Source organism: Conger conger, chromosome 1 (assembly GCF_963514075.1).
Source record: "Conger conger chromosome 1, fConCon1.1, whole genome shotgun sequence".
In the NCBI taxonomy this organism is placed as follows: Eukaryota; Metazoa; Chordata; class Actinopteri; order Anguilliformes; family Congridae; genus Conger; species Conger conger.
This window is the reverse complement of record NC_083760.1, coordinates 73,938,391-74,194,083: the sequence shown is the minus strand read 5'-3', so window position 1 is coordinate 74,194,083 and position 255,693 is coordinate 73,938,391. Positions and strand designations below refer to the sequence as shown.

Below are 255,693 nucleotides of genomic sequence, written 5' to 3'. Positions count from 1 at the left end.
AATATACTGAAAAATATTTATTAAAGAATTTAAACAACATATATAAATGATTTTCCCAAAACAACGAACCAACATATATACACTTGTTAATGAATTGACGTAATAAAAACAGTGTTAGGCAGCTGTGCAATCATCATTTCTAGTGAGATTGTCTTTCCTGACTTTTTGGTAAAACACTGAGATGTACAGGAAATTAAGCATAGTTAGAAATTAGAATGCATTAAATGTGAAGTGCTGCTGATGTATGAGAGCAGATGAACTCTGAATCTCTGGTCCAGGATGGGGGCTGGAGTACTCTGGGTGTATTGATGGTGCAGTTGATTTCCCTGCTGTGAAGTGTTGGGCTATGCACATGAAATTTCCCTTTGTTCTGAAAGATGGCTCATCCCAGCTCCTCTGACCATCCATACTTCCTGCTTTGCTCAGGGCCATGAATGTCTGAAAGAAAGAATAAAATACATGCCGCTAAAGCTTTGAAATGAGACATGCATAGTCATAATTAATGGCACTTCCATTAGCTGTCAGAGCTCTGCATTCCTAACCTGAGGGTCCTGGGTTCCCTGATGTGCATGCCATTGTGGTACTGAACGTATGCTACAGTATGTGTGTAAGCTCTGTAGTTGTGATAATGGCATTTGGCAGCTAATGAATGTCTGATCAAAAAGATTGACACACTGCTTCTGTTCCCAAGAATCCCTCTGGGTTTGGATACAAAGAAATGTTTGGTCCATGGCCAACTCAAGTACATATCTGGATTTAGAGATCACATAGAATCTCTGTGTTTCCTTTACTGCTGTCTGCATATTTATATTTTCCATTTTAACATACTGCAGAGGACATTTTGTTCCCTCCCCTAGGCCTGTTAGAGAGCCCCTGCTCTAGGCACATCCTCGCAGTGGACATAATGGCCCCACCAGAGCAAACCCCATCCAGACACTCAGAGGAATCCTCACTGTAATATAAACTCTGTGTGTGCATCTAACCCAGTTTCAAAACCCAGTTTCAAAAGAACATAGATAGGGTAGTAAATACAATGTTAACCTCATACATACTGTATTTCTATAGATAAGGAGTTATATAAAGTATCTTATGTTGGATAATAGGTGTTTCATCAGATCTAGGGTGGCCTGTAGCCTAGTGGTTAAGGCAAATGACTGGGACACACAAGGTCGGTGGTTCTAATCCCAGTGTAGCCACAATAAGATCAGCACAGCCGTTGGGCCCTTGAGCAAGGCCCTTAACCCTGCATTGCTCCAGGGGAGGATTGTCTCCTGCGTAGTCTAATCAACTGTACGTCGCTCTGGATAAGAGCGTCTGCCAAATGCCAATAATGTAATAATGTAATCTACCGTTGTGCAATGCGGAGCAGTGTGTAGCCCCATTCACAGCCAGCAGAGCTTGTGTATGGACAAACTCATGATGAGCAGAAGGCCTGGGAGGCCAGTCTCTGGGGCCTGTAGGGGTCAACACAAAAACACATCACAACACAGCAAAGTTTCTGCTGCAAACCAAAATACACACTGTTTCCCTTAAAACAAAGGACATGTTTTAGCTACTGATAGCAGTGGAATTAATGGCACTGGTTGGTATTTTTTAGATATCCAGCATAGAAATGACAAGGCATTCATGTGCATGCCTTTTCCAGTTGAAATTAGCGTCTCGTATGAAGAATGCTTCTAGGTACTGGGATTCTTCCTGTTTAGTAGGGAAGACGTGTTGCACTCCCTCTTAAATAGGATGGTGCGTGCTGTTGCGTGCACCATAGTACCAGAAGCACATCCATTCAGCACCAAACCTAAAACATGCCTACTTACATATTCATTCAAATATGTAATCTAAATACGAAAGTTGTCCTGACTGAATTATCATTTTGAAATATTAAATAATAAATTCAATCTGGAAAAGAATGATTGTGAAATTGTCTTACCATATTTCCTTTTTCATCTTTAGTTGTGGATTTCAAGATTTCATATGACTCATAATTCACAGTGCTGTCAACTTGATGAAAACACAATAAGTAAATATTTTTTAGGTATGTTTTATTTCCAAAGGAAAATAATGTACTGTATATCGAGTTAAAATAGACTGATTCCTCTACAACTTACCGTAATCGTATTCGAAGGTAACATTGTAGTCGTAGTCTGGCGTTGCAGTTGTGTTATAGTCATAGTCATATTCTTCAACATTGCCTGTGGTAAGAAAAAATGGTAATCAATGATCTGTTCAGAATTTGTCCTGAGCTACTTTGTACAGTCAAATACTCATTGTTTCATTTTGATGTTAATTCCAAATAAACACTTTGGATATTACGATACTCTGTTTGGAAAATTTTTTTCTCTCAAAATGTCTGCTAAAAACTGATTCTGATTCCTTTCAACATCTATGTAGAGGCCACATACACGTACAAATACACATACATGAGAGTAACTGTTGCACATAGCCTTCCAGTCATTCTAGCAATGCAATGCACAAGCCCCAACAGGCAGAAAAGCCCAGACCTATCAGACAGCAGAAATTATTGTAACAGCACATCATTTGTTTGCCCCCAGGGCAGAGAAAATGCACTTGGATGTCACTGATTCAGACGATGAAGGCAAACAAAGCCATACTGTGTGAATTATGGCAGGGAGGATAGCAGGACGACAGGAGCACGTGAGACAAAGCTCTCTCAGAGGAACTGATCTGTGTGCTGGCACCTGGACAATACAGCGGGTGACTGGGACTGGGTCCATGAATCACCTGCCCTGAATGGCGGGCAGAGTCTCATGATGCTGTACACTCCGCTCTCCCGAGGGGAATCTTATTCAACAATGAGAGTCGGGTTTCGCCACTGGAATTCCCCTGGCAGTCCATGTCCCGAAAGCAGCCTCTGCCAAAAGTGCTGAATCCAAAAGAAAAAACCCCTAACCAAATGACTCACATCCCTTTTATTTGTCCAAGAAAACTTCTCTCCTAAAAGGACTCATCTGATCACAAAATTACCACCTGTACTGCGTGTGTGTGATGAGTGACAAGATGCTGGTTGTTTCAGGTTAATCTGCCTTTTCAACACACTGCAGTAGGGGGGTTATGCCTTTAAGCCATTCTTGAGACAGCAGGACTATTTTATTAAATTTTGGCCTTTTTGCTGCAAATGAAATAAGCTGTTTTCTTCAGTGCAATTCTGCATCCCTGTAAGCAGACTCATGTCAAATGAGTATCATGCATGTATGTCCAGGGGTGTATACATGAGACGTGATCCACTTGATAATATGACTCTGGTTCTTTTGATTACCTTGGATAACATATGGTCTTGCATTCACCCAGTGCAGTTAACCAGGCAACTCAGTAATCCTGCTTTGTGAAATACCCTCTGGAGTGTGTGCATTACATTGGCTTAGGGCTAGCAACAGCAAGCTTCAGTCACAGAAAGTATTAGGCGTTCCTCCTCCATGTGGAACTGGGAAACAGAAACATCTCCCAACAGCGGATGTGCTCTGGTGCTTGCAGACCATTAGAGCCCATTCATTTATGACCCCAGGGTGTTCGACAGTGGAGAGGGTGGGAAACTGACCCCCATGACTCAACTCCACATTGCCCTGACAACTTGTCACCCTGGAGCCACACCCTGACCCACCGCACCTTCCCACACGTAGAAGCTATTACCCCCTTCCACAGCTGGGCTCAAACTCACGGCAGGAAATGTGTTCACTGTAAAGCTTGATTGGAAACACCAGTAAAAACAAATGTCATGCTACAGGACAGGTGTTCTGTATGCCTCTGTGGCCTAAACGGATGGGATCCAAGTTATTATTTTCTTCATTCCTTCATTCTAGTTGCTAAGAAACAGATGTTTGAGGAGATACCTTTGTCTTTAAGGTTATGGTGTTTGGGGGACAACGGATAATAATTATAATAACAGTATAGTCAAGGCCCTAGGCCCAAGGCCCAAAACATTTCAGGCTGCTAAGGGAACTGCCCCACTTTACATGCAATCTTTAATTGCTCCTTACTCCCCAAAAAGACCACTCTGGTCGCCTTGTAGTTCCCTCATTACAAGTACCTAGCGGTCGAGCTGCGCGATCACGCCTGTTTTCCGTTCTGGTCCATCAGTGGTGGAATGACTTGCCTACCACTGTCAGGACAGCAGAATCCCTACATAATCCTCCCTCCTGGTAATAACTCCTACTCACAGCATGGAACACTTTCAGTTTCAATTTGAATAGCGCTTTTCACAGATGGGCGACATGGCTCAGGCAGTAAGAGCAGTCGTCTGGCTGTCGGAGGGTTGCTGGTTCGATCCCCCGCCCGGGCTGTGTCGAAGCGTCCCTGAGCAAGACACCTAACCCCTAAGTGCTCCTGACGAGCTTGTCGGTGCCTTGCATAGCAGCCAATCGCCGTTGGTGTGTGAGTGTGTGTATGAATGGGTGAATGAGAAGTATCAATTGTACAGCGCTTTGGGTAAAGGCGCTCTATAAATGCCAACCATTTACCAGATGACTGTCACTATGACTCTTTATATTTACAGAAGGGAAGAAAATGTAATCAATTCAATTAAACTCTGTTAGATAATTCACAAAATAAAATTTATTTGTAAGTGCATTAATAGTCCATTTCTGTTTGGCATAGAAACGGCATATTTCTGCAGAAACTGCTTAACTATGCATTACTGTACAGTGACTTGCCCATCACGCGGACATTAGCAGAGCAGATATTTTGTACAGTAAAAACAGATATGCTTGCTTGCACACATGAAGGATTTACCATCAGTAAAATGTAATTTTCATTCAGAAAGCAGGATGGCCAGGAGCACTGCCATTCATCAGTGCAGTGAAAGTTCTCAGCAGCCACACACGTTTCTGTTTCTGTAGGGTTAATAAGAGACTCCAACTCACAGCGCAAAGCACCTGTCTGTCAGACTAGATTGACTGGATCCTGCAACATGACAGACTATCATGTGTTTAAATAACATATCGAAAACATCTACTTAGACGGAGCTCAGTCAAACTTTATTTAACATTAGATATATAGGAAGCAAGCCCAAATAAGCAACTACACTTTAGAAACAAGCCCTAAAAACCACAACCTGCGACTACGAATATTTGTAAGCAACTTTACAGAAAAACAAGCTTAAAGTCTCTTATAATAAGCGGCATTGGCAAGTCTGTGGATGATACATGCTTTTACATGTCTCAGGAGTCAGAACTCACTGACAGTACAGCTATAGAAGCAGCTGTGTGGAGGTCAAGGGGGATTAAAAGAGCTGCTTAATTGCTAAACTGAGCCTGAAAAAGTGAGATGTGCGCTCTACAGGATGATTTCAAAATAGTTACAGTTCCCCCCCAATATGGCTGTACTCCTCTTGGTGCATGTCTGTGGAGTAACTCTGTGGAATAGTGACTCACTGTCAGAGATGCACTCGTCAGTACTCACCCTGACACAGATGCAGTAGCAGTATTCCAGTCAGCCAGAGAGAGAGAAGGCGCTGGGGCAGCCTCCTCATGCTGTCGGAGAGGGAGAGACAGTGAGGGTGAGCAGTGAATGCTGGCCGTGTGTCCTCTATGTGTGAGTGTGTGTAAGGGGGAGGGCCACAGGCAATTGGGAGACCTCCCCCCTCTCTGACACCCTCCCTTCCTCACTGTGGGGGGAAGAGGGCTCTCGCAGGTAAGAGAACTGCTGATAAGCAAAGCCCTCCAGTTGACAAATCCCAGCATGTTTTCCTCCATTATCTTCAGCTAAATCTTGATATACAATGACTGAATTACAGTATTTTGTTACTGGTTTGGCTTGGAGATGGGGGTAATAGAAAGACAAAGATTGATGGACTTGGCAGTGTGTGTGCGTGTGTGTGCCGTTCTAAACAAGACACTCTGTGGTGGCTCATGTAGCTAACAATTTATGTAGCTAACAGTTTACATACTTTTTAAAAGTTAAATACATACTGTATGCTGGCTTTTGTATAATTATGGATTGTAGTTCCAGCTGCATATTGCAAATAGCAAATATGAATGTTCATGCTAAATTTGGTGGCATAATGAACTATACTGGTAGAGTTTTACTTATTGCTGCCTTCACTTCGCACTTTGCAGCTATTAGTAAATTGCCTATTACAGGCTGCATCAAAACTTCAAACGGTCTTCATTGTTATCTGAACTGTTCTTCTGTTTGCCAAACAAGAAAATGTTTTATACTTTACTAATGTGAATTAATCTGATTGGAGCTCCTTTAGGGGTAAACTATTCTTCATTTGATGGTTTCACCCAAAACATTATTTCTGTTTCTGTTTTGCTCTCCTGTATGTTTTTCTGGTTGGATTCATAACTACAGGGCTTGGCTGGGCTGTCTGTGTCTCCATATGTTCCCAGCTGGGTGTGTGAGTGTGTAAGTGTGCAGGTGAGTCATGGGACTGCACAGAGGGCTTATGGGAAAGCACCAGGAGAGACCACATCCCAGGACCACTGGTCTTCTTTGTACTATACCCACTGGTCTTGAGGAGAGCGTTTTTGTGAACAATTTTAGAAGGAATTTTTAAGAGATTATGTTGTTCAAAAATTAAGACAACACAAATAAGCAAAGGGGACAACAACACCACAACCAACAGAAATGCTCTTTTAAAAAGCAGCAATAAATAGTTGAAGAACTCAATACATGTAAATATATCCGTTTTAAAGAAAGACAAGTACATTTAATGTCCTAAAGTACACATTAAAAGCCTGTTGAACCAACACCAATAAAAGGGGTATCTGCAAACGTAAAGAAAATAAAATAAAAACAGTGTGATCAAAGCGGCTAAAAACTCCAGGGAGGAACTTTTCTAGGGAACTCCACGTGCTCAAACAGAAGAAAATAAGAGGGACTAGGGGAGAGTGTACCTCTATTAAAGTATGGCTGGGCTGAAGGCCTTTTGCACCAAATAGACTATTGAGAGGCTTTGAATGCCAGTTTGAGAATGTCCAGACATACAGCGTACCTACCTGGATGCATTCCAGGATGGGAGACCCTAACAATGTCAAAACAAACTCTCATTCCACACCCATATCAGAGCTGTGCTGGTTCCAGGGAAAATTCTGCTCAGGCATGGAGCCTTACATTGCCAGTCCTAGGAATGTTTCCTGACGCCACTACAGCGAACAGGAATTCACCCGACTAACTGAACCCTGTGCGGGAGTTGGTTTCCTGGCAGTATTGGCAGAGATGAATGCATGACAAGTATGTATTGCTGTACTGCTTTTCTGTAATTTTCCACAGATCATATGGGAGATACTTCATGGCATGACACCTATGGAAAAAGTGTGTGAATTGATCAGACCTTTACCTCTGTAGATTAATCTGTGTAATTCTGGAGAGCTGTAGCTTTGTCACAAATGATGATCCCACCCCAGGTTCTACTGCAATCCTCCAAGCTACACTCACCAAGCACTTTATTAGGAACATTTTTACTTTATTACACCTACTAATTCATACGATTATCTAATCAGCCGATTGTGTGACGGCAGTGCAATGCATACAATCATGTAGAAACGAGTCAGGAGCTTCATTAATGTTCACATCAACAATCAGAATGGGGGAAAATGTGATCTACGTGACTTTGACCATGGAATGATTGTTGGTGGCAGGTGGTTTGAGTATTTCAGAGAGCAGTAGTTCTGCGGACAGAAACATCTTGTTAATGAGAGATGTCAGGAGAATGGCCAGACTCAAAGCTGACAGGAAGGTGACAGTAATGCAAATAATCACAACAGTGAATTACAACAGTGGTATGCAGAAGAGCATCTCTGAACACACAACGCATCTAAGTAGATCGGCTACAGCAGTAGAAGTCTAAAATAAATAAGTATAAAATAAAACTAAATACCTAATAAAGTGCTGACTGACTGAACAGTAGTATATAGGCGTATGTAGACATGTTGTTTCTAATCTGCCTGGAGGAGATAAAGGCGTGGATGAAATCAAACTTCCTACAACTCAACAGCTCCAAAACCGAGGCCATCCTAATTGGCACCCCCCATCAGATTCATTCATCCTCCATTACCAGCATCTCTTTCTCCGGTCAAGTCCTTCCCCTATCCATAGTCACCAACCTGGGTGTGAAAATTGACCCCCACCTAAACTTTGAGGCCCACATTAAACACCTGTGCAAAACCTCCTTTTTCCACCTCAGGAACATTGCTAAACTCCGTCCCACACTCACCCTCCCAGATGCAGAAAAACTTGTCCACGCCTTTGTCTCCTCCAGGCTGGATTACTGTAACGCACTTCTCATCGGGATCCCTAGCAAGAGCCTCCTGAGGCTCCAATATATCCAGAACAGCGCTGCTAGGATCCTGATGAGAGTGCGTAAGTACGACCACATCACGCCGATCCTCCACTCACTTCACTGGCTCCCCATCACCTCCTGGACTGAATACAAAATATCCCTTCTGACCCATCAGTGCATCTATGGAAATGCCCCCCCCTATCTCAAAGAACTACTCACCCCAGAACCCTCCACTCGAAACCTTCGCTCTGCCAACACCAACCGCCTCCGTCCTCACAAGACCAAGCTCTGCACCATGGGCGACCGAGCCTTCTGCTCGGCTGCTCCCCGCCTGTGGAATGCCCTCCCTGACTACCTGAGAGCACCACAGACCACTGATGCTTTTAAAAGAGGGCTAAAAACCTACCTCTTTACTAAAGCCTTTTCTTAGTTTTTATATTTTATACATGCCATTGGGTGTTTTATTCCCTGTTTTTACCCTGTAGCACTTTGAGATTTGGTCTCCAAATGCAAAGTGCACTATAAATAAAATGCATTATTATTATTATTATAATCCAGCCATGGATGAAAGGGGGGCAGCTGTAATGCGGAATCTTAGGTCGTGGCCCTGTAAGGGAAGGTACTACCTTGTACGGTGATACACAGTGCCTCACGCTATGACCTGGCCCGAGAGAATCAAGAGGGGAATGTTGAACAACCGCACTGCGGGCAGGGCTCCGTCTCAGGCTGGACTGTGTCAGCAGCACGGTGTTGGCCAAACTGTCAGCAATGTATAGACTAATTGAGATGAGGAAATGGTGTATTATTTGTGCATTATGCACTTGAAATTCTGAAAAAAAGGAAGCTGAATTCTCTGTTGCAATCAGTGGTTTTCTAAACTGCAGAGGCAGAGAAATCTTGAATCTTGAATCTTGAATATTTATGGGGCACTTGAAGACTGACAAAGGCCATTTGGAACATTGTTAAATAATGCTGGGATAACATGGATCATCTAGCTCAGGTGCATGTTGCCATTAAAGCATTTCTCACAGATTTCACTCAAATTATTATGCTGGTAATATAATTTGTAATGGAAAAGTTATTTTCATGACAATTATTAAATTAGAAAAGAACAAGTATTAAATTAGACAACAGTGCAAAATAGAAACATTTTTACCAGTGGTCTCATACTTTTTGGCCACACTGTATAACTGCCGAATAGTGTTTATTAGTATATAATATATATATTTTCACATATCACCACAAGTCAAGATGTTCCTCAAAATATTCTTCAGAAAGCAGTACAGTACTTCCCAAATTAAAGGGATCTTTTCTGTTTGTATCTATGGTGTCTAGACTCTGCAAAAAGTTGGATTTCAAATCTGGGAACATCAGAGAAAATATAATATGATACTCAACAGAAAAAATGTATTTGTGCAATTTCATCAGTTTCACACATGGATTGACAACATTGCCTTTGTTTTCCTTGAATGTGTGCTGGTTGTTGATGTTGGCTATTGAGATCAGTTTGATCACATCTGACTGTGTAGCGAAACAAATAAAGGGAATTTGACCTCACATTTGTATTCATGCCTCCTCTCTCTCACACAGACACACACCAACACTCACACTCACACTCACACACACACACACACACACACACACACACTCCAGCAGTGCCTGTGGGGGAGCTGGTCCATATGGAGGACATTATCCAGTGCAGAGGGGGGGCTTGGGGGACAAGCCCCGATCATCTCAAAGACTATTTTTAGAGGCCCAGAGGAGCTGTTCTGCAGAGAGGGATCTGCTGCAGCCCATCCCTCTGTGTGAGAGTGGAACAGAGCCAGATCCACATTCCCCACCTGCCCAGACATGGAGCTGGCTCATGAGTCTGATGAAGACGGATTTGAAGAGCTGGGAAGGTGAGGGCATTTTCAGGCTCATGCGTATCTTCATTGGATCATCCAAAAAACATTTCACACTGTTTTTAAAAGAGCTAGATGGAAACAAAAAGGTGCTGTTACACCAACTGTTGGGACAGGCAGGAGTTAAAAGGATCATTGAGAAAGGGGCATGTCTATGGAGAACTCTCTGACTCCATTCAAATTCTGGATTATCAATGAAAACATGCTCTGGAGGGTTATGTTAGAAAATGAAAGTTAATGTACGAACATCAGTAAATCAAATATCTATTATTTTACAAGGGCTCCTAAGTGTCTTGTTTGATTAATATACTCATGAATAGTCTGGGGTCCTTAATGGTAAGAAACAGCCTTGTTCCATGGGGAGGAAGGTTTAAGTCAGACAGGGCCCAGCAGCCATGTTCTGCATTGTTTACCCCAATGTTGCTCCAGGTGAACACAGTCTGTCACTTGAGATCAGTAAGAAGACATAACTCTACTCTTATCTCCACTAGTTTTCAACTGTAGTACTATGTGAAATGTAATGCTGTTTGCAAAGCAGACACTGGTTTACAAACTGCTGCTGTTGTAATCCTTCTGTAGAAAATCAAGCTGTAGTGTATAATCGAGTGTAAAATTGAGCTATGACTAGCTTGAAATTACCAGCTACCAGCTGTTTCAAAACCTAGATTGAGCTGTTCTTTTCACCAGGGAAATACAATGTGCTCCATAATGTTTGGGACTAAGACATATTTAATTTGGCTCTGTACTCCACAATTTGAATTTGTCATTTTGCTGGTGTTTATGATCAATCAGGTATGTTCAATTGCTTCCTTCGTGCAGGTATACAAGAGCTTTCAATACCTTCTCTTGATTCTAGGCTTTTGGTTGCCTGTGGAGTCTGTTGGCTTTTGTCAACTTGAACAGAGTTGTGAAAATGAAATTCAAGGTAGAAATATGGAAAAAAGTCAGGTAATTAGCCTAAACCTTCGACTTGCTAAAATAATTTTGGAAAATTCTAATTATATATAGTTGATGACAGAAGAATTATCAGCATAATGAATTTAAAAAAACCAACACCTGTCCAACAGAAAATTCAGCAGGCAGGTGTGGATGTGTCAGTGACTACTGTCTGCTGAAGACTTCACAAACAGAAATACAGAGGCTACACTGCAAGATTCAAACCGCTAGTAAGCTGGATGGCTGGGTTACAGCTAGCTAAGGAGTACTTAAAAGAGACTGGATAAAGGTCTTGTGAACAGAGGAAACTAAGATTGAAATGTAATGGGAAGAGCAGTAAAGGGAAGAACAAAGTGTGGAGGCCAAAAGGAACTGCCCAAAATCCAAAGCACCCCCTTCATCTGTGAAACATGGTGGTGGGTATGTTATAGTTTGGGCATGTATGGCTGCCACACTTGGTGCTGGCTCACTTGGCTTCATTGATCATTTAACTGTTGAGAGTAGAAGGAATTCTGAAGTGTAGAGAAGCATCTTATCTGCTCGAGTTCAACCAAATGCCTCCACACATTGGATGGTGCTTCATCCCACAGCAAGACAATGATTCCAAACATAGACCAGGGCTCTCTTTCTTCTTAAAGATGTTCCAAACAGTTATTTTTGTATGCCTATTGTTTTGCCTGTGTCTCCCACTGTTTTTTATTGTTTGTCAGTGAGCACTTTATTAGGTATTTGTTAAACTTTTTTTAGACTTAAGTCTTCTGCTACTGTAGCCTATCCACTTAGAGGTTTGACGCATTGTGTGTTCAGAGATGCTCTTCTGCATACCACTGTTGTAATGTGTGGTTATTTGCATTACTGTCACCTTCCTGTCAGCTTCGACCAGTCTGGCCCTTCTCCTCTGACCTCTCCCATTAACAATGTGTTTCAGCCCGCATAACTGCTGCTCAATGGATTTTTTAGAGATAGTTATGCGTGAAAATCCAAGGAGATCAGCAGTTTCTGAGATACTCAAACCACCCTGTCTTGCACCAACAATCCTTCCTTAAGGTCACTTATATAACATTTCTTCCCCATTCTGACATTTGGTCTGGACAACAGCTCAACCTCTTGACCATGCTTGTCATATGCTTTTAGTTGCTGCCACATGATTGGCTGATTAAATATTTGCATTAACAAGCTTGTATACATGTCTACCTAAAAAGTGATCACTGAGTGAATATACATACTGTACATTTGTACTTTAAGAAGACATTGGTTTTTAAATGTAAATGTAAACTTTTTTACCATTTCATGAATGCACTACATACATTTACCCATGATGTCAGTGATCATTGTCAGTCTGAGGGCTAGAAACCGGATATTCTGCATTGTGATCTTCACACCTGCAAATTTAGATTCAGACTCATTCAGATACCAGATGTTGATACAGCCTGGGGTTACTCATTTCCTGTCCATTATACATAGCCAAAGCGTGAGAATATGGGCCCATTGTATTCTGTACTAAGATCTCTCTGATGTGCTGATGACTACTTAGCTGCCTGGTGTTATTTTATCCATTTCAGAAACAAAGGTACAATGCCTATATAAATGTTGAATTTTACTTAAAATGAGTCAAAAATCTGAGTAAACCTTCCAAATTCTATAAAATGACAAATGCATATAGATGTTGCTCGCTCAACAATATATGGCAAATTCTCATATAGATAAAAAGATTGTACATTATTTAATCAATATTTAATGTCTTCTGGTTTTCTGTTAGAGATGTGTTCTCGTGCTCATCCAGTTACTCAGAAAAACCTCAGTGTCATACCTGTCATGGGAATAAATAGTTATGATAATATTAAAATCAGTTTCTTTTTTATCATATTTCTTATTCAAATGTCGATAAAGCTCTATGCCCTATTTGTCCTAGTCAAGCAGTTGGGCACCTTCATACATAAATCTTCATACAAACCTGCATACAAAAACCTGCTGCTAAATCATCTGTCTATATTTTAAATCTTACACCACTGAAAGACACAACTGGAGGAAGGGGGAAAGCAGTCGATATTGCCTATAGCCTTTGAAAGAAAGGGGCGGCCTGTAGCGTAGTGGTTAAGGTAAATGACTGGGACACGCAAGGTCGGTGGTTCTAATCCCGGTGTAGCCACAATAAGATCCGCGCAGCCATTGGGCCCTTAACCCTGCATTGCTCCAGGGGACGATTGTCTCCTGCTTAGTCTAATCAACTGTTCGTTGCCCTGGATAAGAGCGTCTGCCAAATGCCAATAATGTAATGTAAATGAAAGAGAGTAACTCATCATAATTAAGCTTTACATGCTGGGAAAAAACACACATACAGTAAATACCCTAATAACAACAATGAATGCACAGTAGCAGTATAATCAGAAATATTATCCAGATTTCAATCAGAGAACCATATTGTAGGGCATTTTACATAAGTGTGCCTCTCTGCAGACCCCCAAAAGGAAACAGACTGTGTTTACCATGTTGACACAGGGTCAGCAAGGTTTGATTGACAGTGCTCGTCAATACAGGACTATTGCTCCCATTGCTGCCTCTGCGCAATTCTGCCACCTCAGTGGAATGCTCCCAGAACTGATGAGTTGAAATAGCATTGTATAAACCATGGGTTTTCCACATACAGTGCTTGGTGTCTTTAGATAGCTAATGATGTGGGAAATAGTTTGGTGTCATTGGTGGTGTAGTACACTGGTTGCTGAATAAAGATCTTGTAGGAATAAACCACAGGTAATGCAAGTTACCTGTGAGTCAGCTTCCAGCTGTAATACAAAGGTTAACCAGGTTTGTTGGACATACAGAGATAACATCAGCAGGATCATTGTTACTGCCATCTTGTGACTCTTTATTTGATGATTTGTTGTCATATTACAACTTGTAATTCATCCTGTATTTGTCCATCCCATGAAGCACAATAGATGAATGTGGTTCAGTTGGAAATGTGGCTTTTGACGTGTCAGACTTCTTCAGAATCCTGTTCCTGTGTGGAGAGCTGTTGGTGGAAGGGCCAAGACAAGGTTTTTCAGCACACATACTCTGGAACTTTCTCTTTGAAGGTTATCACCGCATCTGAGACTACAAAACCTTCCTTTCTGTGTGCAACTCTTTTACGAGACCCAGCTGAACAGGTCTTATTGTTTTCTGCTGGCATGACAATATAGGAACGGATGTTTATTAGGGCACATTTCCAAGAGTCTTCTTCCCGAACATACTTCCATATACTGCATGGTCGCAGTCTGTTCTACAGATCTAGTAGCACATTTCTTTATTTTCTCATTTTCTCTCTGTAGTAATTAATCAAACAATGGACAAGAACTGGAACAAATTTTAGTAACAGAGGTAGTACAGTGGAGCAACTGAGACCATATTTTACCCTGATTTCACACTTTGTCTATATTTTAAGATGATAAAGAATCTCATTTGTACTAGCACTGTATATTTCAAAGCCTGCTGCACAAACTGCACAAAATATCCATAGAACCCAAATATAGGAATATTATTTACAAAAATATTTTTGTAATGTACATAGCAATTTATACAATGTGTGAAGTATAATCAAGTTGTTTCAACATAAGACTGCTGGTTATACAGTCAGAAATCCATTAAGTAAGATATGTCTTAGAGTACATTGCACAACAATAACAGATAAGCTAGTGATAATAATGGGGAAATTGTTGTATGATAGTGATTAACTAAATGTTTTTCCTGGTTACTGCTCCAACTTTTAAGATATTTAGTACATATTTAGTACATCTGTACTGAGAGATAAATGTACTGCAGATTTTATTCTACAGTATAGTGTCATTTATTCTGAACTGATGGAAATACTGAATAAAGTGCTTTCAGGCTATTAATGTTCAGGTTGCATATAACTCCAATTATTACAGCCTTTAGAATCACCCATATTTTAGTGAACAAAAATAAACACATTTCATTAATGCTCTTCACAAAGTATTTCAGTATAATTCTTTTTTTTGCCAAACGATTTACCAATTTACCCTTTAACCCACATATATTCCTACACTTTTATTAGGTATTTATTAGACTTCTTTTTTAGACTTATTATTTCTTCTACTGCTGTAGCCTATCCACTTTGGTGGATGCATTGTGATGCATTGTGTGTTCAGAGATGATGTTCTGCATACCACTGTTGTGATGTGTGGTTATTTGCATTAATGTTACCTTCCTGTCAGCAGCCAGTCTGGCCCACCTGAGATACTGAAACCACCCTGTCTGGCATCAGCAATCATTCCATTGTCAAAGTCACTTAGATCACATTTCCATTTCCATTTTACATTTTCTTCCATTTGGTCTGAAAAACAACTGAAGCTCTTGACCACATCTGCATGCTTTTATGCATTTAGTTGCTGCCATATGATTGGCTGATTAAATATTTGCATTAACAAGCTGGTGTACAGGTCTACCTAATAAAGTGGTCACTGAGTGTATACTCATGTATATTACTCTGACTTGCTTAAAAGGAAAAGTGTGCTGTTTTAATTACATTCAAAATATTCTATGAAAGGATACTAATTGCATGTTTCCTGCGATTACTTGTTTAGTTGTAATGTAATGTTAAAATGTAAATGACACATTACAATATGCACACTCTCAAAGTTTAAAAGCAAGCTTATTGCCAATTAAAATCACTGACATATTTCCTGTCTTATCTGAACATTAAATCACTAACTCACTTCTTAGGCAATAAACCTTCTTTCATTTTGGCCATATGCTGTATCTGCAAACTTTTAAAAGTTCATTGCTCTCAAATCAATCACAATATGGAGGCTCCAGTGTAGGGGGTGGAGCTACAAACAGAAAATTGAATGAAAGGCTGTGTTGCAGACAAACCCACCGCCAAGACTGGAGGATCCAGGGGGGCTGAATGAGGCGGAGGGGTTTGGAAATCTTCCCAGCATTGGACACCTAAAAGGCAGCTAGTTCCCATATTTGCTTTGCAGGAATGTGTCTAGGAAACACAGCTTTTAGGCAATTAATGGTCCAGGGCAGACATACCCCTCCTCAATTTAACAGCAGTCACTGTGATTTATATGGGCCTGACTGGCACAGCTGTCAGGACGTTAAGGCTACAGTGATGAACCACAATATCAATGTTCCAGTTCATCGCTGCTCACTATTTATATTCCTTCTCTGTACCACTTTCTTAATGAAGTTTCTCTTTGGCTGTGGCTTGAGCTGAGCTGCCGTGGCAACAACCTTGTCTTGGCAACAATCTACTGTTATATTTCACTTCATGTAGTTGTATGATTTGAAGCTGTGAGACAAGTTAAGACCATATACATTTTATACACTAAGATTTACACATTATTTTTACACTTAAAGGTTTTTTTTAATTTATTTATTTATTTCCAGATTTTTCCCTTTTTCTCCCAATTTGGTAGCCAATTGTACCTCATCTGATTCAATTGGAGGTAGTCGTATTAGATGTACCGCCCGTACCCCGTCCCTCGGCGGCCCGAAGGAGAACGACACGCCTTCTTCAAGCCGTCTCGTGCCCGTTGCCGTGATTCCGAGGCGCCCAAGGTGCTTATTGTGCGGCGATCTAATAACCCTGCCAAGTCCCCCCCTCTGGAGCAGCGAGCCAATTATTGCTGCCCCACGTGAGCCGGCCAGGCAGGACCGAGAATCGAACCCCGGTCCCCAGTGTGCAACTGCAGCAAACTGCAACCGCAAGTCTGCTGCGTCTTAGCCTGTTGCGCCACCGCGGCTCGCCACACTTAAAGGTTTGACGCATTGTGTGTTCAGAGATGCTCATCTGCATACCATTGTTGTAATGCATGGTTATTTGTGTTACTGTCACCTTCCTGTCAGCTTCGACCAGTCTGGCCCTTCTCCTCTGACCTCTCTCATTTCAGGCAAAGCTGGCTTTCTTAGGCAATATTCCCTGGTACGCACATACAATATATTCTTTGAAGCATCCCAAAAACAGATCTAGGGGGGGAAACTGGTTAATGCCAGTTTCCCATCAACTCATGTATGTACACATCACATCAGCATCACCCACATCTCCCAGCATGTATTTGACCCAGTTTGTGCATGACCCAGAACATACATGCCATAAACCGTGAACTATGCTCCGCAAGGCATCCACCAACAATTGAGCAATGGCTTCATCCAGTTTCTCCTGATCACTCCCTACATCTTTCCTATGATTTTGGTTCCCAGGAAGAACACCTCTGGAATCATGGGTAACAAAAGTCCTGAAAGTAGAGGCAGCTGTTAGACAGATTGCTGCCATCCCAGAGGGCCAAGGCTGCTGCTAAATGTGCACTGCCTCTCTGTCTGCTTGTAGTCCACATCTGGATAGTTTTGCGAAATTGGAGGTATGGTGTGCTGCAGGGGTCAGATATGGCCAGAGGGAGGAGCATCGAGGATGACAGCATTTGAAGAAGCACTGGAGCAGAGTAGTTACACTTCCCTTGTAATATTTATCAAAATGTATGATTTACAGGGGTTGATGGTGCATTATATGAATCGAACAGTGCTAGTTGTCAAGACTGAATACATTTATCCAAGGTGCAGGCTGAGAAATGTATCAGTCTGTCATATCTGTGAGCTGCTTGTCATTTAGCATGGTGAGCACCTGGTGCCTGCACAGTACTGCATTGTTGTGGCCAGGCTGAATTAGAGAATAGTTTATTCTACCCCGTGTTTTGCACAGAAACCCACCAATAGAAATGTATAGAGATGAGACTGTTATTCAAATAAATAAAAGTTTTATGTATGATTGTGTGCATGATTTTTCAATAGAGTGGAGCAGATAACAGAAATCCAGAGAGCACTGTGTCAATGTTCCATGTATCTGAACCCTTGACGCTGTTCTCCTCCTGAGAGAAGGATCATAACATAAACTCTGCAATGCAACCTCAAAAGCAGTTCTTTGGGGCTGTGGCATCCAGAAGTAGCTGGTAAGTCCCATCCCCGTCCCATGTCAAATAAGGCCTGTGCTGCTAAACACATTTCCTAATAACATCAACTCCCCTGCAGCCAATGAAGTCAAGATTCACACTTTCCAATTCTCGTACATAAAGACTAAGATTTAAGCTTGATGAAGCTTTCGGCAGGTTTGTTAAAGAGAATATACTGTATGTACACATGTAGCTGGAAGTGGGGGAAATCCAGGCACCCTCTTTCAGGCTGTCCCTCTCCAAGAACATCACGGCAGTGACCTGGGCATGCAGATTCTTCCTGTACAACATCTGGAGAATCTGTCCCTTCCTCACCACCTACTCAACCCAGCTCTTGGTCCTGTCATGGTACTGTCCTGCCTGGACTACTGCAACTCTCTGCTGGCTGGCCTTCCGGCATGTGCCGTCAGACCCCTGCAACCCATCCAGAACAGAACGCCACAGCTCTTTCTGCTACCTCTGGACGCTTACCGTCTCCCCCACGTCACACCTGCCCTTCCACAACTGCTGTCTGTTCTGGCCTCACAGTGGTGGAATCACCTTCCTGTGGATTTCAGAACAGCAGAATCTTTGACACCTTCATTACATTAAAGGCTTTTGGCAGACGCTCTTATCCAGCACAAAACTGAAGATTCACCTTTTCAAGGTGCAAAATCTTACTATTTGTGGTTTTCTAGTTGCCAAAACTGTGGTATTGTTACTTGGTCAGTTTATCTCCAAGGCTTCAAGTTTTTATCTATGTGATCACTGTAACACTTACCGTACATCCCTCTAGAGTTCTCAGCACACTTCTCCCTGGTTATGATTTGCAGTTTATTGTACGTCACTCTGGATAAGAGCGTCTGCCAAATGACTGTAATGTCATGTAATGTATGGAAACTGTCCCTTGTCTCTCAGTGCGGGCAGGCAGTCCATAGAGTGGTGAGTGAATGAATGAAGCTGGCATCATGCCTGCGAGCTCTTAACCCACTGTGGGGGCTTGGACCGCAGGGGTTTGATAGTGAATGGGACCAGGCAGCTGACAGTTCAAGAGAGAATAATAAGAAACAGGGAACCCTGCAGTTCTTCTTGGGGTATGCATATGAGTATTTGTGTGTGGGAGGGGGGAGGGGGGCCCATCTGGATTTCAGATTAGCTTCAGGTGATGGGTGTGTGCAGAGAATGGCCCTAACAACCAGGAGTGTTATATATTTAAACAGACTGAAAAATACTTGGGAAGAACTGGGAATTCCCTATTATTTTTAGTCACCAATCACCCAGCTTAATGAGCCTGGGACTTTACAGCAAGTGAGATTTCTGGGAAAGTTCCTGGGTCACAGTGAGGTCAAATGCCAGGAAACTGCAGTACTTGTTGGGAACCTCAACATGAGGACAACATTTGGACAAGAGGCAAGGCCCAGTGATCATATCATATCAAATAGCACAATAGCTTCTGAGATCAGTATGGAAAACTCCATATGCTTTAACTTCCTAAAAGGCAGTGCTGAGACAAAGACAGGAAACAAGCACGCAACATCAAACATAAACTGCCTGGTCATGGATTTAGCTTCCCCATTTTATAGCATTGCACAATGAAGTGCAATTTGAAGTGTTAGCCATGAGTAATTGATCTGTCCTGTTGATCCTGCCCTCCTCCACATGCTATGATTTGTTTAACAAGCAGGGACATGCACTGCTGTACATGCAGTTTAATATATTTTCAAGAACAATAATAAACTTTAATGTGAGAACTGTGAACCATTTAGTAAAACATTGCAGGCTAACCTAAATGTAAAGTAATACAATGAAGTATAATTGTTGGACTTGAATATAGAGACCCTGATTAAAAGAGATTATATTATTTGTTAAAGAGAAATAAAAATATGATCAAATTTAATCGGATTTCAGCTGAAGTAGTGCAAGCACCCCCCATTGTTTAGTCGATATTAATACATTGATTCTTGAATTGCATATACTGTCATGTATCAAATACGGTTTCCAGGGAAAATCCTTTCATTGTTTTCCTACATGTATTTTTAAGTGTTTTTTTATTTTTTATTTTATTACTTTTTACATTTTGGCATGCATGAGAAACTACATCCCTACACGGTGGTGCCTAGATAATGATAGCTTGAAACACAATACTATGTACATTGTAGCAGCCTAGCTAATTGTATTGAACATCCAATTTAAAAAAGGTGCCCATTACAAACATTTAACATCGCGTCATTCCACCAGGTGTTTGCCAATTAACTATGTTTGCTTGGAGATCAAGAGTCTTGGGTAATATAACTATAGGGTCATTCAAATGTCATGCCCACCTGTGAAGTCCACAGCATTAACCTTTCTATACTTTATGTGTAACGACCCTCAGTGAAGCAGTTATATACACTGGATATACCAGGATATACACTGTTCTACACAGAATATAAAGCAACTGGGTTGTCTATAACCTTGAGTGTTGTGATGAGCAAATATCCATCCCTATGCAAAGATATTAGAGTATTAAGAAAACAAATTAAATGTTCCAATGGCTTGCTGGATATGGAATATGGCCTTTCCCCCTGTTTTATTGCTTGCTTTTCAAAGTCAATGCTTGAGGGTGGACTAACACTCCATCTAGTGTTTTCTCAGTCTCACAAAAAATTTACTGGGATTATAGAAATCCAGCTAGATGCGTTTTTGACCTTGTGTTGCCTGTCACCTGGTGGCCATTACACGTTTTGCACTCAAGAACCGTCGAGGACTGCATCTAGCTTCAGGCGTCCTTCTCACGTCATATTAGACAGAGACGTGTGTGTTTTGTTAAATATAATTTCAGATTCACTTCGGCTGAATATTTGCATCGGCTATATAAATTGAAATGAAAGATTTGACATTCATGATTAATGTTCATGAAATTTAGCGAGACAAAAAAGTTCCCAAAAGTTTACCAATGGATAAAATCTAATGTAATCTTTGTCCTAAATCTACCATAACTAGCCTGCTCTTGTATCAAGCGATTTATTCGGCCTCTTGTTTGATATCCTGCAAGACAGGATCAGTATCTCCAAAACACGTTAAAAGGAAAATATATGCTACTTCAGGAGTAGCCTTTTGATACAACTGATCAATTTCATCCATCCTTCACTTTTCCCTGCAATGGTCAGTTTGGTTTCTTTGCCTATGAAAGTACACGCGAGTGTTGCTTACATGCTGTAGCCTAATGATTTGTCTGAACCACAAATAATAATCCAACATATTGCACAGGTCAGTGTGGTTTCAGTAGCAAATACTATAATCCAATGCCCGAAAAAGTATGCATCTATGTAGCCTAAGACTATGCCAAAATTTGTATTTGTAGGTTACTGTAGTGTACCTGGGTCACCTTTGGGTAATACATTTTAATTATCTTATCATTTGTACCACTGCCATTAAAATAAGCCCTTCACTCGATACGTGAAATTTAAACTAAAACGAATAGTTTTCCAAATAAATTCAATGTGTCCGAACAGAACGTCCACATCCACTCGCTGCACCAGATTCTTTAGATCAGAGGTGACCAGTTTTATACGAAGATCGTGCCATTACGCATAATTCAACGTAATCAACCTTGATAAGCAGAGCCAGGCGTTCGGGAAAAAGCACTTTCGTATGAGAATCACTGCTTGGCATTTTCGTTTACGTACCAAAACAAATGCCAAATGCTAACTTCTTAGCGAGTGCAAGTTGGGCAACACCGTGGACCCACATGAGCCATACGGCATTATTTTAGCTACAGCAGATGGTGGGAGTGCGGTTTGATTTCCCGTTAAAAACCTCACCACGCCCCGCTAATGTTACTTCACGGGCAGCCATTTTGTCTGTTTAGGATATAGAAAATTATGCCGAACGTTGGGTCAAAGCAGTCTCTGGAGGTTCATCCTTTAAAGCTAAAGTGATTGGAAAAACGGAATGAGTATTTTAATGCTGTGGAAGAATGACACAACCCATTTATCTAATAGCCCGATAATCTCTCCAACAGCAGCCCAATCTTGTAGCGCATTTCAACAACTGGGCTAAATGGTGGAAAAGAATAAAGGGCTGCTTCATTTCAACGGTAGTTCTAGTGCAAAGGCGCCAATAAGAACAAAGAGTAGGCGGACGTAAAATTTAAAAGAGGGATAATGACAGCCTGCCTGACTAATCGAAATGTACTGCGTGTGTAATTTTAGCCAATTGCTACACTAGTCTTGCACGATTATGTTGATCAGACTGATCTTTTTGAATGGCACTTAGGTTCTCCAATAAAATTACGGAAAAAATAAATGATCCAATACCGAGACAAAGGGGCGTAACTTGTGAGAGGGGGCTGGGTACGAGGTATCATGGAGGCTCAGTTAACGAGTAGCAGCCATTGATGAAAGCCGAGGTATAGGGCTGGGCACTGGAGTTTCGGCAATTTTTTTAATTTAGATTTTTTTTTTCTCATTTGAAATTTTTTAAATTTATTTATTCATAGCTTTTAGAAATGGAGATGAAGAAGAGAATCAGTTTAGAATTGAGGAACAGGACTCCAGTTCAGGTATGGATAACGCTTTTATTTATTTTGTAAGAATTGAGAGGTCGTGGTGTTGGCTAGCAGTTTGTAGTTGTGAGATTCTCATCAATAGAGAGCAAGAAGGTAGCCGCGGTAGACCACATGGGTACTCCGAGGATGTGACTGGTATTCAACTTGCAAGTTGCGGCTCGGCTTTTGGCTAACGTTTACCATATTTTGATCAGATTTCGAATCCCTCCCCGTAATGGCGATGGCGTTTAACCGACGAGATCACAGGCTCCAATGGTGTTTCAAACTGTTGAAGATATATTTCCTTTCTCCTTCTGCACTATTCAGTTCCAGCCTCGAAGGTGGGACGTAATGTGTACAAATCAATGTTTTCCAAATTCCCCGTCTGAGTTCCCTATCTTGGTCGCTAATTTTGGCTAGTTAAAGTAGCCGCTAATATCAGTCCCTCATTTGAGGCGTTTGAAATTCGTCCGGGTTCTGCAAGAGTCCTAGCTAACTCGCGGTTAACCCTTTAGGTGGTGTGTCTGCCAGATTTTAGCCACGCTGTCTCGCTATGTGTTTTTGGCAACAAGTTTTGCCTGAAATCCGACAAGAGAAAATCTGCTTAGCAAGCGAAATGCCGAACAGGTTTATGACCCCCAAGTTCTTTGCACATGCAAAGGCGATAAATGTATTGCGACGCTGCTTGCGGAACAAATTATTTAATGGAAGTGCCAAGTTTATTATGTTCTCGTTATCGTTTTGTTGCCAACGAACACTTGCTGCACTGTAACCTAATGTGGCTAACATTTTACGACGTGTCCATATCGGTGTCCAGCCCCTAGGTACGTTTGTGTATGCGTTTACGAATGCGTTTTAGTCCTACAGGCTGGACCGTGACCTTTATTAAATGTTGTTTAAAATTATTGTTGTGGAATTAATAGGTACACCGAGCCAACATTGACTACATTCAGTGGCTAACTAATGTGAATGAATGAGTGGAGGAGGATCCTCCTAAGGTGTAGAATGGCCAATGTTAAGTCGTGTAGGCTAGAGGAAGGCATTTTGTTGCACTGTTGAGACCCTCGCCAGCCGTATGACTTGTATAAATGTATTTGCGTAAACGAAACGTCCTTTTTTGCCATTGCTGACGCTACTTTGAATATTTTCTATTCGATTTGGCCGGTTATAGTTTCTTATTCGAGGGAGCTTGTTAGCTAACAGCGGTCTTAGGTACCAACAAAGTCTTGGGGACTTCAGTGCATTGGAGATCACTCATTCATTTAGCGAACTAGACGAATGGCTCCTTTATGTCTTTCCTCTCCACCAAGAGGACGACTGCCTAGTTGGTTACGTTAACGTTTGGCGGGATGATCTCCCCAAGCAGCTAGCTAGCAAGCTAACGTTAATAGTAATGTTTCGTTCGTCTGCGAACTAAGCGTAGGTTAAATGGCACAGGTTCCCATTTTGCTCCGTTATTTTTTTCTAATCTACCGTCATATGAATTGAAAGACTGATAGATGTTAGGATGGTCCAGGTCCCCTTCCCTCAGCCTTGGATTATACCCTCGGTCCTCCTTACCGACCTTACGCTGTATACGCCGAAGAGCCAAAACATCATGACCACCCACAGATGACGCAAATAACGTTGATTATCAACTGCGCATGTCGAGATCTCGGCTGTATTAGATGGTAAGAGAACAGGTCTCATAATCGACGTGTTGGATGCCAGGGAAGTGGGCATGCGTAAAGGCCTGAGCGACTTTGATAAGGGCCAGATCGTTATGGCCAGACGATTGGGTCGGAGCATCTCCGAAACCGCAAGGCTTGTGGGGTGCTCCCGGTCAGCAGTGGTGAGTACCACCCGGCGGTGGTCCGAAGAGGGGCAAACCACGAACCGCCGACAGGGTGGTGTGTGCCCAAGGCTCATCGATGCGCGAGGGCACTGAAGACTACTGTGGTACAAGTCGCATGGAAATTTGAAAGATGCTTACAGGCTGATACTTAAAGTTCACTCAAAAATAATTTAAAGTATGTTGTCACTTACCCAGGGTACTGTAACCATCCAAATGGTTTCGATGTATAATTTTCAAGATTTGATAACTTTTCGGATACTGTTTACCATTTGGACCTCCCCCGGTCTACTCATTCATGCTAATCAATTCGCCGGCAACTTGCATTAAAAAAAAATTAAAAAAAACTCAGCAGGAGCATATCTCCAAATATACCAACAGTTACTCGTGGACATCGACAGAGCTAAATAAATGCACATTTATTTAAGCCAGAACTAGTTAACTTTCCGCGAAAGCACACAAGTTTCTGCAGAAGTTGCACAGTTTGGTAAGTTGCTCATCAAAACAATGCAAAACTTCGCCCAAGCAATTAACCCAGAATACTCCGGTGCTTCGGTGGAAACTCGCTTTTGCGGACAGTTAGCTAGTTTCTAAAATTGTTACGATAATTCATCAAGTAATTCGATGTATTATGGAAGGATTTTTGCGTCTGAGCAAGGATCTCGTGATGAGCAAGCACGAGTCAGGATTCATTCAGTTAAAAGATTCTCAGACCATTAATTCCAGGTTTGTGTTCTGTTGACAGTATTTGTCCAGGTTGATGTTTAAACATCTGTCATGTAAATCAAAATGGAGCATGACATTTGCCAAGTTCCATTCTGTTTTGCATAAATAAGGAGCGCTACATGCTGTCTATTACTACCTTAAAGTTTTGGGGCTCATTTTCTTTGTGTGATCAAAAGCCATGTTTTTGTTTCAAATATCATGGATTAAAAAAAAAAATACTTCTGTAATTTTTCTGTTTACTCCTGGGGTTACATTGTTCAGTAATGTTGGTAGTACGCAATTAAACATTAGCACAGCGTTTAAAAAGCATGAACCCTGCACACGCAGGTGGCAGAGCTGGTGGTTGACAACTGTCGTACGAGTGATGGGGAGGTGGAGGGTCTTACGGATGACTTCAAGGAGCTGGAGTTTCTCAGCATGGTCAACGTGGGCCTGACTTCCCTGGCTAAGCTGCCCTCACTGCCAAAACTGCGCAAGGTATGGGACCTGGAGCCCCACTGGGCTTAGCATCGGCACGGTTCAATCCCTTTTAATTCAGTCCAAACGAGTTTCAGTAAAGCCAAGTCAACTGGCACTAATATTTTTTACTTTCTTGAACTGTAAGGTAAAAATTGATAGTATTAGAAAGGTTGTATGTTGTTATTTGGTATTGCTTTTAAACCGTGACCAGTTCGAAACGTGTCCTCCTAACCGTATTATTTGTATTTTTCCTTTATTAAAAAAAGAAGCTATAATTCTATGCTTCGTGTTCCAGTTGGAGCTCAGTGACAACAACATCTCAGGAGCTCTGGAAACGCTGTCGGAGAAGTGTCCCAACCTGACGTACCTGAACCTGAGTGGCAACAAGATCAAGGAGTTGCGCACAGTGGAGGCACTGGTAAGAGGGCTGTCCGTGGCTTCTGAAGCAGCACAGTGTTGTGCTTAGCAGCACTAGGGCACTCTGTATTTAGAACAACTTTACATGTTGCCTGCGACTGCGGCAGCAGTATCTCTAAAGGTGAAATCACTTATTTATTTTGGTATTGTTCAAACTGCATGTTCTTATCCATAAGTATGATCCCTAATGCCCCCATCAGGGTCAAATGCATATTTTTGAAATGCTGGAACTCTTTAAACTAACTTTAAAATTCTGCAACTCTCGTAATTCTCAGTGTACAGTGAGATACATTTTATTTGCTGAAAATAGATATTTCTTTTAAGATTGTTGGTGAATAAAGGCATAGTCCAGAGGTGTCCAATCTTATCCTAAAAGGCCCGGCGTGGGTGCAGGTTTTTGTTTTAACCCAGCAGTAACACACCTGATTATACTAATGAACTAACCGTGGTCTTTAATCAAGACCTTGATGAGTAAAATCAGCTGTCTTAGTCCTGTGCTAAAACCTAAACTCACACCGGTCCTTTCTGGACAAGATTGGACACCCCTGGCATAGTCGAATCTATTCACCACATTATGCAACTGTCACACTTCTAAGGGTGTCCTCTTGCATTTATACATGTTTCATTTTGTATTTGGAAGTGAAATTACTTCTTTATAATGGTGTAAAATGAACTGGAAAGGCTGGATTTAACTGCCCTAAAGGAATTCATCACCACGTGAACCTTAAAGATGTTATGATCTTATTTACATCTCTAAGCTCTCCCCAACAGCAGATTGAATGGATGGTTCAATTGTTTGATTGGACAGATGACTCAAAGCTAGCCCCCCTAAACACAGTAGATTTCAGTAATTTGTTCTCCAGAGCCCTTACACATTCATACTATTGCCGTCAACTTTAGTCTTTGTGCTCACACTGTGGAATACATTCAAGATGAATGCATGCACTGGCAGTGTATTCACTCAACATACTCCCCTAAGCAATAGTGTTGATATTCCCACATACTTGAGTCAGTCTTGAGTATGTTGCCTGTTCCAGTCACCATTTGTATCTGTATGAAATTTCTTCTTGTGATGCGGTCCAGATTACCAGTGGCAGTGGTGAGCGCCAGTACCAATTGGGTCTCTCGTTGTAGCAAAACCTGAAAAACCTGAAGAGTTTGGACTTGTTCAACTGTGAGATCACCACTCTGGAGGAGTACCGGGAGAGCGTGTTCGAGCTGCTGCCTCAGGTCACCTATCTTGATGGATTTGACCAAGAGGACAATGAGGCTCCGGATTCTGAGGCCGATGACGATGGTAAGGACCGGATTTCTGGGAATGCTCTGTGAGGAATATGTCTACCGTAAATCCTCAAATTGTGGCCGGGGTCTTTTATTTACTTAGGCTGCACAAAGCACAGGCCTTTAGTTGGGGCAGGCTTGTATTCGAGACAGGCCTTTATTTCTTATTAGGCTTCTGTTGTAGAATTTTATTCTTAGAAATAAAGTAAAAGGCTACACTTAAAGTGGGCCAACACTGTTCAACATGTCCTGTAACCGTTCAGTAATCAATTAGTGTAGGCTAATCAGGAACACCGTTTGGTAAGTCATAGTGTCAGTCTTAACAGACTTAGTTTATTGCAAATATTCTCAAACACAATGCAAGTCCAGAATCCATAATATAACTACTTGCCAGACACGCCTTCATGAACAATAACAAATTAGCGTAGATAACAGCAAGTTAAGGATATTTTTTTTTCCTAAAGTGCGTTTTATTGTGAGACATGCGTTTCGTTTGGAGCAGCATGCCGGTAGGCTATCAAAAGATCTTCGCTTTGGTTTGGGATTTAATTTACTTTTGGACTGTTTGATTCTATTGCTAAATGTTGGGACTGATGGGCACTGAAATCTGGGCGGTATTTGATGGTTCACTGTTAAGTTTTATGTAGTTGAAAGAGTGTCGGGATTTCCACCCGTCTGTTTATTGCGAGCCAAGGCAAACGCTTTCAATCATTCATTGAACGTGCGCTGTGCTGTAAATATATGGAAACCTTATTGCGTAGCCAAGTAGCCTAAATTCAGTTGCCTGATTTACGTTTTATTAAATTCGTAGGCTGGAATGCCTCGTGGCAACAATCGTGTTTAAATGTATACTGCTTCAGCCTTTGGCAAGCTACTCGGAAGTGGGCGGCAAGCGACTGGTAGCTTGAGAGCAACGTGTTGGAGACCTATGGTGTAGGACAACAACTTTTCATTGGCAACAGTATTAAACCAACCAACAATTTAAAATATTAATAAGAGCTCTTTTATTTCATTGAGTTAAATCGAAACAATGTCTTCTAGTGCTCATGGACTGATAGCCCTACTGGTAGGCAATATTACCCCGGCTTGTATTTGGGGCCCGGTGTTTATTTGTCCGAATCGACCACGCCCCCGGCTATTATCCGAGGCCCGGCTTGAAATAGAATCCCGGACACAATTTGAGGATTTACGGTAGTACAGCCATGCATTTGTCAGATCGGTTTGAATTGCGTTCGTGAAATCGTGTCTGCCTTGGAATGAAAATATAATAAGTAATTAACTCTTGCTTGGTTAATCATTGGACTGTGGGCCTCTGTGTGCTTCAGTTTGTGTGGGATTAGAAGGCCGACTCACTTTCGATAAAGTGCAAGGTAAAAGTTCCATTGTTCAGATCTGTTTATCTGCCATGGCTTTACCAATTAAGATGCTATGCAGTATTTATTTCAGCACACATGAGCTTCTCTTATTTGCACATTAGTTATCGTAACCATGTGAACCATGAAATTATCATTTTCAGATGAGGATGAGGATGATGAGGAAGGAGCAGGCCCTACAGGAGACTGCGACGATGACGACGACGATGACGATGATGATGATGACGATGATGAGGGCTCGGAGGGAGGTGAAGAGGTTGGGCTATCTTACCTCATGAAAGAGGGGATCCAGGTAGAGTGATATGACCATGGTGTGAAAGTTTATGATTAGTTTTTGCTTATGTGTCACAGCTAATGTCTTCTGAAGCGCATTGTGCTTGGTCTGGCAGTTTTGTAGACTGGCAGTTGACCAGTGTGCCTTAGTTGTTTGCTTCTGGGTTTTTCCTAGGATGAAGAGGATGATGATGACTATGTAGAGGAGGAGGAGGAAGGTAAGCATTTTGACCCTTAATAAATTTGGTTTGGTATGCTTTAGGACAGACTGACTGCACAAGCTTCAATTTAGTAGTGTACAGTGTACGGTTTTGATGAAAAATGCTGCTCTCGAGATGGATTTGGGTAAGAAAATATGTCAAGGTTCAAATTTCATTTCACTACCTGAACGGTTTACATTTTGACCTCAACTGTCTTCATCAGACCATGAAGACTGAATGTTAACCATTTGTCAGTGTCTACCTTGTAGCACTCCTCTAGTACACTCTGGGCTGTAGTGTGAAGTATTGGAGGGGGCATAGATGAGTGCAGGAGGCACAGCTGTACAGTCTAATTCTAAATTGACTGGGCGGGAGGTGGGGGGGTGGGCGATGACTGGTAAAAAGTGACTGGTATTCACAGCTGTAACCGCAAAACAAGTAGCTTGATTTGCTGGATTTAAATTGTAGGCTAGCAGTTGAAATGATGTATAATCCTTGTCACATCATTGAATCCCTGTGGAAAGTGGTGTGAGAACCCTGTCATGTTCTTCTGTAGAAGATGGGGCTGGAGTGCATGGACAGAAGCGAAAACGGGACCCTGAAGATGAGGGAGAGGATGATGACGAAGATGACGACTAGCCCTGCCGGAACCCAATCACGGGTTCCAGAACTAAGCTGTAGAACAACGGGGGGAAAGTGTGATCTTGCAGATTCAGTTCTTTGTTATACCATAGATATCACTGTAGAAGCTGTGTTTCTTTTTATATATATATATAAATATATTACAAAAGAAAGGAAAGGTTTCAACAATTCATTTGTAATCATTCCAGGATTTCTTTTTTTCCCCTGTTATTGTATTGTTAATAAGGGGCCAGAGGTGGATGGGTGTAGTGTTCATTAAAAACTGTGAGCCAATGGCTGGTTGCCTGTAGGGCACTGAATTGGCTTCACAAAATTAGATGTGCACAATCGGTTAAGAACTGTGTACCTTGATAAACTGAAGTTCCATGTTTCAAAGGTGCGTCTTGCACCGTTCACCTGCCGGTGGCTATGGTGTCCTTTTGTTTTGCTATCTGTGTGACTTTACTGAGACCATAGTAATCTAGAGTAAGGCTTCTGCTTGCCTGGGTTCTACTAAGGTTGGTGTGAATGCAGTGTCTGCCAACAAAACAGGCCAGATATTAATTGATACGGGCAGCAACATTTAACGACCGTAATGTTGTGCTTGGAACTTTCCCAGAAATTTGCCTGCAACTGGTTACCCTATGCTGTTTTGTGGGGGTCACTATTTCACCGTGCTTTTGTATAGGATAGGATGTTTATTTTAGTGTCACTTAATGATCCTCATATTAGTCAATGGCAGTTGAAGAGTCCTCGTGAGTTATTGTGGGGGGGGGGCATTATAGGGAGGTACTGGAAAGTTACTTTTTTTTCTTTTTTAATGCTAATGTTGGTCCTGGAGACACAATGTTGCTTGGGGTTTAAAGTTAATAAAAACTTTGAGCTAAAGACCTGAACATGTTCATTCCAACCATTTGTCTCCATTCAAAAGCTCAGGTGGACCAGAAGGGTCTTGCAGATCTCCAGGGACCTGACCGGTCATCTCACTGAAATCATCATGTCTTTTATTTCTGTCAAGCTGTGGACAAAAAGAGCTTTTTCCTTTTTTTTATTTTTATTTTATTGAGCAAGAACTTTAATCATGTTTGTATTGCAATATGTATATAGTATCTGTTCCAACCTTTGTATCTCCTGTGTACATTTTATTTAGAATTCTTTTTTTTTGGATCATCTTTGATCCTTTTAAGTAAATACAAAGCACAGGTCAGGAGGTAAAGAATCAAATCCATTACACAAGCTTTTTTTATTTTCTGTCCTCTGCTGTTGTGACAGTTGTGTGGTTGATGTTTGTGTGCAGTAAACTTTTAGGGTGTTTTTAAAATAAAAAGAAATTTGCTTTAATATGTTTTGACTTGTTGCAACACGTTAGGTTGTGCATTTCAATTGGCCATGGCTGGATGGTTTTGTGTAGTTTTATTTCCCTGTTTGATATTTCAGTTGTCTTGGCCAATCAAAAGTATACAAGTGTGCAGTGAATATTTGCGGTATACCTATGTTTCTGATGACCTGCTGGTTTTACAGTGACTGGTATCAAACACTTCATTGCACATAAAAACTGGACTCATCAAAGATGTACATAAATACACTGTTAACAGACCCTCATCCTTTCCTCAATGGAGAACATGATGAATTCATACATTTGTTGACATTTTTGAGCAAAATGGCTTTTGTACATTCCAGTATTTTAAACCTATGTTTGTGCCTGGTAAAGAAAATATGGGATCCCCTGAGGCATAGCATTAACATTTGATCACAAAAAACACTATAACTGAAATGTGTGTTTAGATATATTTTAAAAATGTAGATATGCGGAAACACTTTTGTTCCTGTTAGGCCACCATTTCTGTTCTTAGCGGGCCAACCGAGGAAGAGCTCACCTTGGACTGCACAGGGTCATTTCTGGTTTTTTTCTCACTGTTTTCTCACTGATGGGGGGGCCTGTCACCTGCCTGGAGTAGAAGATTTCTGCTGGCTCTTTGATGCACCATGGGTAAAGGTTGTCAGGGGGCTGTCAGTGGTGTCACACTTCCTCTACTTCATTTCGTTCATGTGCTCCAATAGCAGTGGAGCCTCTCTTTGCATCTGGAAATCAAACCTGTGGCCGTGTGTGGGGTTTGAGGGTCGGCCGTCCTACAGACTGCATCACAGTCTCCCCAGTCTGTCCTTTTCAGCAGGATGTTCTGTTACAGCGTTACGCTCCTCCCCTGTCTGTAGATGATTACTGATGAGCTCTGTCAGTGCTCATCTGTTCCTGAGCTTGGGTCCCTGACCACTCTAAGAGACCGCAAAGATAAGCACACCCGGAACCGACTAAGACTAACTAACGCCACACAAACTTTTTTTTTCAAGATGTTAAAAGGGCAATATTCAGACAGAAGTGTGTCAGGTTTTAAAAAAGAACTGTTAACTTGCCAGATCCGGCTGTTTAGAGAAAGTAAAGGAGAAACATGTTACACTCATGTAGTGAAAGAAGTTTCACCATTATGGACGAATGAGAAACAAACATGCTGGGGATTCTGTTGTTCTTTCAAGTGGCCGTGATAGATGTCACCATCCCCAATTGTTTCAGTAATGGGTAAATATTTAAATGTTATCTAAATATCCAATAAAACAAATGTGACAAATGCACTAAATATATGCATTTTCTTGAAATGTTTATTTATTTGTGCTGCCGTTCTCCTCAACTTGAAAATGGAGAAAACGGTCATAGTAAACATGTCTCCAGTAAAATAAAGAATGCAAAGAAGTAGATTTTAACAGATTGGCACTAATAGTGGACAATTACCCTTTTGTCTTTAAACTGGGATTATTCAAAATCACTTTTCAATGAGTATTTAGTGAAAGCTTTAAAAAAAGAGATTTGCACCATTCAGTGTACCTAATATAGAATTTTACATATGTATTTCCTGCAAGAAAATAAATGATAAATCGAATAAATGATCCTGACCTTTTCCACAGTGTATATAATACCAGTCATGATAAATTATGTTTTAAAGAATAATAATATTTGTTTTTCATTATCAGAACAGAGAAGGTATTTGGCATTTGCTGTCTGATTTGTTGTGGACTGCAACTTCCTGGTTGCTATACTGTATGTTAATGTCACATAAAAAAAGCTTCCCTTTAAAGAAATTGAATCCTCTTGGAAAAAGTATCTAACTGATAGTCTGAGAATTGTTTTTTATTTATTTGAAATGCTTCTCAGACTCAGAATCTCACAGTTACCTCTGTGGCACTTTAGGTGTTGGAAAAGCACAGTTGGCTGTTGCAAAAATATCCTTCAAGTGTGCTCTCTCAGACACGGAAGCAAGCTAACACTGAAAGTCTCAGTCATTAGTATATTACCAGATGGCAGTTCAATGATGTAGTAGTTGGAACCATCTATGGTGATATTTGTAAAGCCCAATTGACTCACATATACTCACTGAGCACTTGATTAGGTAGACTTGTACACTACCTGGTTAATGCAAATATTTAATCAGCCAATCATATGGCGGCAGCTGTTTTTCAGACAGAATGGGGAAGAAATGTGATCTAAGTGACTTTCACCATGGAATGATTGTTGGTGCTAGACAGGATGGTTTGAATATCTCAGAAACTGCTGATCTCCTGTGATTTGCACTCACAACAGTCTTTAGAGTTTGCAGGGAATGATGCAAAAAACAGGAAAAATCCAGTGAGCAGCAGTTCTGCGGGAGAAAACGTGTTGTTAATGAGAGAGGCTAGATTAGGGCCAAACTGGTCAAAGCTGACAGGAATGTGACAGTAACGCAAATAACCACCTAATAAAGTGTTCACTGAGTGTCAGTCAGATACTACTGTATGTACACATTGCCACCTAAGGTAATGTAGTATTCCACCAGGTGGCAAAAGAGACCACATTTTAACTTTGTCAGTGGCCACTCAAGCAAGCAAAAGCTCTTGTTCCTCATGCTCTCATCATGAAAAGCCAAGCTCCCACATTTCCACATCAAAGCATGAAAGCTTTATGTGTATTTTCTTTTAGAAAAATACACATAATATTGGAATATCTGTGAGGTGGGAGGTGGGAGGTGGGGGAGAAGGGTAATCTGATTTTGTATTACATGTACAATAAAAACAACCTCCTACTGAAGTTAAGGCTTCTATCCCAAATGAGAGTCTGATCTGAAGTAATGTATCTATGGTGTATTTCTCTCCAGCAGGAACCGTTCTTTCTCACTTAATTACTGTGGGGCACTTTAGCATTCTTAACTAGAGACATACAGTAGTCTAAATCTAGAGGGGTTGACATGCATTATATTGTCTGTATGTGTGTGTGCGTGCATGTGTGCATGCATGTGTTTTTGTATGTGGGGTACAATTACGGTAAGATTTGAGACTGAAGACCTGGAACCAACTGGGAAACAGCAACCCTGCAGCCAGTTATCCCATTGTAATGTGAGTTGAGGTTTCCACCTTGCTACTCTCCCATTAATTATTTTTTCATATTGTCGAGTCATGACCTTGAGGCTGGAGAGGCCTTGAGTTATTTGGATGTTCTTCTAGGATCTTTTGTGACTTCCTGGATGAGGTTTCGATGCGCCCTTGGAGAAATTTTAGCAGCCTGGTATGATTTAGCGCTCTTCCAAGTATCCTCCATTTGGAGATAATGGCTCTCACTGTGGAGTCCCACTGTCCCAGAGCCTTAGAAATGGCTTTGTAACCCTGTCCAGACTAATATATTTCATCTCTTCAGGGATTCCCATTGATCATGGCATAGTGTGCTTATAGAAACTTTGTGGTGACAACTTCACTTTTTGGTAATGTTCAATATTTAAATATTTTGTTCACTTTATTATGTAAATCTGTTTGCAGAGAATGGTATGAAAAACAAAAAACATCCAATGAGAAGCAGTTCTGCAGGCACAAATGTGGCGAAGGCTCAGACTGGTTGAAGCTGACAGGAAAGTGACAGTAATGCAAATAACAACACATTACAATGGTGATATGCAGAAGAGCATCTCTGAACACACAATGCGTTGAACCTTACAAGCGGATAGGCTACAGCAGCAAAAAACCAATCGGTAAAAAAGAAAAATCCAATAAATACCTAATAAAGTGCTCGCTGAATGTATATAGCACTTGTATCCAAAGCGCTTTACAATTGATGCGTCTCATTCATCCATTCACACACACACTCCAGCGATAGGCAGCCATGCAAGGTACCACTCAGGGACACTTGACAGGGAGGGGGACCGAACTGGCAACCTTCTGACTACTTCCTGAGCTAATGTCGTCTCTTTGTGAAGGTGTCTCCTTGTAACATTGTTTGGCAAAGAAAATCTAAATAAAATCAGCTGTATTACTCATACACCAATGAGAATTGTTATATGTATCATGTTAGTCAATATATTTAAATTTAGCTCGTCATTTCTCTGGCTAAGGGTTGACTCCAGGCTTCTCACACACTCACTCAGTGACTGGAGCAGTGGTGAGTTGGTAGACCGGTGGCAGCCAGACAGGGCGGTTATCTGGCTGTCCGCTCTGTGTCATCCCTCTCCCTCCCTGATGAGCCGGGGCGGAGGGAGCAGCTCGGTGGGTCAGACTGAGGATCCGCCGGCTCTGCGTGTGATGTCTACCCATGGGGGAAGTCATTCCGCTAGCTGAAGCAAGCTGCTGAAGAGTCTGCGTGTGAAATCGTCGTATGCCGAGGTTTCAAGTGCGAAAACCCTTTCCTGTCCCTTATGTGAGATATTTTTCTAAAGACTATGGCTCAAATCAATGGAATGATGTTCAGCAAACAAGGAAATGAAAGTGTTTTAAAACATGTATGGGAAGTTTTACAGGTAAAGAACAATCACTGGTGATCTTTGACTAGAAACAACCTTGTGCATAATATTAAATAAATTTAATTTAATTCTGAAACATTTTTTTATTTTTTTATTTTTTTAACTATAACTAAGCTCATTTCAGTAACCATAACTTATTTTCTGGCAAGAAAATGTAACGACAGATCTTGATTGAATCCAGACCTATGCTTTTCCCTCCAGTATGAATTTGGTCCATTCTTTTTCTGTTCCAGGCAGAATTACCCTTTCAGAAAATGTGTGCACTGAGATCTGAGATCATTTTTCAACTGAATCCCTCACACGACCTGTGATATCACCTGTGGAAGTGCTAGTTTAAAGGTTTCTGTGGCAGTTACCATTCATCTGGGCAAGATGTTAAATATAAAAGTTAAAAAAAAAAATTGGTAGTCTGATCTGGGTAAATATTTGAGAACAAACAATTTTCTTCAGATGAAGTATTTTTTGGTGCTGTGAGCTCTAGCTCATCCAGGGCATTGCTTTCATTCCGTCTCTTTTGTGCCCCTTGTCTTCTTTCCCCTCCCTCTGTACTCTCACCCCCAGCACTTCCCCCTGCATCACACGCACATACGCCTCGCTGCCTCCTGCAATTAACCTCCCCCTCTCCCTCACCCACCCCCCGCCCCCTTCTCTGTGTGTCTCTCAGCTAGCCAATCACAGGGCTCAGGCAGCTCCATGCCTTATATGGTGAATCTGGGCTGTTAAGGGAAAGGATTTTCAAGCAGCAATGAGTGGCACTGGCCTTTTGTTGTTCCGCAACTCGGAGTCTCCCCACACCAAAAGAACCTTTGCGCTCACTCAGCTCTTGTTCACCCCACAGTCCGCCCTAGGACCTTGTACCACAGTCCCCCACCCACAGGGGCAGTGAGGTGGCAAAAACTAAAAGGAAATATATAGAAGAAACAGCCTCCATTCAGACAGAGACGCTGCCACGTTTCCCATGGCCCTGAAATGGCAGTCCACACACACGCTGGCAGAGCAGTCAGAATTTTAGTGTTGAATTCAGCATTCAGCTATCACTCACAGAATGGTGGCAAGTAGAACAGACAGATGCTGACGCCAGCAAAAAAAAAAAACTCACACTTTACAAAACTGGACTCAGCCAGGGGCAAATCAACCCAAGGGACACAGTATGGCTGTATATAAAATGTTGATGAAGACATTGTTGCTGTTTGCGGTGCAGCATATTATTTGTTGTATATGGGCCAATGGGCATCTTGCATGTGGAAGTACTGCGCTGTGGTTTGTGTAATGCACAGAAGGTCATCCATGCATACTTGTCCACTGTCTGCAGGTACATAATCCTTCAGGCACGCACAACAACACACGCTTACGCTCAAATGCAACGTCCCACTCAAACTCTAGGCATGCATGCTGAGTGTACAGGGGCATGTCCATTGCATTATTTATTTGTTGCAGAGATGGTTCAACCAGTGTGAGCTACAGATTTACACTCACTGAGCATTTTATTAGGTGTTTATTAGACTCATTTATTTTGTTTATTGGTCTTGCTGCTGTTGCCTGTCCACCTAGAGGTGGACAGGCAAGCACCATTCTCTACAAACTCTAGAGACTGTTGTGTGTGAAAACACCTGGAGAATATAATTTCCGAGATACTCAAACCACCCTGTCTGGCACCAATATTTATTCCACAGTTTTTTCCCAATTCTATGATTTGGTCTGAAAAACAGCTGAACCTCTTGCCACTTAGACTGCATGCTTTTATTCATTTAGTTGCTGCCACATTCTAAATATAAATATTTGCATTAAGAAGCTGGTGCAGGTACAGGTCAACCTAATAAAGTTATCACTGAGTGTATGTATTATCCATTTATGCCACTGGCTATTTACTGAGGTTATGCATGTTAAGTATCATTCTCCAGGGTGTAGCACTGCTTCTCCAAAGATTTGAATTGACAGTGTTCTGGCCTGATGTATCATGCTCTCACTCACACACTAACACTCTTGAACACAGAGGCCTCACTCTATGTCACACTTGACTGGTCAAATCCCCTGAAACCAGGTCCCATGTGAAATGGCTTCCACAGCAATAGACAATTTTTGTAGGGCTAAAATTGCAATGTATTTCTATGAATTAACATTCTTTGAAATAACATTCTATGAAATAACATTCTACTCCGCCCCAGCCATCTACATAACACCTTCCTTTGTGCAATATGGCTCAGCTTCATGCAAACAATTTTAGATTTCTGTTCTTGTATGGGCGGCATGGATGGTGCAGTGGGTAGCACTGCCGCCTCACAGCAAGGAGGTCCTGGGTTCGAATCCCTGTTGGCCGGGGCCTCTCTGTGCGGAGTTTGCATGTTCTCCCCGTGTCTGTGTGGGTTTCCTCCGGGTACTCCGGTTTCCTCCCACAGTCCAAAGACATGCAGGTTAGGCTGATTGGAGAGTCTAAATTGCCCGTGGGTATGAGTGTGTGAGTGAATGGTGTGTGTGCCCTGCGATGGACTGGCGACCTGTCCAGGGTGTATTCCTGCCTTTCGCCCAATGTATGCTGGGATAGGCTCCAGCCCCCCGTGACCCTGTTCAGGATAAGCGGGTTAAGATAACGGATGGATGGATGGATGGATGTTCTTGTATGACAGGACTCCAGACCAAAACTGGACTGTGTGTCTTTCTAGTGCAGCATTAGCAGCTGTAGTAAACAAAGTGCTTCAGGTGAGTGTGGTTTCTCAGACCCTTGTGTGGCAAGGGTAAAGCAGGGTAAAGCCACACAGCTGTACAGCTCCTCTCTGTACCCGTACCAGTCTCCCCTCTGTACCCATGTGCCTAATCCCTGCTCCTCCATGTCCCCTCACCCTATCATCACCCTGGAAAGCCACTGCCATCTCCATGGAGATCAGAGCACCACACAAAAGCATTCCATGATGGCTGTTATTATATGGAATGACAATCTATCTATCTACCTGTCTGTCTGTCTGTCTGTCTGTCTGTCTGTCGATGTTGGTTTTCAAAAAACTGAAATTTTGAAATAGTTTCATTATAGATAAGGTATTCAGATATATACTTACTTAACTATAATAAATAAATAAATAGTTATGTAAGTAAGTAAGTAAATAAATAAATAAATAAATAAAAAATAAATTAAACATATAGGCATAGTAAAATAGGTCAAATGTGAGTTTATTTGAGAAAAGCAGGACCACATCTGACAGCATTAGCATTGCACATTGTAATATTTTAACTATCGCCATCATAGGAGTGTGGAATTGTTCCATTTTGAGGACTGGGTGAAGGGAAGCAGCGTTGATTCTTAATCTGCAGCTCATGAATATTGTATGAGGTTAAGCCTGTACCAAATAGCACATACCATAGCCTTTTTTGTTAAATACTGCAGCACTTATGTACGTGTCAAATCCTTACTGTTTCAATGGATATCTGAACTGGTATGTGCATGAGTGTGCATTGCTGTACATGCAAAAGACATGCAAAAATGACCTTTTTTCAGTTATACCACAAGAGGCTGAAAATACTTCTTCTCCCATTGCAAGAGGACTCCATAATTTCACGCTGTTAATAACTGAATCCCACTGGGCAGTACATGGCCTGGGGCCTTGTTCTTTTGGCAGCTAATTGGCAGCACTGAAGCTCTGATTGATCAATGTGTCCTTCGCAGCCTGAATAATTTGATCCCGCGTGGATGTTAATGGAAGATAATGCTCTGGCCTGGCCAGCTTTTTGGACATACAGTCCAAATACAGTCAGCTTTTCACTGCCTCAGATAGAACACATAACACACCAGATCCTGTCGTGTCTAGGAAACGACAGAGTCCAAATCTCCAATTTGTCGAAAAACATCTTCATGAGGGAAAAGACACCACGGCAGCAAGCTCTTCTGGAAAATTAGACTTTATTTAGCACAAGTGCATAAAGCCGGACCAGTTTTGCAAAAACATGGACCTGGACTGTCATTTTTACACCCATTTTATACACAGTTAAAACCTCATTGTGGCCAATCACCCACACTGTTCTTATCATAACTCCTCCTAAAACATCAGCTGACTTGGCAGCGCTACCTTCTCGGTTCTGAAACCATCGTGGGCGAATCGCTCTATTGATTTCCAAAACAAAAAAGTATTACATACATCTTGCTTTGTAGGCTGTTTCTTCTAACAAACTGGAATCATTAACATGGGAAACATGTAGAACACAGTGCTATTCACTATATAGTGTTTTCCAGAACTTTCTACGACCTATAGATCATTTTTGGTACTTTTCGCAGCATAATAATCATTTTTGGGACTTTCCACTTCATATTAATTATTTTAGTCAACTTTAGATTACACATGGGTCACTTATACACTTCTAACACAAACTTATCAGCAGTAAATTATTAAAAATATACAGACATACTAAACATTTGATTAATATTCTCTTCTAATTTTCTTTTCTAATATACAGACATATTAAACATTTGATTAATATTCTCTTCTAAGTGAGTAAATGTACGTTGCATTCTTTGCATTCTTTGCTCTCATTTCAACAGTTTTCACTGTGGTTTCTTGCATTTTCATAAGGTCAGCTGTAATGTTCTAGGTTCATTTGATTGGATAACAAGCAGTGTACATGGGATATATTGATTATAAGCCACTTACATATAGATACACTTCTGGCATGAATCATTAAGAGTTTTGGAGAAACCAGCTGTACAGGCATATCAGACACCTAACGTCCTTGACTGTCTACACAGTTCAGACGTTTGTTGTAGTTTTTCACCAGGTTTGCACAGATCTTGGGAGGGATTTTGGTCCACTCCTCTTTGCAGATCCTCTCCAAATCTTTAAGGTTCCGAGGCTGTCGCTTGGCAACTCGAAGCTTCAGCTCCCTCCACAGATTTTTGATGGGATTTAGGTCTGGAGACTGGCTAGGCAACTCCAGGACCTTAATATGCTTCTTTTTGAGCCACTCCTTTGTTGCCTTGGCCGTATGTTTTGGGTCATTGTCATGGTGGAAGACCCACCCACAACCCATTTTCAGTGCTCTCACTGAGGGAAGGAGGTTGTCGCCCAAAATTTCCTGGTACATGGCCCCATTCATCCTCCACTCGATACAGTCAAGTCGTCCTGTCCCTTTAGCTGAGAAACACCCCCAAAGCATAAGGTTTCCACCTCCATGCTTCACAGTGGGGATGGTGTTCCTGGGGGTGTACTCAGCATTTCTCTTCCTCCAAACAGGGCAAGTTGAGTTGATGCCAAATAGCTCTATTTTGGTCTCATCTGACCACATCACGGGCCTGTACATGTGCCTTCTTCAGCAGAGGAACCTTCACGGTGTAGTGTGTTACTGATGGTTCTCTTCGTGACTGTGGTCCCAACTGCCTTCAGGTCATTAACAAGCTCCTCCTGTGTAGTACTGGGCTGATCCCTGACCTTTCTCATGATCATTGATATCCCACGAGGCGAGATCTTGCGTGGAGCCCCAGACCAAGGGAGATTGGCGGTGACTTTGTGTTTCTTCCATTTTCGAATAATTGCTCCAACAGTTATTAACTTCTCACCAAGCTGCTTGCTTATTTTCTTGTAGCCCATCCCAGCCTTGTGCAGGTCTACAACTTTGTCCCTGATCTCCTTAGACAGCTCCTTTGTCTTGGCCATGGTGGAAACGATGGAATCTGATTGATTGTGTGGACAAGTGTCTTTTATACAGTTACATAACGAGTTGACACAGGTGTTTTGGGTAATTGAGATTAGGAGTGCTTCTTAATGGAAAAATAACTGGTCTGTGGGAGCCAGAATTATTGCTGATTGGTAGGGGATCAAATACTTATTTCATGCAAAAATATGATAATAAATTTATAAAATGTATATGATGTTGTTATTGTGGATTATTTTGGGATATTCTGTCTCTCAATGTTAAAATGTACCTATGATTAAAATTCTACACATTTCCATTCTTTGTAAGTGGGCAAACCTACAAAATCAGCAAGGGATCAAATAATTATTGCTCCCACTGTACAAATGGAAATTCTGAAGCTAGGTCCACACTTGAAAGTGAGCCAGTGAGACAGAGGATTAAGCGCTCATATACTTATCCCAAGTAGCTAGATGGCGCTTCTTTGTAACCACTTGGACAGCGGTTTCTGAAGTACGGCCAACTCACGACCAATCGGTTCCAGTGTCCCAGAGACAATAACGCTGCTGTTGCTCAGCACTATAGCCATGGTGGCCATTAATGTGAAAGAACATTTAAGAAGATGGATGCGTCCAAAGTCTAGGCAAATTTTAGTCTTCCAAGGTTGTGCTGGGTTAGAGTCATCATCAATGCTTACATACAAGGACATATGTATGTGTCCAGCCAATCAGTGTGAGAGGCTGTGGTGTGGGCTTGGACTTGGCAGAATACTGCTGTAGCTTCTTTTGGAGTTGGCACAGAATAATAGGCATGATGCATAGAGGCAGAACAACAGACATTGCAATATTTCATTTTAATATGGAACAGCGAAAAAATGCAGGACTACTAAACTATCAAGATAGCATGCTTGGTAGCTTAGCATTTGGAGAACTAAATTCAAGAATGGCACACTTTTCACTATATTCTATGATGGGCATTTTAACAGTTTTCATGGGTTGTGTTGGTATGAGAGGCCTCCATTATGCTAGCAGACTACACATTAGACTTAACCTGTAAGCCCATCCCTCAGCCCCACTAGCTTTAAGTTCCAACCAAGAGTAACAGTGAAAGAAAAGAACATTAATCAGTTTCTCCACAGAGCCTTTCTTTTATCTCACTGAAGGTCTGCGACTATTATTACTATTATTTTTCAGTCGTGTACGTCATGTACAACAATAATAATATGATAAGTGAAGATGTTTGGTATTTTCTTGGTATCGCCTAATCTTGGAAACTTATATTAATCTATTAAAATGGCTACATAACAAATAACCGTACATACACAAAAGCCATTTTCAAAAGAAAAATTTCTGTTGGCACATTTAATTATGTACTTGTTTGTACTTTATGTGAAACCCACAAAAGCCTTTTAGCATATTTTCATGCCGGCACATTTTCAAATTCCACTTAATCCAAACAGGTATCAAGTGCATTCTAATGTGACCTTGATCAGGGTTGCCAATTTTGGTAAGCTTACGGCAGAGAGATTTATTGAGTTCACAGGCAGGGGGGTCGGAGAAGATTGAGGGCGTGGACAGGGGGAAGGGGGTGAGGGGCTACTGAGACACTGAACGGGTAGGCTGTCAAAGATATGCAGCTAATGGATAGTCTGTAATGTTTATGAACCAATCTCACTTTGTCCTGCGAGCTGAAACATCATTTGTTTAATCAGGAAGTCTCTGTTTATACCTGCAGCCTTTATTTTATTTGGGGTGAGATGTGTTTGGGTAGTGTGAAACCATAGAACAGAGACTGAAAGCACATTTCACAAAAAAGGGTTGGCAACCCTGCCTAGATGATTTGATGATCCTTTCTGCAAACAATGGCAGTGATGCCTGGTTAGGAAAAACATGGTCAATGGTGAAGCTGTATGTAAAGGAATGCTTGTGCACCTTATATCATCCATGCTGTTAGTCTTGATATGGCATATTTATCTTTCCTGTGCGCATCTGCCAGGTGTCCAGCAGCAGGTGATTATCTGAGATGGGGGAAGCTGTGAGGTGATGAATGTGCAGGATTTTCCATCAGCGCTGGGGAGCCTCTATCATTTGAATTCAAAATCATGCAAAACAGGCTGACCCACCTGCCAGCAACACAGCTCCCTGGCTTGTACAGCTTTCATGGAGCTAGTGGCATGCAGCAGGGAGGAAGCACTCCAGACCGGCTGGGAAACCTATCCCAGAATGCACTACTGCTCATCCGTGATGTGTCATAGACACCTGCGAATGGGAGGTTGAGGCACTTTACACTGCTATGGTCACATTGTGTACTGGAAGCCAGGGGGCTTGCTCTGACAGTGTTAATCCTAGCTGTATCTAACTGGCAGGTGTCCTACATCAGAAATCCCCGCCGCCCCGCCCCATACCCACCATCTCCTCACCTGAGATTGTGTCTTTTTTCTTCAACAAAACCAGTGCTGATGAAGCACTGATTTCTTATACAGTGGGAGCAATAATTATTTGATCCCTTGCTGATTTTGTAGGTTTGCCCACTTACAAAGAATGGAACTGTGTAGAATTTTAATCATAGGTACATTTTAACATTGAGATACAGAATATCCCAAAATAATCCACAATAACAACATCATATACATTTTATAAATTTATTATCATATTTTTGCATGAAATAAGTATTTGATCCCCTACCAATCAGCAATAATTCTGGCTCCCACAGACCAGTTATTTTTCCATTAAGACGCACTCCTAATCTCAACTCATTACCCAAAACACCTGTGGCACGTGTACAGGCCCATGATATGGTCAGATGAGACCAAAATAGAGCTATTTGGCATCAACTCGACTCGCCATGTTTGGAGGAAGAGAAATGCTGAGTACAACCCCAGGAACACCATCCCCACTGTGAAGCATGGAGGTGGAAACCTTATGCTTTGGGGTGTTTCTCAGCTAAGGGGACAGGACGACTTGACTGTATCGAGGGGAGGATGAATGGGGTCATGTACCAGGAAATTTTGGGCGACAACCTCCTTCCCTCAGTGAGAGCACTGAAAATGGGTTGTGGGTGGGTCTTCCAACATGACAATGACCCAAAACATACGGCCAAGGCAACAAAGGAGTGGCTCAAAAAGAAGCATATTAAGGTCCTGGAGTGGCCTAGCCAGTCTCCAGGCCTAAATCCCATCGAAAATCTGTGGAGGGAGCTGAAGCTTCGAGTTGCCAAGGTACAGCCTCGGAACCTTAAGGATTTGGAGAGGATCTGCAAAGAGGAGTGGACCAAAATCCCTCCCAAGATCTGTGCAAACCAGGTGAAAAACTACAACAAACGTCTGACCTCTGTGCTTGCCAACAAAGGTTTCTCCACCAAGTATTAAGTCCTATCGTTTGCCATAAGGTACCAATCTGGCCCAGTCAAATTAAATCTGGAGCAATCTTGGCTCCCCGGTGTACAACTCTTAGTAAGTAACTTAGGTGTTATTTTCTGTCTTAACTGGAGTTTTTCTGGAACACATTCCTGCATTGTGTCTGCAAACATTACATGGAATTTACATGGAATTTTAGCCTTTCCATATATGCCACAGAGAGAATCACCCATCGATTTGTGCTTTTGTACACATCTTAGCTATAGTGCATTTCCACAGCAGCTATTACAAAATACATCTGCTTGAGTGTAAACCAAAAACAAACAGGATGGAACATATTATGGCTGCTCTGGCTCATTTACTCTGGCTTTAATAAATGTGATCTTTTAAGTGAAAGTTGGGCAATTGTAAAATCACAAAATTGCTTTTCCATTAAAATGTCCACTCACTTTACTGTTTTTTTTTCTCTCCAATTTGTACTTTTTATTGGATTTAAAGAATATATGGTGAATAACATACCTAAAATAGATATGTTTGAAGCTACATTTGGCAGACTTGGGAGTCACACAACAACCAGTACCAGGCTTAACACAGGCATGTCTCTGCACACTACAGCTAACAGTACCAGGCTTAACACAGGCCACTCTCTGCACACAACAATGAACAGTACCAGGCTTAAAACAGGCCTCTCTCTGCACACAACAGCTAACAGTACCAGGTTTAACACAGGCCTGTCTCTGCACACTACAGCTAACAGTACCAGGTTTAACACAGGCCTGTCTCTGCACACTACAGCTAACAGTACCAGGTTTAACACAGGCCTGTCTCTGCACACTACAGCTAACATTACAGAGGCTTAACACAGGCAGAGACGGGCTCCTCTGCATAAATGTCCATTAACATGACGACAGTTCACACTTAGAAAAGCTGCCAGTTTTCTCACCTGATAGTGACAAGACAAACCCCACGGTGATGGATATAACATATAACAGTGAAATGAAAGCAACACGTATAATGTTCTACGGGGATAACCCTGCAAACAGCATACAGACAATATGCAGACGATGGCTCTGGGCCATTGTAGCCTTTTTTACTTTTAAACTTGTGTTTGTGCTCACAGTGGTCCGTAAGACCCAAAGATTCAGTAAGATAAATAGTACAAATATTATTATTTAACAGTAGAAATGAGGTGCATTTTTTTTCTTTTTCAGTGTTTATGATTGTGTGAATTTTGAGTATAAGAATATCAGTTCTTGTGAAGCAGAGGACCAGAGGAATGACCTCTGATTTGTTATTGGGCACAAAGCCAAAGTATATGTACAATGAGAACTAGATCAATGTCGTGTGAATAAACATCAATCAAATAATGAATTAAATAGTATAACATTTTCACTATGTGCATATCATTTTACAGATTGATTGACCAAGTTGTGTTAACATTGAACAAAGAAGATGTTTTGCCCCTCAATAATGTGAACAAATCAAACAAAAGTCAAGACCTCCGACTGAAGAATGAAAACCAAAATGTTCTTTTTATAGCACATTTATTCACATTAAACCCTGAAATCTCAAGGCTTAACCAATTTCAGCCATAAAGAGCTGAATGCCTTCTTCAGTTAACTAAATAAATCAGTTGACTCATTATGGTGTCTCTGTTGCACCATATTGAAACAAGCATCTGTACCATGTACGAATGTGGGTGACAATCCTTTCTCTTTGCTATACCGATTCCAAGCCCTTGCACAAACCCAACACCATGTTAAGGCTAAAGTAACTACCATTTGGTACAAGACAAACGTGTGAATAAAATTCCCCTCTATGCCACAGAGGAAAAGCAATGTTAAACTAAAATGAAACATATGTAAAAGGAAGGAAGACTTTTTGCTTTAGAATAAAATTGCTTGAAAACTTCAACCAAAACACCCTTCTGAGCAATCAGTTATAAAATGGCAGAAATATTTTTTGTAGCTGAAGGTAAACCAGGAGTGATCTTTTAAAATTCACTGATAGTCAAATGACAGCATAAGAACCACATGTACATTCATGACAAATTACTAAATCATAATGAAAACATTTCTTCAAATGACTGTAAATTAAAACCAATGTGACTCGAAATAAGTTGTGCAGTAAGTTTGAAAAACAATTCATATGCCCTGTAATTTCATTCCATTCAGTACCACTTCTTCACTAAGTGTATTTAAAATGTATTTTCTGTAAACGCCATCTCGACAATAAACATTTACACAGCACATTCATTTAACATTCCATTAGCATTGTGTGGTTCAAACATTGTAATTAAGTTTAACAACAGCAACATTCACACAATCCATCATATATCTGGAATGAATAAGTCTGTTCCTGGAACCGAATACAGACAATGATTTCAGCTAATGCCCACTGTTTGGGGTGACCTGTTTGTGAGTTGTTGTTGCATCTGAAGGTTATTTTGGCTGAAGTCAAACCATCCACACCAAGTGCAAGACATGCGACAACCAAAAAGACGGCTTGTCTTCTAATCCATGAAATTATTCATTATCCTTAATCATTTGCTGGAGGATGTATACTCCTACCTTGTAATCTTTGGCATAACTGTGGTATGCTATCAAGGTTGCCAATACACTACGTCTAGCTCAGTTGCTATGCTCAGCTCACTTCCTTTTTAAGTTCATTTTATCATTGAAGTTCCATAACAGAATTTGTACTGACAGGAAATTAAAAGGTATCAATTCATAGTTTAATGCCACCTGATGACTGTTGTGTCATGACGCCACAGCAATGGAGAACTGTTCGTACAATAGCTCAAGTAGAGCAGTAATGTTGAGCCGTTGAACTGGTAGACAAGATTGCAATGGCAGCCTTTCTTTTTTTAATCTTGTGGCTAACTGGCCTCTTCACCCTGTTTCACTGCAGTCGTACCCGGTAAAATAAATCACACATTGACATCACACAATATCGCTAATCCATCTGTCGAAAATGAAAACCAGGAGACTGATGTACACATGACTTTAGGGAATCCAAACATACCAGAAAACAAATAATAATTACAGGCCTAATTAAAATTAAAATTACGATTAGTCAAAAGGCTCTGGAAACATAAAACTTATGGTAAGAAGAAAAAACAAGCAAACAAACATATTACCCTCAGGATTGCCTGTGCTTTGTTCAACAGGCTACATCCAACAAAAAGAAAACAATAATACTAATAAAGTAAACATCGTAATATGGCCTACTTAGTTGTAATATTTGTGTGGAAAGCTTAGCCCTTTTGTAGCAATACCCCTTGAATAGAAGCATCTGTTTTCAGGCTACTTGCACTATATGCATATATTAACTCAATGCAATATGCATGTGTGTTAAGTAGTGTCAGTGAGTAATATGATTGTAAAGTCTGACAAAAAAAACACGATTCCAATATTCCTACAATGCTGCACACCTGTAAGTACCCACCTGCAGCCTGTTACACAAAGTAGAATACTGAGTTAGCTGGATAACGGCACTGGTTAAAACCTGGACCCCTGCCAAATCTGGAACATGGACTAAAGGAAAAACAGAAGTTATCTGGCTGTCTCAGTAATCCTGCTGTGTAGAACAGGCCCCTGGTCTCCAAGTTCACTGATCGCAAAAAAAAGATGTATGTCGTCATGGTTCTTATAAGTGAACCTGACAAGTCTATGAACAGCATTCAAAAATAAAAACCACATCCTCCTACTCAGATGATTTCATTTCAATGAAGGTTTTTGCAGATTGCTTTTAGCAAGACAGCCTGTGAATTATGTCAGTAGTAGCTTCTAACACGTGCTCCAGAAATGAGTTTGAGAGTTTCTTCTGACACAATCAGACAGGCTAATAACAGTGCAAGTGGACCCAGAGCCTTTATGCAATTCCCCATACATTTAGGGAGACAGCCATTTTGGAGAAATATTTGTTTTCTATTCCAATTGTCGTCCAAAACAATTTTCCACTATTATTTTTCATATTTTAACTGCATGCTTTGCTTAATGGTCCAATTCTTCAAGGCAAAGCTATGACCAATGAGGGTGTGTTTAAGAGTCAACGTCCCTGATTCCAGAGAAGTGTACTGTGATCCTGTGGAGAAAAATCCTGGTGTCCTTGAAAATAAACTTTGCTCAATCATATAACTGCATACAAAGCCACAGATTTGGACACCAACTTAAAATATTTGCATGAGCAACTATGCTTTTTTTTACCAAAAATCCCCACGACTGTCTTTAAAGTTCTTTGATGCTCATTTCCTTTAGATCCAACATTAACTTTATGTGCCTTAATGTGCATAGCTTCACTGATGAATTTGCATTGCTGAGCTACAGAGCTGAGCTCCCACACAAACAGTTATGACAATTCTCAAAGCAGACACCTTTTGAGTCCATGACCCCTGCTTTTTGTTCTCAAAAGCATACCTTTCTTATTCCATCAAAAAGCACTTTTCACATTAAAAAAACACACAAAAATAACACTGTTTTAGTAATGTTTGAGTGACAGAACAGAATAACCCCCAGTACTACTGTGCAAACACAATTTAAAGTTACTAACTGTAAAACAAGGCGAGGCATGCTGGCAAGAAATACCCTTTGGTTTGTCAGCCATTTCTGACCCACTCCACTGAGCAGTTCCTCACTCTGCAGCTGAAAATGACCGTTCACTGGTACACAAAACCGCAGAGGCAAACTCCCATTATACAACAGGGCATAAACCAATCAGAGAAGACGAACAGCCCAGCATTAACACCATTTAGCCAATCACTTTCTGACCCCCAGCACATGCATGCCAGGGCCCATATTCAAACATCTAATATAACACTGCATTTACAACTTATTCTTCAGATTCAGAACAGCAAACAGTGTTTATAGGTGTAAGATACAGCATACAGATCCTACCTGAAGGTATTCTAAGGCAGTTTTTACATTTTGTATTCCATTTTCATTGGAAATGTGATTGAGATGCAAAACGCTGTAATATACAGTCCCTGCGTTGCTGGCTAGATTGTCTTAACAAAGTTAAGCCCACAAGTATTCAAGTATTCCTTGCCAGGAAAACAACTCACATGCATCTGCACTTTCTGCACACCAGTGTCGAGTTCTTGTTTTACAGTGTTCCTCATGGTGCAATTGCATAAACCCCTCTGACCTACAAACACAGATCCAGTTCATTATTACTATTTGCTTATTTTCATAATAAGTGGTTTCTTTCCTGCAAGTACTGCGTGGGATCTCCAAATGAAGCTCGATTTGAAGTCTCCATTACCTTCATTTCGAAACCAAAAACTGCTGGAGCAATCCCTTCACCTTGTCTGACCCCAGAATGAAAAAAATAATATCCACACCAGGCTGACTGCTGTAGAGGACAACACACTGGCTTTGTGTGCTGTCATTGTTTTTGTTCATCTTGCAACACAAAAGCTAAAATTGAATTAACACAAAACAACAAAACCTGATGATGTCAATCGTGGCCATACAGACTTTGCCTAGGTTTTGCATTTGATATCTGTCTTTTGACTACAGCGTTCGCTGTATCAGCTTGTGAGCCACTGGTGACATCGCCCCTGTGTTTTTCATTCAAACTGTGGCCCGGGGATGGGACTTAGGTCAGCTCCAACAAATTTGGTGACAGGGACCCCGGCAGTTATGTTTCTGAATGGCATTATTACAACAGCAGGGACTCCAGCTCGGTGGCTGTATTGATCTGGAGCCCTGGGAACTTGCAGCAGCACGGTTATGGAACATTTCCAGTGCGTTACCAAACATGAAAGGAAAACATTCACATTCCGGGCGGGCCAGCCGGGAGACGGGCTGTCCCAGCAGCTCTTCCTTCTGAGCCGATATCTTTCCCAGCCCAGAAGCACAGCGCTCAAAACCCTGTACCTGCTGTCAGAGGGGGCCTGCGACGCAGCCTGACAGTATGTACAGAGAGCGCTAGGCGGGACTACATCAGCCGCCTGACGCCTCGGCTGGTTCAGATCCGCTGTCCCTGGACAGCAAAGCGCTGCACAAAGCGCTGCACCCAGTCTACTTTGACAACTCAACACTGACGAGAGTCGCACCCTGCTCCCAATTCCCCTGAACAGAAAACATACACGCGCCGAAGGCGCAAACATACAAAGTGGAGATCAGCATTCAAGGGAACTAAATTTGTGCATTTTTTTGTCACAGCATAGAGTGAAAAGAAACACATTTAAAAAAAAAAAGCAAATCCAGACATATTTCCACATGCCTGTAATTCATTTTGCTTTGCTTTTACAAGGGTTTAGCGGTCCTCTGTCTCATGTAGTCCCCCCCTGCATCACATCATGCTCTTCCTGTGCTGGGACTGCTGGGGGCTCTTCAGCTTGGCGCTCTGCGAGGGCGTGAGGGGCGCGGCGGGGGCCTCCTCCAGCTGGCGGTACAGCGCCCGCAGGCCCTGCACCTCCTCCAGCACGTCCTGGGCCTGGCCCCAGGTGGAGGCGGCCTCCTGCAGCAGCCTCTCAGCCTCCCCGCCCTGCATCTCCTGCACCCGCACCTGGGCCAGCAGCTCCTGAGTTCTCTCCAGCTTCTGGGAGATGAGGTCCTGCAGCCGGCTGATGGGCTGGGCCGGGGCGGACGGAGAGGAGGGGAGGGCGCGCTTGGTGGCGCGCGTGTCCGAGTGCGAGAGGATCTCCTCCATGGAGGCGCAGCGGCTCTTCTCGGCCGGGGTCAGCCTCTTGCTGGGCTGCGGGGTGCGGGCCTGCCCGTCGGGCTGCTGCCGGTCCCAGGAGATCTCGCCCTTTCTGGGGAGGCTCCCCGCCCTCCCGGCCGGCTCACACGGCGCCGCGGGTTTGCCGCCCTCCGAATCCGAGCCCTGGCCGCCCAACGCGGCCTGCCCCGCCGGTTTGTCCAGGTCGACCCGGAAGCTCTTGTCGCCGGTGTCCTGCTCCTCTGGGGTGCTGGCGTCCTCCTCCTGGATGAGGTCCAGAGTCAGCATGCCATCGGAGGTGGAGGTGGACGCCTGCAGACAGAGCAGCACATTTCAGCCCCGTTGCCGGCCGACACACCTACAGCAATCCCCTTTAAAGGTGCAATACAGAGGAAGATGCATTTCCTGCTTTCCATTCTGCCCCTCATCTGACCCAGCAAGCATGTTGACGTCAGTTAGACCTCTAATCAATGCCAGCCTCGGAGGTCGATATTATGTCGATTCGTGGATTTTTTTTGATGTTGGTAATTTAATGATTACAAAACACTGATCTATTATAGGTAGAGAAGTGTTTGCATCATTACTCTACATCAGTCAGCCTTGTAGCCATTACACATGTAGAAATATTTTTGGGGGGGATTAAAGGAAACCTAATCTATCCATAACCACACAGGAGCAATTCACTCTAGATCCTTACAGAAGTTAACAAAACTGAGATCTGAAACCTGGAGGTATTAACCAGCCGCTAATACATGCAATCCCCGATGGAGGCAGCACGTACCACTGCCATGAGATGCCCACGGGTGGGCAGGCGGCGGGTGTGTGGGATCTTGGCACGGTCGCGCGTGGGATGAGCCAGGAGGCTTTCCTCTTCCACCGTAACCTGGAGAGAGGGAAATGGAGACGGTGAGGCAGAGATAGGAGGGTGAAGAGGGGGACAGGATCTCCATGCTAGCCCAGGGGCTTCGGGATTTTAATTGATCAGATGTTCCATCTGAACATCGACCGGGGACATGTGATGGGCCCGGACACACTCAGAATGTTGCATAAGCTCCCACGGGACAAACAAATTCAGTCTGTAGCTGTTGTTGTTTGCTCAGGGCCAATGTTCCAACAACACAATTACCAATGTGCCCTAAATAAGCCACTGATAAGTGCATAGTTTCAGCAGCAGTGTGGCACAGTGGCTAAACTAGCCTTGTAAGCACTAGGCTGCAGCTATGATTTCTAGATGGAGTGCTGACTCTGGACCCTTGTGTAATCTAATTCCTGTGAATTCACCCAGTGAATATTCACCTGTTTGGAGGGTTTGTAATGCCCCTGGACAAAGCATCTAGGAGGCAAATAGATAGCATACTGAAATAATATATATATGCATTAGCACGTTAGCTCAGTCAGGCAGCCAGGTCAGACTAAAAGCTTGAGTGAGTTGGTAAAAGCCTTACGCTCAGACTGGCAGCCCACTTGATTGTTCACTGTCTTAGATGTGCCAACATGTGCATCCCTTCCATATTACACTTCCTGCTACCTTCCATATTACACCTCCTGCTACCTTCCATATTTTCGTCCAACGGGTTATCTGTGATAACCACATGCATTTCCACAAATGGCCATTTCTGCTCATCTCATACCATCTTCATACCTCGCTCAAGTTTATACCTTGGCCTAACTGAACTGTTTTACAGTAAACCAATGTAGGTATAGCAGCCTTTGTCTGAAGTGACTTGCATCTAGAATTACGGTGTTCATTTTGCTGTTGGGTGAAAATGAATTTATTGGGTTGGAAGTGATCTGAAGGGGAGTTTAACATGGTGATCAGCTGGTTCCTTTGCATTGGTGTTCATTCATGCAAATACATTTTTCAATTTTTTATGTTTCCCAGATGTCCCATGCCCATGTGTGACATGCAAAATATATTTCTGAACAGGATCCACATTCAAGGTTTTTTTACTTCTGCACTATTGCACTCCCAATATTAAAAAATGTTTAATAATAGCATGTATTCTGAAACAGTGGTATGAATATATTACCTGACATAATAATGAGAATCTAGAATCTCAAGAGTGCTTTACAGTTCCACTGTATATTGGAGTTTCAAATGTAACCTTATTGCATTGCTGCTTTACACATATTGTATTGTGATTCAAATGTGACTGTCTATAATCACCACAAATATTGTTTTTCCATCCTGATGTTCACAGTCCACAAAGATCACCTGAGCCAGATTCAGCCAAGATGAAATTCTTACAAAAAGAAACCAAATTTCTGCATGGTGACCAACAAGTGTTACATCTAAATAAATATTTTTTGCTCTTAACCATTTATTAAATGTATTTATTTGCTGCCATTTGAAATTAAGCCCAGAACCTGAATAAAAACGTGTTGATTGGTGTTTTTTTTTTCTTCAGTCCTATAATATTGAGACCAATATGACAAATCACAAAACTTCTCAAATGCAAATGCAAAATCCATCCATCCATTTTCTAAACCAAGTACTCCTGTTCATGGTTGTGGAGGTACTACATAGCATACCAATCCATTGCAGGGCCCACACACCATTCACTCACACCTCCATACCCCAAGGACAACTCTGCAATTAACCAACCAGTCTTTGGACTGCGGGAGGAAACCAGAGTACCTGGAGGAAACCCACCCAGACATGGGGAGAACATGCACAGAACTCCACGTGTCCCTCGACCAGGATTCAAACTCAGAACTTGTCTGCTGTGAGGTGAAATTTTTTTTTACCCTATGGACCCATCAGTGCCTTCCATATTTTATAGTTGCATCATGTGTTTGTAATACCCAATTCTTTCAAAGCTGCAAAATCAACCAACGTATACTTCCAATACAGCATATCGGTGCATTCCCTGAAGACAAATGGAAGTGGGACACAACCCTTAGACTTTCCATGTTATATACCAGAATACTGATCGAGCCTAAAGCGAAGAGGAAATCGATATTCATCAAAGAAGCATTGGCTCACATGCTGTCCATCAGCTGACATCCTGCTTCCTCCTATCTAGCGGGAGGCCCAGCCCTGCACCAGGGCACCTGGGACAGTAATGAGGCCGGCTGGGGGTGGCTGAGTCATCCCTGACCTTCCGCTGCTGATGTGTGTACTGTGCTCCATCCGCCATTTTCATTTTGCAGAGAGCAAACAGACGCTGTAATTCATTTCTCCTTCCTGCACGTGTGCCTTTTCTGAATCACCTTCCCGCCATTCACACACAAGCCCGGCAGCTGAGTCACCTCTGCAGATCTCATTAAGCAAACGTCAGGGAGGAATTAAATTCAGAGGTTTGTCATTGAGGAAATGGTCCGGTCTCAAAGAAGCGCACGATGTCACGTCTGTCTGCTCTTCTGATGAAAGTAATTAACTGGGCACCCGCACGTGCGTCTGCGAGCGTGAAGGCTGGAGGTCGGGAGCGGGAACTAAGCGGCCATGTTTGTCAGGAAATCTGTTTAAGACAGGATCAGTGAACGAGCCGCGTGATCCACCACCAATGACCGTCTTAATCAAGGGTTTAATCAAGGGACTGGCTTCATTAGGGAGGTATTCTCAGGTAAGACACACACAGGCGAGAGACCGTACCTCATCCAGGATGCGGTTCTTGGCTCTGGTGATGGCCCCATTCAAAGCATTAATCCAGGACTCCTTCTCCTCCGGACTGACAGCCAGGAAAACCAGATTTGGGACCTGGGAGAAGAAGGGGAGAGAGAAAGAGGGTGAGACACAGGAAAAGCCAGAAAGGGAGGGAGAGAACCAAAACACAGTTCTTAGCCTGCCTTAAAAGGAAACAGGAAACATCTGTACAGTGCTACTGATAAAAAGCAAAAAAAAAAAAACCCTACTGAAAAATATAAATGATTAAATGAATCGTGGCACTTATGAGAAAATATACCAACAAGCAGTGAAAATTGACCAATGCTCTTTGGTGAGACTCTTTGTGACAGCTTGTCGTGGTCTGAGTGTCACTTACACCTGCTTCTGATGTACAAGTGGAGGGTGGCCAGACTTAGATAATGGGGTATAATTATTTAGTTTTAATAGTGTTCATTAGGGCAGTTAGTATTATCTTACTTTTGCAATCACTACATTACCCTTACCCATTTTCATTTAGTGTGTTTGCTCACTTTCGTTAATTACTCTGGCTTGAGGCTATATTATCAAACCACCTTGAAACTGTAAAAACCTAAGGAACAAAGGGAATACAAAAACTGGGCTATCAGCAGGGCCGTAACTGCTGCTCTATGTACTTCTCTCCTCATGGGCAGGTGATTTCAGGTTCACTCAGGTGAGAATTGTCCCTTGTGAAATAAAAATCCCTTACATCAGATATTAATTTTTCTGAGAAGTGAGACTAGCACAGCTGGCTTCTCTCAGCTCTGTGGTCTGATGGTAATAAGGCCATGGGGAGAGGGCACTCGCTAGCGATTTGGCAGCCTTCAGCTCCAGAGCCAGTCTTTCTCTTCACCCACTTGGCAGCTCATGGCTCTCGGTCTCGGTGGCACTGAAACGGCACACCCTGCCAGGATGAGAGAGATGTCTGGGAAACACGTCCACTCTTCCTTAGGCTTCATCTGGGGCCTGCTCCACAAAGCAGCCTAATAACTGCAACGAATAAAACCTGGTCCATGCCCAACTCCGGGAACATGGACAGAAGAAAAAAGAGCTGTTCCGGGCTTAACTCGGTGATCCTGCTTTATGGACCAGGGCCCTGGTCTCTTATCTGGACCAGCCATAGGCAGATGCTGGCGTCTGAAGGAATGGCGGTGGTGTAAAGACACAAAGAGGAGAGATGTTTTCTGTGTTGGAGACAGAAGCTGCCACAGCAGCTGCCCAGACCTCAGCAGCACTGTACTGGGGAGGAGCCAAAGGCTTTCCAGTTTCCACAAACTACAGCTCTCTGCTGGAAATTAAACGCTTACTGAACTTACAGAAGGCTTACGGGTAAGGAAATTCCTCAATTATAAGTTTATCTAACCAGCTTGATGATGCCCCTTTTTTAGCCTGCTGCTAAAATATGGTTTTATATGAAAAAGTGTAATATAAGATTAACAGTTATGCCTCTATGAGGTTTTCAGTGCTGCTGAAGATGTTGAGTATTTATCTTCTCTTGGGATACGCAGCATGTGGAAAAATTGCTTCTTCTGTGAAGAACTCAAACTGGTTTGTGAGGGGCGCAAACTATATATAAACGACATGCAAAATGGTGGCATAACCACGGATGTGTACATGCAAATTCTCCCAGACAGGCAAATGTGTGTGATGTAAGAGTCACCTCAATGGGAACTTGCAGCTGTTTGAGAAAATGGCACTTTCAACACACAGAAAACTCACCACAGGTTTTACAATTTTGCACAATGAAATAAAGCACTTTAAAAATCACACTGAGAGTAATAAATTAACCCTGATCTCAAAAAGGACATCTTTTAAAAGTTTCAATTCCAAATGGCAATTTTTTTTCTAATAAATCTGAAAGAACAGCAAAAGTATGGAGTCTATCTTAAACATAATTATCATGTGACATACTGTTGCATACTGAGGTCAGGCTGGGTGCGGGTTCTCCTGGTGTTCTGTTCTGAGAGCACAGCTGCTGGGGTGGGCAGGCAGTGTTATTAGCAGCACAGAAGAGGCAGTGCTGAGGCTTCGGGCCCACAGGGCCTGAGGTCGGGGATTAACCGCCTGCTTCAACACGGAATTTCAGCAGATTGCTCAGAGTTAATGTTTCCCTATCCTTCACAAATGCACTGCTCCTTTGCCAACTGGGCCCTATTTCCCATCCCACCCTGCACGGATCCAACTCCACTTTGATCATTTGCTTGCGGCTGAAGATTTTTTTTTGTATTTGTTTTTTTTCTTCTAAATTCTCTTTAAAGGAAAGAGGCTACAATCCTCCATGGTGTAAACAGTGCTCTCACACTTGAAATGTTGTACCTACACAACTGTTTGAGGGAATAAAGACTGCTCTCTCAGTGGGCAGTCTGGATACAGATGTCGTAATTTCTGATGTTACTGTCTTTCTGATTAAGCATTTTGTTTTTGTCACTACTATTACTATGTATTATACTGTATACTTCAACAAGGCATCCTACCACTGCACATATACTTATCTATATATATCTATGTTTGTTACAGGCATTGATGACTGTATTGGTTTTCACAGGATTTGTACTTGTGTTTTACATGTTAGTTTATACAGCAGGCACTGTTGTGTCCAAGACAAATTTCCTTTGGGGCAATAAAGTCTATCTTATCTTATCTTACGAGCAGAGAATGCTCCCCTCAAGCTTTGCTTATTTGTTCCTCAGGTCCAGTGGATTATGACACTGGATTTTGTTTACAACATACTAAAAATCAACCCTCTCAAAATATTTCAGGATGGAAGTGAATTTTGTATTTTTTTGACTGTGTGGAAAAATGTATACATTTTTAAGTCGCAAATGTAAATAAGTGCGCAGGAGAGAATATGCGGTTGTTGAATGGCTGCCTGTATTTGGGAGAATGTGCACAATAGCGGATGTTTTGTTTGTCAGTAAGTGAGCAGGCTGCGTGTCTGGGAGGCAGTGTTCCCGTGTATGAACACTGCATCTTCTGTCTGGGGCGGTGAAAGGCGATTAGCAGAATCAGATTTAATTACTCAGGACAGGATAATGGCTCAGCTGGGTCAGGGGAGTTTACCTAGCGCTTAGCTGTAACCAATCGCACACAGCCTCAGCAGTGACTCCCCCGATCACTAACAAACACCAGGCTGACTCAGCCCCCGTGCTCTTCCATCTTCTGTGAGCTCTTCTCCCCGCTGTAAAATCCAGCTATGCCAGCTTGACCAGCTTGAAAATTGAGCTAGTCAAGCTGGCCATAAGCTGGTCTAGCTGGGTATGAGCTAGTGCTTGTAGCTGGTCTGTTTCAAAACATAGCTCGAGCTGGTCAAACCATGTCAGGCTGGGAGCTGGTCTGAAGTGGTCAACCAGCTAAACCATGTTGAGCTGGGAGGTGGTTTGAACTGGTCAACCAGCTGTTTCAAAACTAGCTTGAGCTGTTTTTTTCAGCCGGGCAACTCCCCACTGAGCTCCCAGCTGAGCAGAGTCATCACAGTGGCCCAGCGATGCCCTCCTGCCCCCTCAGCCTCACCGTGTTCCCTGGCTGCCGGCAGCGCAGCAGGGTGAACTTGCTGTGGTTCTTCTTGCTGCGGCTCTTGGACTTGCGCAGTTCCTCCGAGCGCTCGTAGTCCGTCAGGTCAAACACCTCCTGGATCTTCTTCTCATCCTTCACCTGCAGAGACAGAGTGGCACAGTTCAGTCGTGGAGAGACCTTGTGTCTCACGCAGATGTAGAGTTTTATTCTGAGCCAAAACACATGCACTTCACTCAAGACTGATTTCAACAAGGTAGGGCCAAAGGCATGGCTCTCAACCAGCTACATTTTCATATTAGAACCTATACCCGTCTGAGGCCATGAATGACTTAAGTTATCATACCTCACCGAGCCCCCATACCCCCCTGAAAATACAGCAAACACGGGCAGTAGAAACAACAGCACATGTTAACAGCTAATTGGATTAAGGTCAGCGGCTTTGTCTGCAACACACCCACACGTCGCCATATGGATCCGGGGCCTCCGCTCTGGTGAATTGGCCAGAGGGGTGTGCGCCAGGGCTTAGCGGGTGCAGCGGAGGGCCTTAATGTCATTACCCCGTATGGGGAAGAGGACTCACAGCGGCGTAGCTGAACCTCACTCCTTGGCCTAGTTCTCAACCCGGTCCCCTGCAGCGGACACCATGTGTGGGACACAGCTGTGGCGGATCATCATGTGATGTGTGGGGAGGGGGGTTGAGGGGACTCTCAGAGTGTGTGTTGGTGCATGTGTCGGAGTGTGTGTGGGTGTGTGTGTGTGCATTGTGGGCACGTCCTTTTCTGTATGTTGAAAGTGCCAGTTCCCAAACAGCTGCAGGTTTCTGTTGAGCCGACTCTTACACCGCACACATTCGCAGAAAATGTATTTTGCATGCGGTTATTCCACCATTTTGCATGTTGTTTCGGTTGATATAGTTTGCTCCCCTCACTGAACATTTGAGCTCTGCACAGAAGACACATTCCTGACACACCAAGGCTGGTACAGTAGGCTCACAGCTGGCCCACAGTAGTTATTATTGTGTTTAAACTGTATACTGTACAGTATAAGTAGCATGGTCACAAACTGTCCCATGTGGTTCTTATAAAATGTTTATTTAAGCCAGAATATGGGCTGTTGCAGTAAGAGAGCAATAATGAAAGACTATTTAATAAATTTTCTTTTTTCCCATTATTATTCCAGATCCCCGTTTACTCTAACAACATTATTTTTTATTTCATCATGGACTGTGGCACATCTGCTATGGTGTGATGTGGCATCCTACAGGGGGGGCCAGTGCGTCTGTGGGCTCTTGATGGAGAGAGCGGCTGGCACTCAACAGAAGGACACATGCAGCACTGCTCAACTCCCCGTGCTGACATGCAGACACTCAGAATGCGGAGACTGCCTTCCCTGTCCCACCCTGTGACTTCCCATCAGGGGCGGGGCTGGCGGGGATCCCACAGCTCACTGCCAATCAGCCAGGCAGCTGTGTCACGATCTGCTGACTGTCCTTCCACCACCAGCACTGTCAATTACTGCTAGATACTGCAATATACTGCGAATATTGCATCTATCCTGCGGACATTTTGTAAAATATAATGATAAATATATTTCACAGTGATTTTAAAAAAAATATTGCAATATCTACAGGCAATGCTTTGTATATTTGCCCATATACTGTGAAGTGTTACTTTTTTATTTACAAGAAATTTAAATATACTGTTACATCATATTACATTTATTTAAGACAGCATTGATTCTTTGGGAGTTTTTGTAATCAATGCAGTGTCTGTAACTGTGATCAATCTACCTTTACTTTAGGTCAAGTCAAGTCGCGCAGTTCATGGACTACCCTGGTCTCATGAACATTAAAGAACCAAGCCCAGAATTGCTCCTTTTTGTTCCAGAGAATTGCACCCCATAAAAGAGACCACAGATGAAGAATGAGTTTTAGTGCTCTGGGAGAACTTAGATGCCAGTCCGGCGACCATCCTTACACATTAAGTGCCATGCCGCAACACAACCACATTTACACACTATAGCCTCCGTTTATGTCAAGCAGCCAGACAAAACAGCCTCGTTAAACAGCAATCAATTTTAATTACTAGAACAGCGGCGGAGAAATCAAACTCTGTGGCTCTTAGCACGCTGTGTTGCACGGGCACTCATACAAGCGCCCAACGGGGGGTCTACAGGCCCACCCAGGGCCACACGACAGGCTGGGCATGGAAACAGACTGTGGGTGAGAAGCCAAGGGAACAGTCACTGTGTGGGTGACAGAGGACAGTTACTGTGTGGGTAACAGGGGGCAGCTACTGTGTGGGTAACAGGGGGGCAGTTATTGTGTTGGTAACAGAGGGCGGTTACTGTGTGGGTAACAGGGAACAGTTACTGTGTTGGTAACAGGGAACAGTTACTGTGTGGGTAACAGGGAACAGTTACTGTGTGGGTAACAGGGAACAACTACTGTGTGGGTAACAGGGGGCAGTTACTGTGTGGGTAACAGGGAAAAGTTACTGTGTGGGTAACAGGGGGCAGTTACTGTGTGGATAACAGGGGGCAGTTACTGTGTGGGTAACAGGGGACTGCACAACAATGAGGCCTAATATAGCTGCACAAAGAGAGGGGCGAGGACGCAAAGCTGGTACAGTTTGCTCGCTACGGCAACGAGACACCACACAGAAGACTTCTGCTGACGTCAAAGGAGGAAATGAAACACGCTGCCATCGCTATGAAGGTCACAAAGGCCCCTATCTGCGGAAATGCGACATCAAAGGGTGCAAGACAGCTAAAACCTGCTTTGTAGCAAAACTACCCAAGAGTTGTGTTTAAAGGGCATGACTGAAGTAAATTTTGAGCAAGACATAAAAGTAGTAGTCGAGTAGACAAAAACCTATTGCAATCCGGAGGTAGTTGGGGGCACTCAACTGATACCGGTCAGCAGAATGCTGTGTTTGAAGACTAGAAGGCCAACAGTAAGTTTGGAGTGACATGACTGTCAAACAGTCAGTTGCTGTCTGTGCCCCCCAAGGCCCCCCCCCCCCCCACAACCTGCACCAAAACAAGGCCAGTGCAGCTAACCACACTCAGCGTCATGTACCCACATCGCCTTCTCTGCGCTCCGCGATAAGGAAACATCGCAAACACCATCTGGTCAGGCGCGTTTGGTTCCTTTGTAAGGGGTTCTATTCACGGCGCAGACTTACACGCACTTCTTCACCACACCTCACTAGTCGGAGAAACCTGAGCGTTTCACCCACAAAAGATGCCTGGTGCTATTTCCAGCAAAAGACGTGTGTGGATATGTGTGTGGAGAAACTCTTGGGGACATTTTCCATTGCACGCTAACAGGGCATCAATATTGCATCTCCTTGCTGTTGTGCATTAAGTTTTAAGCAGGGGCATCCCTTTTCAAGGCAAGACTTATCATCAGGATAGGTCACCAATGAATGAACTTAAGCAATACAATAAAAGTAAGTAATAAAAGTAAAACAATAAAAGCAGTGAAAGAAATCAGAAGGGTGTGAATGGAGATTTAAAGATGTGTTTATGTTGCTACAGTGTTAAGAAAAGTCTTGAAGTCATTTTATCGAGGCACATCAGAATAATTCCAATTACACATCCATCCAAAGTCATCCAAAGCCAGTGTCCATTAAGTACCCTATAATCAAGCAACTGGAAAGTTTTTCCTTTTAGAAACCAAGGCTAAACATGGAATCTTGAAAAAATTGATTTATAGCATTAATAGCATATTTCAGCAAAAGAAAAACAGTAGTTTTGAGCACACTACATATCCTAAAATACAGGGAAGAAAGGCTGACTTCAGAATCTGCTGCTATACCATACATGCGCATTCGTATTTAAGCATGTAGCAGTTGACCTCACCCAGAGCAACTTACACAGATGACCTCACCCAGAGCAACTTACACAGTTCTACAGTTTCCATGTATACAGTCAGACAGCTTAAGCACCATGCTTTACAGCAGTGCCCTACCGCTCAATTTCCCTAACCACATTATACTACAGTATACACACACACACACACACACATACACACAAACACATACACACACACAGATACACACACACACACAAACACACACAAACACATACACACAAACAAACGCACACACACACACACACATCTAATAGATTGCAGGGGGAGAGAGAGTGTGGTAAGCAGTCTTATTAAAGTTTCATGCTGTGCATTTCTCTGAGCTGATCTGTGGGAGAGAGAGAGATGTGTGCAAAGTGATAGGCACGGTGATATCACAGCAGCAAAAATAGCTCTATAACCAACACCCTCCACCCCCTGCTATCTGGCACGTGTTGTCTTAGTGACGGAGGCGGGAGGAACAGGTGGGGGCAGGTGGAAGGGAGGCACAGCCAACTGCTGCCGCACTGTGTGTTCTGCAAAATGCTGGGATGCACTGGAAAAGATCAAATATGAAGAAATTCCCTTGATGCACTGGCTGAGGGAGGTAGCACATGGAACAAGAGAAAGCAGCAGCACAAGGTTTACTTCTTTTGTATTTCAAGATGAAAAGCAGCATTTGGAAAGAGCCCCTCCTGTTTCCCCCTGTTTCTCTCCGCTAGTCTCCCAGGATTTCTCTGTGTCCAGTTCCTAATTTGGCTCAGGGTTTTAAGAGTGCACCAGAGCTCAAACTCATGGTCCCAGCTGACAAAGAGGTTGCTCTTTCTGTTCAGCAGTAAGCCCTCTGTATACCAATGATACCACAATATCTCCCAACTGATTTGTCTCACGTACCTTCCTACCTACCGTACTTAAAGGGATTTAAGTAAAAGTTATTTCCCGCAGGCACAGACAGCACCAGATGTTGAAATGCCCTGTGCCGTGGTTCAGACGAACACACAGACCACAAGCTGACACCAATAGCACATGCCGTCAGAGCAAAGAGCTCACAGAACGATACAGAATTAGGAAGCAGGCCACAAAGCAATTGAAGAGAGACGTAAACGTCAGATTGTCCACAAACCTGCTGCCCTGAACCCTAGTACTATCCCAAACCCTAACCAGAGTTTTACAATGTAATTTCCTTATAAGGATGCCAACAGGATCCCTTGGCCCACCAGCTGCTCTGGCCCATGTCTGGCTTCAGCTGCCAGCACTGGCTGCACAGGGAGGCCTTGTGGCTAGCAGGGATGAGGGCCGCCAGGTAATACAAGTAATGTGCGACTCCCAGGGAGCTGACTTCAGGGTAGGGCCCTCCTCAAGGGCTAAAGCCACTTAAGTCTCAGTTTCCATGAGAGTAATGACCCAGTAGTGTCCTTTGACAAGCGGGATAAGATAACAGCAGGCTAGAGTTGTGACTATCGAAACTCGCCCTGGACTCCGCATTGTCATGTTGGTGTCACCACAGCACAACTCCAGAACAACATCTGGGACTCATCCAAGTCAATGTTAGGCCTTTCAGAGCTTTTAAGTGGCTCTGGCACCTAAACGCTAGTGCTTGTCACGTTTCTTTAAGCAGCTGAACACTCCATTCATCTGCTTATGTGCACCAACCACTGGGGTGGGGTTAATTACGGGTGACAATGCAAAGTAGCCTAACTACTATTGGACATGTTCACTATCATGGAAAAGGTGCATCTGTGTACCTTCTCTTATATCTGGTAGTAGTGGGTCTTAAGTACCTTTGTGCAAAGCAATACACCATTTACTGTTGACAGTTCTCATATTGCAGTTTCCTCAAATGTTTACAGGAATGCCAAAGGAAAAATTGTTAATCATAAGAGTACAACACATAATTGATGTTGCATGATTGTTGTGGATCAATACTACCCTTTTGTTGTGAGTTTACCCCACCAAATATCTGTCCAATAAATGAAGAACTTGACATGCCATGGCTTATGTTTTAAATTTGGCAGTGAGGAATGTAACTGAACCCCAAAAAAAATGCAAAAATGTAACAAAGTTCAACTGATTTGGACCAAAGCAAACAAACTATATGTGTGCAAGCATGGTCAACAGCAGCATGCAAAAGTGGTGCTCTCTTTTCTTGGATTCAATTTCTTTATCATTGACCAGTGCCACACATATCCAGCATGTGAACACTGCACTAACAATGCAGTGTCTGAACACAATGACAATGTAGCCAGCTCCTTTCTCATTCACATACCTTACAACACATCTTTGAGACACTTTGAATGAAGAGTCAGAGTGCAGGAGAATGAGTCCCCTGACACTAATTGTCATGGACAGCCTGGACGTTTTGGCACTGACTCTGTTGAAGGCATCATCAACAGGTCAAATGCATGAATCATTTCCACTGAGATTTGTCTGTGGTCCTCAACACTGCCAGTGATTAACAGTAGCAATTGAAAGGAAGAATAGACAAAAAAACATGAACTCAAACCACCCTCTCTGGGACCAACACTCATTTCACTAGATCTGCTAGATCACATTTCTTCCCCATTCTGTCATTTGGTCTGAAAACAGCTGAACCACTTGACCACGTCTGCATGTTTTTATGCATTTAGTTTCTGCCACATGATCAGCTGACTAAATGTCTACCTAATAAATTGCTCACTGAGTGTATTTAGACCTGCACGATAAGCAGATGCCTGCGCATAATAGAGAGAAAGATGCTCTGAATGCACTGCAAAAAACGACCTTTGCTTAGGTGCTTTTTTATTCTTTTCTTTTTACAGTGGCAGTCGAGAGGAATTATGCACTTTTTTGAGGTATGAGATAACGCTTTAACAGGGGACCACCAGCTAGTGCGCAAGCAGATTTAAGTTTGTTTTGAAGAAGAGGTCATTCTTTCACAGTCACCTGATCTAAATCCCACTCCGGACCTTTGGGGCCAAATTACAGCCAAACTACATGGACAGAACCCTGAGAGTCTTGTGTAAATAGTGCATGGGGCGTTGTACTGCACTGTGCCCCTAACCCTGTCGAACAGCATGCCAGTGAGTTGGGCAGCCACCATTAAGCAAAAGGAGGATTTACATGATATAACTAAATGCATGTACAATATTGTACTCTACTTTCCATTATCAAACAATTTTGAGTTTTTAAAGCCGTACAGACCCACTGCCCATTGCAGTTAATGGGGTCACAACCTCATTACTGCCTTATGAAGCTGTGTGGTGGCTCTGATCTTCATTTGTCCCTTAATTACACAACAGCTTTTTTCTCCGACTGAAATTTGTTAACTGAGACAGTTAACTGTTGAGGAGCCTGAAAGGAGGTAGTAATTCCAGCAACTAGTAATATACTGTCCTGACTGAAAAAAGACATGATGTCAGACAAGCTCAAAATTCTTGCATTAGTGGTTAGCTTGTGGGTAGTGTTGGCCTTGTGGGCCTTAGGTTCCTTAAACTGCAGTCACACCAAAGACCAAAAAAGGCTCTGTGCCTACCCCTCAGCTGTCCTGTCCAGGGGTTGTTCTTCTACAGAAAGCTAGTTCTCACTATATAACTATAGATAAGCTCCATATGAGCTACTTCGGGTAAAACATGGTTAATTACACAATTTTAGGCAGATAGATACACAACCCACACAACGCTCAGAGCTCTGTATAAATGTTAATGCATGTACATTGCTTCACAATGGTTCTGCATTCATGTCTGGTCGGAACACTCTGCTTGGCTAGACATATTATAATTCTAAGTTCACAAAAACACACACAAACCAAACAGCAAAGAAGATCAACTAACTGTGCTGCTGGGAATCTGTGGCTGGCAGTCTGTGAGATAAGCACAGCATCCTGACAGTAGTTGCCAGGGTAGCAGACAGTCAGAAATACTCCCAGAAGCCTTTCCCACTTACAAGCCCATTGCAGGCATGGCCTTGTTAATTAGCTTTATAAATGCAGGGCATTCTCCATCTGTCACTGCAGTGACATACTCACACGGCTGACCACCTACACTGTGACATAATGAAAATGGCCAGAATTCACCTACAATCCAACAAACGTGGATACACTTGACATATGTGACATATTTTCTGAATGTGAGATCTAGTGGAGTGAACAGAATATTACATTGATTTTTAAATATAACATTAAGTATAGTTAATTTGCATGTTAAGTACATGGATGAAAGAGGCATATATCACATTACGTGCTTCAAAAGTCATTCATTCATTATGAACGTACATAGTGGTGGGATGGCGGTGTCGCTATAATTTTTGCTGTTGAGAGTTGTAAAGAGGTCTATGCCATGAATAACCAGTAAGGCAAATAACGAGGCACTGCCAAGCCACATCATGTTCAGTTTATATAAGCATGAGTCAGACAGAGCTGATGATTTGGCAGTAATATTATCTCCAAATACAGTATACAGCTATGCACCGTATGTTAATTTGAATAACAAATTCTTGATTTTTTTAACATGTATCCATACATTTATTAGTGAAAAGTGAAAAGGGCTGTGCTTCTGGGTAAACTAAATCTGTATATTCAGAGCCCTCCCTCATCACATCCACCCAATTTGCACACTTGTCTATTTCCACATATCTAAAGTAGACTGAACAATGGACAAAATTGTTCTGTGGTTAATTCTTTGGGAACATGTAAACCATTATGCGGATGTATTCCTTCTTCTTCTTCTTTAGCTTTTTGAGATATTTTCATGTTAGGTTTCACATTGAACTTGACAATCATTGCAAACCTTTCAATCTTCTATATGTGGCAACCACAAGGCTTTTTAATGAGGATGATTCAGTTTCAGACAAAATAAGCCTGTGATTACAGCATTCAGGGATTTTGTACTTCACCCACCGAGGGGTTAGCTAGAAAGGGCCCAGAGCCAAACCAGAAAATAGCCTGTGCAAAACATGCTCTTCGTCTTCTGCAAGCAGCTATATAGGGAAGATGGTGATTTCTGAGTCACTAAAGAATATCTGGATACTAAAACAGCATGATTCATTAATGACCTAATTATTCAGGAAAATCTGCCAATTGTAAATAAACCCTTCGGTTTTAACAAGGTTCCCCATGAGGTGCCACGAAAATGAAAACAATTTACATGTGATAAAAATTGAAATAGCTTCAAGAGAGGTTTTCGACTGCCATATATATGGACTACCTCTGAAGTAATGCCAGAGGACCTGAGAAATCTGTAAAAACAGAGATTCTCCAGCCATTCATTTAATCAAATGCCATCCAGCAGAAACACCCTCCCATTCAGCTGGATTTTGGAGAGGTGATGAAGTCAGCTGCTAATTGTTACCCATGTCTGAGATGTCTCACCCCCACCAGCTGAAATAAATCATTACCCCTTTCCAGTGATTGATTAGCATCTAAGAGTGCATCTCTCTCTCTCTGGCCAGCACTAACAGCCTAGGGAGGAAGAGCTTGCAATGATCAGCATTTGGTCTTGGCTCTGCAAAGGTTCAAAACAGGAAGTCCACTTGAGTGTAGGTGGAAGTGCGTAGATACACACAAATAGTGCTGGATATTTCCATAGCAGTGTGTGATACATGCAAATGTTTGTTTGTGTGTGTGTGTGTGTGTGTGTGTGTGCGTGTGTGCGTGTGTGTGTGTGCGTGTGCATGTGCATGCACAGCTGCTTGTGCATCTGTGGGCATTAATATTTAATGAATCAATAATGCTTCTTTAAAGCCTCACCAGTCTTTCAATTGTGCAGCACTGCTTGTAGTAATAAGTCTGCTCACTCTTCATTTAAAGGCCTGTTCTCAACATCCTGTTAGATTACTTTTTTTTGTTTGTTCTATATTATGCCTAACATTGACACTAAATATTAAAATATAGCTTGGACACTTTCTGTCAGTACAGGTAATAATACTGTAACAGAAATGGCATAGCCTGAAAAAAGTCAATTTTCATTTATTATACTGCACATAGATGTCATTCAGTGTGCAATCAAGTCTATTTTGTCATGTGTGGTTACTTTAGCAAGATGTGAGTGCGAGTAGCTGTTTGGTCCATTGAGTGAAGGCAGTGAGAAGATATGTTTTAGCGCCCTTTCCTTTTGTTTCTCAGCTCACTCAGGTGTCAGGACCGCTTCTGGCTACAATGTGACCATCTCTTCCATCACTCCCATGGCTCTCTCTCACACGCCTTTCACACTAACGGGCAAATGTCACTGCGTTTAACAAACACAGTCTCACTCCACTGTACATTTCTTTTGACATCTATCTCACTGGAGCTCTCACACACCGACCACACTCCCAAAACAATATGTCTACAGCCCTGCACCATGACCTGCAGATTCATCTCACTGGATTTCTAACACACCCACCACCCTCCCAATGGCCTTAACTACAAATACAATGTCACACCACAGTTCCGTCTATAACTTCCCTCCATACGGTTTTGTACTTCCTTCTCCAGTTACCCTGTTCCTCTACTGCCCTCCCCCCGATTAACTTCCTCTCACCGTCAGCTATTTTGCCTCAGCCTCCTTCACAGTTGTTGACACTGCTGAATTCCTTCATTCCTTCTCTTCCTCTGAGCTACACCACACTTCCATTAACCCAAAGGGAGCCAGAAACCTTAGATAACAGACTCCAATCTTTATCAGCACTCAAAGTGTCTGACTGCTGATATCTGATCACTTAAATGCTGGCCTGTTCCCTGCAACTTCCTCTGTTCATTTGGGAGAGTGCAGACAGGCACACGGTCTCCTCTGAAACACATTATGTCCTTGTTCTCTGCCTCCCTTCACTCCACGGTCAAGCAGGTGTATCCAAGAAGGGCACGGTACCTGCAGTGACCACACGTATGGTGCACAATGAGACTCAGCCAACCCTGCGACTGATTCCCACCCTCTCTAGCTAATGCTATGGCCAATTGCAACATCCTGCCATGTACGGCAGTCAGTCCCAGCCTGGGTGCCAAATCATATCCTGGAACAAAAGAGTGAGTCGTCCAACTGCCCTAGGGCATCAGCTAACACCTTTCATAGCGCTACAGAGAACACATTACATTTCTCTAAATAGAAAGTCCAATCTGTATCTGAAACAATCTGATTTGGTCATACTTGTTCCTCCCAGACCCAGTCATACCTTGAGTCACAACCCGCCAACTTATAACACTGCAGGCTGCCAGTCGGGTGGCATGCTTCAAGCCCATGTCCAATTTCAAGGCCTACTTATGCGCTGTCATGGAAACCATCCCACCCACCCTCCCCTCTTTTCCCACCCAAAAACCTGACACTCCCACACCTTCCTGCTTGCCAGCTAGCTCTATACTGGCACAGACCTGTGGCTCCAAATGAAAAGAAAGCAGGGGGGCTTTGGGATTAAACAATCACCCAGACTTAATTACTCCTGTACCACTGGGCTTCAAGTGTTCTTGCATGGGAGAGAGGGAGTGTGAAAGTGAGAGAGAGAAAGAGAGGGAGAGAACTAAGAGAGACAGAGAAAGATGAGGACCCAGGGACAAGATTCAAGATTGTTGTTCTCCAAACACAAGGGGGTCCTTGTGCACCCCAACATGGGAAAGGCTGCCTTTTACTGATCCTTTGTGTGCCGCTTTGCCACCACACAAAAAAGAGTGGCTCTCTGTGACACACTTTCCAGGATGTACCCCACAGCACGCTGCAGCCTGGCATGTGGCCTGGGTGAACACAATGCTCCGGCACTCCCACCCAACTTCAAAGACAACGCTGTGCTCCGGCCCAAACTGAGCCAGGATGGCCCCTCTCCTCCCCCGAAACAAGGCCACGAGAGACCAGGCACTGCTTCCCGCCCAGGAGAGACCCCCAGTCTCCTCCCAATTCCTCACTGGGCTCTTTCAAAGGGGGGGATGATCGCTCTGTTCAAAGGCAAGGGACAGACTGCAGCTCCCATAGTTCCATTCTTCCAGCAAGTGAGAGAGAAACAATGATCGGTCTTCCAGCTAATGTGATTCACACTGGCGAGAATGCTGGTAGAATGCTGGTCAAAAGTGCTGGGAGGAGTTTATCCGGCTCACATCGTGGTGCTGGGTCCCAGAGCCCCATCAGTGTTTCGAACTCGACTTCACACTCATGCTGTGCACTGTCCCACTTCGTACGATATGTTGTAAAGCAAGTGACAATAAAACTGTCTGCTAATGGCCTTAGAGTTGAGCAAAACCGGGTTTGCAAAAAAGCTTACCCACCTTGCCTACACAGATAGAGAATTGTCCTTTCCTTGAAACTCACAAACAAGGCACCAATGAAGGCACTCTTCTATTGGGAATTGGATACTTTTTGCAGGTAATACATTAACAATGATAGATCCACAATAATGTTATGACTGTTAAAGCTCCATTGATAGCGCTTTACTAAGGTCAGAAATAAGAAGGCAAAAATGTGCCTGTGACAAAGGGTTTCTGATTTTCTGACAATCACTTCTAACAAATGAAGAAACTGAGGAAATATATTGTTAATTGAACCTCTTGCTTATTTGGCAACAGACATTATTCCATCCATTATTTTTTTCACAGGTAATTTATTCCATAGTTGTAATCACTGTTTGGTAATCTACATGATCTTTTTTGTATTATTGCCATTTTAGAGAAAGCATCACAAAATCCATCACATTTGCAAATCCACAAAACAAGATTGTGTGTCCGGTGCAGACAAACTAATAAAATGTTTAGATCGACAATAACAAATATAGAGATGCAATACTGCACAGATCTATAATGTTTCCCTCCCAGATCAATAGCAAGCTCTATCCAACATAAAGAAAGAGGAATCAGGCACTTCCTACCAGATACACAACCTAGATCTGGGTCTAGGACATTTTATTTAGCCTGAACTACTGTGAATGTTATTACCTAGCCTTCTCCACCTATTCAACCAGACTGCTTCTACTCATTCACTGAATTCATACTGTCTACCTTCACTGGAGGCCACTAATTACTCCTCACATTTATCAGCCTATAGTCATTTGGCTCCTAAAGAGCCACACACCCAGATCCTCCTTTTTAAGGTTTGTTAGGGATGAGGCTCCTTATCTTTCAGAACACTGTATTTACTCATTTTGCAGCACTGACTGAAAACCCACCTTTTTCACCAAAAACCTGGGTGTATCTAGCACCATAATCAGAACAATCCAAACCATCAGTGAAATGGTCGAGTGTACAGATTGTTGTTGGACTTGAGCTGTTAAAGCACTGTTAGGCATTATACTTGTGATAAAATAGTTACCTCGGTGGACTTACTTTAATGCTGTCATTTGTTGTTCATTCACTGTCTTGCTGACTGTTTGGCAAGGTTGTCCTTACTGTACATTAGTATGCTTTTAATGTGTCAAAATTAACTTTTAACTGAATCTAAATAAGATCTCTTACCACCTAAACAGTTACAAGAAGAAGTGCTTTTTAGTCTAATGCTCAGTCACTGATGTTTTAGATGCCATTCTTCTTCTGCCTTCGCCGCTCTTATGAGCCATAATGGCTTTGCAAGTCATGCTGGGAAAGACTATCTGCCAAATAAATAAACGGCAAGATGTCTCAAGGGGAAGTGGTCGGCACACGACTGTCCAGACTGTATCAGCATTCAGTTCTACTCCTGCCTGCTCCATCAGATCGTGATAGGGTCTGACTCAGATGCGGGTGTCAGCGCAGAGAGTCTCAAATGGAGTGCTTTAATACACACACACACGCACACACACACTCACACACACTCTCTCTCTCTCTCTCTCTCTCTCTCTCTCTTTCTCTTACACACACGCACATACATACAGAACTAAGCCATGTGCCGTGAGAACATGAGGAGTGACATCTGCTGCTCAGGACACACTCCAGAAATGACAATCTACACTCACAGAGGGTACTACACTCACAGAGGGTACTCCATGGATATGAGCTTCATTAAAACAATGATGATGGCCAAAAACATTTAGGGAAATTTGAAAATATATTCTATGGACATAGAGGATTCATAACTTGTATACTATAAGATTTATACTGAAATGCTTAAATGCAATGTGCTACATTTGGTTTAGGCCCTAGCTTGAAAAGCAAGCTTCGATTTCATTGTTCACACCAGAAGAATGTGCAGCCATTATGTGACTCCTGGACTTCCCCCTCAAAATTTACAGTGAAACTTTTATGAATACTGTCTTTTCCAGAGCAGTTTATACATATAAATACAACACATTAACACATTGGGATATTAACTGAAGCAATACAAGTACCTTGCACAAGGGTACAATTGAAACTCCTCCTGAACCCACGACATTTGTCTTCCAAGCCCAGTTTTCACCTATGCTACATTATACTACTAACTGTACTGTATTATGCTACTAACTATGCTTTATTGTGCTATATTGTTGCATGAGTACCACCTTTTGTCAACTTTTTGTCCAGAGAGCAATTTGCATTTTAGATTTTAAACCACAACTTGAAATGCTCAGATGGTTTTCTAGGTGGAGTGTCGTTTCAGCAGCTTCTAAAGTCCCCTCTGATCAGTATTTGTATCAAACATACTGCTTTTTGTTCATTTGAGGAGGTGAAATATCTAAATATTTCATATATATATATATATATATATATATATATATATATATATATATATATATATATGTATATATATATATTGCCAAAGTCAGTGGAGCATCCAGCAAATAAACAGCAAACCAGAACACTAGAGTCAAAAGCCAAGACCTACAGTTGTCCAAGTGGAAAAATGAGCAATTTTGAAACAGCTGATCTTTCACAGCTAGAGGGACTGGGTCAGTTTTGTTTTAGCCCTAACGCTGAGTCACGTTTTCCAGCTGAAAAGAAGCCGGCAGTCTAAACCTCTTACAATTCCCACAAACCCAGTGCAGGAGAACAACTGTGGCGGTTGCCGTCTGCCGAGGAGGGCCTCGGGGGTTGACAGATGAGGCAGGAGAGAGGATCAGCTCTTAGCTCAAGTCCTCGTGTGAACCTTTTTGGAGCACTCCTGCTCGCTGCATTCTCCCTGAGGTACAGACCTCCAGGATGTGCTTGGGCTCCCCCCACCCTGCTGCCCCTGCCCCTGCCCCTGCCCCGCACACTGGTCCCTGGGCTCCCTAAACTGTGTCCCAAGCCACCGAGACCTCACCAAGGACTAGAAGTGTTTGAAAGAGACAAACAGTCACACAGATCGGGTCAAATCTTAAGCTGCTCTCCAGGCTTAAAGCAATGATGCTTCTAGCTCCTCAAAGACGAGCCAATGCCATTAGCTTAGCTCTGTATCTGATCCAAGCATCAGAATTTCACATAAATCAACACTGATCTTACAATGCATACACCCACAGACAGACTGTTGCATGCATACAGTTCACTAGCAAAAAAAACTAGCATAGAATGCTTATAAATCACCCACTAAGATGCTCTACATGAGTGATTCTCTCTACTGATCCACAAGATACCCATAAGGCAGAGAAAAACTAGTTTACATTTAGTAAAGCACACCTAGTGTAGATTTCAATCTCTTTAATCAGAGTTCAGTTAAGATAAAAAATTTACATTTTTGGCACGCAACAGAACTATTGCATGCAGGCAAGTCCAATGTTCTTTGATAGTAGCTGCATTTCATACACTGTGGCTGGCTGAACAGTATTATTATTCTTTGTCTACTTTCCCAAGGGGTCTCCCTGTCACATAGATCTCTCCTTTCTGTCTCTGTCAATCAAAAGCTCTGGCTGTCACTGAGTAAAAGTGAGGTCAACACACAACACTTCCAGGTCACTTTGGATAAGCAGAGGATTCTGCATTTTGTAAATTCCTGAGCACTTTCACCAATTAACTGACAAGAATAATTTGCCCCGGTGATGTATTTATGAGCTCAGATGGAACAGAACCCAATCTCTGGCAGTCTGAGAGGTGGCTTCTCCCCTTGTTATTACTGAGAGTTCCACCTCGGCTGCAGTTTTAATTTATAGGTCTGACTCAGTCACTCTACATGGGGCTATTGATCAATATCACGTGTCAAAACAAAGGTCTTCCATGAATCCTAAAAAGGACACATGACACATTTCTCCTTCCGCAAGGAATGTAGCTCAATCAAATAATTGATTAATCAATCAGTCAATAAAACAAACATGCAAACCTTCAAGAGGTCTTTGTTATTGCACACTGTGTGCGGTGTATCATATAGATTTTCCACATGAAATGGAAACCAGAGTTCACTGAATTATACTCACTATATTGATGACAGTAATGATTTTAAGTAAAAAAAGAATTCTGAAAACGTATAGGAAATAGACTTATGGTGAAAATGGGGAGATGTATTTGATCTGTAAACAAGCCGTCATGTTTGCCAGTATCATATGGGATATCACTGGGATTTTTTCAACAAGACTAGATTACTTTGATCACAGTATTATTACAAAACCATACCAAGACATACCACACCAATACCATACATCTGTATGCAGTTTGTGCCCCATGTAAAGTCCAAAGCACACGCAGTATAACAGGAAAAAAATGGTATTAATAGATCGAAATAATAATTATTTTTATTCTCTCACCACTGGGCATTACATATTTTTAATTTAAATTAATAATAATTATTATTTTTTTAAAGTATTAATTAAGTGGGAAATCTTACCTCTTTCTCAGAAATGTAGAGTTGGTCCCCTTTGAGCACCACGAAACGGTTTTTCCATATTTCCCTGAAAATCCCTTTGCCACAAAACTTGCGAATCCACCCGATTTTATCCGGTTGCGACGAAGGCTGGTTGGCATCCTGTGGGCCCTGAATGAATGTTCGGAGAAGAAATATGAGCCGTTACATACTGACAAGCGTCGCGAACATAAAATAGCTGTAGCCCCTCATTTAGATTCAAAAGGGACCGCACGGACTGGAAAAGGAGCGACTTTTGCAAAGGCTACTGAGCCCCAGTCATTTCTTTTGTCATGTAGATGCTGTCACATTCCTCGCGGGGACCGTATTTTATTTTCCTCGCGGCGAATTACTACCATAGACAATCTCTGGACGATATATAATTCAGATTATTACCTTTAAATTTAAATATTTGGGCAAATGGCAAAGAATCTCTAAATCATAGACCCACCCTTCACAAGCGCACCGATATGCTACATTACAGACAACACATTATTAATTACGTACAATTAAATGACACACTAAATACATACTTGCATACATCTGCATAGAATCATTGCACAATATTTAGCACTATACTGCAGGGCGACCACGATAATGGCAAGTCTGCATGTTCAGCCTGATGCCTGATCAGTGTTTGGATACACACAATATGTATCAAGTAGAAAGACAAGAAGCATATTGTTATACGCAGTAAAATCGCTATCTGGTGCGTATTCCATTGGCTGGTAACAGTATCAAAGGAAGAAAGAAAATATTTTTGTTAACAGAAATCTATTTTAACATATGCAGCGTTATAAACAGCTCACCCGTTTGGCCGAATTGTTTTTCTTCATTGTGAAGGTATTAGGGTTGTCGTTTGCTTTCCCAGAGTTTACCCAGTTTTGCGTGCTGGATGTTATATACACGCTAGAATTCTCTTTTTGAACGAATACGAGGTTAATTCAGGAGACGGAATGGTTCTCGGTGGAGAAAGAAAACTGTAGCTACAGTATTGTGCGTCCCCCTCGCTTGGCCACTTCCCTGCGCTGAACTACCTCCGTTTCCCCCAGTCTCTTTTCTCTTGCTGCTTTAGCTATAGATGTCGCCCAATGGATTTGCTCTCTCGTTGGCTCATAGGGTCAGTATGCTGAGCTGAATTGGTAGTCTCTAGTTTCACGGATGAGACTGTGTCATCGGCACCCCACTCGGCGGCTCCCCCTCCCTAAGCAGGGGGCTGTGTTGTAATAAGGGACTTGCTGCCGGGGTACTCCCGCTATAAGCACTCGACAGCTCCATCTATAGCCCCGCCACCACTGGTTCGTGATGTCACCGTGAAAAGCAGAAGTGAACGCACGAGGTGGGCTACCGACGTTATGACGCAAATAATTCCATTCGTATGTCTGACACGTGTTACTAATAATACTCTTAGTATTGCAAAAATAAAATAGATAGGTTTATTTGAGTGGAAATGAACCAATAGAAAAAATATATATAATTGATCAGTCTGTATTTCCTTCCTTTAAAGATGGCGTGTATTAAAAAGCCTAACTTTGCCAAATTATCTCATTGCAAAAGTTCAAGCCATGATGATCCAACACAGTGTTGGGACTTAATTTACAGTGTATAGTCTCCAATCTCTGAGATTCAGTATGAGGCAAAACCATCTTCCAGGACCACCTGTGGTTTTCAACCTTTGATGACCTTCTTAAGTCTCCCAGAATAGGTGCTAGCCAGTGTGCTTACTAGTGTCTGGTCACACTTGCGTTTGGAAGCAGTTACCTACTTATGACAGATCTTTGCCTAATACGTTAGTTTATACTCTGCATATTTCATTACAGTTAGCTCTGCATACATTGCATACATTTACTCTCCTGAAACCATCACATCCACTCCATTTTGCTACTGGTGATTTGTTGCAAAACATGTTTACATGTTACCTTTTATGGCTGCTTTTATTTGAGGTTCCTCTTTCAGCAGAAAAACACAAACCGTTAAGTTCACTGTGAGATGAGGAGCATATTCCTACAATGTCACCGACATTTAAAATGACATAGATGTTGAATTAACACGGAACTAACTTCTTTCTCTTTTAACTGTTTTTGCAATTGTAAAGCTTATTTAGTTCCTTCTTCCATTGTTCATGTCAAGCTACAATTCTCAATATAGCCATGTTCCGCGGTATCAAATAATGCTTAGCTATCTGAGCTCTGGGTTGCACTTAAAACAGATTTGGTAACATTTGGAAGGAGATACACATATTCCTTGTTTTGTTCCTCCTGTGTGATTGTTGTTGCTGAAGAGGATTAGGGGGTTGGGTACAGGGGGGAGGGGCCTGCGGAGTTTAATAGGGAATCAATGGGAGAGGCAGTCTGGGCGTCTTAGGGGCATTGAGCTGGCGGTAGCCAGAGGGGTGCACCCAGGAGCCAAGCTTTGTCGGCATCCACACACACACACACACACACACACACACACACACACACGCACCAACACACATGCATGTACTAACACACACACACACACATGCACCAACATGTATTCATGCATGCACTAACACACACACACACACACACATGCACCCACATGCATGCACATACTAACACACACACACACACACACACACACACACATCCTGCTTCCCATCATCCTGCCTCCACCCCTTCATCATATCAAGGCAACGGTGAACTCACTGGGACCCACAAGTTTCAAGCAGCTTCAAGTCTCAACAAGTCTCATCAAGTCTCAAAAAATCAACAATTCTGTAGACAGAAACCAATCATTTTATTACTGTTAATCATTCGTGAAAATGCACCAATCAACCAATCAGTGATTGACAGAGTGAAATTTCAAAATCATTTCGGCTTACTTGTGAATTACACACTGAAGCTCAGGCAGTTACCATCAAGCTTTGGCAGTTACCATTCAGAAACTAAAGGAAACAAACATGGACTATATTAAGAATCAGTTTAAATAAATGTAAAAGCCAAAATGGATTTCTGGCATCTGAAATTATACTACTGCATTAAATCATCTTCTAAATTATACCAATACAATTCCGGCTACATGTAAAAAATTCCTTTAGCAGCAGTTTTTCTTTCTTTCTATTAGCATTACCCATTTTGTTTACGCACCCGCTTCTTGTAAAGTATCACAAAGTTTGACCTCAACTTCTTTCAGTCTGTCCTGCACTGGGAAGATGCAAAAGAAACCCAGAAAAACATATTCACTGTTTCTCAGAGTGTTTATTTTTCTTTCCCTGTGCAGACTGAAAGTGAATTCAGGAAAGAACAGTCAATCCAGTGAGCCCTTGTGTATTTTGGATTGTAAAGAATGGATATTTTTCCACATGAATTGCCTGTCTGGCTTGTCTGGTTTCACCAGACTGACATGTACAGGATTATAAATATCTACTCACATGTAGACACCAGCCAGCAACTTGACCCATGGTTTAAAAATATATTAAAACAAGTTAAAATGAACATCATCTCAATGATGTGTGTATGTCGAAAAGCACACTCTTCTCTCTGAGAAGCTCTACCTTCTATGCTTAAGGTTCCCTATTTGTATTCACTCCACAAACCCCCTGTCTGCCAGAGAGAGTGCATGGTCCATAGCTGTTTGATGTGTGAACTGTGTGGCAAACAAACACAGAGAAGAGGACCTCCTTGTGAAGTTTTTGTTCAAGCTCTTGAAGGCACACAAATGTGCCATCCAGGTGCACAACTACACGGACGGCAAAAGGAAGTGTGAATACATGATGAAAAGGGTTGCCTAAAACGGCACTGTTTACATTTAGTCTTAGCTCTTTCGTGAAAAACATGGCCCCTCTGGAATTTTATGCTACCTAGATATCATATTATTTATTGATGCATCAGATGGCTTTATCCAGGGTAACATGCAAAGCCTATATTGATTATACAATAGTATATCTTGTAGAAGCACAGATTAAATATATTTCCAATAATATGACAATCATGCTTAGTTACCTAAGATTTCAAACACACCAACTTTTAAAGAAATTCCAGTTTCAAACCTTCTCATTAGCTGCTGATCATTAAAGCTGGTCAGACGCTGGTTTCACTGTATATATGTTTTTAAGCCTGGCATAGTAAAATAAGCCAATGTCTCTGGTTACTCCTGAAACTAGAAGCATGTATCTTGTAAATGACAGCCCTTAAAGAAGCCATAAGAACCAAAATAATTAATGGGTAGAAACGGTCTAATCCAACCCAGCAACCAAATTAAGAAGAAGCACTGTCCCAGTTTAGACTGGCTGTTGCAGAAGCTCATGGAAATCAGCTTACAGGAGGCAGCATCACATGGGCGTGTTCATTGCTGGAAAACCAAGAGGCTTGAAGCAATTTTCTTGGGAGTGGGGGTAGGAGTGGAGAGGTCAGGTGATTCCTGTGTGAGAGCTGTCTAATTACGTACATTGATCCCATTTGGAGACCCTTACTGTGACTCCCACCAATAGCACTACATTTAACAATCTATACTCCTAGATACGCTGATTCACTCTGGACTGAGAATGTTAGATATATCAAGCAGTCTTCTAGTCTTCATGCACCTGAATATGCATGTCTCGACTCAACTTTTTTCTGCTATTTCTGCTTTTGCTGAATTCTGGACCCTGACCCAAATTCTAGTCCCACTGAAGAGTCAAGGGCCATTTCACTCTTACAGTCAGTTCATTATCAGATCATGCACCCTTACACAGGCCCCTTATACCCTGACCACCCCTACACAGAGGCCTCATAATACTGTGCCTACACCACACACCCTTGAAGTGATTCTCTTTTGATTATCCAGCCTGCATTTGGCTGTGCTACCTACACTTATTTTTTCATTACTGGCCCGACAGTGGTTTGAGTGTACGCCTGTGGCTGTCAGGTATTCTTCTTCCTATGCCTAACATTATTGGAAATATTAATGTTATTGTAATGCTACATTTACACAGCATAGGTTGCCTGAATATGACAGGAGCATAGAGAGACATTTGGAAAGGCTCAGAAAGCACAGATCAGTAAGAATTGCCCCTTTTTAACAGAACTTTCACTATTTTGCGATTGTTCAATCCAGTGAGCACAGTTTTGTAATTGGTAGTAGACAATAACGCCACTGTATAGGAACTCCTGAGAAAATGGTCCCTTCCACCATTCAGTGCAATATTATCATTCTCTAAATATGTGTGGACAGTATATTTTTATTTGCCATTTGCTTACAGTACATAAAAATACATCTCTCTCTCTCTGGGCACTGTGTCAAAAATGCAAGTGGCTTTGAACCAGAGCACTTGCCAGCCAAATATATAATATATTAACTTCATTCTGAAGCCATGGGATAAATAATCTTTCACAGCCCATACACAACAGCAACACGGAGGAGTAATGAGGTACAGAGAGTAACTGTATATAACACTTAATCAGCATTACTAAGTACCACAGAAAGCTGTTTTCAGTTTTTTCTGTGAGGTTTTCAGTTTCTAATTAATTTTTTTCAAAGATGGGATATTCTGTTTTAATTCTGGGAAATGTAGGTTATTTCCCATCTGGTGAGATCTAACTCGTTCATTGTCTCTTCCCCTTCACACTCTTCCTGTCCATCTGACACCTTACACAAGTGTTTTCTGACTGTTGAGACAGTCTTGCCATCACTTCCCCTTTCCCATCAGAGATTTCAAGCACAGATTTGGAGCAGGTGCACAAAGGCACCTAGTTCACAATGAATTGGCTCTCTTTTGTCTGCTATTCTCTCTCTCTCTCTCTCTCTCTCTCTCTCTCTCTCTCTCTCTCTCTCTCTCTCTCTCTCCCATCACTCCACCTCTGTTCAGTCATACCCACCCGTGTCAGACCATTGGTCTCAGATCAAAAGCACAAAAGGCTCAATTTTATTTGTATCTTTTTGCTTTCTCTGAAAATGTAACCCCTAGCCTAACCTACCACCCTTCACTTAAATATGTGTGTAATCAGCATCCTGCGGCTACCGATTGTGTAACAGGGTTAGCTCGGCTAGTCCGGCCATAAGCACGCGGAAGTGCGGCAAAGGCCCGGAGCAGGTTACCACGACAACGCTCCCCGATGACGTAACTCTCAAAATTTTAAAGAAAGTCATTGCCCTTGGCTAGAGGCAATTCTGTCTTTAGCTGACTGGTAACACGTTCATCTGGCAAATCTTGGGACAAGTGAGAGGCTAGGGTTCAAAACTAATCTTGGACTCAGGCAAAAATCTCTCTCATTACCCTTGCAGACAGTCAGCCTATGGTGACTGTCCACTTGGTGCAGGTTACCCACTCCACTGTACCCATTACCCAAGCTCCGCATCACTGATTACCTTTTAATGGGGCAGGTAAGACACTTCTGGCCTCTCTGAGTAGTAGAAGAAGGGGGTCATGCAGAGACAGTAAGCACACACACACACACACACAGAAATAAAGTGCCTAAAAGGTACAAATGCTTGTCACTGGGAGGGTACCATATACATTACATTACATTACATTATTGGCATTTGGCAGACGCTCTTATCCAGAGCGACGTACAACAAAGTGCATACCCATAACCAGGGATAAGTTCGCTGAAAGACCCTAGAGGTAAGTACAATTTCAACTGCTACCTGTACAACAAAGATAAGGACAAGGGCCTTTTTTTTTTTTTTTTTTTTTTTGAACAAACAAACAAACAAACAAACAGAGCAAAAGTCACCAAAGTTAACTATCCAAACACTGCTTACCTAGCCAACTAAAAATACCGATACACAAAGCAAGTCACAGAGACAACAAATAAGGTTCACAGGGAGGTAGGGAGGGATGGGGAGAGGTGCTGCTTGAAGAGGTGTGTCTTCAGCTTGCGCTTGAAGGTGGAGAGAGATTCTATAGTTCTGACCTCAACGGGGAGTTCGTTCCAGCACCGTGGAGCCAGAACAGACAGTAGTTGTGAGCGTGAGGTGGAGGTTCGGAGAGGGGGAGGTGCCAAGCGGCCTGTGGAGGCTGAACGAAGAGGTCTGGCAGGGGTGTAGGGTCTGATGATTTTTTGCAGATAAGCTGGGGAAGACCCTTTAACTGCTTGGAAGGCTAGCACCAATGTTTTGAATTTGATGCGAGCCATGACAGGCAGCCAGTGGAGGGAAGTAAGCAGGGGGGTGACGTGTGAGTATTTGGGAAGGTTGAAGACCAGACGAGCTGCTGCATTCTGGATGAGTTGGAGGGGTCTGATGGCGGACGCTGGGAGGCCAGCCAAGAGAGAATTGCAGTAGTCCAGGCGGGACAGAACCATCGCTTGGACCAGGAGCTGGGTCGAGTAGGGGGTGAGAAAGGGGCGGATTCTCCGTATGTTGTATAGGAAGAACCTGCAAGACCGGGTCACCACCGCAATGTTCTCGGAAAGGGACAGTCTGCTGTCCATCACCACGCCGAGGTTCCTTGCACTGGGTGACGGCGTGAGTGTGGTATCCCCGAGGGAAATGGAGAGATCCAGATGGGGAGAGGTATTAGCAGGGATGAATAAGCTCTGGATGTCCCTCAGGCAAGCAGAGATACGGGCTGAAACCTGCGTATCAGACGGCGGGAACGAGACGAAGAGTTGGGTATCGTCCGCATAGCAGTGGTAGGATAGCCCATGTGCAGTGATCACAGGGCCAAGGGAGCGAGTGTAGAGAGAAAACAGAAGTGGGCCAAGGACTGAGCCCTGGGGAACTCCTGTGGCGAGGGGCCGAGGTGTCGATACCAAACCAGCCCAGGCAACCTGGAAGGAGCGACCAGAGAGGTAGGACTCAATCCAGTCCAGGGCTGTGCCACAGATGCCCGTTGCTGACAGGGCAGACAGGAGGATGGAGTGATCCACAGTGTCGAAGGCAGCAGAGAGATCTAGAAGAATGAGGACAGAGGAGAGGGAGGCTGCTCGTGCGGCATGAAGAGAATCACTGACGGAGAGGAGCGCAGTCTCTGTCGAGTGGCCTGATCTGAAGCCAGACTGATGGGGGTCTAGCAGGTTGTTGTTAGAAAAGAAGGAAGAAAGTTGAGTGGAAGCGGCTCGTTCTATAGTTTTAGAATGGAAAGGAAGAAGAGATACCGGGCGGTAGTTCTGGATGATGGAGGGATCCAGGGTAGGCTTTTTTAACAGCGGAGTGATGTAGGTACCCCTAGCCTGCAATATATAACTAATTTGTGCATTTTTAGCTTGAAAAACGTACTCATTCATACCCAAACAGAACATGGGTGTACTGTCAGGGTACATTCAGGAAATGTGATCCTTGAAGAAAAAATATATACCTCCACAGTCTCTTTATTTCTGAGAGTGCACACACACAAACAACACACGCACCACACCAGGATGAGTATGCTGGCTCAGTCACACTTGGTTTGTCTGCTGCTTGCTCATGAGTGTGCATGGTTGACATTGTGGGTGTTCCTGGCTTTTAGTTCTTCATCTGGGGTTGTGAACGTCCTTAAATGGGTATTTTAGACATAAGCTCATGGGATGCAACAGATGAACCAAAATAAACAGCACATTTCTAATCTATATTCAAACTGTATAAATCTTCTAAATCCTTAAGAAGATCAAACAGGAGACTGGAGGGCTAGCAACTAAAATCACAACGTGCCTGGTGTAGGGTTTCACTCCCCACTGATATCCGACTAAAAGTCAGCTTTTCAAAACCGCACTAATTGATTTGAACTCCACATTTACACCCCTGAAGAAGCACCCTGATTATCTCCACTTTGGGTGAGAGGAGGGCTCAGACCCTTGTCTCCCGGTAGCAATGCAATGCAGTCGCAGGCTATAAAGAGGTTCACCCTCCCATGGCAAGCTGGGAAAGAGTCTGGTTATCGAGCCAACATTGGACCTTGTCTGTTGGATTAGAGGGAGATTATGAACATGGGACAAGGGGTGTTCGGAGAAGCTGGGGGGGCAGATGGCATGGTTTATCCACCAATGTAGGGCACTGGGGCTCAGACAGATGCATTTTGGGAGGACAGATGTGGGGGTTTCTTGCTGGGGATCGGTGCTGCCAGGCTGGTCCAACTGGTGGAGGATTAGAGAAGGAAGAGCTGATATTCACTCAGTATGAAATATAGAGTGAAGCAATTAAGTGAAAGTAGGTACATAGTATTTTATTGTAGAAATGATGAAAATGGAGATTACAGGCCCAAAAAATCTAGATATGTTTTAGTTTCAAGGCCAGACCAATGATAAAAAACTTAAAAAGTAATATAAGAATAAACAGTCAAATATAGCTGGGTGTTCATCATGCATGTCTACACATGAGTGATTTCATAAGAATGAAGATGGTCATAAGAATTTAAAAAATGATTAATCTTGTTTCCTCAGAACAGATACGTGTGTGTATGTGTGTGTGCATGTGTGAGTGCATACGTGCATGTGTTTAACAGACATAGATCTTAGACAAATACGATTTCTAGATAACATATAGCGGAATATTTGCTGAAGCAATTCAGGTTGACAAATCTCAGTCAAACCTGAAATCAGGATTCAGTCCTATAACCACCCAGTCTGAAAACCATTTATCTAACCACTATGACAAAGTGCTGCTGCATGATCGCAAATCTGGTTTACAGGCTGCCAGTAACAGGCTTAAAGGAATGTGGGCTGAGATGTGCCACAGTTTTAGCAGCACTGTGGGGGTGAAGACAGACCCCTGTGTGTGAGCCTTCTCTCAGTGGTGCTTATACAAACACACCAGCAGGGGTTCACACATCAAAACAACCAAGAAGCATCTTTTCTGTATCTATGGATCCTGAACTACCCCAACGGATGAAGTACAACATTTATTACTTCAAAATGAAAAATCACAGGCTCTCTACTACATATGGCAGAGTTGTTTTTCCCTTTGTCAGAGCTGTCAGCTGACAAACTTCCCAATTTTATTTTAGGTTCTTATGTTTGCTTAACTCTTGCTTAACTCTTACGTTTGCATTTCCTCTTAAACCATTATCCTGCTTCCCCATATGCACAGGAATTGTGTCCAAACACTTCCAGTTTATAATCTTATAACTGTTCAAATTTAAAAGGGCTTGTGAGGGCTGGCTTTGGAATGAAAAGTTAATACTCTAAAAGTTAATACTTTGATCTGGCTCACAATAAAATGTGCCACCCACCTCATCTCTAGGTTTACCAATGTGTCAGTTGTGTCAAACTGACCTTGGCAAAGAAAACGATCGCCCCGCAATGGAAGCCACCACACTGACTGCATATGGAGCTACCTACTACTCTGCGCTACAGAGTCTAATCGCGAGGTTTAATCGTGAGGTTTAATCGAGAGGTTTAATCGAGAGGTTTAATCGAGAGGGTTAATCGAGAGGTTTAATCGTGAGGTTTAATCGTGAGGTTTCTGAATGTAGGTTTTGTAGGTTCCCTTGGGTCCCTCAGGGGGGGTTGTGGGAGGAGGGTTTTTTTTTTCTATTCTTTGTTTTCACAACTTTCATTTGTCACTATTTTTTAAATAGTGACAAAAATGAAATTGTTGGTTAACTAAAAATTGTCTGACAAAGTTCTGGTAATTCGTTCGCTGGCAGGTCGAGGTTGAGGACACAAGTTCAGTTTAGCCCGGGTCTCCATACTAAAATACTGAGAAAGGTGAATCTGGTCTCTGTGCAGGGCTGTGGCTGTCTGTGTTAGAACTGATACTAAAATAATTCAAAACAACACATTTACCGACAGCATACTGTTGATGCCTGGAGTAAGTGTCTGCCAGCTTCGACTGTGTATCTTTTATGGAGATTTACATAACCACTGTTTTCAGTTTCCCTGAATAAAACATCCAATGTAATGCTTTCCAGATTCAGATTGACAAGGCTGCTAAGACAGACCAAATTAAATTCGCTGGGAGCAAACATTTTGTGGATGGAGTGCCAAACAGTGTCAGCAGACACTAAAGTATTAGTTATGCCTCATTCTCTCTTGCCACAATCAGATGACGGTACGCCATACTGTGTCAGCGCATGATTCATAATGTTGGTGTGAATTTAATTTCAATGCATTCAGTTCAATTTCAGTATGTACTTGGCCAATCATCCCACACTTCATCCCTCGCCCTCCCTTCTTCCATTGTATCTCAGGCATACTAATTACATTCATATGTGGGGAAACGTGCAAACTGTTTATATACTGTATACATGAAGAATGAGTGACACTGATACTCCTCATCAACATCATTTTGAGTACTGATGATGAGTGACATCTTTTTAGACAATTATACTGAATTATGATTAAAATAATATGTACATGTTATTATTAATTAGTACATTATTACTCAATACACACTTGCAATGCATTTAATTTTTCTATTTATTTCATAATTATGTTTTTAAGAAATAAAAGGCTTGTTGTTTTACAGTTAATTAGATCAGCATTTCAAAGAGCAAGTTTACAGAGCATGGTAATATAATGCTAATGAAGGAGTTCATGGAGGCCATTGCCACTTGGAGATGCAGCAGGCATTTCAAAGGACTATTCTTGGCAGGAAATGCCATGGCACAAACTGCATGAAACAAAGCAGAAACTGATATACATCTGAGTGTCTGCTTGGCTACCTCTTCAGCCCCTCCCAATGTCACCCCTAACCTCTACAGCCTGCCCCATGTCACCCCTAACCTCTACAGCCTGACCGATGCCTCCCCTAACCTCTACAGCCTGACCGATGCCTCCCCTAACCCCTACAGCCTGCCGCATGCCACCCCTAACCTCCACCGCCAGCCCCAATGTCACCCCTAACCTGTACAGCCTGCCCCAATGTCACCCCTAACCTCCCCATGCCACCTCTAACCTCTACATCCTGCCCCATGCCACCCCTAACCTCCACCGCCTGCCCCAATGTCACCCCTAACCTCTAAAGCCTGCCCCAATGTCACCCCTAACCTCCCCATGCCACCCCTAACCTCTACATCCTGCCCCATGTCACCCCTAACCTCTACATCCTGCCCCATGTCACCCCTAACCCCTACAGCCTGCCCCAATGTCACCCCTAACCTCTACATCCGGCCCCATGTCACCCCTAACCTCTACATCCGGCCCCATGTCACCCCTAACCTCTACATCCTGCCCCATGTCACCCCTAACCTCTACAGCCTGCCCCATGTCACCCCTAACCTCCCCATGTCACCCCTAACCTCTACAGCCTGCCCCATGTCACCCCTAACCTCTACAGCCTGCCCCATGTCACCCCTAACCTCTACATCCTGCCCCATGTCACCCCTAACCTCTACAGCCTGCCCCATGTCACCCCTAACCTCTACAGCCTGCCCCATGCCACCCCTAACCTCTACATCCTGCCCCATGTCACCCCTAACCTCTACAGCCTGCCCCATGTCACCCCTAACCTCTACATCCGGCCCCATGTCACCCCTAACCTCTACATCCGGCCCCATGTCACCCCTAACCTCTACATCCGGCCCCATGTCACCCCTAACCTCTACAGCCTGCCCCATGTCACCCCTAACCTCTACATCCTGCCCCATGTCACCCCTAACCTCTACAGCCTGCCCCATGTCACCCCTAACCTCTACAGCCTGCCCCATGTCACCCCTAACCTCCCCATGTCACCCCTAACCTCTACTGCCTGCCCCATGTCACCCCTAACCTCTACATCCGGCCCCATGTCACCCCTAACCTCTACATCCTGCCCCATGTCACCCCTAACCTCTACAGCCTGCCCCATGTCACCCCTAACCTCTACAGCCTGCCCCATGTCACCCCTAACCTCTACATCCTGCCCCATGTCACCCCTAACCTCTACATCCTGCCCCATGTCACCCCTAACCTCCCCATGCCACCCCTGACCTCTACAGCCTGTCTATGCTGCTGCCATCACATCATCCAGGAAACCATATGTGGAAATGAACAGAAGCCACATTGCAACATTGTATGAGACTTAGGAATAGCATGTGACACAGTGTCTCACTCTTTCCTTTTCAGCCTGAAATGGCTGCTTCAGATTGTGAAACACATTCAAGCACTCTCTCCATGGCTGTTAATGAGTCAGAATGACACTACTCTTTTTTAATCGTTTGACCTGATCATGGTTAGAAAGATACAACACATTGAATAACAATGTCAAATGACAAATGAAATGGTACGTTTTTTGTCATTTTACAATATTTATGTTTGTAAAAGACATTAAATGGTCCTTTCAACAGGTCCATGAAGGAACACACATACCTACCCACAGGCACTCACATAAATGCATGCATGCAAATACACAAACAAACACAGGTACACACACTTTCTGTGAATATTACTAATCTTCCCAACTGTGTTTACTGCACAGCATTTTTGTCTTTTTGTGTACTAAATCACATTATGTCCAAATGGGCTGTGCTGTTTCCGAAAAAAAAAGTACAAAATTGTACTGCATGGTGCTGATTAATTTAATTAGTGTAAAGTCAAAGCTTGTAGGCTAATTTGAGTAATTATGTTTTGAACAAAGAGATTAAGTTATGAAAGGTCCTCCGGTAATATTTAGTGCTGGAGCCATTTTACCCTTTCATTCACCTGAAGAAATAAAAGCTGTTTTCAAACACCTTAAATAAGAAGCACAGTCATGTGTTCTGTAGGAGCCACATCAATCTTGTTAGCCCTTATCAGGAAATGGTTTCCATGAAATCCACTCTCTGTCAGAATGACTGACTGCGATGCCCAATATACACTCAGTGAACACTTTATTAGGTATTTATTAAACTTATTTTTCATTAACTTATTGGTCTTGCCATATGATTGCCTGATTAAGTATTTGCAAGCTGTACAAGCTGTACAGGTCTACATAATAAAGTTCTCAGTGATTGTAGTACATACATGTAAATAGCAGTGTACATTTTATAAAATATTCCCACATGCTATCACATATACATCCAATTTGGTTTTGTGAGTGCAAGTGAAGAAAAGCTTGGTCTTTTTCCTAATTTAATACAGTATATAAATTATATATTAGGCCTACATCTACATCATATTCCTTTGGAATTTACATTTGCAATATATTCCTAGAGGGAACAATTCTATTACTGCTGACAGAATTCCAAGCATTCCATCGGCCTCTGATTCCCTCCCATGTATGTTGATCGCTGCTCTGGAGTGCCGTAACCGACGGTTACACTATCATTTTACACTCGCCAATGAAACATTCATTGTAATACCATCTCTGGCTAGTCTGGGCTTGCTGATCAGCTCCAGGGAGATGTGAGGGTGGTTGGGGGGGGGGGGGGGGGGGGGGGGGTCATACAAATGTGCAGCTGGCAGCTCTGCACCGCATTACTGCAGAGACTCATGTTTGTTTTGGGCTGGAAGAAACACAGAGAAAATGTCACAGGATTTCAGTCAGTCTTTCTGACTTCAGTCCTTCAAATCCTGCAGTTTTACGGACATGCTCCTGGAATTCAGCAGCCTGATATGCTGAAAGTAAACCCTGTTTTTTTTTTTTGCCTTCGGCTCCCAGATCATATTGATCCCATAAAATATACAGGCCACCAAGTTTCACTCACACCTGGCCCACATAAGAAAACTGCTCAGGTTGCATGGTTCAGATCCAAGTGATCTTTGACAAAGTTATTTCATAATACAAACATCTCTCATATTCAAAAGAACAGGAACATCTTAAGTTATCCCTCCTTATCTGTTATGGGGAATCACTGAAATAATTACAGAAAGCCTCTTTATCTTTAGTGTACACAAAATACTGGTTTGCAACAACCTTTAAAACATGGAATATCCTGGAATATCTTCTCTCAGTGGCCTGCAGACTGACCTGAAAGTGGTGTAAAAAGTAAACAGAATATATCCAGCTGGCCATAAACACATTCATTTGACAAGTTGCCTCATGGATTAGATTGTTCCTAGATAGTTTGAAGACATGATTTTGTACACTGCATGCTATCGGTTATCTAGAAGAGTTAAACATAACAATGGTATATAACACCTGTAAAATAGTTTTTGGAAATAAAATGACCGAGGCCGACTGGCACTGGTACACTCAGTGAACTGCAGCTGTGTTTTTGAAAAGGCACCCCCTCCCATGCCTTATTGCTTTAGTATCCCCACTGCAACTTCTCTCCTGTCTGCTTATCTCACTCAGGCACCATTACAGGCATGTGTTTCTTTTCTCCTGCCTCTACATGGCCGGGCTATCTGAAGACTAAATACTTCTGTCTTTGCTCGCCCCTGGAAGTCCTAATGGAGGTGACTGACTCCAGAGCACTGATCTCTCCTGCCAGCCATCCAGCCCTCTGATGAGAGTCAAGGAACCACCGCTGGTTGATGGAGATCAGACCAGCTAAAGGGGGGGACACTGTGGGATTACTGGGGGCATTAGCACGAATTACCTCATGGGCATTGACGGAGGACCCAGGACACTAATCCAGGAGAGAATGGGAAATACTCAAAAATGCATTAATGGCCCTATCCAGATTGTGCATGTGCCTCTGGATTAGAGAGGGTGTACAATGAACAGTTCCCCTTGGTTATGTGGCTGTCTTTTCAGACAGATAAAGAGGATGCTCCACGCACAATGAGCCATCACTCCATAAAAGCCAAATTACTGAGGAGCATTCTGCCGCCATTGAGCACAGTACTTATGAGGTTTATTCTTCAATGATACTTCACCTATGTGGCCTAATGATTTGAATTGACCATTTCAAATCATTACCTGTATGGAAAATGTTCACATTTCCTTGAGACATCCATGTAAAATTGAATTAAGACACATTAATAGCAGCACTCACCGTCCTATTTCCTTACCTCCTAGATAAGAGATATTTGTTTGCTTTGCTCTTCTGCACTCTGGGAATTCAATATAACATGTAATTGAGACTGTACAGAGAGAGAGGTTATGTCTCCATCTGGTGCTGGCTGTTTATTTGATGTTATGCAACATTCTTTTCATGTAACTCCATAGGAACCTCTTCTTCTGAGAGAGTGAGGGGACATGTGAGCTGCTTTTCAGGATGATGACCTTGAAATCACACCAATGAACACAAAACACACCCCTATCAAACATGTGCATCTTTATGTAATGCCATTCAAAATAACATAATGCTAGACAGTGATGATATAAACTCAATTATCCAAATTGTCCAAGTTATATAAATGGTAAATGGCAGGCATTTATATAGCGCCTTTATCCAAAGCGCTGTACAATTGATGCTTCTCCATTCACCCATTCATACACACACTCACACACCGATGGCGATTGGCGGATCGAACCGGCAACCCTCCGACTGCCAGACGACTGCTCTTACTGCCTGAGCCATGTCGCCCCCATATATACTGTTTACTCTGTTTTTATGTATTTACACTCTGTGCTTGTTTGTGGACATACATAGATATGTACATGTTTATGTATGTATACACACATAGACCCAGTGAGCACTTTATTAGGTATTTATTAGACATATATTTTTAAAATTATTATGTCTTCTGCTGCTTTTGCGTATCCACTTACAGGTTTGGCATATTGTGTTCAGAGATGTTCTTCTGCATACCACTGTAATGACAATTAAATAAACTATTCTAAATTTATTCTATTGGTATCTGATAATGGGCGGCACGGATGGTGCAGTGGGTAGCACTGCCGCCTCACAGCAAGGAGGTCCTGGGTTCGAATCCCCGTCGGCCGGGGCCTCTCTGTGCGGAGTTTGCATGTTCTCCCCGTGTCTGCGTGGGTTTCCTCCGGGTACTCCGGTTTCCTCCCACAGTCCAAAGACATGCACGTTAGGCCGATTGGAGAGTCTAAATTGCCCGTAGGCATGAGTGTGTGAGTGAATGGTGCGTGTGCCCTGTGATGGACTGGCGACCTGTCCAGGGTGTATTCCTGCCTTTCGCCCAATGTATGCTGGGATAGGCTCCAGCCCCCCCTGCGACCCTGATCAGGATAAGCGGGTTCAGATAATGGATGGATGGATGGATGGTATCTGATAATTGCAACTGTCTGGTAACTGGTATCTGTATAATAAACTTACCTAGATTCTGATTATGATACAAGATTCATGCTGTCGTTGCATTACTAGAACTCATGTAAATGTGCGCCCAGACCACTGGACTTGTTCACAGCTTCACAGTTCTCTACAACAAAATCATATTGGAAGGGAATGATAGACAGCCCAACAGAGACTCCCATCTGTGCACAGTAATGGCACAGTCCCCACTATTACAAGCACCAGTGCATGAACACCAGACACCTAACAGACCTGACAACTGCTGTGAAAATAGCTGCTAACAAGACACAGAGGCAACACAAAGCAAAGATGTGCGAAGACTGGGAGGGACTAATTGAGATCATCTCTGACAGTTCTGGCATTAAGCTTGCCTGTGAATATTTGACGATGATTATTCATAAGCTCTTTCTTCAGTGACTAATAACCAGCATCATTGAATCATCCATTGTTACTCAAACACTAAGATATGTTGCATGCCCCCACTGCAAGTCCAGAATGTAAACACATGAAAAAACAAAAATAGACTTGCCTGGAAAAGGAACATATAACATATATGATAAGCCGTGCTTATCATTCAAAGTCAAGCCCCCAGGGTTTTAGAGAACTGAGCTTGCACTGAGTCGATACAGCATCACACACTGTACGCACGTGTACAGGAAACCAGCAAGAGCAGTACATTACAGTACACTGAAGAAAGGAGACAGATCAGTGGAGATCAGTGTAGATGCAGATGGAACAGTGGTGATACTGCCTGTTGGAGCTGGAGATACTGACTCCCAGTACAGTACACAGTGGATCAAGACACTTGTGTCAGGTCTACAGAGATACTATCAACACTTGTAGTGCAGGAGATGATGTGTGGACTGAGTGGTATTAAGAAAGCTTGTTTCTCACTTTTAGCATTTGCTCAGCGTACTCCACACACTGTTGGGGCTGGGGAACCGCAAAGAGCATGTAGACCCCAGGGCCTAGAGCAGTAATGCTAACCCTGTCATCCTACACTGGACTTCCATCAATAATAGAGCAGGCCTTCGCGGGAGATGCTCTGCTTGTTCTGAGTTCCTCTGCATGTTCTGCCATGACCAGCCTTGTGGCAATGCTGAGCCACAGACAATGCACAAGAGCACTGAGGATATATGATCCCACATTCTGTTGTTTCATCCAGCTTATATCTAAGCCAGTCCTTTCCCCCTTATACCTTTATTTAACATTTCAGTGAAGAACACCACAAACATACATATATAGAGGCTCAAGAACAAAGTATGCCCTTTGAAGGTCTTCTTGAGATTTTGCTGAGAACCTGAATATGGAACTGAAACGGCATATTCCAAATCATCCTCTGAATTCAAATAAATGTCAGACAAACAAAACAAACCTTTCCTTGCTTTTTAATAAATATTCGGGTGTGAACTGGCACCCTGCATGTTGTCTCACCAATATGTCATTTTGACATAAATGTCAGTTTGTTATAAAGCAGTGCTCATTAAAAAGAGAACTGATTTCCCTATTGTCTCAGTGTCAATTCTTGGTATCAAATTGACTACATTTTATGGTCAAAGGTTTTCTCTTGTTAGCTTCCCCCCAGGATGCTCCTGGCCGTTGGATGTAGGGGTCAGTCTGGTGAGGCAGTAATCTAATCCTAGGTCCCAGGGCCTTTTGAGATGAGCAAGCTGATCCCCAAAGATCAGTCTGTTAAACCTCAAACAAACAAATCCCTTTCATCTAACAATGCTAGGACTGAGGTATGGTGTGGTATGGTTGTGGTTGTGGTCCCCATCTTTATCTTTTAAAGTTTAAAGTTTGAACTTCTTAATGCATTAAATCACATGATATGAACTTGTGGAACCTCCGTGTGTTTCCTTCTGAAACCAGGCCTGAGGTCCCATTCAGTTTTTTTTTCATTGTAGAAGCATCCATTATAGTCTTGTTCATTATTCATGCATCCTGAAAGGATATCACTTGTGTCACCTTTGTGCCCTGTCAGCAAATGCACAGAGCTGGCACCAACCAGGCAATGGGCATCGTGGGATCCAGTCTTAAAGGTACAATTGGTAAGATTTTTGTGTTAAAACCTTGTTACAAGACCATTGTAAATCCCTTCCTATCATTGAAAAGGGCTCACTGACATGTTGATTCATCCTGTTTTAGTGTTTATAGTCCTTACATTTGGGTTTCAAAATATACAGTTGACGGCCCAAAACATCGTAATTCAATTCTAACAGCAAACAATTAGACCCTCATTGGCATCACCTCAATACCTAGTAAAATTCAGTTACATACTTCGCTGTTAATTGCAGAATAGTGTGGAGTACAGCTCTGGAATGACTTGGAAAGGAATCGAACCAATGGAATTCATCCCTTCAGGAAACCTATACTTCTGAATGTTACATCATATGAAAGTTTGCATGGGCTACGATTGGCTTATGTCACATGTTTGTGGGAGAAGCACTGCAAACCCTCCCTAAGGACACAGCCAATTGCGTCTATATGGCATTGACCTTTCCTGTCTGTTCCTTTAATAGCACAAGGCCTTGCATGTGTTTGTCACCCTTGCCTGGGTAACAGACAAACACATTTTTCAATCCAGACCATTACTTGCAACTGGAAATGGCTTCCAGCGACCCTGGGTTGGGAAACTCAATCAAACTATTTAAATCAATGTGCTTTCTCTATCCCCACTCCACCAATGTTCTCTCTCCCCATGTCTCAGTCAAATACAGCACAATGTCATTGTGACTTTCAACTTTCAATAAATGTGTAATAGGCAAAGGCTAAATAAACCTCAGAAAGATTAGTGTACCCTTAAAACATAACAATTGAAGTGAGGTGGAGGTTAATTGTGGCTTGTTTAATGTCACACTTTAGAGGCCTGGAAAACACCAAAAACCCAAAAGTCAATTACATATTGATTACACGTAATAGAAAAGTATAATCGAAAAATATAATGTAGTAACATAAAAGTGGCCCTAAAATAAAATGCGACACTCAAATGAGACTTTTATGCCACAAGAGTTCAGCCCCAATACAGATATAGAGTCCTACCCTGCTGCAAATGGCTTTTAAACACTAGAATGCCTTTTGATTAATAGATTGCCTTACTCATTAAAATTTAGAGAGCCCGGTGAATCCAGAAGCAATCAGCAATAGACACGTTCTCTTATTATGAGGAATATATTGATTGGGTTGACCTATGAAGAATGCCAAAAATGATAACTACAATATAATGATATTAAAATGAAAAAGCCCCTGATCTTGGAGCTGCTGGGTGGCTGTGGCTACAACACTGTCCCAGTGTTCTGTGTGTGCCCCGTGAACTGCTATGGAATACATACTGTCTCTGCGCTGGTCAGTGGTCAGTAGCCCTGCAGGGCAGTGCTAATTGGGTGCACAGTCTATGGGATTATCTATACTCAGTGAGAACTTTATTAGTTGTGTGTTCAGAGATATTCCTCCGCGTACCACTGTTTTAATGCGTGATTATTTGCGTTACTATCACCTTCGACCAATCTGGTCTTTATACATTGACCTTACTAGACGTTTCCGTCCGCCGAAATGCCGTTTGCCGGATGTTTTTTTAGTTTTTCTAGTTAATTCTAGAGAATGTTGTGTGTGAAAATCACTGGAGATCAGCAGTTACAGAAATACTCAAACCAGCCCGTCTAACAATCATGCCACAGTCGAAATCACATTTTTTCCCCATTCTGATGGTTGATGTGAACATGTACTGTGTGTGCATGCTACAGCATACAGTTTCCTGTGTGCCTTCAATAAGTGATCCTGCGAAATGGAATACTCCTTAAAAAAATGAATTAGTATAATATACATACACTTCAGCAGTACTTCTATCAAATACTCATTGTCACCCAAACAGTGTCCCACATGATCTGGGACGATGGTTGCGATAGCCCATCCCCCGCCATTTGACTGGAGGAAAGAGGATCATTCATGTCCCTGTGCTGGCTGAGTTTTAAAGTGGAGGGTATTAAATATGCATCAGCGCTGATAATAATGAAGAAATGAAGCAGCTCCACATGATGGAGAGCAGGCATTATTCACCCTCATTGTCACTGTGTGATCAGGGCGCTAAACTGTGCTTATTCTTCATAACCCAGAGGAAGCGGGATGAGCCCATCAGAGCCGGGCCAGAGAAGCATACTCTGAAAATGTATCAATACTTCCTCTCTCTCCTCACTGAGAGATGATACAGGATTGATGTCATGTCTTCCTGTGGCCCGTGGCCAAATAGCGCCCTGAAGCACTGAGATACAGTTTAGTCAGGGACAACTGGACTGTGTGTGTACGTGTGTGTATGCATGCAGGTACATATGTGTGTTTGGTGGGGTTCTCTGCACATATGAATACTTCACATGAATAAATATAGCTTCAGTGAATCTCTGATCATTTCTATTTGGTTTAATGTGGCCTCACCAGCTGAAGTGGAATGCTGGTGCCATTAAGAGACTGCCATAAAGCCCCCTGCGAGGTAATGAAAACTCAATAGCGTAAATGAAAATGATTTTATAACTACATAAAGAGCCACATGGAGGAAGCAGGGAGCCAGTTGGCTTTTTACCCTCCCAGTAAGTGCTCCCCGCCAAAGGTGATGTAACACATGTCATGAGGACACGCAGACCTGATTAGCATAAGCCAATGGCATGATGGAATGCCTTTTCCTGGTGTCTGATGCATGCTGGGAACAGACAGGGAATTGACTGATGCTGCTGTTGGGAGCTTGCAGGGCCACTGGCTGTTGTAGAGCAACACTGTTCAAACAGCGAGCCTGTCGATGGCGTTGATATCTGGGAGTGGCTCTGCTCCTGCACGCGGGAAAGGGCTGCTCTGGTAAACAAGGCTGTGCGAAGGGGCGGGGCATCATCCTGCTGGGAAATTAGGCAGCTGTCTACTCTTGGTCTCATTAGCAGCGGTAGCAGGACTGATTGCGTAGAATAGCCTGCATACCATTGAGCAGTAAAATGATCCTAAACAACAATAAGCAGTGGTCGGAATAGAGCTTTAATTACACACCAGGCACCATCTCTGCCTCTCAGCACTGCTGTGACATGCTACGATTAAAGCTCAACCACAGAATATCACACATCCCACCTCTCCCGGAAGGCCCCGGAATTTGGCATCTGCTCCCTGATACCCACAAGTGGGCAGAAATGCGTATTGTCCTCTCACAAATTGACAGACAATTGCAAGTTGACATTTATGAGAATCCCCCAGGTCATGTAATGTGCAGAGGAAATTCCTCCCGACCCCACAGGTATACTGAGCACCACTCCGATTCTCCCCCCGGTCCATTGGTCTCTCTAAATCATTTTCGGAATATTAATTTCCCACTGTCTGGTGTATGAGACCGGGGATGGGGAAGGTAAGGCTAGGATACCGGTCAGGCTAAATTTGCCGGGTGCCTCTTTGTTGGTGGCTAGCCAACTGTGAGTGCTGAAGATGCCATCTGATCTACAGGACTGAAACAGCAGAAGTCTGGCTCTGCACGGGAAGAGAAGTTACACAAATGGGAACTATGACAATGACCCAGGTAATTACCAGATATCAGCAGTGCACTGCAAATGCATCAGTCAAACCAAGACCTCAGAAACATACATAAACATCCCACCAGAGCTCAAAAAGCTTTCAGGTACTTCCTTACAGCAAATTTCATACTATATAATCAACCTGCAAAAATAAAGCACAATGTATTATCCAATAATTATTCTGATAAACAGTATGACAATCTGATATGCAGTATATCTACGTATCTACATTATTAAAAAATAAACTGAAGGACCTTTCAGGACTCGGAAAGGCAAGGGTGCACATGGCAGGCTCTGTTTCTGTTTTGGTCTGAGAGTTCCATTGTAGCTTGAACTGTGTCTAATTGAACTGTGCTTCGGAAATAGAAATGTTACAATCCCTCAGTAATGTAAATTGTGTCACCCCACAAGCAGCCTGGAGCTGACCTCAGGTGTGCGTGTGCTGCATGTTCACCTGTCCCAGGTCCACACCCCGCTCTGCTCCCTGCCTGTCCAACATTTGGTAGTGAACACGTGTGTCCATGCCTGCTCGAGTGTGCCATGTGAGCTGCAGCTTCAGCGCTGGGCGCACATGAGGGAGCTCGAGGAATGAGGAGTGAGGGGTGAGGGGTGAGAGGTGAGGGGGGCAGTGGGGTGAAACTTGCAGCTGTCACGGGGTCCAGATTGACTTTCAGTTTTCACTGCATTCCTCCACAGGCACTGGCTCCTGGCCCATGGGCTGTGCTCAAAGCTCCTCGCACAAGGCTGTAATCGCTGTGCTAACAACTGGACATTGTTGGGTTGGGGTGGTGGTGGTGGTGGTGCAGTGGGAGAGGAAGAGCAGGGAAGTGAGTGCATCAGGGAGAGGGAGACTGCGGGGGAAATGAATGGCAGGAGGAAATTTGGGAACAGAGAGAAGGAAAAAAGGAGAAAAAGGAGTTTCAAGAGATATGGAGGGATAGTGACAACAGGGGGTAAAGAATGAGTGGGCAGAAATTAAAGAAAGAGAGGACCACAGTAAATAAAATGGGGAGGGGGAGACAGGGATAGAGGGAATGAATAGCCCCAATAAACAATACATAGTGATCATCATAGAAAATGTATATACTTCCAGAACCTGGGCCACTCAGTCTCTTTCACCCAGTGAGACACTGTGGGTGTGATATCCAGCTCCAGCACAGTCTCTCACTCAAGTTTCCCCAACACCTGCAGGGATCCTGTGTGCATGTGAACAAAAGTCCCTTTTCCAGCAAGCTGAATAGAGGACATGCATTCAAGGCCAAACACAAAGGGCAACTACAGCTGAGGCCAGAACTCAGACCGGCTAAGCTGATTACACACCATCCAGTAACTCAATGCGGTTGTTTTTGTTTTGTTTTAATAGTACAAGGGGCCCGTTGGAATAAAAAGCAGGATTGGTGGATCCTCATACAGTAGGTGGCACCTATGATGATGAGCAGCACAGTGACAAAATGATAACCTGTGGGGAACTGGAGGCAAAGCCTCACACTTACACAACATGCATAAATGACCACGACTGCTGTCTGTGTATAATGAGTAAAGTCTATATACATGGTGGGTATACTTTACTTAGTGAAGGTAAAGGATAGGGTTTGTTTGTTCTGACCAGTTCTTGTCTGGTTGAGTGTTAGATGTTAAGACAAATACACAAATATACCCTCAGTGAGTACTTTATTTGGTATTTATTTTTTAGAATGAAGTCTTATTAAGCCTATTCACAGGTTTGGCGTGTTGTGTGTTCTGAGATGGTTATTTGCGTTACTGGCACCTTCCTGTCAGCTTTGACCAGGCCCAAGTCTGCATGCTTTTATGCATTTAGTGGCTGCCACATGATTGGCTGATGAAATAGTTGCATTAGCAAGCTAGTGTACAGGTCTACCTAATAAAGTGGTGACTGAGTGTATGTGTGCATGTGTATGCGGGAGCGTGGGTGTGTGTCAGTTTGACAGCTACAGTTGTGAGAGGTCGGCCCTCTTCCCTCCCAGCAGCTGTCAGATACCTCCAGCTGCTGCCCTGTCTGAACTGAGAACTTATGTCAGGGAACCCTCACCAAAAAAAAAGAAAAGAAAAACAAACACACACACGCATGCACGCACACACACACACACATACACACGCACACATAGGATGAGAGGGATAAGCAGGTATTGAGTGTGTGTGCGTGTGTATGTCTGTGTATGTGTATCTGGAGTCAGCAAAAAACCATGTGTGCTTAGAAACATTTGGCAAACGAATATTCATGCTGCTCTGCTCCTCTACTTATTCAACACAGATTGTGTGAGGGAGGATAATCCAATTCACATAGTGGCCAGACACAGAACTGTAATCAGAGAAAAGTCAAAATGCAAATGCAGCCATAGTGTAAATGAGGGAGTAGATCTGGTTCACCAAAGAGACGGGCCAGGGAATGAGTTCCCCAGGGTCCCCCAGCACTTGCAACAATTGCTGTGCTTCCTGAGCAAATCTTGCTAAAATAAACAGCTAAGAGTATATTCTGACTTTTCTCTGGGCTGTTTCTCTGTCCCCGCTGAGAGAAGAGCAATCCCTGTGTGATTGAACTGCTGGTCAGCCCCCCTGCCCCACCTCCAGGCTATTTTTTACCAGTCCCCATTAAGTGACACCCCTTGACCTGAACAGCCCTGGTGTAGGGGGAGCGGGACTCATAAATTATGTGCAGACAGCACAAAGCCCCAGGGGAAAGGGGCTTCTCATTATGGATGGACTGGACCTTACAGAAATGGGCTTGAAGAGATTCAGTCCTCGGTGGGATGTCAGAGAGTGACAACAAGTCTCAATCACCACTACATGTACACATGCTGCTGTGGTGCTTCCAGTGGTATTGGAGTGCATTGCAGGAATGGACCACAGTGTTTCAACTATCACATTAAAAATTCAAAAGTGCATTGATCCTCTGGAAGGAAGAATCTAGGCCTGGTTATAAAGGCCACATGCAGCCATTTGCAGCCATAGACAGATAAACACCCAGGCAGGGAAGAGTCACAATCTAATCCATATGTTAATATACTGAAACCCCGACCTAGACCCGGTCCTGTCTTTATTCACTCCTCAGCCTACTCAAGGGAGTTAAAGGACTGTAACATCGCTCTCCTCTCCTCCATCTATGTTTCTGTAAACAATGATACCTTGCTCAAACACAGCTTAAAAACTGAACCAACCGCCATGGGAAATCACGCGCATAACTGTGCCTATTTCTGAGGACAAATCTGTTTTTCCACAGCACTTGAAGTGAACTGAACCAGCACTGATAAGCAAAAAGTACAACGCAATTACATTCTAAAACTGTTAAAAACCTTTCTAAACCTTTCATTTGCCAGAGCTAGCGACCCTTGATCCATTGTTCTGCAGTCTTGATTATGGGGTCCACTGTGTATGCTGGATTTGCCTAATCCAATTTCCTTGATTGAGGTATTAATTCAATACTGATCTGGATTTGATACCCCTTGAGAACAGTTGTAAGCTCGTGAAGAAGGACACAAAGTCCAGGGTGTTTGAGAAAATGAGAAATAGTACTTATTTTCCCAGATGATAGCAATGCCATTTGCATGACATATACTGTAGGTATTGTATCATGTTATTGTGACAGAATTCCACAAAGGAGTAGAGAGCATAATACAGATTACTGTAGGGCATGCTTATTCAAATTCCCTGAAGGGTCTGCCGTCAGACAGTCAGCCTCCACTGTTATGCAGGGAGTATGGAATGGGGGGGGGGGTCATTTGCAGCCCTTGAAGCCAACTTCACAGGTCTCTAATGGACATGAGACAAAGCTCACCCATTCTTCCTTAGTTTTGGCTGGCGTCCCATCCCATCCAGTAACCCCCCACCCCCAACCACAGAGCTTTCCCAACAGCCTACACAATCAGGGAGTGTTCGGAGGGAGGGAAAAGCAGATGCCCCTGTAGTCTACTCTGCATAGTGAGGGGAAGTCATGATGACCAACCGTATTCACAGCAAGCCACAGCTTATTCTATGCGCTCTTTCTTCAGCATCCAGTAAAGTACGTCACAAGTGGACTCTGCTGTCCAGTAAGTCATAAGGACACATTCTTTCATCTGAACCCTTTTTCTGATCTTTGAAAAAGACTGGACACTTTGTTCCCACTCTTAAAACTCAGCTTTCCCGGATAAGGAATATCTCCAAGGCTTATGGCCGTTAAAATGCTTGAATCATGAGTAATATTAACCATTGACTGATTTAGGTCCCACAAAGGCCTATTTGGCTTATTAAGGGTGAAATTAAATCTTCTTCTCCAACAGAGGTGGGGAAGGAGCTACAAGTTAACTTCACACCGCCATTAGACAGCAGAGTTTGACTCATCTAACTGCCATGAGCTCTGCTGAAACTAAGAAACATTGTAAATTGTCCCAAATTTTAAATCAGTGCAACCAAATTAACTGCTGTTTGTCTGGTATAAATGTATATTCTAACAATACAGAACTATTTTAGTGAGAACTGCAGTTGGTGTCTTTTGCTAAGCTTTAGCCAGTATTTCAGCTGGCATTTCAAGGTCATCCTAGCACAAAAACTAAATTGAATTTAGTGTATTTTTACGTGAACATGATCCTGCTGTCCAGTCCATACTACCTACCGATAGAACAGAATATGCTCTGTGCTTTCTGCTCTCTAGTTAGTTAGTCAGTTATATGCATATACTCCTATTCCAATTGTCAAACTGCCTGTGATGTGTGACTCGCTGCTTTGTTTTTACATGCCAGTACTGTATTAATGCCTAGTGTTGTATGAATGTTTCATCATCTGAACCCACTGCAATTACTCACCCTCCCATCCACTCATTAAATCTGCTCTGGTTTAGCCAGGTCAGTCTGCAGCCAGTCGTAACTGGATTTGCCAATAAGTTATACGTGTACATTTTAATTGTTTAATTCAGTATTTGCACAGTATTACTTATTGTACATGGTTGCATATGTAAGCTCATGCAATTGTTGAGACACGCTACTGACACGCTAGTCTGCTGCACTGACTTACAAGCAGAAAAAAACATAACAGTACAGAACCTATGTTCCACTGTATGATACTGTTGCATAATAAATTACATTCTTCCTGCTTTACCCTGCCCTCATAACATGATGGCTGTCTGGGGGCTTGTGCACTTTTTTAAGAGAGTCAGGGTAGAAAGCAGGGGGGAGAGAGAGAGAGAGAGAGAGAGAGAGAGAGAGAGAAATGGGAGAGTGGGCCATTACTTCCCTAATGCCTGTGATCAATGGTCCCGCTGTGCCAGGCTGCATTATCTAAAAATGAATAGCACACCTATCGACAGTGAAAGGGGCGTGACCCAGGAGTCGACTGGGCTGGCACCGGGGAGCTGTCTTAGGTTCTGAAAGTAGGAAGTGTGTATGAATACGTGTGTATGTGTGTGTGCTGGAGGTGGGATCTCTAAGGACAATCTGTATAAACATAGTTTCACACTGCAAGGTGCTACTGATCTTTTTACACTGCAAGGTGCCACTGATCTGCTGTCTGTTGTAGATGTCATGCTGGCAGGCTAGTTCCTGCTGCATCTCTGACTCAGCCATTGCCTGGCTTTATCTCACCTACTATGACAGCTTGTTCAGCTCTGGCACATACATTGAAGCCGTGCCTTATATATTCTTACCCCAAAGATAGTTGTGGGAGGGTGAGGATCGTCCTTGAGGATTGCCACTGCACTTGAATCTTTACTTGATTCATCTCATTAGACTATAAGTGACTGGCTGACCTTGTCATAAGATGGTGCCCACCACAGTTATTGTGATTAAACCAAACAAGAAAACTGATAGCTATGGTAAATTAATGGAGTCTTCTTTTTGCTATATTTTCTCAGGACTGAATGGAACAATGTGATAGTCCTGACTAGCGACTGTAATAGGTACCAGAGCTACGTCCTGCAGCTAAGTTCTGCAAATTAATTCCTACTGTGTACATTTCGAGTTGCCATTGGTAAGAAATCAGTCTGGGAAATAACAAACATTATGGTGAAATAATGTTCAGTGAAGTGTTTAGCAATGCATATGGTCAAATGTATTTGAACAAGTAGTATCTACCATTTGATAGCTAGGTCAATGTTTGGACTAAAATTCCATCTTATGCAGAAAATCTTTTTTAACAATGAGAAATTACATTTTAGTTCAAGTTTACAAGTACTCTTATAGGTTACAATGTTAATGCAATGAGCAAGCAGTTTAAAATTCAATCGCTTATTGTCTATTCTGTGTCTCTTCTAGTAAAAAAATATGTTGCAGACATAAAATAACTGAAATATTTTTTAAACAATGCTCTTTTTCCCCTCAATGTGCTAATGGTGAAAACTGCTGTTTACTGATACCCACAGGTTTGCCTATCAGGGCTTAGAAAGTATTGTTTTGCTCACACATTACTATTATTGGTAACTTGACGTCACTGATCCAAGTTGGAAACGTGCCTTCTAACCTTTGTGTGTAAACCTTTAATGACTTAATAGGATTGACTGCTGGATTTCACAAGACAAACAGATCGTGGGTACAAAGTTTTTGGATTCAGAGACATTCTGAAATCCGATAGGAATGCTTCTCTGCAAGTGCATGGTTTACCTGCCATTTCGTTAGGCTTAAAAAGCTGGGTAAGTTGTCAGGGTCTTCATTTCTCCGAAACAGGAGGCACTCAGAAATTGAATAGCCATTAGCCACTAATCTGAGGCAAGGGACCAGTTTTCTTATTTTTCACTGTCAAAATTTAAAAATGGCACTCCACAATTCATTTAATAAAACGTTTTTAGATATGACTGATCAAAATGAATTAACCATTGTATTGTTTGGGGTCAATTTGACCCCATTCTTTGACATCTCTTAAAAACCAGTTAATCTTGATACTGTAATTTTTATGTTCTATTTCAGTGGGATTAAATAGTAAACATGCAATAAATATTATGCTACGTTTTCAGAAGTCCTTTACCAACCGGCTTATGTTGACTCTGTAACTGTATAAAATGTCACAAAATATACAACCATTTCTATTTTTATCTCAGATTTCTTTGTGGATGATTCTGGTGGCACTTACTTTCACTTCCTGTACCTGAGGTGTTTCTAACAGATTTTTCATATTTATGGATAAAAGGCTAGTAATTTGGGAGACAATAAGAAGATTTATTTTGCATAATCTTGCGTTTATTTAAACTGTTGGGGTCAATTTGACCCCGAACATAAAAGTGGTCATAAACTCTTAACATAATAACCAGGCAATTTATGTGTGACAGAACTGTGAATCCAGCTCTGAAGAGCTAGACTAATCGGATATATAGTAGACAGGCCACAGTGTTCTGCACTGTTGTTCATTGCAGAGATTATTCAAGAGGGATGGGGGTCCAAAGGATTTTCAAGGGGACATTTTGGTTTTGGTTTGCTCTTCTGAAAAACTCTTACTAAATTCTCAGTTTTGGTTTTGAGTTGCACCAAATTTAGAAACATTAGGTGGTCCAGTAATTGTGATAACAGACCTGTCTGTTGTATGTTAACCTTCAATTTCACACATTTTCTTGGAGCCAGTAAAATAAATTTGCTTGTTTGCCGTTCCCATTTATTCAACACTGCCAGGCACATATTGTTGAGTTTCTTTTCATGACCATCAGTAGATCCCCTTTGTTTAAGTGATTTAGGGGACACAGTGAATATAAGATTCCAGTACAATCCATCTACTAAATATTGATTTGCATTTTGGATACAGGGCATTTTTAGACAACAGGATACAATCTTATATCTACTCAGTCGCAACACACTGACTCACTTCTTGAGACCCTGGGTTAATGATGCACTGAATCATTTGACTCTTCCACCCTCTAGTGGTAAAAGCTATGCATGGCTAACATAGATCAGAAGAACAAATTCCGCTGACAGTGATTGTGACTTAATAGCAAATGAAAATGAGAATTTCATGATGTTTTCCTGCAGTGGATGTGAAATTGTCACAGGCTTATATCTGACTATAATCACATTCCGATAAACATGGCATGCTGTTGGACCTGTTAGATCTGTGGATCACTGTACATCACCTTGAGTCTCCAGAAAGGTGCAAAATTGCGCAATTGCAATACTTGTTAAACTACTTCCACATATTTCTTGTGGTATGGCATTCAATGTGTACTCATATTCATGTGCCACACATACTAAAGGTGGTGAACTAGATTGCATATCCATGCTACAGCTCAGTGGATTAGACAGAATAAATGTGTCAATTATGTGTAATTATGTAAAGGTAAGTAGTAGCAGGGCCTCAGCAGCCAGAGCAGAGCGAAGAGTGAAGCTGTGCCAAGAGCAGAGCCTGGTATTCTGTGCAAGGCTTTAGGAAGGCAGAGTCGGTCAGTGCTCTTCTGTGTGGCCCACCAGTCGTGAGCTGACCTCCCACAGCCTCAGGGCTGCCAGGTCATCTCTCCCCTCAGCAGCAGGCTCCTTCACAGCGCAGTCACTGAGACACAGAGACCCAGGGCCCACGTCACACACTACGCACCAACACAAGCCCTTCACTGCAAACTGTCCGACAGCACACCTGGACAATACGAGGATTCAGTCAGGTAGTGCTGAGTGATTGTTACTACATTCTTGGCATTGGGCAGAAGCTGAACGCGTGCTGAAAGACCCTAGAGGGAAGTACAATTTCAAGTGCTAAGGCTACAACAAAGATAAGGACTTGGGCCCATTTGATTAATCTGACAGTGGAATATATCGTTTTGTAGTCTAGCTCAGTTTGTCACCATGCCTGCCATTAAACTACATAAATGTATGAAATTCCGATCTATTCTATCAATAATCAATAATTAATTATATTTGAAATAGATAAATAATTACAAGCATTATAAACATACAGTATATAAAACATAGATAAACACAGGTAAACAATATAAATAATATTATTAATAATAATAAGTATTATAAACAATTTAATCAGTGAACAAACTTAATTTTCTGATGATATAAAAAATGTGGCAGGGCTCCAGTCTAACTTTTTCATCTGGTGGCGCACTCAAAAGATTTGGTGGCCCCGCTGACGTACCTGAAGTAGCACCCTGACCTGTCCTCCAGTCCCTCAGTCACGGCGCAGTAAATGGAGGTCTGGGCGCCCTCTCTGGCGGTCTTCATCAGGAGGATGGAGGGAGCGGTGAGCAGTGCCTTCAGCAGGGGGAACCACGTCTCCACGTGTCGGCTCAGCTCGGTGCGGATCACCCCAGGGTGCAGGCTGTATGACGTGACCCCCGTGCCTGAGGAACAGCATCGAGCTTCAGCCACCACACCTGCGCTTCCCTCTGTTCGCCGATGCTCATGAGGGAAGCGGTCAGGGCTTTGCCCGAACGGGAGGTCTCCTCTTTCTCAATGTCATCACTTTTAATGTCAGCATTTTAAGTTTGTGGCCACACCGGGTCACCCTTTATGGATGTCTTGTATTGTCCATCGATATACCATTGTGCACAAGTGTTCCCGTAAACCCCAACTGCAAACAGCTCATACAAGGTGTCTACATCCTATGGGTTTGTTTACGTCACCACTGATAAAAGGCAAGAAATACACTTAGTGTGCTTTCAGGTAAATGTTTCATTGCTGAAACCTGGGAGGCAAGAAACCTTCATGTTTGGTTATAGTCCTTTTTGCAAAAGGTATCATACATTTTCCTCCAGTATAAACGTTTATCCAGTGTCCAGATTTTGTTTTAGTTTGAACAAATCTCTGAATGTTTCTGTTCATTTTATATAAAATGCTAGCACTGTGCATTTTTTATAGCCATGTGTTTATGCTGATTCATGGTTTTGTACAGATCACAAGACTAAAGTCCTTAAGAAGATAATATATTATCAAATTCAGTAATTCAGTTCATTCATTATTAGCGTGAGGAGAATAAAATGATAAAGCCACACACCTTTCAACCGCCGTGCCAGTTCCCTGGAGAAAAGCACATTGGCCAGCTTACTCTGCCGGTAGCTAGCCACTGCGCTGTATGGTGTCTTTTCAAAGCTAAGATCATCAAAGTGGATCTTTCCTGTGGCAAGATATGAACAGATCACAGGCACATTCATAGCCAAAGGTTATGCCACTTCTTAGCTCTTCCTCTCACCAAATGGATGAAGCTCAATATCAAGATGAATGACAAAAAACCATAACTCAGTACTTAAAGTGCAAGTAAGGTGGCTTGTGAGAAGGGAGAGACTTACCGCCCCTGTGCGCTATGCTGGACACATTCACAACACGACTGGGAGCTGAGAGCTTTATTTTTGGCAGGAGGAGATTGGTCAACAGAAAATGCCCCAGGTGATTGACAGCTAGTTGTGTCTCAAAGCCATCCTCTGTCAGCCATTTGGGGCACATCATAACACCTGTGGGAGACACAAGTTATACAATCTTTTCAAAACATTTTAAACCATAAATTTAAGAAAGGCTGCCCTTCCCTTCCTTCCACTGATAGCAGATCAGATATGTTAAATATAAGTAGTATGTTGGTTTTAAATTCATTGCACATTTGAAATTATACTTCCATATAAATACTGTTTGATAAGTATAGAAAACAAATAGGCTCATGATCAGCAATCGTGATTATTTGGAGGTTACTGTGCAACAGTCTAAATATTCTCATTGAAAACCAACATTTAATTCAATCGCTCAAGAAATGTATAACAATTACGGGTAAAGACGCACCTAAATTGGGGGTACCTCTGGCACTGCCAAATGACGGATGCCAAACTATCCTTCACATACTCGCATCCATGCATCTTCATAACACAGCCTCACCAGCATTGTTGATAAGTATGTCCAGCCGGTCCTCGGTGGCAATGTATTCCTTGGCAAACTGCCTGACAGAGTACAGGGAGGCCAAGTCTAAGTGCCGCACCACAACGTTCCCATTCCGGGTTGACCGTCGTATCTCAGCCGCGGCCTTCTCTCCCCGGGTCAGGTCCCGACATGCCATTACCACCCGTGCACCTAAAACACGTAGATATCTCCCTAAGTAGGGTCTTGCTGTAAGTATTATAGGGTATTACAACTTTATGGAACATTTCACACCTCACCTCTAAGGGCCATGTCTTTTGCTGTCTCCTTCCCAATACCAGTATTGGCACCAGTAATTAACACTATCTTCCCATACAGGCGGGTTTGGCTGCAGCAGACCCCACCCGCAATCCACTTCCTCAGCAGAAATATGCCTGGATGAGTAAAATAAGCGAATTAAATGGCCGTAGAGACACACGCACACCAGCAAAATAGCACAAGGTGCAGTGTCAAAAGGATTAGCCTTGGAATTGTGAAAGCAATGAAACTTGCACATTTCTTGTAATACTAATCTAAATTTTGGAGTATCTAAATTTTGGATCTAACAGTTGAGTTGATGTTTCTGCTATACCAAGCCTTCATCAGAACAAGAAGTGAATACTGCTCATTTGCCTGTTTAAAAAATGTAGCCCACCAAACTATAGGTTGACACAAATTGGCCTATTGTAAAATGTTGATTTTGGAACATTACAGCAAGTGTGTGAGTCTCAATGTTTTCACATTTTTACAGACGCAAATGAAAGCCTTCAGGACCTGGTTTTAAAAAAAGACAATGAGCTGCTCATGGTGTAGGTGGTTCAATACATTGTTCCACTGTGCACAAATGGCCTTTCAAGATAATTGCACTGGTGCACTGTTTCCATGTGATCACATTGGTTTTTCTCCCCCACCTTCAAAAACATTCCAGAGATCTACACCTAAAGGTTATCTATGCTCATCTAATTATACAGCAGAAATTTCATTTTTCCAGTTTTTATAGAATGCAAACAGCTACATGGCTAAATATGGGTGCGCTGTCAGATTGCCACTTTGCAAGATAATTGAATAACATAGTGTCTAAAAGTAAAGCATAATTTATTATGTACAAGCATTCATGGCCTCATATTGTCCTTATTTAAGGATTTGAATTTGCAACAATGAACTGTGAACTTGCACCAATACACAGTGCAATATAACCAATTGATCCCATTAATTCATTTTCTTTTTTATGATTTGAACAAAAAAAGATGAACTATTACAGATAATTGCACCGATCCATCTGTATACAAAAGCAAAATAAAACTTAGAGCTTATTATAATGAAAATCATGTAGTGAGACTGAATGTACTGTACCCACATCTCTCTTAACTTATTCTTGTGAGATTCATAAGACAAAATTAATACATTTGTTTACTCAACACAAAAATGAATGAATTAATTCATTAATTAATCATTCAGGTAGGTAGCCATGTGCGGCTGATGAAGTTGTACCGTCATTGTTTGCTTTTAAAGAACAACTGAACTAGCATAATTATACAGCTTGATTATGTATGCCACTATATTCTACAAAATCCATCCATGGAACACAGTCCTTGTTTTAAGCCGACTACCTATAGCCGATGTATAGGCTGCATGTAACTGAAACTAACATTCGATACATCTAGCCTAGTTGCAAACCATTGCTGAACGCAGTATGAAAACAATACAAAGGCCGTGACTTACTGAGGACTGTAACTGCAGTTAAAGCGCCATACTTGGCAACCGCGGAATAATGAACTGCTCCCCACATCGTACCCGCCGCCCAGAGCTGTCAAAACATAGGAAAACTGTTTTCGATTAACCGAGCTCTCGCCGAGTTACAATGGAGTTTTGCTGAGGATGCCGTAATGCTATGGACTTGGCTAAGAATAGATTTCGTCTAAGCAACTTAAAATAAAAGATTAACGTCTCTCTTCAGCTTACGGAGTGATTACGCTCTCTCTTCCGCGCGTAAAGAACAATGTAGCGCTGTTGACGAACAGTAGTCTAAAACGGTTCGTGGAATGGAAAGGGGTTTCTTTATCTATGCAATGTAAGCATGTGTCATTTTCATCAACGAAAGGCTAATATTCACGGGACGTGTGTCAGTGAAAATGTAGAATATATATCAAATATTCAGGGTTAAATCAACTCTCACAGAGTACATGTAGTCCCTACAGGACTCATTTGGACCTAGTTGAATTAACACTGGACATATTAATGTGCAGGTCACCTATAAATGATTCATATTTGGCCTATTTGATCCCACGACACATAGCAATGGAAAATAGCATATTTCATAACATAAATAATCTATTGCCTGGCTTAAATGCCCTCAGCCTTGACGCACATGTTCATCTTACCTGTAAGGCTTTGTTTATCAACATTATCAACACAGCAACACTTAAATGCAGGCCAGTTCTTCATAGGTCAAAATGACATAATCTGAATGTATAATATGAAAATCCTATCAAATTGCCCTTTAAACGACCAGAAGTAGCCTCAAGATAGTACGTAATTCACCCTTAATCAAATGGTTATTTTATGACGTCTCTCTTTGTGATTGAATTAACAAATTTGACATAAGTTTTGCCATAAGTAGTAAATTATGTGAAAACAATTAAAAAATTTGACCTTAGTCCTACCTTCTGATCCCCCCAATTTAAAGAAAAACATCTGTGTCAATAAATAAGACTATAAAGATATGCTGAAGGAATACAAATGTCAAAAAGTCATAAACAAAACACTTTGCATTAGATTAGAAGTATACAGATAATAGCCTACTGAAATTTTATTCTTAAAAATGAAAAGTATAAGCTACTTATTTTTACTCTTAAAAATGCAATCTAGCCTAAAATATGACCATGATCTATTAGGTTTAATGCTGAGATGATAATATTAATGAAAGAAATATTAATGAAAATCATGTAGAACTTTTTTAATGATAGCTGGGTAAAGGAAGGAGCATTGTAACCCCTTAAGTATCGCCCCTTTTCTTGACACAAGCTTGAAAATGACATACCTAAAATAAAATGGTTACAGGATTATGCCTGTAGTCAAACCCTTTTCACAACAGGCATAATCCTGGTCTCTTCTGAAAGGTTTTGTTTTCCAAAAGTCTGATTTTGGAAAGATTTACTGTAAATATTACTAAAGCAAAGTTACAGAAGCTTTTATTCTCACTGAAAAGATGTTCTGTTTTTGAATGGATACAGATTATTGTGTCTGTGGCTGATGCGATTATAACACAGCCACAGCCACAACATTGGAAAAAATGATAATATCACCAAAAAAGAGAATTCCGCATTGTTTTTTCTAAGCTATAAAGACATTTGGATACTCCAAAAGGAGGGTATGTTACATTATACTTTATGAGATGTAAAATCCTGGATTTTGCTTATTATACTACACAATACTTTTTATCCTGAAAAAAGTGTTGCATAGTATAAAAATGTTTGTACTCCCCCCGCCTGTCTCAACTTCCCTCTCCTTGCACTCTTCTCACACTGTAGCAGGTCGAGAAGATCATACAAAATAAGTACAACAATGACAACATCATGTATACAAATATATTCATTGAGGGCCATTGACTGAAGTTTTTGTAAAAGTCAAACACATTCCACAATTTCACATGCTATTTATTATTCAAAAGCAGGCTGGCTCCTTATTTATAAGCTTTCTGAAAAATAATAAAATATTTTGAGAATGTACTGTAATCAGATGCGCACCCTATATAAAATGGGGTCATGTCACTGAAAATGCCCTCTCTTGTTGAGCCAAAGGTGTTTTCACTGTCTTCCTCAGAAATATTCAATCAGGCAAGAGATTCCTTAGAGGACCAAAGGAAGTCTTCTATTTAGACATAGACAACGCAAAAATAAATTTTCTGTTGTAAAACGTCAACCTTTTCTGGCATAAAATCTCAATAACTGTTTTTGCTGAAGCGTATTGAAAATACTATGGTTTCATTACGCAGGGAAAAAAATGCTGTGTTGTTTTATGCAAGCCTAACAAAATACATACTGTTGGAAACAAAATGTCATTACCTAAAATGCTTTTCAGTCATTACTTCAATAACATGCATGTAGTCAGTTCTTTGCCTGACAGAAGTTCAGTTAACTAGTTAACTCTAGTTAATTGTGCACGGATGGGGAGAATGTCTATACGCATTACAGTTAGTGGTCAGAGAAGTTTGTACATGAGCACACGGCGTTCCAGAGTGCCTATACAAAACATAAATAATTGAATTCCTATGTACCATAACTTTTTTAGAAGTATGCAGCAGCGAAACGGTCAACAATGATAATTCCTCCATTAGAAACTATTAAGCATTAGGTTCGCTGGACCCTTGCATGAAAAGAACACTGACATTAGCCCTACCGGATTTCTTGTAGTTGTTGGATTTCCAAAGTGCAGAGAAGGTGAGGTCCCCCCATGCTTGTTTTGCCACCTACATGTTACAAAATGAGTTTTAACACTTTCAGGTGGTATATCCTGTTACCATAATGATTGAACATTGCACCGTGAAGAAAGGAATGAATGCAAAATACCCTCACCGGCCCAGCCCTGTTGATTTAGCTGTTTATTTGTTTACATTTTTGAAATACAGAATTTACCAAACTACATCAATGTAAAAACAATTATGGACACAAAACAATTAACTGTTGTGTAGATCTACAATTAGAGTCGCTGGCCTCAATCAGTTTTGGGACATGCCGCTTTTGAAAGATGAACTGAAATTAATAAAATGTGAATAGAATTTGTCTTCATATATATATAATTTATAACTTTTTACAGGTACAAAAACTCTCAACATGTGTTTACTAATGTAGCAGGAGGGTGATATAATGATCAATCAATCAACAAATTTACATCAGAAGCTTGGTAGATTGGTTAGCTACCTTGCTAGCCTAGCAGTAGCATATATGTAAATTTGGTCTCTTCATGTCCACGAAAACCAGCGATAAACTAAAAAATGTCTCGCTAATTAGGCTATATCAAACATGGTATTTAGCTAGCTGTCTAGTAAATCATCCTACTGCTTAATTGCCTATTTAAAACCATTGTCTCTCAGTCCCCATTGACATGGGGTGAAGATACAAAATGTTTTGCCCAAGTTAACTAAATGATGCTAGCATAACTCAATGTTAACTCTTATTTTTTTAAGTAGTATGTTTTCATAGATGATGGGTGTCAACTACATTCTGGTATATAATGTCTATTTATATAGTTGAACACTACAATGATTTGTTTTGTCTCTTCAACACAAAATAGCCTTCTAGAAAAACAAAATGGTCACCCATCTGTGGGTTAAACTAAAAGCACATGGCAGTTTCCTTTATATTCACATAGTGCCTTTACTATTAAATACATTAACTGTATTTAAAATATTTAGCAACAATTTGTTTCTGGTGTTATTTTAACCATTGCATACATATTTTTATCAATCAAATTCATTTTGTAATGAACAAAAACGACAAAGGTTTAATTTAGCAAGTAGGACATCTTTAATGACGTTGTTCAATCCTCCGCCCTTTTGCAAAGATCGCTACCAATCAACTTGCTTGACTGCAACAGAGGAAGTGACGAAAGGATGCTTCCACCAGTGCGAGCTAAAGAGAAGGGAAAACGTCTGCCCACTTGGCGCAGTTATTTTTTTCAGTGGGTGGTAAGCCCGCGAATAATTTTACTGTTTTGCCTTTAGGTTTGATGTTGTAACTGTCAGTTATATAGAGAGTAAAGGTGAGTCTGATATTTAAAATTTACTTTATATGGCGTGTGGCACTGTGCATGGTTCTAATTCGCGCGTTTCATTGTCCTAGCTAATGTTAAGCGACATGCTAAGCGAATATTGCATTGTGATGAGGCACTGAGGCAGCAGGACGCCGTACTTATTAGCAGTACGATTGCGCTGTTTCAGGAAACGCGTTTTTAAAAACAGGTTTTCCATTTTCAGATATTTATGTGAACGCAAATGCAAACTACGATATACACATATGGAATTATTTAGAAATCCAGGGAACTTGGCCATATCTCCCCCTTTGAAACGATGCTGGCTATTGCTTGCTGCTGTAGTTGGAACATAAAGTGCAGCCACAAAAGCGCATTCTGCCAAGGAACTATTTTTCCTCACCACTCCTCGTATGTAGCTAACGTTACGTACTGACTTTAATTGCTCAATGGTTACCACTGGAAAATATGCAGTGGCGCATTTCCAATAACAAGGCTCCATTATGAACGAGCATTTTATTGCTTGAAATACACTCAAGTTATCAAGCTTGTTGACTGAGTATACTGAGTTAGGAATTGGTATTGTGAATCCAGTGTGTCAGTTGGCTGTGTTAGCCTAGCCAGCTAGCTTGCTAGGTAAGTTAGCTAGCTATTGAACATATTTGTTGAAAGTATTTGTTGTTTTCTGATAGGTTATTGACAGGTAAGAATAGCCTAGACGTACATTTAGCATTGGTTTGATTATAAATTTTGTTGTGAAGTAGAATTATTAGTATTATCTGATTTCATTTAATGCATAGTTAATATTTATCATTTTCAAAAATGTGTTTAATAAATATATGTAATTATATGTAGTTAATATGCTGTGTTTAATATATTATCCTTATCACAGCCACACACTTTAGCTCAGGCATGTGTCTGTGTTTAATTTGCAAAGTATTAAAACAGGTTTTATTTTTATTTTTATTGTTTGTACCAGTTATATTATGTTGTTGAGGCAGTGTATGCAGTAATGTTTCTTTCTTCCATTTTATTAATACTGTTTTACTTAGAATGTAACTAAATGGCACAATATCGATGCTGGACATTTGAAACCAAGGCTTGAAGTAAATACAAGTATTACTATTCTCATTTCAATTTTTTATTTAATTTAATGCATATTATTATTATTTTTTTTTAAACAGGGGGAAGCCAGCTTAAATTTATCTTGGTAATTTAATGGAAATATATGTAATAAATATGATTAATATGTGATTAATATATTGTTTAGTATATTATCCTTACCTTTGCTACATACTCAATTCTTAAATAGTTGATTTTGTTTTTACAGCAGTTATTTTTATGTTTTTGAGACATTGTATTTCTTCCATTTTGCCAAAACTAAGAATGTAAATTGCACAATTTCACATTGGAGAAGTGTTCCAATGTATTTACAATAGGGATGGAAATAACAAATAATTTTGTATTTGATTACTCACTTTCTTTATTAAACTTGTATTCTTTTACATGTTTCCCGGGGGTTGGGGATGGGTTGTGGCAGGGGTACAAGGGGTTTGTATCAAGGAATTCAGAAATGTTTGTTATATTCATGGGCCGTTGCAAGCCAAGTGGTTGCACCACAGCACCACAGCACCACTCAGATTTGTTTCTTGTTCTGCGTGTTGGTAGATAATGATGGGATATAGAACTCCTGAATACCTGAGCTTCATACTCCCTTTGGTTTTGCATGAAGAACTCTTTGTGGTATTTTGTGATTTTTACAGGTACATAACTTAGGAACAAGTACTTAACTTAAGGAAAAGCACTAAATGTAGAATTCATATCCTGCCTCTGAAAACATGCTTCTACCTTTGTTTAGATATTTGGCCCTAAAATGGCCAACAAGTTTGGTCACTGGGGACCAATTTTGAGTGGTCATATCTCCCAAAAAAAAAGAATTGTGTCATTTTATTTGTAAAGGAGTATTCTGAGTGCACTTTCTCATTGTGTAAAGATACACATGATACTAATGACATTAGCTGATACGGGCAATTCCATTGTTATTGATGGATGTGTCACAGAATGACAAACAAAATGAAAAAAAGAAAAATTACTCCCTTACGTAAAAAATGGTAATGCACCCACAATATTGTTCAGTAAATATTGTTGTAAATTTGACACAAAACGTGTCATGGATGCATCAGCATTATGGGTGTGTCGCCATTGCATTATGGATGTTTGCACATTGTTTGCGCATCTACTTTCCAATCAAATTCTATCCTAAACCATTTGTTGTCATCTGAAATGGTTCTGAATGTTAGTTTTGACATTTAGAAAACCATTTCAAATGGTTTTGAATGTTTTCAACATAGTAGTGGGCATTTAGGCATGTTCTCATAATCAACTCTTTGGGACTTTATTAAGAAGTAATTGCAAAGGAAATAGTGAAGGAAGACCTCAGTGCGTTTCCCAAAATTATCTTAGCTAAGTACACCTTCTGTACGTCGTACTTTCGTAAGGTTGGTCTGGACCACTTTTAGCTATACCTTAGCGATGTTGTCAGCTCACTCCTAGTGGCCACCACTGTTAAGACTGCAAGCCTGTGCAATCAGCTGTTGCTCTTTGTTACATCTCAATCTGTTAAGCAGTATGAACACTGATAATTCTACAGTTATAGTTGTCTAATAATATTACTAAAATACCACATTAATGGCACTTTTCATGCAAATAATGAAATTGTAAATTTTGTAAGGATTGTAAGGATGCATGTTGCACTTTATTGAACATGTTGCCTAATTGCCTTTTAAATGATATTCATAAACTGTCATCTTTAATTTTAGGGTATTTACAGCCATATTGCATGATCCATGTTGGAATGACATCCCTTTTTATACATGGTATATTGGACCGAAATAATTGCACAGTTGGTTTCTCCCTGTTTCTGATTAGTCAGGTGTATTAATTGCTGCATACTGCAGGTATAAGATCTTTCACTATCTACTCTTGATTCTAGGCTTTTGATTGCCTTTGGAGTCTGTTATTGGTGTTTGTCAACATGAAGATCAGAGTTACGCCAATGACAGTCAAGGAAGCCATTATGAGGCAGAGAAATAATAAGAAAAAAAAAAACATGGTCAGAGGCATGTCAAACAATATGCTTACCGAAATATATTGTTCGGAACAAGTGTTACAAGCAAGTGTTAATGTGGTTTAAGCAGTAAATAAGTGACTTTATTTTTGTATGCTCTGGTTGACATTACAATGGAATTAATTTGTGTGTGGAACAATTCAGACAGCAAATGGTGAAAAGACCTTTTTTTTTAAATATCAAATCTCCCAAGGATTCTATATATATTTATTTTTTAATTTTATGGTTAACTGTGACAACATAAGACCTGAAAAATGTATAACTACAAAGCGACTTAAACAGGATGATTGGGACAAACCATTTACTGTAGGGATTTTACCATTTTGGTTTCACCTTGGATAAATTACAGCACTTTATACGTGCGGTGAGCTCCATAATATCTGGGAAATACATTTTCTGTACTACACAATTTTAGATTTGTAATCAAACAATTCTGTTTGATTGAGATTTGTTTCTAGTGTAGTCTACTGTATTCCCACTTTTGGCCTGAAATATTGTGTTCTTTATTTGTATTCTGTTTGTGTAAAGATCTGCATATTAAAAAGATTACTCGAAAATAAACTTGGTTTGTGGTTGAAGGAAACTATCGGGGCAAACGACAAAATTGAGTGTTGGATGATAAGATTTTCACGTGGTTTGTTGTTTTTGACATTTGCACAGTTTCCCAAATAGAAATAGCCTAAACGACATTGCATTATTTCAGTCCAAATGTCAGCTTCAGTATTGCAGCACACCATTACAGTATGCTAGCTGTGTCAATGCATTGACAGTAGGTACTGCAAGCTAGATAGCATTAAAGAATTTTACCCAAAAGCACTCTAAAAATGGGACACGCCACTGCAATGAACGGACGTTCTTTAAAGTCTTACTTTATTAAGTAAGGGATAATACCCCATGAACGAGACGGTTATGAGGAAATAATTGCCCCGTGGGGTCTTCCAACCTGAAGGGTAATTATTTTCTCATAACTGACTTGTTCATAGAGTATTATCCCACTTATACCATGGCTAACTTGCCAAAATAATTTAGTTAAGAACAATTTCTTTTTAGTTTAGAAACAAATGTATTAATTGAAACACAATGGGAACGGGAGGAAAAAGTAGTCCCTGTTGAGAAAAAAAAATTCTTCTCGCGGCCTAAAATTGCCTGCTGCAACTAAAAGCAAACTGCATCATCGCCAAAGAAAAGTTCACTAGCTCACCATCGCCAAACGGAAATGAAACATTAGGCTATTACCTAATGCAGCGGTTCCCAAACTGTGGGTCGGGACATCACCTGATTTGAGGATGGGGTCTTCTGATCTCTTTAAAATATGAGCATGTAGGCTACTACATGCTAATCATCTCAATGACTGAACTATAACAAAGTGTAATGCATGTGTAATGCATGCTGAACATCCCAATGACTGAACTATAACAAAGTGTCATGCATGTGTAATGCATTCTCAACTCAATAACTCGTGTTGTAATTTATGTTATTACTGCTGTGTTAAAACACTCGATTAAGTTATGTTTGAAACATCTTTCACGGTTATCTGTCACGGTCTGCTTATATTTCCAACAATGCAAAGTGTAGCCTAACTCAATACAATGTGGCCTACAGTAACATATTTTTGTCACCAGGTCAGCTATAACCGGACTACTTTCATGCATTCTAAATGCATTGCGTTGTAATGAAAGTTGCCGACATTGATATTTGTTGGGTATTTTAGCTGTGAAAAAATTCTGCACATCTGTTCAATTTGTTCTCATTGGCATGGTTGGCAAGGCAAATCAGAATGCCGTATCCATTATTTTTCAGTGCTTCCTTAACTGTCACGTCCATTCAAAAAGGATGTTCTAAAAGATACTGACAATTAGAAAAAAGGAACCTTTACACATCACAGATATGTAAAAAGTGAAAGATTTTTTATGCAATCCTATTTCAAACGTCTGTTTTACAGAAACATTTCCTCAAAAACGTGACGTCATATTAGCGGTTGCTGTCAGCCTCATGGGGAGACTTTACATGATTCTAGAATTATCAATTAAAAGTTAAAGGTCTTGAATTTGATTCACATGCCTTAGTTGCTTTTCAGTTTCATAAAAAAACACTAGGGGGCAGAGTGAAAAAACAAGTTCAGTGAAACAAGTTTCAAAAAGCCATGTAGTTGACTGAAAAGACCATATTTTTATGACTTGAAATCCTGCAATGTAATGCTAATAACATAACCGTTTAATACAATCGGAAATTAGAGCTGTACCCCTAAATATGCACCTTTAATGTAAATGTGTATATTTAAATTTAATTGGGAACATGCTCAGGTTGACATTACTGTGGCATTGCCCATATCTGACCCATAGAAAAATGAATTGGCAATTTTGGGCACATTTACGCCTGACCAGTAACCCATGTCAATAATTTTACTGTTTTTGTATGCCATGGATGAGTGAGCTCTCATGCGTTCAGGAGGTGTGATGTAATTTATGCATGTGGTTTTAACAAATTATTTAAAAAATATTTGTATTTATTTATATTAAAATATATATATTCTGAATTTTTTATTTGCATTATCCAATTAAAAAATTTCAAACGAGCAACCGATTAACCAAATAACCATTTACTTCATTCACCTGAAGAAATTAGATGGCAAGTATATTTTGATTATAGTATAGAGGGCATATTTACAAAAAAAAAAGTTAAAAGACAGGCAATTATCTGTCAGCGGGGCAGTATGACAGGGAACCCCTTCTGCGCATGTCATAATAGATTTTCTATGTTGGCCTGTGGGGTCAGATTGTCTGGTAATGGCCACATAAATGGGCGTAGAAATCATAGCTATCTGTCAATTGATCTGTAGATATTCTCGTAGTAGGCCTAGTTGTAGCTATAGCAGCTGTCTAGTTATAAAATTCATAGTAGCTCAGCTGTAATCTAATAAATATCACAGCTTATGAAGATATCACCAAGGACGAGATTAAAAGATAAAAACCAGAGTAGTTCCAGATCCCCATCGGGATGTGTGTTCAAAATGAATTGTGATACAAATTTGAGGCCATATCGCCCAGCCATAGTTTGAAGCCATTCACGGATATTTATAGTTGCTTTAATATATCACACATTGCTATTTCTCAACAGAGGTTAATGAGCACTTTCAATAAAAGCAATACACATCAATACAAAAATAAATTGACCAGGTTGGTAGTTGCTTGATTCAAAAGGTGGGAAGCCTGGAGATATGAACCCATAAGCTAAGCATGAATAAGATGTGTGCTAATATGCTAATATTAGGGAATATAATAAGGTTTTGCTATATTCACTTTATTCATTGTTGTATTGAACATTCATTTTGAATCAAGATCCCCTTACTGCTGACTATGATGCCGGAATTAAACCGGAAAGCTGTGAAACTGAGCTATGGCCATACGGGAACCTCACTTTTGGAGAGCCATATCTTTTGAATGCATGATTGTAGTTCAGTGGATAAGCTCCGTCACAGCTAAATGTTTGCGAATGTTGGCTACAATTTTAGTCAAGAGCTAGGTTGACCAAACGTCTAACTTTCATTCCCTGTAGGATGAAGTTAGCCATGTTAACTTGCACCGTTCTGGAAGATTGCACCTATCTAGCTACCTAACCTAATCCTGTGCAATAATTAATGTTAACCTACCTATTCTGGTAGCTCAATTTATAACATTGCTTAATTTCTTATCCTTTCTTACTTTGGTTTATTATGTTTCACTGTTTTCCCTTCATCTAACGTTCGATACACAAGGACACTCTCAGGCCAACGTTGAGCACTTCATTCCCCATTAACGAATACCTGCTGTAACTGTTACTGTTAACAATGCATATCGTGGCGATGGAACACTAATTTGATTTAATCACTCTGCTAACTCCAGTTAATAGACTAGATATGCCATCGAATGTTAATAATGGGCAGAATATAGCAAACATTCCTTTATGGTGTGTCTGTATTTAAGTTTACGTTAAGCTATGTTAAGTTACAAAGCTTTTCCAAGTCGTTTTTAAGGGGCTTTGTAACTTTGCTAGTGTTTTTGCAGTTATTTTGCCATCAGCTATACTGTTACCAAGAGTATTGGAGGAAGTCAACCATTTCTTGATTGCTCTTATTCTGTGTAAATTAAAAGCTGCTTCATATGCTACACTAATGATTTGATTAATCAATAGCATCCCTAGTTGCCATCCTGTCAGGCTTCTTTTGAGTGAGCTCCAGTGTCTTATTTTCCTACATTAGCCAGAATCACCCCCCATAGGGTTGTGTTTTTACAGCTAGCTAATGGAGAGTTAATCTGCCTAACTACATATTCAGATTGAACTGCATTGAGACGGGTGCGTGGGGGTTGGACCCAAAATGCACCACTCGGACAACAAAGATGTGAAAAGTCCCATCAGGGCTTTATTAAGGGATTGTCCAATGAATGTAGTCGAAAACAAGCAAAGTTCATAGACAGTTAATCTAGCCAAAACTAAAGTACAGTGCCGAGGGAGAAGGCAGTCTCAAAATCGGTACACCATGCAAAAAGTCCAGTAACCAGGAAAGCTGTTAGCGGTGCAGTAGTGCAGACCGAAGGTAGGCAGGCTCAGAGTCCACGGCGGTACAAGAGTCAAGACCGAAGTCCACTCCGCGGGGGCAAAAGCACAAAGACAGCAGGCAAGAGTTTGTGGTACAGGCAGGCAGTGGTCAACAAAACAGAAGTCAATAACTTTGGTTGGTAAACAGGCTTGGATCGTAACGGGTAAACAATGGCTTGACAAAACCGCTTAAAAGTGCACTGATGAACAGGAGCCAACAATTTTGCAAAGACATGACATGAACACTGAGCTTATATGCAGGTGTAGACAGGTACAGACAATTAGCTTGAGAGCAGCATGCAAATGGAAATCAGGTGTGGAGGATTGACAAGTTAACAAGATAATTAGTAATCGTTTGTAATAAACCTATCCTGACCTAGCGTTAGTAAATTAGTAAATGCCATGATACATGATTAGTAAGAAGACACAGGAAAATGAAACAATTAGGGAAGCGTGAGTGACAGCTAGGGAGAGAGAAAGCATGAACGCAAGGTTTGTGGAAAGACAAAAAAGTGTATGCTAATGAATGAACGGAACAACTTAACATGAAACAAACATAAATCGTGACATAACAAGTTTGCGAACTGTGACATGAATAAACTATATAACGCGACATGACAAGACTAGAAAATACATTGTAACAAGATTAAACATGAAACGTAACATGACATGAAAATGAAACCTAAAAATGTGGCAAGACTAGACTAACATGACATGACAATAATATAACTAAGACAATGACTAGACATGAAACATGACTTGACAAGCATAAAACATGACATGCATCTTGTTATAGCAGATGGATATTTCTAGGCAATCATCTCAATGCTTGTAAATTGTGATGCAGGATGGAAACTGCATGTTTGTCTATTTGTATCGCTGGAATATGTATCATGCATTAACTTTCTATTAATTGGCTAAATTGTTTACATTATTTTTATACGGATTATGTACAGAATATTTGTTCAAAGTATTATAAAAGCAGGTTTACTTGCCAAAGCCATATTATCCCAATTTGTAATGCATATCCCATTGATAGCCAGCAACATGGCAGATGCAGACTTGTTCATGGAGTGTGAGGAGGAGGAGTTGGAACCATGGCAGCAGATGAATGATGATGTAGAAGATGAAGAAGTTGGCATTGTAGAGAACAAGACCAGTACAGGTAAGTACCAGGCCAAATTTCCAATATCCAAGTGAGATGTACATTTTGAGGCAAACTATTTTTGGAGAACATTACAAGTAGGTACATTTCATTTGTTTTTACTTTAAGCAAATGCAAAGCCTGAACACGGAAAATTAATCTCTGCTGCCTTTAGACATTGAGAATAAAACCCATTTAGTGCGTTTCTGTGAATCCCTCCAATATCAAGGCAATGCAAATCTGACTGCCATTGTCAGATGTTTTTACCAAGAAATTATTAATTTGCAATGCATCTGGAAAGTACTCAAATGGAATGGGTTATTCCATATTTTATGTTACAAGCATATTCTAAAATTGATTCAATTAATTTTTTTTCATAAACCTCCACACAATATTACATAATGACCAGGTAAATGCCTTGTTTGCATTAGTATTTAGACCTTTTGTTAGGACACAAAATTGGGCTGCGGTACATCATGGTTTCATTGATCATCCTTGAGATGTTTCTGCAACTTCAGTCAATTGATTGGACATGACTTGGACAGGTGCACATCTGTCTATATATAGGTCCCATGGTTGACAGTACTAGTACCAGTGCCAAATGTAAACTATGAGTTCAAAGGAATTGTCTATACCAAGGGTACCAAAACATTTCTGCTGCATTCAATGTCAAGAACACAAGGATATAATGGCCTCCATCATTCTTAAATGGAAGAAGTTTGGAACCACCAAGACTGACCACCTGCCTAAGCTCCAGAGGTCGTCTCTGAAGATGGGAGAACCTTCCAGAATGACAACCATCTGTGCCATCCTCCACCAATCAGGCCTTTATGGTAGATTGACCAGACTTAAGCCTTAAGAAAAGGGACCTCACAGCCTGCTTAGAGTTTGCCACAAGGGATCTAATGGACTCTAATATGATCATGAGAAACAAGAGTCTCTTGTCTGATGAAACCAAGATTAAACTCTTTGGTCTGAATGGAAAGCATCACTTCTGACGGAAATCAGGCACTGCTCATCACCAGCCAATACCATCCCCACGGTGAAGCATGGTGGTTGCAGCATCATGCTGTTGGGATGTTTTTCAGCAGCAGGGAACTGGAGACTAGTCAGAATTGAGGGAAAGCTGAACAGAGGAAAGACACAAAACCTCATCCACAGCACTCAGGACCTCAGACTGGGGCAAAGGTCCATCTTCCAACCGGACAATGAGTCTAAGAACCACACCCATAGCAGATGTGGCTTTGGGACAAGTCTGTGAAGGGCCAGAGCACAGACTTGAACCCGAACGAACATCTCTGGAGAGACCTGAAAATGGCTGTGCAGCAATGCTCCCCATTCAACCTGACCATGCTTGAGGGGATCTGTAGAGAAGAATGGGAGAAACTCTCTAAACACAGGTGTGCCAAGCTTGTAGCATCATACCCAAGAAGGCTGTAATTGCTGCCAACAAAGTAATGAGTTAATGGTCTGAATGATTATTTGATTAGTTTTTTTATTTGAAAACATTTCTAAAAACCTGTTTTTGCTTTGTCATGATGGGGTATTGTGTCTAGCTTGATTGAGGTGGGGAGAAAGAAAAGTAAATAATTGAATCTGTTTTAGAACAACACTGTCACATAACAAAATGGAAGAAGTGAAGGGGTCTGAATACTTTCTGAATACCCCCCACCCCTCACATTGTTTGTTTTGTATTTGTAGCCCCTCTCAGTGTTGTGAGCCCTGGACCCTCTTCTATGACTCTAGTGCCTCCTCTGGCCACTCCTGTAGCACTGCCCATCATGTCAACACCCTTGATCGTCTCCAGTGCAACTGTACCCAGTGATGGCAAGAAGCCCATGGTTTCCCTGTTCACAAGTGCTGCATGTGAGTATCTGCATAGTTACTTGCACTGTAGATGTAAGCGTGCCTAATGGCTCAGAACATTTTCCGAGACATATAGCCACATATTACACAACACCTTAGAAAAGCATTAGCCTCATCTTTGACATTCGACATGTCTCTTGGCAGCGTTTTGCGAGATTCGATGATAAACGTGCATCGTCATGTCAGACGTACGCGTCGGTCCTCGAGAGCTCACCAATGTATATCTCCCGTTTTGCAGCGCCAGTTTCCTCTGTGCTGTCCCCCTCGGTGGCACCTCAAGGCCTCACACACTCCGTGTCCTCGCTGGTGCCTCCAGGGCTACACAAGCCTGCACCTGGCCAGCAGCTGTTCTTAACACAAAGCCCTGGGGGGCTCAGCACTGTGGCTATGTCACAGATGCTACAGCCTATGCACATGATGTCCAATGCTGCACCTGGCCCAGGCGCCGCCAACAACCAGCCCATATTCTTCACACAGGTATGGTCGTTTCACCAAGCCCATGTGATTTTTGAGCGGGTCGATGTCATGGCCTCCAAGGCTGCAAAATTGATTTCTGAAGCTACTTAACAGAAATTGCTGCACATTGGTTAACTGTATAGAAGGACAAGAAGCTACAAGAAGATATGCAGTCAAAATGGCTGAGAAAAGGTAGTAAGTCATAGTCATGGTGATCAAATTGGATATCCATGTATGTCAAAATACTGAATTGATTGGTGTTTTAGTGAAATAAATCCAATCTGTATTCTTTCATTAAATAAATGCAAAAGAAGGAAATTAACCATTTCTTGTCAAAACAAATTTTATTGTACAGCTGTACACAGAATTTCCTGTTATATTGTACTGTAGCCTAATGGGGTATCTTTATAATGAGATGTCCTTAAAACTTCTCCATTTAGAAAATGCTAGCTCTATCTTGGTGTCATCAAGGTTAATGTATTTAATATTGCCAACCATATTAAGAGCCTGTAAATTAGAAAATAGTTTAATTTGGTTTTCATAATCCTGTCTTTCGTTCACTTCAAAAACCGGTCAATCCAGACCAGAGCTGACATTTGTTCTCTGCTGTATTACCTTCCACCTGCATTCAGTAATTCAGCCTCTCTGGGGCCTTAAAGCCGCCCACTCTCCCAAAAATACACCCTGCTGATATGCATTCTTTAATGGATAATAGTGCATCAATGGGTTTCAATTCAAATGTAAAAAAAAAAAGTATTAAGTATTGGCTTTGGGGGTTTGTACATTCCCCCTCATTTGTTTTATGTGGCTAAATTTTCCCTCAGGACATCCCTCCCACTCACTCACAGAGACCTGTAGGGCACGCCTTCCCTCACCAGTACAGCATGGTAGGTGTTTTTCGCCATAGCGAAGGGACCAGTTGCATATTCACCTCTCCTCTGGGCCTCTTATACAGGAATGGAGCTCAAGGTTATCCTGTCTTTTACTGTTCAGTGACATAACTTGCATGACAAGCCTAGACCTGGCTACAAAAACATTAAAAGGATCCCATCACGATGCTCAGTTTTGCACCCGATGACGCTTACAGGTTTATAGACCTGTGGGTTTACAGTCTGTCTCTTTCACATGTTACAGGGGTTTCCAGTACGAAACGTGAGGCCTGTTCAGAATTCGGTCAACCCTCTGGGGATTGTGCTCAATGTCCAGCAGGGTCAGACAGTGAGGCCCATCACCCTGCTGTCAGGTGATTAATCTGGTTTCAGTTCTGAATCTCCATCTGTGTTGTAAGTTTAAAATTAGACTGTCATATATCCAATTTAAAGTATTTCAACATAGGACATCCTACTGCTTAGGATATTACAGGATGCTACTCAGGTCATGTGCCATGACCAGATTTTCTGTCAGTTTTCCCTATTTTTAAACGGTTTGTTTTTGATACTGGTAGGCAGGGCTGCTGGATGAAATTCCCGGGCCTGAGACAAAATTAAATTATTGTGGTGTTCCTGGCCCTGGGATATTTACCAGAAATTCACAGGCCAGTGCCCCCTCTCCATTGCCCAGAACCAGCTTGCCCCCCCCTGCTGACAGTACACTTCCTGTTCAGAATTTCAGAATTGAGGTGACCAGTGGAGTGCTGTGTGTTTGGGTGTGCTGTAACCATCAGATTTTGCTGCAGCCCCAGGCACTCCGTTCTTCAAGCCAGCAGTGGGGGTGCCCCAGGTGATGCCCCAGGTGATGCCCCAGGTGATGCCCCAGGTGATGCCCCAGGTGATGCCCCAGGCCATGCCCCAGGTGATGCCCCAGGCCATGCGCCCCGGGAACCCAGCGGCGGTGCATCCTCCCACCAGCTCCTACACCACGGTCCAGATCCCAGCCACCCTCACCATCCGCAGCACCACCCCTCTGACCCAGCCCCTCACCACCATGGCAGCCACTCAGCCACTCCCGTCACCCGGGCCCCCCTCCAACCTGCCCCCTAAGATTGGTAAGACCCGGTTTCTAAAGTGTGTTTGAATAACTGATACTGTAGCTTGACTGAGAGGTTTTTCCCTTTTGAGAGTGTATCTCCATTCATAAGCAAGCCTTTAATGAACCACCCTGAAATCTTTCTGTCTGGCCTAACTGCAACTATGCATTGTCCCTACCTTGTGTAAGGACCTAAATATGGCATTTCCTTTTGGCTGAATATAATTCATTAATTATGCTAACAATGTATTGTATTTAATTTAATGAATTTAATGCCAAATAAAGAATAAAAATGGCTTAGACAGAAGGGCTTTATTTCAAATATGACCTGTTATATTTCTGGTTCAACCACTATTGAATCAGAAATATATATTAAGATTGAGGATTTTACAGTGTACCAGATCTGTGTTACCAATCCTAATTTTGAAAATGATATGAACATTGAATTGTTGAGCTGTTAACTGTCCAATTCTGCAACTACACTGCACTTCAATTTAAGTAACATCTCTGTTCTATAACTTCTCAGTCAAGCTGCCTCTAACAGATCAACAATGAAATGGCGATAAACACCAGCTTCGTAATCCGTTCCTAATATTTTTTCCTCCCCCATAATTACTTTAGGTAATGCTGATCTCTAACCAAGCTAGCGGAATGGCTACACACCATGGTGTCTTTTCACCCCCCATTCTCCTAACCTTGTTTCAGAGCCTGGAGTGAGCAATGTCCTGAATGTATAAATGTGAGAGTTTGGTTTGCGGCGCTGAGTCTGAGGGGATGGCCTGAGGGGATGGCAGCATGGAGTGGCCAGAGTGCATGATGTGTCTGATGTTTGGAATGCGGTAGGTTCCATGAGCTCGGAGACGGGAAGGAGCCGGCGCTTCCTGATGCAGGGGGACGTAATGATGGAGGTACAGGAGCCGGGGGACCATGAAGGTAAAGGGTCGCGGTGACGCGGCCACTTTCCAGGTGTCAGTCTGCCTCATTCTCTGCCTGACGGAAAATAACTTTCGCCTCCAGATCCGTAATGGCGGCACGCAGAAATACTGTTGCTGCCGCTCACGGCCCTGGAGGACAGAGTGCGCATGTGAATGGGGAGGATACGGTCCCCATCCATGAGAAACGGTGTCTGTTTACAAGCCAAAATGGGAAGTCTGGGAGGGGAATAAAAAAAGAAAAAAAAAGAAATTATTACTAACCAAAAAGCATTCTCTTGAATTGAGAGAAAAGTCACCACTTGCAGATTTGTTGGATTTATCCCGTCTCCCAAAACAGCTCACCCTACCTGCTGTTGTTTTTGAGTGAGCAGGCAGAAATGAGCGGTGACTGCCGAGTCCCTCCTGAGTGGGGGTGGAGGTGCGTTTACAGGGCCCATGTCAACCTGTCTGTGTGTTTGTTTCCCCTCCCAGTGAACGTGTGCAACCTGGTGGCGGTCAAGCACGGAGACGGCAATCCGGACGTGCAGAAGCTGGTGAACATGGTCAGCACGGTCAGCCCACCCACAGTGGCGCAACCGCAGACCCTGCAGGTTGTCATGGCCAACACCAACGGTCCAACAAACGGACTGAACTCTGCTCTCGCCGCCTCGCCCCTCGACAGCATCAAAGGTCTGGAGTCACACCGTCTCAACGGCTACAAACACTGTTTTTCTTTGACTACAGCCGGAAAAGGAGCCTAACACACACCTATAATAATAGCTGTTCACCCAAAAATGAAATGAAAGTATGTTTTCACCAGAGTTTGATCTATCCATCCAGATGCAAGGAATCTTTTCAATGATTTTTTAATTCAGTTCACTGATGTAACAGACCTCTATGGTACTTTTCTTTCATGGTAATCAATGCTCTCAGAATTTACATAAGAAAAGCTCCACAGCAACATCTCTTTCCAAATATACATATATATTTACTCATGGACATCAACAGAGCTCAAAACATGCATGTTGCTGTTGAGTTTTATTTATGTCAATTGTCAAAGCATTGATTACCATGAAAGAAAAGTATCATTATGTCACGGTGAACTGCATCTAAAAAGTAGTCCTCTCAAAAACCCCTCACGTCTGAGGGTAGTACTCTGGGTAAGTACTACGTCATTTTTGGGTGAACTGCCCCTGCTGTATGTTAGACTCCATTCTGTTCTTTAAGATCAGAACAGTTGTACCGTGGAGGGATTCTGATCTTGTGGGCCCCTGTATTTTCAGTTGGTCCTGCCACGTCTGTACCCACCTACAATGTCTGCCCGCGCTGTGGAGCCCAGTTCAGAATGGTGGAGGCTCTGCGGGGACATATGTGTGTAAGTGATTACCAGCCTGTGTGAAACTTCACAACGTGAACAGTGTGCACTGTTATCTAATTAAGTGGAAGATATATAGTGTATAGTTCTTCATACTCAACTCAGGAATGGTAAATGGCTAGCATTTATATAGTGCCTTTATCCAAAGCACTGTACAATTGATGCTTCTCATTCATCCATTCATACACACACTCACACTCCAATGGCGATTGGCTGCCGTGCAAGGCACCAACCAGCTCGTCAGGAGCATTCGGGGTTTAGGTAAATGGTAAATGGTTGGAATTTATATTGCGCCTTTATCCAAGGGCTGTGTACAATTGATGCTTCTCATTCACCCATTCATACACACACTCACACACCAATGGCGATTGGCTGCCATGCAAGGTACCAACCAGCTCGTCAGGAGCATTTGGGGGTTAAGGCCCGGACACACCAAACAGACGGTCGGCCGTCGGACGTCGGTGGCGCCCTGTCGGCCGAGTCTTTCCGGTGTGTCCCGCACGCCGACACTCCGTCGGCGTGTTTTGGAGGGCTCCAAAAAAAAACAACACGTTGAATCGGCGTCGGAGCCCCCGGAGCCATCGATGAGAGAGAGCTCTCTGATTGGCTGTCCAGCTAGCGAATCAGTGCACGAGAAGAGAAACGGAAGCGACGAAAGCAAGCAAACAAGGAAGTCAAGAGGACACAGACAAAAAGGCTGAACATTCGCGAACACAACAACACAACGACCACATGGCCATCTGGAATCAAGAAACTGAAGACCAGCTGATCAGCATGATTCAGGAGAGGCCACCTCTGTACGACATCACAGAAAAAAGATATGCTAACCGAGCGGTGAAAACGGAGCTCTGGCGTGAGATAGAAAACCAACTTGTTATATCTGGTAAGATTTTCTTTTTGTTCATTGAGCTCTTTAGCAGAAACTGTAATTGTTTGTGTTGTTCACTAATGCACTGTAAATATAATTAGCACTGTTTGTGTCATGAAAATAAGCCATGCTTATTTAATTTTCAGTTTGTTCGGTTCCAAAGCTAAATCAATGTAATTCAAGCTCAGTTACTACTTGCATACATAGATATATACACTACATACCGCATTGGCCGCCGCTGGTCGGTACAAGAAACTTGCACGCTCAGAAAGTTTTGGAGCACAGAAGACTGGCAGGCAGCAATGGATCCTGACCCGGCTGCAGTTTTTAGATCCCCACACAAAAAAGAGGGAGACCATTTCCAACCTAAGCAGTCCGCCCTGGACCAGCACCTCAGAGGAGACCTGCTTATTTCAGACTGACTCTAGGCCCAGCACTCCCCTAGCAGAATCCACCATCAATGTAGCAGGGTCCACTTCGACATCAGAGTTCGTAGCAACAGAGGAGCCTATGCCAAGTGCCTCCAGGTATTCAAGCACCCCAAGGCCTTGGCTGAAGCGCAGCCGGAAGATGTTGGATGAGTCCGCAAGTGAGGAGTCCACAAACCTGATGCGTACCATTGGCGATACCCTGAAAAGGTTAGCTTCTCAGGAACAACACAATGATGCCATCTCCAGCTACTGCAAAAACATTGAGCAAAGACTGCGGGGGTTTACTCCACGTGTAGTGGCACATTTCCAGCACGAGGTGGACAACCTCCTCTTCAAATACACCATGGACCAGGCAGAAGACGATTCTATTCTGTGATGTACATGTAAATAATTGTTGGACACTTATTTTATCTTTTTATGTTTTTGTTGGGCACTTATTTTATCTTTTTGTATTTTATATGTTACCTTTTTTTTCAGCGCTTTTTAAAATATTTTTTTGTACTACGCAGTAAATTGTTGCCTTATAATTGCACATTTGACAATAAAACACTTTGACAAACAGAACCTGCAATGGCACTTCTTTGGCAAGAATGAACACTAGACAAGATAGTGTAATGCAAAATACAAAACTTTATTTTGGGTTTTTAGAACACAGCCATATAGATATGTAACCAAGGCCAACTTCTGGAACTATGTACTGTGTATACACACGCATACATCAGTATTATATACAGTAATATATACAGGGAGGGTAAGGTCCCTCACATCACATTATCCATTACAAATAACGGGATAGGCATCTTTCTTTTTTGAACTGATTCAATGCAGAGCAATCCTACTGTATTCTTGTTACACATACATATACACCTATATTTTGCCCCACTGGAAAGGTACTGCACCGACATCTGAAGTAAAATAACGGCATAGTTCATCCCTGTGCTGCTTGGCTCATGTTGTTGCATTTGTTGTGTGTGGCAGGGATGCCTGCTGTAGGTCAGGGTCTTGTCTCCATCTTCCTGGCACTGTGTCTTTATCTGGTCCTTCCTGGTCAACGATCCCCGCCATGTATTGGTCACAGGTCTCAGTCTGCAGGAAGTTGTGCAGAGCACAGCAAGCCAAGACAATGTCCTCCACTTTGGCAATGTCCTGAATGTTAATGGTGGTGAGAGAGACACGAAAACGGTTGGCTAGGATGCCAAAAGCATTTTCCACCACCCTCCGAGCTCGCGACAGCCTGTAGTTAAAGATGCGTTGGTCAACCGATAGCCTGCGGTTCGGATATGGCTTCAAGATGTACTCCTTCAAAGGAAATGCCTCATCTGCAACAATGCAATACGGCGCCAACTGGTTAGAAGCAGGGAGTGGTGCAGGGGCCGGGATGTTGGAAGTTCTGTTCTCCAGGGCGTCCTGCAGTGAGCATCCCCCAAACACTCCGCCATCAGAAATCCGACCATTGCGCCCAACATCCACATACAGGAACCTGTAACTGCTGTCGACCAGTGCCATCAGGACTATTGAAAATGTATGTTTGTAATTGAAGAATGTTGATCCAGTTCCTGGTGGGGGGCGGATGTGTGACATGTTTCCCATCCAGAGCACCTAATAATAATAACAACAACAATAATAATAAAACTTTAGTTATATAGCACTTTTCAAAACACAGTTACAAAGTGCTTTACAATAAAAACAGAAACTCAAAAGTACCAAGGCAGTTTGGGAAGTTCCACTGAGCCTGGAAACCATCAGCTACTTGCTGCCACTCTTCCACTGTGTCTGGGCACTGAAAAACAAGAAAATACAATATAAAACCCACAAAGGCTAGTTTCGTTGTCAAAAAGATTTAAATCTTACATGTTCTCTTTTATAGATACTTTATCACACATACCTTCAGGTATTTCTCTTTTAAAACCTGGTAGACTGCTGCACAGGTTTCAGGTACAAATTGCCGAATGGTTGATACCCCCACCCGGAACTGGTAAGAAGCCAAGAAGCGCAGCGTTATCATCAGGCGTTCCCCTACGGAGATACAATCCCGGTAGTTGGTGTTTTGCCTCTCGATGGTCGGACTGATAAGTTCCTTCAACAGATGAAATTGAACTGGAAAGAGCCGAGCAAAATATATATATATATTTTTTTTTAAGATTTTTTTTTTAGGCCTTTTTCAGCTTTATTGGACAGTATATAGTATAGAGAGACAGGAAGAATGGGAGCTAGAGAGAGGGGAAGACATGCGACAAATGTCGGACGGTCGGATTCGAACCGCCGACGTCGCGGCTCGCAATGAGCATGCGGTTAGTGCTCTACAGGCTGCACCACCAAGACACCCCCGAGCAAAATTTTTAAAATCGGCGGTCTCATTTATCTCCAGCTCGTGACACAGGTTCGGAAAAGCCCCTTGTGCCCGTCGCTGCAGTATCCACGACTTCACCCATTTACTGCGGTTTCTGATTACTCGTCGTCTCAGCCTCTTCCTTTCTTCTTCCAACACCAAAACACCAAGGGCTGACACAGCCAGTGCCATTCCAAAGTTGCTATCACTACCAGACATCATTTTCGATTAGTATTACTAAATGGCGAGAGAACAAGGAAATTGCTGCAAACTGTTTGTTGTGAGCGAGACAATGGCTGCTTCTAGGTCCAACGCAATGCAAACGCATTCCCCGGTCTTCCGGTTTCCATTTTTTGAAAGACAAATACAGACTACCGCCACCTGCTGGTGTGGAGAGGTATTACCTCTCACGCAGGCGCAGAACGTACGTGCAACTCGGCCGTCGGCGGACCGTCGTTGCGGTGTGTTCGGCACAGCCAACATTAACAACGCGCATCGACGCGAGGCGATCTTTGTCGGCGCTCTGCGGCCGACCGTCGGTTTGGTGTGTCCGGGCCTTTAGGTGTCTTGCTCAGGGACACTTTGACACACCGAGCTTGGGCCGGCAACCCTCCGACTGCCAGATGACTGCTCTTACCACCTGGGCCAATGTCGCCCCATTGCATTGCATTGGCTGGACACTGAACCTGAGTATTTTAAATACATGTGGCTTTGACTTGGGCTGAATGTACAATGCATAATCAGTTCACACCTAATTTCTATTTTGACTGTGCAGCATGACAAACCAAATGCAAAAACACCAATAACGGCTAAAGCAAGCAGTCTTGGTATAAGGTATTTTTCCCAGTGCACTGTAATTTGATTAATGTATCCATTTCTTTCTGCCAGTGATGAGCAGTCTCTGTTTGTTTATCCACACAGTTCTGCTGTCCAGAGATGAATCTGAAGTTATCTGAGGGCCAGAAGCCCATGACCACCAAAAGTGCCCCTGCCCCACGGCCTCCCCTCACCCCACCGAAACCAACACAGACCTCCATAGCCCCGTCTCCTCAGCTGGCAGACAGAAGCCCCAGCACTGACTCCCAGGGCAAGCTGATTATGCTGGTGGATGACTTCTACTATGGCGTCTGTGAAGGCCTCCGCAGCAGGGCTTCCTCAGACGTGCGGGAGCAAGGGCTATTCAAATGCCTCAGCTGTGCGAAGAGGCTGAAGAACAACATCAGGTCAGAGGCACAAGAGTACTTCACAGTTCACCCTGGCGAAGGTTTCACTTGCCACTGAACTGTTCTCTTTATTTGGATGATATTGGTATAAAACCGATGTGAAAATGTTTTTATGCAGAAGTATACTTGAGGTGTACCATTTAATGCTTAAGTTTTGAAGTATAATTATAATTTCTGTCAAATATGCTTAGTGTATAATTTTTTCACATGGGAATTCTTTTCCTTTTCTATTAACTTGGGAATATTTTATACCTTAACTAAAAAAATCACCTCATGTTCAGAGGTTAATTATAGTGGATTACCACTCTGGGAGTGAAGGCACTCCCTGTTTTATGGAAGAGTTCACTGAATGTAGTTAATCTTTTAAATTCAAACGGCCAAAGTTCAAACCATTTTTATTTCAAATGTAAGTTGTGTGGTCAAAATGATTTTTTATGGCACCAAAAATATGTTTTTTCTTGTATGGCAGAGGAATCAACAAAAATAAAACATGTAACACGTAAATAGTTGAAGACACAATGCACAATGCTTTCAGTGAATACAGTACAACTGCTATAATAGGGAAACATGGCACTGTAGTTCCTCAAGTTGTAGTTGTGTTCGTATAGTAGTTATAGACTATCTACTTTGACATGTTCATGGCCTTAAACCAATCCTATAACCTATACCCATATCCCAATCCTAAAAGCATCTGCTAAATAAAATATAATGTAATGGTGGACTTGGCATGTTAAGACATGCAAAAGCCTGATTCAATTGGATCTTATTTTTCATTAAGTTCAAATTCTCAAACAGACAGTCTGTGCTCAAAAGTTAATGAGAAAAAACAATGTGCTTATCATCTGTTGGCTGTTGGTGAAGGTCAGTTCATGCTCTTGTGATAAAACTGCTTTGGCACCAACCATGAGTACAGAAATGCAATTTTTCCTGCTTGCAGCAGATGGCAGCACTAGGCAAGCTCCATGTTCGTTTTATAAAATGTATGTCTTCTTGTGAAACCTTTTATAATGTAAAAATTAAAAGAATTCTTATCCTTGACATATTCTGGGCACATACACAGAATGGATAAAAATCCAAAATTATACTTGTGTTTAAATGTGTGAGTGAAATGTTAGACAAGTCTTTTTCAGTTATTTTGAATTGAGGTATGAGTTTGGGGAAGATAAACGCAGCGTCACACATTCTATAATTTGCCTTGGCCCTTCTGTATCTCTCCCCCCACCCCCGTACACAGGCTCATGAATCACATGAAGCATCACGTGGAGCTGGATCAGCAGAACGGAGAGGTGGACACCCACACCAACTGCCAGCACTGCTACCGCCAGTTCCCTACACCCTTCCAGCTGCAGTGCCACCTGGAGAGCGTGCACAGCCATTACGAGTCGACCAGTACGCCACTCCGCCCTCTCTCGCCCTGCAGAAGGGTTCTCAGTACTCCCATTTCTGCCCATGCCTTATTTTCACTCTAACATCTGACCTGTAATTCAGCTGCTGCAACCAAACTACTGCTTGTCACCTTATTCACACACCCAATGAGAACAGATGCTTACCTCACTGCTCGGCATATTCATTTTCCATATGAGTCGTAAATGCCGCAGTCAGAGCCCATTCTATGGATTGGCTATAGTGTAATTACCAGGCAAGCCAATTCTGTGCTAAGCTCAGCCTTTCTGATTATGTTCATTGGACATTGATATCTCTGAAGTTTATTATATCCTTTTATTAATGAAGAGATGACTTTCTAAAAGATCTCACTTCATCTCTCACTGTTTATCTTCACCCAAGTACAGATAATCCCAAGTGAAAAATAAATTGGTTCAAGCTACAGTGGAGGAGGGGGGATGTTGAGTTGTGTTTTTTCTGCACACAGCCAAGTGTAAGATCTGTGAGTGGGCGTTTGAGAGTGAGCCCGTGTTCTTGCAGCACATGAAGAACACCCACAAACCAGGCGAGATGCCATACGTCTGCCAGGTAAATGCCAGCTTGCTCATAACAAAATGCAAATCACTTAGGCTCGGCCACACATTTGCGAAACGGAACCTTTTTTGTGCAATGTTGAAATTTGATACACTGTTTATATTTATTTTTGTTTGGATGACATACTCCTTCTCCCTGTTGCCAAATACTATAGGTGTGCGAGTACAGGTCCTCCTTTTACACTGACGTGTACAACCACTTTCGCACCTGGCACGAGGACACCAGGAATCTGCTCTGCCATTACTGTCTCAAAGTCTTCAAAAACAGCAATGCCTACCAGCAGCACTACATCCGCCACCAGGTGCACACCTGCCTCATGTCTTCTGTCTGAGCCTGTCCAGCCTGGGCCTGCAGGTGGCCGCAGCGCCAGAAGGCTTTAACTAGTAGCACAGTCTGTGACTATACCAATAGCGTGTCTGTCTCATTTTTGCAGTGTCAATGTTGAAATTATTTGGTTGTTATCTACGGAAAATTGGCAACATGTGAAAGATTTTATTGCGTTTTGGCACGGTTTAAGTTTGGTTAATCTGTGTGTACTGTGTTAACATTTCGAAATAAATATTTCTAAAGTGTCATTTCCTTTGATTGTTCAAAAACCAGGTCAAACAGTGCACAGTCACAAACTAGATAAACAGAAGGTTTTGCAATACAGTTTCAGATTGTGGGAATAAATACTCCCCTGGCTTGTTATACTCTGGTTCTGGAAAACAAGATAAAATTAAAATGCATTGACTGACTGGAATACTTTTAGTACTTTCAAAAATATTTGAAAGTTACACAATCAATATTTTGTCTCAGACCATCAGAACTTAATATAAAAATGAAAAATATAATAAGGCTGAGATCTACCTTGAGATGTGTGAAAAGGATTAATCCACATTTTCATTGCCTGAGGTTCTGCTCAAATTACCTTTTCAGTGTAAAGGCTTTATTCTGAATTCAGAAAAATGCATTCAGATGTAATGTTAAAACGTTTGCTTGACATGAACTGATCCTTGTTTAAACTCTCATCCTTAGCTCTTTTTACTTTGCATTCACAGAAGAAGACCGTGTACCACTGCAATAAGTGCCGTCTTCAGTTCCTCTTCACCAAGGACAAGGTTGATCACAAGATAAACCACCACAAGACCTTCCGCAAACCCAAGCAGCTAGAGGGGCTTATGCCAGGCACCAAAGTGAGCCTCATAGATAAAACCTGACAAATACAAATGTTTAATCGGTTTTTGATTGGAAGAATACAGTGTTATATTCTGCTGTGAGGAAAGCGAAACTTTCTAATGGGCTGGAGTGAAAACGTACAGAATGGTCGCTCTCCTGGAACACAGTTGATTACCACTACTGTAGAAAAAATAGCGATTGTAAAAGTGTCTTGTATGCTGTGTCCTGTGTTCAGTGAGTGTGACAATCAGGAAGTGAGAAAGCAAAGCTAACTCAAACCTGTGCCCACTTCTAATGCTGTACTATAGCTAACATGCTTATCATGGAAACTGGTGATAGGAGCTCAGATATTGATAATGTCCATGTTAAGATAAAGTAGATAAATGAAAAACACAGATTAATATAATGCTAATTAAACAATTTGACAAGTGTGTGCTTTTGTTCAAAGTATCCAAGGTCTTTTTAAAAGATTATAATGGTCAATGACCAAGACTTAATTTGAATGCAAAGTCAAAAACAGGATGTCATGTCCAGCTAGCATTCTTTAACATCAGTAAATTACATTTGTTTTGCCTGTGGTAAAAATCAAAATGGCAAAACATTGGGCCTCATGCAAGAACAATTTTGTTTTCTGATTGTAAATTTATTTTACTTTTTTCAAAGAAAGGGTTCGTACGAGTGGGCCACATCAGATTCAACAAACACTCTAAATGAAGTCCTAAATTACGATGTCTGTTATAATACAATATATATGGTATTGTAGGTTGGTTCTGTCAGATAGATAGCCAATGGGATTAACAAGAAAATGGGACGTAGTCAATACCTGATTGGGCAGACTGCGGTTCACTGGTTTCGGCAAAACCATGACAATATGGCTGATCATTGATAAGCTTTCTCTTATTCTTCCAAAACAGTCCACTAAAATACGTTTCTGAAAACAATTGAGGTGAGAAATAAGCAATGCAGATGCTGAATCTTGATTCATGTTTGATCTGAACTCTGTGAACCAGGCAAGCTGCGCAGACAAGGCAAAGCAAGCCTCTCCATAGAAAATGAATAGTATGCATCGTTTACATGATTCATATGACAGGTCTGGACCACTCATAAATTTTCTTCCTATCTAAGACAGAATTCTAAATACAAGAACATAAGTGAATGAGACAAGTCCTCTTAAATCAATGTGACAGCCATGCCAGCAATTTAAGAACAGATTGGTTTATACGAGCGGTTCTTGCCTGAGGCACAATGTAACCTATTTAATCCCGCTATTTCATCTCAGGATGACATGAGCAAAATATAATAGTTATTTTTCCTCAGCGTGTACACCGCATACATGTTTAATTGATCAATTCATATTCCACTAGTAATATTTGAACTAGGCTACTTCTTTACCCCCAAGTGTATACATTACATGTAGTTGTTTAATGAATTAATGCATATTTCACATTAAAGGTACAATAGGTAATTGTACGTTCACGGTCAAGAGAGGAATTGTTGCTCCAAACACCCTCAAACCACAACACTGTTTATCCCTCCCACTTTTCTGTGAATGCGTTGATGTTTACCCCCCGCCACCCCCCACGCCATTGGCTGTGGCAATTTGAACCAATTTTAAAACAATAAGTTTAAATTATTGTACAATGTTTTGGTAGTTTTTGGAGTGTCGGTTTGTCAACTGTATATTTTGAAACCTGAATTTAAAGACTATAACCATAGGCAGAGTGTGAGTCAGCATGTCAGTGAGCCTTTTCCAATGATAGGAATGGGTTTACAATGGTCTTGTAACAAAAGTTTATGGTCCGTCTTTGCCATGTCATTTTGTGATGTAGTAGATATTTTTCTGTCATTCCATTTGTTTTTTTTCCCACTAAAGTATTGATTTGGTATCGATTATCGACTACTGTTCATACCAGGTGACCATCAGGGCATATGCAGTGCAGACCAAGGGCACGAGACAGCCCCCTGTAGCCCCACCGATGGTCCCCCCTATGTATCTGCCTGCTCCCACTGGAAGAGACACCCCCTCTCCCCAGGTGGGCAGAGTTGTCCCCAAGCCTTTGCTCATCCAGACCCAAAACAAACCACAGACCACTGTCAAGAAGAGATCTGTCAGTAAGATGCTGGAGCTACTGACCAAGTTCCAGGAACAACGGTGAGTTCACACCCATGCTCAAAAGAAAGTGTATTTGCTCTCTGTATCAAAGTCTTTGCTTTATTCCTTTTAAAAAAAATGTACTTGGGACTGAAACTATCTCAGCAGATAAGAATAAACCTACAGATAGCATTTTGAAATGTAATTTCAAATCCAAACATTGCGACACATTTAAATTGTGGACAGTGATAAACATATTGAATTGAGTTATCCCATGTTCTTGGTCTCACTCTCATTGCTGTACCGTAATATATGTAATATTTTGGTGTTAACTTGGGCTTTGCTTGATCCTCATGTCTCATCTTCCCTCAGGGCAACACTAGGAAAACAGTTGTGTCTGGAGTGCAACTTTGAAGTCCCGGACTTCCCCAACCACTACCCCACCTACGTCCACTGCTCCCTGTGCCACTACGGCACATGCTGCTCCCGCGCCTACGCCAACCACATGATCATGTGCGTAACCAAGACTAAGGGATGGGGCAGTTATATGGCACTTGGTGATTGTGGCAATGATGCGGCACTGCCAATACGAATCTGAATAATAAACCGGATCATAAACCAGAATAAAGTCTGACTGTTCAATGTCAGCTTGTTGCGGTCTCGTTATCTGCCTTTGTGATTTTTATCTGGATTTATTCTTTCTTTCTAATTGCTGTTGTGCTTCCATTGTAGTAATCATGTACCTCGCAGCACCCACAGATACCTGACCATGTACAAGAAATTCCCACCAAGGTAAATGGGCCTTTTTCCTGCCTTATCTGTTGTCTTCATCTGTATTTATTCCTCTCCTCTATGAGAAGTGTTCTAACGGTTCCCCCTTTAATGCCCTTCCAGTGGGGTCAAGTTGGACTGCTCATCCTGCACCTTTGTCACTGGGATGGGTGATGAAATGGCCAAGCACCTCATCCAGAACCCCAGCCATAGCTACAGCCTTTGCACCCGCATAGGTGGGTGTCATGAGATCTTCACCCCTTCGCTGTGTCTGTGTGTGTGAAATTTAGCAAGAAGAGAAGCTTTGTCAGCATTTCACACTTATATCAGTCTCAGAAGCAGTGGGTGGGTCCATATTACTCGCTTTGTACCAGGATGTGTGTCTGGTGTAGAGTAGTGATTATGAAAAATAATTGGATAAGGCTAAATCAAGGTGCAAGAAGTAACTGGCCTTTCTTGGAAACACTTCAGTGTTTCATATCACTGAATCACTGTACTGTACACAACTATACACCTTCAGTGTAGATAAAACACCATTTACAGATTCGGGCCACTTGGCCTAAGCAGTGTCGACGAAGTGTGCCTTTTCCATTTTACCCCACCCAATTTTTTTTCCCCTGGTAACAATTCACAGGAATAATGGACAAATTTTCATGAAAGCTCTGGAACAAGGGAATCAAAGCTGACATATTCTAAGCAAATGGAGACTTGCAAAAGTGGAGTTCAAAAATGTGGACAGATGGACAAATGCAACTGAGGAACTGCAGACCACCAGACCAGTTTCCTAAACATTTCTTTTCCTCCATGACCTTACGAGGCCAGGCAAACACAATGTTTCCTGCTATGAAACTGTTTTACATTTTCTTTTTCTCAGCATGGTTTATGGAGTAAGAGAAAGTGTAAAAGAAACATCCCAGAGGAGCAGAAGACTAACTATTGTTCCTGTGACCCCCTCCCCTCCCCACAGAACAGCTGGAGTCAGATATTGAAAACTCCGATGTTGAGGAGGAGGAACCGGGAGGGGAAGGAGGGAGTGCAGTTGAAGTTTTGTGGAATCCAGACTCTGAGGCCATGGGCAGCTCTAAGAAAATACTGAAGAGCACGGTGCCAGATTTTACAGATGTGTCTGGCCCATATCACTCCCTAAGTAAGACGAGCGATGCCATTGACTACTTCCACTTGCTCTTCCCAATCTCACTCCTGGAGGTCATCACTCAGGAGACCAATGCCTATGCCATGTCCAGCCAAGTGATGGGTCAAGCTGACCCAGACTGGAAACCTGTCACTGTGGCGGAGATCCAAGGCTTCATGGGCCTCAGCATCCTGATGGGACTGCAGAGTCTTCCGGAGACTGACATGTACTGGTCCTGGCAGCACTGTGAGAGCTGTCTCACCTTCCTCAAGACGATGCCAGCTAAACGTTTCCACCAGATATCTGCACACATCCGAGTCTGCAGCGAGAATTCCAATTGGCCAGACGGCCCTCCTGACAGACTGCGCATGATTCGGCCCTTGTTGGAGGTGGTGGAGGACACTATATGGGAAACCTACCATCCCAAGAAGTGTCTGACCATCGACCAAGCTCTTCTGACCAACTTGGAGGTTGATTGCAGTGAGGAGAAGCAAAGCACAGGTCAGATGCAGGTGTGGCTGCTGTGTGACTCTAAATCGGGGTACTGCCACCGCATTCTAATTGAGACCCAACAAGATAAGCCAAAGGGTGGGGATCCTGGCTTCAGGGTGGTACTACCCCTTTTGAAGGGTCTTCAGGGCAAGAACCACCAAGTTTTTCTGGCCAGCTCCCTGACATCTTTCCCCCTCATGCAAAAACTGCTGGACCAGGATATCTACTGCTGCAGCTCCTTCCCCCCACACTCTCCTATGGTTCCCAAGGAGTTCTGGGAGCAAGGCCAGCTGAAACATTCTGGGGAATTCCTTCAGCAGTTGTTTGGACCTGTACTGGTCACACGATGGCAGGATAGCAAGGAAATGTGCTGCTTGTCGACCAATGCTGAGCCAGGGCTACCCGACACTGTGTGGAGGAAGTCCCAGGTCAAAGCTGGTGAACTTTGCCCCATCCAGCGGCCCGAGGCCTTTCGGCTTCTCCAAGAAAATATGCGGGGTGTCGACATCTGCAACCAGCTGCAGGCCTGCAACCCTCTGGGTGGGTTGATTCGGGACACGTGGTGGCGCTGCCTTTTCTGGCATTTGCTGAACTTGTCCATAGTGAACTCCTTTATCTTGCTTCGTGAGAGCCGCAAAGACACCCCGCCACTGTGGGTTCAGGGCAGTCGCTTCTCCCAAGCCAAGTTTCGCAAGCGCCTGGGTCACCAGCTGGCCAAATGCCCTCAGAGAGGAGTTCGCAGGCTGGCAGCGGAAAGGTGGGCAGCTGCATCTGGAGAGGGAGGTGGGGAAGGTGGAGCAGTGAGGCACAGACTGGTTAAAATTACAGCCAAGACCAAGAGATGCAAGAACTGCAGTGTGAAGAATCTGCGACACGAGACCGTGTTCGGCTGCATTGCATGCAGGGTCAACCTATGCAAGGGCAGCCGCTGCTTCTGGGAGTACCACGGCCTCTCGCCCCACAACAGAGGTCAACATTGGCTCCCTGCCGCATGCAGCCCATGTGGAGGAACTCTGCTACTGTCCTCCACACTTAACAGACTACATTATACATTCACATGACATGCAGCAAATACACATTATGTGCATCCTGGATGCAAAGTGTATTAATGCCGATTGAATGCTGTTCGTTGATGACCTTCAGAATACTCTGAATAGGGCAGACTAGATCTGTCTTATGGCAGGTGCTGTTGAATTAACAAGTTATGCAATGTAGTGTGTATGTACCATAATGCACTCAATTTCTTGTATTGCTGGAGATGAAGTCTCAACGGCTGTGATTTATACTATAGGGTAACATAAATATTGAAGAACAGATAAATGTTGAATGTAAGATTTTCGCAGATGTGCTTCTATTTGACTATTTAGAAAGGTAGCAAATTGCCATATGAGTAACTGGTGAGTCTAATTCAAGCTTTAAACAACATTTTTGTTGTTGTAGTTGTACTATTGCTAATATTTATTTTCCTTTTGCATTTTTTCAGTTCCCCCAAGAGTTGGATTCACTATGCAGAGGTATTACATAAAATGTTATGTGTATTTAGTATGTTAAATAATGCATGAAGAATGGTTCTATGGTACCCTTCCTTACAAAGCATGCTCATCTAATGACTTGAAGTGCTGTATATTTTGTGAGTGAACTGTCTTGAATCTGTTTCGTACCACCTAGCAGTGTTGCTCCATTTTAATTAATAAGAAATTTTATGTCAGTCTGGTGGTAGTAATACCTGTTTTTCTGAATGTTCAGGATCTGTTTGTTAAATGTTGTAGTTTTAGGTTTACAACTGTAAATTGTATTGGGCCTTATGCATAATATAGGGTTACACACTATATATGAAATTAAATGCCAACTATTAATAATGATTACTTAGTCTCTAAAACTGAAAGTGCACATCATACTTTTTTTTCCCCTTTTTTTTCTTAAGCATCACTGAAGTTGGACCCCCACTGAATGTTGTTTCTTTATTGAATACTTTTTTCTCAGTTAGATAACTGCATTGTTGGAAATAAAGTAAGGTATAGCTGTGAGGGAAAGGGAATGCAAAACGTACTGGTCTGCATTTGGAAGTAAATGGGAAGAAATGGCATGCATTATAGTGCATAAGTTTAGTACAGGAGCTGGTTTTGTCTATATTCAGTTATACATATTTGTGTATAAACAATAATAATGTCCTTATGAAGCTTACTCTTTAATGCTTAGAATTAAAATAGGATTGAAGACTAAAGCACTTGATGGTGCCATTAACCACTGTCTTGTATGTTTCATCAGGCAGGGCCTGTCACCAGTCAAAAACAGTCGCAGCCAGCCCTCTTACCCACTCCGTATGCCCACATTGGCTTCTTCATCAAAATGGGAGCCTGAGACCCTAGACCAGGAAATGGCTCCTGTTGAAGACCTGGACACAGACACAGAGGAAGAACAAGAGGAATGCCCTGTGGATGAACAGGGAGTACAGGGAACAGGTATCAAAAAAGAGAGTGTGCACATGGATGGGCCCAACATTGTACCTGAGGCTGATGGGCTTGGGGGAGTGAAGGAGCGGGAGGAGACGCTGTCTGTGCGTCAGCTGAGGATCGTGTTGTTTGCACTGTGCTGCGGCATCGCCCAAGCCGCTGAGCACTTCAGCACGCAGACTGGGCTCATCCACACCTGGCTGCAGGAGAAGGAGCGGCAGATGGACCGGGAGCGACGCGGAGGGGGCGGGGAAGCCGTGGAACGTCTGGTGGAGTGGGTGCTCGCCCAGCGAGAGCAGCAGCTGCCGGTCAATGAGAAGAACCTCTTCCAGAAGGCCTCGGAAATCCACAGCCATGCCAACCAGGGCAGCTCCTTCCGCATCTCCTACGAGTGGGCAGTGAGCTTCATGCTGCAGCACGACCTGGGCCTGCAGACAACCTGCACTGTGAGCCGGCGCCTCCCTCGGAACACAGAGGAGAGCGCTCGGGCTTTCACCGAGTTTGTCCACAAGCAGAACCAGGCTCAGAACTTCTCCCTCTCTGTCATCGGTGCCATGGATGAGCTCTCCATCTTTGTGGACCTGGATCTGCTGGCAGACCCTGCTACAGTGGGGAAAGAGCCTGCTTTCCAACTGGTGGGCACTGGAGAGTCTCTAATTGATATCTTTTTAGCCACGCTGGCTGATGGCACCCTCCTCCCAACCATGGTCTTCTTCAAGGGCCAGCTCCCAGGTAGGCTGCGAACCGGAGTCCCCAACTCCATCCTGCTGGAGGCGAAGGTGGAGGGCTTTACGGAGGAGGAGGAGATGGATCTGTGGACATCACAGGTGTGGCAGAAGCATATGAAATCCCAAGGTGGGGGCAAGGGCATGCTGATAATGGACTCCTTCCGTGGCCACTTGACTGACGACTCTCTGGCTACCCTCAGTGCTGCCAGCACCCTGCCAACAATCGTCCCAGCAGGTTGCACCTGCCGTCTGCAGCCACTGGAGATGTGCTTGCGGCCCGTGTTGCTTAGATTCCTGCTGGCGCGCTGGACCAAACTAGCTGCACAGGGCGGGGCAGCCGGGGCTAGTCCCAAAGAACTAGTTCAGCTGCTGGTTGCCTGGCTGGTGGAGGCTTTGGCACCTCTATCTGACCAGCCAGAGCTGTTGCGGCGCTCCTTCCATGTGGCCAGTGTTCTCTCTGGAACAGAAAGCCAGAATACCCATGCGGAGGCCCAGATGGAGCTAGTGAACACATTCTCAGAAATCTTGCTTGGATCTCATGTAGCGGAACTAGTATCGCCAGCAGAGGAGGGTATGGTCACATCCAAAGAGGCAGAGAAACCCCTTAATTCAGTTGATGAGAAAAGGACACCAGAAGTGAAGGTCGAGGTAAAGGAGGACAAGAAAGAAAGCGATACAGAGGTAAAGGAGGCTGAGAAGCTGCTAGAAGTCCAAGGAGCGGAGAAGATGAACATCCTGGATACATCACAACAGGGTACGGCCATTTTTCCTCCTGAAACTCTGCTCTCCCTTTCTAAACCTCAACCTCTGCTCCAAATCTTTGATAAAGACAGTGATGCAGAGTCCTTTCACGGCTTTGATGACACTGAAATTGATACAGAGCTAAACCCGTAGTGGGCTGCCGGCCGGAATGGCTGCCATGTTGCCGCCAAGCACAGCTTGGTGCGGTACCTTGCAGAGACTAATAGGAGGGGTAACTACAGTGTTTGTTTGCATTTGGGTGGTCCTAATTTTTTCTTCTGTCACCAGGGATGGTATGATGCAGTCTTCTTGGAGTGGCCTCCCATCGCTTTTGGAGTTTTGCCTCCCGGCCCAACCCCCCTTCCCAAGTGGCTGGGCCCTGTGGATCACGGCTTCGCGTTACAAACCGAATGTCCTCAAGTACAGGAGGCCAGGACAATGGCAATTTCAAGGTCTTTCTTGGGAGCTTTTGCCTGGCCAGGTTTTTGGTTGGTTTTTGGCAGAGAAAGTTGTGAGGAATCGGTATCTATGGACTTGTGCCTGATCTTGAGTTTGAGGACAATGTTATGAAGAGGCATTGAAGATTTGGTGCAGGTTCTTTCTGAGATTGTACATTCATAAAACAATAAATGCATGACATCTTTCTTACAATGCCTTTTTGGTAGCTGGTATACTGAACACTTTGTAAACAGTATTGACCACTGTTCAGCGGTCATTATACTGACATTGGTGCTGTTTTATTTGGTGATTGTGTCATACTGTTAACTTTTGGCCCCTGTGATGTGTATGATATCAGTTATCCAACAGTTTCCATACACATTGGCTTGAGGCTTGTCTCAACCTGCATTTTATGATTTTTTTTTTTATTGTAATGTGCTATTACAATGATTGGGAGCCTGATCAATTGCCAACCTGATTAGCAAGTAGTTTTTATGAGTTGTTGATTGTCACATTGCACATTTCCTTTAAGACGATTGAGTTGCTGCATCTCGATGCCATCATTCCGGGCTGATACCTGGATTAACTGCTCATAACTTGTTAACTTCTGTATCAAGCTTAAGAAACATATGCATAAGAGCATAACCAATCTTAATCAAACTTTGCAGTCCACATCAATGAAAGATATCATTGAGTAAGTTCATTAGTTAAGTCTATAGGTTGACTACTTTTATTTTCTCAGTATTGCTAAATAAAGTAAACCCCTAGAAATATTTAACTGTCAATAAGCCTTGAATGAAGAATGTTTGAGGGTCCTGGTCATTACAATTGTGATGACTGCAGGTGTTCTGCAATGTTCTCCATCAAACCAGCAGCCCTGGACTCTACGGTCTGAAGTAGAGAAAATGTTCACCTAACAGGTGGAGTGTGTAACTCTTGCTTTTACAAGTAATGCCTTTACGCCAGGCCAAGACCAAAATTGTTGTCTCTTCATTTTTCCCTTCAGTTGCCTCTTCCCAACTTGTGGAATTAGAAGGAAGATGGATTACCTTCAGGAAGACTCCCTTATTGATGACTTGTTGCACTACATCTACCACAACTGTAGATATCCAGTGTTTGTAGGATTTCTCCTTCGATGATGAATGCTATGTAGGTAGTATCTGGGGAGCTGGAAACTCCATTATTCAGAACTGCATTCTAAGCACATAAGCTCTAATGCAACCGGAAAAAGATAGTTCTAATCTTATCAAACAACTTTTATAATGGACTGATTAAGAACTGTGGTGGAGCCCAGACAGGCCATGGTCCTTTGGGACTAATGTAATACAGCCCTTTGAAAAAATACCAACCAAGTCTTCAATTATTTTGAGGACATCTTCATTCATTTACTTGTGTTCCAAGTTGATTAGCTTCAGTCCAAAAGAAAAAGGTATCCGTAAATATGTGGGAAAGAAAGCTTTTAAGTTATACATATATTTTGCGCATATATATATATATATATATATATATATATATATATATATATATATAGCTCATTTTGTGTTAAGAAATAGTGGCATAATTTAACTTTTTTTTTTTTTTTTTTTTACCATTGATCATCTAAAATATAAAATATTTTTTTTATATTTTAGTGCTGGAAATATGTTGAGTTGGAAATGGAACTGCACGGCACTGGTAAATTGGCACGTGAAAGTTGCTAACTCCAGAATCCAATACAGCATCCTGCAAAATAATTCTTAACTCTTGATCAAGCTGAGCCAAAAAGACAGAAACATTCTAATAATATTTATCTGAGAGAAATATACATATAAATACTCTTACAAAGAGTAATTTCACTTCCCAAAAAGATGGATCTTACTGGCAATCCTGTTTTAAGTACTTTGGGGAACCCCCATTTACAAGAATATTGCAAGAAAGTTCTTCTATAGTGTTGTACAAGAATCATGTTTGGGACCCCTCTGACCATTCTTGCATACAGAATGTTTCAAGATCCTTATGAGTGTGGTTGTAGACTGCCCTCTAATTCAAACCACACATTTTCCATCATTCGGTTCCTGTCTGGAGACTTTTGCAAAACAGTGACTTTGTGGTCAGTTAACCTTTTCTTTGTTGATTTTGAGGTACTCGGGATCATCTTGCCAAAATATCTACTTACAGCCAAGTTTGAGCTTTCTGGGGAAGGATACCAGGTTTATGGCCAAAATGTATTGGTGCTTGCTGGGTTTCATGACGGCATTGACCTCAAAAAGAATCCCGGGACCAATGGACGTAAAACAATCCTATCACATCAAAGACCTACCACCGTATTAAACCATAGGTACGGGTATCTTCTTCATGTAAGCATCCCCCTTCAGATGCCAAAACCAACACTCCTTTTATTCATCCTTCTTTGTTCATCTTTATAAAGGGTTTGAATGATATTGGAGCACTTCATCCGGTTTGTGTTTGTCCAGCTGAATCACCCGTGCATGAAACCTTATTTCCAGTATCTTGACAGCATCTTTACTGTAGAGCAGTCTCTTCAATTCAAGGTAAATTGCTAAAACCTTCAAATATTCCAGAAAAATCTATTGGAAAATTATTTCAGCAGTACAAAAGGTTCAGTTGGACTTTTTGGATGCAGGAAATTGTGCAGAAATTACTCTTCCACCCCGACTCCCCAAAACTTTTCTGTGCCAAACTTAACTGTGCCAGTTATTCACACTTTCAGGAAGGTTTAATTAATTTGGGGTGGGAGTTGGGGGACATTTATACGGTTTTGTAAGTGATATATTACTTCAGGGAACAACAGAAGTATCATCCCTATGCAGTTTAACTTCACCAGAAGCGCCCATTCCCCCTTATGTACCATCTTACACCCCCCCCCCCCCCCTTATGTACTATCTTTCACCCCACCCCGTCCCTTTACCCATATTTAATAGTGTGGATGTACAGCAGTAATCTTTTCAATTAGAAGGCCATTTTCTACAGTATGTTTCTTCAGTTGGTGCCTCAATCCTTTCTTAAGGTAAGGTGTCTGCCTGAATGTTTTCTGAAATAAAGAGTTGAGAAAAAGGTTTGCCATTCTTACAAATTCATTGTAATGATATTCTTGCATTTCAATTTTTTCCCTCCTCGCTTCCTGGCAAAACTACAGAGCCCATAAGGAACATGGATGACAAAAATAAATACTTTTACAGGATCTTGCAAAACTTTTTTGGGGTTTTGGTGAATTGAAATGTCACTGAATTCAGGCAGCCAAGGAGGAGTGAAATGATCTTTGTGTACCATTTTTCAACGTTTAGTGTTTTGAAGATCCCTGATAGTATTATGAGGCTAGTCAGGGCACATTTTAGTGATTCCCAGTCTTGTCTTAGTGTGGGGGGGGGGCTATATAATGTCATAGTAGCAGTTGGAGTGAGACGGGTGTGTGGGGGGTTGGACCCAAAATGCACGACTCCGAAACCAGTGTAATAAAGTCCCATTAGGGCTTTATTCAGGGAGAGTCCAGTGAGCGTAGTCAAAAAACAAGCAATGTTCATACACGTAAAATCCAGCCAAAACCAAAGTACAGTACCGAGGGAGAAGGCAGTCTCGTAATCGGTACACCATGCAAAAAGTCCGGTAGCCAGGAAAGCTGTCAGCGGGGCAGAAGTACATTTGGACGGTAGGCAGGCTCAGGGTCGATGACGGTGCAAGAGTCAAGACCGAAGTCTGCTCCGCGGGGAAAAAGCACAAAGACAGCAGGCAAGTCGTGGTACAGGCAGGCAATGGTCAACAAAACAGAAGTCAATAATCTTTGGTCAATAAACAGGCTTGGATCGTAACAGGCAGCCAATGGCTTGACAAAACCGCTAAAGCGATGCACTGACGAACAGGCGGCAACAATTTCGCAAAGACAAGATATGGAACTGAGCTTTATATGCAGGTGTAGACGGGTGCAGACAATTAGCTTGAGAGCAGCATGAGAATGGAAATCAGGTGTGGAGGATTGACAAGTTAACGAGGTAATTAGTAATCGTTAGTAATAAACCTATCCTGCCCTAGCGTTAGTAAATTAGTAAATTACATGCACAAGAAACGAAAGTTAACATGAACACATGGTTAGAATGTTAGTATTACCTGGGGTGTATCCCTGGCGCAGCCTGTAGAGCACTGACCGCATGCTCATTGCGAGCCGCGACGTCGGCCGTTCGAATCCGACCGTCCTACATTTGTCGCATGTCTTCCCCTCTCTCTCGCTCCCATTCTTCCTGTCTCTCTATACTATATACTGTCCAATAAAGCTGAAAAAGGCCAAAAAAATGTCCAAAAAAAAAAAAAAGAATGTTAGTATTACCTAATCCTGATCTAAAGTTAGTAGATTAGTAAGAAGACAAGGGAAATTGAAACAATTAGGGTGTGAGTGACAACGGGAGAGAGAGAAAGCAGGAATGCAAGGTTTGCAGAAAGAAAAAAGTATGCTAAACAATGAACGGAACAACATAACATGAAACAACATAAATCGTGACATAACAAGTTTGCGAAATTATGACAATAAACTATATAACATGACAAGACTAAGAAATAAATTGTAACAAGAACTAAACATGAAACATGACATGACAATGAATCGTAACAAGAAATAAAACATAAAAACGTGGTGAGACTAGACTAACATAATACGTGACATGACAATAACGTAACTTAATATAAAATAACTAAACATAAAACATGACATGACAAGTATGAAACGTGACATGGATATTGGGATATTGCCAGGGTGTATCATTTTACCATTAGCTTTCACCATGGCGATGGAGGTAATGGGCTTCTAAGTGGGTTGTCAGTGGCAAGATTAATATCTTGTTGCCGGGAGGTAAAACAAGTTTATCTGGGTCTATTTAAAAAAAACCTGTAACCAGAGTGTTTATAGAATGTTTGTTAGACGCTACATGTGGTGAAGGCCATTAGGCCTGTGAAGCCCAGGGATGACCTGCTGCATATTGCTTTGGTGCTGAGCAGTAGAATTGTGTCTACTCTCCCTAAGGCTCTAGTGTCAGAGGTGAGGGGACTTGTTATTAGCCAGAAACTCAGAGGCTTAAAACATATTAAAGGTACATATGCCATATGCATTTTTTACTTTAGAAACTCAGTTATTTGTTATTTCTAAATATATATCGCTCAGGCTAGCCAAGGTAGATTTGTATGCGAACGTTACCGTATTTTCTGGGAGTGTCATGTGATTGCCTGGATGGTTGGCCATCCGTAAACCAGTCGATGCGTTCGAGGGTGGAGTTTGAGCGCCCATTGCCTTCTGGAAAACACAGGCTTGCGATTCCAGCCAAGCATGTCCAGTGACTTGAGAAGTTTTGCCCCATATTTAGGAAATGGCTATACTGATGGTGATTTTTTAAATGCCAACACACATACTTTAAGCATTTAATCCAAATAAGCTCAACTGAAAAAAGCATGACAGCGCTCCTTTAAGATTTGAATTGATTACGTCAATTTAGATTTTTGCATCCATAATCTCTGAAGCAGTGGATGCCTTTCCTCTTGTGGAATAAAAGGTTTCCTGCATGGTTACCTGCTCTGACCAAACTTAGAATGTGCATAAAAGGAACAGAAAACAAGTACTGCCTGTCCACTGTAGCCCACAGAGTGCTAAAGCTAAGTGACCGTGGAGATTAAATTGGTGCAGTAGGAAACAAAAAAGGGCAAGCCTGTGAGAGCCAGCATGTGGACAGAGGCAGGTTGCTTTATTTCCTGGAATTCAGGCTTTCCCAAGGGCACCTCACTCGCTCCACCTTCAGGAAGACCCAACAAAACCAAGGGTTACGCAAATACCAACATTTTGGAAAACTGCCCTTTCAGTGTCTATTTAGTGCTGTGCTGTGCTGTGCTGTAGCTATGTGAGGATTGTGCAAAAAGAACCCTTTTGATTTATGATTCAGAGGAGTTCCTTGAAAGGCCATGGTCACACTCCCAAAACCTGTATGTGCACGTCTATTCGTTCCATACAATTTGAAATTTGTGTATACTTCACATTCTGTATATACACCGATAGCGGGATAGGTGACTAATTAAAGGAAAAGCTAGCAACGTGTCATGTTTTCGTTGGGCCACCACATGCCGCCAGAACAGCTTCAGTGTGCCTTGGCATAGATTCTGCAGGTCTCTGGAGGTCTACTAGAGGGATGGAAAACCATTCTACCGAAAGGAAATAACGGCTACACAATGAGAGTTTGGGATGATATTGGTTTACTGTGTATGTTCGGCACACAAACTCAATGTGTCATTAAGTTTAAATAAAGGGACTGTGGTGAATCATTAGCATCCTAATTAGGTTGCTGAACATGTGTTTTGAGTTGTTTCATATTTCTTCCCTTTCAATGCAGGTTCAGCTTGTTATCATTTGCCATGTCTTTGAGTAGTAGTTAGGTTTCCACATTTTCACCAATTAGGAGCCTACCAATTCACCTCAATCTTAAATTTGATCCATTAAAAACATACCCCTTTCATGTCATTGTTTGCAATCTATCACAATACGCACAATGTGAATATGGCACTTTTTCATGTCATGCATAGTGTGACATGATGTGGTTTCAGATGGTAACTGATCTCTCTAAACATTAAAAAAAATGAACATCTTGTTAAAATTCTGGGTTTGCAATTGTAATTGGAACAAAAACCAGTAAGGCGGAAATGATTCATCTGGAATCGTCACTGGTCAGCTTGCTGATACTGTGGCAATATGTGGCTGTAAAGTCATTTAACTCTCCTGAATTGTTATATTTGATCTGTGTGGTTTCACGTACTGACACTATTACTGTTACACAGGGAATGCTTGGTTACCCCCTCGAGTTGGTCAAGGGAAGATGTAAATTTATGCTTAATGTATCATGGCTTATTGCATCTGACAGTAAATCAATCACCTCCATATGTCATTTCATTCATGTTGAGACCAGTCATAGATGTCTTCTTGGGTCCCTGAGCCAACCACACCCAAAAGTAACTATTCCTGCAACCTCTGTAATGACTGTAGATATTTAGCCAGCTCGTGAAACGTGCACATAACAGCCAAAGGTAGATTTGTTGGTCCTATTGTGGAGATTCTTGGTCAGCCCAGACCAGTAGAAAGCAGAAGGTAGAGTCTCTCCGCATAGCGGTCAGTAACATATTAACATTCTTTCAGCAACACTAGAAGGACAAGTATGCAAATACCTTCGCCCTTGCTAAATTCCGTCATTGGGTTAGCGTGGGGCTTACACCAGCATACACAGGGGAGCTCCACTGCTTTGCACAAGGGGGAATTGTCCCCTGCTTAGTTAAATCAACAGGAAGTTAGCATCAGCTAACTAACAAATTATAAGGAATAAAGGTGATCAATTAGAATAGCAAAGGGGACAAGTAGACCCAAAACATGCACCCGTGGCATACTGGAGTGATTGGACCCCCTCATGGGTATTCAGGCCTGTACCATTCTCTTGGTGTATGCCACACATGTGATGACCAATCTGTCTACATCTCTGTAGACCAGTACCTATGGTTTTCGTACCACAGAGTGCCACAGAAATGTGCATTTGTCTTTGGAATGAAGAGTCTATGCACTGCAACCCTACTATAATATCCCTCTCTATGTCATTGTCATTGTCAGAATTCCCAACCCTATTTACTGATTGCCTTTCCCATGCATCTAAATGCATACTGTTCCTATTTAAACACAAGCCAGTTGAGCATTTATTTGCATGCCACAGAGCATGACGGGATGCTTAATCATATCATGCTGTACACCTGTAAGGAAGCATCTGCATTAGTTGTTTATCCACCCATATTTGGGTTTTTCGCCCATCTGTACAGTACATCCGGAAAGTAATAAAGTAAAATGATTAAAAATAAAAAACTAAGAACTCACATGTACATAAGTATTCACAGCCTTTGCTCAATACTTTGTTGATGCACCTGTGGCAGCAATTACAGCCTCAAGTCTTTTTGAATATGATGCCACAAGCTTGGCACACCTATCTTTTGGCAGTTTCGCCCATTCCTCTTTGCAGCACCTCTCAAGCTCCATCAAGTTGGATGGGGTGTGTCGGTGCACAGCCATTTTCAGATCTCTCCAATCTTTGTCTCATCAGACCAGAGAATTTTGTTTCTTATGGTCTGAGAGTCCTTCAGGTGCCTTTTGGCAAACTCCAGTGCCATGTGCCTTTTACTAAGGAGTGGCTCCCGTCTGGCCACTCTACCATACAGGCCTGATTGGTGGATTGCTGCAGAGATGGTTGTCCTTCTGGAAGGTTCTCCTCTCTCCACAGAGGAACACTGGAGCTCTGACAGAGTGAGGGTTCTTGGTCACCTCCCTAACTAAGGCCCTTCTCCCCCGATTGCTCAGTTTAGACGGGCGGCCAGCTCTAGGAAGAGTCCTGGTGGTTCCGAACTTCTTCCATTTACGGATGATGGAGATCACTGTGCTCATTGGGACCTTCAAAGCAGCAGAAATATTTCTGTACCCTTCCCCAGATTTGTGCCTCAAGACAATCCTGTCTCGAAGGTCTACAGACAATTCCTTTGACTTCATGCTTGGTTTGTGCTCCAACATGCACTGTCAACTGTGGGACCTTATATAGACAAGTGTGTGCCTTTCCAAATCATGTCCAATCAACTGAATTTACCACAGGTGGACTCCAATTAAGCTGCAGAAACATCTCAAGGTTGATCAGTGGAAACAGGATGCACCTGAGCTCAATTTCGAGCTTCATGGCAAAGGCTGTGAATACTTATGTACATGTGATTTCTGAGTTTTTTATTTTTAATAAATTGACAAAAATTTCAAAAAGACTTCTTTCATGTTGTCATTATGGGGTGTTGTGTGTAGAATTTGGAGGGAAAAAAATGAATTTAATCAATAATGGAATAAGGCTGTAACATAACAAAATGTGGAAAAAGTGAAGCGCTGTGAATACTTTCCGGATGCACTGTATGTAAACCATCTACTAGTAAGGTCAACATATGAAGTTTGACTGGTGACGTGACTTGTATAATTAAGTGTGTAAACAGACTATTGGAAATGACCACAGCAACATGGTAAAATGTTAGCACTCAACATTCTGTGAGTAATGAATCTCTTACAAGTAGGTACACCCTGTCTCAGAATGTTGAGTGCTTACATTTAATGTAGGTCAGGGAACATTTTCAGCAGAATATTGGAAGAGCTAGCACAGTAAAAATATTAACCATCCTACCCGGAAGACTGGAGAACATTTAGTGATCATTTAGAATCCATGCATACAAACTTAAATCTCGTGGCATTGCCCTGAAGTTCCCATCATGAATCTGTTCCCACCATGAAGCCGACCGTAGTTTTACTGTGAAATATTATTATTAAACAGATCCAGCATCCATGCTTTCAGTCATATCTACAATGTTTTAGAACACCCAGAGAGAGCTGCTAAACCCTGCCTCTGTTTATAGGATTCAAAGGGAGGTCAGTAAACAGGATGCCAAAATCTGTTGCCAAAAAAAGTGTTCTTGCCAGAGTATTTATTTTGTCACTGTCCGGATCAGTATTTTATGGGTTGAAAAACTTGTCTAATGAATAGTACATTGGTCCTATAATACCACAGTGAACTTTGTGTCAAAGACATGATTTAGAACATTAATACATTAATTTGAAACGGTAAAGAAGACAGCTGCAAAAAAACAAACAAATGCAAGGCCTTCCTGCTGTCCAAGAACATTGCCAACAGGATGGAATTATTGACGGGTATGAGCTGTTGCACAGTCTGCAGCGTACATGACCTACTTTCAGGTCAAGCAGAGCTTTACTTTCTGTGTCCTTACAATGGCAAACCAGCCCCTCGCTTATCAAAATTGATACCAATCTTTGTCTACGTTCGCAAAACATCAGATTCAATAAACACATGCCTTTATTTAAATAGGCAACACGCATTTTTATTTTTTATGAATAATTCCCAAGCACTAGACAGGCTGGGTTCTGGGTTAATGTTTATTTATAGTTTAATTATTAATGCGTATGGCGTCATCTAAATTTAGGAAAGATGTGATGTGTAGATTTTATTTTAATTTCGCTGAAATAAACTGAGCGAATTAAGTGTCCCCGTATATGAAACTTGAGATCATTATATATTACAGCCTATTAATTCGCTTGTATTGATAAAAGTCAATGTTAAAAAAAAAACTCCCTCCGTTCTCTCCTCCCTCCCTCGTGCATTCGACTTTGGAATCCCACTGAATACAGTCGTAGGCTCTTAAACTGAAGAGACGTTGGAGTAGCTGTGTCCCTCTTCGAATTCATCTTTTTCATCTTTCACAGAATGGGTATGCACTTTCCATGCCGTTACTCACTTGTAAGCACGTTCGTACTATGAATGAAAGCCGAATCTTTTCATGTTTAAAACGCATTCTTTTTTCTGGTGGCAACGACAATGGTGGAGAATTTTACCGACTAGTAATCGGAACAAATATAGTGATGTGCAATTCGCACAGATTGAATGCTTGTGAAATTACTTTTGTTGAGTAGGCTACATTTAAAAGGAATTGAAAACGAGTTTGCATTTTCGACATTCGTATTGCAAAACACAAGTAGCCTATGCCAAAGCATACAGGTGAAAAAAAGGGGGGGGGGGGGGGGGGGGGCATTTGCTCCAATGAAAGCGACATCTTTAGTTTGAATGTGGTCACAAATTCAAACATTTTTTTGTGACTTTTTTGTAACATGCAAAACATAGAAAGAATAATTAATAATAATTTGCATATTAGTTAAAACACCTTTTTGTCTCGGTTTTTCGATTTCAATGTCTGGGGAATTACAGAGGGGTTCTTAAATTATTTGTTTTGTTTTGTTTATGATTTTTTTTTTTTTTTTTTAAGAACTATGCTATGCTATACTATTTCTCTACCCCATAAAGTGGAATAATAATAATAATAATAATAATAATAATAATAATAATAATAATAATAATATATAATATTAACACCTCTGTAATTCCCCAGCTATTTTGGTTAAGTAGCACCACGTACAATATGGTAGCTATATCTATAAATTAAGTTCAGATAGGAAATGATGTAGAAAATGGCTGTTAATTTTTTTTGCTGTTGGGTTTACATGAAACACATCTAAAGGAACTACTTCAAGTTGATTGGTTCATATATTTTATGAAACTACAGTAGTTGTAGAAGCCCTTTTTACTTGTGGGGCCTCCGCTTAGGTAAACGGCAAGATCAATGTCCATGCATTGAAGAAAATAATGCCAAAAAGCATCACATGAATGTCACAGGAAATTATATACTTGCATCTAAAATAAAGTTACAGAAATGCATTTGCTTTTTAGATTACTATTTTGAAATGTTCATTACAAACCTCTGCAGATGGCAGTCTGTCTGTATTAAAGGTGGGAATTTCAGCATAATGTTTAAACTACAACTGGTGGGACAGCGTGTATGTTTAGGTAACTATGTGTTCCTCCATCCACTACAAGTCAAAACCTGAATGGGAGAATAGTGCAAATTCTTAGAAGAGAGAGATAGCCATCAGAATGAACTTTTTCCAATGATAACCTTAACAGCTCTACTTACTCTGGGGTTTCAGTTTGGGTTTTTTTGGCCGTGAAGAGAGTTGGAGATCGGCTGAGCTGTGCAGAGCGCAGATACAGAACCAAGGGCCGAGTTCGCAGCTGAAAGTTCTAGAATTTGTTGGAAGGAGAATTGTGTTGATTTTCTGCAGCAGGCGAGGTCACAGTTCTACAAATTCTACTCAGACCTACTTTGCCCTCAGGTTTATCTGCAATCTTCAGAAGTGTAATAATAAAAATAATAATAATAATAATAATAATAATAATAATAATAATAATAACTAGAGATGTGCATTTCCTGGAGAAAATGCGGAGTGTGATTGCGGCAAATCAGTGGACTACATTAACATTTTTGCTATTTAGCAGATGCTTTTAATCCAAAGCGATTTACAAGTGCATAGGTTCTTCAGCAAGTTAAAAACATCACATCCATAAATAGCAAAACATGCATGAACAGCTGTTTTAACCAAAAAGCAATAGTCATCGTCAGTGAAATAATGTTTTCTTTTTTTTTCTTCTTTTTTTTATATTTAGAGGGAAATCTGAAGGGGGGGGGGGGGGGGGGTGGATCAGGAGGGAGGACTACGGTATAGCCTGAAAAGGTGTGTTTTTAGTCTGCGTCGGAATATGGGGAGGGATTCTGCTGTCCTGACAGTGGTAGGCAAGTCATTCCACCACTGAGGAACCAGAATGGAAAAGAGGTGTGAACGTGCAGCTCGACAACCCGGTGCTCGTAATCAGGGGACCACAACAAGGCAAACAGAGCTGGCAGATCGGAGTGGTCTGGGGTGCAGGGAGCGACTATTGCTACTACTGCTAATACTATGGCAGTCTAAATATTTCCATTTACAAGCTGGTGTATCTTTGACAGCAGTAATCTGTCATTACTGCCAACATTTGAAATGTACATTTTATGGTGAAACATTTACTAGTGCAACTAGACAAAATAGAAAAGATGTGATCAGTTAACCCGTTGGTTGATTAGGAGGTAGGAGGTGGAGTGATCCATTTACAATCAAATGCATTGTTCCAAACAGTTTACTGTGGTAGGCCTATTTTTTGGCTAATGTTTTTCTTATTTCTCAGCCTCATAATGGCTTTAATTTGCACAATGCTGGTCCTCATAGGCAAACGCCAGTAACTCCAAAGGCAATCAAAATCCTAGAATCAAGACTATATACTGAAAGGTCTCTTTTACCTGCACTAAGGCAGTGATTTAACACACCTCACTAATGCAGATGGTGAAATTAGCTGTTAGCTGGCTACTCTTCAGCAATAAGTAAAGCTGGTGATAGTAAAACAATAGACAAGACCCCATACACATACAAAACACAGTTAGTTACTCTGGGCACCCTTGATAAATATGCACCAAAATAAAGTAATTGACATAAGCTTTATTTTCCAACATTTGTTAAGTATTGCACTTTATCAATGATTCAGTGGAACTTTGCATGCTTATTGTCGGAGCCTAGTGGCACTCATGACCCTTGCAGAGTATTTTTGTAGGAGGAGAGACATTTTCCGTGGTTAATCTCCAATTCTCCTTGGGAAAAGTCCATCCCACGCATAGGCCTAGATTCTCGCCAGGTTTCGAACACAGTCCGTCCTGTTGTACTTCCCTGTCCTCGAAAAAGATTCAGCGGTGCACTCACTCGCTGTACAGCCTCACAATAACCCTTCCCATTCTGGAAACCTTAAAAGCTGATTCAGCTTTGACCTCGCCTGCTGTAGAAAATCAACACAATTCTCCTTCCTACAAATTCTGGAACTTTCAACTGTGAACTCTCCAACTCTCTTCACGGCCAACAAAAACCAAAGTGAAACCCCAGACTCTTTCACATTGAAAAAACTCCAAAAACTAATTAATTAGAAACCCAGACAGGTTTTAAAATGAAGAAACACAACTTCAGAACAGTGGAACCAGTTGCAGAATTTCCAATAGTAGTCTTTATTGAAAAACGGGCAAGTAAAACAGGCAAAGGTCGGATGCTGGCAAACAGGAGTGTAGAAGTCAATATAGCCTGAATTCTTCAAGGTATGTATACGAGAAGGTGCTGGAAACATTCCTTAGAGATTCTGGTCCATGATGACATGGTAAATGGTTGGCATTTATATAGCGCCTTTATCCAAAGCGCTGTACAATTGATGCTTCCCATTCACCCATTCATACACACACTCACACATCGACGGCGATTGGCTGCCATGCAAGGCGCCGACCAGCTTGTCAGGAGCATTTGGGGGTTAGGTGTCTTGCTCAGGGACACTTCGACACAGCCCGGGCAGGGGATCGAACCGGCAACCCTCCGACTGCCAGACGACTGCTCCTACTGCCTGAGCCATGTCGCCCTCACAGCTGACATGATGGCATCACACAGTTGGTGCAAATTTGTCAGCTGCACATTCATGCTGTGAATCTCTCGTTCCACCACATCCCAGAGTTACTCTATTGGATTGAGATCTGTTGACTGTGGAGACCATTGGGGTACATGAAACTCATTGTCATGTCTGTGTTATCCTGCTGGAAGGAATTATCAGAGGATAGGTAGACTGTGGCTATAAAGGGATGCACATGGTGAGAAACAATACTCAGGTAGGCTGTGGCATTTCACAAGGCACAATTTGTATTAAAGGGCCGAATGTTTGCCAAGAAAACATTCCGCACACAATTACAAAACCACCACCAGCCTCAACTGTTGATGAAAGGCAAGATGGATCCATGGATTCATGTTGTTTATGCTCAATTTTGACCATGCCATCTGCAATGACTATTCAGAATCAGCCGAGAAACCAACTATCCAATTACATTTGGTCCCCTAAAATGGGGGCCTGTCTGGCACGAACAATCAACAATTCAACAGTCAAAACCACTTAGATCAACTTGTTCCCCATTCTTATGTTTGGTCTGAACAACTGAACTTCTTGACCATGTCTGCATGCTTTTATGCATTGAATTGCTGCCACATTGATATTTGCATTAACAAGCTGATATACAGGTATGTATGTATGCCCGCACACATGTATGTACACACTTTATTAGATATACCTGCTCGTTCACGTTATAAAAACCCTTCCTTTGTCATTCTTTCACAGCAAAGTGTGGAGGCTGTGGCCCGGGGTACAAGACTCCTCTGGATGCTATGAAGGGTGAGTGGAACAACATGTTTTCGGAAAGATACAGTCCCAGGCGGGGAAAGCAGCTGCTATGTTTGTGTTGGACGGGCCACTTAGGAACTGCTCTCACATTGTTTTATGGCATATCTGATTCCAAGGGCCTCGTGAAGAGATTGTCTATCTGCCCTGTATTTATCGCAACACTGACATCCTGAAACCCGATTACCTTGCCACTGTGGATGTGGACTCCACGTCACCCACCTATTGTGAGGTAATGTCACTTCTCACTTTGAGGTTTTCTTTTGATGTAGTTTATGTATGAGGTAATACAGTAGCAAAAGAGGTCTGCTAATGGAGTCCTGGTGTGTGACATGGGTTCTCTCAGGTCATTCCACATTAAGACTATTCCATGCATTAAAATATCATAGCCTTAGAATGGAAATAGTAAGCTGGTTCATATCAGCGCATTTATAATCCCAGGGCACACCACTGGGTCCTGCTTTTTGTCCATACAGCATCACACAGACAACTACTGTACATTATACTGGCTTACGTGGTGCTATGTGTGTGTGTGTGTGTTGTGTGTGACTGATCAGGTGATCCACCGCTTACCCATGCCCAACCTGAAGGACGAGTTGCACCACTCTGGATGGAACACCTGCAGCAGTTGCTTTGATGATAGCTCTAAGAAGCGCAACCGCCTTATCCTGCCCTCCCTCATCTCCTCCCGAATCTACGTGGTGGATGTGGGCACAAATCCCCGGGCCCCAAGCCTGCACAAGGTACGATCCACATATTCCTAGGGGATTATCCAGCCTCAGCTAAATCCATCTGTATTTCAGATCAGTTCCAATTCAGCCAGAAAGTCTTCATTTACATGCTGTCCGTATTCCTGTACCACAATTTTATAAATGACTTTTATTATGTAATAAGTGTATTTCAGTTGAACTGGTGGGCAGATGGGCCCCTCCCCACATCAGATTCTGCTCAAGGTTTTTACTAGTCAGTAAGTTTTTCCTTGCCACGACCACCTTAGGCTTGCTCTAGGGGTGGGGTTCAGGCCTGGTTCTCTGTAAAGCTGCTTTGTGATGATGTGCAAAAATCACATTTCAAGTAAAATTGAATGGAATTGAATTTGATTCAACAGCCTCCCCAATATTAGGACACATGCTCCTCAAGTGGATGTCCTTTTATACCTGGATCAGGGAAAAGCAGATCTAAAAGGCATCCCACCTCTCCTGGAAGGTCCGGGAGTTTCCCGGTGCCGGGTTTGAGGACAGTGGAACCAATAGCAGACTCAGGGGTATGAGAAATGGCAGGTTTAACAGGGGGCAAATCCAAAACGTAATCCAGGGACAGGCAATGGTCAAAAATCCAGACAGACAGGTACATGCGGGACAGGCACAGCGTAAATGTAACACAGGCAGAGTTCAAAAACCAAAGAGACAGACCAACCAACGAAAGTACAAAACAAGGTCCAAAAACACAAAGTTGAAAGCCAGGCAGAAAAATCCAAAACTGAGCAAAACCACACAGAATAACGAGGAGGCTAGAACCAGGGGAAAGGAATACTAGGAACTCGGAAACAGGAAGAGACAAACCAGCAAAGTGAAACTGAAAAGGACAGGTATAAATACACAAGGGAATGAGACAACCTAGGCGGGGCATGGAAGTGAGGGTGGTCTAACAAATAGACATCAGGTGAGAAACATGAAAGGGCAATAATCCAATAATGAGGGAGGCACAAAGACGCGGACTGGATTCACTAAGACACACATGAAATCCAAACGGCTCTGGACTAGGGAGTGAACAGTTGCACAGAGTTAAGGAGCGTAGAGATAGGGGAGAGCAGGTGCGAACACTTAGCTGAATCAAGGCAAGCAATTTAGGGATAGAACAGGGAGGCGGAGCAGTATAGAAGTCTGTTAGCTTACATGATTAAATTACAACTACCGAAACTACTGACTGTTAGTTAGTTAAACAGACAATTAGTGTATTAATATAATTTAGTACTGTCCAAAACCTATGTTAGTAGTTAGTAGTTAGTAGTTAGTAGTTAGTAGTAGATTAGTGCTATCTATAAACATGAATGGAAAAAAAGCAGGAAGTAAGAGAAAACAAGACTAAGAAGGAATCGTGGGAAACCGAAAATTTTTATTCACGCAGACAGGGAAGTGACTCGGGCTCAGAACTACATAGACACAGACATCACAGGGGAAGATGAGTGCAATGAACTCAGAATGTCAACAGAAAACCAGACATGATAATGAAAAATAATACATTTACAAGAATAGCAAAATAAACTAACAGACAAAACTCAGGATCATGATACCCGGAATATGTCAGCTGCTCCCTGATACCCGTAAGTGGGCAGAAGTGTCCCGCAAATCAGAAATATGTACCAGGCAGAAGTGAAGTTTAGAAATGCACATTATTTTGTTGCGAATTCACAGTCACAAGGAAGGAACCAAAAGGTGCATGGAAATCCCGGTAACACTTGATTTTACAGCCCATTAATTACCTGGGTATGTCCACAGCTACTTGTGTAATTATTACTGTGGGTAGCTAACAACTTTGATTTCAGTGGTGAGTACTGTGTAACAAAGTCAGTCAGTACCATTTGTAAGTACTATGTAAATACTTTTCACAGCCCATTTCATAGTACTTACCTCTGAATAGTTAAATAATAAGTACCTGGTACTTTTACACAGTAAGTACTAGGTCATTAACGGGCCGTAAAATAAAGCGTTACCGCTAAGTAAAGCGCTCGCCAACTCCCTGATCAGCTCTCAGTATTTTCCTAATGGGGGCGACATGGCTCAGGCAGTAAGAGCAGTTGTCTTGCATTCGGAGGGTTGCTGGTTTGATCCCACGCCCGGGCTATGTCGAAGTGTCCCTGAGCAAGACATCTAACCCCCAAAATGCTCCTGACGAGCTGGTCGGTGCCTTGCATGGCAGCCAATCACCGTTGGTGTGTGTGTGAGTGTGTGTATGAATGGGTGAATGAGAAGCATCAATTGTACAGTGCTATATAAATGCCAACCATTTACCATTTATGTTTGTTGTCTGCAGACAGTGGAGCCAACTGAGCTGTTCTGGAAGTGTGGCCTTGCCAACCCCCACACCTCACACTGCCTGGGCAGTGGCCAGATTATGATCAGCTCAATGGGGGACCCCTCTGGCAATGGCAAGGGTGAGAGCCAAGCCAAGACTCGAGGCAGCGACGTGTCATGGTTACAGATGCAATCCTGGGAATTTAAGAGGGCTTGAGTAATTATAGCTATGTAAATTGAGTCAGAGTAAAAAAAGGATAACTGATACAGTTAATTAGTTTTGGACTGGATTGAGTGTTCATTCTTCCTTAAAGAGTAATTCCACTCACTATTTCAGCAAGAAATGCTGAAATAATTTTATCTTGGGTATATTGACCCTTTACAGAGAGGGACATGAATAGTGACAGGTAAGTTATTATTATATTATGTTACATTATTACATTACTGGCATTTAGCAGACACTCTTATGTTTCAAGTTTCAAGTTTCAAGTGTCAGGAGTACAACAAAGATAAGGACTATGGCCTATTTGATAAATCTGACAATGGATTAAATCTAAAACTGTATTTTTGTTGTACAGCACCATGCAATAGAATCATAAACACTAATGTAGGAACAATAAACGGCTTACATAGCCAAATGAAATTAGCAAAAATATCATGCTAGCGAACAAATTATTACACAAGTAATGACACACTATTGAGAACTGGTAAACAACAACTACCAATCAGTTAAAGATTACAGGGAGGTAGGGAGGAGTGGGGAGAGGTGCATCCTGAAGTGGTTTGTCTTCAGTCTGCGCTTGAAGGTGGTCAGAATCTCTGCTGTTCTCACCTCTATGGGGAGGTCATTCCACCACCGTGGAGCCAGAACAGACAGTAGTCGTGATCGGGAGGTGGAACTATGGAAAGGTGGAGGCACCAGGTGTCCTGTGGTGGCTGAACGAAGATGTCTGGCAGGCATGTAGGGTCTGATTATCTTTTGGAGATAAGCTGGGGCCGACCCCTTAACAGCTTGGAAAGCTAGCACCAATGTTCGGAATTTGATGCAAGCCATGACAGGCAGCCAGTGTAGGGAAGTAAACAGGAAGGTGTCGTGGAGTGTCTGGGAAGGTTGAAGACCAAACAAGCTGCTTCATTCTGGATGAGTTCTCGGAGACGAACAGTTTGTTGTCCATCACCACTCCGAGGTTCCTTGCACAGGGCGATGGCATCACCAGGGTATCCCCTAGGGAAATGGGGAAATCAAGAAGGGGAAAGGTTAGAGCAGAAATTAAGATAATTTCAGTCGTACCTGGGTTCAGCTTTAGTTGGTGGTTGTCCATCCAGCTCTGGATGTCACTCAGGCAAGCAGAGATGTAGGCTGTCAGATGGTGAGAATGTCAAAGAGTTGGGTGTCATCAGCATAGCAGTGGTAGGACAAACCATGAGCAGTAATATTGCAAAGGCTGCTGCATAGGTGAGTCATATTAATGCCAATGTCTTCTGCCGCTGTAGCCTATCCACTTAGAGGTTTGACGCGTTGTGTGTTCAGAGATGCTCTTCTACATACCACTGTTGTAATGTGTGGTTATTTGCATTACTGTCACCTTCCTGTCCGGTTTGAACAGTCTGGCCCTTCTCCTCTGGCCTCTGTCATTTACAACGCGTTTCTGCCCACAGAACTGCTGCTCACCCGTCTGGCACCAACAAACATGGTCATAGTCGTAGTTGGTGCCCGAGTTAAAAAAACTGAAAGTGAAATTATTTAATGTGGCAAGGGGAAAGTGTAGAAAATAGTGAGAACATATTTTTGTGTTTGAAATGATCACACCACGACACAGTTGTAGCATCAATAGCATCAACACAACGTCTGTATACTTCCGAATCTGTGATCTCACTAGACCAGAGCAACACAATTCAATAGCCATCACTTAGGCATAATACAATGATTGCAGCACAGTAGAACAATGCTATAACTTGATGCATCACTGATAACCCAGTGTGCAAACATAACATGTATGGCAAACAGGAACAAGCTGCATTGCCAAAGAAGGAGTCACAAGTCAGAGTTTACTGGCAGGGACAGATGGACACTTAACAGGGGAGTTACGAAACTACAGTCTCTAAAATGACCGCATAGCAAACCTCCCCAAAAACACATACTTTATGAGCTTTGCAAAGATAGTATTTATGGAAGGCCATTTCGAAACTGCTTGTATCCAAGGTTAATATTCACACAGATTTAGTACATTTAGACTGATGTGAGGAGCACAAAACCTGGACCCCAGAGCAAATGAAAACGTAATATTTAATTTTCTTTTACTCCATTTCCCTATATTTCAACATTACATTATGTACATTACATTAGAGGCATTTAGCAGATGCTCTATCCAGAGCGACGTACAATGAAGTGCAAATCCCAGGGACAAGACTACATCTGAAATAATTTACATTTGGAGAAAGCCACATTAAACCTCCAAACCAAATGTCTGTTGCCAACTATTAAACATGTTAGGGGATCTGTCATTTGTATGAGCAGCCATTACCTGAGAGTCTGATTGTTGCACTACATAGTATGGTGCAAACTCTGTTCCGTCATGATTTTCCGGTATTGTAAGATGATAACACCCCCATACACACTCCTAAACAAATTGCTTTCGTAAACACAGAGGTAAAGTCACACTCCTTCCATGGCCTCCAAAATCACCCGACCTGAACATCATTTAAACTTTATGGTGTATTCTGGACTGCAGAGTGTGGACACAGTTTTTTTTGTGTATTTTTCTTTTCTGTTATTTTGTCCACTCCTGTATTCCTGTTTGTTTTGTTTAGCATATTACAAAGTAGCCTAAGTAACAAAATTGTTTGACAAGGCAATGACCATTCATCAGACCAAGACAAAAAATAGTCTTCATACTCTGGCTCATCTACTTACCTAGTTCATGTTAACAAAGTTAATTTATATAAAGCAAGTAATTAAAGGGTTAAGGGCCTTGCTCAAGGGTCCAACGGCTGTGCGGATTTTATTGTGGCTACACCAGGGATTAAACCACCAACCTTGCGGGTCCCAGTCATGTACCTTATCCACTACGCTACAGGCTACCCCTTTTAAATTTAGGAGTTTACCAGTTTTCTTATTTCTTCTATGGCTTTACATTTTTCACTAAAGAAGCTGTGGTGGGATTCATTCAGACTGACTGCTTTTTCAACACTTCAGTATATACAATGCAGTCTGCAAGGATTTGGAAGGGGCAAAATGTTTGTTCTTTTGGCTGTGTACTCTTAATTGTGCTATGGCTCTACTTCTATACATAGTCGCTATGACTATGTATAAAAAGGGATGTCATCTGAGGGCCCTGGCCCGGTTCTGTGTACTGCATTACATTCAATATCTACCTTTTTCAGTGGTATATTTCTGTTTGTGTATTTTGTGTCTGCATGTTTGTATATTTATTTAACATTTTATATCAATGTCTGTGTCCCAAGGTGGCTTCATCCTGTTAGATGGGGAGACATTTGAAGTGGTTGGTAACTGGGAGCTGCCGGGTGAAGCTGCCCCCTTTGGCTATGACTTCTGGTACCAGCCAAGACACAATGTCATGATGAGTACTGAATGGGGCTCTCCAAAGGCCCTTGCCAATGGCTTCAACCTGGAGGATGTCAAAGCAGGTGTGGTGTGCCATTCATTTTGATATTTTAAAAGTGAAGAAGAAGAAGACATGGGTTCAAGGAGGTCCTTCACAGTGGAAAAGAGACGTGGTAACTAAAAGTAGCTGTTATTGTGGAGCAGAAGTTTTTTATGCTAAGCAGGGTCAGAGATCTGACCTTTCACTCTTGTGGTGAAGTTTCTGCCCCTTGGAAGTCAGGGAGGCGAGCACACTAAAGGCAGAATGCAGCCATTTTCTTCAGCAGAATCTTTGAAAAGCTGAACCTACAAAAAGAGGTTTTTAAATGTTAGTGTAGCAGCACCACCTGGTGGTTAGAGATCCAGGACTCATGGACTGGAAACAGACATCACAAGGTTGAGTGTGTGGCTTTGTTTGTGACTGGAAATATAGAATATACATTTGGTTGTATTTATTTTATGCATTATTGTGGTAGTACAAAAGAGCAAATGTGATATTTTCAAACATCATAGAAAAAGATTTAAACATGATCGAGGCTGTCCAGGTGGCCAGAGCTCTTTTCTTTTGGAATTACTTTTGCAAAGTACTGTATATACAAAGTAGGCTTTGGCTCTATGAAGTATTATTAAAGTAGTGTATAGTGCTGCGCTTTAGTATGATGTATGAGCTTAATTTGAAACTATATGTTCATGTCGTTATTACTGGAAATGGTACTGAATATACAGTACATTTAAATAAGATATATTGCAATACTTCACACTATGTGGCCAAAAATACAAATGATTGTTGCTTTCAGATACTTCATTGCATTTTTAAATAAATTATTGGCACCCATGTCTGGCAATGCACGAAAATAAACAATATGATTATTTGAGAAACTCAAAATGGCAAAATATTTGTTAATGTTTCAAATCAAACCTAATCGAATCAACCAAAATCAATCATTAATTTCATAAAAAATAGATTTAACCAAAATCAAGGTTATTAGCACCCCTGGTTTAGTACTATTAATAGTTTAGTGCATCCACCTCTGGCAAGGATTAGAACTTGGAGTGTTTTCCTATAATGCTTGAGGTTTAAAGGTTTAAAGAACAGATTTGGAGGGGTTTTGGACCACTCCTCTATGCAGATCCTTCACATTCTGCTGTCTTCAGTTCAGCCCACAGGTTTTCGATTGGATTGAGGTCTAGCACCTGAGATAGCATTTGCAACAACAATTCTGTTGTCATTGAACCATTTCTGTGTGGATTTTGCTATGCTTGTCATAGTCATAGTCTTGCTGGAAAGTCCACCTACATCCAAGCCTCAGTCATGTGGTAGAAGCAACCAGACTATCAGGCAAAATTGCCTAATACTTGGTGGAATCATTATCATTATAGGATTGATCTTAACAAGTGCCCCTGGACCTCTGGAATTAAAACACCCCCAAAACATCACTGACCAACCACAATATTTGTCTCTCCTTTTATACATAGGGGCAGCCTGTAGCGTAGTGGTTAAGGTAAATGACTGGGAGACACAAGGTCGGAGACACATGGAGACACTAATCCCAGTGTAGCCACAATAACATCCGCACAGCTGTTGGGCCCTTGAGCAAGGCCCTTAAAACCCTGTATTGCTCCAGGGGAGGATTGTCTCCTGCTTAGTCTAATCAACTGTACGTCGCTCTGGATAAGAGCGTCTGCCAAATGCCAATAATGTAATGTAATGTAATACATCTTTGATGTCTAACATGCCAAAGTTTATTATAATATTGAGGTTATCCCAATAATGATATTGTATTTTTGTGCATTGCCAGTTAGGGGTGCCAGTACTTTTGGAGCCCACAACACCTTGTAGTACATTTTTGCAGATAATTTTGTATTTTGAGCTGCATGTGAAAAGTGTCGTACCCAAAAGTAAACTTCATTCCGATATAATAATAAAAACAAAATAAAAACTTTTTATGTACTAGCCAACATATGGAGCATCCATTTTACAAGGATCATTATTTACATATGTTACATTTACTAGATACACATTGCATATGGCTGCCTATGTTGATGTATGAACCTTTGGTTGGCATTATACTACTTTAGATATCTGAATGACCTTTTGTCTACAGGCCATTATGGGACAAGCATCCATGTTTGGGACTGGACAACTCACAAGCGTATTCAGTCCCTGGACCTGGGGGAAGAAGGTGCTATTCCACTGGAGATCCGATTCCTGCATGACCCGGCAGCCTCAGAGGGTTTCGTGGGTTGCGCGCTTGGTGGAACAGTCTTCCATTTCTTCAAGACTCAGGTGGACACATCCTCGATTGTAACAGTGTTGCTTGGCTCATAGTTATAGTACATTTTCATTCCATCCAGTTTTGATCATATAATCCCAGCTGAAGAAAAATACTTAGCAGAAGGTTCTGGAATGATCTAACGGTGATCTTACATTACCTTCTCTCAAACACTGTGTCAGCTCTGAGTGTGCTCATGTGGGCATGTGTGTTTCTGTCTGTCTGCAGAAGGGGAACTGGGAGGCTGAGAAGGTCATCAGTGTTCCCAGTAAGAAGGTGGAAGGATGGGTCCTGCCAGAGATGCCAGGTAAAGGGCATGTGTAAAGATAAATTGGGGAGAACAACTGTTAGGGAGGGGCAGAGTGGAACCAAGAGCACCGCATACGGAGTGAAGGATGTGCAGTTATCTCCTCATCTCCTGCTCTACTACTTGTTCTGTTGACTTGTCTGAATGTTGCCTGCTTGTTTTCTGTCTCTTAGGTTTAATCACAGACATACTGATCTCCCTCGATGACCGTTTCCTGTACTTTAGCAACTGGCTGCATGGTGACATTCGGCAGTATGACATTACAGACACCAGAAACCCACATCTTGTGGGCCAGGTGAGATCAACCTCAAACCTGACTTGAGCATTCAAACCTCTGAACTGTTGAAAGAGAACTGTATTCATGCTTACATATTACAGAGTTTGCATAGCCTGACGATGTTTCGTTCAAATTTGAATTTCTTCTATATACAGGCACTTTCATCTCTCAAAATTGACCAGTGACCTTATATGAATCAAAATACCACTTAGTACTACACACCTAACATTTAATCAGTAAGATTAACAATAGGCTCTGTGGCACACTTGTGCCTGTGTGGAATTTAGATTTCTGAAGATTTCTGGTGTAATGATACCTCATCTGTTTGTGTGGAAGGTGTTTCTGGGTGGCAGCATTCAGAATGACAGCCAGGTCAAAGTGCTGGAGGACAAGGAGCTGGACAGCCAGCCACCACCCTGTGTGATAAAGGTAAACATGATGAATGTTAAAATCGCACACCCTATATTTGGATATTATTTTATGGCCATAACTGTTCAGGTGTATTTAGTGCAGTTTGGAATGACGGTGTTCAGAACTATTCAGGATTCATCAAGTACTACAGTAGTTAAAAACATCTGTTCTTGCCTGTATAAGTGAAAAGGGCCAACTGAATGTTGTCAAGTCTATGTTGTAGAGTGTTTATTAGTCTGTTGGAATGGTACTGTTCAGAACTATCTGTGTTCCACATCATCAGGGAAAGCGTGTGCCAGGAAGCCCTCAGATGCTGCAGCTCAGTCTGGATGGGAAAAGGCTATATGTCACGACCTCTCTGTACAGTGCCTGGGACAAGCAGTTTTATCCAGATCTTATCAAGTAAGACACTTCTGTCCATTGCATGGGGTCTAGTTGTGCATCAGCAGATTAAATGATACAGGGAATGCACAGGAATAATTTGTGTCCTCCAGTGTGAAGTAGTAATGGAAGCAAAGTTCTGAAGAGTTCTTCCTGTTGCTAAAAATGACACCTAACCTTTTTGTGAAATTGTGTATTCTGGCATTCGACAATTCAGACAATCATACACTAATACTGTATAGCCAAGCTCAGAGGCAAGAGTAAGTGGACGTCTGCTACAGAATATGAGGTGACTTCTAGAGAATCAATAAGAGAATAATTAGTTATCATAGCTGGGGACCATTAATCTTTGGCTTGGTGAGTTAATCATAACTCTTGTTGTGCTCCTGTTGCAGTGGTGTCAGTAACTCATGAGATTCCTGCAGAGGTTTAAAGAGGGCAAACTGAGTGAAGTTCAGAGACACAAGTTAGCAAGTGAACATCTGCTCAATGGCATTCCTTAGCTGTTTAGCTCAGCAGACAAATAATATTTTTAGTTGTGGGGGCCACCTGTGATTTAAATTTCACAGCAGACCTAGCCCCATTACACCTGTAATATGCACTGGAAGAAAAATACTTTCAACCTGAACAGGCATGTTTTGTGGGAGATAATAACACCTATCACTTGGTGACGTCTCCTATTTGGTATCATAATTGAAAATTAAGATATTATGTGACTTCATTATTGTTTTCCATTAATTCCATAAATTGATCATTGTTATTGGATACTTTCTCTCCACAGGGAGGGCTCTGTGATGATGCAGATTGATGTGGACAATGTGAACGGAGGCCTGAAGCTCAATGAGGATTTCCTTGTTGATTTTGGAAAGGAGCCTGGTGGACCAGTTCTTGCCCATGAGCTACGATACCCTGGAGGAGACTGCAGCTCTGACATCTGGTTATGAACAGGATTTGCTTCCTTCCATGCACTCCCATTGCTGTTATCTCCTGAAATGATTTCCAGGGCTCCTAACTCAGCCTAATGCAGTTAATCTATTTCACATACGCCATGTGTACTGTAGTTATGCAATTCACCCATCGTGCTTGCCACATATTTGTTTCATGATGCATCTTAAACCAATGAATATTCATTAAAATTCTGTACATCCATTTACTATATGGTAGCCTACACCACTTCCACCGATGATCTCACTTGTTTTAGGTGTGGTTTCATGTGTGATTACAAGTGGCTTCATCACAATCATTGATTGTATTAAGTGTCAATCTGTAATATTTTCATATGAACCCATTTAATCCTGTTGGTCACAATTGTGACCGTAAAAATATTTTTTGCCACCAGTCACAACCGGGGCCATGCAGAGACCTTTTTCAAAGTCAGGAAAGCATACAGACTGATAATAACTGTTTACGACACCCAGTTATTGTACATTATATATTTAAATGATTGTAAGCGGTAATAATACAGATACTTTCTTTTTTTATCAAATCAAAATCAGCCACCCAGAACCACCTCCCCTACGTATGTGCCTGTAACCGACCGATGTGGCCAAATCCACCAAAATTGAAAAATTAAGGATTGGCAGTTTACCTTGCAGCCTTGCATTGTCAGGCACAGACCAATGTATTTGTTAATGACCTTAATGACTTAGTGATTTGTCATAGTAGCCTATTGATATACAAATAAAATGTATTGAACAGACTTGTGAATGTTTCGACCCTCACAACAACACTGATTCTTGAAATGCATTGTGAGCGAATAAACGGTATGACTACGTTGCTTTGTGTTGCATTCTGTCCTACGGTTAAACTTTTCCTCCAGAGTACAAACGCCCTTTGTTCCAATGTGGTCCCCAATGTGGAAACGAACCTTATCGAATATACACCTTACGATTGTTTTTCTGTTACTAGGAAGATTTCACTGGGGAATTCATTAGCTGAGTTAATGGGCAGATTTCCAGCGAACACCCTATCAAAATAAACTTTCTGAAGAAAATACAGCAGTTTAGCCAATCATATTAAAGACATATTCTGTATCCAAGTGGAACAAAAATAGTCCGCCAATGAGAGTAGCGTTTACTCAGTAGTCAGGCAGACGTCAACAGTGTTGTCCAATCACAAAAAAAAAAACGAAGGGGGATTTTTGCAGTAGCTTTGAGTCAGGTAGCTACTTTGTTTTTCCTCACAAAATAAGTTTTTTCTGCTACATTGTTGAAATAAGAGAACTGAAATGTTTTATCCATTTAATATATTTATATAAGTTATAAGTGCTTAGCTACTGGAAAACTTTTAGTTGAAATGATTTGTAAAATTCCATACTGAATGTTAGCTAAGCCAGCCAGTTACAGCTGTATGTTAGCTATAGTTAGCTTGTTAGCTACTTGCTACTCAGCTGTCATACTAGCTAGCCTAGCTAAAATGAAGTAGCATATTAACGTATTCTTTATAGCTAGCTGATGTTAACTAAACATGATGTAATGGGATATGTAAACTCGCACCGTGACAACGTTATACACGTTTACTGTAGCTAAACTAGAGTCTGGAAGCTGGCTAGCGTTAGCTAATATACAGCTGTGGATCATTCGAATAAAACGAAAGCGGGAAGCATGAGCTGAAAACGAATTTGAGCGCATGGCAAATTGTAGTACTAATGTTAGCGGGCTAGCTAATGGAATGCACTGAATTTCTATTCATTTTACGCACAGAAAGTTAAACTAATGTCCACTGAACTGATAAGCTAATTGTCTGCGTAAGTAACGTCATTAACGTTATATTCTTGAAAAAGTGAAAATTGGCTCCAGCATATGAGATTGCTTGCTAGCGAAGTTGACAGCTAGCTAGATAGGGTTTGCACAAGGTAATCCCGCAAATAGATTTCTGCGTCCGAAATGTTTTGCTAAATAAAATGGCTGTATTTTAGTAGCATGCCATTCAGATCGCGGATATAATCGGCAGTCGTTAGCTGGTCTCCTACTTTCCTTTCGCTCGTAGCTAGCTAGCTAGCTAATGTAACACGATTTGCATCGGTGACTCCACAACGTTTGCTGTGTGCTATACTGTGTCACCATTTACCCAACTTAGCTCTTCGCATACGACCAGTTGATCGGTAGCTAGCTAGTTGTACGCATGGATTGCTGGCTTATTCTTTTCACTACAGTGGAGAGAGCAATAACTTACTAACTGCTGACATTAACGTTACCACTGGCTCTACGGTGCAAGCAGTTAATTATTTTATAATAATTAATAAATAATAAATCGGCACAATTCATTTTATTCAAATGCTTCGTTATTTCAATCGGAGTGAAATACTATACCACATTTTTGTTCTCCACATATATTGACTTGTGGAATATATTTACAGATTCAATAATAACAATGCAGAGCTATTGGGTGCAGGCAGGTCATAATTTACTAGTAACCCAAGGGATATTTGGAGATATAGGCAGTTGGCAAGTTTATGAGTTACTGCCTTCTGCCAAAACCGTTATGTAACGTTATGTAATATGTACCCATTGCATCAATCATGTCAATCTAATACTATATAATTGCAGTTTGTTTAGATGACATAGAATATTAAATGTAGTGGTAGAAAGGGATGACTTGAACAATTAAGTCCAACTAGGAACTGTATGCATTCAAAAACATCAATACTAGGACTCACATTTTGATTCAGAGGGCTGCAGGTCCACTACATGCTAGTCCAAGAGTACTTTAAGTTTCCAGAGGTTTCAATAACAGTCTTTTGCAGGAATTGCCTCCCTCTGTAATGACACAATTAGATGTGTTGATATGTTTCACTACCATTTTATGGTATGGATGAAGCCCAATAAGACAGGATGAAGCAACACTATCATTCTTATTTTTATTATATTTCTAGATTCTGATGGTATCTTTAGTTGAAGTTGCCCTGGCAGAGTGTGGAAGTCATGACAGAAGACAGCCTTCAAACAGTGACCTCGAAACGGGGCGGGTTGGGATCTGGAGATGTAGACACAGAGCCCAGCATGCTCCTTCAGAAGCTGAAGAGCAACATATCGTAAGGGCTGCTTGCTTTTTATGTCACTGGATTATTTGCAGTAAAGTTGAAGTACAGATCTTTTTATAACCCGGGGCCCTCTTTTGGCAGATGGCCACATTGCATGCAGAATCACTGCAGTGTGACCAATACAAAAAAAAAAAAACGGTCAGCATTCCTTTGTCCCTCAGGCGACCTGCTCGACTGGGTGATTGTAAATTGGAATGGTGACCTATTTTAAAGTGTGCCTTTTTTTTTTGTGTTGACTTCTCAGTTGTGCATCCGACTTCATGCACATCTTAGATGCACAGTGTGTGCCCATTTTTCTCAATAGCTTTAATGGTCAGCACCCTTTAACGCGTGTTTTTGTTTATTTGTTGTTCGTCTTCAATGTTTTTTTTCTTTTTCTTTTTCCAGTAAGAATGTACAGACCAAAGTTGACACAATTCTGGTGAGTTACTAATATAATTCTGCCATTATGTTTGACCCCCACAGTGCATAGCACATGCAGTCAACCAGAGCTCTCTGTGTCCTCTCATTGTGTCTCCACAGCAAGACGTGCAGAGATTCTCTGACAATGCCAAACTGTACCTGTACCTCCAGCTGCCTTCAGGCCCCGGTGCGGGGGAGAAGAGGTAGAAACACTTCCCAGACAGTCGCACACATCTTCATTCTTCCATGTATTTATTCCAGGGAGTAGAGCAAAACATTATTATTTTGCATAACATTAATATTGTTTCACCAGTCTTTGTTTAGCGGTACGTGTATTGGAAATTATGAAGTCATATTATTTCAGGGAATGGGAAAAAGGGAAAATTCTATATTTGCTCAATATTGAAGCATAAGATTAATATGTCAGCATGCTCTGTGTGTTCCTGCACACTGATCTGAGTTTGTTTGCTCTGTTGTATTTCTCGATGGTGACTTTTATAAACACATTTTTATGTAGTTGTATGTGTCCCTTGCTCCAGTAAACATTTGTTGCCACATTTGTTATTGAATACATCAGTGTATTAAAATTATAATAAAAGAAAGCATGGGCAGTGTTCATACTTGTTAAAACATTTAAAAAATGTATTCAGATAAAATATAAAGCTTTATAAATAGCCAGGCTAAAATTATGGGCACTGAGTTTTGCATCTAAAGTGTCAATATTGGCTCCTCAGTGCTGGTGAGAGAGCTTTGGGACAGTATAACTAGAGGTCCCACATCGCATTGCGCGGAGCCAGGTTTTGGGTGTTGTTAATGGACCTGCATAATGGACCTGCATGGGCACAGTGTAATGTGCATTTCCCTGCGGAACAGCAGCAACAGTGACTCCAGCGCCTGGAACTCAGCAGATCAGCTGCACACCTGTAACTGGATCCGCAACCACCTGGAGGAGCACGCCGACACCTGCCTGCCCAAACAGGACGTGTACGAGACATACAAGTGAGCAGGCCTTACGTCACTCATTTTCACTTCCAGATTAAATTCAATATTTCATTACCACTTATCAGTTTGCTCATCAACACCATTGAACAGTCTTTCAAAGCTGTGCTGCTTTTTAAAACTCACTCAATTTAAATCTGTTGTTTACTGAACTGGTGCCTGGTCTACCAAACCCTGTGTGAGTCATTTTAGCGTCTACGTTGCAAAACTCCCAAATGTACATTGCACTTGTCATTTCTGCTCTAGGGAAGTAGGCGGTGGTGGCAATGAGCATCATGTCATATTAGCATTTGCTCAGCTCCAGCTCTGAGGCAAAGAAGCCGCCAACAGCTTTCCCTGAGATGTGTGTGTCTGTAGCACAGGCATCATACTACCTGGACCCACAATGCTCCAATTCTAGCTTTCAACACTTTGGTTCATCTCTCCCAGTCTACCACCAGTCTATGATTCATTAAATGAGTAATTCAGCAGCTCATTTGAAAAAGAAGGTGGAATAATAAGCAGTTGTTTTAAGTAGTTTTATGGTATGTCACACAGAAAAAAGACGTGGATAGGTAAACACAATCCGAAGAGCGTTGTGCTGTCCAAAGTGTTCCTCTGACATTTTTGCGTGGTTTTTTTGTGTGTTGCTACAGGAGATTCTGTGATAACTTGCAGTACCGGCCACTGAGTGCTGCCAATTTCGGCAAGATCATCCGCGACATCTTCCCAAACATCAAAGCACGAAGGCTTGGCGGAAGGGGGCAATCAAAATATCCTTTCACACCAGTACACTTCTACCAGTAGTCAGCTGTCTGTTTCATAATGTTCAAACAGATAGTGAATACCGTACTAGAATATGGTCAAAGCACCTTTCTGCAATGGTTGAGTGAAGAAACCAACGTCATATCAGTGGCCTCCTGTTTTAATTACAGTCCTTTTGAGGGTCCCAATTAGAGACATTTAAATGTTTAATATTGTGCTGAAATAGTGTGACGAGATGAAAAGTTGGCACTATTTATAAAAATTGTCCAGACACAACATTGTGTCCTCTAAGGTAACAGATAAAACTGACAGACAGGTACACACATTGTTATGCTTAGATGAAGGCACCATCTTCTGAAAGATTCTGAGCTTGTCCGGGTACTCCCTTAACTGCCATGTGCACGTACTGCTACAGTGGAATCCGCAGGAGAACAGTTCTGAACATGCCTCTCCTCCCAAATCTGGACCTCAAGAATGACCCGGTAACTCTTCTCTTGTCTTAAATATTCAATTTGTTTTTACATGAGTGAGTAAATTCTCTGGATGCAAGGCTTTTATCATTTTTTGGGACCCCTTGATTTACTTCCTTCGACCCTTCAAAAGTTTACATTAATTAGATCATGTTCAATGCCACTACATTACTAAGATGTTAATGTTAGCACATTTTACAGTGCATTTTGATTATATGTAGAACAAATATTGGCTCATATAAGTCACTGAAGCTCATTGCAGTGTTAATGAATGGTCCTGTTCTCTGTGCAGTCAGAGCTGACCGAGTTGGTGCAGTCCTACAACCAGGAGGTGATGGAGGCAGCATGCGAGTTGATCTGCGACTGGGCACAGAAGATCCTGAAGCGCTCCTTCGACACGGTGGTGGAGATAGCGCGCTTCCTGGTTAAGGAACACATCGTCAACCCTCGCTGTAGCCAAGCAGAGCTGATCAGCTCGGCTACGCTGGCCGGTGAGTGACCGCAGTCCCCCAAGGTCCTGTCTACGCTTCTCACCATGATCCTTCAACAGGTCCCATGATGAGATGGTGTCCAGGGCTCTGATGGCGGCCTGTAGCGTAGTGGTTAAGGTACATGACTGGGACACGCAAGGTCGGTGGTTCAAATCCCAGTGTAGCCACAATAAGTTTCGCACAGCCGTTGGGCCCTTGGGCAACCCTACATTGCTTCAGGGGAGGTCTCCTGCTTAGTCTAATCAACTGTACATTGCTCTGGATAAGAGCGTCTGCCAAATGAATATAATGTAATGTAATTCCTGTGTTAAACCCCACAGAGGGCCCTGTGAGACCCATGAAGGTGATGAAGAAAAATCAAGCCCAGCAGAAAGAAGGCGGGGCAGAGGGTGAGGGAAGAGGCTCTGAAAACAAGGTACTGCATCTGTCACACCAGCAACTCTCATTTTAACCAATCTGAAAGCAAGGTACTGTAGTGGGCTTTTCCTTTCTTCCTCTTTTTCAGAAGGACAAAGAAGGAGGGGAGCAGGTTTCACCAAGCAAGCCGGCGCAGGGTGAGAAAGCAGTGAAGGGGGCAGAGTGTGGTCGGTCAGGTGACCGTGACGTCCAGTTTGAGGCGGTGATGAAGCGTTTCCCCCAGCTGCTGCCCCGCGGTTCCGTCCCAGACAAGACCCCGCAGCCGCTCCGCTCCTCCCCGCCCACGCTGATGCCAAAGGACGTAAAGGTCACGCTGCCCATCACCATGACAACCTTGCCGCAGCAGCAAGGGGGCACCCTCCCTGTCTTCAACATGATTTCATACGTGTCGTATCCTGAAAAGGAGAAGGCCTCGGCTGTTTCCGTGGCAACCGCGGCCCCCACGCCGGGAGTGGTGCAGAGGGCCCGTGCTGTGCCAAAGCGGACCCCAGAACCGCCCACCGGTGAAGCGGTCGCAGGAGCCGGGGGAACACCCCCCAAAAGAAAGAGGGGCCGACCCAGGAAGCCACGACCGGAGGAGACAGGGCAGCCCCCGCCTCCTGCTGTCCAAGCCCCTGCCCCTCTCTCTGGGGGGGTCATCCAGAAAGCCCTGCCGTCCATGTCCTCCCACATGCAGGCCCAGGCCCAGCCTGAGGTGGTGAAGATTGTGATCCAGAACCAGCACGGCCAGTTCCTGGGGGCCCTCCCGTCCACCCTGGAGGCTCCAGCCATCGTGGACAATGTTGGTCTCAGCACTAGCAGTGCACAGGGGAGCAGAGGCCACAGTGACAGCCAGCCAGTGCAGGAAACCTCCCAGAATGCTCTGCTGCTCCATGCGGTGAGCCAGCCTGTCACGTCAGGGACACAAACCTGGGAGACAGGCAGGGGCATGGTGGAGGTCATCAGGAGAGCGCCAGTCACCAGGGAGGGGCCCACCACTGTGGCCCCAGCTTTGGCCCTGAGCTCTCAGCCTGAGGAGAAGCAGGAGGTGGAGATTACTCTCACCCCAGCCCACCCCTTCACAGAGTCACAACTTGCCTCTGCCCCCTCGGCGAGTAGCACTGACTGTCCCCAGCCTAGTGCAAGCTCCCAGACTTAAACCCTGTCCATCTCAGGAGACAACGAGTGGCACTTCGCTTCCAGGTTCCTACTATTGTCTCTCAGAAGAAGGTGTGATATTCTTCCCTAGTCATTTCGTGGAAATACGTGACATACTCTTAGAGTAGCCTATTGGATTCATCCCACTGCATAAACACATTGGTGACAGCTGACAGCAGCCCTTCAGTCAGCTCTAAGACTTGTTAGCAAAATAGCAAGTCAGTTCTGTGGTGTTACTGGTGCTGCATTTTTTTAACAGGGAGGTTTCAAAGCCCTATGAGGGTGTCTTTAAGTGCAAATGAAATGGTCTTTACGGGTTTTGACTCATAGGTATGAGTATCAGTGCTACCCTCATCAGGGTATTGATTCTTCTGTGCTTTTATTTTATAATACATTTTGGGATATTTTGTACAGATGTATCATTTACTGTGCAGTTAATGAATGTTAAACTGCTCCTTATAATCAAATGCTGTACCCTGTCAGAGACCTACAGTGGGCTTTTCAAAGGGATTTTCTTTTGTTTTCATGCCATTGTGTGTTATATGTGGAAGTGAATTACCATCTCCTCATTCACCTATGGCAGGGCAAATAGCAGCTGGGGTATGTGAATGTGGCCCACCACAACTCCACAAAAGAGAGTAGATCATATCTTAAAAGGACTTTGAAATGAGGTGATGGTATGCAGTACTCAAAATGTCTTTTGGCTCAAAGCACATACAGTACTATGGATTGTACTGTAGGTATTAAATATCAGCCAATGTTATTTGTGTGCATTTTTATGGTCTGAGGACTGTTACTTTCATTAATTGGAGAGACTTGTGGAGGAAAGTGCAAATGTCTTTGTCTGCCATGTTTGAATTTGCATTTATAACTTATTTTTCTAATGTTATTATTTGCTAACGTATAATTATTTTCCCTGAAATGTTATATTTAATTTTTAGTTACAATGCCTTCACAGCATGTAAAAGTGGTTGTCACACACTTTTAGTTGTTGGCATTTCAAATATTTTTTGAAACCAAGCGGATATTCGCACTTCGTTCCTGGGCACTGTGGAGTTGATTGCACCTCTTTTGCCTCTTAGCACATAGCTGGCAGTCTGCAAAATGTAAATGCAATTTAAACTGTTCATATAAAAAGTAACAACGTGACTTTCAAATTTAGTTTTTGCAAAGCTAAGGAAAGATGGCAAACAAATCATTAGCCACCAATAGCCCAGACTGTTAGAGAAAAACCCACATTGAGAAACCATTCCATGGCTTTTCAGTGCTTCATCTTGACTGAGTCAACAGTGTTGCTAAGTTGTAACTCCACCCATGAGGTCAACTTCAATACTTTCAGAAGACTAACAAGTTCCTTCTGTAATGTCGAAAGTCTTAAGTGCACAACCTGCAAATTGATTTGAACGGCACATTTTGCAATTTTCCTCTGGAAATATCTAGGTATGGCCAGGCTAACTGAACTTAAATCTAAATTATTCTGTTCTGAAAATGATATAGTATGAAGACATTATGAACTATATAAGTAATATAATATTATATTGTAAAATCAAAATTTATACTTCTAAAAGTATTCAGCAATTCAGGTGTTCTTCATCAGTACCTAGCAAATGTATAAACAAACCATTTGCCTGTGCATTATTTTCATGGATCATGAACGCAGCAGGGGTTTTCATAATATGATTGTATATTTTCTACTTCTTTTCATTTCAAATTTCTAAAAAGGCTTATGGCTTGCACTTTCTTTTTACCAAATTATTTTTAATTTGTCTGCATAAAACATTGAATAATATAAATATAGCACCTTATATGTTGTTTAAAATATTTAACTGTGCACTTCTGTGATCTCTTCCAATTAATAAGTATAAAATGCAGCTAATGTGAATATATATTTTCAAAAATGCTTGACATAAATGTTGGGTTAGTGTGAGACACTGTTGTTATACTTTCATGGAGTATTACAGTCAACTTTTCAGTCAATAACTGTCTTATTGATGTTTAATTTAAACAAAGTTTTCTACTCTGCACTGCCATGTATAAATCTTTTTTTTTTTTTTTCTGACAACAATCAAGTAATTTCAGTTAGTGATCCACCTTCATTCCTGTAGGTTGACAGTTACTCAGCAGTAACTTATAACACAATGTTATCTCTTTCAGAGTACATCCCTTGGTGAAAATTTTTAATCATCCTGTTTGGTATGAAACTCCAGTGCTGAAATAAAATACAAAAATAACCAAACTGAAGATAGTTTCTTGTCTGAAATTGAGCAAGTTAATGAACTCAACCCTGAAAACCAGTTAGGAGCAATACTCATGCTGTTTTTAAATTGACATTATATGACCAGGCTTCCTTAAGTTGCTAAATATTGGTCATCCTGGAAAGCATGCATATTGTTTTATTACATAGATGGGCACCATACAGTATAACAATGCAAAAAGACGGATTATAGCAGTACTGCAATGTTACTGTTGCACCACTAGGTAGAACCATTTTGCTCTTGACCAAGGCAGTTCGCTGAGAACAAGAAATTGCTAACTGCAACTTACCTTCTATATCCATGTTAAACAATATATATGTATTTATCTTATGATAAATATACAAATACTTCATTCAGTAGGTATAATTTGTTCGTTTTGCTGTTATGCAAGATGGAAGGTGTGAAATAGTTTGAAGGAATTTACAGCTACCGTACAAGCTGTTTAATTAGTACTTTCTCATTAATTGTCAGTCTGTAGCCCTAATACAGCCGGAAAATGTTTGTTTACGATTTATACAGGCACCGCTGAACAGCTATGCCAACAATTCCCATTAAGAAAAGGGGTCCTTGCTATGCAAAAAGTTGAACGGCCTGTAGCTAAATAGCTAATATTTGCTGGCTAGATAGCTTAGCTACGTACGAACGCAATATGTAAGGTAGCAAGTACACCTGCTGTGCATTATGGCTAATGGTGATAGAACCAATACAGAGGAATTGTTGCGAATTAGCAGTCGCTGGACACTTACTGTACTGTACACCGTAGCTATAAGTTTAGATTCGAAACTGCAAAACACGCCCCATCTTGGATCTGTACGTCGAATACAGATCCGAAATGGCGTCCAAAGCTCTTTAGTCTGTGAGCTGTATCGGATTTAAAGACCTGCAGGCACTTGATACGGACATCCCAGGCCTGTCAGTTGTTCAAGTTGAAAGAGAAACTCGGGAGTAGTGTGGGGGATTGTACCTTTCTCCAAATGGAGGTGGAAAACTGGAGATAGAACATTTTCAAACTCCGACTATTAAAGAGGTAAGAGTCGTAGTTAGCGGTCTTGTTTGGGACATTAGTTACGAGTGGTTTGGTTGTACATTTTGCATTTAAATTAACTTGTGAGTTAGCTAGCTGTAGAATTGCGTGTCAGTCCGTCAACCGAAACGAGACGAGGTGAAGAGTCAACGACATCTAAGCACAACAAAGTAACGTTAGACAGCTAACGTTAGCCCTATATATAGTTCAATATTAGTCTGTATTCCATGCATTTGCATCCAACGGGTTCAATGCACTAAATGCTTTTTAGATGAGCCCGTGCTTGATGAGTTTGTCAGCAAGCTGCTATTATCGGTCCAGTTAAATCAAACTAGATCAGATAAATATTTAACTTACTGCGTTTACCCTAGCGAACACCAAAATCTTAAAATCGCCGGTCATTCGCGAGAAGCAGAACTAGCCTACTCACTTGTGTAACGACGATAGCCTAGATAGTTAGCTCGCAAGCTAACAATAGCCGGACAGCCAGATTGATGGCACAAGTTGTGTCTTCAGCATGCTAAGTTTGATAGCTCGCTTGTGAGGGTGTATTAGCCCATGTCTGGAATTCAAAGGGGAAATCCTCCTGAAAAAGTATCCCTAGCTTGGCACTGATGCTGTGTGGCATCACATTCTGTCACGGATTTCGGTATAACGTAGATAGCTGGAGCTAGTTAGCACTAGATGTAGGGAGGACAACCGAAAAATTTATTTCCGGAAATCAACATGAATATTATGATTATTATCTCAGTTTAACCTTAAATTAACGTGTGGTGGACAATAATTCTGCTTGGGTTGAATTTTAATGTGACAAAATGACTGTTTTTGTGGCTTTTAAGCGCTCATTTTACCAGCATTCCATCAATGTTAAATGCTGGACCCCGACGGCACCGAAAAACAGGCAGATTTCACTGCCATTCCATTCTTTACGTATATGGAGCTCGAAAATGGTGACACAACAATAGCTTTTGCTGGTTTACTTCACGCGCTCATACATGGCAGTTGGTGGCAGTTCGAACTGTCAAAAGTGTGACTGGAGCCAGGTCAATATTTTTGCTGGGTACTCGGTATGTCCAGCCTTATAAGTCCAAAGTCCCTGGTTACTTTTTCATAGTTTCAATGGATTTTGACAATAGACATGTCAGACTTCAATCATGTTAACGCTCTCGAGCGTGCGTCAAAGTTTAGGTAGCAAATAACAGTGCTGTATCCTTCTGACGTCATTTACATAGCTACAGAACTGTCCGATCACGCCGAATCACTGATAGAAACAAGATGAATTAATGACGATTCAGAAAATGTATAACTTTTAAAGATTTAAATAAATCCTATGGTGGGACTTTTGCCATTTATGGACGGTACGACAGAAAATTCCGGTGCCGTCGAACTTAATCGAATGCTTTTATTTATATCGTTCGAATGACCAAGTGCCGTTAAAAAGCAAATTGTATGGCTTTGTGCTATTCGCGTATGCTAGCTACATCATGCTAACATCGTACAGGGACCAGTAAAGGCTTAGAACACACTAGCACTTAGTTATTGTAAGTTTGATCACCTCTACTGTAAAGTAAAAAAGTGGACAAATTACGTTTTCTGTGAGAAACCTATTGGCGAGCTCACGTGCACACACAGCGGTCTACATTCTAAAGCTCCACTTTGCCCTCCCTACTAGATGACAAGCGAATGTTGTCATCCAACGTGTTAGCTAGCTACTACTAGCCAGTAGTGTGGGTCCAGTCTCACTGTTTTGTCATTCATAGAGATGGATCGCTAAATATCCAGCTAGCATAGCTATCCAATTGGATAACAACATTTTGTCATATTGCAACCAAAAACAAGTCTAATAGGTAGCCTAATACTAATCTAAGTTCCGAGCTACGTAGTTTGCAAACCTTTCTAACGAGCGTTAACTGAGAGAACGTTAGTCATGTTGAAAATGGATTCTCATCCGTGTAGCTAGGTGGAAATCTACTATTGTCTGTTCTTTGTGATACTGAAAATTCGTGATCATTTTCCCTCTCTGAATGAGCGACTACAGTCTTAGTCGTTGCAAAAGTATTGAAACTTTGGCAGTTTAGCCGCACCACAGGATATTTGTTTGTTTATTGTTTGTGCAGCTGAGACTAAGCAGTTTCGTCGCCAAAAACGGAAACTCCAGTAATGCACCCTCCACACGCTGCTGTACCGCAATCAGTCACTGCCCATCACAGTGACACAGGACCGTTTTCTGGACATTGTGGTGGTGGTGTTCATCATTAAGAGATGGAAAACAAACCCGATCCTGTTCTGTGTAACATTGCACCAGTGCATTGTTCCTCAAGGGATTGTTGGAGCCTTAGTCTCATAGCATGGTCATCTTTCAGTATCAGGTAGTGGGATATGCCTTCACAAGGGAAGAGTCACTCAGAGTCAGAGGTGACTGGCATCCAGCTTTTTGAAGGCGAGACGGTGGGATGTCATTTCAGACCCATTGCCTAAAACATTTAACTTGTTCCTTTTGGATTTGAAGGTATGTAATGCATGACATAGACCTTTAAAAATTGAGACTTGGAGCACGGGAAGGTATGGTGTCATGGATTTGTCAGGTTGGCTGCCCTGTCAGCGTAAATTTAGTCTACTGTGAGAAGGAGGGAATATGTTATCAGAGTAGGAGTTGTCGGTGCTAGCCTCTTCATGAAGTTGCTGTGATTGCTTGCTAGGGTGGTGCTCAGTGCCAGGAGATGGGTTTGATTAAGACCATGGCCGTGACTACTCAGATCTTGGCCCTTGAAGTGATCATGATACCCACTGCTAAAAGAAGCGTTAACACTCACCAGCTTTTCTTTCAAACGCAAAATGTCAGAAGGCTGACCTGAGTCAACTTGTTCACCAACTTGCACTTCACCTGTTCAGGACTTCTCTCTCCATCTCCTCTGGTCCAGCTGTGAAGTTCTCTGTTTGATTGCCTATTGTTTATTCAACCAGCAGAACTGCTGACAAGCACATCTGATCACATTTCCTGGGTATTTTATCTCCGTCTATAGCTGCTGGAGTTTCTCAACTGAAACCCTCTAGTGGGATGTTATCTGTGATCCATCTCCTCAGACAGTTTGGGAGGGAAGGGAGGGCGCAGTGGGTAGAGAACGGTCAGTGTGTCGGCTTGATTGGGCGAAGGCTGCAGGACTGTGGCCTTTCATTAGTGCTTTCCTGGAGGTGGGTAGTTCCATGTGAACTCAACACGCTTTTGGCCTGCATCGTCACAGATCATAAGGAGAAACAAAATTACACTTCTCTTCGGATTGTCAATCAGGAAGATATGTGCTAATGAATGCTGTGCTGATTTGTGTAACAGGCTGTTGTTGTTGCTGAGTGTTAGAATGGTGATCTTTTAAACGGGGCCAAAATGAAACCGTGATCATTAACACTGTGACTTTGATCTTGCTGGTCAGATGGATATAGGGAGAGCTGGGGTCATTCTGTATCATTGCCCTTCAGTACAGGATCTACAGCAGCGTTCCCCTTATGATAAAGGGGATCTTTTTGTGATCTAATGCATATGGCCTCTTTATGATAAAGGGGATCCTTTAGTGCTCTAATACAGGAACTAATTCTGTATTAGATTTGGCGCTGTCTTCTCCTTACGATAAAGGGGAACCTTTAATCGTCTAACACAGGGACTTCTTCTGTATTGGATCTGAGGCTGTGGTCTCCTGATAAAGGGCCTCATTCTGCATTGTGGCGTTCAGTGCCGGGGCCCGTCCTCTGAAGCTGTGGGCCCTGCAGTCGTGCTCTGCATGTGTCTCCACTTCTGTGACGGAGCCCATCCCATCACTTCACACCTAGTCCCACTAGAGAGAGAGAGACACCGTGCTATTGGGTACTATTTCTGGTATCATTTGTAGGTCTTTGCATCACTGAACAGCTCCGCCTGACAGAGAGAATGAAAATCTACTGTGAGTTGAATAAGGGGGGGAAATGGTGTTCTCAATCAGGCAAGCATTGGGCAAAGTTTATAAGGTTTCCGAACAAATGTGTCCTGTGAATTCATTTGAGGTGAAGTTTCTAGTGATATTTATAATGTCTAAGGGAAGGATGCCTTCTGTCACACACAAGGAGGAATGTGGCCACACATTGTCCTGAGAAATTCAGAACCAAATCAGAACAGCCTGTAATCTTTCACTAGGAAATTCGTATTACCACTCTGTTCCTCAACCACATAGGGCGGCCTGTAGTGTAGTGGTTAAGGTAAATGACTGGGACACGTAAGGTCAGTGGTTCTAATCTACCAGTGTAGCCACAATAAGATCCGCACAGCCGTTGGGCCCTTGAGCAAGGCCCTTAACCCTGCATTGCTCCAGGGGAGGGTTGTCTCCTGCTTAGTCTAATCAACTGTACGTCGCTCTGGATAAGAGCGTCTGCCAAATGCCAATAATGTAATGTAACATGATTCCCATACTCAATAGTAAATTCCAATGGTAAGTCATACATTTCCAGCCATGGGTTGTTATTTAGTTCTTAATAAGAATACATAGTCACAAATGAGTAGTTTTGCAGTATTCAATGTCAAGCTGCTTTCAGTCAGATGATATGTTTTTTTCTGTAAGTATTTTATTTCTATTTGCAATTTTTCAGTTAGTCACTTGGCCCAGGCTCTTGCTTGCTCATTCAGGTACAGTGCACAATTTGTTCAGTTCATCAGTTTCAATCTGTCATTCCGCAGCCTGTCAGTATCAGGTCGACAACAAATTCTTCATACGTTTACTTTTAAATGTGTTAAATGTATAAAGTGTGGTCTCCATTTCAGGTGAGTACAGCTGCAGGATGCAGCCTATTATGACTTGTTTCTCTTGCTGTGTAGCTGCATATGTGTAAAAATGAGTAAAAGTGAGAGGGTGTTGCCTGCATGCAGGAACTTGCACAATGTCACGAGTGATGAAAAGTGAAAACGGTGCAGGTGGATCCAGCACAATGTGTCTAATGTCCCGCTGCATGGCTTTAACACATCCGTGCGGAAATGTGCTCGATATAAAAACCTGAGGCCTAGCCTTTTAGGTTTTAAATCTCTAGTCTTGTGTGTCAGTTGTGTTATGTTTTAATAGGTTCTGTTTTTAGAGGACCCCTTGGTGTCTGCTCTGCTCCATACACTGGACATGAAATCATGCTGCATGGGCAGTGGCGTGATAATCTACTCAGGGAGATTACTACTGCATTCCACTGTAGGGGATCGGTAGGATACAGCAACCCAGGAGCAACACGCACGCAGACACACACACATTTCTGTCCTGGGTCCCTGGCACGTGTGGCCCGTAGCGTGGACGCCATGTTCTGACGAGTCACGCTTCAGTTATCCTTGGTAAGACATGATCTGCACTGGAACACTGCTCTTTTGTGGGTCAGGAAAGCCTACAGAAGCCTCCTCAGACATCTCCCTTTGATCTTTGCTATAACATTCTCCAAAGCACTTTATCAAATCAAAAGCACATTTTGTTGTTGCAGACCTAATCAGTGCTTGGGAAATGGATATGATATGAATTGCCTTTCATTCTTATTTTCAAATACTTTTACCTTGAGCCGCAACTTTTGGTGCTGAAGAATCATTTGGAAACATAGGTGATAGAACTATAGACTTCTGGAATCCTATATGAAGAAGATGAGACTAAGCAATTGTCTGTTTTATAATGGTCAAGATGCATTATAACTTTGCAGGAGCACATAGCAGATGTTATATAAATAATTTAATCTCCGGCTGAACTAATCTTGCTGTGTCTTGTGACATACGTCTGAGACAAATGCCCATTCAAAATGTTTTACAAAAGCAAAGGGCAATTATGGTAGGGATTTTGGAATAATTTCACCTCTGATTGGAATTGTACTATTTGTAAAATTACAAAACAAAATTTTACTCTGAAAACTGCAATGGCTGTTCTGTGCTTGGCATGCATGAGTCTTTAGCGCAAGCATTCACCCATATCCGAACTATGATCACACATAGCAAGGTTCATTCATAGGTTATGTAATGTTTTTCCCCCTGGACAGGGTAGTTTTCCACTACACCTGGAAGAGCTATCTGGCTCTATTGTGTGTTTTTTGCAGCTGTGTACAGTTGTGGATGTGGGGTAAAAGGTTGGAAAATCGGCTTTAAAGTACTGCCTTTTTTGACTGTCTGAGTGAGTGACACTTTACGTGCTGTGACTGTTTGACTCCTCTTCCTCGCAGTGGCCATGGGTGACACGGACATGGAGCTCTCGGCTCCTCAGGTGGAGGAACTTCAGCAGAGCCCCTCCCCCTCCGCCTCGCCCTCCCCCAGCCACCTCCTCCACCCGGCCAGCGCGGGGAGCAGCGACATCCCTCGAGGCCCCAGCCCGCCCCTGGGCATCATCTCGGAGGGCACGGGGGAGGTGCCCGTGGTCATCGACCCCGAGGTGGCCAAGAAGGCCTGCCAAGAGGTCCTGCAGAAGGTCAAGCTTTTGAAGGGCGAGAGCGAGGGCGTGGAGGCCGTGGCTGAGCAGGGTCTGGTCAACGGGGACGCCCATCCGGACCCCGCAGAGGGCGGGGTGGTCAAGCCTCCCGAGATCCGGCAGGAGCCGGAGGAGCCGCTCCCCGGCACCGTGAAGAGCGCCCGGCGCCGTCAGAAGAACAACTCCTCCAAGCAGTCCTGGCTCCTGCGGCTCTTCGAGTCCAAGCTGTTCGACGTCTCCATGGCCATCTCCTACCTGTACAACTCCAAGGAGCCGGGCGTGCAGGCCTACATCGGCAACCGGCTGTTCAGCTTCCGCTACGAGGACGTGGACTTCTACCTGCCGCAGCTGCTCAACATGTACATCCACATGGACGAGGACGTGGGAGACGCCATCAAGCCCTACGTGGTGCACCGCTGCCGGCAGAGCATCAGCTTCTCGCTGCAGTGCGCCTGGCTGCTGGGGGCGTACTCCTCCGACATGCACATCTCCACCCAGCGCCACTCGCGCGGCACCAAGCTGCGCAAGCTCATCCTCTCGGACGAGCTGAAGCCGGCCAGCCAGCGGCTGCGGCGGGAGCTGCCCCCCTGCCCGCCCCCCGTGCTCAGCCACGCCCTGCCGGAGCACGGCCTCTCGCCCTCCAAGCGCACGCACCAGCGCTCCAAGTCGGACGCCACCGTCAGCATCAGCCTCAGCAGCAACCTGAAGAGGACAGCCAGCAACCCCAAGGTGGAGAGCAGCCAGGACGAGGTGAGCACCGCCCCGCGTGCGTTAGCGACCGCCCCGCACGTTAGCCACTGCCCTGCACGTTAGCGACCGCCCCGCGCTTTAGCGACCGCCCCGCGCGTTAGCGACTGCCCCGCGCGTTAGCCACCGCCCCGCGCGCATTAGCGACCGCCCCGCGCGCATTAGCGACCGCCCCGCGCGCATTAGCCACCGCCCCGCGCGCATTAGCGACCGCCCCGCGCGCATTAGCGACCGGCCCGCGCGTGAGCCACCGCCCCGCGCGCGTTAGCCGCCGCCCCGGCGGTTTACTGACGCACCACAACCCAGGATTCAGTCACGGCTGTCTGCTGGTTGTGCTTTATACTAGCCTGTTTCCGGTTCTTTCTGGAATATGAGGTATTATGACCCTGCAGGTCACATCTGCATGCATAGGAGGGAGTCTCTGCATCCCACATCTGGGTTTACTGGCTGGAGCTGCCAAGTCATGCAGGATATTTTCTGCTTGTAGCTGTTCCAAAGCCGCTGTACCTTTCAATTACACATTAGCACGGTCTCTTACCCAACCAAGAGCCTTTGTGAAGTGCATTTTCCTGCGAGTGAAATATTTTCACAAAGAACAATCAGATCATATTAATTTGTGATGACTTTACATCACCTTTATCCTGCTTCTATTAGTGTTCAATTTCCTTCACCCTCACTGTAAGTGTAAATGATCAATGATCAAAAGCTGTTTGGCAAGCTGAATGTATTCTATGTTCGCGCATATAGACATCATCACTTGTCGGAGTGTTTTTATAAGCACGAGATGCCTTGTTGTGATGTGAGGATCTGTGCTCCAAAGCTTGCTCTGTGTGTTTAGCGCTTAGCGCTGAAGCTCTCTTTGGGCGGGTCCCCTGATTGCCCATCTAAGTGGGTCACACACATGTGGCAGAAACTTCAGGCCTGACACACAGGGAGGGTGTGGGGGTAGACGAGAAATACCAGCATGCCTGAGTATGGTGAGACTGACCCCCCCCACCCCCTTCTGAGGCCCCCATCTCCCAGGAATGGCGCAGACCAGCTGGACCCCGCTGTTGAATTGGTTGAGCTCGTGCGATTATGCCAGGAGCCGGCCTCACGTCTGATTCATCAGAGCGTGTCTTTGCTACATCACTGCAGCTGGGGTCAGGGGTCAATGGAATGTTGGTGTCTGCTCTCAGAAAAGCTCTCTGGAGGATGTGTGAATATGTGCTGTGTGTTGTGGAGCCACATGTTAATCTGGGCAAATCGCTGAGGCCATCTGCCAATCATAAATCATTGTAAATAAATAAATAAAAACAGTGTGCTGAATCCATGGGTCTCGCAGGGTGAACACAGATCCAGGGAGCACAATGGCAGCATTGTGCCGTGCCAATCACAGGGGAACAGGTTGGTACTCTGTTCTCCACTCACACATCACTGAGAACCCATAGTGTCTCATCATAGCTGAGCTCAAATCGTGCGTGTAATCTTGGGTGGCATTTATCGTTTCTCCAGGGACATGGTCAGAGTCATTTTATTCAGTAGCTGATGAGGCCAGACTGACAGTCAGCTGTCACTCATTCTCTCCTGGGTGCTGTGGCAACGGCAGGGGCTGGGAACCAACCTGGCGTTGGTGGGGCACAGCAGATACGTGCGCCCATGCACAAGGTGTGTCCTGGGGGCCTAAAGGTGTCAGTGTGTCATAGCGTGTGGGCGTGTAGGTGTGTCAGTGTGTGACTCCCTCCCCCAGCAGAGCTGCTTTTAGGCCTCCTCCCTGGCAGGACTCATTTCATTTCTACCTTTCCCCGGAGGCTGAAATGAAATCCAGAAGATCATGGTCACTGAGTGGAGTGTAACCTCACCTCCTCCTCTTCCTCTTCCTCTTCCTCCTCTTGTGCAGTTGTGCTGACTCACTGCCTGGTCTTTCTCCTTCTCTATCTCCCTGTCTCCCTGTTATCCTTCCCATCCTCTCATCTCTAGCCTTTTTATCTCTCCAGTGCAATCTTTCTCTCTCTCCCCCCTCTGTCTGCCTTTAATCCCTGTCTCTATCACTCTTTATCAGTGTTTTTCCTCTCTGCTTTCCCTCCCGTCCCAAACCCCTCTCTGTCCGTCCGTGTGAAGTCGGTGCGATTCCCAGGAGTTTTATCAGTGGAGTCTGTGCTAGCTGAAGTGTGGTGTGCAGCTCACCTTGAATGACTCGGGTCTGGGGTTCGAGCAGATCAGTGTGGCGTGTCGGGTCTGTAAAGGATACCTGCCCTGAATCGAGGGCAGGCGCGTGTAACCTGACCTGCCCCGGCTGAACACTGGTATCAGGGCATTAGCAATCAATTTAACGGATCTAACACCAGCCTTGTAGCCGCTCTGTTAAACTGACCTCACTGGGGCTCTATGTCGGTTTGTGTGCCATAAGTGTACAAGGCACGTACTTGAGCTCATGAGCAAATATAAATAAAGGTTAAATAAAAGATATATGTTTGAATAATGCTAAATCCCTAGACAGTGATGTCATCAGGTGTTATGATATCTGTGTGTGTGGTTAGTGTGGTGCTGCAATTGTAGAGTTTGCTTGGTGAGATTTGGTGAGATTTGGGACTCTTGGCAGCTGTATTTGTCATTGAGCAGAATCTTGCTGTAGAACTGCGGTTATCACCCCTGTGTGAGGGGACTAGACCAGAGGAATACTGGAGATTTTTCTGGTACCTACAAAGCAGTCCGCAACCCTCAGCATGCTCAGACTGTTATTATACTGTCCAGCAGACTGACTGGATGTAGTACAGAAGGGGCTCTTATCCCAGATTCTCTCGTGTGCATTGGAATAGGACCGTGAAGCCACTATCCACTCAATGCCATGCATTCTGTTGAATTACATAAGGGAGTCCGTGAATTCCTGACATCACAGATTTTGTGGCACTAATGTGTGACAAAACACAGGGAGATTAGAGCTTCTTTCAGTGTGGAGTTACATCAGAGCACTGTGCTTTGAGTAATCCCTCTACTCCACTTCATCTCCAGGAAGGTCCTGCCCCATCTGTTCCTCTCTTTCCCTCTTTCTTTCAGGAAGGTCATTGTAATCGCCCCCTCCCCAACTCTTTGTGATATCCCTCTTATGCTGGCCTGATCACCAGGGTAACGGTTTCCCAGGATTCTGTTGGGCCATACGCATGGGCCTGGTGTTAAAGGAGGGATTTGAAGTTTTTTGGTGCCTGTCATTCAAAGACTCCTATCAGCAGTAAGTGGAAGGGGCAATTGAATTGAGTCGAAAACAAGATGTCATGCTCTAGCTAACTTGCTCAACGTTAATAAATGGAAACCAAAATTGCTCCTTGTATTTTTTATGTTATTAGTCTGTTTGGCAGAAATCTGTTCAGTGCAGAATGCCAAAACATTATTTGTAGCTCATTTTATTTGTGTGAGTTGGCATATTATGGGATTTTTTATTTATTTATCAGAACGCAAGTGAATTGGTGCGAAAGGCGGATTTTGAACTGTCCTACGTTCCAAAGACGTGGCATTCCACAGGGTATGGTCACCACTCTTACTGCTAGGCTGCATAGACATGTCATTTGTAGGGACAGCAGAAACTCCCCCACACACTGGAACTCTGTCAGGTTCTGTTAAAGTTGGCAGTGATGCAGTGGAATGTGTTGTTTTTTTTCCCCCTCTCAGCATGGACAATCCCTCCACAGTCTGGAGAGAAGCTGCTTAATCACTGTTATCATATCTGTGGAAAAAGAGCTGCCCGGACTGTACCATCCTGTCTGAGGGGGGTGTGTGATTGTCCAGAGCATTGTCTCTGAACTTCTTACTCCACACCCTTCTCCTCTGCCCGTATTGATCTCAGTCCATCTGAAGTGACGGTGGCACCCATGACTAATGCAAACAAGTTCTTTATAAATATGCTGATGTGACATCTGCACATCCCTCCACACATATCTCACTTCTGCTTTCTGCGGCTTCGTCCTCTCCTCCTCTGTCTCTTTCACATTCATCCCCTTTCCATTTCGTTCTCTTCGTTACCCACTGACTTTTACTCCTTCATTTCGATTGCCTTTCATCTTGGCTATGTTCTCTTAGCCATTTTTCTTTCCTCCTGCCTTTGCTCCTTTCTTTTCTGCATCCCTCCGGTCGGCTCCTGATCTGGCGTGTGACCTGCGTCATGTGTTCATCAGGAGCCAGGTCACATGCTCTCCTGCACCCCTCTGAAATCTCCAGTGCACCATGACTTCTTTAGTCTCAGACGGTTTTTAATTATTTGACCGTTCATTTTTGTTGTGTAAAAAGAAACGGATCAATATAAACCGTGCTTTGTTCAGTTCTTGCCACGCATTACCATGGCGATAGCCTTTGAGAAATCAAACAAACTGTAGGTTTCAGATGGGATGAGTGCAGCCAGACATTTCACACTGAGACATCGTCATACTTACAACAGCTTTGGTAGCTTTGTGAATGACTACAGTTTTCACAATTGTGAAAATAAGCATTAACATTCTCTTCAGCTTATTGAAACTAACCTCAGGAGCTGCATTCCTTATTCTTGTGACTTGTGTGAAAACTTTTGTCTGAAAACGAGGCAGTGGGGAGGGGAAATAATGTTTTGTATAAAATTAAAATGTTTAAATCAATGCAATCTTGGACATTTGCATACCCATGCCCACATTGCACTTTTGGCTCACTGAACTTACACAACAGAAGACAGAAGTAGAGCGCCCAATCAGACCACGGCAGCAGGATAAAGGATTAGAGCTGTGATCCCAGACACACCAGCCACAAGCTGCAGAGCTTCACATGACGAGGGAAACAGCCTCAGACGCTCCGGAGCCTCAGACGCTCCGGGGCCTCAGACGCTCCGGAGCCTCAGACGCTCCGGGGCCTCAGACGCTCCGGGGCCTCAGGCACTCCGGGGCCTCAGACGCTCCGGGGCCTCAGACGCTCCGGGGCCTCAGACGCTCCGGGGCCTCAGACGCTCCGGGGCCTCAGACACATTGGCTTTTCTGAATAATTAATAACACAAGGCTTGTTTACGACCACTTGAATATCATCCACCAGTAGTCATCTGGGTGAAAGTCCTTACATTGTCAGGGACCATAAAGCAGCCCTTTATACTTTTCTGATATGTCCCTTTGTGACAGAAAATGGGATATTTTTACACTTCTATCCCCGAATAACGGTTTTCGAATGGAAAGGTTAGTAGGTTGATTTAATGTCTAATTAAATACCCTTCAGCGTTTGAAAAGGGGTCAGAGTCCTTAATGACTTAATGGAATGTGCAATGGTTGAACGGTGTCCTATCGATTTAACTGTTTCACATGAGCCGGCTGTGTTTAATCTTGCACAAGAAGTGACATTGCAGGCATCTCCATGGTGACTGTGGCTGCCCTGCAATTTGTCACTGGACTCCAGTGATATTTCCCATGGGAGAGGATACTCACCCTCCCAAAATTTCACCGCTTTACATTTCCATTGTAAAAGCACAGTTAACAGCACAATATGTCCGGCCATTTACAGCTATTCCCAGACAGGACACTGCTGGTGTACTTAACCTGCATTGCTTTAGTTTATATCCTCTTGTATAAATGGATACTAAAAATACACGATCTGTGTGAATCCCTCTGGATTAGAGTGTTTGCTAAATGCCCATAATGCACCGTAATGTAGGCTAATGTTACATTCAGATTGGATTGGGGAATGAAAGCTCTGTGTACTTAATACAGCCGTTCGTAATGGACTAGCCGCCTGGTCTTCATCTGTACAACGGAGAGGATGATTAAGGGGATCACCAGCTGTACCTGCATCCGTTTGCAGTGAGGTACGGGCGTGGACCCAGAGAGGTGATTAAAGCAGGCCTACTGCTCCGTTTGGCTGTACCTGCGTTTACATTGAGGGACGATCCCCACACAGGGCGGGCCCCTGGCTGCCTCAGGCCCCCTGGCTGCCTCAGGCCCCCTGGCTCAGTGGTCACAAAATCCCCGCTGAGGTCAAGCTGCTGCTGCTCCTGGGATTACTCAGAGGATCTAGGCCGGGATAAGTGACGCAGCAATCCACAGTGTCCATCCGTCTGTCTGTCTGTGTGCTGTCTGTCCCCTCTCCCTCTGTCTGCACTCCGTGTCTCTGCACTGAGTGATTCACGTGGATGTCCCCACCTCAAAAGCAAGCGGTACACTTCACTTCAAATGTATTTACTTAGTATAATTTCACAACTTGGCATGATAGTATTGAATTTCCCATTTTATTAGTTCTGCTAGCAACCCTATTTGTCGCTGGCAATAACTTCTGACCACTTCAATTGTATATACAAACAAACCTGCCATTAAGCTCTGGATGACTGCCAGTATTTTGGGGAAATGCTCTGGAGGGGAAGCGCTGTGTATATATAGCTGGAGGTTAGAATGTATAGCGCTCGGAGACTATTATTAACCAGGCCTACTTATCATCCATGACAATAAGTTGTTTACATTTTTGGGGGAAACATTGGTATGAAGCCTCACCCCAGATGCTGATTGATCAACTGTCCCTTCCTGAAGTCAGGAGCACAAGGCACGCTGATAACATTGAGACTTTAGCTTGATCGCAATTCCTGCAGACCAGTTGCAGCATTTTTAGTAATGAAACAAAGACTTGTGTCAGGCATGTACGAATCAGTCTCATCTCCAGAAGACTTTTAAATGGTTTTGTCAAGAATGTCAGTATGTGTCTCCCTGTGTGCGGTCCAGGCTGTCGAACATGATGTGTAGGAGCTGCTGCAAAAGCTTGTTTCCTCATTGTGTAGTGTGCCGAGGTGTGACGTGGAAAGCTGGGAAATGGAGTCTCTGCTCTTCTCCAGTGTCTGGGCTGGTGTGAAAATGAGCGGCTGACAGCCGGTCAGGAGCGTTTCTCAGTCTGGGCTGATGCGTTACGGCGTGGTCACCACCCTCCGGCGCAGTGAAGCCATTCGGTCCCTCTTATTCACCATTATCTTGTTTTTGTCTCGCCCTCCCCCTCTCCCCATGCTGTAACCCTCTCCTTTCCCAGGGTGTGAACTCCAGCACTGATAGCCTTGACTCAGAGCCTGGTACAGTAAGTCCACTGCCTCCTTATTGTCCTGGTGCTGTGGATTGTGGGATGCTGGCTGACTTCTCTGGCCTACTCTACAGATGCCCTGTGTACATTTGTGTGGAGTAAATTTACTGTCAAAATCGTGTGACCATGGAATGAAAATGTGTATCACAAGATGCAATGAAAAATCCTGCAGGTTACATAATCAGAATACTTGTAGCATGTTTCACCTAGTTTGTTTGTCCATTAAACTCTATCAACAGTAAGGCTATTATTTATGTACGATCTAGTTTCAGATCTACATCTAAAGTAAACGATGAGCCGATATTTCATGTCGTCTTCAATAGGTTTTTACATTTATCGGCCATGAGATCCACTTAGTGTTTCATTCTATGGTCAATTGATTTTGCTATGAATATCACTCCATTCTTTAGATCTGTCTCAGATAAAACATTTATGCATGTCTGACTCAAATTCAACCTGACTCATTATTTGCAACCAATTCCACCATCAGTCTATATATGATAAAAATATTATACAAGAACTTGTGACTTGCAGATGAGTCAATGTTTTGACTGAGTCAGGGGCAAATCTTTCGTTTTCCGGAATAATTGTACAACATTCACCTCAAGTTTGTAGCAGAATAGAATTTCTCTGGCATACTTCTCAACAGCAAGTTTGAGATCTGGTATCTCAGGTAGTGCAGTTCTTTGCTTCAAACTTGAGGTCAGTGGGAGAGAAGGGCTCTGTAATTGGGCATGTGGTAATTGGGCGTGGCCATCTCCAGGTCTGTGGCCTTTCCATTGGCTAATGCAGAAAAATGATGTCATGGGTTGTGAGGAGTGCTTTTGTTCTCGCTGAAGCACTTGGGTGAATCTCAGCTGGAATTCCCAGTGATAAATGTTATTGGTGGGTAGGGGACTGTACAGCTATTTAGTAATTCATTATCTGAACTATATTCTCTCATTACACGGTCACTGAATTAAAAAATGTATCAACATCTCTGTTGGTGCCACATAAGGAGTACTGGACATGTGACTGAGTTGGTTTTTCCATTTTATTGTGTTTACTTTTTCGTCATTTGTGTGTACAGTATAGGGATCATAGGTGCCCATGCAGAACCTGTTTATAAAAGCTGCTGAATGGAAGGAAGGCTGATGCATTTACCACATTGTACAAAAATTGATAGGAAATTAAAGCTGTTAAAGCTGTATGTAGGAGCAGTTCTTATCCAGTTCCTGTGGATATTAGCCTTGTGGGTGATTAGTAGGTAGGTAGTACCATACTGGTTTTCCTTTGATGCTGAAGGCATATTCTTTGTCTATGTTGCCTGTGACATCCACACCTGGAATGTGAGATGTGTCAGAGTGAAATCACACATTTCCTCCAGCAGCTTCTGATTGCAGGTTTCTTTTTATTCTACATAGGAAGTTAAATAGATGTCTTGTTTTTTTGGAAATCTGTAGCAAATCTACATTGTACATTGTACATTGTACAATGTACATTGATTTCTACAATAAACACAGAAGACAGACAAGTGATTTTTTTCTTGTTAATTATGTTAATGAGTGTGTTTGTATTGTTGCCCATAGCTTGGGTGATAAATTGATCCTAGAGTGTCTCCAATAGTGATGGTTGTGTAGAGGAGGGGGGGGGGGGGGGAAGTAAAAGGGCTGTAACTGTGGCTACAGTTTCCATGGCATTGTGAGGGAGTGGTCAAGATGAACATAGTGGCCTATCACAAAGGGCCTTCAGATTTGGGTGTGATGACAGCTTTTGAGATCTGTCAACAGACAGACAGTTAGACTGATTTTTCACATCTCTTATTTGTGCTGTAAGGTTGTTTTTTTATTAAGGGGTCAGCTATAACCAAAAAGACTCAATATCACAGTATATTTTAGTTTTATCAATTGTGCAGATACACACTGAGTTTATTGTAGTTGAACACCCCTGTTCTGAGGTGACTTGGCTCAGTTCTGGTGTGGTTGCAGGCATAGGAACCCACGTCTTCAGTTCCAGAATGTCCCCTCTACAGTAATAGTTGTAATTAATACTCATATTCTGGAGCATTCTGGTGATTACCTATGATCTTTTTTTCTTTGGGTGAAATTATATAAATGAAGAATTGACAGTAGTATTTAGTAATGTTTGGGCTTTTCTTGAAATGACTGGCATCCACCTTTTTCTTTTGAAAAAGGCGTATGTCTATATTGCCCCCTGGTGTTCACTCTGTGGTATTGCATACCGTACTAACACCTCATTTTCTTTATTTTTGTCTGCAGGATTAGTTTGTTTGGCGGCACGGATGGCGCAGTGGGTAGCACTGTCGCCTCACAGCAAGGAGGTCCTGGGTTCGAATCCCCGTCGGCCGGGGCCTCTCTGTGCGGAGTTTGCATGTTCTCCCCGTGTCTGCGTGGGTTTCCCCCGGGTACTCCGGTTTCCTCCCACAGTCCAAAGACATGCAGGTTAGGCTGATTGGAGAGTCTAAATTGCCCGTAGGTATGAGTGTGTGAGTGAATGGTGTGTGTGCCCTGTGATGGACTGGCGACCTGTCCAGGGTGTATTCCTGCCTTTCGCCCAATGTATGCTGGGATAGGCTCCAGCCCCCCTGCGACCCTGTTCAGGATAAGCGGGTTCAGATAATGGATGGATGGATGGATGGATTAGTTTGTTTTCCTTCCAGACTTAAATACCATGTAGTTCACCTTATCCCACACTGCCAGCTCACTGGTACAGCTGTGCTTCTTTGTTTGACCTACTTCAGTGAACTTCCTTTTTGTGCGTAGCAGTGATTTCACCACAAACGTCTATTCCATGGTTACAAGAAGATTCATGACGCCTAATGTTATGATTGGGTGACTGTGAAGCAGATGTGGGTAAACCTGTCCACATGAAGCACGTCTGTGGTAATGTCATTTCTGTCCCCTGCTTTGGTGTTACTGCTGTGAATTTCATTCTCTGACGAAGAGGGACACTGAGGAGCAAAGAGGAACACTGAACTACGTGAAAGACCAAAAAAAGCGCTGGTTTTCATGGTCACCTCATAACTGAATGTCTTTCCTCTCCTCCACCCCCTCCTTCCTTTCCTGCGTGTGGGGGCAGCCCGTGCGGTTGACGCCCCAGCGGGAGTTCATCAAGTCCCTGATGGGCATCGGGAAGCGCCTGGCCACGCTGCCCACCAAGGAGCAGAAGACCCAGCGGCTCATCTCCGAGCTGTCGCTGCTCAACCACAAGCTGCCGGCCCGGGTGTGGCTGCCCACCGCCGCCTTCGACCAGCACGTCGTGCGCGTGCCCCACACCCAGGCCGTGGTGCTCAACTCCAAAGACAAGGTGAGCCATCGGGCCTGCTGCGGGCGATGTTAAAACAGGAAACCAGGAGATAAAAATGTCATTGGAACAGAGTGACTCCGGGAAATAGTGTAACAGTGACTTTATTTTCACAACAGTAGCTATCCCATGATGAGGCTCTTATTTTAATTATAAATGTGATTTAAGTGGGGCTTAGTCTTTTAGGTCACACTAGCTGCAATGTTCTGAACATGTTCTGAACCATGACTACATAAATATCAAGCTGAATGATCAGAGGTCTTATCTAAAGTAACATAGATAATCTCTATCAGCCTTTATTTATTTTTTATATAATTTTTTTTTTTTTATTAATTTTGGACTTCAGATCTGATCTGTCGATGTTATATGTCTGTCTCTATGTGCTGTGCCTGTTTTTATGTAACACCACCAACAATGATTTTCTACCGAAAACTAATTTCCCCACGGGGACAATAAAGTACCTACTACTACTACTACTACTTTTATGTTCCATACAATCTAGCGGTAGGTCAGCATTGCTTAGATTTGCCATAATTAGATAATTTGCCCAGTTTTTTGTTTCTTCATTCACATAGTGACTTTTGATGTTGATGTTCCTTTGTGCGGCTGCACTGTGTGTCCCATCCCAGGCACCGTACCTGATCTATGTGGAGGTGCTGGAGTGTGAGAACTTCGAGACGTCAAACGTGCCGGTGCGGATCCCAGAGACGCGTATCCGCAGCACGCGCTCCGTGGAGAACCTTCCGGACTGCGGCATCACGGCCGAGCAGCGGGCTGGGAGCTTCTCCACCGTGCCCAACTACGACAACGACGACGAGGCCTGGTCTGTGGACGACATCGGAGAGCTGCAGGTGGAGGTGCGCGCCTTCCTGTAGCTTTCAGGACAAAATAACTTCCTGTCAGTGTTTCAAATGAATGTTTTTTTTTATTTCCATTTCACCAATATCAACTGCATAATTATGATGAATGAGTGTAATTTTAGGTAAAAAAAAAAAAATCAAAAGATTATTTGTTGAAATTGTTTGGGGGGGGGGGGGGACTGAACACTCACTCATGCTATTAAAGAATTGAAATCCATACTAGGCTTTAAGGATCAAAGCATCATAGGGGATCAACTGACTAAACTGCCATGAGAATACTATGAATACTAAGGTATACAAGTTTCTTTAACACGGTGAATGGTTCATTCCATGTTGTATCTCGTTGGAGACGGATGTGGAAACCCCTGCCGCCGTGGGGCATTTAAACTTTCTGTGCCCTTTTGTTCTTGGCCGTCATCCTTTCCCAGGATGATTGCTTCAGCATTGTGTTTGAACCTCGGTGTTCTTTCTCACGGGCCTGTGTGCTATGCGTTGAGGAGCTGCCCCCCCCTGGCGCTCAGAGCAGCTTCAGTGACTGTGTGTGCTGACGAGGCCCCTGTGGTGGCTGTGCTCTGATCTCCCGCTCCCTCTGACTACAGCTCCCAGAGATCCACACCAACAGCTGTGACAACATCTCCCAGTTCTCTGTGGACAGCATCACCAGCCAGGAGAGCAAGGAGCCCGTGTTCATCGCCGCGGGCGACATCAGGTATGGCGCTGCGCCAGGAGCAGGGGGAAACGGCGTCACAAGAGCGCTTCATGTTAATATTCAGATTTCAGTGCTTTGAATCTGGATTTTTGAAACCACTGAGCATTGAATGAAGCTTTCTGCACTTCTGCATTTGGACATATGATGTTAAATGTTACGACAATAGACGTTTTGGTTTTGGTGCAGTGATGTATTGGAGTTGATTTAAGTTTGATTCATTGATCATATTTATTTTGGTGTGTGTCTGTGTGTGTGTGTGTGTGTGTGTGTGTGTGTGTGTGTGTTTGTTTCTCCAGGCGGCGTCTGTCGGAGCAGTTGGCTCACACCCCCACCACATTTAAGAGGGACCCGGAGGACCCCTCAGCTGTGGCCCTCAAAGAGCCCTGGGAGGAGAAAGTCAGGTGAGTGACCCCACACTTCAGAACTCAGAACATTATCAGTGAAGCAGTGATGTATATAAACCTTCACACTTCTCTCTGTCACAGACGAATTAGGGAAGGCTCCCCCTACGGTCACCTGCCGAACTGGCGTCTGCTCTCTGTCATCGTCAAGTGTGGAGACGACCTTCGACAAGAGCTGCTGGCCTTCCAAGTGCTCAAACAACTGCAGGTAATGTCACCATGGGGACCACCCTCACAGGTCACCTAATTTAACTAAATTAACAGTGGTAATTGGATAAGAATATCTGTCAATAACACTATTAAAATGACTTCAGAATGACTTGATGACATAAGAAACTTGCTTCACTTTTACCAAGTGCAGACACCAACCCATATGATTACTGCTGTTAGCACTACTTCCCTTTATCACTAAATGCGATTCCAGTTGTCTAAATGGACAGTTGCATCTTATTTTAATGAAACTGTCCAGGTAATCTGGTGCTGTCAGTATTTCTGCGGTGCGGGTGAATAAGTCTGGTCTCTTCCTTTCCTGTGCAGTCGATTTGGGAGCAGGAGCGGGTTCCCCTGTGGATCAAGCCCTACAAGATCCTGGTGATCTCGTCGGACAGCGGCATGATCGAGCCGGTGGTCAACGCCGTGTCCATCCACCAGGTGAAGAAGCAGAGCCAGCTGTCCCTGTTGGACTACTTCCTGCAGGACCACGGTAACTACACCACAGAGGCCTTCCTGACCGCCCAGCGCAACTTCGTCCAGAGCTGCGCCGGCTACTGCCTGGTCTGCTACCTGCTGCAGGTGAAGGACAGGTGAGACGGCTCCCGCGCTCTGTTAGCGTTTCTCCCCGTGTTCCTGTGGGTTTCCTCTGGGTGCTGCGACTTCCTCCCACAGTCCAGAGACATGTAGGCTGGCAAAAGAGAGATGAATCTCAATGTGACTACCCCAGTTAAATCATGGCTACATTTAAAATGTAAATATACGGACCATCATGACTACAGCGGTCAATGAAATCAACTGTAATCTTTGATAGAATTGGATACCTACACCTCTTGCTTTGTCAATAGGAGGAATACTGTTTTTCTACCAACATCCTTTCCTGTTAGTCTGTGACAAGTGTCTCACTTGTTTGGTTTCTCATTTCTTCCCTCTTCCTCTCTGTGTTGATTTCGACACGTCTCTGTTCCTCTCTCCGTGACTCTGACACTTTCCTGACCCTGCGCTTCTGCTGCGTCACGTGCGTCTCCTCCTTCCTCCGTCTCTCTGCTCCTCTTCCCTCCGTCTCTCTGCTCCTCTTCCCTCTCTCTCCGCTCCTCCTCCCTCTCTCCACTCCTCCGTCTCTCTGCTCCTCTTCCCTCCGTCTCTCTGCTCCTCTTCCCTCTCTCTCCGCTCCTCCTCCCTCACTCCACTCCTCCTCCCTCTCTCCGCTCCTCCTCCCTCTGTCTCTCTGCTCCTCCTCCCTCACTCTCTCTGCTCCTCCTCCCTCTGTCTCTCTGCTCCTCCTCCCTCACTCTCTCCACTCCTCCTCCCTCTCTCTCTCCAGGCATAACGGGAACATCCTGCTGGACGCCGAAGGCCACATCATCCACATCGACTTTGGCTTCATCCTGTCCAGCTCTCCCCGGAACCTGGGCTTCGAGACCTCGGCCTTCAAGCTCACCAGCGAGTTTGTGGATGTGAGTAGGCTGCTGGTTCTCTGTTGAATTAGTTCATAAATCAGCCTCATTCAGTGTAATGGTGCTATCTGGTGCCACTCTGCATTGTTTGTCGAATTGTGATTATCAATGTGATCTTCAAATGTGCCCTGCAATGGACTGGCGACCCGTCCGGGGTGTATTCCTGCCTTTCGCCCGGTTTATGCTGGGATGGGTTCCAGCCCCCCTGCGACCCTGTTCAGGATAAGTGGGTTCAGATAATGGATGGATGGATGGATGGATATCTTCAAATGTTTACTGTTGAGATGAATTGGTGTGGATTTGTCCTTGAGCCTTTTAAAAGGGCTGCCATCAAGCCACCTAAAAATGACATGTGCTTAATTCTATACACATTTTCTCTGTAGAAAGATTTAATGATATGCAATTTTGGAAAAAGTACCACAATAATTGGCAGAGCACAAGATGTCTGGTAATTTGCATCTGTACAATTTCTCAAGTGTTGAAATTAAGGTTTTAATAAGCCATAATGGTCTTGCCTGGAGGCACATTGATTGTATAATGACAGCATTATTATTTATTTCCCTTACGTTTGTTATGTTAATGTATGGTGTGTGTGTGTGTGTGTGTGTGTCTCAGGTAATGGGTGGCCAGGACGGGGACATGTTTAACTACTACAAGATGCTGATGCTGCAGGGCCTCATTGCAGCAAGGAAGCACCATGAGAAGGTGGTCCAGATCGTGGAGATCATGCAGCAAGGTAGTCGTACCTATGGATTTCTGGCGTCCCACAGACACACCAGCCCTGCAGGGGCCTGCGTCTGAGCCCTCAGCTAATCCAGACCACTCATGGCTGAGCTAGCTAACCTGAATGAGCCTCAATGGGGATGTTATGCACGTACAGTAGCCTGATGGCCGGAAAAGGCAACCGTTCTGTAGCTGTAGACAAGCTTTGGCCAGTTTCATGCTTGGGTTCAGGGTTTTGTGCAAAACAAATTCCCTTTGCCGCAACAAAGGAGTCGGAGGCATTCAGTGACAGCATCCCCCTTATTTATCTTTCATTCATCAGCCTCACTCCTCCCTCTTTCATTTGTCATCTGCCTGTCTTTTAGTGTAGTGTCATCCTTTGCTTTGAATTCCGCGCTATCTTGTTTTTCCCCAGTTCAGGAGTATATGCTGCATTGCTTTAGTGGTGTAGGGCTTGGACTGTTGTGTCATGGTGTTGGCCATTAGACTGTCGTCTCATGGTGTAGGCCTTTAGATGGCAGTGTCATGGTGTAGGCCTTTAGATGGCAGTGTCATGGTGTAGACCTTTAGATGGCAGTCTCGTGTTGTAGGCCATTTGACCTCAGTGTCATTGTGTAGGCCTTTAGATGGCAGTGTCATTGTGTAGGCCTTTTGATGGCAGTGTCATGGTGTAGGCCTTTAGACGGCGGTGTCATGGTGTAGGCCTTTAGCCTGCAGTGTCATGGTGTAGGCCTTTAGCCTGCAGTGTCATGGTGTAGGCCTTTAGCCTGCAGTGTCATGGTGTAGGCCTTTAGCCTGCAGTGTCATGGTGCCTGTGTGACCCTCCCTCCCTCCCTCCTTGGTCCTCCTGCAGGCTCCCAGCTGCCCTGCTTCCACGGCTCCAGCACCATCCGCTACCTGAAGGAGCGCTTCCACATGAACCTGACCGAGGAGCAGCTGCAGGTGCTCGTGGAGCAGATGGTGGACGGGTCCATGCGCTCCATCACCACCAAGCTGTACGACGGCTTCCAGTACCTCACCAACGGCATCATGTGAACGACACACAGACACACACACACACACACACACACACACACAAGCGAGCCGGATAGAACTTGTGTACACAGACTGAAGGAGACGGGAGAAGCATACAGATGACAGACTGCGCTTCTCCCGATGCTGCCTTGTGTGTCTCATCTCTGCCTGTGGACTGAGAGCTCGGCTGCACCCCCTGGGTTTGAACAGACCAGGTCCCAGCTGTGCAGTTCTCCTCAGCCCCACCTCCTCACAATTTACCCCTCCCATGTTTTTCACCTCAAGGCTACGAACCCCTTTCTCATACACTTGTGGTTTAATTGGCCTTTGAGGAACGTGTCCATAGTCATGTACCACTCAGGTCTTCAGTTTTACTCTGCCCTGGCCACTGCCCATGTTCCTTGCCCCCCTGCATGGCCCCTGCCTTTGGAGTCTTTCTCATGGTGTGAATTATTTGGGTATGGACTGTGCATCAACTGTGCAGGTATGAAATGGTGGTCCTCATCATTCCTAGGGAAGTTTACAGGTGTCCATCAAAGTGTCACTGCAGTGGATCCGAGTCAGAACCATGGTGATATGAGAGGACTGGTAAAATCCATGTGGGGCCACAGGATTTGCCCAGCTTCCCCTTGTCCAGGGTCCAGTATTCACAACAAGTGTGATCAGAGAGCTACAGAGGTGTCAGTGCAAGCTTCATAACAGAGTGACTCTGCCTTGACAAGTCCAATCCAATTCAGTGCAAGTGCACTGAATTATTTCTCCACTGAATTCTGCAGTATTGTTAAAGTCTGATTTGGCAGTAGTGTTTTGGAGTCGTACTTTAATCAGTAGGAACTGCAAGGTCTAATGCCTTTCATTCTATATTGCTCACACAGTGGTCTAGGTCTTTGGGTGGTTGGCAAGAGGATGAGAAAGTATAGGAATAGGAACAATTTATTTCTTCCCTTACAAAGCTTTACAAAATAATTAGAACACTGACAGTACACGCATCCTATTGCATAATAGGTATGATGAAAATGACTTCCATTTCCAATTAGTCCCCTTACGAAGATTTACAAAATAAGGAAAACACTTGCAGGAATCCTATTGTGCAAGAAGAGTAGAGTGTAGAGTTTTTAAATTAAAATGTGTTTTTAAGGTATTGGAAGCACAAGAGTAATCCTGAGACTAATTCCTATAACCCTTTTTGTATAGACATGTTAGTGGTCTAATTTTGATATTTTTTTGCATTTCAGGTACGTAGCATCTGTTGTCATGCTGAACTAGCCTATATAATTGCATTCATAACAACTCATGGAGTGTAGAACTAAGAGTGGTAAAATGTAATCTAATGTATAGATTCAGCCAAAGATCACTGCTGTCTTCTTGTTTGGTAGCTTATGGATGGTGCATATTGCACCACTTCCTACTGCCAGGTCTGGATTTCATATGTATAGAGAATTTGAGCAGTGCTGTGGTTCTGGGCTTCTACCTGTCCTCATAGAAACCCATATGATGTTTGAGTTTGGTTCATGAAAACAGTGATGTTTAAAAGCACATACTCGATGGCAGGGGCTTTCAAGATGAAGAGGGACATTTTTGCACGCTCTGAGCCACATTAAATCTCACTGGGCTGAGAAACAAACAGGTAGCTTGGTTCTCTGAGGGTAGAAAATGTGTTTTCCTTGTATACCTAATCCTGGAAAAGGCACATTGACTATAAAAGCAAATGGACATGACAAGTGAAGAAATGCATCGATCACTTCAAGCTGAACTCGTGGATGGGAAGACCAAAGTGTGAACAATCTGTCAGGCTGAAGTTCTTTACACTTGTGTGGCGACAAAGGAACACGTCTGTCTTTGCCCCCCATAACCCCTTCGGCCTCATTCTCAAATGTATAAACCAATTGACAAAACTATTGGTAACTTTAGTTCATACAATCGTCATGATGGCAATTAAACCACTAACTCAGAACAGCAGTGACGACATTGAAGAAATTAAGCTGCTGTTGCTTGTATCTGATCAGTTTGTGCTCTAGATGCAGTGTAAACTCCCCTTGTATTTGGGTAGGAGGAAGATTTACGATTTACCGTGGTATTGTTTTACAAACCCAAGCTAGCCAAGAAAGAAATGAAATCCGCAAAAAAAGAAACAACCTGGAGCTGTACATGTGTTGCTTTTTCTTGTGTTCCTTTCAGTTTTTTTACATGTCTCCTTAGTCGGGATTAAAATATTTTCTCTGAAGTAATACTTAAGTGTTTGTGATGCAAAATGTTAAGCAAGGTTCGATTTTTCAAGAACATTAATTTCTGCTGGTGCAGTTAATTTATTTCTGGTATGACCCCTGAATCTGTTTCATATTTGTGCCCCACTCATCTCAGCAATCAACATTTTCCTGTAGGATGAAGGAGTGGGAAAGAAAAGCCAGTCTGGACCAGAACATTCCTATCAAGTTAAAAATAAAACCTCTGCCAGTTCCAATTTCTTTTAACTGCCATATAATGGATCAACTATTTGATCATGTGAATGACCTCCCTTAAGCCTTTTTGATTAACACATTTACTTGTCTCTATAGCTTTGCTAACCATGTACACCAGTGGTATCAAATGACTGTGCATGCAGGTTTTCTTAGGCTGAAATAAAAGGCAGCACACACACAGCCCTCCGTGGCTCTGCTCTGAGTTTGAGACCACTGATGTACAAACTAGACAAATATAGCTTACATTACTTAAATATTTGTACATTTTGTTTGTTTGGGGGGAGGGAGGGGGGAGTAGATGCGGTAGGAACTAGATTATAAATATACTTGATTAATAAGTTCCATAAATATATGTTGGGCTACGGTAATTATGTTATTTCGGATTTTTGGAAGGCCTAATGTGACATTGCATCCAATGATACTGGAGACCAAAGTCGCCAGAAATCGGTTTTAACACTGGGGGGCACCAATGTCTCGGTTTGTTTTCACTGGACGCGCTTTCCTAATACCCACAATTCAACTAGGAATTATTATCTACCTGCCTGCACTTGCACCAGTACAACGAATCGCTTATGTTTGTACTGCCACCCAGCCGCTCCCCACAATCACTCGCACAGGAAGAAAATACGACTTGGCTGCCTCGGGGATTGTACAACATGAGAAAGTGACACGCAGTAACTGTTCTTGGATGATACGGCCGATAATTTAAACTTTTTTTTCATACTTGCGTGGAAATGCTATGACCACAGAGTTTCGGTTCAGGTGTGGGGGGACGCTGCGCTTCTCGTGTTCGGAGGAAGGTGAACACCTTACCTGTTTTGGGATCGTAGCAGGAAGTAATTTGTAAAATCATAATGGTAAGTCAGAATGTTATAACGTTGTGCGTTGCTTTTGATACGTAACGTTTAACCTATTACTTTGCAAGTTTATGCAGTTGCAGGTCTTTCCAAGTTTTTGAGCCTTGTTACAAGTAGCCTACTCCGGAGTTTTGACACTCCCGAAATTTAACGTCTTGTTTATAGCGCATTAAAACGAGTCTCGGCAAATGTGATAGTTCTGTGTTATCTTAGAGTCGAATAATTTTTTTGTGCATATCTTAAGTAGCTGAGTAGCATACGTCTTGGGGTGGAGTTAAGGTTAAGGCTCACCTGTGGCCCAGCAATTCACGGAAGTCACTCTTGAAGCTTGCTTGACACCTAACGAAGTTGCCATATGGTCTCCTTCTGCTATTTATCTTTATCTTTTAAAACATTCATTTTAGATTTCATTGTGTACAGTTGTGCAACAGTCTTGATGTACAATTCGCGACCAAAGCACAGTAGGTTCAGACAGACGTCGTTCATTCACAAACAAATGATATAACGTTAGGTAGCCACAAACTAACTGGCATTGTGTGCAAAACAACATGTTTATATTTTTATAGTAGGCCAACAATATTAGGGATTGCCCCGTTGTCATATTGTCCTGGCATCTTGTATGACACATTGAATCCATCAGGTTGTTAAATTTAATTCTACTAGGTAATGTTATACCTTGTAGAGCTCAATATTACAGCTTGTAAAATTAGGACTATGAAAGTCCTAAGCATGCCTTGGCATTGCCAGCCAATCCGCTCTGAATTGTCCGTTCATATGCAGAAAAGTTATTTCATTTGGTTAGCACCTACAAGGGCCAACGTGTCTGGGCAAGGCTACACTCTTCAGACAACTGCTGTATCGGAGGGAAAGAATGCTGGGAATTCATATTTCTGATGGAAGAAGAGGGAAAGATGGGAGAAAGAAGTTAGACCAGTGGAAGTTATTGGGAAGATAAAACAAAATGAACATTAAATTGAAAGTTATTTTGTAATGTTAATGCAGAAACAGCTGTAGAATTTGGTCAAACTGTTGAGAAATATCGGGCCACATTTGCTGGTCCTCGGCAACTACTTAATTCTTGCACCAGCATATGCGGTGGAGAGACCGTTGCCTTCAGACAAGTCCGAAATATTTGTCCGTCTGTGAACACACCCAAAAATATGGAGCTTCACTGAGGTATAGAGATGGACCAACTTGCATTTGGAAAGCCTTTAAAGAGCTAAAATTGACTAGCTGCAGAGCTGTATACTTCAGCCCACCTTGTAATCCTGATGTTTCTCAATCGCTTCCTTTTGTTTTTGCAGCAAATGGAAATGATTGTCTGATTTAGAAACTTCACTTCAAGTTTGTGCGTCACATAGTATGAAGTACAATATTAGAGTATTTAATGTCACTGTAAATGCTTGATTCAGACAGCAGTACAGATCAGTTGATGCATGGTAATGACTGGGAAATTTCAGCTAAACCAAAATGAGCAACATTGAGGGATTATATTAACAGGTTTTGGGATTATGATAACAATTATGCTCACACATGAAAGAACAAGAAAAGAGGAATTTGGTGGAAACGCATGAGCTGAACAAAAACGAACAAATATGATCTGCTGTGCACCCATGCATCGGTAGATATCTTTCTCCCCCTGTCCCCCCGCCCCCTGTTTCCCTTTGAGATTATCAGCAGCTTCTCCTCCATACTCCACTTTGGCAAGGGAGTTGTTCCTGTTTTGGAATAGTAAATGTACTTAGAGTAGCATGATGCATGACACAATTTCAACACTTCCCTCTGGTAATTTTGTAGCATCTAATGACAATCACAGAGCTGTAAACGCTCCTTTATTTGAGAGTACCACACTGAGACATTTTGCCTCAGTTAATCATTTTTGGTACCTTGTGAGGTAAATTAATTAGCTTCCATGGTCCTTCTATGTTTAGTCCACTAGAAAAATGTTCCAGGATTAATATGGGGGTAAACGGAATGAATTATTGGCTAAAGGATATGACAATGCATTCTTGCCAGGTGTTTCAGTTACCAGGTGTCTCTGTTCATTGTCTACCCACAATTCAACAATTATGTTCCGTCCAAATGCAGGAAGTGTAAGTATATGATGAATAAACATGACCACTTCTCCCTTGTAACTTATCAAACTTACACAGAAGGTGTTTGAAGCACAGTGCTTAGTCAGGCTCTGGTGCTTAGTCAGTTCAGTGTTTATGACAGAAAGGTATTTGGCCCTCAGCATTCCCACCTACTGTAACTTGAGCTGGTATGATGCAGGAAAGAGCCATTTAGTTTCAGGGTGGAGGAGTGCACTTAGATTTTGTTCAACCACGAAAATAAAATCCCTTTGTCTGGTTTCAACATGAATGGCTTAGCAAGTAAGGTCTCCTTTCCTCATTGTCTTTCCTATCTGCAGACAGAGCACTGGGTTAAGTCATATCCTCTGTGATGAAACTGCCCTCACTTTCTGCAAGCCTTAGTGCTACCACACAGCTTTATAATTTGACATCTCTGGCGTTACAGGAGCTGGGGTTTTACTGAGGTTGGCTCAGGAAGTGTTCAGTGAAGTCCCATCTCACTGACATACAGTACACTGGGCCATGGAGTAGGTGGGGATTGAAAAAGAATCAGACATGCAGACATTGGATTGACATGATTGCAGAGCAGTTTCATTTGCCTGCTGACCAACATGCAAACAACAGTTGCGCTGCTGGCCTGTTTTAATAGTGAGTTAGTTACCTTCTTTCTCGTACATTTAGACAACCTTTTAGATGGGAATCATACTTATTTCTTCCAGCTATCAAGCGTGAGTGTCTGAACATTTTCAGAAAACTTCTGTTTGAAAGTAGACACGCATATTAAACTTATATGAAAACACAGACTTAATCGTCTGTATGAGATTTGTATATACTTTTTAGAGTTTGTAGAGAATTAGCATTTTAGTCATTAAACAATGCCACTCTGGCTCAAAATAGACAGCAGCTAGACCAATTGAAGAAAGCTGCAGAAAAAGATAGTCTTTGCTGGATATAGGCTTCCCTGGAAAATGAAGTGAATTATTTGCTGTGAAATAAATCTTCATTATTAGGCCACTTAAATTATGGTTATTCAATGTTGTATTGTTGAGCCAAGTTGGCCATTGAAAATGAATACATTGAGTATATGAGCCTGTTGGCCAGGGGACAACCTCAACAGGTTGTAAAAATAGTTTAATTGATCCTTAAAAACTTCCTTAAAAGTACTGCATGTTCATAACTGGTTATTTCATGTTGCATATCGATATGCAGTAAACACAGAATAGTTGTTCTCAGAAAATGTACCATGTATGCCACTTGTATTCATGTTACAGATGTATTCAGATGCAAACAAATGTTTGTACCAATGATCCTGTTCATAATGCATAGTCTAAAGTAAATTTGAATGTAAACAATGGGCCATTAATTACTGTTATGTTACTGATATTGAACAAAATGGCACATACATGCATGCACTGTTTAGCTTGTATACTGTAAATGAAAACTGCAGGTGAACTGTAATGGAATATACAGTAGCAATTGTAATCACAATTAGCCTACCGCATTACCACAGAATCCCATCATACACTCAAGAAATCAACCCAGTGCCCATATGTTATTGGTCACTGCCTTTGAAGTTAGTTTCTAAGGGACAGTTATGTACTGCTTCCACTATTGGTGATCACAGAAGATTGTCCGCTTTTCCACTGAGCAGGAAACTGTGCATGTTCTTTTGTTAGTGGAACTGTTAGGGACACACCTTAATGAGAGGGAGTCTTACTGAGAGCTCAGAGTTAATGAGTACACTGGCATGAGGCCAACCATGATGATAACAAGAGAATGCCTTTCCTGCCCTTTCCAGAAAATATCCTCATGTAATCATCGTTACCTTCATGCCTCCTTAATTCGAGTTATTTTCGGTTGCTTTGTTTGTGGTTAATATGTCACCTTATGTTCAAGTAAAATTTCGTTATGCTACATTTGTTCCCCTTAGTGAGTTTTTCTTTTTGTAGTAGATTCTGAAACTTGATGTACTTGCAGATTGATTTTCCATTATAAAGTTCAGGGCATACTTTTTTCAGTAATTGCGCATATTTTGTGCATTTGTGAATATAACAACCTGTGGAAGTAAGTATATGTGACCATGACACTGGATTCTCACTGGTGTACAGACATGAAAAGCCTGGATTTGACTGCAGGAATTGTGTGAGGTGGATGACTTGTGATGTCTCTTTTTCTTCTGTTCTTTTCCTGACTAGGGGAGTAAGGAGAAGTATCACTGGCAGACCCAGAATGTGAAGGTCAGCGGTGTGGACGACATGGTCCTGTTGTCCAAGATCAACGAGGAGGCCATAACGGACAACCTGAAGAAGAGATACAATGACGATTACATATTCGTATCCTCTGTGTTGCACAAACATCTAATCTAAGTGGAAAATGTGGCCCATATTTAAATTTGCTTTGTTCTGTAGTCATTGTCTTCATAGACTGGATTTACTCTTCCAGTGTTTGTCTATATATTAGACCCGTAAGAGATTGGTTATGATTAAATCCTGAAATGAGGTCTGTTTATATATTAATTCCTAGGCCGATCAGAACTGATATGCATTCGAGTCTGTTTCTTTATATTGTTGCAAAATCACAGCTAGTGGGGTTACACACATTGTCAGTTACCCAATATCCAACAGCAGTGTGAATGTATAATATTCTCTCTTATGTATACAGTTGCATATTCAGTCTCATTCATCAGAGGAATATATGTATGATGTACAGTACTGTGCAGAAGTCTTAGGCACCCTAGACTTTATTATATATATGTTTATTTGTGTGTGTGTGTTAGTATAAAAGAACACATTTGAGATTTCCAAATATTCATTTTCCAAAAGATTTCATTTTAGAGACATTTTTGTATTCAATTAAAAAAGTAACATATTACTGTAAGCAATTGACTACTTTTTACATAAACTTGATCAAGGCTGTCTGAGATCAGAAGCAAGGAGCCAACCAAAGTCTGCAGAAGAACTGTGGCAAGTTCTCCAACATGCTTAGAACAACCTCCCTGCTGATTGTCTTATAGAACTGCAGGACAGCGTTGGCTATCTCAGAGAAGTGATGCAGTTTTAAGGGTGGTCACAAAAAATATTTATTTGATTCAGTTTTTAACTATTACTAACATGTAATGTACAATGTATAGTATGTTTATTTAGGACCTTTTATTGAATTATTTTGAAATAATCTTATCTGTACGGAATGTTATGCAGGTGCCTAAGACCATGGCCGCACAGTACTGTATACAATGACTTCCCTACATATGTGGGTACCATACCATGGGTAATGGTGGGTGCTTCACCAGTGGGTGCGTTATGGCTTAATCTTCCTTAATTCTGTCCTCTCAGACCTACATTGGTCCTGTGCTGATCTCTGTAAATCCCTTCAAACAGCTGCCATACTTCACTGATCGGGAAGTGGAGTTGTACCAGGGGGCGGTGCGTCATTCTCTGTTTTCTCCACGGTGAAGTTTTAAGTGAAGGGCGAAGGATTGTCATACAACCTGCTGTGAAATTGTCTTTCATAACGTGTATGCCAACACTTCTGCACACTCCTGTACACTCATGTATGGGTATGTACAGGCTCACAGTGGCGGTATATTGTGCTGGGCAGTATTCCATTCAGTGTGTCCCATAGGAATTGCACGGAAAGCAGTGACGTGTGACTGTCTATTCAGACATGGCCCCTGTTGCAAAAGGATATCGGGAGGTGCAATTTAACATACCGATGCAGTTTATTGATTGTAAATGGAGGAATGCCATAATGTGATAACATAGATTTCCGTTACGTTTATCTCGTTTGTTTCTCTGATAAGATCTGTATATCAGTGAGACGTCATACCCATGTGTCATTAGTTCCTGCTTTTTTCAGTTGACCTACAAGCAGTGTTCAGTAATGATTGGCAAGAAAGTATAGTACAGCATCCAGTTTGTACTGCTACAAAACATTGGAAGGCATTTCAGATGGGACCCCTTGACACTCCTGTTCATACAGACCTGCTGAGAGCTATGCTCTCCACCTCAGTCAGTCTTTAAGAGAACGGGTGTCCTTGATGAATCACTGTTAAACCTCAGCACCCCCAGGAGGGCTGAATTAAACCTGGTTTGGCTTCAGAGGGTGTCGGCATGCCAGCGCTCTACACTCAGAAGTGTGTCTGTGTCTGATTTCATATGCTTCTGGAAAGATGCTTGTTTGTTTCTTTATTTGACCAGCTCCAGAGCGGTCGGGTCCAAGTGTGCACCAGCAGGACTTTCTGTTTGTGTTGTGCATTGTAGTGGAAGCCCTGACCTTTTTTAACTTCCTGTTTCATCGCTGTAGTTTCCCCAGTGTAGTTTTTGGGGTCTTTGGCCAATCGGGCTCTTCATACCATACCATACTCTCCTCACACTCTCCCCACCTCTTCCTTTTAACCATAGTATAATGTTTCAGCTCACTTTGGAAAAAATGATGATGGTGATTTATCTTTCAGGCCCAATATGAGAACCCTCCTCACATCTACGCCCTGGCTGACAACATGTACCGTAACATGATGATCGACGCCGAGAACCAGTGTGTCATCATCAGGTCAGAACCTTCAGGGCTCACTCTTCAGATCTCGTATCGTACTAATAGTGAGTCCAGGTTCTCAGTGTGGGGATGTCCAAGCAGTGTTCTCCCTTAGCCTTAGTGTTTGAGCAATGGGTGCTTCCAATGTCTCTGTCACACCAATGTGTTCTAGTGCATTTGCTATGTGTGCTTTTGCTGTTGCAGTGGGGAGAGTGGAGCTGGGAAGACCGTCGCAGCTAAGTACATAATGAGCTACATCTCCAAGGTGTCGGGCGGAGGGCCCAAAGTGCAGGTGAGACCCCTGCTGTCCTCTGTCTTTTCTTCCATCCTTGTGCTCTTGGATCTGTGATTGTCTTACAATATAGAGGCAGTTTACAAGCATGGTAAGGAAAAGGTGGATTATGCTTGGTGTAACTGTTTATCTATGTTGGTGAAAAAAAGCAAAAAGAAGAATTTATTGTTTTCCATGTCTTTTTTGTGTTATTTTGTGTTTTTGTGTTACTTTGGAATTCCACTGAATATAACAGTAAATCATTTTAAACATGTTCCTTCTGCGATTGCCATCGATGGCATTCTTTGTAGTCCTAATAGGATTTTACTGCTGTGCTCTGATTCACTGTAATTACATCAATTTTGCTGTGTACTGTGATCCTTGTGAACACAGCATAAGAACTGCAGACTGTGTCCTATGCCTCACTTACACTCACTTGTGAATGTTTTTATAAATATTTTAATATTATTACTCACTTTAAAACACTGTGCTCTGTACTTGAAAGGTCTTGTATAAAGTGACTGAGTTTCAATGGGAAGTCACACTGAAGCAGTGAAATACTGTGATCTGTTTTCTGTAAGATGTGTCATTCTCCTCCTTGGCCTACTTCCCTCCCAAAATCTGTCTATTTCACACAGTGTAAAAATAAGTGTATCTCTACTTCAGCCTTTCTTGCAGTGACTACATAGCCAGTAGTTTCTTCCCTTTTTTCTCCTGGCATCTCTTCTACCCTCTTCTCACCATTTCCCTCTTTCTCCCACAGCATGTGAAGGACATCATCCTGCAGTCCAACCCCCTGCTGGAGGCCTTTGGGAATGCCAAGACTGTCCGCAACAACAACTCCAGCCGCTTTGTGAGTCAGTTAATTCATTATAGCACGCCATTTACATGCTGACAGAGTGAGACTCTGCTGATCTTGAGCTCTCAGGAGAGCTTGATGCTGAGGGCTTGAAGTGTAGACACCGATGGCATGCTGATGAGGTATTACTTGTGTAATGTTTTTGGGCTTTAAGTGCTGAACCCTTGGCCTCTGTGCGTAATTCATTATCCTCTGTATATGGTTGCATCCCACAGGGCAAGTACTTTGAGATCCAGTTCAGCCGTGGAGGTGAGCCCGATGGAGGAAAGATATCCAACTTCCTTCTGGAAAAATCCAGAGTGGTATCCCAGAACCACGGAGAGAGGAACTTCCACATCTATTACCAGGTAGGATCGTTGTGCTGCAGACTTACCGGTACCAGTACAGAGCGCTTACCGGTACCAGTACAGAGCACTCAAGACAGTCTCCTTATTAGGAATCTGTTTTCCTCTTACACACAGTGTTGCAAATCTCCGTGTGCTTGGCGGATCATAATCATGATGTCATGCTGATTCACCAGTATAACCTCTCGTCATCTTTAGCCTGTTGGCCACAGCTGTTATTTTTACTGCCACCCAACTGACCTATGACTGTTGTCCTATGGGCGGCCTGTAGCGTAGTGGTTAAGGTGTATGACTGGGGCCCGCAAGGTTGGTGGTTCGATCCCCGGTGTAGCCACAATAAGATCCGCAAAGCCGTTGGGCCCTTGAGCAAGGCCCTTAACCCTCCATTGCTCCAGGGGAGGATTGTCTTCTGCTTAGTCTAATTAAATGTACGCTGCTCTGGATAAGAGCGTCTGCCAAATGCCATTAATGTAATGTAATGTAATGTAATGTCCTCCAGGTCCTAGAGGGTGCTACGAAAGAACAAAGAGAGAACCTTGGCGTTACTACACCTGACTACTACTTCTACCTCAACCAGTCAGGGACCTACACTGTGGACGATGTTAACGACAAGAAGGAGTTCTCTGATACCATGGTGAGTTGGGTTACAATTTGCCAGTTGTCTGCAGAGAATGTGTTTACTACTGACATGAAGTTGCGTATGTACCATTGATTTTGTGCTTTGTAGTTCTACTAATGTACAGTATGTGTAGACCTGTTGCCAAAATTTGAGTTGTTTTCTGCCATTAGTGTGTATTGACCGGCCACTGTGTGTTATTTAGGGCATTCTGACAGATTTGTCTCCTGGTAAGAGAATGTATTGCCATGTTGCAAGCAATTTTTTCGGAATGTATTTGGTGGCCTCATCATGCATGTTATTTTGTTTGTATTGCTGTGTGTATTTTCATGGTTGTGTGTTATGTTTTGGGGTGTTACTGTGTCCCTTAAGATGGAATGTTTTGTAATGGTACTGTGTATTGGCACATTTTATTGTACATTAGTTAGAATGGTGTACTTGATTGCATGTTGTGGTGTGTTACAATTGCATTTTGGAGTGTGAGTGTGTATTGGAGTGCATGACTGTGTCGTGGCATGTGTTAAAGCATGTTTCGGTGTTGTGGTGTGTTGTGCAGGATGCCATGACAGTAGTGGGGCTCTCTGAAGACGAAAAGACCACCGTACTGCAGATAGTTGCAGGTATTCTTCACCTGGGAAATATCTTCTTCAAAGAGGAGGGCAACTATGCTGTGGTGGAGAGCGAGGACTGTGAGTTATACATGTGCTGTCTTTTCTCACACACACTCGCACGCACACTCGCACGCACACTCGCACGCACACTCGCACGCACACTCGCTCGCACACACACTCGCACACACATACACATGCATGCTTGCACACACACTCTCTCTCACTATTAAATACAGAGGTCTACATAAAAAACAATATGTTCATATTTACGGGAGCTTACTGGGAATGTGATGAATGCTCTTTCTCTCTGTGTCTCGGTCACCCGCCTCCGGCCAGTCCTGGCATTCCCATCCTACCTCCTCGGCATTTCCCAGAACGGCCTGAAGGAGAAGCTAACGAGCCGCATAATGGACAGCAAATGGGGGGGCAAAACAGAGAGCATCGCTGTCACTCTGAACACGGAGCAGGCCACTTTCACCAGGGACGCCCTCTCCAAAGCCCTCTACTCCCGCCTCTTTGACTACCTTGTAGACGTGAGTCCAACCCCATCAATAGCCCAACAGAGATATGCCACCAGAATTCAAAGACCGCTTTAAAGCAGATATTTTATTATCCATGACTTTAGTGTCTCAGCTATTCCATTGCAATGAATGTTTTTCACTGTGCATTACTCTTAGCACTCAAATTTAATCTGGAAAAATGTCCTGGCTTGAGATTGCTGCTAGTGCCATAATATGATTTAAGAAATGCTACATCTTTCTGATCTGTCAAGGCTCAACTGAGAGGTCATTTCCTTTTGAAATATTCTGAATAAAAATAATGTGCACCTATGAGGAAGGGGCTACAGTATAGGTCCAACCTCTCCTATCTAAGCAGACGTACTGTATCTGGAGGCCAGCACAGCACATCTGCTTATGTTTTTATGCAAGGCTTTATGTGTTGCACTAAACGTCACATTCACTGATTGTGCCACATTGAGGAAGTAATTCAAAGCTACTTTTGCTAGGCACTCGTGTTGGGGCTTGTCTCACAATCAGATAATGCATGTAGAAGGAACTAGATTTCTGCATGTAGGATCCTGTTCATACGGGTAAGATATGTCATTCAGATTTTCGAAAGAAGTGAACTTGTGACATGTCATTTACAGTGGGTACATTTAAGCTTGCAAGCAACTGCTCATGTGAAATGAATGGATTTGGATTCATTTGAGCAAATTAGAACAGTTGTCACTCTGTGTCCTTTTCCCCTTTAGGCCATTAACAAAGCCATGGAGAAAGACCACGAAGAGTTTAATATCGGGGTGCTGGACATCTATGGCTTTGAGATTTTCCAGGTGGGCTACATAATACATGGGAAAATCTGTTCGTAGCAAAGAATAGTTTCATTTAGGCAGAATTTGTTCAATCAGATAGACTAGGGCTACAGTCTAATCTGCATGTTGTCCCAAACCATTTAATATACTATATTTAACCATTGTATTTAGTGGATAGGGAATTAACTTAAAAAAATAAAAGTAAAAAAGCAAATATAATGTAGTGTGGTAATTATCTCTAAAATAGCTTTGCTTTTTCTTTCCCTTTCACAGAAAAATGGCTTTGAGCAGTTCTGCATCAACTTTGTGAATGAGAAGCTACAGCAGATTTTCATTGAGCTGACACTGAAGGCAGAGCAGGTACGTGTGTGCAGAGAGCACTCTGTGGACAGGATGCTTCTGTCTGCAGTAACTGACAGCATGATTAGTGATAAACTCTGCCTGAGAATCTATTCAGGCAGGATCTGTGGCAGCTCTCTGCAATGATAGAGTAACTGTGATTACGCATTGCTTCACTCCCTCGTGTTCAGTAGTATTTGCTCATACTGATGAATGTCCCTCTGTGTTGCAGGAGGAGTATGTTCAAGAAGGGATCAAATGGACACCCATTGAGTATTTCAACAACAAAGTTGTGTGTGACCTCATTGAATCTAAACTGGTGAGTAGCGACCCTTGAGAACCCCAATAATTTATTTTCAGATTTACTGGGTTTGGTTTTTTCTCTAAAATAAGGAAGAAGGCGGCAAATCTTTTTCACTAATTCTGCATTTCTCAATAGCTATGTAAAATCAATTTCTGAGACAGGATAATGGTCATCTTTCCCATTGGAACAAGCTTAAGTTATGATGCAGCACAAAAGGTCATTGTGCTGTAATGATGGGTCTGCATCATTCTGTATAGTGGGGGAATGACCAATCCTTTTAACTTCCCCAGAAACCACCTGGAATCATGAGCATCCTGGATGATGTGTGCGCCACCATGCATGCCAAGGGCGAGGGGGCAGACCAGACTCTCATCCAGAAGCTTCAGATGCAGATCGGTACCCATGAGCATTTCAACAGCTGGAACCAGGGCTTTGTGGTGCACCACTATGCTGGAAAGGCAAGGGGATGTTCTTCTCATATCTCTGAACAAAGGACTTTTTTGTGTCATGTATACCAGGGACACCCATAGCTTTTGTTGACATTTTGTGTATCCTATAGGTTTATATTTTTCAGATAAATCCTGTAATACATTGGAGGTCTTCCCAGTTCTGTCCCTGGTGTGACGTTTGGTCTAGAAAAATGTTCTTTTTTCCACTAAGAAGTACTTGCAATAGCTCATTTTGAAGAGAGCTACTCTCATCAAGAAAAACTTGTTTTTCATTTGGCCATAGTTAGACCATTTTCAATGTCTTTCTATTTTCTATGAACAGGCCTGTCTAGGCAGGAACCTTTTAACTTTTAAAATAAATTAATTGGCAGTCTATTAAACTGGGGACCTTGTATTCCAAATGTACTGTACTTTCTAGAAGTAATGCATTGATGCTCTGAATGAACCTTCCTCCCTCCCTTCTCCCTCTCCTCTGTCCCTCCCACCTTCCCCTAGGTGTCCTATGATGTGAGTGGCTTCTGTGAGAGGAACAGGGATGTCCTCTTCAATGACATCATTGAGTTGATGCAGAGCAGTGAATTGTGAGTGTGGCCAGTCAACAGTTTCCCACGTGTTAAAACATCTTCCACATTGAGAAACTTTGCTTTCTTTTTGCATCTTTGAGCACTGACAGAAGTATTTGTCTTATCTCAGCGCCTTCATCAAAGACCTGTTCCCAGAAAATCTGGATGCTGAGAAAAGAGGTCGTCCCAGCACTGCAAGCAGCAAGATCAAGGTAAGCAGGCTGTGTGTGAAGAGAAGAGTTGAGGACATGCTTATTGTGCTAAACTCAAGGTGCAGGTACTAAACTCAATTGTGCTAAACCATGATCAAGGTACAGGCTCATGTTCCAAATGCAGGCTAGGCCCAGTTTGAGCATGAGGGGTGGGCTCAGGTTTTCCAGTGTTCAACTTGATATCCTCCTACCAACTATGTGATGCACCCACAGTCTACCAGTTGTCATCAGTGTTTAGGGGTCAGTGTTTGCTCACCTGTAGTACTACAGCATGTAAGCTATGGGTTGGACACAGTCACTGGCTTGTGGGTGAGTGTATCTGAGAAGTTCACGCACTTAAGCTGCAGTGTTCTTTGCATGGGAGGCACAATTTAACTTTACGAATGAGATCAGGAAAGCTGGAGAAAATTCAAAATGCTTATGCGCATGCTCCTTCCCCCCCCCCCCCCCCCCCCCCCCCCCCCCCCCCCCAACAGAAACAGGCCAATAACCTGGTGCAGACACTGATGAAGTGCACGCCCCACTACATCCGCTGCATCAAGCCCAACGAGACCAAGAAGCCCCGCGACTGGGAGGACAGTCGAGCCAAGCACCAGGTGGAGTACCTGGGCCTGCGCGAGAACATCCGCGTCCGCCGTGCCGGCTATGCCTTCCGCCGGCCCTTCAGCAAGTTCCTGCACAGGTACACTGTGGGTGCCTTCTGAGAGAGCAGGGTGAAAGGTTAAAGACCTCATCCGGCCAGAGCTGTAAATTGTGTGGTTTAACTTTCTAGAACATTTACTACATTACGTTTGACACAAAGTTAACATTAAATATGAGTCATTTGGCAGTAAGGTACGTGTGTGTTTAAGTAGTATGTTAAAACCTTGGAGGGCAGAGGTAACATAAAAAAAATGAAATAAGATTCCCGGAGACAAACATACTTGTGCTGTTCAGTATGTGCTGGCATGGATGGCAAAACCCAAGGACATAATGTGACATTAAGTGACAAAAATGCATGTTTTCTTTAAAATGATAAACTTGAGCTGTACATGTGTTTCAAGTAACCACTTTCAAACCCTTATTGCAACTGTGATAAATCAGTCCCCGTTATATTTTCCCTATTCAAGCTGAACATATGGTTGCTCAATAATACATTGAAATGAGCAACAGGGCCCTTAGATATAGCTGGCAAAACCATAGCCAAGTCCTCTTTCTGTGCTTTGGGAGTGGGCACACTTTCATGGATTTGTTCCTTCATGTGTCCAGGGAACATCCATGGCACATTTGAATAAGATATGAGCGAGAACATCAAAATACCAATTACCTTCATTTCAGTCCCTCTTGTAAACTTTGCATTATGTCTTTTTGATTACCCTCTCACAGCACTGCTCAAATATTTGTGTATTCCAGTGACTTTGTTTCGTTTAGGTACTGGACGAGAGAAAAGGTGAGACTACCTGCTGATGGAAAAGCTCAGCTTGGTTGCAGCTTACGTGGAAGATCGATATTAAATCTGCAGTTGTTTTGTGTGTCTCTGTGCAGGTACGCCATCCTAACGAAGGAGACCTGGCCACAGTGGCGTGGGGATGAGAGACAGGGGGTTTTACACCTGCTCCGCTCTGTCCACATGGACGACGACCAGTACCAGCTGGGCAAGACCAAGATCTTTGTCAAGGCCCCGGAATCTGTGAGTCACCATCCATGTAACGCCTAGGCTGGAAGGGTGGGATAAGGAATATAAGGAATTTCTGTGGTTAAACTGATTTGTTCAGCCTTGTACTAAAAAGCAGTAATTTCAAGTTAAAAATGACTATGATCACTGTGTGGGAATCTCCTGCTTCTGTAGCTGTTTCTTCTGGAGGAGATGAGGGAGAGGAAGTTCAATGGCTATGCCCGTGTCATTCAGAAGGCCTGGCGCAAGCATATTGCCGTCCGCAAGTACGTTCGCATGAGGGAAGAAGGTAAGATGGCCATCTGTTACAGTTATGTCACGCTCAATAAAAGCTGTCAACCCCTTGCTGCTTTGCTGCTCATATTGCAGGTTTTTCATGGGAATGTAAACACAAAGCTCATAAATTAAAACTGTCCAACTGGAGAAGTACTCATATCCATGTATAAATATGGCAGTTTACAATGATCACAATTTATTCTGTAATAAAGTATGCAAATGCAGGGTAGGGATGGAAATATCCATCCTAGTGCTAAGCAGTGTGCAGCTTCCTATATGTCAATGGGTGCAGATTTGTTTGCTACCGAGTACTGACTTCCCTGTTTGTGGGACACTAAACTCTTCTGATAGGTCTTGGAATGGCTCGATCTGCTTCACCTTATGAGTGGTATTCCCCTTCCTGCAGGGTACCAAGTGGCTCAGCAGGTTTCAGTAGAGCGGGAGGGTTTTTGTGCTCCATTCTGGGCTTGACTGTGAGGTGTCTCTTCCTGCAGCCTCAGACATCCTGCTGAACAAGAAAGAGAGGCGGCGAAACAGCCTGAACCGCAACTTTGTAGGCGACTACATCGGAACCGACAACCGCCCAGAGATCCGGCAGTTTGTGGGTCGGAGAGAAAGGATCGACTTTGCCGACGTAGTCGTCAAATTCGACCGAAGGTTCAAGGTGAATATTGCCGTTTTCTGTTCAAACTGACTGTGTTGTACACATAAAATAAACCTGTTGAAGGGTATGTTGAGGAATAAGTAATTCTGTGGTACAACACAGATTAGAAAAATCCATGACTCATCCATTTTCTCTGCCAACAGTCAGTGAAGCGTGACCTGATCCTGACCTCTAAATTCCTATACCTGATTGGCCGTGAGAAGGTTAAACAGGGCCCAGACAAGGGACAGATCCAAGAGGTTCTGAAAAGGCAGATCCCAGTGGAGAAGGTCCAGTCTGTCTCTATGAGGTAGCAGCATTGCCCTCTATATGATGGTATATTGTGCTTGTTCTTGACCATTGCACGATGGGAAGTTTATGATTGGGCTGATTAAATGGAAATGCCTGGACTGTTGTCTTTAAGGAACCTGGATTGGTGTACCAATCGTCTTCCGTGCGTCCGTTTTGTTCCACCCTCTCCAGCACACTACAGGATGACTTCTTCATTGTCCATGAGGAGCACTATGACAGTGTGCTGCAGTGCGTTTTCAAGACCGAGTTCCTGAGCCTGCTGTACAAACGCTACGAGGAGAAAACCCAGAGGAAACTGCCGCTCAAGTTCAACAACCTGTGAGCAATGCCCCTGAACACTGTCTTTGCGTCCTGTGTCCTGCTTTCAAAGTGTGAGCAGAGCCTTTCTGAGTCTGTACCATGCCTGAAACACATCTGACAAATCTATTTGTCACACTAAATATAAGGTCCGTATGTACCCTCATGTCATAGCGGGTTTAATTCTAACTTGACTTCTCTTGAGACGCTGTACCATCTTCTCATCCCCAGACTGGAGTTCAAGGTGAAGAAGGGGGGCTGGGGTCCATTTGGGTCGGCCGGATCCAGGCAGATGCAGTTCCAGGTTGGCCAGGGAGATGAGGCTATCCTCAAGCCCAGTGGCAAGTCTCTGATAGTCAGCATTGGAACAGGTCTCCCAAAGAACTCCAGTGAGTTTCAGATTCACAGAAATTTCAATTGACCTGTTGGGCAATTTCAATGATTATAGTTTAGAAATAAATTGGGTTGAGTGCTGTACTTGCCTACAAAAAATACCTTACCAATCACCCACCTGTACTGTAATCTGCAGGACCTACCCGCCGGGACAACAGAAAGAGCAAGTATATGGGGAACCAAGCCAACTCTCGAGGTGAGACACAAGGGTTTCAGATCTTTTTGCACCATACAGCTGAAAAATCTGCAAAAAACTCAAATGACAAATTCATTTCAATTGCTGATTTTAAATGTGTTATTCATGACTAAAGTATGCTCCTGCTTTTATTCAATCAATTATATCAATCATTTTCCATTTATTGCTTGGTGAAGATTGTCTGTCTTGTTGGGCCTTATGTCAGGTCCTCCTTGCAAAAAGATTTTGATCTCAATGGGATATTCTTGGTTAGATAAAGGTTCAAGAGAACAAGACCGGAACAAACAGGCTCAGCTTGAGAGAACAGGCTCAAAGAGAATACTCTTCATAGACATGGCCACCAAGATCCCTGAACATTCTGTACTGTTTTTGGATTATATTAATTTAACTGTATGCTTTTTTCATACTTATGGTCTGAATGTCCCCTCCCTCCCAAAACACACCTTCAAAGGTCCCCCCAGGGGTGGTGGCGGCGGCGGCCGAGGAGGGGGTGACCGTCACCGGGGGAACCAGCGCTCATCCAGAGCGTCCCTGCCCCGCCAGCAGAGCAGCATGGAGCAGCCCACCCTGCCCCGACACCACGGGCCCCGGCCGGCCCAGAATCAGAACCCGGGCCACGTGGACATGGGCTTCATGAATGTGCCTGACCAGGGTGTAGCAGGGTGAGTCTATGAGACAGGCTCTGTGAGTCTATGAGATAGTGGGAGTGGGAGAGGGACAGGGTGAGTCTATGAGACCGGCTCTGTGAGTCTATGAGGTAGTGGGAGTGGGAGTGGGAGAGGGTGAGTCTATGAGACGGGGCCCTGTGAGTCTGAGGTAGTGGGAGAGGGACAGGGTGAGTCTATGAGATGGGCCCTGTGAGTCTGAGGTAGTGGGAGAGGGACAGTGTGAGTCTATGAGATGGGCCCTGTGAGTTTGAGATAGTGGAGTGGGAGATGGACAGGGTGAGTGGAAATAAGCCCACAGAAGAGCAAAAGGCTCAAGTCCCAGACAGTGAACTGGAGAGAGGGGCAGGATCATGATTAATGTACTCAGGAAGTTATGGCTTAAAGGCAGAATTGAAGACATGAAATTGGATATGTTTTACATAAGTGTAATCCTATCCATAATTTTTAGTGTAGGTGCTTGCCAGAAAATAATAAGGCTCATGGGCTATGTTTAATAAATCATTTGGAATACTAGCAGTAGGCTCGTGCTCGCTTTGCATGAAATTAGATAAGGCGTTCTATCAAGCAGGTACTGTGATAAAAAAATATTTTGGCACCCATCCAGTTTTCCTATATCCCCATGTGTATCATGCATTTCATTTTATATGACCATATTGATAGTGTTAGCCTCTAATACAGAGTAGATTTGGCTTTGATATTAGCTGATATTATCAAAACAACCAACCTCTTTAGTAACTTTTTCAATTTACCTGGAGTTGGAACTGAGATGCCTCCCGAAAATGCACCCAATATCGAACCATTAATTCTGAACTACTATACAGCACTAATTGGAGCTTGAGTCTGTAACTTGACAGAGGTTTTAAGTATAATTTTGTGCATATTTAGACAAACCAGACAACTTAAAAGTTTGGCCTTTGGCCTCTAAATCTTGGCCTTTGCCTATGCGCAATAGTGTGTTGGGATATTTATGCAGGGGCCTACTTATTTTTGACTAATGCTAGTCAGTTTAGGTCAGGGATGAATAGCTGATATTGGCATGCAGGTGAGATACTGACCTTTGAAAGGCTGAAAGGGAGGGATGGGAGGTGGGGAGGCAGCAGAGACATACTGTAGGTGGTAGGAAGAGAGTAGTATAATGTTTGGGGAATGGAAGAAGAGTGAGGGTGGAATATATTGGTTCAGTGAAAGAGGCTATAATGAGATGGGAAAGGGAACTGGGGAATAAAGACTAGTGATTACAAAGAGGGTAGAGGTTATGTTGTTGACTCCTATTAGCCTTCCCAATGGTACTGGCTGTAACTGTGATGCAAAGACTGTTATTGGACTCTGGTGCAGCTCTGTTTTGTGGGTGTAGCAACAAGATTACCCCTCTCAATACTAATTGGAAGCAAGACTTGAAAGTAACTCAAAGAAACTGATGAACTCAGGTTGTCACAAGGAGTTTTCTTCTCTGAATAATGTGAGCAAAGTCTTAACATGTAATCCATGGGCTCAACATGTTCTAAGCAGTGGTGCAATTGACAGCTCTGTGTACTAAGCAGAGATTAAGAAGGGACTCTGCATTTTCATACTGGCTTTCCATTCCTGTCCAGGTGGCTTTGTGTTTCTCTCTTGTTCAGACAAAATTCTTCCAGGTTTGACGATACTGAACAATTTTTGTCTGTCATGATTGTAGGTAATGTGTGAAGAGCCAAACCGATCAAAAATATCCAAGAATTGTTCCATTGTTTCCTTGTAAAAAAGGGGTGCGACTAGTTTTAGTATGCGTTCTGTTCAGCAATTTCAAATGTATCACTAATAAAAGTTTGACCATGACGTGTATCATTACAAAAAGCACAAAATAATGACCATACAAGTTTGTATGGTTTGTTGTGTGATTGTGTGGTACTTAAGTGCGTCCTCTTCACACTTGTACTTGTGTTTGATCTGCACTTTGATCTGGATAAGAGCGTCTGCTTAAATGCCTTGTAATGTAATGTAATGTGTCCTTTCTAAAACTCCTCTTTCTAACACGGGTGCTAATCCAAATTACACACTCTGGGGATGTAATTGAATTTTAGGTCTATAAAATATATTTTAGGTTTCATTAAATCATTATTAAAAGCATTATAATCCATTTATCATTTACTGTTATTGTGACAGACATAAAACAGTGTATTTAATACAGTTGTTTGGATCAAAAGTTGCCTTGAGAATCATGGTTCTGGTTCCCTTTCCCCTAACCCTGCTCCACTTCTCTGTTCCTCTGCTCCATAGGCTCCATCGCAGGCGTTCCAAGGAATGCAAGCCTCTTCCTGGAGCAGGCCGGCCGAAGCCTGCTCCTAAACCCAAACCCCGTTCGCCGCAGTGCCGCACCCTGTACGCGTACGATGCTCAGGACACAGATGAGCTCAGCTTCAATGCGGACGACATTATTGAAATAGTAACTGAAGGTGAATAACCAGTGACATGAGATTTTGCAGGGGTCATGCAGCGACAGTGTTTGTGAATCTGATATATTGGTTTCCAAGTCTTGGTTAAGGAGGATAAATGCAGTGAAAGTGCAGAAGGTCCACCATGGCTACTAAATTTGTGCTGTATAGGTGCCATGATCCATTACATTACATTATTGGCATTTTGGCAGACGCCAAAGAGCGACGTACAGTCCTCCCCTGGAGCAAGGGTTAAGGGCCTTGCTCAAGAGCCCAACGGCTGTACAGATCTTATTGTGGCTACACCAGGATTAGAACCACCGACCTTGCATGTCCCAGTCATTTACCTTAACCACTACGCTACAGGCCGCCCCTGCAAACAGTGTTGTGCTGTATTGGGCATGTTTTTATATCTACTACATACAGAATCACTGTTAACAATTTCACTTTTCGTCCTCCCAGATGCCTCTGGCTGGTGGTTTGGGCGTCTAAGAGGAAGAGAAGGCATGTTTCCTGGGAACTATGTGGAAAAGATCTAGACCTGAGACATGGGTGTCAGTGTTTGGGACTGGAGACAGTATTTGCCATGGGACTGAAGTCTGACATCAGGCTGCTGCCCTACGGTGATGTCTGCAACAACTCTGCAAGCTCTGCATCTTTCACCCGCACTTCTGTCTCCCAAATAAATACGACACATTAGTTATTTTTCCATAGCAATGATCAACATTACAACTGCTCCCAGGTTTGTATAAAGTACTTAAGCTTTATGGGTTTTATATGGTATATGGCTATATATAGATATATGGGTACTTATGAGAAGAACACACACATCCAAACAATTATATTTTAAACAATGACATAGAAAACAAAGTTATTTTATCAGCATTGTTTTTCTCCAAAACATTTTATGGTATTTTAAGTGTTTTAAAATGAACATTTGAACATTTAATATAATCTTCACTGTATCAAACAAACACAAACAGACCATACTGTATTGTTTACTTGTAGATATTAGGTCTTTCTATAGGTAAAGTATGAAAAAAAGATTTAATTGTTTTTTTATCCTAACAATTATAACTCAATCCTAGTTATCATGTCCTATACAACTTGAAGCCATAGGTCCTGGATCTTTCTGAAAACATTTTTTTTTACTGAACACTCATTTCCATTTTCACCCTGATTAATCGGATTTAGTGTTGTTTTCGAGGCATAAGTTCAAAGTAATATTGGAAAGAAATCAAGAAAAATGAAAAATCATTTAATCTCCTCTTCCTCGTCATGCTCTTGTCCTATACTGAGGATTTCACGGCTGTTTCTCTCGATAGTAAGAAAAAGTGAAGATGATTTGGCTGTGAATGCATTGCATTTTGCTGTGCTATCAGAATGTGCGAAGAGATGATACCTTAAGAACTCTTATTTGAGGACTCAGACCAACCCCTAGTTCTTGACCAGTTGCATATGACAAGACTAACATGACTGAAGAAAATTGCTTTACTGTATTTTATTCATGAACACCTTTTAGGAACTCATAAAAACACAAACAGGCTTGTAGAAACAACACATGGTACAGATAATGCAGAATACATTTTATTCCCACATTTTAAATAATCATCAGTATTTATACCAGGTTAGTGCTCTTATCTGACAATTGAATTTATATAACTCCGTTGGAAATTTGGGGAAAAAATAGCAGTCTGCAGTCTAAGCTCATGTTCTACTGAAACCATTCTTTTTTTTTTTTAATATAAATGAATCATTTTAATTTGGTGGATTGTTCTACCATGAGTCAACATCGTGATCAAAGTAAACCTGAAATAAAGAATTTTTCAACAATGTTCTTTTAATTTGCATTTCTTGTGAAAAGTACATCAGAGAGGTGTATACACTTAAACGTTGATAGACTGTGGTGCCATCTCTGGTGTGGTTCTATAATCTGAAAAGCATAATATATTAATTTTATTGTAAACCATCACTGATTTGCAAACCAGTTGTTACAGACTAACCTAAAGACTCCGCAAACTGCTCTGCATCAGCACTCTCTTGGTGTGCAAAGGCCAGGCAGCTGTGACTGACTCACCTGATCCAAGGGATAAAAAAATGTGTATTTGGGTTTAAGTGGTGCCTCATTCAGTTCACTCCTGTATTTTCATTTACAATGTATAAATGTATATTTGCCAGTATATACAAGAGGTCAAGAGGACAATTTCCTTTTGAAAAAATCGAAATTAAAAGCTGCTTTAATTTCTCTTGCAACCTCTCATGCAACCCAGATGTTTAAAGGTACATCGTAATGATTCAAATGACAGACAATTCTGCTGGAAATATAAAACGGAAGGACCTGGAGTCAGAAGAGTATTGTCGTGATGACGGGCTTATAATGTGGGCAAAACTGAATGAGAAAATATGAATACGAGTCGTTGGAGAAACACTGTCCCTGTACTACCACAAGAATACGAATAGCTTACATGAAGAACGCTTCTCGGACACAACAGCCCCCGTACACGTCACCTCGTGTCTTGGAACATCATACTGGGGCGACACGTGGTAATAAGGGTGTTTCTGTAGCGATAGTAAAGCAAATCGTACCCCACTTCTTCTTGGGCTCTACTGAGAAACGAAGCTTTTAACACACAATCTAACTGCCGGGATTTACCGAGCTCTGGTGAATATGGAGTGTTTTTTACGGAACTGTCAGTTTATACTTAAGGTAACATTGCGGACATTCACATTGCATGTTTTAAGAGAACGAATTTACTACTGGCTAGTGACTTGCTCGGTACATCAAACTGGAAGCAAGAGTTTAATTTATTGGTCGTTTGACTGCATATCTGCATGCGAACTGTCAAAAAAGCTAGATGCTCACCTAGCTAATTCCATGTGTATTAAAGAATAATTTCAAAGGTGTTCATAATTCATTCATAAACCGTTGACAATTAAATGTCCATTAAAATGAAGTTGATTCAAATTAATAACGTTAATTCATTCAAGCTTTATTGTTGGCTACATTTAATGTTTCCTCATTAACAATTTCACAAGCGATTCTCTCTCCCAACTTTTTGCCAGCATAGTTGGCATTCTACGCATGTAAAATATGTACCGTAGTAACAGCGTAGCTAAGTCGAATTTTCGTTTTAACTTTTTCAATTTATTGGCAACCTAAATTCCCTTGTAACCTTTTAATCTAATCTGCACAAGATGAAAAACATTGACATCATAGTGTCATTGAAGTTCCTCTTGTTTCCCATTTGCTTCCCAGCTACTATACCTCTATTTGACCTTTGTTGTCTTAAATGTAAATAATAACACCTATCTAAATAAATAGAAATTTAGATGAGCAGCGAAACCTCAGATTAACATGCCACAGTGTATTGATTTAACATGAATACTTGCACTGCATTTTATTTTAATTTATTGGACTGATATACTGTATTCAGTGTATTTGACATAAATAAATGTCCAAAGTCTTGCCTTTATTCAGGACTAAGCTTTATTGTTGAAATGTAAACTATTTCATAGTAAATTCCTTTGAAATAGGTTAAGCAAAATTGTAATAACAATAAATTCAGGGTTACGATTTGTTATGACCTTAACAGGACAGACAGTGTATGGCCCCAGTGTCCACGAACAATCTCCCTTGAGGGAATGCCCGCTCAATGCATCTCCGGCCAGCAGGTGATCTCCACGTGGAATACCTTGATATACTGCCTGCGAAAATCAGACTAACCAAGTGACCCTTAAAGCATTACTCTATGTCATAGAGAAAATACTTGGACATTCTTTTAATGCATCTCTGTTACCATTGAAGGCTATTTATTCCAACACAATCTGTAGTCAGTCAGAGGAGACACATGTGGAGACACAAAGGCTTGTTTACTGTAACTCCTTTAACAGTGGATGTCAAACAGGGCTGGGGAAACAGGCTGACTGAACAAGGCAAGTCATGTCACACGGCTGGTAGGCTAAGTGAAGCTGGGCAATCAGCAGTGCGGCTAAACAAAGAGAGCTTTAACCATTAAACCAGTACAAACACATTTTAAAGCTACTTAAGGACTCCAGCTTTCTGAGGGCAGGCTGCATGCTGTCACTCTTATGCCGCCCCTCAACATAAGGCTTCACATTTCTCTCTGTTTACCCACTTACTTTCGCCCACTTTGGGCCTATCTCTGCCTGGCTGTGGTTAAATGGGTGCTTCAAGGATAGAAGAAGTGCCCAACTGGTTCAATGTGATATTGGTCACATTCTGTAGTCACCAAGAGAGGTTTGATTTACTCTCATCACTCCCATTGTGCAGTTTATTTAGTGCTTGACTTTCTGATATGAGAAAGAAGCAGTAAAATTTCTACTACATGTAGCCTTGTAAGTGGAGATAGATAAATGTCCTCTTAGCCAGCCTACATCCTGACAGTTATGTCACTGACTGACAGCACCAGTGTAGTAATGGTACACGCAATAGATGAATGAATAGCTTGGGCTATCAGAAGGATGAAATCAGATTCTCTACAATGACTCACACTGGGATCACTTATTACTAGCCCATGTCTGAGACAATAGAACAAGTCATAAAAATGTAACAGGGTCTACGCTGAAGATGCTTATTTTATTAAAAAGAACAAATTACTTTTTTGCTTTTTTCACCTCCTGTTCTGGCCATGGAATTAAAAGCTGCTTTTACTTCTAGCACTTTGTTAGATTTGGCTGACAAGGCTTTGTTATTATAAGGCATTACAGTAAACAATGTGTCGTTTCTATTGTGGGTTGAAATGAAATGTGTACAATTATATCCACTGTGTATCTGTGTATTGTTCATAATTGTTCATAATGGTGCATTTATCCTTCCTTAATTAAAAATGATACACACATTTGAATATAGTGTAGGCCTATATGGTTTTGGTTTTTCTTCCCTTTTTGCATCCTATTTTGCATATTTTTTGTGGCACAAACAATACTATTGCATGTCACTCTGAGAATTTTTACTTTCCCATATGTGGATTCATTCATCAAAATGTGACCAAAATAATTGCAGAGAACATATATCATCATAATCATCCATGCATTATTCATGCCAAAATATAACCGTAAGACTACAGTCACAGTCCTGAGGTGGGTTGAGAGGCCTTATTGACTCCATTATAAAAGTTCAAAATAACAGTTAAATTTGAAGAGAAGGAGATAAATTCTGTCATAAACACATACTATAAGCTTGAAGAAAAATAGCCCACGTTTGCAGAGGACTGAAGCTTTTGTTTAATAAATGATGTGTCTGAAATATAACCTACTGTTATATATACTGTATTAATCTTTGTTAGGGTGGTTCTGTTCATGAGTATACAGGCATCTCTGTGATGAATGGTAGAGTAGTTATTGATTGTTATAGCTGCGGTACACATATTGCTAACAAGGTTCATCTTCACTGGACTATAAAGCACATAATACAAGGCAATGACTTATGAGACATGGTCATTTTTTGGGACATTGCTACGTAAGATATTTTAACTTTAATATTTTAAGGTTCTTTTTTACTGTAGTTTAAATGAAATAAGCATGCTACTTTCACACTTTAGATAGTGACATTAGTTATTTGTGGTGAAGGATAGTTATTACAGAATTTGAAGAATTCACTTATCAGCACATTGTTTGTATGTTGGTTTGGACCTATGTTTCAGGTACATAGGAGAGTATTGCTGCCTAGAATTTAACAGTAAAAGACAAACTAATGCATTTAAGCTCCTGTTCTTCTCAGGTGAAGGCCGGTAGATGGAGTGAGGGATAGCTGTGGAATGGATGATAGATTGGATGCAAAAACAAATGCAATTCATCTGATGTTCTTAGAGTTCGTTGACCTCCAGACCTCCGATGTTACCGATAAGGAATACAGGGTGAAGTGTACAACCACAAAAAAACAAACAACCATGCTGACCACTTTTTAATCGAGCATGCCATTATGCAGGAAAAGTGCCATGTAGCCTGTAGCTGCCCTGCTCCATGTTCCAGTCTCCCAGGCCCTACTCTTCATCTAAGGTGACATGAAGGAAGGGACTGAGGGTGTTTCATTGTCAGCTATTAGCGTCTTCTGTCATAGCGCATTCAGGCTACCAGTAGCCTGTGGTAGCTTGGTGGATCTGCCTTTTCGAAAAAAGGGAGAATGATAACACAGTTGTTACCTATTTTTTGGATAAAATGGTTACTGAACTGCACGTGCAATAAGCTCCATATTCACGGCCCCATGAGTTTCTGCCCTTAACATCAGCTATCTTTTTCAGGGCACTCCCGAAAGTAGTCCTGGACTTCACGTTGTCCTGGGGAGTGAGGCCTGTGATCTGGACTCCATGGTGTCTTCCCTTGCTTTTGCATACTTCCTCTCAAAGGTGACTTCAACCATTTACACCGTAATATTGAAATCTCAGTTTGAATGATTGGATTTTTTTTAACATGAGTTAATATGGAAAGGATCAGTGAATCTTGCAAATTCTCAGTGATAATTAGTGATCACAAGTGTTGCATTTCTGGTGGAGGTCAGGGTGGACTTTAACTGTTCATTCTTCAAAATACAGTGGTCCAATATTTGATATGAACACTTGCATACTGAAGGTGTTCCAATGGTATTAAGAGATATGCAGTCTTTACATAACTGGAAACTCAAAGGGGCATACACTGTAGGCTGGTTTGGGTGGTAACCCTGACTCCCCCCATGCTCTAGGTGTCTGGTACTGAGAAGAGCCCAGTCCCAGTGTTGAACATCCCACGGGCTGAATTCCCCCTGCACACGGACAGTGACTTCCTGTTGCGAGAATGCGGCCTTACCCAGGATGTCCTGGTGTTCCGAGACGAAGTTGACCTGCTGGGTTTTCACCATGCTGGAAAGCTGGCCCTCACTCTGGTGGATCATAATGCACTTCCCAGGTCAGAGGTCCTGTGTCTCTCAACTCTTTCTGCAAATAAATGCAGTCACCAATCATTAACACATAGTAGTTAATGTATCCTATGGTAGTTTGACCTCTACTTCAGATTTTCTTTAGATTTTAGATTTAGGCTGAATTAAGTATACTTAAAATGTATTGTTTATGGCACTACTTTTTATTTAGCCTTTTCTTAGGTTTGTCTACTTTAATTGCCTTTAGGTGTATTATCTGTAAGCCTAATGGAGCACATCGACATTTCCGTGTTTGTCTACCTGCAAACATTTGCATTAACTTTACTGCTGATAACAGCAGTTAATTTATACACAGTAACTGCAGTCCCTTAAATCATCTTCATTCAACCTGTGTTTACACTGTAGGAAATGCTGACATCATCAGTGAGAATCCCTATTGTAAAGCAGTAGCCTCTGAAGATTTGGAGCATATTTTAGATTTAATTAACACTTCGGCACTCCTATTTGAACTGGCTTTTCACTTGTACATTTTCACTTTTCCTCTGCAGTACTGACTGTGACCTGCAGGGGGCAGTTGTGGAGGTGATCGACCATCACCAGCTGGAAAGCAGGCCTTCTTCCTCCTGTCTTGTTACCGTGGAGACTGTGGGCTCCTGTGCCACCTTAGTAACAGAGCGAATTATTCAGAAGGCCCCTGAAGTCCTAGACCAACAGCTGGCTCAGCTCTTATATGGTAATGGCATTGACAGCAGTGCACACACTGATCTTAGGGATGTTTGCACAATCAGTCTGGTAATATAAAGAGATGGTTAGATTTGCCATTCATATCACAGCACAGGTGTTCAATATGTTACCCATTTTTTTGTGGATTACATATTTGTTGATTCAGCCATTCAATACTTTACAGACTTAATTGAGTTATTAAGGAACTGAAATGATTGACGGATGATTGTTACCATCATTCAGACTATCTTATTGAAGGATTTCAGAGAAATGTTGTTATTGTGCCATAGCTCTACAACTGAGCTAATATTCCTTCTACATTAGAATTACATCTGAAATACAGGAGAATTATTATTTTTATTTTCACAGACATTCTAACTGCTGGTGTCACTTCACTCCTGTTTTCATATGGCTACAGGCCCCACTCTTACCGGCTGGTGTAACATCACTCCGGTAGGCACCATTGTTAAGTGCTGCTGTTCCACCTCTGTGGTATGACTATAGGCACCATAATCACAGACTGTGTGAACATGGCACCAGAGGCTGGGAGGGTCACACCCAAGGACAGCAAGTATGCCGTCCTTCTGGAATCGCGTTTCCCAGGTCTGCCACCAAGGGGCGCCCTCTTCCAGTCCCTGCAGAATGCCAAGTGTGATATTTCAGGTACAATCGTAGGAGCTCTATATTTCACATAGCTTTTTGGACTGACTTCTGGTATGAATCTGCACATAAGAACGACTATGATTTATGCCCTAGTCCTGTGTCACAGGTCTTACTACAGAGCAGATGCTGGTGAAGGATTTGAAAGTGGCATCGGGGGAGGGTTTGAAACTGGCTGTTTGTGTGATATACATGACACTCGAGGTGAGCTCTCAATTTGAATATGAGCTTGTGACTTAAGTCTTACATCAGCAATGTGCTATGTACAGCTCACAGGGAACAGGTTGTCTTTCATCTATTGTGCCACTGATTGAATCGGCATGCTGGTCACACCTTGATAATTCCCACTAGACCGTAAAATGGCCACAGCCAAGTCAAACACGTTTCACAATGCAGGAATGTCACATTACCTAACTGTTTTGTCATCTAATGAATCATAAAAAAATTTATAGTGAAATGAATAACCAAATACAGTTCAAGGCACAATTACATTCCAGTTAGAGTACATTCCAGGAAATATATTAATAGTAATAATACGTTTTGATGCATCTATTCTTTAATTTAAGTTTATTCCCCACATTTGTACATTGTTAAATCTAGATCAAGGACACATGTGTCCTCTCACAACTTTGATTTTCCACTTAAGTAAATTAGCATTTTGCCAGAGAATAGGGATCATCACCTCTGAAATACAATGATTGTTTTATTCAAATCGCAGCAATACTCAAAGTACTCAAAGGTTTCAGAACTATACCTTGAACAGTGTTGAATGAAGTCTATTTGTCCTTGATTCACAGATAATTAATTTATTCTTTCAATAAATTATTTTATTCAGGCACAACCATAACAAACAAACTATACTGTTAAAAATCTGTTCCTGGCATCATATATGTGCATTTGTTTGGCAGGCTTTTCTCCAGAGGAGAGGCTTACAGCAAGAGCTGTGTGACTTCTGTCTCAAGCACAGCTACAGCTTGGTTATCACCATGATGATCTCCTTCAATGAGAAAAAAGAACCCTTCCGCCAGCTGGCTGTCTACAGCTCCAGCGCCCTCTACAGGGAGGAGGTAAGAACTGAGGGCTTACTGGGTGTGGTACACAGCATGCTACCTATTTGTTTTAATCACTAGATGATTAATGGTATGGTATTATAGAATGCCATATCAAGTACTGTTCTGCTGACAGTATCACAAATCCTTGCCCATGCTCATGTCATCACAAGACAAGATTCATAGTGTGGTTGTAATTGAAAATTAATTAATTCCATTGATATTGTAAGGATTCAGTATAAGGATTGTTAAATGTTTGAGATGTTCCATTAGGCTATTATGAGTATATTGTAGAGCCTTCGCATATAATATCCCTTAGGTGTCATTACTGCTCAGATAAAAAGTGCTGTTCATAGTTTATTGTTAATTATATCCTTGTGGGAATGAATAGGGAATTGGATTAGTACTATACATGTCAGTGGGTAATAAAGGCTATACTTTTATGCAGAGATGTGAAGCAATTGCAGGTGAATCTTTAAAACTGCACCATTTAACACACTTTAGAAAAACAGTGTCTGACCTTTTCCCCTGAACCGTAGATGAGTCGAGCTTTGGAGAAGGCCCACAGCCCCTGCTTCAACCTGTCTCCAATTTGCAGCCCTTGTGCCCAAGTCAAGGCCTATCTCCAGGGCAACACACTGGCCTCACGCAAAACAATGATGCCTATCATCACAGACTGTCTGAAAGACTGGGGGAGGAGAGCAGTGCATGGTGGTATCCCAGAGGACCGGTTCAGCTCCTCCTGTGGTCCTGTCATGGACGATGACTCCCGGCCCCAGCACCACACAGCCTCCCAGCATTGCCGGCGTGCTGCAGAGGACTCTGGGATGGAGGACTCCCTTGTGCCTCCGACCCCCATGAACAGCCTGGTGGAGGGTTGCCCTCTGGACGGGGGCCTCCCCCGGGTGAGCGCTGAGGCTGTCCTGCAGAGGTTCAGAGAGGTCACTGCTGAGCTGTGTTCTGAGGAGAGGCCACGCGGGCAGCGATCGGGGGAGAGCTAGTCCTCCAAGAACACGCTGCTCTGAACAACTTCTATTGCTTAAGAGCATTCGGACTGGAGTCCTGCCTCAAGCAGTTCCCAAAGGGAGGACGCTTCAAAGTATCTTATTGTAATGTTAGAAAGATAGGGCATTTTACGTACTCTGTGAATCATAGGTATGCCAGTTGAACAGCAGAAAGAAAAAGCTATCCCAAAAAAAGTGAAATGTACTGCTCTCCAGTTGAAAAATTAACTATACCACAAAGATAGTATTTCAACCACATAGGTATTTGTCATATGAGTCTACATGATGGATTGGAGTGTCCTTTAGCCCCATGGAACTGTTCAGACCGATGGATAAAGCTGGAATTCATGCTATACGTTGAAGCACCTAGCAACTACTTAAGCCTGATGTCAGCAGTACCCCTTTGCATGTTGGGATCGAGTGTTTAGCTGGTTCTTAATGCTGCTTCATGCAGTACTCTAGTGCTGCCTCCAAATGCATGTAATGAACACTGGCTGAATTGGTTGGCTGGTTGACTGGAATTGTGTGTTCCAAGAGGTGAAGAAAAAAAGCTCTATCCCTGATCCCTTTCTCGCTCTGCTCAGAAAAACAATACTCCTTCACGTGGATCTATAGGAATTCTCTTTCCTGCATAGTCTGATTGAAAAAACTACAAATGAAAACTACCGCTGTAAGCAATTGAGTTTGTGCTGCTTACTGCTTCATATGTAATGAAATGGTGTGGACCACTTTCATGAAACTGATTCTTTAATTCTATACCAAATATTGAGCTTCTCCAATGTGCATATTTAACTTTTTTTGGCTTTTTTTGGAGTGTCAGAGTACAGGAACATTAAAAACGCACAAACGAGAGACTGCTGGAGTCTGGATCAGTAAGACACTGATGCCACTTTCCTCAATGTAAGGAATCTGTAAAATTGCATTGACGTAATTTTGTGTTAAATTGTGTTTTATATTGATGCCACAAAAATGTATAAAATTATAATGAACACACTGATTAGCTTAATCGGTGTCTAATTGGCCACATGTTCTATTATCCATAAGCTAACCCATGTTTAAGGCTCCATCGACATGCAGTAGTTTTCAAAGGGTCTTTGATAGATTTGCATATAACAAAATGTATACTGTGGAACACATTATTTTGCATGCTGGACATTCTGACATTGCATGCCAAGCTTCACATAAGAACTTTGGTCCTGAAGGAATGTGGTATATTTTGGTCACCACATTCCTATAGGACTATATGCATATTAATATACAGCAAAAACAAGAAGGATATTCCTTATTGTAACAATGGACTGTCGGAAGCAGGAAATAAAAATGGTGTATTTGGGCCAGTTTAGATGAAAGGTAGGGTTTCAAAATAAATTAATGCCTAAGGAGGAAGGATATACAGTAAATGGAAGTTGGCAACCAACCCCCCTGCCCCCCTCCTTTTTTTAAATCTAAAAAATGTGTGCATGGCTTCAATGTATCCACTTGGGGCAGTCTATTTCAGCCTGATTGAATGAACACAATTCTTTAGTATTCAGTCAAGTAATTTAAAAACTGGTGGGTCTGTTTTATGCAATTGTTCTTTCTCACGGTGATGAAAATGATTGCGTAAAGGTCACATATTCACTGTCATCAGGAATGGAAAGGCTTCAAGTGAGAGAGAACACTTGGAAAGCCTTCAACTACTTTGTGTTTTTGTTACATTTGAAGAAAGATTGCTTGCTTTGATTAAACAAATCTACAATCAAGTTACTTTCTTTCCTGTAATTAATTTTAAATAAAAATAAAATAAAATAAAATGTTTAAAAATAAAGAGATAAAGTGATGAAAATTAAACCTTGGGGGTTTGACCTTTTTGTTGTCCTGCTCTGGTAAATCCAGCTTAGTCATTATACAGCAATAACACAGCAGTGACTGTAATTAGCATTGAAATGGGAGACTGCCTTGTTCTATAATATTTTTACAGTATCGATATTATCTGTAAGCATAAACAATAAAACAATCCATATGGTTCTGAAGTGCATCAGTTTGTACCGAAGAGTGTGTTTGGAGGTTGTACTCTAGGACCCTGAGGGCATCTGCTGGTCTGGCATCAGCCTCCTTCCTCTCTGCTGAGTGTGTTGTTGTGGTTGTGGGAGAACAGGGCTGCTCAGGTGAGCCCAGCCAATCGGGACCAACCATAGCAGGTCTCAGTGAAATGTGGTAAAACCTGTAGGGACAGAAAGGCTGAGTTCACTGACAGATATAGAAACACACGCACGGAATCACTGACGTGGAGGAGGGCCACTGCAAAGGACCTGTTCACCGGGAGTGAAAACTAGAGACCATTACCTTTATGCGTTTCCCTACTCTGGAACCTGTTTCAGTCTTGCTGCTGTAGTGAAGCCCATGGGATCTTACACGGAACGCAGGGACCAGTACGTGCTCAATAGGTAAGTCCATCAAACAACAAGAGTTTTTCATTTGAAATTATACAGCAACATTTTATTACAGGTTTTCTGTTGTTGGGCTATATGTTGGTTTTGAAACATGAAAAGTCATTTTTGAGGGCCCAATCACTGCTTGCTTTCAGCATCTGGAGGACATGGATTTTGGAAAACAAACATTGACTTTAATATGATGATTTGTCAGAGTTGTTAAGCTCAGAGTTGTATCTTGTGACAAAGTCACACAGTTCTTTTCTTCAAAAGCCACTGAATAGAGAAGTGAGAAATCACAGCCTGCTATTGTGTAAGTGGATCAGTACAGAGGGGGGACCTGGTCGTTAAAGGAAGTGTTGGTTTAACTGACTTCCTGAGCTCAAATTTAACGTTAACACTGCGCAAGTCAGAATTCATCTAGTCACTACCTGTTTAATTTCACTTCACATTTCTACATCAATTCTCCTACCCACAAACAAAATGAATACAATGATTTAAAAGGAATCAAACATATATCGGCCAAGTGTAATAATTAAAGCTGACAATGCATGGGTCGACTGATCAACTGTATTTCTGATCAACTGTGGGGCAGCAAGTTGACTTTTTGCTGTTCATTTATTTAGCTAATGTAGTAGAATCAAGCATAATGTTGTGAACTCCGATAGGACTACAGCAGCAAGGATCAGCATTTTTCAGTTTCCTACATTAAAGGGCTTTTGAGAACAACACATTTGGCAATGGTGACACGTCTTCAATTACATTGTTGGCAGCAAAATTTTTCTCAAAGCACTAAATGGCATCCAGCACTTGGCACTTTGTTTGGTTTCTGACCAAACAACTCATCCACATGCTGGACCATAACAACACAGAACTAAAACAATGGTTCTCCACCTATGGACAGCAGACGTGTCCATCGCACAATGTGACATCTGTGACCTCCCATCATTCCTCTGTCACTCAGTGTCACTCCATGACTGCGTGTCCACTTTCTCATACTGTGACCTGTGCCTTTGTGTCTGAGTCTCCATCCTGGATCTGAACACGATGGGACTTTCACTTCACATTCCACTGGCATCCAAGATCAGTGCTGTTTGATGAGTGGCTGGCTGACTAGATGCTCATTAGTAAGGTCCTATGATCATAGTACTCCTCTATTGCCAATAATGACTTAGGTGGAGGTAAGAAGAGAGATTTCAGCACACTGCTGCCATCACAAGATCTTATTACCGCTGGATAGAGGGCAATGTACTGTATACATTCCTTGTTAGGCTAAAATGGGAGCCTCACAACAATAGACGTACTGTCCCTTTTCCTTTTTTTTGGTGCAAATTTCACCCTTACAGACAGGCATCTGGATCAGGCCCCAGATGTCATATTACCCAGAACAGGTGCAGGTGCTGTAGTGTGTAAATACATGTACTCACTTCTGCTGGAGTGAACACAACCGAATGAGCCCAGATACAACACAGGCAGTATGCTTTCTGTGTTGTAGTATGTGCACTTGTGCTTCTGATTAGACTGGTGATTTAATCTCTGAACCAGGGATTACCATGCTCAATATTCCTTAAAACGTTGCTCCACCAGGACCAGTTTTTGTAAAAGGTTTTGAAAATGAGGACTCTGGATGGCTGTAGCGAACATGCTGATTTTCAATAATGAAACACATTTGGCAGAATTATAAGATTATACAAATTTTCAGAAGGATCCAAATGCACAGAAGCTGGAAAAATGTTCATTCCACTTTCAGGGTAAGGCTCTTTACAGAAGTGCCTCATCATGGTATAATGACGTACTATACATACTTTCAGCACCTGATTTGAGACCTGTTTGGAGGCGTTATGCTGACAGGAATAGAGTATCGGCATCTAAAAAGTGTGGGAGTGCCAGAGAAATGACTGAACAAAACCAAACTAGATTTTCAGGTGCCGAGTTCCAGTTCACACATAAGAATGCACTGATGATTGTATGACTGTCATGATTTAGAAGACAAAGACAGTCATATTTTCTATTATTTGTACATGAAAAGCATGAACAAACCGGCAACTGGTACAATCAAAGAAATACAGAAATAGCTACAACCAAATAGGTGGATTTATTTTAACAAAAGGGACATACCTGCATTGGGAAAGCAGAAAGAACAGACCAGCTGTAGGCTACATCCTATGACACTTCCTCCTCTCAGCCTCACAGCCACACCCAGTCTTTAACAATACAGAATACTGCCCCCAGAATGCACTCAAACTGTCACATGAACACCCCTTCTTCAGTTCCCTACTTAGTTACCTCTATTCCCTGAAGTTGAGCACTACTCCTGTCTTAGAGTAGATATATTCAATAAGATAATATAATATAATGTACAGAAGCTTTGTTAACCACTCATAAAATGTACTTGATCTTGGGTGCACTGTAGAGTGTAAGGTACAACTTTTCCTTGAGTCTGAAAAAAAAAAGGTGCTCTAAGTTACTAAAAGCATTTTTAGTCATTTATACCACTGTAAACTGTAAACCACTGGACAGGCAAATTATTGTGGAGGTATGTGTATGCTTATAATGAGTTTGGTATCAAAGTGTCTGTACACTCAATGACTTTGCCGTCTTACATGAAATATATTAACTTTACCATATGCAAATATCCTTAAATTAACTTTAAGTTGCAATTCAATGGTGTTTCTTTTTAAAAACAATATTAGGCAGTTTTGTAGCAATGAGAAGCTGAGACTTGTCTTATTGTTTTGCACAATGTGCCGCCACTGAGCTCATTGATGAAATAAAAGAGCCCAGTTCTTTCTTCACAATGTGGTTAATGCATGAGCTGGTATAAACCCTGCCTCCAGGCTACATGCAATGTAGCCGGTTCATTACACAAGAAAATCTGAGAATCGCTGAACTATACAGGGGGCGGGGGCCTTTCAAGAGAAACCTCTTCTCTTGCTGCTCGCTAGATGCTTTTGCCTACTTATGTGATTCATTTTACACTCGAACAGTACTCCATTTGCTTAATGATCATGTGGGATGTTTGAATGGAAAATCGTTTATATTGAAATAAATTAATTATTTGTTAGTATAATTCCCTCCTTTATAAACAGCAGTGGTAAAACATACTGTAGTAGAAGTTACATGACTGCGATCAGGTATGTGCAAAGATTGAACATTTCCAATTTTACAATAATTTACTTACAAATGCACATGCTTACGTACGTAGGTTGTTATTATTAGGCTACTATGTTGTATAAATACAGGCGGGTCAATGAAACCCCTGGGTGCGTCCCTGGCTACACTATTCATTTGGGCGTTTTGGAGAGGCCACCTCACCTTTCAGGTGTAGCGAATATTGTTGTAACAGGAGATGGAGTCATCTCATTGGCTGCGTTATTGCTGTGTCTGACTCTCCGTGAGTGCTAACATCCGTCGAGCTAGTTAAAAATAAAAGAAAATATGTCTGATACGCTGTAGAGCATTATACCACCAACACTACAGGTAACGTAACATACATGTTTAGCAAATTGTTTTAATCGTTCTGTGGGTGAATCTTTAACTTTGCGGAACGAAACGATGTGTTGCTTTGTTTGCTTCCCAGCGCACGGAACCAGAGAATACTTCATTTGGTAGAACTGTACAAGAACACAAGGACTGGAAGTAGACCTGTGGTTGAAGCCCATTCATAGGCTCACTGCGTACATGCTACTCAAATGTATGAAAAACTTTCGTGGGCTTCAGCACATGATGTTGTATCACGGGTGAAATTACTATTAATTAGCCTGTGGGAACACAGATAGGCTATGTAATGGACAGTGGGCCACTCATGTTTATTATTATATAACTCTAACGGGCTGTTTTCGTGGAATTATAAACGGATATGTTCACGACGTTATTTAGATGCCTACACGAGTAACTTTAAAGTAGCACGTGGGACCATACATTGCACTATTTACTATAAGGTAATTTGGAATCCATTGATCTAATTTTACAATTAGCTACACAGATAACAACACACTTAAATATAGGGAATTCTGAATTTTTGTTGATCAACATGATGAAGCTAAAATAAACATTCACAGTGTTGCCAAATAACATGTTTTTAAATTATTTTAACATGTTAAGAATTTAAAAAACTGAAGCCAGCTATGCCAAGGAACACCCTGATACAGTAGGCCTGCCTGACTGAATCGATAAGCCTGGAGTATTTCAAGGCTGCCTACGGTGTTTCCAGTGTGGAGTTGATTTCGAGTGCATTTGGCTCACAGTTGTATCAGCTTCACTGCTGCTCCACCTCCAGGTGTTTAGCCAGTAGGGTTCCCTTTTAAGTGCTTGCCTCTGCTGATTGTCCTGAGTCTGTTGGCTGTTTTGTCTTTCAAGCCGAGGTGGTGGAGGTAATAATGGCAGACAGAGGACATGCACAGAACAGCAGAATAGGCTCATGCTAATTGGTTCCCACTCTGTACTGGGTGTATGTGTTTTGTAGAAACAACTTGCAAGAGAAACATAAGAGGGCTATAAAAGAGAAGGCTGTAAATGCTAGGCTCAAATATGTAAAATAACTGCCATGAAGTTTGTGGACACCACACTGCTGTAAGTACATCTCTGCTGTCTTTACAGCTCTTTAAAACGAGTGTGATGTGTATGGTGAAATGCACAGCATTGTGTCTTATTGAGTCTTATTGAAGCACTTGTGCTATTGGGTTCTGTTGACAGTGACCAATAATGAGTCAGGTAGGGTGACCCCACCCACAGGAGTGACCTGTTGCTGTGTCTTAATGAAGCCCAGGGTTTTTTTGCATAGTGGTCTGTGAGTAGGTGTGGGTGCCTAGGTTTATGGTAACCACATTAAGATTACATTTCATTCAGTGGTTCTGGGATTGCACCCTCTCCTCTGAGCTCTAACCCACCCGTGTTTCTCCCAGGGGCCCAGACGGCACGAAACCTAACTTTCAGGACATGGAGCTGAGAGAGGAGTGGCAGGATGAAGAGTTTCCCAGGTCAGGGCCTACTTCTGGCCACATCATGCACAACAGCCCATTTTACAATGCACTTTCACTCCAGCGAGTGATCTCAAGTCCTTCAGTAAAATCAGTTTCATGAAAAGCATCATGTAAAGTAGAGGGCTCTTTTTGCATAAAGAGGCAAGATCACACTCTCTTTGGTTTTAGTTAAGCTTTTTTTTTTTTTTTTACTGAGCAGACATATCTTTTTTTTAATGTGTATTTGTCAGTGTGTGAGCCTGAATATTAAACTAAGCAGCAAGGAGGTATCCTCTGTAAAATATTGTCGATGTGTAACTGAAAGAAATTTTTTCACTGATGACTGATAATCGTCTCTTTTTAGACCACTACCGGAAGATTCTCATGGCCCAGAGGATGAGCTGGAGACTTCTGCAGCTGATAGAGGCAGACCTGGTAACTCGATTTTCTGAAATAACATAAAACACAGACATAAAGTATTTTATGACCGAATGAATAGTGCCATGTATAGTGCCATTAAGGTTTTAGTGACCAATTAGATGTTAAATGTCAGGTAAAATGTCATGTTTGGGTTGGCAATGTTGGTTTGTACTTCCCCCTATTATAATGGAGGAAAATGTATCTGAAAGCTCATCTGAAATAGTACCTGTCTCATGCAAAAACCTTCAGCAAAAATGGATTTTTTGCACAGCACTGACAGTAAGGGCATTTGTTGAATGGATAGAGATGAAAGATGAGTGTTGTGGTGAAGAAATGGCTCTGTTGTGGGTGTTGGCAGTCCCTCCCAGCAGCCTGGCACTCTCTGGAGGCCAGCCCAGGAAGAAACGCCTGCTGGCCCCCACGCTGAGCCTGGGCCTGGACCAGAGTGACTCGGTGATCTCAGACGAGTTTGCGGCCGCCGCCCTGTCCACCTCTCCTGAGGACGACACGGAGCTGGACATAAACCTGGAGGCCCTGGAGACGCCCTCCGACAGCGAGTCGTGCAACTTCCCCGACAGCGCGCACGAACTGGAGTGGGAGGGTAATGGAGGCTCATGGGAAATATTTTAGAAATGTGGTTGCCAGGATTATTTGTTTGTGTTAATGACCCTTTCTTCAAGAGGCTATTGCTGTAGTCTATCCGTGTGCCTCTGCTGTCCTGATAAATGATAAAAGGTCCAGTCTTTGTGTGGTGAGGCTCTAAGTGTTGAATTGGTGCTTATGTGCCTGGGGCTCTTCCTCCCTCTGGCAGATGACCTGCCTCGAATGGGCCGGGAGGAGGAAGGGAAGGTCAGCACGCCTGTGACCGACCAGGTGGAGATGGACCTGGACCAGGTGGACGGGGAGGGCCGGAAGTGGCGGCGGTTCCGGATCGCTGGGCAGGAGCTCAACGTCAACATGAGTGTCCTGGAGCCATACCTCCAGGTGCTGTCCCATGGCGGTGAGTTTGGCATGGACATTATACAGACCAGGAGGGTTTGGGTCAGAATTAAACATTGCCCTACTATATAAAAGCATTTTAGGATATGGATGATCTTTTGGAAACAATGAATTGCATTTAGTGGTACTATTATTCTTGACATTAGTTTTTACTACCATTAACCATTCTCCAGTCATTAGCAGAGCAAATATGTAACTTTCCACTCAATGCTCACAAAGTGTGGCGTAGACATTAGGGAACTGGGATTTTACTAATGATGCTGTGGTTGGCACACAACCAAGGCACCAGAACATCATCTACAACTGGTAATACTGCATCTCTGAATCTACATCTACCACTACTACTGCTGCTATTACTAGTACTCCTACGTATTGTTATGATTGCTAAGAAAGAATAGAGAAGGGAGGGGAAGGGACTCATACTGCATACAGTACTGTGAAAAAGTCTTAGGCACATCTAAAAAAACAAATCTATAAAGCAGAGATGCTTTAATAATGAAAAAAATGAAATTAACAGATCCTAAATATCGAAGAAAAAAAAAAAAAGTACTATAAATAACATTTATATTTCTTGTGACCACGCTTTCCCTTCAAAATTGCATCAGTTCTCTTAGCAGCTTGTAGGCTGTTGAAACCACGGTTCTTCTGCAGACTTCAGCTGTCTCACTCACAGTGGTCTGTTACTTAATACATTACTTTGTTTAACAAAATACAAAACAATTCTTGGTAACATGACATTTTTTGGAAAATGAATGTTGGAAATATGAAATTTGCTCTTTTCTACTGTGACGCTAAAAAAACGAAACGATAACATCGAGGACTAAATTTATATGCCTGAGAATTTTGGCACAGTACTATATAAAAGTGGTGGAATGATCATTTAGGCCTCCTGCTTTACAGCAGGTCCTGTCACCTGGTTGTCATCTTTAAATCTTTAAAAGATTGGATTATATAACTCTTTATCCTTATCCACAACATATCTCATTCATTCCAGGTTACTATGGGGACGGCATGAACGCCATCATTGTGTTTTCCTCCTGTTACCTCCCAGATAACTCCACTGAGAACTATGCGTATGTCATGGACAATCTCTTCAGGTAGTGTATCTGCAACCAGGCATTCATCACCGTTATCATAGTGTGATAATAACAATATAAATTTGTTTGGCAGTCAATAGAAGCATTTAAAGATGTATTTCTGGTTTCGGAATCATTTCCCCACTAAATTCAAGAAATGGTTACTACAATTTTGTGTATATGCAGCACATTGTTTAACTAACATTAGTTACTGTAGAACCTTCCGGGCACAATGTGAGCTCTTTGTGTGGATGCTGGGCACAGGTACATTGTGGGGACCCTGGACCTGATGGTGGCGGAGAACTACATCATGGTGTACCTTTGCGGCATGGCCCCTCGAAGCAAGATGCCTCCCATTAAGTGGCTACGCGAGTGCTACCTCACTGTGAACAGGAGGTGAGGTGTGATTCTGTACGATCCTCAAGTGCTGCATGCATGATTCATGTAGAACCTGACCGAGTACTACATGAATCTGCATATCCCCTACACCAATGGCTTTGTTTTTTGGAGTTGGCACTTTCTATTTGTTTTATATCACTACAGTTGAAATTAAGTGAAAGAGTCAGGAACTTGGAAACTAGAGTAAAGCCAATGGTGTGATTAGTGTTGTCCACCCCGGTCTGCATGCATATCCAAGCAGTCTTTAAAAGCACCTCAACTTATGTTATCGCTGGAGCGTTTTGGTGCACACTGGTATTCTGATTCTCTGTGATGTCCTCTCCTTCTCTCTCTGCCTCCATGCATTTTGAAGAATATTGAGGCTTTTTTTTTTGTTTTTGTTTTTTGGAAAGTGCACTGGAATTCAGAAAGTTATATAGTTTGGCTGTACGCATTTTCTGTGTAGAAAATGTTACATGGGATTCCGTATTTTTACTTTAGTTGATGTCCTTCTATATTAAGTTTGATAAAGTCTATTACATTTGTTTTTTAATAACCAGGAGCTTTTCTTTTTGTGATCAAATCTTTTTAAAATATATATATTTTTAATCCGGAGATATTTTTAGTGTATTTACAGGTTCTTAAACAAGGCAACAGGCATCTCACTAGCCAAAATAAATGTCATACCTGTCCTTCTTTATATGAAAATTACATTTTTCTATTCTTGGTCAAATAAACGATTTGACACACAGCTGCATGTATCTATACATACTAAGATGGGTCAGTTATAATGTGTGAAGCTGGCTCGACAGTGTATTCTGAGAAATGAAAAAAGGCAAGAAGGAATTTAGACTTCAGTTTCAACTGTTTTTGGCATTTTTCAAACTGAAGTGCCTGTTCATGGGTAAAGGAGTATAACAACATACTGTCATCTAAGTGTGACATTCTTTAGGTGCAGTTTCACAGTAGGCCACCAAAGGGCGCACAAGTCCTCGCATTAATCCTTTCCACGTTCCTCTCATATGGGTGTCTGGTTTGAATGGGAGTGCCAGTGAGACGAGGGACTGATGCTTGGCAGTTTCTCCCTCTCAGCCCCCAGTATGAAATATGACAGGAATGCTGTGATAATTCATTGCCTGTTGCTGCTGCTATCAGAAGGGAACTGTTCCCATTTAACATTCCTCAGATTACCCACTAACTCCAGACTGTAGACTCCAGCATTACAGGGTGTGTGTGCGTTCACCCTATACATATATAGGCTTAGGCAGAGCTCTGGCTCTTTGTGAGAATCTATAACATCCGGAAACCAGTGATACAAACTCTCTACTAACCTGTATCATGGTGCAGTACCTTGGGTGGGTTTCTGACTGTTCATTAGGGTTGTCAAAAGTTGAGGCTTTGAGCATCAAAATGGCATTGTGTTGTACTGCATACTTCAGTTCATGTAATTGCCCTGCAGTCAGGTCTTATCGCTGTAACGGCATGTTTGCATATTCCTTATAAAGGCTGCTCAGCCCAAGCTCATTGTACATGCCTTTCAGTGCTGACCACCACAACACATAACCCTTTCATAACACCATCTCTCAAGACCATTATAGGCTTGACCTTATGTGTCCCATCAAATAGACAATGAATGCTTTTCCTTTTATATTTTCAGTAAATTAGGTTAGTGATATAACGATAAGTGAGATGCTGGAATGTGGATAAAGGATAAAATAATATTTTGTATTTCAAAACAACCATCCACATGATGTCGTCTGAAAATGAATTTTCTATAGTTTTTGCCCTCAAATGATCTGTACTTGTTTGACCTGTTGGTCACTACTGGCAACAAGAATACGAGGCTCCACCAGCTTTTTAAGTGTGATGTCATACTCGACTGCTGTGGGAAAGTTGTCTCTGCCTTTTTGAGACTGAATACAAACAGGCCCATGACATTTTTGAGGCCAATCAAGGCAGCAGTGACAACATGGTCTTTAGATGTTGCCTCATAAACCCAGAGAACTGAATGCAAGTGTTGCTTGAAATAATTTGTTATATGTGTTTAATGCTCCACAACCAAGGACTCTAAACTCCCACTTGTGTCTTCTCCAATGTTTATTGTTAATCCAATGTTTCAGTTGAAATGGCCTTAGCACAAGTTTGACTCTGCTGATGTGGAATAGACACCAGGTGGGGTTATGCCATCTCATCTCAGCCCCCTTCCAGCCGTCTGCTTTTGATTTGAGGCATCTGGCGGCCTCACCTCCATGTTTTGCCCCTTCCGTTCTGTTTGTGCGAATAATGATTACAATCCAGTCACTTGTTTCCCATGGTGAAATCCAAGGGCGTGGGTGTCCAGGGCAGGCCAGACAGTGGTACTTCTGATGCGTCATTGAACGCACCGCGTTGAGTCACTGTTCTGTTAATGTTCTCTGCCAGAGAGAGGTGTGCTCGGTATGTCAACTCCACTGAACTGAGAACAGCCTTTTCTTTGCCTAATTCCCATAATCCTTGCTGCCAGCCCTATCGGTTGAACCTCCACTGCACAGCACATCCCCCTATTATTGCCTTTTCAATAAGAATCATTTATTAGTGCTGTTCCATGGTCTCAGTCTTAGACAAGCCCCCAGGGCTTTCTCATAATCCAATAACGATGTTGCAGATTAATGTTGCTACCATCCAGAGTGGTTTCATTAGTACAAATCATCCTGCTTCATGTGATTCACAGGTCTGGAACTTCACTCAGCTGGGTTCCTGGTTGAGTAACGTTGCCCATAAATACTTACATTTGAGTGAGGAATAACTTCAGATGACCTGGTATTTGTGTGCCCTTCTTTCATGCTTGTCCTATCCAGGTTGAAGAAGGATCTGAAAGGAATGTTTGTTGTTCACCCTACCTGGTATATCAAAGCGCTGATCACCATCGTCAAGCCTTTCATAAGGTGTGTACCTGGTACCAGAAAACACAACACAGAATGGTCTGCTAAACAGTAGGATAGGCTAGGGAGATGTGAATGAATCTTTGTACTAATGACCTTGAGGCTTCTTGCTGGCATGCTAACTAAATAAAGTTCTAAAGAGCTACCAGCCTTGTCTGACTGGAAGAAAAGCTGTCGTGTGTTTATAAGAGTATGTGAGAAATATGTTTTTATCAAATATTCTACAGCTCAGAATCTAGGCTGACAACTAATGTCTGACAACAAGCGCTTTTCAATGTGGAAAATGCCATGAAATATGCCTGTATTAAATTTCCATGACTGGCAGGATATTACAGAAACTTTCTCAATATCTTATCATATTGGACTATTATACATTACACTGTTCACGTGTAATGGTTTCATAAAATTTAAATAAGATTAAAAATAGAATCATCGTAAAGATCATTCAAATGACAATATAGATATGACGGTTGTGTGTAATTGGCGAGCCCACCTGTGTCTTGCAGTGTGAAGTTCAGCCGGAAGGTGCGCTTCATTAACAGCCTGCTGGAACTCCAGCAGTTCATCCCAATGGAGCATGTGCAGATCCCGGACTGCATCCGACAGTGAGTCACTCAGCTGCCTGGGATATGCATGAGAGAGTAGTTTCCAAATGTACAAGACGAATAAAGCAATGTTTTAACTGAGTTGGAAGAAGCAGGGGAAGCACCCTCTGTACTTCACATTTTCCTATGCTGTGACAGCACATTATGTTTGATGTGTTTATATATATAAATAAAAATAAACTCCAAAGTGGGAAGTGGAGGCAGTGACACTAATGGTAAAAAGGGTAATGGCTGCCACACACTCTACTTTTACAATCATCAGACGTACAGAAATTCTTCAAAACTGGGTGTGGGAAAAGGTGCTCTCAAGAAAATACAAATTGTTAGAAATGGCTTATCCCTGGAAGATTTCCAAAGACGGGCATAATCCACTGGCAGAAAACGCAACCCTCCTCCAGGCACCTTATCCCTGAGTTGAATCCGTATCACGTTTTCAAAAATGTGTTTTGCATGCATTTACCTGTCAAGTGACTACCCTAAAGCAAAGTCATTGTTTGCACTCTGTTTTACAGGTTTGACAAGACGACGAATAGGTGAATCGTCCTCATTATCTCCCTGTAATTCATGTACATAAGGACCAGAGAGTTGGGAAGAAGTCTGGGCGAGGCTGGGAAATCAAGTGCAAGCATCCAGGCTGGCAGAGGGGGGTCACTGTTTCACGGCACCAATGGCTGCGTTGTACAGTATAGGCAGGTTAAATAGTGGCTTAAGGGACAGTGTGTGATTACACTTACCAGTTATTTGGTGCAAGGGAGGTCTGTTCAGGTATATTACATAATGATGCCACTCAATACCACAAGATAACCCAGGCAAACCCTATTCATGGGTATTAGCTAGCCCTGGTTATCAATCTATGATAGTGTTGATCAAGGGTCTCAACACTGTCAGGAAGTTCAGTACTGGTAATACACATATTTTCATGAACATTGGGAAAGAAAAGTTTTGTCCGAACAGGCTCTAATAATGCAATGCTTTTCCAGTCACGGGCTGATTGGCATTTCATAACGAGCTCGTTCTCACAGCACAACACACACCTCATCGTCAAACATCACAGAACAGAACAGACCCCCCCCCCCCTCCCCATGAGGAGGAATTGCATGACATCAGCACTGTTACATAACTTCAGCCAGATTTATGGGTGTGATATCACTGCTAAAATCAATGGGCATGCCTAATTACTGGTTGAGTGAGCATTGTGAGCTATTATTGGGCAAAAGGACTGTTATAAGGCAAACTGTCTCAAACAAAAACACTATTTATTCTGGCACTAACTCTGCAAGTGTCATGACTACCTTGCCTTTGTGATTTAATTCATGCTTGGATTTATTTTGTTTGTATTGTCTTCTTCAAAAAAATACATTGTATCATATTTTGACTTTAAAACATGTTTTATTATTAAAAAACTTGTATATGAAATTCATGGCATATCACTATGTGCACTTAGGGAGCAGCCTGGAAAACTGGGGGTAATGAAATCCTATTGTAAACTTAGCAACAAATGCATAAAGAACTCATGTTCTGTTCTGTCCACCTCTGTAAGCAAAAGCTTTTTTATTGCTCCATGTGAGTGCAAATATTTATACAAGGTTAACATTCAAAGTTATTACAGACTGAAAAACCTTGAGGCTGATTTTCCAAGTTATGTGTGGTATTTTTTTTAAAGAGTACTGCTCATACACTGGGAGGGTACTTAGCACATACCTGTTTCCACTGAAAGATAACTGCACGTATAATACGGGGTTGCAGTTTGGTGGGTGCATTGATGTTTGACTTGAGAGAAGGCCTCTGAATCTCGGAACTTTCAGGAAATGGACTTTGACAGGGAAGGGAAATGAGGTAGCATTATTGGGGAAATAGAGGAGAGTTATTTGGCTTTGACCCATAAACAGGAACTGAAGAAATGTTTATTAAGATTGTACATAATTTCCAGTACCTTTTAACCCTTTATATTCAACAACCTCATTCTGTAAACCACACAAATCAAGGACCAAAAATTACATTGTTGTATGAACTACAGTGAATTATGTGTTACTGTATTTCCAGGCTTTACTATAATCATTTCTCAAGTTTAAAACCTAAATTATATGTTATTACATAAGAACACAATTATAGTGGTTTTCTAAGTGGTAATATTACTTTACCAAAAACCTTTCGCTGTTTTGTTCAAGCATGCATGTTGTTTATAAAGCTTGCCAAGTGCTGTTCACTCTCCCTTGGATTCCCGATTGAACAAACTCTTTTTCGTACCGTTCCCCATGTGGAACTCTATTACTCCACATTGCACATCCATGCATGTGTTGATTTAAATTCCAAGATATCTTCAGCGAGTGATCCAATTCATCATTTTACTGCAAACCTTTAAATTAATTTGCACGCATTGATTACAAAGCTGATACTGTGTATGAGCTACACCCTTTGAAATAATCCATATTCAAATTAAATCCAATTTAAAGTTATATTGCCTGTTGGAATACAGTAATCATTCAAAGAACCAGTAAATCCCTATTTTACATTTTAGAGTGGGCCTTTCATGTTCATCACTGATACAAATCTGTTGCATTTGAATATGTTAGACTGAGGGGTTTAAGAGCTTGAGCAAGCAGAGGCCTTTTGGTCAGATGCTGCTGTGAGTGATTTATGCAAATATGAGTTTATTTCTGTTTCGCTGCCCACTGGGATAGATGGTGTTAGAGACAGTGTGGCTCTGTGCTTTCTATGATGATTTAAAGGAACCTGGCACAATTGTATGGATAAATAAATATTAGGAAAAGTGTTGGGGTGCCATAGACTAGAGTGCTGCTAAATATTATTGAGGTGTGAGAGGCATTGCATGTGTTTGGTGCATCCACCAGAAATGACATTTTATCCATCCATCCATCCATTATCTTAACCCGCTTATCCTGAACAGGGTCGCAGGGGGGCTGGAGCCTATCCCAGCATACATTGGGCAAAAGGCAGGAATACACCCTGGACAGGTTGCCAGTCCATCACAGGGCACACACCATTCACTCACAGACTCATACCTATGGGCAATTTAGACTCTCCAAGCCTAACCTGCATGTCTTTGGACTGTGGGAGGAAACCGGAGTACCCGGAGGAAACCCACGCAGACACAG

General features: G+C 42.4%; 10 protein-coding genes and 1 long non-coding RNA gene across 26 annotated transcripts; 8 read left to right on the top strand and 3 right to left on the bottom strand.

Moving 5' to 3' along the window:
- Positions 1–22,366: 22,366 nt before the first annotated feature.
- Positions 22,367–31,055, top strand: LOC133127681 (acidic leucine-rich nuclear phosphoprotein 32 family member E-like). 2 transcript variants are annotated; one of them, XM_061240761.1, is made up of 7 exons: positions 22,367–22,548; positions 25,418–25,567; positions 25,845–25,967; positions 27,101–27,263; positions 28,764–28,912; positions 29,069–29,111; positions 29,650–31,055. In XM_061240761.1, exons 1-7 carry the CDS (start codon positions 22,495–22,497, stop codon positions 29,730–29,732), a joined length of 765 nt encoding a protein of 254 aa, XP_061096745.1. In that variant the 5' UTR covers positions 22,367–22,494; the 3' UTR covers positions 29,733–31,055. The 2 variants fall into 2 exon arrangements, with proteins under 2 accessions (XP_061096745.1, XP_061096736.1); XM_061240752.1 differs by lacking the exon at positions 22,367–22,548 and adding an exon at positions 24,245–24,364.
- A 14,961-nt stretch (positions 31,056–46,016) lies between these two features.
- plekho1b (pleckstrin homology domain containing, family O member 1b) lies at positions 46,017–76,010 on the bottom strand. The gene is made up of 6 exons (XM_061257643.1): positions 75,579–76,010; positions 74,755–74,901; positions 58,291–58,431; positions 54,751–54,855; positions 51,937–52,038; positions 46,017–51,467 (listed from the first exon to the last, which is right to left on the bottom strand). Exons 1-6 carry the CDS (start codon positions 75,603–75,605, stop codon positions 50,787–50,789), a joined length of 1,203 nt encoding a protein of 400 aa, XP_061113627.1. The 5' UTR covers positions 75,606–76,010; the 3' UTR covers positions 46,017–50,786.
- Positions 76,011–105,566: 29,556 nt separating this feature from the next.
- si:dkey-23o4.6 (retinol dehydrogenase 12) lies at positions 105,567–109,755 on the bottom strand. Its single transcript, XM_061232616.1, has 7 exons — positions 109,722–109,755; positions 108,260–108,394; positions 107,982–108,173; positions 107,408–107,569; positions 107,116–107,235; positions 106,258–106,462; positions 105,567–105,672 (listed from the first exon to the last, which is right to left on the bottom strand). Exons 2-7 carry the CDS (start codon positions 108,270–108,272, stop codon positions 105,567–105,569), a joined length of 798 nt encoding a protein of 265 aa, XP_061088600.1. The 5' UTR covers positions 108,273–108,394; positions 109,722–109,755.
- Positions 109,756–113,618: 3,863 nt separating this feature from the next.
- pogzb (pogo transposable element derived with ZNF domain b) lies at positions 113,619–146,775 on the top strand. 8 transcript variants are annotated; one of them, XM_061232580.1, is made up of 24 exons: positions 113,619–113,759; positions 122,489–122,614; positions 124,295–124,459; positions 124,698–124,936; positions 125,740–125,802; positions 126,050–126,158; positions 126,591–126,658; positions 126,695–126,899; positions 127,724–127,813; positions 128,287–128,484; positions 129,078–129,169; positions 133,719–134,020; positions 135,255–135,409; positions 135,891–135,991; positions 136,152–136,298; positions 137,038–137,172; positions 139,069–139,307; positions 139,620–139,760; positions 139,980–140,039; positions 140,142–140,254; positions 140,986–142,611; positions 143,126–143,156; positions 143,911–145,577; positions 145,853–146,775. In XM_061232580.1, exons 2-24 carry the CDS (start codon positions 122,497–122,499, stop codon positions 145,861–145,863), a joined length of 6,075 nt encoding a protein of 2,024 aa, XP_061088564.1. In that variant the 5' UTR covers positions 113,619–113,759; positions 122,489–122,496; the 3' UTR covers positions 145,864–146,775. The 8 variants fall into 8 exon arrangements, with proteins under 8 accessions (XP_061088564.1, XP_061088548.1, XP_061088557.1 ...); XM_061232564.1 differs by having other exon boundaries at positions 126,579–126,658; XM_061232573.1 differs by having other exon boundaries at positions 124,340–124,459; positions 126,579–126,899.
- A 2,712-nt stretch (positions 146,776–149,487) lies between these two features.
- On the bottom strand, positions 149,488–151,615 carry LOC133121204 (uncharacterized). The gene is made up of 3 exons (XR_009707994.1): positions 151,182–151,615; positions 150,104–150,267; positions 149,488–149,695 (listed from the first exon to the last, which is right to left on the bottom strand). It is a non-coding gene; the product is annotated as an uncharacterized LOC133121204 (long non-coding RNA).
- A 4,438-nt stretch (positions 151,616–156,053) lies between these two features.
- selenbp1 (selenium binding protein 1) lies at positions 156,054–172,748 on the top strand. Its single transcript, XM_061248417.1, has 12 exons — positions 156,054–156,301; positions 160,645–160,698; positions 160,824–160,936; positions 161,262–161,447; positions 163,738–163,858; positions 167,184–167,366; positions 169,428–169,609; positions 169,824–169,902; positions 170,076–170,197; positions 170,516–170,608; positions 170,874–170,992; positions 171,753–172,748. The coding sequence occupies exons 1-12, from the start codon at positions 156,298–156,300 to the stop codon at positions 171,913–171,915; spliced, it is 1,419 nt and encodes a 472-aa protein (XP_061104401.1). The 5' UTR covers positions 156,054–156,297; the 3' UTR covers positions 171,916–172,748.
- A 311-nt stretch (positions 172,749–173,059) lies between these two features.
- LOC133135406 (DNA-binding protein RFX5-like) lies at positions 173,060–181,914 on the top strand. 3 transcript variants are annotated; one of them, XM_061252402.1, is made up of 10 exons: positions 173,060–173,131; positions 174,846–175,004; positions 175,401–175,434; positions 175,536–175,618; positions 176,292–176,414; positions 177,050–177,166; positions 177,562–177,640; positions 177,921–178,119; positions 178,440–178,534; positions 178,625–181,914. In XM_061252402.1, the coding sequence occupies exons 2-10, from the start codon at positions 174,895–174,897 to the stop codon at positions 179,672–179,674; spliced, it is 1,890 nt and encodes a 629-aa protein (XP_061108386.1). In that variant the 5' UTR covers positions 173,060–173,131; positions 174,846–174,894; the 3' UTR covers positions 179,675–181,914. The 3 variants fall into 3 exon arrangements, with proteins under 3 accessions (XP_061108386.1, XP_061108370.1, XP_061108379.1); XM_061252386.1 differs by having other exon boundaries at positions 176,289–176,414; XM_061252395.1 differs by lacking the exon at positions 173,060–173,131 and adding an exon at positions 173,322–173,717 and having other exon boundaries at positions 176,289–176,414.
- Positions 181,915–182,596: 682 nt separating this feature from the next.
- On the top strand, positions 182,597–208,001 carry pi4kb (phosphatidylinositol 4-kinase, catalytic, beta). 4 transcript variants are annotated; one of them, XM_061261423.1, is made up of 11 exons: positions 182,597–182,955; positions 189,148–190,139; positions 200,250–200,477; positions 201,104–201,325; positions 201,934–202,043; positions 202,340–202,444; positions 202,529–202,652; positions 202,982–203,247; positions 203,979–204,111; positions 204,727–204,850; positions 205,688–208,001. In XM_061261423.1, exons 2-11 carry the CDS (start codon positions 189,153–189,155, stop codon positions 205,867–205,869), a joined length of 2,481 nt encoding a protein of 826 aa, XP_061117407.1. In that variant the 5' UTR covers positions 182,597–182,955; positions 189,148–189,152; the 3' UTR covers positions 205,870–208,001. The 4 variants fall into 4 exon arrangements, with proteins under 4 accessions (XP_061117407.1, XP_061117381.1, XP_061117398.1 ...); XM_061261397.1 differs by having other exon boundaries at positions 182,598–182,955; positions 201,104–201,331; XM_061261414.1 differs by having other exon boundaries at positions 182,600–182,955; positions 201,104–201,331; positions 204,727–204,847.
- Positions 208,002–208,860: 859 nt separating this feature from the next.
- On the top strand, positions 208,861–230,332 carry myo1eb (myosin IEb). The gene is made up of 27 exons (XM_061237720.1): positions 208,861–209,164; positions 213,435–213,572; positions 214,572–214,661; positions 215,693–215,787; positions 215,974–216,061; positions 216,804–216,893; positions 217,115–217,246; positions 217,743–217,877; positions 218,416–218,548; positions 218,807–219,003; positions 219,723–219,803; positions 220,056–220,142; positions 220,354–220,440; positions 220,716–220,883; positions 221,370–221,455; positions 221,568–221,649; positions 222,126–222,331; positions 223,174–223,318; positions 223,478–223,592; positions 224,074–224,243; positions 224,387–224,532; positions 224,706–224,852; positions 225,063–225,220; positions 225,361–225,420; positions 225,872–226,082; positions 228,345–228,520; positions 228,962–230,332. The coding sequence occupies exons 1-27, from the start codon at positions 209,162–209,164 to the stop codon at positions 229,036–229,038; spliced, it is 3,303 nt and encodes a 1,100-aa protein (XP_061093704.1). The 5' UTR covers positions 208,861–209,161; the 3' UTR covers positions 229,039–230,332.
- A 735-nt stretch (positions 230,333–231,067) lies between these two features.
- On the top strand, positions 231,068–238,803 carry prune (prune exopolyphosphatase). The gene is made up of 8 exons (XM_061247370.1): positions 231,068–231,206; positions 234,760–234,864; positions 235,197–235,399; positions 235,919–236,103; positions 236,598–236,756; positions 236,863–236,957; positions 237,662–237,820; positions 238,342–238,803. Exons 1-8 carry the CDS (start codon positions 231,168–231,170, stop codon positions 238,801–238,803), a joined length of 1,407 nt encoding a protein of 468 aa, XP_061103354.1. The 5' UTR covers positions 231,068–231,167.
- A 2,106-nt stretch (positions 238,804–240,909) lies between these two features.
- bnipl (BCL2 interacting protein like) lies at positions 240,910–253,993 on the top strand. Of its 3 annotated transcripts, XM_061232492.1 has the most exons (11): positions 244,492–244,697; positions 244,798–244,911; positions 246,122–246,196; positions 246,543–246,613; positions 246,957–247,199; positions 247,410–247,598; positions 248,592–248,694; positions 248,938–249,069; positions 251,889–251,975; positions 252,479–252,577; positions 253,090–253,993. In XM_061232492.1, coding segments are annotated over exons 2-11 (1,026 nt in total). In that variant the 5' UTR covers positions 244,492–244,697; positions 244,798–244,909; the 3' UTR covers positions 253,115–253,993. The 3 variants fall into 3 exon arrangements, with proteins under 3 accessions (XP_061088468.1, XP_061088476.1, XP_061088481.1); XM_061232484.1 differs by lacking the exons at positions 244,492–244,697; positions 244,798–244,911 and adding an exon at positions 240,910–241,232; XM_061232497.1 differs by lacking the exon at positions 244,798–244,911.
- The last annotated feature ends 1,700 nt before the right edge of the window (positions 253,994–255,693 follow it).

Excerpts from the sequence above, each read along its gene's own strand:
- pi4kb (XM_061261397.1), top strand. The coding sequence starts at position 189,153 with ATGGGTGACACGGACATGGAGCTCTCGGCTCCTCAGGTGGAGGAACTT. Across the intron at positions 190,140-200,249 it reads TGGAGAGCAGCCAGGACGAG|CCCGTGCGGTTGACGCCCCA; the intron begins GTGAGCACCGCC and ends GTGTGGGGGCAG. Across the intron at positions 202,044-202,339 it reads ATCGCCGCGGGCGACATCAG|GCGGCGTCTGTCGGAGCAGT; the intron begins GTATGGCGCTGC and ends TTGTTTCTCCAG.
- bnipl (XM_061232484.1), top strand. The coding sequence starts at position 241,189 with ATGGGATCTTACACGGAACGCAGGGACCAGTACGTGCTCAATAG. Across the intron at positions 247,200-247,409 it reads GCACGAACTGGAGTGGGAGG|ATGACCTGCCTCGAATGGGC; the intron begins GTAATGGAGGCT and ends TCCCTCTGGCAG. Across the intron at positions 247,599-248,591 it reads CCAGGTGCTGTCCCATGGCG|GTTACTATGGGGACGGCATG; the intron begins GTGAGTTTGGCA and ends CATTCATTCCAG.
- plekho1b (XM_061257643.1), bottom strand. The coding sequence starts at position 75,605 with ATGAAGAAAAACAATTCGGCCAAACGG. Across the intron at positions 74,902-75,578 it reads AAAACAATTCGGCCAAACGG|GGCCCACAGGATGCCAACCA; the intron begins GTGAGCTGTTTA and ends ACATTCATTCAG. Across the intron at positions 54,856-58,290 it reads GCCGGCAGCCAGGGAACACG|GTCCCAAATCTGGTTTTCCT; the intron begins GTGAGGCTGAGG and ends TTCTTCTCCCAG.
- selenbp1 (XM_061248417.1), top strand. Across the intron at positions 161,448-163,737 it reads GGGCCCCAAGCCTGCACAAG|ACAGTGGAGCCAACTGAGCT; the intron begins GTACGATCCACA and ends TGTTGTCTGCAG. Across the intron at positions 163,859-167,183 it reads CCCCTCTGGCAATGGCAAGG|GTGGCTTCATCCTGTTAGAT; the intron begins GTGAGAGCCAAG and ends CTGTGTCCCAAG.
- LOC133135406 (XM_061252386.1), top strand. The coding sequence starts at position 174,895 with ATGACAGAAGACAGCCTTCAAACAGTGACCTCGAAACGGGGCGGGTTG. Across the intron at positions 175,005-175,400 it reads AAGCTGAAGAGCAACATATC|TAAGAATGTACAGACCAAAG; the intron begins GTAAGGGCTGCT and ends TTCTTTTTCCAG. Across the intron at positions 177,641-177,920 it reads TGGACCTCAAGAATGACCCG|TCAGAGCTGACCGAGTTGGT; the intron begins GTAACTCTTCTC and ends TTCTCTGTGCAG.
- pogzb (XM_061232547.1), top strand. The coding sequence starts at position 122,497 with ATGGCAGATGCAGACTTGTTCATGGAGTGTGAGGAGGAGGAGTTGGAA. Across the intron at positions 126,900-127,723 it reads CAACCTGCCCCCTAAGATTG|GTTCCATGAGCTCGGAGACG; the intron begins GTAAGACCCGGT and ends GGAATGCGGTAG. Across the intron at positions 128,485-129,077 it reads GCCCCTCGACAGCATCAAAG|TTGGTCCTGCCACGTCTGTA; the intron begins GTCTGGAGTCAC and ends CTGTATTTTCAG.
- si:dkey-23o4.6 (XM_061232616.1), bottom strand. Across the intron at positions 107,236-107,407 it reads CAGCATAGCGCACAGGGGCG|GAAAGATCCACTTTGATGAT; the intron begins GTAAGTCTCTCC and ends ATCTTGCCACAG. Across the intron at positions 105,673-106,257 it reads AGGTCAGGGTGCTACTTCAG|TGACTGCGCTGTGAAGGAGC; the intron begins GTACGTCAGCGG and ends TCTGTGTCTCAG.
- prune (XM_061247370.1), top strand. The coding sequence starts at position 231,168 with ATGGAGTGTTTTTTACGGAACTGTCAGTTTATACTTAAG. Across the intron at positions 234,865-235,196 it reads TTGCATACTTCCTCTCAAAG|GTGTCTGGTACTGAGAAGAG; the intron begins GTGACTTCAACC and ends CCCATGCTCTAG. Across the intron at positions 237,821-238,341 it reads GCGCCCTCTACAGGGAGGAG|ATGAGTCGAGCTTTGGAGAA; the intron begins GTAAGAACTGAG and ends CCTGAACCGTAG.
- LOC133127681 (XM_061240752.1), top strand. The coding sequence starts at position 24,254 with ATGCGTAAAGGCCTGAGCGACTTTGATAAGGGCCAGATCGTTATGGCC. Across the intron at positions 25,968-27,100 it reads TGCGCACAGTGGAGGCACTG|CAAAACCTGAAAAACCTGAA; the intron begins GTAAGAGGGCTG and ends CTCTCGTTGTAG. Across the intron at positions 28,913-29,068 it reads TCATGAAAGAGGGGATCCAG|GATGAAGAGGATGATGATGA; the intron begins GTAGAGTGATAT and ends GGTTTTTCCTAG.
- myo1eb (XM_061237720.1), top strand. Across the intron at positions 216,894-217,114 it reads ACAACAACTCCAGCCGCTTT|GGCAAGTACTTTGAGATCCA; the intron begins GTGAGTCAGTTA and ends TGCATCCCACAG. Across the intron at positions 224,533-224,705 it reads GTCCAGTCTGTCTCTATGAG|CACACTACAGGATGACTTCT; the intron begins GTAGCAGCATTG and ends CACCCTCTCCAG.